Source organism: the organism of the source record quoted next, unplaced genomic scaffold (genome assembly GCF_019419815.1).
Source record: "Pyrus x bretschneideri cultivar Hongxiangsu unplaced genomic scaffold, Pyrus_bretschneideri_v1 Contig6, whole genome shotgun sequence".
NCBI classification, from domain to species: domain Eukaryota; kingdom Viridiplantae; phylum Streptophyta; class Magnoliopsida; order Rosales; family Rosaceae; genus Pyrus; species Pyrus x bretschneideri.
Window position 1 is genome coordinate 200,984 of NW_025999798.1, and position 248,030 is coordinate 449,013.

General features: G+C 37.6%; 35 protein-coding genes, 1 long non-coding RNA gene and 1 pseudogene across 53 annotated transcripts; 21 read left to right on the plus strand and 16 right to left on the minus strand.

Annotated features, from left to right (window-relative positions):
• Positions 1 to 2,267: 2,267 nt before the first annotated feature.
• On the minus strand, positions 2,268 to 4,681 carry LOC103947143 (ethylene-responsive transcription factor ERF118). Of its 4 annotated transcripts, XR_007253647.1 has the most exons (5): positions 4,524 to 4,681; positions 4,310 to 4,375; positions 3,940 to 4,186; positions 2,603 to 3,816; positions 2,268 to 2,559 (listed from the first exon to the last, which is right to left on the minus strand). XR_007253647.1 is itself a non-coding variant. In XM_048571915.1 (3 exons), exon 3 carries the CDS (start codon positions 3,627 to 3,629, stop codon positions 2,664 to 2,666), a length of 966 nt encoding a protein of 321 aa, XP_048427872.1. In that variant the 5' UTR covers positions 3,630 to 3,816; positions 3,940 to 4,375; positions 4,524 to 4,681; the 3' UTR covers positions 2,268 to 2,663. The 4 variants fall into 4 exon arrangements, 1 of the variants encoding a protein (XP_048427872.1); XR_007253648.1 differs by lacking the exon at positions 4,310 to 4,375 and having other exon boundaries at positions 4,524 to 4,676; XR_007253646.1 differs by lacking the exon at positions 4,524 to 4,681 and having other exon boundaries at positions 3,940 to 4,497.
• Positions 4,682 to 9,538: 4,857 nt separating this feature from the next.
• LOC103947147 (alpha-xylosidase 1) lies at positions 9,539 to 14,557 on the minus strand. Its single transcript, XM_009358002.3, has 3 exons — positions 14,286 to 14,557; positions 13,291 to 13,979; positions 9,539 to 11,680 (listed from the first exon to the last, which is right to left on the minus strand). The coding sequence occupies exons 1-3, from the start codon at positions 14,519 to 14,521 to the stop codon at positions 9,807 to 9,809; spliced, it is 2,799 nt and encodes a 932-aa protein (XP_009356277.1). The 5' UTR covers positions 14,522 to 14,557; the 3' UTR covers positions 9,539 to 9,806.
• Positions 14,558 to 29,412: 14,855 nt separating this feature from the next.
• Positions 29,413 to 29,739, plus strand: LOC125471342 (protein NIM1-INTERACTING 2-like). Its single transcript, XM_048571656.1, has one exon. It carries the CDS (start codon positions 29,413 to 29,415, stop codon positions 29,737 to 29,739), a length of 327 nt encoding a protein of 108 aa, XP_048427613.1.
• A 12,366-nt stretch (positions 29,740 to 42,105) lies between these two features.
• On the plus strand, positions 42,106 to 42,958 carry LOC103947148. The gene has a single exon (XM_009358003.3). It carries the CDS (start codon positions 42,190 to 42,192, stop codon positions 42,736 to 42,738), a length of 549 nt encoding a protein of 182 aa, XP_009356278.1. The 5' UTR covers positions 42,106 to 42,189; the 3' UTR covers positions 42,739 to 42,958.
• Positions 42,959 to 46,715: 3,757 nt separating this feature from the next.
• On the plus strand, positions 46,716 to 50,635 carry LOC103947149 (ubiquitin receptor RAD23d). Of its 2 annotated transcripts, none has more exons than XM_048572385.1 (12): positions 46,716 to 46,905; positions 47,289 to 47,450; positions 48,223 to 48,276; positions 48,466 to 48,545; positions 48,658 to 48,705; positions 48,875 to 49,055; positions 49,291 to 49,443; positions 49,518 to 49,586; positions 49,764 to 49,811; positions 49,882 to 49,991; positions 50,111 to 50,183; positions 50,333 to 50,635. In XM_048572385.1, the coding sequence occupies exons 1-12, from the start codon at positions 46,840 to 46,842 to the stop codon at positions 50,447 to 50,449; spliced, it is 1,161 nt and encodes a 386-aa protein (XP_048428342.1). In that variant the 5' UTR covers positions 46,716 to 46,839; the 3' UTR covers positions 50,450 to 50,635. The 2 variants fall into 2 exon arrangements, with proteins under 2 accessions (XP_048428342.1, XP_009356279.1); XM_009358004.3 differs by having other exon boundaries at positions 46,717 to 46,905; positions 48,878 to 49,055.
• A 230-nt stretch (positions 50,636 to 50,865) lies between these two features.
• Positions 50,866 to 54,443, plus strand: LOC103947150 (protein NRT1/ PTR FAMILY 3.1-like). The gene is made up of 4 exons (XM_009358006.3): positions 50,866 to 51,467; positions 51,755 to 51,972; positions 52,087 to 52,646; positions 53,522 to 54,443. Exons 1-4 carry the CDS (start codon positions 51,392 to 51,394, stop codon positions 54,441 to 54,443), a joined length of 1,776 nt encoding a protein of 591 aa, XP_009356281.1. The 5' UTR covers positions 50,866 to 51,391.
• A 16,957-nt stretch (positions 54,444 to 71,400) lies between these two features.
• On the plus strand, positions 71,401 to 75,293 carry LOC125471466 (protein NRT1/ PTR FAMILY 3.1-like). The gene is made up of 4 exons (XM_048571867.1): positions 71,401 to 71,533; positions 71,777 to 71,994; positions 72,763 to 73,322; positions 74,190 to 75,293. The coding sequence occupies exons 1-4, from the start codon at positions 71,458 to 71,460 to the stop codon at positions 75,073 to 75,075; spliced, it is 1,740 nt and encodes a 579-aa protein (XP_048427824.1). The 5' UTR covers positions 71,401 to 71,457; the 3' UTR covers positions 75,076 to 75,293.
• An 863-nt stretch (positions 75,294 to 76,156) lies between these two features.
• Positions 76,157 to 77,834, plus strand: LOC125471476 (ACD11 homolog protein-like). Of its 2 annotated transcripts, none has more exons than XM_048571901.1 (4): positions 76,157 to 76,574; positions 77,042 to 77,214; positions 77,305 to 77,450; positions 77,545 to 77,834. In XM_048571901.1, exons 1-4 carry the CDS (start codon positions 76,305 to 76,307, stop codon positions 77,622 to 77,624), a joined length of 669 nt encoding a protein of 222 aa, XP_048427858.1. In that variant the 5' UTR covers positions 76,157 to 76,304; the 3' UTR covers positions 77,625 to 77,834. The 2 variants fall into 2 exon arrangements, with proteins under 2 accessions (XP_048427858.1, XP_048427857.1); XM_048571900.1 differs by having other exon boundaries at positions 76,159 to 76,574; positions 77,540 to 77,834.
• LOC103947462 (dihydrolipoyllysine-residue acetyltransferase component 4 of pyruvate dehydrogenase complex, chloroplastic) lies at positions 77,802 to 80,817 on the minus strand. The gene is made up of 6 exons (XM_048571899.1): positions 79,726 to 80,817; positions 79,418 to 79,609; positions 79,081 to 79,168; positions 78,928 to 78,998; positions 78,734 to 78,817; positions 77,802 to 78,258 (listed from the first exon to the last, which is right to left on the minus strand). The coding sequence occupies exons 1-6, from the start codon at positions 80,605 to 80,607 to the stop codon at positions 78,154 to 78,156; spliced, it is 1,422 nt and encodes a 473-aa protein (XP_048427856.1). The 5' UTR covers positions 80,608 to 80,817; the 3' UTR covers positions 77,802 to 78,153.
• Positions 80,818 to 88,347: 7,530 nt separating this feature from the next.
• LOC125471343 lies at positions 88,348 to 92,438 on the plus strand. Its single transcript, XM_048571658.1, has 6 exons — positions 88,348 to 88,797; positions 90,107 to 90,192; positions 90,326 to 90,448; positions 90,592 to 91,431; positions 91,538 to 91,754; positions 91,894 to 92,438. The coding sequence occupies exons 1-6, from the start codon at positions 88,521 to 88,523 to the stop codon at positions 92,436 to 92,438; spliced, it is 2,088 nt and encodes a 695-aa protein (XP_048427615.1). The 5' UTR covers positions 88,348 to 88,520.
• A 1,526-nt stretch (positions 92,439 to 93,964) lies between these two features.
• Positions 93,965 to 95,553, plus strand: LOC125471574. The gene is made up of 3 exons (XM_048572149.1): positions 93,965 to 94,365; positions 94,467 to 94,548; positions 95,218 to 95,553. Exons 1-3 carry the CDS (start codon positions 94,294 to 94,296, stop codon positions 95,382 to 95,384), a joined length of 321 nt encoding a protein of 106 aa, XP_048428106.1. The 5' UTR covers positions 93,965 to 94,293; the 3' UTR covers positions 95,385 to 95,553.
• Positions 95,554 to 95,909: 356 nt separating this feature from the next.
• Positions 95,910 to 96,511, plus strand: LOC125471575. Its single transcript, XR_007253704.1, has 2 exons — positions 95,910 to 95,993; positions 96,137 to 96,511. It is a non-coding gene; the product is annotated as an uncharacterized LOC125471575 (long non-coding RNA).
• Positions 96,512 to 97,450: 939 nt separating this feature from the next.
• Positions 97,451 to 103,342, plus strand: LOC103947346 (serine/threonine-protein kinase prpf4B). Its single transcript, XM_048571829.1, is given in 15 exon segments — positions 97,451 to 97,940; positions 98,438 to 98,555; positions 98,634 to 99,615; positions 99,716 to 100,112; positions 100,294 to 100,356; positions 100,885 to 100,957; positions 101,324 to 101,480; positions 101,607 to 101,898; positions 101,973 to 102,087; positions 102,237 to 102,400; positions 102,545 to 102,619; positions 102,722 to 102,899; positions 103,041 to 103,060; positions 103,062 to 103,115; positions 103,117 to 103,342. Coding segments are annotated over 15 exon segments (3,189 nt in total). The 5' UTR covers positions 97,451 to 97,553; the 3' UTR covers positions 103,231 to 103,342.
• A 3,656-nt stretch (positions 103,343 to 106,998) lies between these two features.
• LOC103947383 (IST1 homolog) lies at positions 106,999 to 108,967 on the plus strand. Its single transcript, XM_048571827.1, has 5 exons — positions 106,999 to 107,232; positions 107,479 to 107,582; positions 107,694 to 107,865; positions 107,980 to 108,102; positions 108,225 to 108,967. The coding sequence occupies exons 1-5, from the start codon at positions 107,044 to 107,046 to the stop codon at positions 108,873 to 108,875; spliced, it is 1,239 nt and encodes a 412-aa protein (XP_048427784.1). The 5' UTR covers positions 106,999 to 107,043; the 3' UTR covers positions 108,876 to 108,967.
• Positions 108,968 to 109,037: 70 nt separating this feature from the next.
• Positions 109,038 to 110,723, minus strand: LOC103947390 (homologous-pairing protein 2 homolog). The gene is made up of 6 exons (XM_009358297.3): positions 110,582 to 110,723; positions 110,444 to 110,469; positions 109,842 to 110,109; positions 109,667 to 109,737; positions 109,373 to 109,561; positions 109,038 to 109,297 (listed from the first exon to the last, which is right to left on the minus strand). The coding sequence occupies exons 1-6, from the start codon at positions 110,607 to 110,609 to the stop codon at positions 109,205 to 109,207; spliced, it is 675 nt and encodes a 224-aa protein (XP_009356572.2). The 5' UTR covers positions 110,610 to 110,723; the 3' UTR covers positions 109,038 to 109,204.
• A 155-nt stretch (positions 110,724 to 110,878) lies between these two features.
• LOC103947399 lies at positions 110,879 to 112,704 on the plus strand. Its single transcript, XM_009358309.3, has 5 exons — positions 110,879 to 111,217; positions 111,335 to 111,428; positions 111,668 to 111,705; positions 111,819 to 111,954; positions 112,205 to 112,704. Exons 1-5 carry the CDS (start codon positions 110,879 to 110,881, stop codon positions 112,618 to 112,620), a joined length of 1,023 nt encoding a protein of 340 aa, XP_009356584.2. The 3' UTR covers positions 112,621 to 112,704.
• Positions 112,705 to 114,156: 1,452 nt separating this feature from the next.
• LOC103949334 (aluminum-activated malate transporter 4-like) lies at positions 114,157 to 116,452 on the plus strand. The gene is made up of 6 exons (XM_048572212.1): positions 114,157 to 114,532; positions 114,628 to 114,765; positions 114,848 to 115,117; positions 115,197 to 115,333; positions 115,518 to 115,664; positions 115,758 to 116,452. The coding sequence occupies exons 1-6, from the start codon at positions 114,229 to 114,231 to the stop codon at positions 116,325 to 116,327; spliced, it is 1,566 nt and encodes a 521-aa protein (XP_048428169.1). The 5' UTR covers positions 114,157 to 114,228; the 3' UTR covers positions 116,328 to 116,452.
• On the minus strand, positions 116,427 to 120,158 carry LOC103949324 (KRR1 small subunit processome component homolog). Its single transcript, XM_018647504.2, has 12 exons — positions 119,894 to 120,158; positions 119,380 to 119,456; positions 119,115 to 119,225; positions 118,673 to 118,741; positions 118,348 to 118,404; positions 118,177 to 118,215; positions 117,972 to 118,076; positions 117,771 to 117,853; positions 117,558 to 117,639; positions 116,984 to 117,127; positions 116,799 to 116,870; positions 116,427 to 116,686 (listed from the first exon to the last, which is right to left on the minus strand). The coding sequence occupies exons 1-12, from the start codon at positions 120,078 to 120,080 to the stop codon at positions 116,573 to 116,575; spliced, it is 1,140 nt and encodes a 379-aa protein (XP_018503020.2). The 5' UTR covers positions 120,081 to 120,158; the 3' UTR covers positions 116,427 to 116,572.
• A 2,867-nt stretch (positions 120,159 to 123,025) lies between these two features.
• On the plus strand, positions 123,026 to 126,391 carry LOC103947317 (aluminum-activated malate transporter 4). Of its 2 annotated transcripts, XM_048572293.1 has the most exons (7): positions 123,026 to 123,547; positions 123,647 to 123,784; positions 123,912 to 124,175; positions 124,269 to 124,405; positions 124,505 to 124,651; positions 125,219 to 125,890; positions 126,003 to 126,391. In XM_048572293.1, exons 1-6 carry the CDS (start codon positions 123,178 to 123,180, stop codon positions 125,867 to 125,869), a joined length of 1,707 nt encoding a protein of 568 aa, XP_048428250.1. In that variant the 5' UTR covers positions 123,026 to 123,177; the 3' UTR covers positions 125,870 to 125,890; positions 126,003 to 126,391. The 2 variants fall into 2 exon arrangements, with proteins under 2 accessions (XP_048428250.1, XP_048428249.1); XM_048572292.1 differs by having other exon boundaries at positions 125,219 to 126,391.
• An 819-nt stretch (positions 126,392 to 127,210) lies between these two features.
• Positions 127,211 to 132,510, plus strand: LOC103929173 (serine/threonine-protein phosphatase 2A 65 kDa regulatory subunit A beta isoform). Of its 2 annotated transcripts, none has more exons than XM_048572068.1 (13): positions 127,211 to 127,367; positions 127,790 to 128,206; positions 128,711 to 128,957; positions 129,073 to 129,185; positions 129,395 to 129,474; positions 129,604 to 129,745; positions 129,854 to 129,934; positions 130,526 to 130,630; positions 130,812 to 130,994; positions 131,181 to 131,273; positions 131,621 to 131,760; positions 131,860 to 131,926; positions 132,025 to 132,510. In XM_048572068.1, the coding sequence occupies exons 2-13, from the start codon at positions 127,814 to 127,816 to the stop codon at positions 132,142 to 132,144; spliced, it is 1,764 nt and encodes a 587-aa protein (XP_048428025.1). In that variant the 5' UTR covers positions 127,211 to 127,367; positions 127,790 to 127,813; the 3' UTR covers positions 132,145 to 132,510. The 2 variants fall into 2 exon arrangements, with proteins under 2 accessions (XP_048428025.1, XP_048428026.1); XM_048572069.1 differs by having other exon boundaries at positions 127,219 to 127,324.
• Positions 132,511 to 137,644: 5,134 nt separating this feature from the next.
• Positions 137,645 to 141,372, minus strand: LOC103929178 (transcription factor TGA2.3). Of its 2 annotated transcripts, none has more exons than XM_009338327.3 (10): positions 141,162 to 141,372; positions 140,867 to 140,970; positions 140,498 to 140,787; positions 139,980 to 140,045; positions 139,824 to 139,883; positions 139,169 to 139,246; positions 139,024 to 139,081; positions 138,535 to 138,806; positions 138,201 to 138,446; positions 137,645 to 138,127 (listed from the first exon to the last, which is right to left on the minus strand). In XM_009338327.3, exons 1-10 carry the CDS (start codon positions 141,224 to 141,226, stop codon positions 137,981 to 137,983), a joined length of 1,386 nt encoding a protein of 461 aa, XP_009336602.2. In that variant the 5' UTR covers positions 141,227 to 141,372; the 3' UTR covers positions 137,645 to 137,980. The 2 variants fall into 2 exon arrangements, with proteins under 2 accessions (XP_009336602.2, XP_009336601.2); XM_009338326.3 differs by having other exon boundaries at positions 139,980 to 140,060; positions 141,162 to 141,371.
• A 1,955-nt stretch (positions 141,373 to 143,327) lies between these two features.
• LOC103929177 (CTL-like protein DDB_G0274487) lies at positions 143,328 to 147,088 on the minus strand. 2 transcript variants are annotated; one of them, XM_009338325.3, is made up of 7 exons: positions 146,761 to 147,088; positions 145,978 to 146,438; positions 145,643 to 145,826; positions 145,304 to 145,528; positions 145,090 to 145,206; positions 144,371 to 144,604; positions 143,328 to 144,248 (listed from the first exon to the last, which is right to left on the minus strand). In XM_009338325.3, the coding sequence occupies exons 1-7, from the start codon at positions 146,812 to 146,814 to the stop codon at positions 144,033 to 144,035; spliced, it is 1,491 nt and encodes a 496-aa protein (XP_009336600.2). In that variant the 5' UTR covers positions 146,815 to 147,088; the 3' UTR covers positions 143,328 to 144,032. The 2 variants fall into 2 exon arrangements, with proteins under 2 accessions (XP_009336600.2, XP_048427580.1); XM_048571623.1 differs by lacking the exon at positions 145,090 to 145,206.
• A 3,024-nt stretch (positions 147,089 to 150,112) lies between these two features.
• On the minus strand, positions 150,113 to 152,030 carry LOC103929176 (protein ASPARTIC PROTEASE IN GUARD CELL 1). The gene has a single exon (XM_048572079.1). The coding sequence runs from the start codon at positions 151,786 to 151,788 to the stop codon at positions 150,322 to 150,324; it is 1,467 nt and encodes a 488-aa protein (XP_048428036.1). The 5' UTR covers positions 151,789 to 152,030; the 3' UTR covers positions 150,113 to 150,321.
• Positions 152,031 to 155,249: 3,219 nt separating this feature from the next.
• Positions 155,250 to 158,617, plus strand: LOC103929175 (GDT1-like protein 4). Of its 2 annotated transcripts, none has more exons than XM_048571877.1 (13): positions 155,250 to 155,542; positions 155,637 to 155,705; positions 156,153 to 156,212; positions 156,322 to 156,369; positions 156,583 to 156,671; positions 156,754 to 156,790; positions 156,867 to 156,911; positions 156,986 to 157,051; positions 157,133 to 157,177; positions 157,259 to 157,320; positions 157,474 to 157,546; positions 157,667 to 157,762; positions 158,337 to 158,617. In XM_048571877.1, exons 1-12 carry the CDS (start codon positions 155,525 to 155,527, stop codon positions 157,736 to 157,738), a joined length of 684 nt encoding a protein of 227 aa, XP_048427834.1. In that variant the 5' UTR covers positions 155,250 to 155,524; the 3' UTR covers positions 157,739 to 157,762; positions 158,337 to 158,617. The 2 variants fall into 2 exon arrangements, with proteins under 2 accessions (XP_048427834.1, XP_009336597.1); XM_009338322.2 differs by lacking the exon at positions 158,337 to 158,617 and adding an exon at positions 157,897 to 158,104 and having other exon boundaries at positions 155,252 to 155,542.
• On the minus strand, positions 158,503 to 160,978 carry LOC103929179 (ATP-dependent Clp protease adapter protein CLPS1, chloroplastic). Its single transcript, XM_009338328.3, has 3 exons — positions 160,749 to 160,978; positions 159,286 to 159,436; positions 158,503 to 159,006 (listed from the first exon to the last, which is right to left on the minus strand). The coding sequence occupies exons 1-3, from the start codon at positions 160,810 to 160,812 to the stop codon at positions 158,745 to 158,747; spliced, it is 477 nt and encodes a 158-aa protein (XP_009336603.1). The 5' UTR covers positions 160,813 to 160,978; the 3' UTR covers positions 158,503 to 158,744.
• Positions 160,979 to 162,176: 1,198 nt separating this feature from the next.
• LOC103929180 (lysine histidine transporter-like 6) lies at positions 162,177 to 165,406 on the minus strand. The gene is made up of 8 exons (XM_009338329.3): positions 165,265 to 165,406; positions 165,004 to 165,149; positions 164,500 to 164,883; positions 163,443 to 163,836; positions 163,011 to 163,116; positions 162,821 to 162,912; positions 162,650 to 162,718; positions 162,177 to 162,526 (listed from the first exon to the last, which is right to left on the minus strand). The coding sequence occupies exons 1-8, from the start codon at positions 165,286 to 165,288 to the stop codon at positions 162,428 to 162,430; spliced, it is 1,314 nt and encodes a 437-aa protein (XP_009336604.2). The 5' UTR covers positions 165,289 to 165,406; the 3' UTR covers positions 162,177 to 162,427.
• A 1,278-nt stretch (positions 165,407 to 166,684) lies between these two features.
• Positions 166,685 to 175,310, minus strand: LOC103929181 (mediator of RNA polymerase II transcription subunit 25). 6 transcript variants are annotated; one of them, XR_007253634.1, is made up of 18 exons: positions 175,103 to 175,310; positions 173,906 to 173,936; positions 173,522 to 173,585; positions 172,715 to 172,845; positions 172,403 to 172,612; positions 172,253 to 172,318; positions 171,679 to 171,889; positions 171,214 to 171,281; positions 170,571 to 171,080; positions 170,367 to 170,420; positions 169,687 to 169,715; positions 169,225 to 169,293; positions 169,044 to 169,128; positions 168,373 to 168,459; positions 167,482 to 167,990; positions 167,324 to 167,390; positions 167,041 to 167,171; positions 166,685 to 166,931 (listed from the first exon to the last, which is right to left on the minus strand). XR_007253634.1 is itself a non-coding variant. In XM_009338330.3 (15 exons), exons 1-15 carry the CDS (start codon positions 175,198 to 175,200, stop codon positions 167,646 to 167,648), a joined length of 2,058 nt encoding a protein of 685 aa, XP_009336605.2. In that variant the 5' UTR covers positions 175,201 to 175,310; the 3' UTR covers positions 167,223 to 167,645. The 6 variants fall into 6 exon arrangements, 4 of the variants coding, with proteins under 4 accessions (XP_009336605.2, XP_048427793.1, XP_048427795.1 ...); XR_007253635.1 differs by lacking the exon at positions 167,041 to 167,171; XM_009338330.3 differs by lacking the exons at positions 166,685 to 166,931; positions 167,041 to 167,171 and having other exon boundaries at positions 167,223 to 167,990.
• A 1,314-nt stretch (positions 175,311 to 176,624) lies between these two features.
• Positions 176,625 to 179,363, plus strand: LOC103929183 (programmed cell death 6-interacting protein). 2 transcript variants are annotated; one of them, XM_048571840.1, is made up of 7 exons: positions 176,625 to 176,927; positions 177,028 to 177,070; positions 177,223 to 177,390; positions 177,748 to 178,009; positions 178,133 to 178,299; positions 178,408 to 178,554; positions 178,649 to 179,363. In XM_048571840.1, the coding sequence occupies exons 3-7, from the start codon at positions 177,358 to 177,360 to the stop codon at positions 178,997 to 178,999; spliced, it is 960 nt and encodes a 319-aa protein (XP_048427797.1). In that variant the 5' UTR covers positions 176,625 to 176,927; positions 177,028 to 177,070; positions 177,223 to 177,357; the 3' UTR covers positions 179,000 to 179,363. The 2 variants fall into 2 exon arrangements, with proteins under 2 accessions (XP_048427797.1, XP_048427796.1); XM_048571839.1 differs by lacking the exon at positions 177,028 to 177,070 and having other exon boundaries at positions 176,627 to 176,927.
• Positions 179,364 to 179,900: 537 nt separating this feature from the next.
• On the plus strand, positions 179,901 to 182,155 carry LOC103929222 (annotated as a pseudogene).
• Positions 182,156 to 187,384: 5,229 nt separating this feature from the next.
• On the minus strand, positions 187,385 to 189,631 carry LOC103929184 (transcription factor HHO3). The gene is made up of 5 exons (XM_009338338.3): positions 189,228 to 189,631; positions 188,800 to 189,083; positions 188,386 to 188,671; positions 188,204 to 188,280; positions 187,385 to 188,008 (listed from the first exon to the last, which is right to left on the minus strand). The coding sequence occupies exons 1-5, from the start codon at positions 189,361 to 189,363 to the stop codon at positions 187,661 to 187,663; spliced, it is 1,131 nt and encodes a 376-aa protein (XP_009336613.1). The 5' UTR covers positions 189,364 to 189,631; the 3' UTR covers positions 187,385 to 187,660.
• A 7,268-nt stretch (positions 189,632 to 196,899) lies between these two features.
• Positions 196,900 to 198,678, plus strand: LOC103929186 (zinc finger protein WIP6). Its single transcript, XM_009338340.3, has 2 exons — positions 196,900 to 197,517; positions 197,955 to 198,678. Exons 1-2 carry the CDS (start codon positions 197,095 to 197,097, stop codon positions 198,411 to 198,413), a joined length of 882 nt encoding a protein of 293 aa, XP_009336615.1. The 5' UTR covers positions 196,900 to 197,094; the 3' UTR covers positions 198,414 to 198,678.
• A 2,524-nt stretch (positions 198,679 to 201,202) lies between these two features.
• On the minus strand, positions 201,203 to 202,787 carry LOC103929185 (allene oxide cyclase, chloroplastic). Its single transcript, XM_009338339.3, has 2 exons — positions 202,434 to 202,787; positions 201,203 to 202,003 (listed from the first exon to the last, which is right to left on the minus strand). The coding sequence occupies exons 1-2, from the start codon at positions 202,666 to 202,668 to the stop codon at positions 201,480 to 201,482; spliced, it is 759 nt and encodes a 252-aa protein (XP_009336614.1). The 5' UTR covers positions 202,669 to 202,787; the 3' UTR covers positions 201,203 to 201,479.
• A 1,203-nt stretch (positions 202,788 to 203,990) lies between these two features.
• LOC103929187 (methionine aminopeptidase 1B, chloroplastic) lies at positions 203,991 to 207,490 on the minus strand. Of its 2 annotated transcripts, XM_009338344.2 has the most exons (11): positions 207,258 to 207,490; positions 207,091 to 207,172; positions 206,629 to 206,869; positions 205,998 to 206,159; positions 205,869 to 205,910; positions 205,440 to 205,511; positions 205,181 to 205,260; positions 204,917 to 205,014; positions 204,782 to 204,829; positions 204,430 to 204,579; positions 203,991 to 204,342 (listed from the first exon to the last, which is right to left on the minus strand). In XM_009338344.2, the coding sequence occupies exons 1-10, from the start codon at positions 207,382 to 207,384 to the stop codon at positions 204,434 to 204,436; spliced, it is 1,098 nt and encodes a 365-aa protein (XP_009336619.2). In that variant the 5' UTR covers positions 207,385 to 207,490; the 3' UTR covers positions 203,991 to 204,342; positions 204,430 to 204,433. The 2 variants fall into 2 exon arrangements, with proteins under 2 accessions (XP_009336619.2, XP_009336618.2); XM_009338343.3 differs by having other exon boundaries at positions 203,991 to 204,579.
• Positions 207,491 to 212,764: 5,274 nt separating this feature from the next.
• Positions 212,765 to 214,464, minus strand: LOC103929223 (AP2/ERF and B3 domain-containing transcription factor RAV1-like). Its single transcript, XM_048572084.1, has one exon. It carries the CDS (start codon positions 214,344 to 214,346, stop codon positions 213,126 to 213,128), a length of 1,221 nt encoding a protein of 406 aa, XP_048428041.1. The 5' UTR covers positions 214,347 to 214,464; the 3' UTR covers positions 212,765 to 213,125.
• Positions 214,465 to 227,186: 12,722 nt separating this feature from the next.
• Positions 227,187 to 231,761, minus strand: LOC103929189 (receptor-like protein 4). Its single transcript, XM_009338345.3, has 9 exons — positions 231,610 to 231,761; positions 230,468 to 231,520; positions 230,247 to 230,397; positions 230,065 to 230,136; positions 229,906 to 229,974; positions 229,134 to 229,202; positions 228,488 to 228,565; positions 228,054 to 228,262; positions 227,187 to 227,728 (listed from the first exon to the last, which is right to left on the minus strand). The coding sequence occupies exons 1-9, from the start codon at positions 231,686 to 231,688 to the stop codon at positions 227,625 to 227,627; spliced, it is 1,884 nt and encodes a 627-aa protein (XP_009336620.2). The 5' UTR covers positions 231,689 to 231,761; the 3' UTR covers positions 227,187 to 227,624.
• Positions 231,762 to 238,247: 6,486 nt separating this feature from the next.
• Positions 238,248 to 239,897, plus strand: LOC103929190 (probable galacturonosyltransferase-like 3). The gene has a single exon (XM_009338346.3). The coding sequence runs from the start codon at positions 238,346 to 238,348 to the stop codon at positions 239,417 to 239,419; it is 1,074 nt and encodes a 357-aa protein (XP_009336621.1). The 5' UTR covers positions 238,248 to 238,345; the 3' UTR covers positions 239,420 to 239,897.
• A 1,865-nt stretch (positions 239,898 to 241,762) lies between these two features.
• LOC103929191 (serine/threonine-protein kinase STN7, chloroplastic) lies at positions 241,763 to 245,221 on the plus strand. Its single transcript, XM_009338347.2, has 10 exons — positions 241,763 to 242,306; positions 242,396 to 242,485; positions 242,617 to 242,739; positions 242,877 to 242,978; positions 243,143 to 243,311; positions 243,417 to 243,510; positions 243,886 to 243,979; positions 244,084 to 244,140; positions 244,222 to 244,635; positions 244,869 to 245,221. Exons 1-10 carry the CDS (start codon positions 241,860 to 241,862, stop codon positions 245,037 to 245,039), a joined length of 1,761 nt encoding a protein of 586 aa, XP_009336622.2. The 5' UTR covers positions 241,763 to 241,859; the 3' UTR covers positions 245,040 to 245,221.
• The last annotated feature ends 2,809 nt before the right edge of the window (positions 245,222 to 248,030 follow it).

Below are 248,030 nucleotides of genomic sequence, written 5' to 3' on the forward strand. Positions count from 1 at the left end.
CATTGGTTGAGGACAGCGACTGATTCCAGCGGCTTCTAGTGTGCCAATAATTGGCTATCTTCGGTTTAATCCCCTTCTTAAATCTAGCTTTTGATTAGTGTCCTTTCTTCTGTTTGGGGCGATGTTGGCGGCTGTTGCAGTGGCTGCTATTGTGCTAATGGAGATTAGGATTTTGCTATTGTCTTTTCTTACTTTGCCTACAGGCATGAGTGTATGTGGGCTTCCCGTTATGTATTGGGTTGTTGCTCTTCCTTTGTTGGGGCCTGTTTTTATTTTATGTCTTACTTTTCTTATGTAGGGTTTTATATTTTTATGTTTTGGTTAGATTTAGGCCTGTCTTGCACTGATTGTATTTTTTTTTTCATTAATGAAGCTTTATTTTCGACCAAAAAAGAGTGACTCATAACGCATTAGTTGTGGACAGTGACTCGATCCAAACATATAACTTTATGGCGGCTTCTAATGTGCCAATAATTGGCTCTCTCTCTCTCTCTCTTGATTTGTCAAATGTAAAGTCCACTTGTGTATGATTTTGACTTGTTTAATCCTCTTAAGTTTGGCAAAATTAACAACCGGAAAAGACAATTACAACATATAGAATTTGATCGACCCACTGATGACATAGACTACCAATAATACGTTTACTTGAAGTATAGTGATGACCATATGTGGTTGGAGATGAATTTTGGACTTCGTATTTTATGCGTTAGGATAGGGCAAGTACCAAATTCAATTCCAACGAATGTGAATCACACATGAGTGGACGGAGAGTGACTGAAATGTTTCTGTGATTCTTTCTGACCTTTAAAAGTAAGAACTATCATAACAAATACGTTAATTGATTCTTTTTAAAATATATATATATGTAATGAGATATATTTACTTGCCTAAAACAAGTCTTTAGTAAAAAAATCATCTCTTGACAAATATGTTTTTATGAGTCTTTTTTACCTCTAAAAATATAAATTGTCGAACAAATCCACTAATTGATTATTTCAAAAATATATATAAAGTTTTGACATATTTACTTACAAGTAACAGTAAAATATCATTCCTCTAATTGAAATAAGAGAGTTTTAACAAAAAGTCCGTAATACTGTTCACTTTAAAAGAAAAATCATATTTTTACACTAAAAAGTCAAACATGGTATTATTCATTTTATTATTTGTTTTGTCTTTATCGTTAAAACTTAAAATTTTCAAATTCTTTTCTTTAATTTTTCTTTAAATAATCAGTAGAAAAAGCAGTGGCACGTGATGTTAATGGATCTTCATTAGGACACGTGCTAAGTAAGCAGACGCATTGAAGCTGTGTCAGCAAACACCCATTGGTTTGGTAAATGAGGACCGAATGTGGCTGGGGAGAGCAATTGGAGTACAGCTAGCTCAAAGGGACCTGCAAGGATAGCCTGATCTTTTTACTGCCTCTGGTTCAAGATATGCTTTGTTTGGCAAAAGAAATCCAACCCAGGCCCACCACTTCTGCTACAACCTTCAGTACGTTTTTCACCCAGGATTATCTCCGGATTCTCACATAGGATCAATAGGATCCTCAAATCATGTATGTTCATTAGATATTATGCAGACAGTTTTCATCAAATATTATTTATATATAATTTAAAATAAAATAATTTTTAATTACACGATATACGATAAACGGATATAATTTGAATATCTCTAAAATCCGCACAAATAGAATCCTCATTCCGTTTTCACCACAACGAAGAAAAGAGACTCTCGTACCGCAGCCGTGACGTTTCGTTCCAATATATTACAGCTAATAATTGCCGAGAAAAATTGACATTGTAAAATTGTATCACTGATCCAAAACATAATGGTAACATTCCTTGATATGAAACGTTCCGATCAATTATCCCACTCAATGCTAACATTTCAAGATGGTGAAAACCAATCATCCAATGCCATTCCATTCGAAAAATTAAAACGCACATTGATAATGCGTGTTAGATTTGGAACACCGTCACCTTGGTCTGCATTAAAGGGAGGTAAAGTAGTACCTACGTAAAATAAGGGTCACCACCTACCTTGATATCAAATAACTTGTCATAACTACTGAAAAGACCTGAGAATAAAGAGAGGCACGGGCTTTGTGCTCCTTTAAAGTATTGCAATCCACTCATAAAGCTCCATGAACAACTCCAAGCAGAAACCATAAATGAGAATACAAATGAAACTTCACAAATCCACTAAGCATTTTAAATTCTTCGCGGAAATTAGGTAAAGTAATTAGACTAAATAAGGAGAGATTCGGTAAAGTAAAATTCATTGCAGAAACTTCATAGTAGATCACTACATCACGGAGATGACAGAGAGATGATAACGTTAAACCCTTCTGCGACAACAAATCAGATCGAGCGAACCCTTTGGACGGCTCTGATAGCACAAGAAAACCCAAGGACTCACACTTAACACTACAGCGCTTATGCCGCTAATCACCGTCTTAATCTCTCTTTAAACAAAGAAAGTAATTGAACTCACATAATTACCACTCTCACTCGAGAACTCCTATGTGTTACTTGAGAGTTCATGATATTACGCCTAATTGCTGCAAAACCATAAACAGAGATTTATGATATTACGCCTAATTGCTGCAAAACCATAAACAGAGATTTAACTTAAGATAACTTTCCTAGCTGCAAAATTTATTGGCATACTATGTTGAGGGGTTCATCCAACCAGTAAGCAATGTCATCCTTGCCAAGATCCTCAAAGTCACAGTCGGGTAGACTGCTCGGCTCATCGCTTTCGAACCCGGGAATCTGTATATCCTCAATGCTGCTGTAATTGTCGAAGAACTGCCCAAAATCCTCCAGGCAAAGCGAATCGAGCTCCGGTCCCAAGTTTAGCTCTTGATCAAAATGAAGAGGGTCCAATGTCTCATCAAGAAAACCCAAATCGGGTATTTGCAGCTCTTCAAGATTTGTCGACTCATCGGCAGTCTCCTTCTCCAAATCAGCACCATTCTGAATGTTATTGGAAGCAGATGTCTCCAAATCAAGCACACAAGAAGGAGACCTCTGAGAAACGACAGAGTCGGAATCCTCAGATGAAACAGGTTCGACGTTGTTGTAGGAATTCTTGTTGGAAACGACAGCTGAAGCTGAGGTAGCTGCTGCCAACATTTCTTCAAATTCGAGCCGCTTGGCCTCATAGGCCTTTGAGGCGTCCTCCGCGGTATTGAAAGTACCAAGCCAGAGACGAACCCCTTTGAAAGGATCACGAATCTCAGCAGCCCATTTCCCCCATTTGCGCTGCCTCACGCCTCTGTAAGGAGAAGAGGACTGCCGATGGGACTTGGCGAAAAGCGCCTTCTTGCTGGGTTTTGGGGTTCTGACTCCATTGCTGTCTTGACTCGAGCTCTCTGGCTCGGCGGTGCCTGGCTTCGGGTGCGCGGATGGGCAGAAAGTAACTTCACGAACGAAGCGTTTTGGGTTTTTGGCAAATCTTCTCTCTCTTCCTCCTTCGTCCTCGCTTGAAGATGAGTCATCAGTGGCGTCGGGATCGTAACAGATAATGCGAACTTTCCTCATAATCTTGGACTGGTGAGCAGGATTGGACTTTTTCATTCTGTCTCGCTGATTCAGCGACTGTTTCCGAGGCACAGCCATTTTCAAAAATTAGTTTCAGAAAATGGCTAAAATCTTCTAAACCCCTCAAAAATACCCAAAAAAAAAAAATTGAGATTTGATTTTGAGATGTGAGTGGTATCAAGTTAGATCCCCTCTCAGGAATAAGAAGAGGGAAGAAAATCGTTTTATATGAAAAGCCCCAAAATATTGCGATCCAGAACAAGTCCTGCAAATTACGAAACAAGAACTAGTAAGATTTTGAAAAATACAAAATAAAAAATCAACCCAGAAACGAAAAACCCACAAGGGTTTAACAAAGATTTAGAGAGATTATCCAAAACCCACATACCTTTTTGGTCTCAAACTCATCGAAACGGGTCGAATCACCGGGTTGAATCTCTGCCGGAAAAAGCAGAGAAGCATAAAGCAGACGGCAGGGCAAGCAGCAGTTAGAATCCAGAGCTTCGACGGAGCCCCAATCACCACCAAATCAAAGCTAGCCGACATAAAAACTCTCCACACAGCCTCCTTCACTCTCCTCCGTTCCTCAGAGAAAACCCGTATCCAAAACCCTCTGTAAAAATCTCTGTGAAATGCTGGAGAGAGAGCAAACGCAGAAAAGGCAGACTATAAGGAATAGAGTGATAGCAAGATATAGTCGCTGCAAAACCCCAAAAGCTTCAGACGCTTTGGTGGTCAAAAAAGTTAGAGAGGATTACGAATCTATGGCCACGATTTAACGAGACAGGGATCAGAGAGTGTGGTCAAATTGTTTTCATCGATTTCTACAGAAACATAAAAAATAAAATTAAAATTAAAACAAAAAAAATGACCTTCAATTAAAGATTTGACAACCCAAATCTCTATAAAATTAAATTATCGAAAAATCCCAGAAACAAAAATTAAATTAAATATTCAACAATTTGAAGATACCCTTGTGTTGCTTTCTCGCTCCTCAATATTCTATTCCTCCTCACGTCTCTCTGCCTGCCTTTCAGATTCAGTGTTGGCTTTTTCTCTATGCTTCTCTCTCACACTCTCGCCATGCTGCTTTTTCTCTCTGCGGTTAAAAAATTCATTTAAAAACAGAGATGGCGAGCGTGGGAAAATAAATTTATAATATGTCAAAGAAAAAAAAAACCAATTTTGGAAATTAATAAAGGACATGTATCCTCTCCAGACCCAGTGATCATAATCCACTAAATCACATCATTCGGATTATTAAAATTTAATTCAACGATTAAAATTGTTATAATTTTTAAAATGAATTACTATTTATAATCGTTAGATTAAATTTCAATAATCCGGATGATGTGATTTGATGAATTATGACCGATCCATATCCATTAATAAATACCATTTAATTAAAAAATGTTGTGGTTGAGGACCCATCACCATACATGATGCATGACCCTCCCATCCCAGGTTCATGCATATCACCCCCGAGTCCTCCGTCATACTCCCGCTCGCCAGCTGTGTTCCACACTGTACAATCGTACGGCTCTGGATGGCCTATCTGAGCGGGGTTAGGTGGGAGAGCCAGTCCACGCAGTGAATTGGCTCGGTTCTTGAGAGAATTTCCAGGCACGCGCTTCGCACGGAGCGTGGTGGACTGTGTGGGTTTATTTTAGGGGCAAACGCAGCGCCGCGAGTCGGCAAAAGCGTATTTCTTGTGTTGTAGAGCGGTTATTTAGGTAAGTTAGCCGTTTGGTATTTAGGTGCCAAAATAGGAATTAATATTTGTCATATGAAAAATATAAGGAACTATTTTAATGTTATAATCTTTATGAACTCTCTAATTTAAGGTATTAGTATGGAAATTATGTCAAATATAAGATGTCAGATAGTACACAAAAAGTTTGGATTCGATTGGAAGAAAATCTAGACCATGATAATTCTGAATTCACAAAAAAAGATTTGTTTGGACCCTTCCCTTGTGAATCAATATTCATATAGTAAGTTCTACAAATCCTTTTTATTAATTTTGGAGGCCAAATTTTTTTTATGAGTGAATCGATTTGACAAAAAATAAAAACAGGGTGCAGAGTACTTAATTAGAATTTTCGAGGTCAAATTTTAAGCTTATTTTTATCTTTCACACACTCTTGTTATTTTTTCATCCTCGATTTTTTTAAGTTCATCCGATCTCATTGTGGAAAATTAAGTTACCATGTAAGAAATAAAACTGGGTGCAGAGTACTTAGTTAGAATTTTAAAGGGTTTTAATGATTAATAAGGAAACTAACCTGTTATTAATTTGAAGTTAATTAGTTAACATATTTTCTTGGTCAAATAATTATCGGTCAACTAAGTTGTGATGACGGAGAAACTTATGCCCCAAGGAACACGCCAATTTAAACGTCCCATCCGTAAAAACTTAAAGCACAAATACTACCCCTCGTTTCTACAATCCATGGGTCCCAGCGAAGAGCGCACACACAGCACGTGACAATTTGGACGTCCATTTTCTGGAGGAGCAAAAGTTGATCCGACGGTCCGTAGCATGTCTGCTCAAGAAAAAAATGGCGCATGTACTATTTATGTCCCACTCTCCAAGCAACCATGGACTTTTGGCACTGGTAGGTGACAGTCTATTACACTAAACGCTCTATGACCAATACTCCACTTAAGCCTAGTTAACATACATGATTACGACTAATTTGATGTCTGATTAGCTCAAATAATTCACTTCCTCTATCACATTTAGCCAGATGCTTGGGTTTTAGTTATTTGTTTCATTTAAACAAAATTATGTGTGGTTAATAGGAAATAAATACGTTAATTAATATTTAAATAATACCTCAATTATCAACAATTATGTCATTTGTTATGAAAATGGTATAAAATTTAAGTAATGCTACATAAACTAAATTTGTTAACTAAATTACGTGTCAAGAAATAAGCATGTTAACTAACACTTCAGTAATAATCCAATCATTAACTTTCATGTTATTTAGTTTACAAAATTTAATCTTTTTAGCATTACTCTTAAAAATTTGATATCTCTAACAGTGCTCTGGTGAAAAAGAAAAAAAAACACAATGACATGTGAATAATGTGAGTACGTCTCATATCAAAACAATAACAAAACTTATTACACTAAATGTGATAAGATGTATAAATCATATAACGCTACTTTGTTTTAAATGCCATATCTTTCTGTAACTCCAAATATTTTATATCATTTCATAAAATATGTTTTCAAATCTTCTTAAATTTTCCTCTACCTGGCCTTTCTACCTCCTTGTCGCAATTTCTATGTCTCACATCAAAAAGTCTAAAATTTTGCGTGTCTTTAATAAATTTGAGTTAGTCTTCCGACTTAATGGAAGTCTCCCTAATTCTAAGTAATATTCACTGATTTAGATCTCATCCAGATCCAAATTATAAGAATTTTAAGTATTCTCACATCGTAATCATTTATCGTATATTATGTTATCAAAAATTATTTTAAATTTTATCATTCAAAATTAAATATAAATAATATCTAATAAAATTAACTGTACGATGCATAAAGAACACGATACAATGATTCCTGGAATTCCCAAAACCGAAAATGATCCTCATCCAATATTCACTATCAAAGGGGAAGTATCACGTAACGTGTATAAAGTGCAATGCATGGACATGATGGCATGGCATGTATGGTGATGTTCATCATGATGTAAATATCCATGGAAATGACTCATGCAAGTTGACCAAAAGTAGATGTCGGAGATGGCCAAGTGGGCTACGCAACTAGCAATGAGTGGACCGAAGTCCGGTTCGCCTCCATTTCCCGCCAAAGGTGCCCACAATGCCTCTTTTTCCCGCCAGAACACCCATTTTGCAGGTCTGCCCCGAACCAGATGCTGCCACGTGTACTGCGCGGAAACAAGTGTCTTCGCGCGCTTGGGTCGTCCCGCAACTTCCAGGAAAGCCCGCGCGTCGCCCACCTTTTCGTGTAGGTCCCTATTTGCAATATTTTGTTTTTGGCCTGAAATTTGGATAATTTGGTATGTTTCTTAAATAGACGTAAATACTTGTGCTATATATGTAAAATTATTTATTTCTAGGTTGCTGGTCACTATCTGGGGCTTTGGTTATTTGGGATTGAAAAGTACGCTCCACTCAGCTACTCTCCTGATAAGACAAATTAGAAATTGATACGTACCAGTAATGCTATTAACCAACTCATTTTTATTTTTAACACAAATTTTTAATTTTTTGGTAGTTAAATCGAATAAATTGAAAAAAATTAATAAGGATATGTGAATAGCATTATGCTATGTTTTTCTTTTTGTTTCTAGATAAGTGCATTGTTACAGCAACATCATTGCGCAACGTAACTAATTCACATGTTAACCTGCACGATAAATAAGGTTTTAAAAGTTGTTAGACGCTAGTTGAGCGGTGGATTGAGGCCTAGACGGAGCAGGCAGATTTAAATAAATTTATTATATATCGTATAAATAAGTGCCTATTTATACTTTCAAACAGACAAATTGTATTGGGATATATAAATTACAAAATAAAATGACATATAAATTAAAGTATCATAACATATTGAAAATATGGGAACAAGCATGTAATGAATGTTTATACAAATATTCAACAAGTCTATTTCAATTAATTGAACAAAAATAAAATTCAAAATCAAAGTTATCGATTTCTATCTAAATGAGACTTGCCACACAAATAGGTGTCTAGATAGACTAAACAGGTGTTTAGGCCGGCTAAACAGATGCTAGGCAGAAATTTTTAAAATTATGACGACAAACCTATCATATGAAAGTCTATATGTCTATCTTGTGTTTTAATTTTTTTTATTAGGTCAAGCGTCTTCAGCTCGGCTCGATGTACGTGTCGAACAATATTTTTTCATAAGTCATGGGCTTAAAATATATGCACATGCTATAAAGTAAGTAAATTTAACATTAAATTACACAACAAAAAACGCACATTTAAACGCGAATACGAATTTAGTACGAGGGGACAAGTTTAAATTTTGATGGGATGGAGACTTTGGAGTCGTTCGGAAGTAGATAAACTCTTAATAATTGCAACAGTGGACTTCGACTTGACTATCAATTTTTATTTTTATTTTTACTATTATATTAATAAATTAAAAGAAAATGATTTATACCAAACTTGACTTAGCAACCAAAATTAATGCCTACTCAAGTCTTCAAAATCTGTGGTGACATTTGATACTTGTTGGACGAACATCTTGATAAAATACTGGTAAGGTTGCAAAATCTAATTACTTTTAACTTTTTTTTTAAACTGATATCTTCTTTCGAAGAAGATAAGTTTTGCAGATATTAGCATAATCATGTTGCATAGAATTTTTTTACCATATTCTCCTTTGTGCACGTGATTTTAACACCTAACTTCTTTACCCGCAATTTAAATTAGTATAACACCATTGCTTGTGTAAGGAAAAGAAATGCACCTGAAAATTTTGGTTACAAGAAGCATATGCCATATGACGTCCCTGACTTTAGGCAGCAGGGTCTCTTTTTTTGGGGTGAATGGGCAGCAGGGTCTTTGATTCAGAGATTAAAGATAACTGATCATTTTGAATTGAATAGCAGACTAATTACCGCATATATGCCGACCTTCCATGGTTCAGATCTTTGAGAGAAACATGGTTGTTCAAGCCGTGACAATTTTTCGACATAACACGTAACATTTGGCGGAGTTTGCATGAATATAAAACTTGATGTGCGTAATTAAACACGATTAACACTCAACTGAGATTATAATGATCAATATACAAACCATTTTCATTTTTCAGACGAATAGTCCGTCAATGAACTCGTGAATTGGGATGAATGTGATACGGATGTATATAAATAAACCAGAACTCGACTCATTGCCACCCGATGCGAACATAACCAGAGCTTGGGATGGTAACCGGTCCAAAATCCCATGAAAGGATTGATGCAGTAAGGCAGCAACACAGATAAGAGAACAAGACTTAAAATTTTGCTTTATTTCGTACAAGCTTAAGCAACAATGGAAGAGCCTCTAAGCAAACAATAAACCTCACCATTTTTTGCTTTGTTTACGTGGAGAAGGATGAGGATATCCTTAACTCCTCTCCCCGCCATCAACAACCGTGATAATAACTCTAAAGACATCAACTATTTCCGCCCGAATGGCTGCAGAACAAGTAAATTAGAGGACCGAAACTAGCTAGCTCAAAATAAAGGGCACATATCGTCTAGCACGTCAAGCCTTGATCCCCATTTTCCAGGACATGGCAAAGTTCTTGCCAACAGGAAGGGACAGACCGTTAACCTCCACCATTACGCTCTTGGTCTGCTCTCCGTCTTCTATCTCATTGAGATATGCCTGTTCTGAAGCAATCAACTCTACGTTTGAAACGCTTGTCGCTTGCTTTCCATCAACCTCCAGAGAAGATGTTGCTCCGCTTCCATCCAGTCCTAACACACTCACCTTCCCAACAATCCAGCCTTTACTTAAAGCAAACTTACCCTCCTGAACTTCTGACCACACTTTCACATTTCCTTCGCTTACAGTTGCATAGAAATCAACATATGTGGAGTAACCGTTTCCAAGATTCATCTCGGGAAGCTCATCGTTGTCAAGGAACAGGTTCCCCTTGGCTGTTGCATTGCTTGCCCCAGCTGGGAACGCGACAACAAGGCTAAAAGGGGTTGTTCTTGCTGCTTTAGAGATCAGTCCACCCTGCTGCATTGGTAGAATGGTATTCTGATACAGATGCACATTAACAACATGCAAAGGCGCATCAAGTGTAACATACTTCCCCTTCGTTGAGCTAATGGCCTGCGTCATATCAAATAAACTGTACCAGGTTCCTGGGGGAAATAATGCTTTAACGTTTGATTTTCCCTGTTCAAGCACTGGTGAAATCATAACGCTGCTCCCCAACAAGAATTGAGTACTCAATCCATACGTTTCAGTGTATGTTGGGAATGAGAAGAAAAGTGGCCTGGCAATTGGGGCTCCGCTGATGTGTGCTTCGTAGCTTAATGTGTACAGATAAGGGAGGAGTTTATACCTCATACCTAGTGCATTTCGAGCAGACTCAGCTACAGACTCCCATTGATAAAGCTCTTGTCTCGGGGAATAGAAGTTCGCATGATCCCTTGAAAAGGGATAGAAAGCGCCTACTTCAATCCAACGGTTGCAAAGCTCTTCAGTAGGTGCTGGATAGAACCCGCATATGTCTGCACCAACCATCGGCACTCCAAATATTCCAAAATTGAGCACAGTAGTGATTGATATCTTCAAATCCTCCCAAGTCCCCTTGTTATCACCTGTCCAATGTGCAGCATACCTGCCTGAACCAACATATGTGGATCGGGTTAATATAAACGGTCTCTTGCCCTCAAGCCCTTGAAGAGCTTTGTGAGTTGCAATGGACTGGGAAAAGCCATAGAGACTGTGAGCATCGTACTCCAAAACACCATTGTAATGAGATGCACTAGTGGCTATGGTTTTGTATCCAATGGGGACCTGCAACCCTGAAGCGTTGATCTTGTAAGGTGGATCATCCCATCTCGTCTTTGTAATGTTTTTGCAATCCAAGCAACATACCCAGCCAGGTCCCGTACCCGTCGGACACTGCTTGTTTGGAATTTTGCACTTCCCAGAACAGAAATTTGAAGCTTCGTTCATGTCAATCCATAAGCCATCAACAGGGACAAGTTCATGAAAGCGGCGGATCTCATCACCCCACCATGAAACAGTTTTGGGGTTGAGGAAGTCGGGAAAGTTTACAGCCCCTGGCCAAACTTGGGCCAAGTAGGGTTCACCCTCATATTTAATGAAAACATCATTCGCTAAACCTCTTTGGTACACACCGTAACTGGTATTAACACCAATTCCAGGATCGATAATGACAATGTACTTCATGCCTATCTTATGTATTTTGTCTAGGAATGCCAAGAGCTTTGGACGAGGGTAGTTTTTGGGGTTGAGGGTGAAGTCTTTGTGTCCGTCCATGTGATCATCGTCATTCCAAATGACATCTAGCGGGATTTCAGCCTTTTTGTAGTTCGCAACAACGTCTTCAACTACTGATAAGTTGTGGTAGCCCCATCTGCATTGGTGGAATCCTGTAAAAGCATGATGACATACCGTTAGGAAAAATATTTCATCTGCTTTGGTGGAGTCCTAAATTAGAAACTTAATGAACACAACGTTGATATAAACCTTATAACGAGACATTAGCAACGTCTAGTGGATCAAGTTCCATTCACTTTAAAATTCTCTCGCTTACTTAAGTTGCACTTTTTTTTTTTGGTTCTATTTGTCATATTCAATCGATAACCGTTGATTTAGCTGCAGCACCCCAAATGCATCAATGCCAACTTACCATCACTCAATAAACATTTTTCCTTAAAACCGTAGAACTACATGAACGCCCAAAACAGTACCACATAGAAACAAGCATCCAACTCACAAGTGAGATCTGAGGCAAAGAAAGCATTACAAAAGGCACTGCTGCAATAGTATCAGTAACAATTGTTCTCCCACCAACCAGACAACAGCTAATGTACTAGTATCAGTAACTCAATAGTACAGTATCTCTTAAAACTTCAAATCGACCACAAGTAATGGTCCCCGAACGGAGGAACGATCCAAAAACTTCTAGAGTCTAAACCACACGTTAGGTCTGAGGCAATGTCAGGGAATGGCTTGTGAGCTAAAACAGGTAAAAGGCACCACAATTACAAACTCGCATTCCCCACGAAACGACAATAGCTATAATGTAAGACGGGAAACATTAACACGAGGCAGAATGCCTTACAACTAAACATGGTCTCACTCTCCTAAGACATGGCAGTGAGATATGCAGAAATACATCACAGATTGCAATATAGTTTGGAAACGGGAATTCAAACTCCACCTCACACAGAGGAGATAATATTTGTAAGGACACGACATTTTTCCAGGATTAAGCAACGATATCGCAATCTGTGATGTGGAAAAGTGCAAAGGCTTGGAAAAAATGGCAGAAAAAGCAGAAATCTTTGACTGGTTTAGTGAGATGAATCTTAGAGCCTCCAACTTTATGTAAAGATCATATCTTTAACGTGGAAAAATTGTTTCCGCGGCGAGAGTTGTGTAAGGAAAGAAATGCACAAAAAGATGAAAACAAAAGAGGGACCCGACCAACCCACCAACCAGCAATTTTCCCACATACTATAATAATGCTCAACTAGTCATAGTTTAGTTCCTTAAAAATCTAACTCATTCCTAATTGTTATATTGTTTACATTAGTATATTGGTCTCCCACAAGACACAACAAAGTTTGTGGAACAAACAACATCCACATTCCTTTTTCTTGGTTGAACTAACCAAACCATATTATATACTAAAACGACAATAAAAATCATTCACAAAATCAAAACAAAATAGAACAAAAACATTCACAAAAGATTTGGGATTTGGGACGCTAACAAAAACCTTTCTTTTCTAAACAAATACAGATCCGCTAATCTGGGTTGGGTAAGTTAGCTAAAGCGTCGTGCTATTAATATAGGATATCGCCAACTTCTTCGCGAAGATAATATCGTTCGATAAAAAGTAAAAATAAATGTAAATCGCTTATATAAAAACTAAAAAATATACACATCCAAAACTTTTAATCTAAAGCCAGAAGTAAGAATAACTGAGTACGTTGATGAGAAAGCAAAGCAGAGGGTAGAAAGTAGAACATACCAAGAGACCAGTAGGGCATCGGGGCAGGTCTGCCGATGAACGCCGTGTACTGGTCGACAACGCCCAACGGCGTCGGCCCGGCAAAGAAATAAAAGTCGAAAACACCCCCAATGACCTTGTAGGTAAGAGAAGTCCCTCTGTAAAACACATCCATGCCATTGCTGTTGAGCAGCAGAACAGAGTGTGCGTAAGCCTCGCTGCCCACATTCCGGAGATCCATGTAAACCGGGTGGGACCCGTACAAATCAGTGTTGAGATTGATCGCCGAAACGTCGGTGGTGAAGAGGGTGTATGGATCGTTCGGGTAGAGCTTGATCCCGTGCGGCTGAGAGTTCTCTCCGAGGCCGTACAGGGAGGCGTCCTTCGGCAGTCGGGTGGATATCTCCAGGTACTGGTCCTTAAACACCAGTTCGCCATATGGGTCTTTGGATTCGGAGCTTGAATTGAAGAGGACCTGCCCGTCGGACTTCCTCTTGACGGCGAACCCAAATGGGTCGGAGATGTAGCTGAGAATGAGCTCAGAGCCGGAGTACTCTGAGACTTCGATGGGGTTCTTCGTCTTCCCTGACGGCGTAATGGTTTGTTTCAGAGATGGCGGCTGCTCCCTGGGGAGGAGGTTGTAGGGAACCTCCCACCTCTGCTTCTGAGCGTCTGTTATGTGGACTCTCAACCGGTCCTGCGTCTCGTGCCTGTAAAAATCACAAATTTAATCAAATAGGTAAAGTAGGTGAGCTGCATTTAGGCCTCTGATTGAGACTGAAAGAAGCACTTTTTTTAAAAGCGCTTTTAACAAAATTGCTTCTTTTAGAAAGATTCAAGTTCTTTCTGGAACTGCAGTTAGAAAGTTCTTCTTCCTGCTCGGGAAAATGCTTCTTCAGATACTATAACAAACGTAGTAAAAATTATTTTTAATCGTCAGCAAGTGCTTTTAGTATTTACAGAAGCAATTTCAAGCATGACTTTAGAGTGTAATGTGTGTGATAGGGAACACGTACTTGACATAGAGCTGCAGGAGGGGGATATCAGGGCCGTAGGTTATAGACTTCTGTTTGAGCTGGAGGAGACCCAGAAGGCCGCCGTCAGGGGTTTCTTCGATGGAGATGAGACGGTAGCCTTTGCCCTTGATGGTGGGGTTAACGGTGTCAGCTGAGCTCACACCAGAGAAACAGAGGATTAACAGCACTAGAAGAAGAGAAGAGAGACATTGGGAGGAGGAGGAGGAGGAGGACATAGCTTCTTAATTACTCTCCTGCCACTGAAGGAGGAGTGAGAGAGTACCGAGTGACGAGTGAGAAACTGTTGGGACTCGTCGCGGTCTAATATAGAAAGGGGATGAAGACTCAACACTCGAGAGAAACAGAGCGAGAGAGAGAGAGTGATTGGATACAGGTAAGGTGGATGAAGATGAGACCATCTTCACCATGTGATTGATCATGGTGTGTGGTCCCTACTTCCTTGACCACCTTCAATCGTGCCGTTCGACTACTTCACTTGTTGTGGACCTGCATGAATCCTCCTATTATACGTCAATTAACAGTAGATGTTACGTTATTTTAAGTGACTTAAGTCCGTTCGTTAAGGTCTTTACAGATTCTTTTCGGATCTAAAAAAAAAAAAAAAAAAAAAAGGAAGTCCAAAGATCAAATGAGATGTACTGAGCAAAGAGACTTATTAGCGGTAGCAGCGGGCAGAACTCATCAGAATGTTATAACAAAAACAGGGCAATCATAATCGTTGGTGATGAAACAGGGTAGGGGAAGAGAGATGAGTATCTTAAAAGGGGTGCGGCGAAACTTAGGGGAAGCAAGTGACGGAGTCGAAACCGTGATTCGCGCTGTTTCCTTCAAGATCTTTTCTCCCACGTGTCCATCTGTGAACTTGTTCGTCCTCAGTCTCCTGATTAAGGGCTGGTTTGGTATTGCTGTGCTTTGAAAAAAAGCTGCTTCTGCTGTGCTGTGAGAAAAAGCAGCTGTGAAATAAAGCAGCAGAGTGTTTGGTAAACTTTTTTGTAAAAGTGCTTTTGAAAAAAAAAAAGCAGTATTAGAGTGTTTGGTAAACTTTTATGTAAAACAGATGTGAAAAAAAGCTGGTTTTTCAAAGCTAGGTTTTGCAGCTTCTTGTTTTTGGCTTTTTTTCATCCAAAACTGTGAAAAAAAGCTGAAGCTGAGTGTTTACCAAACACAAAAACAGCTCCCAGCTTTTTTTGATAGCAGCTTTTTTCAGAATCACCTCAGTACCAAACCAGGTCTAAATCCGTGGCTGGTAACTTATAAGTAGGGTTATCAAAATCTCGGCAATAATGCGTTTTATTTGTTCCAGGTAAACAATTTTAAAGAATTTATTAGTGGACTTTTACAGTAAATAGCAAAGTAAGAGGCAATAAAATTTGAGTTTCATGAAGTTAAAAGTGAAACTCGAGTTGAGCTCTCACAATGGGATTTTTTTTTTTTTTTTTTTTGGTATAACTAAGCTTTTAAGTCAACAAATTGTGGCTTGGTAGATAAATATGTTGTAGAATAATATAATAAAAAATAAAGTACAATTTCGTATAAACTCTCATTTATGTCATTATCTACCACATGGATTCAATAAAGATTTCCTTCTAATGGTGTTCTTGCAAGAAACCCCACGGACGGAAAAGTAAAACCAACCGATCATGTATAGCAATATTTGCTGTTCTTATGGAGTGTAGTAGTAATTATTGCCTCGAATATCTCGATTCGTAAATAGTGACTGCAATCTGCAAAATGATTTAATCGAAACAAGCAAATGTCCTTAAATATACGCTTACAAGTAAAAAAAATCCAGCTCCTTACTGCTTGCTTAAGAATTACATACCAGTAATACAAGTCGTGAGATTCAGAAAAAAAATATATATCTATAAATTAAGCAGAGAAACGTGACGGTGGTCCCTTGTGTAGAAATTGATTCATATATTTTCACACACACACACACACACATATGAATATGTACGTGCTGCGGATGCAGATGATCATGCGAAAACATGTAAGATTTTGTCTGATTTCATAAGAAAGCCCCGTGACAGTGTCACTGAAAAATAGAAATCTGGACGTGTTTCCGATTTCTCTCCCTCCACGAATATGCGCCACATAAAATGTTATCTTACTGACAAAACCAATTAATATTTTAATTATGTATGTATTTTGTTTTTTGACAGTATGCCTTTAAAGTGTGAGCCAAACTTACCAAAAGAAAACGAAAGGAAGCAGGTTTGAAACTTTGGATCACTTGCTGCAGGCTGCAGTTACTTGGAATCTTGCTTATGGGTACCACAGACATTGTTTCTACAGATCGAATAATGCCATGAGTTTAATTTGGTTTTATTATCGAATTAAGTCCTGTTTTGGAATGGAAAAACCCTAACAAGCTAGGGTTTTTGAAATGTTGAATGTTAGTTTGGCCGATATTCAAATTTCATAAGATCCCCAATGGCAGTAAACACTGACAACTGGGTTCGGGTGTCAAAAATGTAGTGTTGATAAATAAAATTAAAATTAAAATATATACTGGGATTAATTTTTATTTTGTAAGAAGAGAAGGATTTGATATGTGCAGATGCATGGTTAATTTGGTTATCTCAGTTAATCTCAGTATGCGAGCCAACTGCAAAGCACAAGGACAATTTGTCTAAACACTTTCCTTGGATGCTAAATCGTCTTATTAGAAATCAAGTAATAGTCAAAGTTATCCGGTAAACAAAACGATGAGAGAGAATTAAGAATATTTGGCAGCACGAATCAAGCTTAAAATTCAACAATTATTACTTATAAAATTATAAATCGTGGGGCATCGACGGTGGGCACGTGAAGACGAAAATCGTCTTTGAATTGTCCATGCATGCATATGCATGGCCCCTCGTACACTGAAGGAAGTACCTACATTATTTGTTTGTTTATACGACCAGCACATTTTTTTTTTAAATGATATTATCTTTATTTAAATTAAAGAGAGGGACTAAGTTTAGCCTCACAATATGTTAGCAATAATGTGGTTCAAATTCGTCTTTGACGAAAATCGAATCTAAAACCTTTCACTAACTAAGTGGCGACCAGCACACTTCTTACAATATTTGCTTTGTGTGTCACTGGCTATCCTTTTAACAATAGAAAATAATTTATATGGCAAGGGTTTATCATTACAGTGGCGTTCCGCATATGAGATATTAGGTAGTCACAACTCATTCGTCAATGCTAATACAACTTCTTGTGCCACTAAAGCACATTTAACAACAATTAACAAGTTCCCATCTAACTGCCAAATTAAAACACAATTTACAAAACACCAAATTACTGCAAGCCGTTAAACCATAAAAATCTCTGTTAACTATTGACGGAATGGCCAAGCACCAAAATTACCAAAATTTTTGTTGAACAAACCCCCCTTATGCACGCACTCGCAGCACTGCATGAGTAAACAAACTGAACTTCCGTTTTACCTAATGTTGTTAGTCATTTAAGCCATGACCAATCGAGAAGGCGAAGAGATCCGGTCCGGATCTCTTCCATCAAAGGCCCAGTATCAAATGATCCGGGCTGTTGAAATTTGATCGAACGGCTACAAACACGAAACCCCTCAAAATTTATAATAATTATAGCCGTTAAATTAAATTTCAATGACCTGGATTTCTTGATCCTGAGCATTTGATAGGAGATATCCGGACCGGATCTCTTCCCATTGAGAACGAGAACTGTTAAAATTGTCCAACAAAGAATTAAATCCGACCGTTGATTTCAACCCTTTATTTGATACCAAGAAAAATACCTTGCAAGGGTTTGTGGCGTGGGTGGCTAATTGGTGAATGGACCATATGTGTAGTCAAAAGACTCAAAACTTGGGGCCAATATATCTTTGGAAGATCCAGCCTGATGCAGATGGGCGTGGGCCTGAAAAATGTGGGGTATGTCTTTGTAATAAAAACTTGGGCCCAATGTATCTTTAGGAGATCCAGGCACAGTGATAATTTATGGACTTGTTTGAAAGTTTTTTTTAAATGATTGAAAATATTTTTACGTTTTGGAACTAATTTTTAGTAAAAATACAAGTAAATACTGAAAAAACAATTCAAATGCTTCCTATAAGAATCACAAGTTACTTCAGGTGTTTTCGGAACCCAAAAGAGTTTTTTTAAAAGTTCTTTAAGTCATATCAAAAGCATTTCCAAACGAGCCTTACATGTGCCTGTAAATGTTACGAAGCAACACATCTTAACGTCAAAAACAATCTTTTATCCCCGATTTTCCCCAAGATGCTTGATGCGGATGGACTCACAAAAAGGCACACTTTCATCCGCATGCACTTCGATTAATTGACTAATTGGTCCTCCAATTTGAACTCAATTGCACGTCAACAAGAGCAACGTACACTAATCACTACAATGGTCCCATACCTATATTACCATCAAAAACCTATACTTTCTATTAGGCCGGCCACGAAAGTGACCAAAAGTCATCCTCTCAAATAAAATACAGTAGAAAGGAAATTGTAACTCAAATTGCTAGAAGTATTTAGTTTTGCACTCGAGGTCCCAAACGTACATTACCATAAACAACTTACATATTTTTTAAAGGATTTGTAGCTCAAGTTGTTGAAATCATCTAGCCATGTATTCAATGACTCATAATTACATTACCACCAACATCATCCCCCGTTGGTCGGTAACGAAGACGACCAAATATATAGTCCTCTCATTCAAATATCAACAAAAAAAAACTTATAACTCAAGTTATTAAGAACAACTAACGACTCAAGGTCTCATGGGCTTGTAATGAAAGTTTCTTAACTGCATTTGTTTCAAGTCCAGTAAGTGTGAATAGCGGATTTTAGTCTTCTTGTAATCTTCATTGGGCTTTGTACAGTTGGACATCGTCTTACCTCACATCCTCCCGTTCGTTGACGTCACACTTCTCTCACAACCAAACTCCTCCAAAAAAATCCGGAGCAAGTGATACACATGGATAGGGTAACCATCAAATGGTGACTTAGTGGTTAGGATCAATTATAAGCATGTATTTCACATGTCTCATCACGGATTTGATTCATACCGTTGACGAATCATACGATAATAACAGAGAAGGCTAAAATACTTGCATGAGTTTTCCCAGCCCAAAACTAGATGGACTGCCCTTATTCGAATTATAAAAAAAAAAAAAAAAATTAAAAACACACACACACACTTGGTTAGAGTGTTTCCAGCGTGTCACCAATAACACCCAACATTTCTCCAGTTCATTCCTACCATACCAAACGGCGCATATATGCCTCGTCTTTTCTAATTTCTTAAGCAACCAGGTGACGGCAATGTTTAACGGAAAAGAAACGGAGGCAGAGAAGAGAAAGCAGCCGGACAGCGACGGCATCATCTCAGGGAGGCAAAGGCAAAAGAAGGCTCGGGATTATAAGGGAGACGTCACGGCCGTGAAGGAGGACGAGGTTGACGAGTTCTTTGCTATCCTCGGACGGATACGCCGGGTGGTCAGGCACTTCAAGAATGCTGATGGTGGCGGCAGCCTTAAAGTAGCGGGCGGAGGATCCCGATTGAGGGCAATGCTCGAGCGTGATGAAGAAGCAAACGGCGTTCAACTGGGGACCAACATGCAAGATTGTGGTGTGGAGGAGAATATGGGCTTGGATTTGAATGCAGATCTGGATCCGGAATGTGATCCAAGTTAGATGGGTAAATTGATGGGCTTTGTGCAAATGTGGATATATGATTAGGCAGTTTCTTGTGTTGTAGATTGCAATTTGCAAAACTTATGCTTAATTTGGTGCATGTGGTTCTCTACAAATATCAAATTCATTTGGAAATTATTTGACCCTCCTCTTTGTTTAAAAATCGGAATTTTGTGAGTACAACAACTTTAGATTTTGTTGGTTTAATGAACTATTTGTGTTGTGCTATTATTTCCTTTATCAAGGATCTTGAGTCTTTATATTCAGCTTTTGTGAATTTACGCATTTCATTAATCTCCACCAATATAATAATTCACCAATTTAGAACATGACAAATCATCTTTAATTAATTTTAATTTCTTTTAAGTCTTTCTTTTTATAAAAAGGAAATAAATTTCGAACGTCTGTTAACTCTCTTCGGCGTCCATCATGTGTCCTTGTTTATTTTCCCAATCACATATTTCCACTCTCTTGCATTAACAAAATGGGAAAAGAAAGAAAGGCACATTAATTGATGGACGGCAAAGAGAGTTAACAAACGTTAGAGGAAATTTTATTTTATTTTTATAAAATCTAAAACTTAATTGTATTTACAATTAAAATTAATTAACGGTGATATGTCATGTCATACATCGTTGGATTATTATAGTGTGGAGATTTAACGAAATGGATGAAGACTAAGGAAGATGTATTCTGTTGAGATTTTGAGAGATTGTGATTCTTGTATAACTGAAATTATTTAAAGGCGAAATGCGCAAAAGCTAATTGCGCTGAAAGTTGATTTAATCAAGTTCACCTTTATGTCTAAGTGCGTATGTACAACAATTGGTGTAAAAAAAAAAAAAAAGTTATATTAGAAAAACTGAAATAAAACTCAACAACTATAAATTTTATACAATAAACTTTCAGTAGTTCATTTGAAGGAACAAACTTCTCAAATTATTTGGTTGTCATGCTTTAATTAATTCATAATTACGAAATATTTAAATTCCTTTACATAAACATAACTAATCTTCAATAGTACCATAACAATATATCAATATCGTAAATCATTCACCCATTTTAAACTCATACAATAATATGTAATGTTCTGATCAACATGTAATCGAATTGAAACATCCAGACGGTAACATGTGAAATCTGGCCAGGCCGTGGCATGTTGGAAGGTTTGAGCTGGCAAAGTCCAAGCCGGTCCAACTCGCGGATGTACGTTTCAAAGTTCAAACGTTACTCCGATGACGCAACTCTCTCAAATGATACCCGCATCACTTAGCACCCAGCTCATTGGTTGGTTAATTAAAAAGAAAAACCAAAGCAAAAGACTCATCAAACGTCACAGAAATCAAGGTCTACCAATATAAACAGCAACAACATTAACTATACGCAACCTCGTCGCTCTAGATCTCGAGCTGTATTTTCGGCATCGCCGTCCACGACGTCGTATTGTCAGATTGTCAGGCAATGGATGCGGATAAGCGGAAGCGCGACGACGGAGGAGAATTAGAAGGGAAGAGAGCGAGAGGAGTCGAGGAAGATCCTAACAGAGGTCAGGAGACGGAAACGGAGGAGGAGGTGGAGGAGTTCTTTGCGATACTCAGGCGGATAAAGGTGGCAGCCAAGCACTTCGGCAAGACGGCGTCGATGGAATGGAGGCGCTCTTTCGAAGTTGACGATTTTGAGGAAGATAACGACTCTCTTATGATGAAAGACCAAAAACAGGAAGAGGAAAAAAGGAAGGCGGAGGCTGGGGCGGATACGGTTTTGGATCTCAACACACATCCCGTATGATCCAAACAAAGCTGAAACTAAATGATTCGTCTCTTATTTTAGATCTTGTTGTAATTTGTAATGTTTATTACAGCAACATTTTATATATCTAAAATCAAATAAATATTGGAAAATAACTTATATGGCAAGGGTTTATCATTACAGAGGCGTTCCGCATATGAGATATTAGGTAGTCACAACTCATTCGTCAATGCTAATACAACTTCTTGTGCCACTAAAGCACATTTAACAACAGTTAACAAGTTCCCATCTAGCTGCCAAATCAAAACACCAAATTACTGCAGGCCGTTAAACCATAAAATTCTCTGTTAACTATTGACGGAATGGCTAAACACCAAAATTACAAAAATCTTTGTTGAACAAACCCCGTTATGCACGCACTTGCAGCACTGCATGAGTAAAGAAACTGGACTTCCGTTTTACCTAATGTTGTTGGTCATTTAAGCTATGACCAATCGAGAACGGAAAGAGATCCGGTCCGGATCTCTCCCATCAAAAGCCCATGATCAAATGATCCAGACTGTTGAAATTTGATCTAACGGCTACAAACACGAAACCCCTCTAAAGTTATAATAATTATAGCTGTTAAATTAAATTTCAATAACCTGAAGCACTTGATCCTAAGCTTTTGATGGGAGATATCCGGATCTCTTCCCATAGAGGAGGAGAACTGTTAAAATTGTCCAACAAAGAATTAAATCCGACCGTTGATTTCAACCCTTTAGTAGATACCGAGAAAAGTACCTTGCAAGAGTTTGTGGCGTGGGTGGCTAATTGGTGAATGGACCATATGTGTAGCCGAAAGACTCAAAACTTGGGCCCAATATATCTTTGGAAGATCCAGCCTGATGCAGATGGGTGTGGGCCTGAAAAATATGGGGTATGTCTTTGCAATCAAAACTTGGGCCCAATGTATCTTTAGGAGGTCCAGGCACAATAATCATTTATGGACTTGTTTGAAAGTTTTTTTTTATTTTTTAAATAATTGAAAATATTATTACATTTTGAAACCAATTTTTAGTAAAAATACAAGTAAATTCTGAAAAAAAAAAAAAAAAAACCACTTCAAACGCTTCCTATAAGAATCACAAGTTACTTCAAGTACTTTCGAAACTCAAAACCCAAAAGAGTTTTTTTAAAAGTGCTTTAAGTCATATAAAAAACATTTCCAAACGAGCCTTACATGTGCCTGTAAATGTTACGAAATAACACATCTTAGCGTCAAAAACAATCTTTTATCCCCGATTTTTCCCAAGATGCTTGATGCGGATGGACTCAACAAAAGGCACTTTTTCATCCGCATGCACTTCGATTAATTGACTAATTGGTCCTCCAATTTGAACTCAATTGCACGTCAACAAGAGCTACGTACACTAATCGATCACTACAATGGTCCCATACCTATATTACCATCAACAACCTATACTTTCTACTAGGCCGGCCACGAAAGTGACCAAAAGTCATCCTCTCAAGTAAAATAACAGTAGAAAGGAAATTGTAACTCAAATTGCTAGAAATATTTAGTTTTGCACTCGAGGTCCCAAACGTACATTACATAAACAACTTACATATTTTTTAAGGGATTTGTAGTTCAAATTGTTGAAATCATCTAGCCATGTATTCAATGACTCATAATTACATTACCACCAACATCATCCCCCGTTGGCCGTTAACGAAGACGACCAAATATATAGTCCTCTCATTCAAATATCAACAAAAAAAAAAAACTTACAAATCAATTTATTAAAAACATTTGATGACTCAAGGTCTCATGGGCTTGTAATTAAAGTTTCTTAACTGCATTTGTTTCAAGTGAGTGTGGATAGTGGATTTTAGTCTTCTTGTAATCTTCACTGGGCTTTGTACAGTTGGACATCGTCTTACCTCACATCCTCCCATTTGTTGACGTCACACTCCTCTCACAACCAAACTCCTCCAAAAAATCCGGAGCAACTGATACACATGGATAGAGTAATCATCATGTGGTGACTTAGTGGTTAGGACCAATTATAAGCATGTATTTCAAATGGCTCATCCTGGATTTGATTCATGTTGTTGACGAATCACAAGATATTGATGGAAAATGTTGAAATATCTATGTGAGTCTTGTCGGCCAAAAACCAGATGAACTGCCCTTATTCGAATAATAAAAAATAAAAAAAAACACACTTGGATAGAGTGTTTCCAACGTGTCACCAATAACACCCAACATTTCTCCAGTTAATTCCTACCATGTACCATACCAAACGGCGCATATATGCCTCGTCTTTTCTAATTTCTTAAGCAACCAGGTGACGGCAATGTTTAACGGAAAAGAAACGAAGGCAGAGAAGAGAAAGCAGCCGGACAGCGACGGCATCATCTCAGGGAGGCAAAAGCAAAAGAAAGCTCGGGATGTTAAGGGAGACGTCACGGCCGTGAAGGAGGACGAGGTTGAGGAATTCTTTGCTATCCTCGGACGGATACGCCAGGTGGTCAGGCACTTCAAGAATGCTGATGGTGGCGGCAGCCTTAAAGTAGCGGACGGCATGCTCGAGCGTGATGAAGAAGCAAACGACGTTCAACTGGGGACCAACATGCAAGATTGTGGTATGGAGGATAATACGGGCTTGGATTTGAATGCAGATCCGGATCCGGAATGTGATCCAAGTTAGATGGGTAACTTGATGGGCTTGTGCAATTATCAAATTTATTTGGAAATTATTTGACCCTCCTCTTTGTTCAAAAATCGGAATTTTGTGTGTGCAACAATTTTAAATTTTGTCGGTTTAATGAACTATTTTTGTTGTGCTATTATTACATGGGTGGTGATATCTACACACCTATTTTTACCTCTCACACACTCTTATCAATTTCCGGCCATTGGATCGAATGAATTAAAAAAGATCAATGAACAAAAATTTAACAAGGGTATGTGAGAGGTAAAATGGGATATGTGAATAGCACTACCCTATTTCATTTATCAAGGATCTTGAGTCTACACATTCAACTTTTGTGAATTTACGCATTTTGCTAACTCCACCATCATAATAATTCAATGATTTAGAACATGACACATCATCTTTAATTAATTTTAATTACATTTAAGTCTTTCTTTTTATAAAAAGGAAATAAATTTTCTAACTAATTCTCTTTGGCGTCCATCATGTGTCCTCCTTTATTTTCTCAGTCACATATTTCCGCTCTCTTGCATTAAAAAAAAAAAAAAGAAAAAAAGAAAGAAGGGCGCGTTAATTGATGGGCGGCAAAGAGAGTTAACAAACGTTAGAGGAAATTTTCTTTTCTTTTTATAAAATCTAAAACTTAATTGTATTTATAACTAAAATTAATTAAAGGTGATATGTCATGTCATAAATCGTTGGATTGGTATAGTGTGGATGAAGACTAAGGAAGATGTATTATGTTGAGATTTTGAAAGACTGTGATTCGTGTATAACTGAAATTAATTAAAGGCGAAATACGCAAAAGCTAACTGCACTGAAAGTTGATTTAATCAAGTTCACCTTTATGCCTAAGTGTGTATGTACAACAATTGGTAAAAAAATACACACACACACGTATAGCAGAAAAACTGAAATAAAACTCAACAACTATAAATTTTATAAAATACGCTTTCAATAGTTCATTTGAAGGAACAAACTTCTCAAATTATTCAGTTTGCATACTTTAATTGATTCATAGTTACAAAATATTTAAGTTCCCTTACATAAACATAACTAATCTCAAATGATACTATAACAATATATCAATATCCTAAATCAATCACCCATTTTAAACTCATATAATATGTAATGTTTTGATAAAAAACAATAGAACATGTAATCGAATTGAAACATGGAGACATTAACATGTGAAATCTGGCTAGGCCGTGGCATGTTGGAAGCTTTGAGCTGGCAAAGTCCAAAGCGGTCCAACTCCCGGTTGCACGTTTCAAAGTTCAAACGTCACTCCGATGACGCAACTCTCTCAAATGATACCCGCATCACTTAGCACCCACCCCGTTGGTTACTTAATTAAAAAGAAAACCAAAGCAAAAGACTAATCAAACGTCACAGAAATCAAGGTCTACCAATATAAACAGCAACAACATTAACTATACGCAACCTCGTCGCTCTAGATCTCGAGCTGTATTTTCGGCATCGCCGTCCACGACGTCGTATTGTCAGATTGTCAGGCAATGGATGCGGATAAGCGGAAGCGCGACGACGGAGGAGAATTAGAAGGGAAGAGAGCGAGAGGAGTCGAGGAAGATCCTAACAGAGGTCAGGAGACGGAAACGGAGGAGGAGGTGGAGGAGTTCTTTGCGATACTCAGGCGGATAAAGGTGGCAGCCAAGCACTTCGGCAAGACGGCGTCGATGGAATGGAGGCGCTCTTTCGAAGTTGACGATTTTGAGGAAGATAACGACTCTCTTATGATGAAAGACCAAAAACAGGAAGAGGAAAAAAGGGAGGCGGAGGCTGGGGCGGATACGGGTTTGGATCTCAACACACATCCCGTATGATCCAAACAAAGCTGAAACTGAATGAATTGTCTCTCATATTAGATCTTGTTGTAATTTGCAATGTTTATTACAGCAACATTTTATATATCTAAAATCAAATAAATATTGGAACTAATAATACTTTGTTGTTGATGATATGTTCTTTGTATGGTGAGTTAGAGTTAATAAAGATTGATCTTTAAATCTGACGTGATAGGCATAGTATAAATGATCATATGTTTACGTTTTCATCTCGGTTTTGGTATTGTAAAAAGCTTGTAGCTCAATTGATTGAAAACATTATCAACATGACAAGAAGAGCTACGTACACTAATCGATCACTACGATGGTCCCATACCTATATTACCATCAACAACCTATACTTTCTACTAGGCCGGCCACGAAAGTGACCAAAAGTCATCCTCTCAAGTAAAATAACAGTAGAAAGGAAATTGTAACTCAAATTGCTAGAAGTATTTAGTTTTGCACTCGAGGTCCCAAACGTACATTACATAAACAACTTACATATTTTTTAAGGGATTTGTAGTTCAAGTTGTTGAAATCATCTAGCCATGTATTCAATGACTCATAATTACATTACCACCAACATCATCCCCCGTTGGCCGCTAACGAAGACGACCAAATATATAGTCCTCTCATTCAAATATCAACAAAAAAAAAAACTTACAAATCAATTTATTAAAAACATTTGATGACTCAAGGTCTCATGGGCTTGTAATTAAAGTTTCTTAACTGCATTTGTTTCAAGTGACTGTGGATAGTGGATTTTAGTCTTCTTGTAATCTTCACTGGGCTTTGTACAGTTGGACACCGTCTTACCTCATATCCTCCCATTCGTTGACGTCACACTCCTCTCACAACCAAACTCCCCCAAAAAAATCCGGAGCAACTGATACACATGGATAGAGTAATCATCATGTGGTGACTTAGTGGTTAGGACCAATTATAAGCATTTATTTCAAATGGCTTATCTTGGATTTGATTCATGTCGTTGACGAATCACAAGATATGGATGGAGAAGGTTGAAATATCTGTGTGAGTCTTCTCGGCAAAAAACCAGATGAACTGCCCTTATTCGAATAATAAAAAAAAAAAAAAAAAACACACTTGGATAGAGTGTTTCCAACGTGTCACCAATAACACCTAACATTTCTCCAGTTAATTCCTACCATGTACCGTACCAAACGGCGCATATATGCCTCGTCTTTTCTAATTTCTTAAGCAACCAGGTGACGGCAATGTTTAACGGAAAAGAAACGGAGGCAGAGAAGAGAAAGCAGCCGGACAGCGACGGCATCATCTCAGGGAGGCAAAAGCAAAAGAAAGCTCGGGATGTTAAGGGAGACGTCACGGCCGTGAAGGAGGACGAGGTTGAGGAATTCTTTGCTATCCTCGGACGGATACGCCAGGTGGTCAGGCACTTCAAGAATGCTGATGGTGGCGGCAGCCCTAAAGTAGCGGACGGAGGATCCCGATTGAGGGCAATGCTCGAGCGTGGTGAAGAAGCAAACGACGTTCAACTGGGGACCAACATGCAAGATTGTGGTATGGAGGAGAATACGGGCTTGGATTTGAATGCAGATCCGGATCCGGAATGTGATCCAAGTTAGATGTGTAACTTGATGGGCTTTGTGCAATTATCAAATTTATTTGGAAATTATTTGACCCTCCTCTTTGTTCAAAAATCGGAATTTTGTTTGTGCAACAATTTTAAATTTTGTCGGTTTAATGGACTATTTTTGTTGTGCTATTATTTCATGGGTGGTGATATCTACACACCTATTTTTATCTCTCACACACTTTTATCAATTTCCGGCCGTTGGATCGAATGAATTAAAAAAGATCAATGAACAAAAATTTAACAAGGGTATGTGAGAGGTAAAATGAAATATGTGAATAGCACTACCCTATTTCATTTATCAAGGATCTTGAGTCTACACATTCAACTTTTGTGAATTTACGCATTTTGCTAACTCCACCATCATAATAATTCAATGATTTAGAACATGACACATCATCTTTAATTAATTTTAATTACATTTAAGTCTTTCTTTTTATAAAAAGGAAATAAATTTTCCAACTAATTCTCTCTGGTGTCCATCATGTGTCCTCCTTTATTTTCTCAGTCACATATTTCCGCTCTCTTGCATTAAAAAAAAAAAGGAAAAGAAAGAAGGGCGCGTTAATTGATGGGCGGCAAAGAGAGTTAACAAACGTTAGAGGAAATTTTATTTTCTTTTTATAAAATCTAAAACTTAATTGTATTTATAACTAAAATTAATTAAAGGTGATATGTCATGTCATAAATCGTTGGATTGGTATAGTGTGGATGAAGACTAAGGAAGATGTATTATGTTGAGATTTTGAAAGACTGTGATTCGTGTATAACTGAAATTAATTAAAGGCGAAATACGCAAAAGCTAACTACACTGAAAGTTGATTTAATCAAGTTCACCTTTATGCCTAAGTGTGTATGTACAACAATTGGTAAAAAAAAAAAAATACACACACACACACGTATAGCAGAAAAACTGAAATAAAACTCAACAACTATAAATTTTATAAAATACGCTTTCAATAGTTCATTTGAAGGAACAAACTTCTCAAATTATTCGGTTTGCATACTTTAATTGATTCATAGTTACGAAATATTTAAGTTCCCTTACATAAACATAACTAATCTCAAATGATACTATAACAATATATCAATATCCTAAATCAATCACCCATTTTAAACTCATATAATATGTAATGTTTTGATAAAAAACAATAGAACATGTAATCGAATTGAAACATGGAGACATTAACATGTGAAATCTGGCTAGGCCGTGGCATGTTGGAAGCTTTGAGCTGGCAAAGTCCAAAGCGGTCCAACTCCCGGTTGCACGTTTCAAAGTTCAAACGTCACTCCGATGACGCAACTCTCTCAAATGATACCCGCATCACTTAGCACCCACCCCGTTGGTTACTTAATTAAAAAGAAAACCAAAGCAAAAGACTAATCAAACGTCACAGACATCAAGGTCTACCAATATAAACAGCAACAACAACATTAATTACACGCAACCTCGTCGCTCTAGATCTCGAGCTGTATTGTCGCCATCGCCGTCCACGGCGTCGTATTGTCAGATTATCAAGCAATGGATGCGGATAAGCGGAAGCGCGACGACGGAGGAGAATTAGAAGGGAAGAGAGCGAAAGGAGTCGAGGAAGATCGTAACAGAGGTCAGGAGACGGAAACGGAGGAGGAGGTGGAGGAGTTCTTTGCGATACTCAGGCGGATACAGGTGGCAGCCAAGCACTTCGGCAAGACGGCGTCGATGGAATGGAGGCGCTCTTTCGAAGTTGATGATTTTGAGGAAGATAACGACTCTCTTATGATGAAAGACCAAAAACAGGAAGAGGAAAAAAGGGAGGCGGAGGCTGGGGCGGATACGGGTTTGGATCTCAACACACATCCCGTATGATCCAAACAAAGCTGAAACTGAATGAATTGTCTCTCATATTAGATCTTGTTGTAATTTGCAATGTTTATTACAGCAACATTTTATATATCTAAAATCAAATAAATATTGGAACTAATAATACTTTGTTGTTGATGATATGTTCTTTGTATGGTGAGTTAGAGTTAATAAAGATTGACCTTTAAATCTGACGTGATAGGCATAGTATAAATGATCATATGTTTACGTTTTCATCTCGGTTTTGGTATTGTAAAAAGCTTGTAGCTCAATTGATTGAAAACATTATCAACATGACAAGTTGAAACTGCAAGCACAATTCCTTACTCGAAAGATTAGTGATATTGCACTCAAGATCTCGAGTTTAAATTTCACCTCCCGCATTACTTGTGTTGTATTAAAAGTCCTCAACTTAAATCTAAAGTTGAGTTAGCATGCGATCCAGAGATTCTTGTAACTTTATTACGCAATCAATGGAATAATTTTGTTTCATTTTCCAGTGGAATTTATGCAAAGAATGTTTTGACTGGTGAACTACTTGCAATTTAAATAAATAAATAAAACAAAAAACTAACCGTTATGACTATTAAATTAGGGTGCCTTTTGTTTCTATTTATATGTCGGATGGACTAACGCTTTCGTTTGGACAGATTTATTGGGATTTATACGAACCCAATAAATCTACCCGGCCCAACAAAAGAAAATCAATAGGAAAACAACTTTTTCAGCGTTCGATTTTATGGATGAAGATTGTTGATGCTCCATATGTTGTAGATACTTGAAGTCGATATTTAATTTGTGTATGAAAAAGATTTTGTGTGCCAAAAGCACTTTTACACATATCTTGTTGTGCTATATTTTAACACGTTTTTAGATTTAAAAAAATAGAATAAAATCACATTAAGATATCAACATTGTCAAACACCTTAAACCTAGAAAGCTGTCGATGCATTTCTAATACATTTTCATAAAGCAATGTAATGAAGAATAGTAAAGCAAAATAATGGCTCCATCACAATAAAAAATGTTCAGAAGCATATTGAAAATATACCTTTTAAAACAAACCGAAAAAACATGAGAGTGAAATACATTATTCAGTATATTAGTACAGTGGTGTTAGCATCCCATTTTTCAACGGTACCATGTTTATTTTTTCAAGTGGTTCTTTGCAGTTACGTTTGAATAATTGATAGACATGATAGAAAAGTGAGACGTAAGTGATCAAATTAATTAGAAATTTCTATGGAAGAACGTATCGTTATAATGTTGGTATTGGATATTGTAGTATTGTTTTGTCTTTAGATTGTGTTACTGTTGTGTATATAATTTAGGGGCGTGACAATTTTGTCTCTTAACATGACACATTTGTAGTTTGATTTTTGATTTGCTATTAGAACAAGTTTGATCCTTTATGATTTTAACTTGCTTTAGTTATTATTAGTTTGCGCCGCCTTAAACACATCGCACTGAAGCTGAGCAACGATTTAAGTCTAAACATTTAATTGTCAAGTTGACGTCCCAAAAATGTATGAACCATTGCCTAAAATATTGCCACTGAGCATAAACTCATATCTTGAACGCCTTGAACTTCATGAATGGCCGTAATGAACATCGGTCTCCTTCAACGTCTTACGAATTATCCAAAATACTCTAACAAAACCAGGGTTATTTTGAAATAAAACCAAAAATAAAACAACATAACAAAAAACAAACAGGATTGAAGATGGATTGGTGGCCTTTTTTTTTCATGGCATTTTTTAAACGACAATGTTTTCGGTTGGTTTCTCTTATACAAGAAAGAAAACTCTCGTAAATTTAGTTTTAATTAATACAATATAAATCGTGGTTCATAAAATAAACCTTTCCTGTGTTATGCATCCAATTAGAGTGATTTTCTGTCTTGTAAATTTGTAAGTGAATCGCATTTGCAAACAAGAAGACACAAATTGCGTGACCTAACAGCAGTTTATAAATAGAAATAATATTTATTTATTGTATGGGCTAAATATTAACCCAATAGGTATTTTCGTTTGTTTCGAATTGTGCCAGCTGGCCCGCAATGGGCACTACCATTAGTAGCCCATGGAAGGAGGTCCTTTAATATTTTCGAGAAATTTTCTTTTAATGTGTCGGGACAAGATCCAGCACACCAATGTAATAATACAATTAGTTGAAATTTAAAATAAAAAAATTAATCCATTATATTATAACACTTTATGTACTATGTACTGAATCGTGTTCTCGGGCTATAATAGTTTAGTCCAACACAAACAAACATTAATTTCCGAATACCGGCCGTATAAAATTAGAAGCCGGCTCACCAGTGGCATTGGCCGACTTCCTACTCACGTCTTCATTCAATCAAACACCAACCCGCATTGCAACACACCGCACACTGACCAAATCCTTTTACTCACTAAATTAGTAAATTAAAAACACTTCTAGATTCCTAAAAACGTTTTTGATAATATTAAGTAAAAAATTTTTAAAAAAAAGAAAAAAAAACTTCTAGATTTAAAAAAAACACTCTAAGCGATTTACTAATGTTCACTTACATTTTTATCAAAATTATCGATGTGCTTCTAATAAAAGTGTTGTTCTTCTAAGCAGAAGTTTGTTTTAGTAAGGTATTACTAAAGCGACCCTAAACTTTTCCCAGCGAACAAATACAATTAGGAATTACTTATATAATTAGACAAAATCTTCTTTGGACGCTACCACAAAAACAAGCTTTAACAATTAGATTGTCCATAAAATCTCCACATCTAACGTAAAAGTTGGGATCATGCATCCATTGTTTTCTCCGAGGTTTGGTTTGCTCTCTCAGACCTATAAGTCTTTTAAAATATTGATCCGTCCATTTGCCAGTTTGACATAGTTGCATAGTAGGTATGCCTTTTCTTCCAATTAAAAAGAAATTATAAAATATTATGAGTATGAAAATTACGATGTCATATGCGTTATAAACTCACGTGTAACGTTATAATATGAGTAGACGATAATTAAAATTATCATGTAATATTAGTAAACAAACATGTGTGATATACATGAATAACATGATATCACGTCGCAGTTCGACAATCACGTTGAATGAATTATTCATTGATGCACGTTCTATACAACACTAATGGAACAATATTTTAGATTATCGTAAAGCATCATGGACAAAATTAAACCTTGTATTTGATCTTGTCATGCCATGTAATGTAAGCCAACCATGCACCTACTTGAAGGACCACGACGACTCCTTCGATTGGAAATATTACCAAAAGCATATACTATATATCTAAGACACAGCTTTTCAATTAAACAACCAAATTAATATAACCTAAACAATATCCCTGTATTGAGGGTATAGCTGGCCAAACTCTAAAACCCTAAAACAAAAACTCCATTAGGAAGTAATCTAATTAATTAAGTACAGTTAGATTTGCGGATTTAGGTACCTAGCAAAGACTATGCTTTAAGCAGAACAGGTCTAAACTTTTCGTGTCCGTCCATCTGCATGTCGTGGGTGGGGACTTTATGCCCAAAGCATGTTTATCTTAGACGAGCTAAGTTCTCTCTTTGCTTTCCAGAGAGTGGTTTCTGTTTGCATTATATTGCTGATTAAATGGATTAGGCGATCTGCTTTTTTAGGTTTCCCATTTATTTTCTTAGTGAGAGGCTGAGAGCTTGATGCAGACATCAACCAGTATTTCTACCCGTGAATAGGTTGGGTTAGGGGTGGCGTGGGGGATGGTGGTGGGGGGAAGGACAGATATGGATGGGCCTTTCTTTTCCATTCAACCACTGGACCAAATAAATATAACTTAAAAGATTTACTACTAATTTTTATCCCTGAATTGAGCAATGAGAAGAAGAGCGAAGATTATTTTGAAAAAGCTGGGTTTGAATGGTTAATAATAAAATATTTGAAGTGTGTTAAAATAGAGAGTTTTGTTGGAAATGAGAAGTTAAACTGAGTAGCTAAAATAGTTTTTTGATACCCTTTACTCACGAGTTTAACAAAAAATGTAAAACTTCTCTTGGGTCACATCATAGAAATAACTTATAAAATGTCCTTGTTTTTCTTAACTAAGGACATACTTGTTGTGTGAAAAACCTAGTTTAGAATTATTTATATATCATCTAATAAAAGAAGCTCGAATTGCCAAGAGGAGAAGAAAGACAAAGTATTATGCGAATCATCATGGTACTAGCAGCGGGAAAAAAGTTGGTAACAAAAGTAGTTGTAACAAAATTTTGAGGTGTTGCCTTAGTGGACAGATAGAACCTGTTAAGTTAGGGATCTTATTGGATACGCTCTCAGGCAATTATTTTCTTCCAAGATTAGCAAGTAGGAAGATTAGATTAAGGGTTAATATGTAGTCTTTTTTTTTAACAATCGATATTATCTTCATTAGGGGGAGGGAGTGGGCTTAGCCTCACAATAGGCTAGCAACAATGTGGTTAAAATTCACATTTGGCGAGAATCAAACCTAAGACATTTTACTCACAGGTGAAGATAAATATCACTAGACCGTAATACTAAATGACTTAGTATGTACTTTTAAAAATGATTGAAAGAATTTTTAGAGACAATGTTTTTGAGTTCCAAAAACACTACAGGTGCTTTTCTAGGATTTACATGCATTTTTAAACAGAATTTGTCCTAAAAATATTTTCACTAAAAACGCTATAAACCATTTTAAAAACATTTCCGAACAACCTCTAAGTTTGTTGGCAAAAGAAAGGAAGAAAAATTTGGAAGATTAGAGGCAAGCAACCTAAAATATTAATATGGGAAATAAAGTAGGAAGTTAAGTAGGAATGTGTACCTTGCCGACTCCTAAAGAAGAAAAAAGGACATTATGTAGCTATGAATGGCTTTCAAGGAATTTTCGTGATTCATAAATTCTGTACAGTGGAAAAGATTATAGATGAAAGGTATGGGCCCACCACGTTACATTTTTGGGTCAGATGGGATTCCAAATTTCTTGAAAGCCAAGTAAATAGTCATTCAGAAATTGCGACCAACATACATGAGGATTGGTCAAGTCATAATCAAAAATTAAGAGGAGCGTGAGAAAGATAAAATGAGTACGTAGATAAAACCATACAAACCTAATACCATTATGCATGGTGGAAGAACAAGGAACTGGTAAAAGGTTGTTCCCCTAATAAACCTACAATAATACTGCACACATAAAATTAACACACTTAAACGACATGCGCTCTAATAAAGATTTTTCAATGCTACCATTATATGTGAATTTCATGTGTATTAAACAATTTGTTAACAAATGTGCCGATTTTATGTGTCTAAATAACCATCTACGATGAAAAGCTTATGTATACATACATATAATTCCGAAGTCTTCAAAGCTAGGTTTTGGAATAGCACGTGTTTAACGTGTTTCTTGATTTTTGGTAACAAATATATAACAAGACGTCTTGGTATGCTCCACGACATTATAACCTAATACGAAATGCATGTTCATAAGAAAAAACTCTAATGCATTATGTTCTATACATTTTTAGTAATTATTTTTCTTACTTTTTCATGCAATCCTAGTTTAATTAGTTTGACGTTTTTTATTTAAAATGATCTTTAAAATTGACATAACTTATAACTTTAATTCTCGAGATTTAAATCGATAGAAGTACTTCCTGAAATTGTATGTGGTCAATCATTTTGATCATTCTATGAGAAATCTCTGTTAAATTGAGGGTACTTTTTGTTAAACTAACTCCTTCCCTTGAATTGTAGTTTATTCAATTTAACAGAAATTTTTTACATAATAACCAAAATGATTTATAATGGATAACCTCAGGGACAAATTTTATCGATTTTAAATGTCAAAATCAAACTGAAGAGTTGTAATAATCTCAAAAATCATTTAGGCCAAGCCTTAGTTTTAATTAGATAGGGATAGAGAATGAAAACGGCCACTTGTATATGAATTTAAAATCCTTCCATTTGACGCTCGATGCTTGTTTTTAAGCAGCCGCTTGTTCTTTGTAAATATCTAGCAAAGTATACAGTTTTTAGAAACGACAGGCCAGCAAAGCAAGACTTGCGTGTTATATAATTTCGTATGGACAGCTTATTGATGTCGTTTGCGAAAGCAAAGTACTCTAATACACAATAGGTATCGAAAACACTATACATGCAATCTATTATTTCACGTGTCATAATAAAAATAGATGATAAGATCAATATTATAATTTAAGTCGAACAGTAATATCATATGAGTCTTCTAAAGACACGAAAAAATTACTCTCAACGCACACCGACTTCCTTTCATTTTCCGTTCTACTATTGCCTATTGGTCTACATTGACTTATTGTCATTTGCTGAATCTCTCAAGTTGTGGTGTTAATTTACTTTTAGTTTTATACAAATTAGTTGTTGCTTGTTGCGCAAGGCAAGGCATGTGACGATGCATCAAATTTTTTATCATGCATGACATGATTAGAGGATAGTAGATACCAAACAACACTAGACAGCAGCCTCCTCCCAATAAAACGAAGGGTAGGCGGGAGGCGATGTATTTTGATGATTAATCAAGTCTTTGTACGACGTTGATTATTTATAGTGTTGATATGCAATTCCAACAACCCAATTGAATATTTCTTTGAATTCGGATCCTCGTCAGATCCTCTTTATAAGAATTATGGAAATCCGTCAATCTTATTTGTTCATCGTATATTGTGCTGTCAAAAATTATTTTAAATATTTTTATATAAAATTAAATATAAACAGTACTTTACAAAAATTGATTGCACGATGTATAATGAATAATGAATGAACACGATTCACGAATCCCATGATCCTCGCAAAAAAATCCGAAGAAGATCATGTTGTTTCTTCAATTAATTGGACTTGTGCAAATAGAATTGCTGGAAACCCCGAAAGAATCAAACGAGAGAAAGGAGGAAAAGTAGGCTCTCCAATATTGCAAACCACGACTAAAATGGATGATAAGATTAATTAATTGTACTAATAAAATAATAATAATAACATGGATACAAGTGATTAGTGAGAGGGAGAGAGAGAGCCAGGGCTTAAGCTGGTACGTACGTACGTACTGTTGAGTTGTTGTTGTAGCATAAAACACAACGCTAACGCGGGAAAGAAGAAAAGAAAATGTAACAAACGTTTCCTTAGTAATTGGATCAATGTTGTCTTTTAACTCTCATTTTACTCTATGTATAACCAAAAAGACATGAAATAATTGAAAGTTTTACTACTTATTAAATACTGTATTATAAACTGCCTAATAAGATTTTTGTGTTCCTAAACTGCCAACAAGATCCTCTCCGGATCTTTTTGGTAAGGATCTGTAAATCGTGTTCGTTCGTCATACATCGTGCGATCAGTTTTTGTCATGTACAGTTTGTGTTTAATTTTAAATAAAAATATTTAAATGATTTCTTACAGCACGATGTACGATAAATATATATGATTCACGGGTTCCCAAAATTCTCACAAAGAATATCCGGTGAGAATCCGAACTCCCTAAACTAAACTCGCGCAAATATTTCTAATTATTTAAGTTGCAAATCCGTTCCTTAATAATTTTCTGTGCTGACTCATATCTTTTCGTTTTGAGCTGCTTAGTACTATGACCTATAAGTATTATTTTTCATTCATAAGTAAGTACTCTTAAATTTGGTTATCGTCAAAAGAAATGTATTAACTCATTATGAGGCTTACCCTCCTCTTTCGTCCTGGATAATATTGATTGATATAAAAAGAAAGGTGTGTTATCCACATCCCTCTATTTACTTCATACACAATGTTTTAATTTGCAACCGTTGCATCGATTAAATTAAAAAAAAATCAAAAAATAGATATTAATAATGAATGTGAGAAGTAAAATAGAATATGAATTCAAAAAAAATCTTCTTGTATTCATGGGCGTCATAATACTGTGCGCACTAGGATCTGATGAGTCCTCATCGGCACGATCGGCACACGCACCCAACTCCAAATTCGTCCTCGCGAAGCGTGAAAATCACGACATAAATAATGTAGTGTGGGGTCAGATTAGACCTCCTGCCCCTGCATCATGTGATTGCTCTTAAGACCCACCTACACGTGCGACCCCTCTGTGGCCGACGCATCACTCCCTTCTCGATTTCCCATCTTCTACAATTATTAAGAATATAAAAGCAAATAATAAAAATCTGGCGCCAAAAGCAAGTAAATAACAAAAATAATGGAAAGTGCGGTCACGTGGAAACGTGGAGGCAGGGGTCCCAATGCAAGTTGATTAGGATTTTCAGTGTGATCGGTATATGATAGGTTACTTTACATATTATTATATAAATGATAAAATATATGTATTAAAAAAATTAATAATTTAAAAAATAAAATTACCTATTATTTATATAAAAATACGTAATATACCATTCGTATTTGTACTACAATAAAAAATTTCTTCAAGTTGACAAACAAAACACGAGAAACAAAGATAAAATGTATTAATCGAGGAGCGGCTAAATAAACAGGCCTGGCCGCTGGTGTACGCACGTACGTTTACACTCGGACGTGTCACGCAACCAACTGCAGGCTGCTCGTACTATGTAATTTCAAAAATCTCTTAAATGAAAGCTGTCCTTCTTGTTCATTTTATTGGAAAATGATCCTTGTTAGATTTTTTTTTCTGGAATTTAAGAAATTCTGTGATTATAATCGTTCATTATATATTATATGATCAATTTTTGTTAGGAGGTAGATTGTTTGCCCTCCTGATTGGGTGACCTTCCTATCCCCTTCTATTTGTGCGCTCACGGTTAAGCCACGTCAACATTTTATATTCCTATTGCTTTTTGTCTTGTTATCTCTATAAAAAAATCAATATAAAATGTTGACGTGGCTTAACCATGACCGCACAAAATAGGAAGGGATGGGAAGGGCATCCAAACAGGAGGGCAGACAATATGCCTCCTTTTTGTTAAATACTATTTATATTTAATTTTAAATTTTAAACTCTAAATAAATTCGGTCAGTTTTCGTTAGGTACTATTTATATTTAATTTTAAATTTTAAATGATTTATAACCACATGATGCAAGATGAACGATCATGATCACGAAATTTTTTTTGCCATTTTATCGTGTATTAGAGTCAAATTATTTTACGTGTAAAGTTTATCGATTACAAACTCACAGACATTTACAGTATTCTGTTAATAGCGTGTTAAAAATAAATCGCCCATTAATGAAAAGAGAGATATTACATTGCTTATAAATAAGTAGAACTACTCTTTCCTCTTCCCCACTAACTTTACAATAAAATCTCAATTTTCTTCTAGTCTCTAAGGATGTCTTCGTCGACGTGGTTGTTTGATTCAAGAAATTTCTAAGACGCTCCAAGTTGAATTATGCTACCTTAATTAATTAATGAGTGGTGTTATTTGTTGACTAGTTTGTGGAGAAGATGTATTCTTATTTACATGGCAAGAAATTTACAGATATTGAAATATATTCTTATCCGAAATAATATTTTGTTCAATTATTTCGTCGGCATGATCCATGACTCCATTAGGCTCCTAATTAATTAGTGGATTCTCAAATCTTTTCGAACGCCTTAAGGTATTTTGACTTTATTGGTTTTTTTAGAGTAACACATAACTTATTCACATTCGGTGTCTATTATGAGTGGGCATATATGTTAGCCTTGTAATATAAGATACATTTTTTTTTTTAAATGAATGACAATTTTTTTTTTCTTTTCAAAATGATGGGTATGAGTATGAGATGTCTTTTTTTGAGAAATGAATCCTAATATATTGAAAGTTTGTAAAACTTGTTTTGCGTAGATAGTAATTATGCGTGGTTTTGGTGGCTGAATTAGACTTTTAAATGTTAAGCATTTGATTTGAATTAGTGATGTCTAAATCAAGAATTTTCTATCTGTTTATTATCAAAGCGTTGTTTAGACGACTCAAATGTTTAACATCTACTCATAAGCAAAACCTAATTTTAATGTTTATTTGAACCTTATAATTTTCTAGAATCACTAATATATCTATTTATACAAAGAGAGAAGGCAAAAGAATGAAGCTTTCTTAATACCCAAATAACCTTCTCCCATTAAAATCTAAAAAAAAACAAAAAAAGTTCGTTATTTTCAAAGTATATTTTAATAAAAAGATGAATTTTTAAAACGAGTAAAATTTAAAAAATTTTAAAAATTAAACAAAAAAAAAGTCAATTATCATACGCGTCGACGTGTTGCAAGAAGCTAATACATAGATAGCGTTCCTTGGCGTTTACTAGTCTGCTACTAGACCACGGCCCTTACGTTAATTCATTTGTTTTGGTGGCCGTCAACATCATCACTCACACAACAACCACCCAACAAAGCTCTTCCAGAAATTCCTAATCAATTATGAATTACCTACAACTTTCCCTCCCACACCAACAAAGCCCCTTTCCACAAAAGGTCAGTCTCATCTTATCCCACCCCCGGTGACCCAATCCAATCCCATCGATTCATTTCCATAACACCCAACCTACTTTTCCAAAAGCACCCTCGCACTTGCCCATAATTTCATTCTCATTCTCTCACCTATCGTCAAGCAATCGAAGGCAACTCCCATGACATCTTCACACTACTATTATAACGTTTTGTTTTTAAGGAAGATAATCATTTCCGGACATCTTTCACCTAATCATTCTTATTAAATAATTCAGATCTTTAAAATTTGATTTAACGGTTAAAGTTATTATAACTTTTAAAGTAGCCTTGTATTTTTAGTTATTGGATCAAATTTCAAATAACCAAATTATTTAATAAAGAAGATTAAGTGGAAGGATTATGGAGATGATCTTTTTTTTTAATAACATCAGGCAGTGCTTCTACACAACTAAAAGTAAAATAATATCACTATCAAATTATCAATAATATAAGGCTCCGTTTGAGCACTCAAAACATTTTCAATATAAAATTAACATTTTGAGATTTTTTTTTTCCTGGTTGACAATGGGGTAAAAGCTCGAAAGAAAAAGAAAGATGACGTAAATATTACAAGGCCACCTCAAATAAAATAATCATAAATTAACAATAAAAGCATGTGTGAAAAAGCCTATTATGCATAATATAATATTATAAGGGAAATATTTTGTATTGTCATATGAACTTGTACAACTTTTTCAAATTGTTATATCAACTTTAATTTTAAATAATTTGTCATATCAATTTTCCGAAATCATCAATTTATCATCTCGTCTTAACTCCGTTAGGTTTTCCATCCAAAATAAGTCGCACATGACTTGCGTTTAAGGTTATTTATATCATTTAAGATCTTTTTGCAAGTTATTTACTTTTCTTTAGTAAAATCCTTAAATTTTGTATTTGTGGATATTCATGCAGATCGTTGTGTTTGAGCAACATATATGCATCTACAACTCCATTTATGTCATCAAACCTCAACTCGTTTCTCATATTACATAGCCCCATATAAAATTTGATTTCATGACATGCTGAACTAAACACCCTATAATTGCTTTGATCGAATGCAACTTAATAGAAGAAAGTGAGATGTTAAAATGACAAAAATAATCCTAACACAAGTCATGTGCGAGGCACATAACTTATTTTGGATGAAAAACTTAACGGAGTTAGGGTAAGATAACAAATTGATGATTTCGGAAAGTTGGTATGATAAACTGAAAAATGGGTACAAAATCATAAGACATTTCGGAAAAATTTCGATATTATAATTAACATGGAACAATGCCATACTAAATTACCAATATACCCGAGTGGTAGAAATCGGAAGAGGATTCTCTCCGGAGCCACTTTGTGGGGATCCCAAGGATCACCACAACTTAGCCATTAGGATCCCCACATCTTAGTCATTCATCATACATCGTACGGTCAGTTTTTATCAAATACTATTTGTATTTAATTTTAAATAAAAAAATCAAATTATTTATAATTGTACAATACGCAATGAATGATTAAAACCTAAATATCGCAGCACTGGATCCGGATGGGATCCAATTTGCGTAAACATCATGCTAAACAATAAAACAACCACAGCAAAACCAATCAAACCACAAATTTCACCAAAAAAAAATCAATCAAACCACAGTCTTTCAGTCAGCTGAGTCGAGCCATGGAAAGTATGTTTGGTGGGACCCACAACTGACCGGACTCCAAACCGGAATTCAATCGAGTTAATAAAAAACAGATCCGGAAAAAAGGAACCAACAAAAAAAGACAAGCAAACAAATAAAAATGTGAAAAAAAGAGGCAAGGCGTCCGTGATGGCCTAAGTATTCGAACCCACGCGCTCCTGCGTCACATCACCACACACACTCTTCCTTTCTCTCTCTACTTTCTCTCTCTACATTGTCTCCCTATATAATCCTTCTCTCCTCCCCTTGCCACCACCACCGCATCCACACGCTTCATCTGAAAAACTCACTCTCTCTTGCAGTTGGTATTATTTCATACATGGAGGACCACACCCCAACAAGCAAGAAGCGGGTCCGAGACAATTCGGACGACTCGATTCACGACTCAGCCGAGGTGAAGCGACTCAGGGAAGACCTACTGGGTTTCCTTGACGACTCGGACGCCGATCCCACGACTCAGGACCTCGACTCGGTCATGAAAAGCTTCGAGGAAGAGATAGCGGCCGCAACCACTTCTTGCCGGTCGTCGCCGCGTCCGGCATCGGAGACTGAGCCGGCTCCGGTGCCGGTGGTTGACTTGACGTCGGAATCTGCCGAGTCCAATCCAAACCTTGGGTACCTTCTAGAAGCTTCGGACGACGAGCTGGGCCTGCCCCCGTCGGAGAACTTCAGCGAGGAGGCGGCGAAAGGCGGAGAGAGCGAGTTGGTCCGAGTTCCGTCCGACACGTCCGGAGCTGACGAGTTTTGGCAGTTCGACGATCCCCCTCCGAGTACGTTTGACGGATTGTTCGTAAACGACGATGTGTATTTTGACTCGGCTGATTACGGCGAGTTTTCGTGGCGTTTCGAAACACTGCCGGCGCAGTAGCGCTTAAAGAAACGGCGTCGGTTGGACGGAATATGATGCCGGACCGATCTGTAAATTTGTCCCTTTTTTCTAATTTTTTTGAAAAGGAATGGTGAAAAGAATATATGTAGGACCGTTACAGTAGGACTCTAGCCTGATATGGAAGGAAGATTGGAAAAGTAACAAAGAAATTCGTTGGCGCCAAAAGAAAAATAAAAATGGAAAATGAATGGTTCGCTTATTTAATGGGAACACAATATTTTATATTATTATATATTATTATTTTATTATTGTTATGAAAAAATAATATAAAATATTAGTATAATTTAACTGTGATCATATAAAATAAGAGAATACAGATGGATATTGAAAATGGAAGAGACAATCTTTGTCCTATATAATGATGGTCATTTTAATTTGAACCCCCTTTCGAGGGGATCTGTTCTTGGCATCTTACTCAAGCATTAAGCAAGATTGCTTTTTACACAACTAGCTTGGAGGACATGATTCTTGATTTTTTACAGTATAAATTTCCATCATCAAAGATGTTAAGGCCGTCGATAGAAGGAGGAGATTCGTGAGATCGGAATTCGAGAAGGATGGTAAGAGAGAACAAGTGTTTTGTGAAAGATTTAAAAAGCTAGTTATTGATCCTAAACGGTTAACATGTAAGATTTTTTTTTATTATTCCTAAAAAGTAATGTTAGGCAGATTAAAATTTTCAATTAAATTTGTAAATCATGTGAACCGTCTGCATGATAATTTATTTGGGATGCTATAATTGTTCACTTTGAACTGCTTAGTACTACAATTACACTCTATTTATTTCGTGAATAATGAATTCTAAACTTATAAAATAATAATATAAATCTCACTTTAAATAGATTTCAAGGATAAGAACTTGTTATATATTTAAGTCAATGCTACGGTTAAATTCTGTGTAATCTGTTGAGATGAAACGATGATTCAAATCAATACTACGAAGATATTTTTCCAAGGCGGGCATGTATTGAGGATTCAATGGGATGATGTAATACGATTCTCAATTTTTTTTTTTTTTGAATGATGTCATGAAAATTGTGTGAGGCATATTCGGAGTCGATTATTTTTCAAGAGTTAAGCATCAAAGAATAGAAAATCATTTAGTTATTCATTCAAACTGAAACAATCGACAATTTTGACAGCAATGAATATTTTTTATGTTGAGCTGTCCATTATTTGGTATATATGAGTGATTAAATAATCTTTGTTCCAAAAAAGACCGAATAATCTTAATTTACTTATACTTATGCACAGAAAATATTTACACCGTGTATTAAAAAAATGTATGATAATGATTGTGACATGTACTGTAAATTGTTTAATTTAAAGGAAAACTAATGAAAAATGTTTGAAAATTTTGAGATTTAATCACAATGACAAAAAAAAAATGTTGTAAGTGAATAGTACTAGGAGTGACTTTTTAGAGTAAAAATGTCATTTTCGTTAAAAATGAAATGTACTTGGAGTGTTTAGTTAAAAGTCTCTTAATTTAAATGGTGAAGGTTGTTGAAATGTTCCACATCGATTGTATCAATGAGAAAATAAGAGTTTAAATATCCTAACCCCACTCTAACTAACACCGATGCATTTTGTGATAAAACTCCACACCTGATGAATTGTGTATGTGGTAATTACCAAGTTAGGTACAATATCAGTGTTGTTGGAAGTGCGCATTTGGCTCGTCTCTTTGATAATTCTACATGGTATAAGAGACAGGGAGCGGACCCATATTGTACTGCCACGTGATGGGTGAGTTTCCTTGGCCCCCCGTGATGATGGTGGGTCCCTTGACCTCACTTGTAGGGTGACTGGGTGAGTCCCCTTACTCTATGTGGCTGTTGATGTGTGGATCTTCCACGTGTGACCCAAGTAAGGGGTTGAAATGTACCACATCGACCATATCAATGAGAAAATAAGAGTTTAAATTTTCTAACCCCACTCCAACTAGCACTGGGGCCTTTTGTGATAAAACTCCACACCTAACCGATTGTGCATGTGGTAATTACCAAGTTGGGGACAATATTGGTGTTGTTGGAAGTTGCCATTTGGCCCGTCTCTCTAATAATTCTACAAAGGTGTACTCAAGGGTAGGACCCAAGCATTTTTTATGTGTGAAAGAAACCTTGCATGAACTTCTAAGTAAGTTTGGCTACTTTCTTTATTAGTAATTGATTTATGGTAGAACTTCAACTTTTTTCAGTACCAATAACTTTCCAATACTAAATAGCAAAAATAAGTAATCTATTGAACAATAAAAATAAGATTTCGCTTAAAAAGTGGAAAACAAGTAGAAGGGGTGTATGCATTCCTTCAGATACCGTTTGGTAAGTGGGACGGGACGGAATAGAGTGAGACGAGATGTTCAGTCCGACGTTTGGTGCGCCTAAAACGGGTGGAACATACTGTTTTACGGGACAAGTTTTGGGTGATTTTTCATTCCGCCTCCCCCCTGGAACGACTTGTTCCACCTCTGTGGAACACAAATTTTTAACATTTTAAGACAAAAATACCCCTTGTCTTTTTCAATATTTACACCATCTAAATCATACAACAAACTCTAACTATCATCTTCTCTTCTCTGCCGCTGTGAACTTCTTCAGCTATGCATCTCCCCTTCGCAACCTTCCTCCTCGTCCTTTTCCGTGTAGCCTCTCTGTGAACTTTAGCTCTGCATCTCCGTTCCAGGTTCGATCTGATTGTGATTGTGTAGCCTCTCGGTCTCTTTTTCTTTGTATTTTGTAGTGCTTCGATCTGCCCAATATTGCATCTGCAACTGGAAATAAAAAAAAAAATTGCTTCGAGGAGGTCATTTAATTAATTTTGATATAAGTTTGAAGTGGCATTATTATTCTTTTATGATTTGCTTGTTTTGATTTCATTAACACCCAGTTCCTAATTCTGCTGAATTTCTTTATATTTTGTAGTGCTTCAATTTCTTTGTATTCTTTTATGATTTGCTTGTTTCGATTTCTTTGTATTTTGTAGTGCTTGTTTTGATTTCTTTGTATTTTGTAGTGCTTCGATCTGCCCAATACTGCATCTGCAACCAAAGATCCGCCTTTATTTATCTGCTTCCACACCCCCTATTGAGCTTGTTTTGATTTCTTTGTCTTTTCGTTCCGTTATCCGTCATGTGCACCAAACGTAGAACGGAACAACTCTTCCATTCTGTTTTGCGCATACCAAATATAACATGAAATCACTGTTGCGTCCCGTCCTGTCTCGTTCGGTTCTATCCGTCTAAGTACCAAACGGTACCTCAGCCTCCGCCACATCTGGGAAAATTCGTTGTATGCGACATTTTATCAATGCAGTTTAAACTCCTTGTATTTGGCCGTACATAACGATGACTGCACAACAATCACTGACATATAGGCAACACACTTCTTATTCCTCTCTCCTTGTTTTCTCTTAATATTTTCTTCATATTTTTCGATTTTATTAAATACTATAAGTAGCGATATCTGTAACGTTGCAATAAATAGAACTAATAATGGGAAAAAAAGTACACAGACGACTCAAAATAATACAATAGTGGACTTGTCATGAGGCCTTTTAAAACATGTGATTACCAAATTTGTTCAAAGGAGGAACGTGATTAAGGTACTAAAACATCAAATTAAGGTTGTTAAAACATTAAATGAGTTGACAAATCATTAAAATACCCTGCGAGGGCCCACACCGGCGGTGATATGATATGGGACGATCAAACGGTGATCTGAAGTTCCATTTGCAACAGCCTGATAAACACAATCAAACACAAAAATCTAGCTCGCCATTTTCACCTGTCACTCAAAACAGACAATGCGCCCTCTTTACTATTTCTAACTCTACGCGCCCATCTCAACCGCTCACGTGCAATCCAACGTATACTGAGCCGCACGCGTTTCACATTCTCCCTTCAGCGCGTTTGCATTAGCTCCGGGGGCCCCGGTATATAAACCAGAAATTTGGGAATTTTCTCCACTTTTTCCAGCTCCTGCTTCACTTTACTTGCGCATTCGGCTTCTTTCTCTGAAACCCTTTACAGATCACAGGCTCCGATACTGTAAGGACGGCGGCGATTCCGTCGAGAAGAAGATGAAGATCTTCGTCAAGACTCTCAAGGGCTCCCACTTCGACGTCGAAGTGAAGCCTGAGGACACGGTTAGCCTCGAACCTTCTCCTTCATTTTAGTTTTTCAATTTTAAAATTCGTGTTAATTTCTTAATTTGCATGAACTAATGCGCAATTGATCGTAATCGGAGTGCTTTCTAGGGTTTTTGTTACTAATATCCGTTTGTTTCCCTTATTAAATTAATCTTTCCTTTTTATGTTTCTTTAAATTTTGTTATCGTTATTTTTTGAAATTTCTGAATTCTGCGATATGGGAGACTTTGGGATAGCATTCAGCTTTCTAAATGTAGGAAATGTGGTTTAGTGGAGTTGTAAATTGTAATTTTACTTAGCTTCCTGCTACGCGGTAATCGCTGACGAGTGACGACTTGATCGAAGATACCATAATCGTGACTAACTGCTATTCTTTCTAGGTTGCTGATGTGAAGAAACATATAGAAGCTTCTAAGGGTTCAGATGTATACCCTGCTCCACAACAGATGCTAATTCATCAAGGAAAAGTGCTTAAAGATGACACAACACTGGACGAAAATAAAGTTGCGGAAAATAGCTTTGTTGTAATAATGTTGACTAAGGTAATATTTCATTTTCTATTCAGCAATTTAGAGTGCGGCGTGTCCTTCATATAAATATGGTCTTAAAATACCTTTTCGAATAAAAATTTCCTGAAACATGTAGGAAACATGTCGGTTTGCGACATGGTGTGTTATATATAACGTGTATTTTTGGATTGTGTCAAAACATAGTTTTAGCATCAGGAAATAGGGATCAAACCAAGCATATGGGTGTTAAAATAAGAATTCAAACCGGCCCTGTTGAGACCGTATTCTATTGAATTATTCAGTTAGTAGTGACAGTGAGCTCTGAAAGTAAAAATAAATGAAGCAGTGACAGAACTTATCCTTGTATTATAGCTGATGTCTTGGTAAAGAAGCATTCATGAAGAGGTATTGTGTTTTATGGCACTCAATAGTTTTGAAATTGCTGTTTTGAGATGATGTCGTATTCTTGTCTTGTGATTGCCCTGTTTCTTTCACGTATAATTTATGCGAAATCTAGTAATACTTTAGTGTAAATTTTGTTTACTTGAAGTTGATGATGTCATCGTGAATACCCTGGTTCTTTCACATCTGATTTATGCTAACTATTTGTCTGGTTGAAATTCCTTCTTCCACCAGCTCAGACCTTAAGGCTCTATAATGTTGCCCAATCTTATTTCTGTTGTCTGTTTAGAATCTGACTATAGCTTCCTACCAAAAAAAAAAAAAAAGGTTGAATGGTGACAAGTTGTTGTTATGCTCAACTCCTGTTTACTAGTTGTTGACTTTGTATACTTAAAAATGCCAGAGTACGAGCCCACCTGGTGAAGGTTCAGGTGCATCAACTGCGGCTACAACTAAGGTAAGAGTTTCATCCTCTTGTAATTGTTTTCATTGGTTTATACCTAAGACACGGTTAAACTTGGATGACTTGTTTTGATATTAAAAAGTTGAAACCCTCAAATTGATTTTCTATTGTAAATTTTATCTCCTTCGTGCTTTTCTTCAGGAGAAGATATTCTACCTAATGCTTGCTTTAAAATCTGTGCAGGCACCACAGCCAAGTGCACATACTGGTGCCCCAACTGCGACATTAACAGCAAGTCCGGCTCCAGCAGCAGCCTCAACACTGTGAGTCTGAGATCTTTCATGCCATTATTTTTAATGTGTGTAAGGTGTAGCAACAGCATGTTGTTCATCTTTATTTATACATGTTCTGTTTGTAATTATATTATTTTCTCAGGCCCGCATCTGTTGCCACGCCTGCTCCTGTTGCTTCGGCTACCACGGAGTGAGTATTATTATTCCTTCTGGTGATGCCTCCAGTTTGAAATTTGGGGCTTCTGGATTTCATATTCATCTGTTTAGTATTACCTCTGTTTGCTTCTCCCCCACCCCTTCCTCATTGGCTTTGCATATTTTTTTTTCTTGTCTAAAATAGTTCAGTGTAATTGTTGAAGCAGTTCACAAGCTGATTCTTACGGCCAAGCAGCATCTGATCTGGTAGCTGGAACTAACTTGGAGGGAACAATTCAGCAAATTCTAGATATGGGTGGAGGGACGTGGGACAGGGATACTGTTGTACGTGCTCTTCGTGCTGCATTCAACAACCCAGCAAGAGCTATTGACTATCTTTATTCCGTAAGTCAAGATATTTGTAAATTTGACAAATTTACAAGTTGATCTACCCTCTTTTAGTTACATACCTTCCAGATTATGTCCTAAGTTTTCAACAAGGGTAACAAGGTTGAGTAGCATTATTGAAAGAAAAAAAGTTGATAGGAGTAGTGATTTTCAGAACCAAAATCAGCAGTTATCCCTTCTCTTGAATTGTTGCTGTCTTTTCCTTTTGATGTCAATTTCGTATTTCTTGAAGGGTATCCCTGAACAACCTGAAGCTCCACCTGCAGTCCGTATTCCTGTCGGTGGGCAAGTCGCAAACCCTCCAGCACAACCTCCACAGTCAGCACAACCAGCATCCGCTCCTCCAAGCAGACCTAATGCCAATCCTTTAAACCTTTTTCCACAGGTGCTTATTATGCAAATCTTTAATAAATTATGGTAGGGAATTCTTTTTAGTAAACTTGAATTTTGTTGAAGCAGGAACTTCCGAATGTGGGTGTTGGTGCTGGTGCTGCAGGCAATCTTGATTTTCTACGTGACAACCAACAGGTCATTTCTATCTCCCTCTCTTCTTCCCTCTGCCAGTGCCTATATGTTTGCTTTTGTGTGTGTGTGTGTGCACATCGGTGTACATAGCCATGCTTGAACATTGTCGGTTTCCTATCTAAAAAAAATTATAAAAGAAAATTGTTCTTTTAACTTTCTATTTGGTGTTTTTTGTTTCAGTTCCAAGCCTTGCGATCTATGGTGCAGGCTAATCCGCAAATATTGCAGGTTCTTTCGCACCCAAATGTGATTTAATTAACATCTTCTTTTGGCACTCATTGTGTTATTCTTGTCACAGCCTATGCTTCAAGAGTTGGGGAAACAAAACCCTAATCTAGTGAGGCTAATCGGTGAGCATCAGGCTGACTTCCTTCGCCTGATTAATGAACCTGCTGAAGGTGGAGAAGGGTAAAGGAGCTTATTATCTTACCTTTGATTTAGTATTTTAGTCTTTAGAGGTGTCTTGTTGGTTACACATCTGTTAAACGTTTGTATGTTTATGGTGTGCACCGTTCGATTTGTTTCAGGAACGTACTGGGGGATGCAGCAGTGCCACAGGCAATAGCTATCAGTCCTGAGGAGCGTGAAGCTATAGAACGTGTAAGTTGTTCCTTTTTTTTTTTTTTGTTACTCTAATTAAAACACATGCAATGCATAGGAATGTAGTTATATAGTTATGTTAAATAACCAGTTTCCTTTGAGAACACAATTTTCCTTCTCATTGATGATTTATTTTTCCTCACCCCCAGCTTGAAGCAATGGGGTTCGCTCGAGCAATTGTATTGCAGGTGTTCTTTGCCTGCAACAAGAACGAAGAATTAACCGCCAACTACCTCTTAGACCACATGCATGAATTTGAGGACTAAAACCTATGGAAGATCACCGGTCGTCGAACCCGTCAGCTAAAAAATGAAAAAGATTATAAGAACCCCTCGTCTGGCCTTAGCTCCATTGCATTTTCTTTCTTCACATTAACCCTTCTTAGTTTGGAGTTTGGATTATGCGGATTATCTGTAGCGTACAAGAAATGGCAAGCTATAACTTTCTTCGCAGATCTACTCTCTTCCGAGTTTCTTGTTTCACAAGTATATTATGTTAACTATTTGTATATAAAATTATAAAGCTAAGCAAGGCAAGAATTTTTTTAGTAGGTTAGTCTGATCACGTGATTGGTTAGGCCTCTCACACAGAGTGGGATCCGTGCATTCTAGATTGTAGTTTTGTGTAAGAGTGGCTTGATCAGTCTCGTGGTTAGGCGTTCTTACTGAAGTTTATTTTACCGTTCCAATGTATTTCTTCACATGCTGTTGCGAAATATCTGATTAAAAATGGACGACGACATCACATCTATGAAATAACCGTCCCGAATTTAAACCCTTCTCCCATCCTCTCCTTTTCGTACAAGCCTTTCTAGAATTGTGAACGAGACAAGTTGGGAAAACTGTAAATTAGAATACACGTCGGTGTCCATCCATGCATGCATGCCTACCTTCTGTTGTCTTGGTTTCGGTAGTTGTCAAGACCTCTGCACTCCACCATTTTTTTGACCAAGTTTTATAGGCCACAATTTGCCTTCCCCGCCCAACAAAAACAAGAACAACCCAAAAATATATATAGTGATTACTAATAATATCATCAATATTACAGCACACATTTGTGGCCACACGTAAATGAAACAGTATGCGTAACTAAGCTAACAAGTTACACTGCTAGCTCGATCCTTTCCTTCATATCATATTGCCTATAAATAATGGAGCTTCGTTGGTCACTTATACTTAAAACAGTATACGAGAGACACCAAAAACAAGATGGGAGAGATGGAGGAGAAAGGCAGTCATGCTACGAGGAAAAAGGGAGGCTTGCTCACTATGCCCTTCATCTTTGGTAAGAGCTAATAAAATCTAGTGGTTTCAAATTTTTGAGGAAGACCCGAGGCTAGTCAAGTTAGTTAATTAGAGCAGTGTGCTTATCTTTCTGCACCCAAATTTGAAGTTTCTTTCCATAATTTTGAAGAAATTAGCATAAATTGTCCTATTATTGTCACTTCTTATATCTCTTTGTTTATTTAGTGTGTTTTTTTTTTTTTTTTTTTTTTGGGATTTAATTAATTATGATAGTAATCAGTGTATTGTTGTTGTGGCCTTTGTGTGTGTGTGTGTGTGTGTGTGTAGCTAATGAGTTTTGTGAGAAGTTGGCTGTGGTGGGAGTCGAAGCAAATATGATGACCTATTTGACAACGCAGCTTCATATGCCCTTGACAAAAGCAGCCAACACCCTCACCACCATTAGTGGCACTGCAAGCTTGACCCCCTTGCTTGGCGCCTTCGTTGCTGATGCTTATGTTGGCCGCTTCTGGACTATCACCATTGCCTCCATTATATATCAAATTGTATTTTTTTCTCTCTCTACTAATACATATTATGCCCACCCAATATCAATTTTATTTGTTAATTAATTAAATACTAATTCAGTTTTCTATTTGTACAATTAATCAATGAACCAGGGAATGATTGGCCTAACAGTATCAGCAGCACTTCCACAACTGAGACCTCCCCCATGCAACCACGATCGAGTGTGCGAAGAAGCCGATGGGGGGCAGCTAGCATTTATGTATGTCTCCCTCTTACTAGGTGCACTCGGGTCGGGCGGAATCCGACCCTGTGTCGTGTCATTCGGGGCGGAACAGTTCGACGAGAATGACGAAAAACAAACCACCAAGACGTGGAACTACTTCAACTGGTACTACTTTGTGATGGGGGCATCAGTACTAGTGGCTATCACTGTGCTTGTGTATATTCAAGACAACGTTGGATGGGGTTTGGGACTTGGAATTCCAGCTATAGCCATGTTTCTCTCAGTTATTGTGTTTGTGATCGGGTACCCGCTTTACCGGAACTTGGATCCTGCGGGGAGTCCGTTTACCAGGTTGATACAAGTGGCGGTGGCTGCCTACAAGAAGAGAAAGCTGCCTATGGTGTCTGATCCTAGAATGTTGTATCAGAATGATGAACTTGACGGTCCCATTTCTATGGGTGGAAAGCTTCTTCACACTAAGCATATGAAGTAACTCCCTCTCTCTCCCCCTCTCTCAAGTTGGATATTTATTGTGACTCTAAACGACTTGTTAAGTTGATTATTGTCAAAATGTGTGGTCCTAACTCACCATCTAACAACATGAATTTGATGATATTATATATATAAGAGTATAAGAGTACTTATAGTAAGCATCGCGTTTTACAGTAGAAAAATGAGATAGTCATCATAAGAACTATGTATTCACAATATATAACCTCTTATATATTTCATTGTTTCCTTTTTTTTTTGCTATATAGTATAAAGGTCTTATACGATAAATACATGGTTCTTACGAAAGCCCTTATCACATTTTCACTACAGTAAAGTAGGATTCCTGCTAAGGAAAGTCTCGATCATACACATATACTTAGAACATATAGTAAGTTTAGAAGATAAACATAATTACCCAATTGGTTAGCAGTGTTATAGGGCACAATTTTTAAAACCTACCCACTAGAAAGTAAAAAAGGTCAGCTCTCTCTCAAACCTGCTTTTTAACCGTGTTTTGACATGGAGATGACCAGTTGAGCTTCTAGTATCATCGTCAAGTTATCACGATTGTCGTTCGGTGGAAACATGTTGCAGATATTGACTATAGATCATTTGTCCATGCACTATTCATGTTTTGGTTGTAGGAACCACAGTCCCTTGATCCTTCATGGATGAGCAGCACCACATATATACTTGTGTTGCTATCGTTGCTAAGTAACAGAAATCTCACTTCCTCTACTCCATTATCAGAGTGTCAGAGTCATCCCGACCTCCCCAATCCACAGCAACCCAAACAAATATATAGAAAGGAGGAACATATAACCTAATCACCTTACCCTAAACCCTAACGTAATTACGTATGAATAATGCAGATTTCTTGACAAGGCAGCGATCACAATGGAGGAAGACAATCTCAAGGCACCAAACCTATGGAGGACCAGCACCGTTCATCGCGTCGAAGAACTGAAATGCGTGATCAGAATGGGACCTATATGGGGATCAGGAATACTCCTCATCACAGCCTATGCCCAACAAGGCACATTCTCACTCCAACAAGCCAAAACCATGGACAGGCACCTCACAAAGTCCTTTGAAATCCCTGCAGGCTCCATGTCAGTCTTCACCGTAGTCACTATGCTCGCCACAATCGCATTGTACGACCGCCTCTTCATTCCGGTGGCTAGAAAGTTCACCGGGCTAGACCGGGGAATAACATTCCTCCACAGAATGGGAATAGGGTTTGTCATTTCGGTATTTGCCACATTGGTCGCCGGGTTTGTCGAAATGAAGCGAAAAAAGGCGGCTTTTGCACACGGGTTGATCGATCATCCCCATGACATAATCCCCATTTCAGTGTTTTGGTTAGTTCCTCAGTATGCCCTTCATGGGATGGCTGAAGCATTCATGTCAATTGGGCAGCTCGAGTTTTTCTATGATCAGGCGCCGGAGAGCATGAGAAGCACAGCTGCCGCGCTGTTTTGGACCTCCACCTCGGCCGGGAACTATGCGAGCACTCTTTTGGTGTCACTGGTGCACAAGTTTAGTGCTGGTCCTAATGGATCGAACTGGCTGCCGGATAATAGTTTGAACAAAGGGAAGTTGGAGCACTTCTATTGGTTTATCACGTTATTACAAGTTGTTAATCTTATTTACTACATATTTTGTGCCAAATTGTATACGTTTAAGCCGATTCAGGTCGTAAAGAAAGAAGGTGCCGAGCATGGGGAAAAGTGGGCCTTGCTAATCAAGTCCGGCCCTGAGAACTTGGGGGCTCTACGCCAGCTTTCGAAATGAGGCTCTAGAGTTATTTGACCTTTTACACAATGATTGTATAAAAATTAATTTGTTAAATTCATGAAAAAAAATCTATTTCTACATCAAATATCATTAAAGATTAATACCAAAAGAAGAAAGTGTACAAACATTACTTAAATATTACATGTCTTGCCTTTTTAGATGCAAATGTACCAATTAAGTTTACATAATCTAATTTTTCAACCAATTTTTTTCAATTGATAAAATAGCTAACCCATTCAAAGGGTTTGGCCGTTTAGGGTTTGATGTCTGGCAGTTTGGGGAGTGCGACAAAAGAAGTGGACATCTTTGTTTTCCTAGTCAATAAGAACAGGTTTAAGTCACTTGACGTTTCACCTTTCACGTACAAAACAAGTTTGCTTTTTAATTCAGTTAATTATATAAACAATAAAATCTTACAAATATTGGGCTCAGCCGCTCAATCCAATTAGCTATTGTATTTAGACAAAAACTCAAAATCTATAAACTTCTTGTTTGAACAGATACAAGCTTTGTGATATTAATTTATATATATATATATATATATATATATATATATATATATTATAAAGGGTTTAGGATTCATACAGCACAATGACGTTTTAAAATTCATATAGTTAACCTAACTTAGTGAGACAAGACTTGATTGTTGTTATTAATATATAAAATATAGAAAAATTAGGCCCTCCAAACTGAGAGCCTTAGGCGGCCGCCTACTCCAACTACCCTCAAGGCCGACTCTGTTGCCAATAAGGCTTAATATAGTATCAGTTAATTAATTAATTTGTGCTGACAAGTGATCATTAATCATTGTTCATAACTTCATATAGCTAGTAACTAGCTGCTGGTGTTTTAGTGTATAAATGTGAAAAGAATATCTACTTTGGACTCAATAAAATCATAATTAAACATCCAATTTGTATGATCTTTATACTATGCATATTAAGATCTTGGAACAAATGAATTTGAACAGTGTGCTTCATACTCTTATCCGCTAAACCAAGCCCTCTAAATTTCACTGTTCACAAAATATCAACTATATAACACATGTACATGATATAACTGCCACACTCAAAAACATTATTATGATGAGGATATTTGTTGACCCTAAAAATTATAAAGCCTACGTGGCGCACAGGCCGAGTAACTAATAAGCTAACTACGTCATTCGATTGAATGCGGGGCGTGCCAACTTGTCGGCCGAGGAGTAAAATTTGTTAATATTGCGTTGAGCGCGTTGCTGACTTTTTTATTTTGTGACTGCAGCCAAGGAATGAACAAATCTCGGCCTTTGAATTCTCGAGCCTGAAGACGAGGCTACTAGTTCTACGAAGTTCACAAATCGTCGGCGCCGAATTCGATTATAGTGATTATATTCGTGATAGTATAAGCACGTCGAATCGACACCAGACTATACGGACACAAATATTCAAAGGTGATGTATGTCTTGATGGTGAATGTGGTTCGACCGTCATGCTGAACTCTGAAACTCACTCGTGAGTATCCAATCATAAAATCACTCGGTGTTCAATGTGCCGAATGTCGTAATTCGTAACACCTTACTTCGCCGAGAAGGCTAATAAAATGACCTCTGTCAATAAGGATTCAAAAACCCTTCTTGACCGAGACTTGGATAGGTAACCAGTCGACCTCGATGTAGTGTTGTTTATCCAAACTGAAGGTGCTCCTCGGTCGGCTGATTCTACGGCAACAGTGTTGTTTATCCAAACTAAAGGTGTTCACCGGTTGCCTTAACAGTGCTGTTTATCCAAACTGAAGATGTGTCAGCGGGAAAAAGAAAATAAAAAATCTCAAGATGTTTGAGAGGTTTTGCGCAGGGCAGATGTGTGTTGAATTGGAGGTCCTGAATTGTTGCATGATATCTTGTATTTATAGCACCAAATCCTTCTTGAGATCGAGTTAACGTCATATCTGGATTGGGACTTCTTGTTCCGTTCCAACTCTGCTTCAACCAACCCTACCCCCATTAGGACTTTGAACTCACCCCTTTTTGAGGCTTTATTCATTGTTGGTCGAGAATCCTAATTGCACTAAGACTTACTCGACCCCTTTGCTTATCTGAACTACTCCTTCTTGTGATAGGACTCGACCATTCTTGCTGAATGGCCCGGGATCACCAGATTGCCCATAGTATTTTTGAAACGGCTTTGGGCCGAGCATAAACCTATACTTGACTCAACAATATTCTTTTGGGCCCAAACAATATTATGGCCTAATGTCATCTTCTTTATATATTATAAAATGAGTGAATGTGAAATCACGTATATTATGTCAGTTGTATTAAAAAATATCAAATTTTGTTTACCACATGATAAGATAGTGTTTTATTAATTTAAATATGAGGCGAATTTAAACTTTACTTGTTATTAACAAATAAAGCAATGGCACATCATGCAGTGAACAAATTTACTGCATAAATTTGATTACTGTTGCATTGCTGATTTTTGTTTTCCTAGAGTTATTTATTTTACTGGTTTTTTTTAATTGAAATTTTACTGTATCTTCAATTAATTGTTTTTTGTCAATGTATCTTCAATTTACTTCGAACAACAAAAAACATAGGAAATAACATATGGGCAGGATTCACCAATTGGACAACCTTAACAAAAATGAATCAAATGTATAAAGTGTATTGCTGACTTTTTATTTAAGCAATACACTACGAGGAAAGTAGAGATCTTACAGAACTTGATGAATGTCCAATCGTTAATCTCTAGGGTTTGAAAGTGTTTCAGTTTTGTTCTATCTTCCTAGAAACGTGTGACGCTTTGTTGGAAACATTTCTACATTAGCGGCTGATGATTTGATTCCACTCTTTCAAATGATGTTAGGGACTCATGGTTTCTCTGGTTTTAAGTGTTGTCCAACCCGTCAGCTAAAAAAGGAGGAGATTATAAGAACCCCTCTGCTGGCCTCCTTTTATAGTTCTGTTACATTTTTTTTCTTCACATTTAACCCTTCTTAGTTTGGAGTCTGGAGTTTGGATTATGTGGATTATCTGTAGCGTACAAGAAATGGCAAGTTATAACTTTCCTCTCAGATCTACTCTCTCTTCCTTTCTTCTTTCTTCTTGATTTCTTACTTCATGAGTATAATATTAACTCCAAACTTACTAAGCAAGACAAGAAAAAATTTAGTAGGCTAGTCTGATCATGTGATTGATTAGGTCTCTCACAAAGAGTGGGATTTGTGTATTCTGGATTGTAATTTTGTGAGATCAAATGCTGTCCAAATTCCAAATACAAGAAAACCCATTGTAAGAGTGCCTTGACTAGTCACGTCGTAAGGCGTTCTGTTTTTTCTTTTTAACCGTACTTTTAATGTATTTATCCACGTGAAGATGCCGTTGTGAAATAGCCGATTAAAAATGGACCACGACCTCACATTTGAATTTCTGTTGAGGTCCGTCTTGGTCCAGATACAGTCACAATATAAATCAGGAAGACCACAAAAATTCTGTGGCACGTAAATTATGGATGCAGGACCAGAAATTTAGAGTCATGCATTGCTGCGTTGCAATTTCATAGTGGGAGCCCATGGTTTGGAATCTTATTTGCATGCAGTCGCCGTCGCAATATTTTCCAAATTAGCCATATATGAATACAAAGCCACGCAAAAAAAAAAAAAAATATATATATATATATATTAATAATCGACGGGAGAATGTGATGATCAGCAGTGCCTACATAGCCTTACCTTCACAAGAATTTACACTACCACAAAACGAAGAAAACAGAGGATAGAATTCACATACAAAGTGAGAGGAAAAAAAAAAAAAAAATTGAGTTTTATACTTTTGCAAGAGGTGCTCTAGAAATGTGATAAAACTTCGGTTAGCGTTTTGGGACCAACGTGGAATCAGCTAATTATGTTAAAATTTAGAAAGTCTTGCTCCTTCTTGTTATACTCCTAGTCGATGCTGCTTAGCACGCGAGTTAATTATATACACATATATAATCTTTCTAAGAGTTGCTTACTTTCGCCCTAACAAGATATTTTAGTTTACTCCTTTTTTGTCCTTCCATCTGTCAAAGGAATGAACCAAACACGGAAAAAGTGGAGAAATTTTTTATGTGTTTTTATGTAAGTGATGAAAAATTTTATTTTTAAAGTTATTAACTTTTTAACAAAGAAATTCCACCATTTGTATAAGGACATGTAGTGTATCACTTCGTGTGCCGGTCATACTGAAAAATCTTTCGAAAAAGTGAGGGGTTCGGTGTTTAGGGTTAGGTGCTACGTCGTTTGGTCTTCCTTTTTTATCTTTGGTTTGTCGTTTAGGGTTTAGGTGGTATGTCATTTGGTCTTCTTTTTATATCTTTGGTTTGTCGTTTAAGTTTGCAGCTGTATCGCATAGAATAGGAATAGGCGGTGTTCATTTGTATTTTGGCATGGATAATGCTAGAAAGAGAATCTATTTAAATTATAATTTGTAAATTAGATGATGTAAATATTGATGATTGGATAATAATTTAAATATTAATTAACGTGTTTATTTTTTATTAGTAACACATCATATGATTTACATATTTGGTCTCAAAAGTTAGTTTCGTCTGGAATCGAATCAATCTTGCATATTAGAAGTCGATATAAAGGTGAAAAATCCTGCAGAATGTTCAATGATGAGTCACTGTATATATTATATGCAAAATGCATGCCACCATAAATCACAAAGGCAAAAGTGCATAATTTTCATGTACATACTGGGTATGAATTATCATGAACGATGACAACTTTGTCAGGTAACTTGCATTATCATCGCACGTGGAAATAAGAAACGACATTTATAAAGACGTAACTCAACTTCGAATGAATCACAGTATACGTACATTGATCAGTGGTTTTTTGTGCATTAGATAATTTACCGTCTAATCTAAATTAGTCCAACATTTAGCATAACTATAAATATATATCTTTTTAAATATAGCAACTGGAAAGTGGCTGAAATGAAAGAAACCAGAAAATCTCTTCTAGAATGTCGTCCGTTGGTGGAAAATGAAGAGAATAGGAATGCGCTAATCTTCTTAATCATGCACACGCATGCATGCAGCACTGAGGACTGAGCACGACTTCCTTCCCGAATATGGATAGGTTTCAAAGTTTTGGCCATGGGGCCTACAGACAAACGTCGGAGGTCTTGATTCACTTGAGCACTTCAGAATTCTGATAGAATCATAGTACGCAATCTCTATCTTTCGGTGGATCGGTGATGAGAGTTCAACAACATATACCGTCCATAACAAACCTACCTCTTTTTGCTCAGTTTTCTTCCCTTTTCCATTTTCTTTTTGGTAAAATTATTTTTGAATACAAATAGACAAATATATTGTTCTAACCAACCAACCTAACGTACATATATATGCATACGCGTAACATTCACTTCTTTTGCAATCACAGAGGTTTACCATATCTAATCTAAGGACTGAAAAACATGCATGTTGTTATGAAACAGCATTTAAAGAATAGGGGTCCCCCTTGATAATTTCTGTCCGTTGATCTTCTTCAATTCATCTGATCTGACGGCCGAAAATTAAAAAGGTGTGCAATAAGCAAAATAGGATGTATGGATATTACACCCCTAAAGAATATTTTATCATATAAAATGTCATTCACATGTAAGCTAATTTAGAATTCATTGGGGTTCCATAGATGGATAAAATAATTTTTTTGTCATTAGTTTTTATTCTTTAAGAGACTTCATATGTTTTTGTAGATAGGAAGCAATTAAAACTATTACAAATATCATATACATGCCAGCAAACTTTATTCTGTCTTGTTCCCAAATTTTGTCGGCTGAAAATTATATCCACCTTTCAATCTATATGATATTATGATTGCATAATGCTATATACATTTAAAATATTGAAAGCGCTACTTACCACTCCGTGATTCCGAACGCGTCAATCACCCTGGCAATAAATGATAAGAACGAAAGAGATCATCTCCGAATCTTTTCTATCATTCACGAATTCAGTGATCAGCATTTTTGAAATTTGATTTAACGGTTAAAATTATTATAATTTTTAAAAAAGATCTCAGTTTTTAGCCGTTCAATCAAATTTTAAAAATCTAGATCACTTGATCCTTAGATTTTGGTGAAAGAGATCCGGAAATGATCTCTTTCCAAATGATACTTCACATCTTACAATTTATATCACCTAGTCTCTTAAATTAGCTCTTTAGGGAATCACGTTCAGTTAGGCATAACAATCACGGAACGATACAAAATGTCCTATTCTTGTAGACAAACACAAAGTCACAATTTCACATCAATGGAATTGAGGACCTAAAACAAACCACCACTCTAGCATGCCAATCATGCAGTCAAAAATGCGTGCACCAATTGGTCCCCCAAAGCCATCATTTTTATTTATTTTCTATCACATCGAAATCATCTTGGATTTAGTATTACAATCTTTTAATATTTCTCTTTACTTATAAGTAAGTTGTTTTGATTTGATTTTCATAATAATGACTTCTATATAATAAGTTATTATGACAAGTTCATTGTATGACTTAACTCAACTTTTTCCACTCTTCAAAGTAAAATACCATTGCATTGAAATGAAAAAATAAACATTGAAATCATCCTAACCCTAAAAACGAAAATCATCCTAAACCCAAAACTTCACGAATCCAACTAAGCAAAACTGGTGCGTCACCGAGTTGTATTAGTGCAAGGACCACATTGGTCCTTTCCACTTCCAGCACCCCTCCTAGCGCACGCCACTGATCTTTGAATCACAATCAAAATTCGACTCATTCAGAAAGAGTCACGGTGACGTTGATCTGAGTCCATTCATCGAACAGGCGGAATGGTATAGTAAGTTTGACACGTGGCGGTTGGGTAATGGGTGATTAACCACCCCCTTTGTTACTGACAAATACTGGAATATTAGATGAAGAGGTTTATCTACATATGATTTATCTTAAGATTATTGCAATTTGTAAATTATTTTAGCTGATATTTTATCTACACATGAATATTAGACACAAATATGGGTGATTTTTGGTCAGATCGGATAAGGAAATAAGCATTCCAATACTAATCTAAAAATGTTTCGAAGCCAAATAATAGTTCTAATTTCGAAATTTTGGATTAATTATCGGTAATTTTCAATCTCCTAATTTTGGACTGGATAGAGACATTCTAATTGCCATCCTAATCTTTTGAAAATTTTCAAAATCGAAAATATTTAGACTCGAAACGGAAAATTTTTTATTGACATTGAAATTTCCAATTCAATTTGCACCCTTAGACACATTATATTTCAACTGATTACCATCTCTTTATTTTCTCTTTCATGCTAGTACAGATCAACGGTTAAAAAATCACTCATCTGCAACTAGATTCTAGATGACTGAACTTAGTACATTCCTTCATAAATAAAATTCTATTGGTTGTAAATGTATGGTTTTGGTGAGTTTTTCAATTTTTAGTAATTCACCTATCGCCAGCATCATTCCTCACGTCAAGCACACTACGCCTTCACACGCCTTGTATAATTTGGATACGGTAATGCTTGCTTGGCTGCTAAATCGAATCTTCTCTACCGTGTAACATAACAGTCTGAATAATCGCCACTTATCAGCTGAACTTATTTGACTCAATATAAGTATTGAGTATAAGTATTTATATATGTGTGTGCGCGCGCGCGCGTGTGTGTATATATATATATGTATGTGTTGACTCTAAAAATTACAAAACCTACGTGGCGCGCAGACCGAGTAACTAATGAGCTAACTATGTCCTTCGGTTGAGTGCGGGGCGTGCCAACTCGTCGGCCGAGCTCGGCCGAAGAGTAAAATTTGATGTTGTCGCGTTGGGTGTGCTGTTGACTTCTGTATCTTGCGATTGCGACCGAGGAAGGAACGCTCTCGGCCTCTGGGTTCTATAGCCTGAAGACAAGGCTACTAATTCTACGGAGTTCACAAGTCGTCGGAACCTGATTCGGTCACTGTGATTATATTCGTAAGAGTATAAGCACGCCGAATCGAGACCAAACTATATGGGCACAGGTACTCGAATGTGATATATGTCTTGATGGTAAACGTAGTTCGGCCGTCGGAATGCCGAACCCTAAAGCTTACTTGCGAGTATCCAATCATAAAACCACTCGGCGTCCAATGCGCCGAGCAATGCAATTCGTAACACCCTACTATGCCGGAAAGGCTTAGTAAGATGACCTCTACCAACAAGGGCTCGAAAACCCTTCTCGGCCGAGACTTAGATAGATAATCGGTCGACCTCGACGCAGTGCTGTTTATCCAAACTGAAGGTGCTCCTCGGTCGGCTGATTCTGCGGCAGCAGTGCTGTTTATCCAAACTGAAGATGCTCGCCGGGTGCTTCCACAGTGCTGTTTATCCAAACTGAAGGTGTGTCGGCAGGGAAAAGAAAAGGAAAAAAATCTCAAGGTTTTGAGAGGTTTTGCGCAGGGCAATTGTATGCTGAGTTGAAGGTCATCGAGCGAAAAAGGTAATTCGGCGGTGTCGATATCTGTATAGGGATCGACTTCAAAACCAAGTACCCGAGCCTCCCGTATATGTTGGAACCTTGCTTTAATTGCTGGGTCGGAGGTTTTCTGAATGATTTGCTCGGCGTCAGGGCAAGTGAGAGCTAGGTCGAGGGCTTCCTAACACGCCTTGGGTAGTCTGTACAAGTCATTGGCGGAGTATTTCTTATGAAACTCTCGCATGTATTCGAGGGATTCACCGAGGAAAGGGAGATGTAAGTTGCGTCGTACTTTGATAAACGGTTCGCGCGGTGGCAACGGAGACAGTTTCCTTTCGGCCTCTTGTCTGAAGTGTTCTAGACGAGTGCTCGTTTCCCCAGGCCGGAGAAGGATTTTGATACGTTTCTCAGAATCCTCAATGGTGGTTTCAAACCCGCGGCTGCTACTTTTTTCCCTTCGGCTAACTCGGTCATGATAGTCGGGGTTGGTCGCTCACTTATGCTTTCCACAGCCTTCTTTGGTTGCCACTGATTGGCAGGGCTGGCTTGAGCTTCTCGTCGCCGAGCCATGCAATCTATCCGTTGACGACGACGTTTTTGGGATTTAGACAGCGCTGTATATAAGCCAGTCGGGGAATTGTAACTGTACCAGCGTTGATCCGATGTCCTGGGTGGTTTGAAAGTTTTGCGATCGGCTGATGAGCTGGAACCGTTGGTATTGCGCGAGTAATAATCCTCGTTATAGAAAGGTGCGTCAAAGTCAAGACGCCGCCTGACCGAGGCCTGGTCTTTCGGCCGTACTTGTGGGCCGAGTCGATTGAACACTTGGCGTCGCGGACCAAATTCCTTTGGTGATGTGGTAGGGGCCGTGGGTGGTGTTGAAGATGTCTTCTTCCCAGGTTCAACTGGTGTTTTACAATGGTCACATTAAACCTTTGATCCATGAGTTTCGTCGGAACTTGACCTCGTCATAGGCTCATCGGCTGGTGGGCCCGATTGTTCCGTGGGTGGTGCATTCGAAAATATATCAAGCTTTAGCCTTGTTCGACCATTCCGTTGACGGATATGCTGCACCTGGACATATTCGGCCTTCCCTTTGTTTTTTGGAAGATGAGCATCCACCATGCCAATTGTTGTTGACGGGAAGGGATTGACGTCGACCGCCATCTGCTTTTCTGGAAATTTCAACTTTCCTTTCTCGATCCAACTTTGGATTGTATCCCGGAATACGACACAATTATTGGTCGCATGCTTATTAGAGTTATGATACTTGCAGTATACCTTTCCCTTCAATTCATCGGCCTTAGGGATAATATGTCCTAGCCGAAGCTTGATGATCTTTGCTGCCAATAATTGATCGAAAATTGCATCGACCTTGGTGATGTCGAAAGTGTAGACTTTCGAAGACTTACTCATTTCCTCGGCGGCCGAATGGGCTTTGGTGTCTTTGCCATTTACTTGAGCCAGAGCCTTGCAGACATATGGTTTGTCTATTACTATCTCGGCCGCATCCACGCTAACAAACTGATGGTCCCCGCTTTCGGCCGAGGCATAGCTAACCGTGGGGTTCTTATACAACGTTCCCCGGGATGGTGACTTCGATATCTTTTCTTCTCGGAGCAGATAATCATACTGTTCGACGTGTTGAGCAAGTTCATACATATCGCGAACGTTTACCCCCAGGAACTTCTTTTTGTACTCCACGTCTAATCCGTTGAGAGCGATCCTGACGAATTCCACTTCGGGGAGTGGTACTCGGCACCAATTCCTGGCCGACTTAAACCTTGTTAAGTACTCCATTGGAGATTCGTCGGATGCTTGAGCCATCCTGGCCAAGGATGATACGGACATCTCCATCCCTGGCCGATAGAATTGTTCATGGAACTTTTCGACTAACTCTTCCCAACTCTGCACAGAATTGGGTGGAAGATTAATGTACCAGGCGAAAGCGGAGCCTGTCAACGAAAAATTAAACAAACGTAGTTTGTAGAAGTCGCTATTGACGTCTCCACATTGCGCTGTGAACCAAGCCACATGTTCTAATGAGGACAAAGACGATTCCCCGGCGAAGAGGCTAAAATCAGGGATCTTAAATCCCCGTGGGTATTCAAACCTTTCTACATAAGCCGGGTATGGATGAATGAATTTTGGAAACTTCGGCCCTTTCTTCAGGGCCGAATCAATCATTCTCTGGATTTCGGTCATGTTTACGGAAGCGGCTTCTTCTCCTTGGCTTGGTCCGTCGGATCTATTTCCTGGTCCTCTTCTTTCTAAGGTGACTGGTTGCGGCCGAGCAGACCCTCTCTCGGCTGGTATGGGCACATTCGTCGAGAGTTGCCGAGGTTGGCCGACCTGGCCATCTTCGAAGGCTTTACTAACCAATAGTTCAAGCATTCTGGTCTGTGTATCGTTGTTACTTCGTATTGCTTCTAGCAAATCATTCATCCTTTGACCAATCGACTGCTCGACCTGACGATACTGCTCATCAAGTCATCTCCGAAGAAACGACCTAGTTGGTGGATCAGAGCCTTCTCCACCATCGTCGTCGCAATCTTCCACTATCCCCTCCACAAACATACCTGTCGTTTGATTCGGGATCGCCGCGTTGTGAGGTTGCCCGCCGAGACAGATTTCGTTTTCTCGGTGTGTCACACTTGTAGCCTCGGGTGGCGCGGCAATGATCGGATTTTTTGCTGGGTGCAAATCCTGCCCAAGGCCTTGCACTGGTAAGTTAGCTGTTGACTTTCCCGTGGTTGTTTTCTTCTTGGTAGACCGTGTCTCAACGGTCATGAACTCCGAAGGTTTAGCACAAAGGTCCCACTGGGCGTGCCAAAATGTTAACCCTAAAAATTACAAAAGCCTGCGTGGGGCGCAGGCCGAGTAACTAATAAGCTAACTACGTCCTTCGGTTGAATGCGGGGCTTGCCAACTCGTCGGCCGAGCTCGGCCGAGGAGTAAAATTTGTTGATGTTGCGTAGAGCGCGTTGCTAACTTCTTTATCTTGCGACTGCGGCCGAGGAAGGAACAAATCTCGGCCTTTGGATTCTCGAGCCTGAAGACAAGGCTGCTAGTTCTACGAAGTTCAATATCAAATTCGGCTCTCAAGGTGCCGAATGTAGTAACCTGGTAACGCCTCACTTCGCCGAGAAGGCTAATGAGATGACCTCTGCCAATAAGGATTTGAAAATCCTTCTCGACCGAGACTTGGATAGATAACCAGTCGGCCTCGACGCAGTGCTGTTTATCCAAACTGAAGGTGCTTCGGGAACGGCTGATTCTACGGCAACAGTGCTGTTTATCCAAACTGAAGATGTGTCGGCAGAAAAAAGAAAATAAAAAAATCTCAAGATGTTTGAGAGGTTTTGCGCAGGGCAGTTGTGTGTTGAATTGGAGGTCCCCTGAATGGTGTTCGCAGCCTTGTATTTATAGAAGCAGATGTGTGGTGCGGCTTCACTTGTGTAGAATTTGATTTTAATTCAAACTCATCAGCTAGAGTCTAGGTCAAAGACTTCTCAAGGGAAGCAACAACCTATCTTTTAGATATCATCATTATCTCTTTACTTCATGCAAACAATTAGCATGCATTAGCCAATTTGATAAGCTTCACGGCACTGGAACCAAAGCATGCAGATAAGTAGCATGCAAGCCTATCCCTTAGGCATTCATTCCAATAGGTCTTGGCCATAAAAAAGGCACCTTAAAAAAAAATCCCTCAAATTCCAAAGGTGCAGGCCATTTTGGTGATCATGACTCGTGGGTCGTACCAAACATCTCAAACCCGTTTGAAATGTACTTCTGCTGGAAATATGATTTGCTTCTCCATTTATCTTTAAACGATCCGCTAGATATAGCCAATATTAGGCTTAGATAATCCAATATATATTAAAAGATAATATTATGATTAAAACCATAATATTATTTCTTAATAATAATTGAAAATTATCTCGACCACCTTATCATTCAACAGTCTAGAACTTTACTCATCTAACGGCCTTGATTGTATGGGCCGATAGCATAAATTTGGGTCCAAACAGTATGTATAACAACCACTAGTTGGTTAATAATGATGTTCAAGATATTGATGAGGATGGCAAGATTCTGCGGTGTAGTATAAGCCAACAGAGACAAGAAACTGACTTCTATGATTATTCTGCGGTCCATGTGAATAATGAATCGATTAAAGTTGAACTCGTCTTCGATTAAAGTTGAACTGATTTGAGCATATTTAAGTGTATAGTGTTACCGTCTACGTGTTTTGTCGAGAATATCTTTTGATTATAAAATAATTTTTGAGGGGAAGAAGAGGGCCGATAACTACTGAAGAAAATAATTAATTCAACAAATCATTAATTCTATGTGTTAAAAATGTGAACAACGCCAAGACCTGCAATAATTTATAATTAAATCTGATCAGATAAAATAAAAAAGATTCCATGTACTAGGGAGGCAGCCAAGAATATTACACATGCACATATATATAAATGTAAACGTGATGATTTTTATTTTATAATTTGTATTAAATATGTTACCATGCAAGTATAGTCTCCAAATGCAAATGATTGGGAAAAAGCATACAAAAAATAAATAAATATAAAACTTTAACAAGCCCAGGAGTCGAATCCGTTTTCTGAAAAACAGTCCACGGTGGTAGTAGTAAACCCCTTAATATTTATATATAAGAGATTCTTGCTTCTCTCAGTACCTTTTTGAAGCAATTTTCGTTCTTCATATTTTTGTATGTTAAATATCTTTTCCTCCTCACGGGTAAACAAATAAGAATAGAGGCATATTAGTGGTGGACTAGTATGATAGATAAAAAAACTCTCTTGTTAGTCTAATTGTGTTTCGAACCCAAACTCTTCTCTCCTTCCTCCTCCTTTAGTCTAACTTAGTGGCGAAGCTCATAAATTACGTGAGGAGGGATCTCACATAAATGTTAAATTAGAACTAAAATAAATAGATAGTATTTACAAGAGTGTATAATACATGCTTGGAGTTGTGAGCTAATTAAATTTTTTGAGGTGCTAAATGCTTTTTTTCCATGTTGAAATTAACCTTCCAATATCAATATCAAGTCAATATAGAGAGTTATCAATAAAAAATTAAGGAGGATTAAGAGAAACTAACCTTCCAATATCAAGTCAATAAAAAATGCATGCTAGGAAGACCATGTTTTTAGATCATATTTGGAAACCACATGATGTGGCAGTTGATGATTCGATTCCTTCGTTAATGATTTAAGGAAGTAGTCCATATCCGCTATATTATTGTAACGACCCAAAAATTCTTACTTGGAAGTTAAAATCTGATGATAGGCTAAAATAAATTCATGACCAATTTCCACGCTATTAACTATAATAATTTCTTTCCTTAAAAGAAATCTAGCACAATAATAATTTTGGAGTATTTTATGGCAGCATCTAACATCCTGGTTAGACTGTCTACATACCTTACAAAGGGATCAAGCCATTCGTAGTTCACATTACACTTCTAGAACAACATACTAAAATTTCATTATGATCCAACGGTCGGATCTCTGCCAATCATGAAATCAAGTGGCGGTCAACGTTTTATTTTACCAACTTGCAAATTCAATTCTGGAAGATCCGTACTTTTGATTCCAGATCAGTAAGTTCCTAAGGTCCTCAAATATTACGCATGATAAGGTCTCAAAGTTTGGTGATGATCTAATGGTCAGATCGTCTGTTCATATAATGACCTAGTAACGTATCGTGGTGTATTTAGGTTCAAACAATCAACCTACATCATCCGGATATAATAACTGAATTCAAGGCATCTAATTTAGCCTTAAAATAGCATCGACGACCCTCTGACCACGCGCTGCCGTGGGCGCCGGTTGGGGCCTCGAGTCACCGGAAAATTTCAACTATTTCTAAAAATTCTCAAAAATTATAGAAATGAAGATCTCGAGGTGTACAACAAGCTTTATACATGTGGCCAAGTCCAATTTGGCCGGGAAAAACGCCAATTTGCCTCGAAACCCCAGAACCCTAGAAATTTGGTGGCCTCAATCCACCATCTCCGGTGCTCCGCCGCCCTAATCAAGGCTTAGGATATTTTCATGGGTTCATGAGGAATCAACCCATGGTGGTAGCTTCAGAATCAGGCAGATTGCCGCCGTGGGTGTCTTCAAACTCGTTAGAGAAGACGACAAGTGTTCGTCGCTAAACCTCAATCACAGCAATCCAAATTGGGTGGGAATGGAAGTTGGGACGACGAGGAGTGGATTAGTAGTGGTGGAGTCACCCAAATCATAGGGAAAACGCCAGAATCGACGTCAAATGTTTGGTCATACGGGTTGAGGGTGACCCGGTTATTTCCCCCTCATTTCCTTGTCATTTCCTTGTTCTCTCCTTTCCCTCCTCCTTCTCTTTTCTAATTGGGCAGTGCCCGTTTCTCTTCCAGTCACTGCCATACACGTGGCACCTCACAATTTTTGGAGAAATCCAGATTATGGTCAAATGACCATTTCACCCCCTAACTTTGCTTGTTCATATCTCATTCGTTATAACTTCGTTTCACAAACTTACGCGTTCATGAGGTCGAGCTCTATCCAAATATGCCAAGAAATACGATAATATATAAGGTTAAAATACGTCTGCGTATAATTATGTTTCGTCAATGAGGGACATTTTTGTCATTTCACTTTCCGATAAAAATTTTCACTCAATCATATATTTTAAATATTTCTAGGGTATTACAATTATCATGTGGTCTCAAAAAATGGCTAAGTAGATGGTCTCTCTATCATCACCCAAGTCAATAGAAAATGAATTGGGAATTTGGAGAACAAAATATATGAAATGCAAAAATTTAGTAAAAAGTTAGAGAGAACAAAGAGATTTAAAAACCTTAATAGTGTTGTGGGTTGGGAATTTAGAGGATAAAATATATGAAATTTCAAGAATAGGGGGGGGAGATGAAAGCTCAAAGTGTATTATTCTTCTATTAGAAATGTAAAGAATATTTTTGATAAAACAAAATCAGACTTTAGGCTTTAATTTTAAGAGTTAATAATTTTTTAAGTGATAGGTCTTAAATTTGATTCTCGCCAAAAGCAAATTCAAACCACATTATTGTTAACTCATTGTGAGGTTAAGCCCTCTCCCTCCCCTTAGTGTAGATAATATTGTTTATTAAAAAAAAATGTTAAATTCAGTTTTAGGACGAGTGTTGTTGGGATTGAACGGGAAAACATACCTCTTATTTTAACTATTAATGAATACAATTTATAAGTTTTGTGTAAACTAAAAAAATATAACACTAAGTTCACCGGAAAAAAGCCAGTGTAATACTAAATTATTGGCTTAAATGTCATAATGATCAATGTGTTATAGCCATATGACCAATTTAGTCCCCGTGTTTTCGATTTGGCTAATTTAGTCCTCATATTTGTCCCTATTAGCCAATTAAGGACATTTCATTCAATCTATGTTAAAAAATTTATAAGAAAAATCATAAGAGATATAATTACCTTTTTTCTTTACAAATCTGAAAAATAACACATATAAGAGATCAAACTTTCAATTTGAAAAAGGATTAAGGTTGTGACATAGAAAAGAGAGGGGGTAACGTTATGAAGAAGGTCGGGGAGTTAGGAGGAGAATATTTTTTCTTTTAATTTTTTATTTTATTTCATATTTGAATATTTCAAATCAAATAAATAATTTTATAAATAAGTTTATAGTAGTTTATAATTTTTTTCACAAAAATTAGATGAAAATGTCTTTAACTGGCTAACCAAAATAAACACAAATACCAAATTAGCCAAATTGAAAACATATGCGCTAAAGTAATCCAATAACTAAAACACATGAATCATTCTAACATTTAAGCCTAAATTATTTAGAAAGGAATAAAGAGTAAGGGCGTGCCTAAGGCGTTCCTGCACCTCTGATCTAACTTAGCAATTATAGAAGTGGCGCTTTTAAACAATGCATAGCTATTTGATATATATATATATACACACACACACACATATATATATTAACAAACGATATATTTGTATTAAATGAATAAAGAAATAGGTTAAGCTTTATAATGAGTTTGTCATAATAATGTGGTTCAATTTTACTTTAATAAGAATCGAACTTAAAATTTTTTATTTACAAATGAAGAAAAATACTATTAAATCATAGTATTAAGTGATTCTTTTGTTTCAATGGATGAGACAAGTTGTGAAAACTGTAAATTAGAGTACTCGTCTGTCCATACATGCCTACCTTCTCTTGTCTTGGTTTCAGTAGTTATCGAAATCTCCGCACTCCATAATTTTTTGGCCAAGTTTTATAGGCCACAATTTGCCTACCCCACCTACACTCACAAAACAAAACAAAAAGAACCCCAAAAAAGTTAACAAGAACACAACTATGGTCACATGTAAATGAAACAGTAAGCTTAACTCAGCTGACAAGTTACTCTGCCAGATCTATCCTTTCCTTCATATCATTGCCTATAAATAATGGAGCTTCGCTGGCCACTTAGGCTTAAAGCGGTATAGGAGAGACACCAAAAACAAGATGGAACATATGGAGGAGAAAGGCAGCCATGCTGCAAGGAAAAAGGGAGGCTTGGTCACTATGCCCTTCATCTTTGGTAAGAGCTAATAAATCTAGTTGTTTCAAATTTTTGAGTCATGCTTGAACGTAGTCAAGCTAGTTAGAGCAATGTGCTCATATTTTTACACGCAAATTCGAATTTTCTTTCCATACTTTTGATGAAATTAGCATAGGTTATCCTGTCGTTGTTCAATTCTTATTACGTATCTCTTTATTTGTTTGTTTTTTTTGTTTTACGGATTTTAATTATCAATGTTGTTGGCTTCGTGTGTGTGTGTAGCTAATGAGATTTGTGAGAAGTTGGCTGTGGTGGGATTCGGTGCAAATATGATAAGCTACTTGACAACGCAGCTTCACATGCCCTTAACAAAAGCAGCCAACACCCTCACCAACGTTGCTGGCACTGCAAGCTTGACCCCCTTGCTTGGCGCCTTCATTGCTGATGCCTACGTTGGCCGCTTCTGGACTATCACTGTTGCTTCCGTTATATACCAGATTGTAATCTCTCTCTCTCTCTCTCTCTCTCTCTCTCTCTCTCTCTCTATAGTTTTCTATATATATATTATTAGCACGCATGATAAAGATTATGCGCTCGTAAATTTACAGCTCAATTGATTAAACACCTTAAGATTTGCAACTCATTGATCACTCGTGCACCCAAAGTTCTGTGGTTTGCCCACCCAATATCTATTGTATGAAAAAATATAAAGATTCTTATCAACTTCCTCATCACGAGATTAATAGTTATCGTCGAGCCATTTTTTATTAAAAACTTATTAATTAGGTAGAATTTCTAGTCATCCTTTCGTGATGGGTTTTCCAAAGAAAAAGAAAGAAATAGAATATGTCACAAGTGGACGTATTTAATTTAAAAGTATTAAAAGCATTGTCCAATATGATTGAGGTGAATTTTTCTAGGAGCTGGCTTCTCTGCCCTCTTATTTCTCATACACTTTTATCCTCTTTTATTTGTGTAATTACGGTTAAATCATGTCAATATTTTATATTACGGTTGTTTTTTGTCTTATTATTTTTATAAAAATCAATATAAAATGTTGACGTGGATTAACTGTGACCGTACAAAATAGGAAGGGATGAGAGTGTACGGAAAGTGGGAGGAGAGAGAAGCCAGCTCCATTTTTTTAGCTCTCTGTCACAATCAAGCTCTCAGAGTATTGATAAATTACATTGTTAATTTTATTTGTTTATTAATTAAATACTAATTCCAATTAACTTTTGTGTTTGTTCAATTAATCAATGAACCAGGGAATGATTTGCTTAACAGTATCAGCAGTACTTCCACAACTGAGACCTCCCCCATGCAACCACGGCCAAGTGTGCGAAGAAGCCGACGGGGGGCAGCTAGCAATTATGTATGTCTCCCTCTTACTAGGAGCACTCGGGTCGGGCGGAATCCGACCCTGCGTGGTGTCATTCGGGGCAGATCAGTTCGACGAGAACGACGAAAAACAAACCACCAAGACGTGGAACTACTTCAACTGGTACTATTTTGCAATGGGGGCATCAATACTAGTGGCTGTCACGGTGCTTGTGTATATTCAAGACAACATTGGATGGGGTTGGGGACTTGGAATTCCAACTATAGCCATGTTTCTCTCAGTTATTGCGTTTTTGATCGGGTACCCGCTTTACCGGCACTTGGATCCGGCGGGGAGTCCGTTTACCCGGTTGATACAAGTGGCGGTGGCTGCCTATAAGAAGAGAAAGCTGTCTATGGTGTCTGATCCTAGAATGTTGTATCAGAATGATGAACTCGACGGTCCTATTTCATTGGGTGGAAAGCTTCTTCACACTAAGCATATGAAGTATCTCTCTCTCTCTCTCTCTCTCTCTCTCTCTCTCTCTCTCTCTCCCCCCCTTTCTCTCTCCTCATGTTGCATGTGTTTTGTGGCTCTAAACCACTAATTAAGTTGATTTTTGTCAAAATGTTGGTCCTAATTCATCATTTAACAACATAAACTTAATAATATAATTATTATATACACATTACTATCGTAATCATATCACGTTTTGCAGTAAGAAAATAAGATAATGAGAATCTTATACGATAAAATACATGGTTTCTACGAAAATCCCTCATCCTATTTCCACTACAATAAAATAGGATTCCTGCTAAGAAAAATCTAGATTATACACATATACATATATATAGTAAGTCTAGAAGATGAACATAATTATCAGGGTTAATTAGGTGGAAACAGGTTGCAGGTAATAACTAGATCATTTTGTCCATGCACTGCTCATGTTTTGGACGTAGGGACCACAATCCCTTGACCTTTCATGGATGAGCCGCACCACATGCTTCTGTTTCTGTCATTGCTATGCAACAAAAATCTCACGTCATCTGCTCCACTAATTAGCAGGGACTCAGAGTCGTCCCCACCTCCACAGTCCATAGCAACCCAACAAATATATAGAAGGGAAGAACATGCGACCTAGTCACCTTTTGAATTTCCACAACGTGGCTGCACTTAGCTTCACATGTGTGCGAGTCTCAATCATTGGTTAACTGATACAGAGAGTTTAGGTTTGATAAAATTCATATCACGATAATTGGACGGTTGAGGTTTAATTAAATTGATTGTTTGTATGATATAAGCGTCTTATCTTGATAGACTGTTTAACAATTTAACAATTTAACAACGTTACATATATATGGTGAAATAATGCAGATTTCTTGACAAGGCAGCGATCGTAACGGAGCAGGACAATCTCAAGGCACCAAACCTATGGAGGATCAACACCGTTCATCGTGTCGAAGAACTGAAATCCATAATCAGAATGGGACCTATATGGGGATCAGGAATACTCCTCATCACAGCCTATGCCCAACAAAGCACATTCTCACTCAACCAAGCCAAAACCATGGACAGGCACCTCACAAAGTCCTTTGAAATCCCTGCAGGCTCCATGTCAGTCTTCACCATAGTAACCATGCTCACCACGATCGCCTTGTACGACCGCATCTTCATTAAGGTGGCTAGAAAGTTCACCGGGCTAGACCGGGGAATAACATTCCTCCACAGAATGGGAATAGGGTTTGTCATTTCGGTATTCGCCACATTGGTCGCCGGATTTGTCGAAGTGAAGCGAAAAAAGGCAGCTTTCGCACACGGGTTGGTCGATCATCCTCATGATATAATCCCCATTTCAGTGTTTTGGTTAGTTCCTCAGTATGCCCTTCATGGGATGGCTGAAGCATTCATGTCAATCGGGCACCTCGAGTTTTTCTATGATCAGGCACCGGAGAGCATGAGAAGCACTGCTGCCGCGCTGTTTTGGACCTCCATCTCAGCCGGAAACTACGTGAGCACTCTTTTGGTGTCACTGGTGCACAAGTATAGTGCTGGCCCTAATGGATCGAACTGGCTGCCAGACAATAATTTGAACAAAGGGAAGTTGGAGTACTTCTACTGGTTAATCACGTTACTACAAGTTGTTAATCTTATGTACTACTTATTTTGTGCCAAAATGTACACGTTTAAGCCGATTCAGATCGTAAAGAAAAAAGGTGCTGAGTCTGGAGAAAATCAAGTGGAGCTTGCCAATAAAGCTTAATTGGCTTAGTATCGGTTAATTAATTAAATTAGTCATTAGTCAGAGTTAATATAGCTAGTAAGAACTAGCTGCTGGTACATTAGAGTATAGAAATGAGAAGAATATCTACTTTGGATTAATAAATTCATATATGAAACATCCAGTTTGTACGATCTTTATATTAAGATCTTGGAAGCAGATGAATTTGAACAATGTGCTTCCTACTCTTCTCCACTAAACCAAGACCTCTTAATTTTTCTGTTCACAAAATATTGACTATATATAAAACATATGTACATGATGTAACAGTCGCACTGGAAAAAAAATTATTATATGAGGATATTATATGATCTATTATATATCATAAAATAGAAATGTGATAAAAGAATAATATTTTGTTTACCAAATAATAATACAGTATTTTATTGATTTAAATACGAGTCGACTTTAAACCGTAGGAAAGAACATTGGGCTGTATCTTCAATTAGTTCTTTTTGGTCAATGTATTTTATGTTCAATTTACTTCAAACAACACACAAAAAAAACATAGGATTCCTCCTCCACCCAAAAAAAAAAAAAAAAAAGGGAAATAACATATGGGCTGGATTCAACTTTAGTTGGACTTAACAGGGCCTTGAACCAAGCCCGTTTTAAAATTGGACCAGACTTCAAGATGTAAAACAAGCACCAAGGCCCAATGTAATCACCGTCTAGAAGGCAATAACAAAGACGAACAAGAGATTGACTTTGGCCTTGGACGTGCAAAAGTGTTTTTTTTTCACCTTTTTCTAATTAATATTTATGATTATTTACAAAAGCGGTTGTTTTTTACAGAAGATAATCATCTCCGAATTCATTTTGTGAGGATTTTAGAAATTTTTACATTCTAACCGTTCATCGTGGAACGTATGATGAGTTTTTGTTAGGTACTATTTATGTTTAATTTTAAATTAAATAATTAAATAATTTATAACCACACGATGCACGATAAATAACTAAGATGTAAAGATCTTGCAATCACACGGTTAGAATCCGGATGTGTTCCAAATCCGTTTTTTACCTTAAAGTATGGCAGGCCGCGTCCATAGCGAAGCTTCGAACGGTCAAACCCGACATCCTTACGTTCCTTCTCAAACACAAAATACTCAACCAAAAACAAAAGCAACAAAATCAAGATTGTTCAACAAAACACGGTTTTGGCTCGTTTTTAGTTTGATATTAGGGTGCGGGGAGGAGGTGTCTATTTGTGCATGATTTTAACGGCGAAGCACGGCGGCGGAACCAGAGCCATGGACGGTATCGCAATGGCGGAGTCGACCTCGACGCCTCCTCTAACGGAAATCGTTGAGGCCTTTGAGGAGTTGGGCAAGATCCTCCAATCCCATTCCCATAATTCCCAACAAAAACAACACCAAACGTTGCGTTTGGATACCTTTTCCCAGGCTTCCACCCTCGTCTCCATCCTCTTCAGTTGCCTTGGCCTCGCCTTCAAGTTCGCCGAGATGGAGTACGTCTCCAAGGTTTCCTTCTTCCTTCCCACCACAAACCCTGATTCTCATTTTCTTTAATTTTCTTGTATTTATTTGATTATTGCATCTTTTTATTTTTGGGGGGGATTTCGATTGTTCATTTTTTGTTAAATGTATGATTTGGTTTGTTGGTGAGATCTTCGTGAAATTAATCAACGTGACAATGTGACTTAACCTCGTTTGAAAATGTTTTTAAAATGACTAAAACTCTTTTGATGAAAATATTTCTAGAACCAATCATCAATAAAAATTCAAATGGATTCCAAAAGAATACTTTATCTAAATTTTACTATAAATGTTTTTAGTTGCACTTCCAAACGAGAGCGTTAACATACCTAAATATAGTGTGCCCCTAAAAGTATTGTCATATCTTGGAGATCTCACTGTGGTTGGTTGCAATCTCTTCAGTTAGCCTGCCTCTTCCTGCAGGATCTCACACTGTGCTCGCTTGCGTTCAGGTTAAAGATCTTGCGGAGGCGTCACGGACTTACGACACATTAGAAAGCCTAATAGCTTTTGATGTTGCTAATGGCACGGTGAAATCCCCCGGAAGCCATTCTCGTAATCTGCGCCGTGTCCGGCAGGGTCTCGACCTCATCAGAGCTCTATTCGAACAATTCTTGTCAACCGAGTATGTTCAAACATATGTTGTGCAAACTGCAGTTGTGCTTCATTCTGCAGATTTTCGGTTTTAGACATTCTTCCTTCTTTTGCCTTTCAGTGACTACTCTTTGAGGGAAGCAGCTTCAACAGCTTATGCCAAAGTTTGTGCGCCGTACCACAGTTGGGCAATCAGGACAGCGGTTGCTGCCGGAATGTATGCTCTTCCGTCGAGGGATCAACTGCTGGTGAATCTCGAAGAGACCCGTAAGTCTAAAAGCTTTTCTCCGTCCACAACCAATGATCTCCAGTTTTGCATGCTATTTATTTCTAAAATATAATCAATTTCATTTCAGATCAGTCAGCAGAGAAGAAGATGAAAAGGTACATCCAAGCGTCGCGTCCGGTGATCGAGTACATCGACAGGCTATACCTTTCTAAGAACATCACCTTGGACTGGTGACTTCAGTCTTCATCTATCTCAGTAGGTGTCTACGTTAACGTACAGTTCGTTACGATTACTTCTTTGCTAATACGGGTCTGTACATAAACGTTATTTAACTTGCTACAAGAGAACTATTTCAGAAGTTTATAACTGCTAGAGATGGTGAATATTAATTAGACTGCAATATCAGAAGTTTATAACTGCTAGAGATGGTGAATATTATTACACAGCGACGGGTTTTTACTTTCTACCCAAGCAATCCCTCACCGAGTTCTATCAAACTATTTAAAAGTTCCTATTTCCCTGTTTCAAAATTTTCTCAACAGTGACTGACGAAGCAATGCAAATTCTTAAAAGTTCAAAACAAAATGAAGTACAACACAAGCAGAAAATGCAAGAAATTACTGCAAGAGCGTGTTCCTTAGTTGGGCATCCCGTTCGATAGACACACCCTTCCTTTGTCACTGACGAAAAATAGAGGCTTAGGGTCAAAAACATCAATCCTTGGGAGTCCTGAAACACCGACTACAATGTGAGGCTCTCTGGGTTCTCAACAATCTTTGCAAATGTCTTGAGGAAGGCAGCCAAATCAGCACCATAAACAATCCGGTGATCAGCAGTTACATTCACCTGTAGAAAGAACCATATGCCAGCTCAATTCGGTTACCTTTTCTACAAATTTCAGCAGGTTCAGTGAAATTGTGTCAACTAACAGATTGATAGAGCACAAAAAAGAAAAATATACGGTGTTGAGGAACCTAGATGTTAAATCCAATCAATAATGTAACATATTGATGTTTCTGGAAATAGATCAACTACGAAGCAAGGGGTGTTCCCCTCCTTTCACAGAGAGGTTCATACATATAAGATTGTTTCCTTCCTCTTCCAACAAGATTAATTGACAGTTGCTTTCAGTAAAGCATGTGACATGACAATTTATACAAGTTTGATGTACTGGTGGAAGTATTCTTTTGAGTTGTGTATAAGTTCGTTTAACAGACTCATCCCTTGTATACGTGTGAAACTTAACTTATAACCTTGTAAAGTATGAGAAACAACTTTAACAAAATAGTATGCATTACGGAGAAAACACAAAGACACTCACCAGCATTTTACTTTTTACACTGAAGAATCCATCTGTATCAGCCACAACAGTTGGCTTTGAAGCTCCAACAGCCATGATAGCCCCCTGATTGTCAATTAAAACTTCAGCAAGCAGCTAAAAAAATCATAAAAAATAGAACAATCCTATCAATTCATGAAAACAAAAAATTCTCGTATTAGAGGGTCAAAACTCACCTGCCCTGGTGGAAGAATAGCATCAAACCTGTCCACTCCAAACATGCCCAAATTGGACAAGGTGAAAGTTCCTACAAAGAGTTCAATATAACTTAATGATTATAAAACGAAAGCAAATACGTAAGAACTGACAGAGAGTTTGTAAGTAAATACCTGTTGTGTACTCGTGGGGCTGAAGTTGCTTTGAACGGGCCTTCTCCACTAACTCTTTCCATTTCTGGGATAGCAAATACAAATCCAACTGCACAAACACATACAATTCAACCATCGATAATCAGAACACAAACTACAAAGAACAGAAGCACTAAATCTTGAAGACAAAGGTTCCGCTACTAATTGCATCAAGGCCTTTACATAAAACCCCACACCGACTAAACAAATGGTTAAGTTGCGGACAGTATTGGTGTTGATTAGTAATGGTTCATCAACCACCTTCGAAATCCTAACACTACAATACCAACTAATAATATATTATTCACAAGTAACACACCTTATCAGCATCCTGAAGAACAGGGGTTATAAGTCCTCCATTGATTGCCACAGCAACAGCAATGTTTATGCTGCTGTTATACGAAAAGCTCTTCCCATCTTTGCAGCTCGCATTCACAACCGGGTGCTGAGCAAGTGCCATAGCAGCTGCCTTGGCCAACAATGCAGTCATTGTCACACCCTTTGGTTTCACCTGTTGGACAATTTCAATGAATTCACCCCAAAATCCCAGAAATTCAAACACTAATCAAACCCAAATGACATTGCAAACCAACAATCCAATTAATCCAAACACTATCCACAATGTACCTTCTCATAAAGGGCGTCGATGGCGTCACTGTTAATCGGGTAGCCGACCCGGAAAGTCGGCACCGAGAGACTTTCGACCATGTTCTTCGAAACAGCAGCCTGCATCGTGGTAAATGGCACCACGGTTGAGCCGGGAAGCAGAGGCGGGGCTGCAGCAGAAGGCTTGGGTGGAGCAGCGGCCGCCGGAGTGGGCTCGGCAGCGACGGGTTTAGCAGGCTTGACAATTCCGGCGGCCGCCTCCACGTCAGCAGGCGTAATTCGGCCAAATGGGCCGGTGCCCACCACGGAGGCAATTTCGACCTTGTGCTGCTTGGCTAGCTTCTTAGCAAAAGGAGTGGCCACGCCCTTTTTGGCAGTGTAAGTAGGAGTAGCAGATGGAGCAGGCTGGGCAATTGCAGGGGCGGGAGTGGCGGTAGCAGGAGGAGGCGTGGGCGTAACAGCTGGGGATGAAGAAGACGAAGTGGATTTGGCTTTTTCCCTGGCCTCGGCGACTTCCTCTTCGGTCTCAGCGAGAAGCCCGATGGCGGCGCCGACGGGGGCGGTCTCGCCTTCCCCGACTACGATTGCGGCGAGAATCCCGTCGTAGAAGGTCTCTACGTCCATGTCGGCTTTGTCAGACTCGACGACAACGACGCTCTCGCCTTTGGAGAGGACGTCGCCCTCGGATTTGACCCAGGAGACGATCTTGCCCTCGGTCATAGTGGAGCTGAGAGCAGGCATGAAGATCTCCCTGATCTTGGATTGGACGGTGAGGGTGCGGCTGCGGGGATTGAAGCGGAATGCGGTGGAGGAGGAGGAGGGGGAGAGGCGCCATGGGAGGGCGGTGGAGATGGAGGAGGAGAAGGAAATGGTGGTCTTGGAGAGGAAAGGAGACGACGCCATTGGAATGGATTGGGAGAAAGGCGAGAGAGAGAGAGAGAGAGAGAGAGAATTTAATCGGGAGAGAAATGGAATGGGAAGGGAGCGGAGAGGAAGTTGATAGAAAAAGAGAGGGGCGGAGAAGACGAGGGGGAGAGTTGGTTGGAGGCTTTGAGCTACCCGCAGCAAACTGAGGAGCTTTAGATTGTTTTCATCGCCGTTCTTCTGGCACCTGGCCACTCCCACTCTTTCTTGTTACTTGTTTACGACTTTACTTGTATTTATATTTCATGAATTTCTTTTGGAAAATGGCTGAATTATCAATTTATATACTTTTCGGTCTTTAGTTGGTATGTGGTTAACTTTGATTCATATATCGTCTATGATTGATCGGTCTTTGCATTATTTGATTGATATGTAGTAACTATTTGATGTTTCAGGATTTGATGGATACATCGTCAATATTTAATCAGTATGTTATATATGATTGTTAGTATTTGCTTTTGATTTGTAAAATGATTGTTTCTATCAATATCCACACAAAAACTTCAGCTACATTATGTTCATATTTTGGAGAAGGGATAGGAGTTAAATCAGTAATGAACTATTACTAATAGATTTTATCATTTAGGTGAGTCAAATTTGATATCAAACACTAATAATTAAAGATGAATAACATTATACTATAGTGTTAGTAACATTGTTGACATATACATGTACAAACTTATTTCGACCATAAAAGAGTATGATTTGGTCCAAACTTCACTTCTTTTTGTGTATTAAACATATCAACATTATACCACTCTAGTATATGGGTGCTTAAACTCGAGTGCAAGTGAGAGAAAACACTCAAATCCAAGCAATACTTTTCTATTTAGTACAACTGTACATATTGGAGGTGCATTCAATGCTTTGGACCACCTTCCTTTTTTGTTTTTTTTTTTTCCTAAAATTTTAACAAAAAACTCCATATACTATTTATTTAACGAAAAATTACATTTTTACATTAAAAAATCAATTATGGTATTATTCACTTTACCCATTATTTTGTCTTTATCGTTAAAACTCAAAATTTTCTAGACTTTTTCATTAGTTTTCTTTTCTTTTCTTTTTTTGGTTGTTGACAACAGGGCATAAGCCTGAAGAAAAAAAATTATATAAAAATATTAGAAGCCACAAGATTTGACTTTATCTGCAATTATTAATCGAAAACTAAAAAAAAAAAAAAAAAAAAAAGGAGCTTACTCAAAAAAGAATGGATCGCCTATCTTTATTTTGCATTCCACGTTTTTATTGAGAATTTATGAAATGTGAAGAATACCAAGAGTTAACCTTTACAAATCTTCACTTCATCTTGCAAAAACCATTCGGATTTTGATTATGTGATCCAATCAACAACGTGTGTCAGGCCAAATATTAAATTTGATTCATGAACCAAGGATTGCTCGTTTTCAATAATTTTGGGCCGAAGGGAGGCAGGGATTGATGGGCACTTGATTTGAATACGGGTTTTATTTAACAAAGCCCACGATCTTGAGACTCGAAGCTTTGATACGATCTTGAGTCTCGCATTTTGTCGCTATTAAGATAGGATCATCAAACAAGATTTCAATATTTAAAATAATTAAAAATGAGAACGAAATGGAGGAATTGAAAATTGTATTTTAATTTTAACTTTTTGTTTTTAGTTTTCATTTGTTTGAAATTTAAAAGTAGCTACAAACAAATATTTCAATTTTTTGTTTTCAAATAATGAAAGATAAAAATAACTTAAAACGAAATAGTTATTAAACTCCTCCTACCCATATAATTAGTTGAATTAGTATTGAACCGTGACACAACACTTAATTTTCTGTTCTTTCATGCCATATTTTAAATTATATGTTAATTTGGAGATTACATGATATGCACTAATAGACAACCCTGTCCAAAATCATCATGACGTAAAGTTGGTTAACCCCATGACCGACCTATTAATAAACATTGATATAATTTTATTTTATAATCTAACTTTTATATGTGATTTCAGGTTGGTCTTAACATTTTAAAACGTTTCAAATTACTATTTAATGTAAGAAAATGAATACTCGTCAGGTAACCAGCTTTAAATGATGATGCCATTACCATTAATGGATAATGTCCTTAATTCAAGTTAGAATGTGGACAAATATGGAAGCTGATTTTACTAACACATTATTTTGAAGTTTTTGGATCCCTAAACAGACTTCTCTTAGTCAAGATAAACGCTAAATTTATCTAGCGTTCTAAAGTTCAAGAGTAGTAATGGTCCTTTAACTTAAACTGAATTGAAGCAATGGTTCCTCAACTAAAAATCCATTACCATTAGTCCCTCAACTCATAAAAACGTGCAGCTATGGTCCCTCAACTAAAAATCAATTACCATTGGTCCCTCAACTTTAACTCAATTGGAGTAATAGTCCTTAAATTTTAACCCCAATTGTATCAATGGTCCTTCCGACATAACTTATTTTGACAAAATTATAATGAAGTTGACGAAAGGAACGCTTTGATGAGTAGATGGACCCCAATTGTAGCAATGGTCATTCCAACATAACTCATTTTGACAAAATTAGGACGAAGTTGACGAAAATGACCATATCTACACCTTTTGATGAGTTTGAGGGACCAATGATAATGACTTTTTAGTTGAGGGACCATTGCTCTAATTTGATTAAAGTTGAGAGACCATTGCTACAATTTACTCAGAGCTCAATATACGAGGTGAAAATAAAACTCATTTCAATACTTATCCAAGTCATCACTTAATATTTGATCTAATAAATGTCTAATTTTCATGTTAAGTACGTATTACAAATATTTAAAAAAATTAGGATCAATTTAAGATGGTGTAGTTAGTGGTACTTAATCCAATAAAGTTTTTAATTGTTTTTATCAAAAAGAATAAAATACTCAATCATGCACTAATATAAATGAATAAATAAAATAAAATAAGAACCATGGCTGAGTAGTCGACATGTTTATGAATAGGCCCGGATCGTAGGGCAGGTTTAGGCCTGGTTTGGTACTGAGGTAATTATGGAAAAAGCTGGTATCAAAAAAAGCTATGAGCTATTTTTGTGTTTGGTAAACATTCAGTTTTAGTTTTTTTTCACAGCTTTGGGTGAAAAAAAACCAAAAATAAGAAGCTGCAAAACCCATATTTGAAAAACCGGCTTTTTCACATATGTTTTACATAAAAGTTTACCAAACACTATAATATTGTTTTTTTTTTCAAAACCACTTTTACAAAAAAGTTTACTAAACACTCTGCTGCTTTATTTCACAAATGTTTATTCTCATAGCACAGCAGAAGCAGTTTTTTTTCAAAGCACAACAATACTTTATAAAAAAATTAAATCAATTTTTTTTTAATTTAAAAAAAAATTCCAGATTTTGTATTAATTTGTTTTACATTTTTTATTAATTTTATACCATGACTGACATCAACCTTGCATCAGCGCCCTCAGGTGCTTAGGTAGTTGATTCGCTCATCCTTTCTCACGCGGGCCTTCCTCGAGCCCAATCGCCAGCATGGGCTGGAGCAAGGCAGGGAGGCAATTGGATTGAAATGGTCCCCAGTCCACCGGGCAATGGGCACATCTGGACTTGCTCTAAGAGCACTTCCAGTGTGGGAAGGCCGCCCCAGGAAATTGCCTATTAAATCCCCTATAATGAATAGTAACTGCCTTTAATGAACATAAATTATCTTTTGCATCTCCACCCTTAAATTGAATAGTCATGGTAATAGGCAATAAAATATTAGTATTTTTTATTTTATAAAATAAAAAAATTATTTGTAATTTCGGATAAGATTTTTAATCAATCTCGTTGCGCCACGTGTCATTAAATAAGAAACAACAACCTAAAGTATTTGAGAAAAAATAAAATTGTGGTGTAAGGTGGAATATAATGATAAGAAATTTATAGAGAAATTAAATCAATTTTAATTTTTAACTTTTTTTTAGATTTTTTATAAATTTTATAACGTGGCATCATCGCCTTAAGGCGCTCAGGCCGTTGATTCGGGCCTCCCTTGAGCCCAATTTCTCACATGAGCTGGAGCAAGGGAGGAAGGCAATTGGATTGAAATGGTCCCCGGTCCACCGGGCATTGGGCACTGCTGGACTTGCTCTAATAGCAGTTCCAGCATGTGAAACCTCTTCACAGGCAATAACTATGTTATCCACCTAATGAACAGTAACTACCCTTAATGAACAGTAATCACCTTTTGCATCTCCACCGTTACACTTCAATAGCCCTGGCAATAGGCAATAAAATATTAATATTTTTATTTATAAAATAATACAAAATAATTTTAATTGTAATTTCGGATAAGATTTTTAATCATTCTCGTTGCGCCATGTGTCATTATCCGAAAAATTATTAAATAATACAAAATAATTTTATTTGTAATTTCGGATAAGATTTTTAATTGTTCTCATTATGGCACTTGTCATAAAATCCAAAAAGACAATTATTGGTGATGGATTTTTGATAAGATTTTTAATTGTACTCGTTGCGCCACGTGTCATTATTCGAAAATACAATTATTGGTGATGAATTTCTGATAAGATTATTAACTAATCACGTCGCGCCACATCTTTAAGAAGCGACCAATTTGTACCTGCATCAGTAGTCATTTTGTTGAAAAAAATTGGATTGAAACTTTGAGAGAAAGATAGGAATGTGATTGAAAGTAGTTTATAAAATATGAAATTGTGGTATAAGGTAGATGGTAATGAGAATATATTTATAGAAAAGTAAAAACAATTTTTTTTAAAAAAAATTCAGATTTTTTACAATTTTTTAAAAATTTTTATTCAATTAATTAATCTCTGCCGTTTGATATAAAAAAAAATTGAATTCCAACACTTCAGATTGTGCCACATGTCATAACGGTAACTTTTCTTAATTTTAAAACTATTTTTTCTTTTATTTATTTATAAAGCAGATTAATATCAAATGTCGATCACAGATCGAACGGTTGATATTAAATCAGAATTTTTTTTATTATCGTTGTAAATCGGATGACCAATTTTAAAGAGTTGTTGAGATCGAACGGACCGTGGGAAGTCGCGTGGCTTCCCAACGGTAATTGAGGCAGACTGCACTGTGAACCCCTGTGGTCTGAAATCTGTCGGCTGACGCGCCCCCACGAGCAGGTGAGGCCCACGCTCCTGACAGAAAAAAAAAATTAAAAAATGGGGTTGACACCAGGCTGACGTTAGCCCTACGTCAAGTTCACCTTGGGCTCGCGGGCTGGCGATTCCTCACAGACCTGTTGCTTGGCCCTGCCCAGTCCTTCGGGCTCCCCACGCTGGAGGGCTTCAACCGGGCTATCATGCCCTGTTTGGTCCACTATCCCCCAAGCAATCCACAACGGTGGACTTGCTCTAAGAGAATTTCCACCAAGGGTGAGAAAGGCCAGCACCCAACAAAAAAACCAGCCCAGCACCTAGTGAAACCACTCGAACCTAGCATTTTGATCGGCACCCAGCCCAAAATTGACAAAGGCGTGAGCCGCCCCGTATGACACCATGTTGACGCTAGCGTGACGTAGTGGGCCTTTTTTTAATTTTTTTTTTCTTTTGCAATCTCCACATGCACCATCACCGCAATCTCCATCTCCATCACTCTTCGTCGCGCCTCCGACGCCTCCTGATCCCTGGAACCCCATCTGATACACCCGTACGCCTTCTTCATCTACACCCTATCTCAAATCCCTCATTCCTCTTCCCGATTTCCACTTCGCCAATCCTGGGGCTCCAGTTGTTCCGCGTAGAGATAGCTCTCTCTGATTCGAGGAACAAGAAGAAAGACCTGCTGGTCTTTCGATCCAAATGAAATCAGGTGCATAATCAGCTTCCTCATTTGAAGAAGAAAACATGGAGAAAAAAAGAGTGGGGAGAGAGATAGTTGGTCGGAGAAATAAGGGAAGAAAGGACTGGAGAAGGAATGGAAGCAGTGGGAAGGAAACAAAAATGCTAGACCTTTCGAGAGAAAGGAAGAAAAAAGAACAAATAAATTAAATGATAAAATATTAATTGATATGAATAAATTAATATAATATTAGATAGGCTGAATGTCAGCGGATTTTTAGAGGTGGAGATGCTTTGGCCTATTACTGTACAGTCAGTCTTTTACTGTTAACTTGAGTGGATAAATAAGCTGGGTGCTGTTGTAAAATCTTTAGGATGAAATTTGCTCTAAAGGCAAATTGTTCTTAATTTGGGGCTTATTTATGTGTATTCCCATATGTGCCCCGGAAGTTGGCGCCAACTCATGGCCCCATCAAACGAATCGTGAGATAGGAGAAGGTTTGCATCTGAACGAGGCAACGGCTCAGATTCACTCTTGCTTGAATTGAAAGTAAAATATCCCGCATCCTTGTCCCGCCCCCGGATGCAGACCAAATTTTTGAAGGCCGGCTTTGCCTTTTTATGGAGCCATTTCCGATGGCCCTACCTCACCCATTTGCTTTTCTTCTCGTCCCTATCCTAATTATTTTAATATTTGTTGATTTGTTGATATTATATTCTCTTTAATTTAAGGGGCCAAAATTTCAAAATTTAGCTTTGTATTTCTCGCTATTCATTTTACGTATCAAGTTAAAAAGTTTTTTTTTTCTCAAACGGTAGGATCAAGTAAAATCATCTAATATTAATTATGTGCTTTTTAGTGAATTTTAAAGTTAAACTAAATATGTTATAATCCCTGAGGTTAATAAGGCATACTTAGATAAAGATGTAAGAATTTATCGACCGAACCGCATTTCTTTTTATATGTTAGGAGTCCATTCGATGAGAAGGGGCTGGAGAAAGTTTGAACTCAATTCTTACAGTGATGAATATAAGTGCCTCAATCATGGGGAGTTATATATTTGTATATTGATAAGACCATTCACTATTTCTTAAAGTTCGATCTTTTTTTTTTATTACATGGAGACTCCTCTAAAAATCATTGGCACGCGCCTATATGGCTAATCAGAGGAGGCGCCCTAATCAATAATATGAGATGCTCTTGCATAACTTCTTGAAGTATTTTCTATAGAATCAGATCTTTTTTCCTAATTTTACTCAATGTGTGAGTAGCAAATGGCTTGTCACAAACAAACTGTTTTATTATAATTTGGTCGATCATGATTGTGTGGTTAAATAAGTAACATTATTGGCCGGAAAAGAATTCTTGTCGGATCTTTTTCCTGGGGATCCTACTGATTCTGCAATCGTGTTCGTTTATCGTATATCGTGAAATCATAAATTATTTAAAATTTAAAATTCAAATATAAATAATATTTAACAAAAACTGATTGCATAATATACGATAAACGAATACGATTGATGAATCTTTAGATCTTAGGAAAAGGATCCGGTAAGCCTTGGAAATAAAATGAACGTGACGATTTTCATCCCATCGACAGCTGGCAGCCAAACTGAGCGAGTCTTACACCACCGGTTCCGGGCGCAAACTCTCTCTCCCTTTCCTCAGCTTGCTCCTTGTCCTGTCAAATGTCCAATTCCAACATGTGATCGATCGATAACACAACAAAGGAATTTCTAGACTTCTCCAGGGGTATTTATGGAATTCCGAAACCTTAGATGTCCTCGCAGCTTCCTGCGACTTTCCTGCGTGTCACGTTCGTGGAAGAAATCTCAGCCGTCCATCTCAATCCGAAACCCCCAATCTCGAAACCCTAGCTCCCCCTTCCTCTCTTGAATAATAAATTCCACATTTGCTCTACAAATCCCTCTTCCATTCTCCTTTTAGAGAGAGAGAGAGAGAGAGAGAGAGAGAGCGCCTCTGGTTCGTGGGTTTCGAATTGGACATATAGCTCGTTTTCTTCGATCAGTGTTTTATATAGCTCATCCTCTGTCGGTTTCAATCAATTAGCGGTTTAATTGTCGAGCTTTGAGCGGATGGGGGGATTGGTGGCGGAGGCGGCAGCGGCGCCGATTTGCTTCATGAGATGGGACGAGGTGTTTGTGTCGAGCGACAAAGGGCGGAGGGAGGTCCATTACTATTTGAAACGCAGAGACGGCAGTTCAGATCTGGCGGTGGTAGGCAAAGAGAAGAGCTTGCGGCACATGTCCTATCATTATGCTTTCCGAATCCGGTCCTTGTTCTCCATGTCGTCGCTCGTTAAGCTTAAATCTCGCAGAGAGGTCATCGATTGGCTCGATTGCGTTGTTGCAGGTAAATTTCGTACCTTTCGTTCAGTTTCTCGATGAATTTTGATACGTCTCTCTTTCTTTTTTGTTCTTGTTTGTTTTCGGAGGTTTTGGGGTTTTCGGTTTTCCTTGTTGGGAAAATTGAAATCTTTTCCGTATTTGTCTTCAATTGATTCGTGTGTTTTTGTTGGGATTTGGGTGGTGTTGAAGAATTTTGTAGATCTGGTGGGTGGTTCTGGATGTTTTTGTTGGTGGGCACAGATTTTCTGGGTTTCCTTGTTGATTTAATCATGAAGTGGGGTTCTTTCCCAATTTATAAAACCGTTCTCTTGCGGGTTTTGTGTTTCCTCACCGGTTTTGCATCTGTTATCAAAGTTTGTTGGAAAACGCATTCTCTGGTTGATAGGGCGGATGTGTCAAGTTTCACCTACCGGCTAAATCCAGGCCCTTTCATTTTTGTTGTACTTTCACTCCTTAAGAGTCGTGGATTTTGGAATAATCTCGGGTTCACCGGGCAGGCAAAGTACAAAGCTTTTCCTTTTGATAACGTTTCAACCTTTGTTACGAAACAAAGGTTTTGCATTTGTCTTCAATGCGTTCCTTTCTCTCATAATTGCAAGAGCTCGTGTTCTTCAAGTTGGATTGTATTTCCCCTCGTCTCCTTCTTGTAGTTTTGTCTCGTCCTTTCCATGGAAATTCTTTTTTCCTTTTGGGATCCTCCTCTCCTCTCCGCTGTGTTTAAAATTGGACCACTATAGAAATTTGTCACCATTTTTGCAAGTTTATTGAGCCGCATAGGGATTTTTTTTAATTCACTAACGAAGGACCTTATAGCCTAGGTGGCCTGGCCTGTTTTATGGGTGTATTTTTGTTTTGAACAACGGTGTGTTACTCTGTTCTTTCAACCGTGACCGTGTTCTATTCTTCATGGTATTGTTGGTCTTATTGTTTTTATAAACTGACTGTGATTTGGGCTGCAGGATTTTTAATTAAATTGTAAAGAGCTGGTTGAGAGCATCGGATCCTTATGCCCTCAAAAACTCTAGGTCAAGACCCTTCATGGCCAAATCTACAATATTTTTTGTTCCCTAATGATCTTTGGTATATGTGATGGTTTATATCTTCAGATTTTCTGTCTCTATGTTTAATGCACTCATCTGCTATGGATACTTATCCATTTTATTTGCTTCTTTCAGTTTACACAATTATTTTGTTATTAGTCGTTTACTTTTTATTGTTTGGCCTTCCTGTCTGTCTCTGTTATCATATAATTATTACTGTAGTCCATGGTAAATGCCATGTGTGTTAATTTGTTTGTTTTGTAATTCTCTCAGATACGTCATTTCTCAAATCACCCGATTTGGGTGGGAGTGTGTCGGATGGTATAGATGCTTGCAAGTTGGGGATTGAAATCTTTAAGGTAATAATGATTATGTTGACTTATGACTATGATTATGTTGACTTATGACTCTATTTACTTCCCCTTCATGTTTTATGCTTCATACATTTTTCTTTTGGTCATTGCTTATATTCATTCTCTGTCTTTCTCTTAGGATACAGTATTGCGGAAGCTAGGCAACCATACCACTGAGTTTCTGTGGTTAGGCTCTCCTTGGACATGCAGAAAAAAACGGAGGCATTATCAATCATTTAGCCGGAACAGTGTTGTAGTTTCGGTAAGTTGTATTGGTTTTCTGTTCTTTTTTTTTTTCATATACTTTTTGTTTCTTGGACATCTTACCATCTGTAATGTTTTTTCTGTTAAAAAATGTTTACATTTGACTCATTGTTCTGTTCCCCTCTTTCCAAATACTTTCAGGTTCATGATTTTGTATTTGTTTTAGCCGAGGAGGATAAACGTCTTGTTGCATACTTGGAAGATATGTATGAGGATTCTAGGGGCAACAAGATGGTTGTGGTACGGTGGTTTCACAAAGTTGATGAGGTTGGTATTGTTTTGCCTCACAATTTTAATGATAGGGAGATTTTCTTTTCTCTTTGTCTTCAAGATCTCAGTATTGAATGCATAGATGGATTAGCTACCGTCCTCAGCCCCCATCATTTTGAGAAATTCAAGAGAGAGGCAACGCATACCCTTTTGGAACCCTTTGTATGCTGCAAGCAGTTTGAAAATGACGATGTCCAGCCCTTTGACATTACTCAAGTTAGAGGTTATTGGAAACAGGAGATACTTAGATACATGCACACACTTGCTTCTTCAAAGGTTCAAGGGAGTTCTCAACAGCCAGATGAAGGGTTGGAAGTGGAAGAAAATGATGGTGCCAATGATATCAGACCTAAAAAGAGGTATCATTCTTCAAGAAATGATGACATGCGCTTGCAATACTGTGACCGAAAGGAGTTTCCGGATGCTGTATATGGGAATGTGGTGAATCTAAGTAAAGATGGGACTGATTGCAGAAGTAAAAGTGAAGCCTTTTGCCTTGGAAGAAGAGGTTCTTCTGTTTTACCTCGTAAAGACGTGAAGAAAATTCCGCAGCACCATTTAGTGATTGGCTCCCAGGTTGAAGTCCTCTCACAAGACAGTGGCATTAGAGGGTGTTGGTTCAAAGCTTTGATTATCAAAACGTACAAAGATAAAGTGAAGGTGCAATATCAAGATATTCAGGATGCAGCTGATGAAGCTAAAAAACTGGAGGTATGTTTTGCTGCTATTTCCATCATGTTATTTTTGTTCAAAATTTTGGGTGCACACCTGTTCTTCACCTATAGCTTGCTTGAACTTTATGGTTTCCGTGCTGTAGGAATGGATTTTGGCCTCTAAGCTTGCAGCTTCTGATCAATTGGGTCTTTGGACTTGTGGTAGGCCAATTGTGCGGCCATCTCCACCGTCTAACAAAGGTAGAGTTTCATGGGCTGTTGATGTTGGGACTGTTGTGGATGTCTGGTGGCACGATGGATGGTGGGAAGGGATTGTAGTTCAGAAGGATTCTGATGGCAGACTGCATGTGTATTCCCCAGGTTTGTAAAGATTACCCCCCCTTTTTAAATCTAATAGTAATAACGAATGTGATGAGGATCTAATTGAATATATGTATTTTTCAAGTTTGTATTGCTGTTTATTTGCTTAAATATCTAGATTTACTTGCTCTATGTGCAGGAGAGAAGCAGGTGTTGATTGTTGGTCGTGGTGAATTAAGACATTCTCAAGAGTGGTTGGGTAAAGGATGGGCTCAAATTAATGACAGGCCGGAACTTGTGAGCTTAATCTCATGTAGTTTAGATACAAAGCAAGTTGTGGGAAAGTGTTCAGATGACGTGTCAGCACAATCTGCAGTCTGCGATAGCGAGCCGCTAGAGAAAGAAGAAACCAGATGGAATAATTCTGTTCCGCTTGCTGAAGATGATAAAGATGAAAGGGTTAAAGAACTGGGCAAGGTTCCAGATCTTTTGAAGGATGATCTACTTGCCCAGCTGAAGTGGAGGTCCTCAAGGAAGAGAAGACGTGGAAACGGAAACTCTGTCCAGAAGCTGCATTGCGTTGTTTTGGATGGTAAAAGCACCCGTGGCCTTGTGGGATCCGGTGCTTGTGAAAGTTTTATGATTTCATCGTCGCTGAAAGTTGACCATGAGAACTGCAAATATTTAGGGGATTCTCTTTTCAGTTCTTCAGTCGCGCCTCCGCTAACAAGTTTAGTGATGTAGGTTTGTTCTTTCTTCATCCACAAGTAAATATTTTGTTGCGGTGCGTCTTTTTGATGCCGCTGTTTTTTAGGCCCCTCTTAAGCTGTCAGCAGAATGTCATCTCTTGAGAAATGTGTCGTTTGAGAAGCCATGGCATCCATGTCCCTCTCGCCATGTACGTATTTAACTATCTGTTCTAGTGCAGCAAATTGCCTGAAGGGGCCTTATGCCCCTGCAAAAATGTCAGGCAGAAATTTTGGGTACAAGTAGAGACGTAGAACAACCATTTTCTTAGTATTTATTTAGAGATTTTTAGACTTCCTCCCCTTTTGTATATCGTATGTTGGTTTCATAAAATTTTAACCTGTCACCTTCCCTATATGGACTTCATCGTCGTCTTGCGAAAGATTAATGTAATGGAATTCGATGAAGTTAGAACGCATGACATAGTATGTTCAGGTATCTCAAATGTGGCTGAAGGACTGGTTTTGACGTGTCTGTATTTTATGACATGAGTATGACTAGTCGTGTGATGAGAAGGATAAAAACGATTTTTTTTTATACCAGCAGTATTTAAAAGGATGAATATATTTTCTTACTTTTTGTCATGACCGTTGGCCATTCGTCTTGGTCGCCTTTATTTGACTTGGTCGCCTTTAAACACAGCAGCTATATACAATTATACAATCAACTTTTTCTTCCACAAGTTTTGATTAGATATGGTTGTAGGGAAGGGAAGGGAAGTATCCTATGCAAAACAGTTGAAAACTTGGGAAGATGATACTTACTGGATTCTCTTTGTGGGGACTTCGGGGATCAAGCAATTAAAGTCGTTTATCGTATATTGTACGGTTAAAAATTATTTTAAATTTTAAATTTTAAATTGAATATAAATAGTATCTAACGAAAACTGACGACGATAAACGACTGTAATTGCTTGATCCCTTGGATTCCTACAAAGAGGATCTGGCAAGGATCCCTTTTCCGAAAACCTTGCAAGAACAGAGCTATATAACACTAGGTAAAGCCTACCAAAATGAGAATTTTTTTAATGTACCATGAACTCGGTCCTACACCAAACGTTATAATACACAAGTTGTTGAATTTTTTTTTTTAAAAAAAAAAAATTCAATTACAGACATTATGATACAGCATACTTAAAGCTCTTATCCACCAAAATTAAATACATAATTGGCTCTAAAATACAGCTGTATCGCGCTCAGTATTGTCCTACGACATCACTGTCATGTAGAAGTGTTGTCGCATCAAGTATGGAGAAGGAAAAATAGAGTTTTAATGAAAAAATTACGGTGCTTTTTACTTTAACGAAAAATCATATATTTACATTAAAATGTTAATCTTAGTATTATTTATTTTATCTTTTATTTTATTCTTATCATTAAAACTTAAAATTTTTAAGTGATTTTCATTATTTTTTTTAAGAAAAAACCAGTGCTGTAGTGGGGGAGAGAGAGGGAGGGAGGGAGAGAGAGAGAGAAGGGGGGGGGGGTGGGGGTTGGGCACGCGCAAATATAAAGCAAGGAAAAGACACTTCTATGCTGTTGCTGTTTTAACAAGTTTTTATTTCTTTGTTTCCTTCTCCTTCCACCAACCGGAACTGCAAGTCTAAAATTACTAATTTTACTGAATAACTCATTCCCTGAAAAAAGTAGTAAGGCTCTGTCAGTCGAGGGGGAGCCGCTGCTTGATCGTTTTCTACTTACACTCATGAGATTGAGATTTCAACTTTCCACCTTACTTTCTTCGTGATGACGACGATCTAATTGCTGTTGTGTTTAAGTAGTGGGATCGCGGCCTGCAGTGGTACTCATCATCACGGCTTAAGAAGAAGCTCCCTGCAGGATTCGGAATCAGCATGAAGTCTCGGAGCTTTTCGCTTTCTCCCGCAACCAGTCTTGCCTCTGCTGAATCCTTGTCCACGCCTCTGGTTTGTTCCCTCCCTCTCCCTCTCCCTCTCACTCTCTCAGGATTCCTTCTTTTACATTTAGGTCTTATCATTTCTTTAGTTTTTGTTGTTGCTGAAAACAGTTGCAGGAAGTTGTTCTCTCGGCTGATGTAAGTTGCAGTGATTGCCAGAAGAGACTTTCCGACATTATGTCAAAAATGGGTGGTAGGTTTCCTCTTCCTCTTCATTCAGATGATTTGGAATCTGCATTTGTATAATTTAGGGTTCATGTATCTTCATACAGTTTTCCCTGCACTGTTTAACGCAACATAATGTACGTCCTGCACGGAGAATATTTGTTGCATACACAGTATAACTCCGCATAACTTTACCAATCTTGGTAAGACCTCAAAAAATACGACTAGAGGTAAAATAGTATATACAAAGTTGCAGTGTTTATGCTACAGAAATATATGGACATACAATAACCCCTAATTGTGCATCCAACGTGTTAGTATGTTTTGTTGGCGGCGATAAATTAACTCATTATCGATGACGTATAAACAATCAGTTCTTTTACGGTGGTTGAGAGCCATGAACTTTAGCTGCAGTAGCGAGTTGGTAACTTCTTTAACTCAGAGTGACAAAATGTCCTTGGCCAGGAAAGAGTGAAAGACTATAAATAAGCTACATGTTCCATACCAGTTGTACACGATTGTCTGCTAGTCATGTTTTAGGGCATCTCGTTCACCAAAATGGACCACCTCTGCATGTGCTTTCACGGGCGCTTCAGATAATTTGATCTACTTTTGCAAGTTACAATTACATAGATCATAGCACTGTTTTGTTTTATTAGCACAGTAAACATGGAACATTGTTTGCATGCTTGAGCAGAGGTAGAATCGGTTGTGGTGAATGTGTCGGAGAAGAGGGTGACGCTCGTATGCAGATATCCCGGTGCAGCCACAGTTCCATCCACTCGGCTAGTCCCTGCAGTATACAAAAAACCTCTAAACAAATTTTCGTTGATTCGAAGGATGCTTCGTTCTTCCTCATGTTGATTGAATATTCCAAGCCGAATAAGTCCAACAGAAGCGTTCCTCATTCTTTGAATTCGACATGTATTTTTTGTTTTTTCTCGCGGATTGATATGTACATAAGTAAGTCCGTTGTTCGATTCCATGGTGTTTTGCGGACCGGATTTTCTATAACATAAACCTTTGAATTGAAGAAAAGTGATGCTTAACCTTGCCATAATGTCAGGAAACAGGCAAAGCTTTATGGTAAAGTTAAAGAAACTAAAAGCTTCTTTCTTAACTTGAACATAACCAGATTCCAAAAGTACAGAATATCAATTGGTTCACAATCTTCCACATTTTTCAAATATTCCACAAGCACTTTTTTCCATCGAGACTTTTCTCCCCCAAATAATCAAAACCAACAAAAATTCATCTCAGGTTCTGGCAATTCCAACTTCATGGCAGCAAAGGCAAGTTCTGTGTGTTTCTCAACAGTTTAAGTTTCAATTTACCGAAAAACCGGAGATTCTGACATGGCTGTACGTCTTTGTTTTGTGCATGAATTGCAGTATTGTTGCATGGTGATGAGGCTCAATGTTGATTGCAATGGATGCTGCAGAAAAATAAGAAGGATCCTTCTAAATATGAAAGGTAAGATATCTGTAGATATAGATATCCACGTCCTTAAATTAGAGTAGTTTAAACCATCGTCTTGTCAAAAGAGCAACATATACGTATACATATTCTAATATCTCCGAAAACTAATAATCCAATATCTTTGTTTTGTGCTGAAGAAATAGAGACACATTTGGTTGAGAAGCAGCAGCGCAGGGTGAGCGTGTGTGGGAGGTTTGTACCGGCAGATGTGGCGATAAAGATGAGGAAAAAGATGAACCGCAAGGTTGAAATTATGGAAATCCAAGAGTTTGATGGCAGCGCTGAACAAATGGAGCAAAAGGCTATGATTACTACTTGTAGACCACACCAAGTATATTGCTTCTAGTTATTTGTTAGCAATAATTATATATACATTACAATGCCATTGTTCTTGTTTCCCTAACCACCCTTCTTAATCCAATAAAAACCTCTTAATAGGTGATATAAAAAACTTATCTACTTCATGAAACAATATTCCTGCATAATAAGAGATCATTTGGGAATGCTTTTGACATGCAACCTCAGTAATAATAGGATTTTTTTTAAGCCCCAAAAACCTGGATGGTTGATTGGAATATCTAACAGCCTAGATTTTGCTACATTTGGTAGCCGTTCTTTTCAAATTCAAAATTTTTTAACCTTTGAAAATCCAATGGTCAGAGAAAGCCACGTAGCGCCCTTCCCTAATCTTAGCTGAGCACCTAGGCGCGGACCCCAACTGTGACATCTCACATCGTCTAGGGAAGTGATCTTTATATCTATATTCCTATCCTTACCTAGCACGAAGCCTTTTAGGAGTTCACTGGCTTCGGGTTCCATGAGAACTCTGAAGTTAAGCGAGTAGCGCGAGAGCAATCCCATGATGGGTGACCCATTGGGAAGTTGCTCGTGAGTTCCCAAAAACAAAACCGTGAGGAAATGGTAAGCCCAAAACGGACAATATCATACAACGGTGGTGGAGCGGACCCGGGAAGTGATCCGCCCGGGCAGGGATGTGACACCAACTCTATCTGTTTGTCAGCTCAATCGCCATATTTAGCGTGTGTAATGTACGCGCTTGGTGGAAAAAATTTGTTAACGTGGTTGACATCAGCTTAATGTTAGTTCATCCCAATCGATGGGTCTGACGATTTGGGGCTGAGTTCTCTGTCGAGCTCCCCTGGAGGCTGGAGCCCAATTAATTGGTGAGGCTGGAGTAATTTTGGGGAGGGAGGATTGGATTGCCCAATAGCCCAGGATGTATTCATGGGGTGGATGTACTCTAATATAGGCCCAATAAGCCGATCAACAGACAACATATAGAATGAATAAATGGATAAAAGAAAATAAAACATTAATAGAAGACCATCCAAACGCAGCGTTTGACGTTGCAGTTCCGATTCAATAAGGAAACCCATACGTCACGTTCCCAGTCTCAAATCTCAAAAGTATATATAATTTTCTTCAAAAAATCTCGTAAATTAAAACGAAATATCTCGCTGGCTCACGACTCTGTGACAAAACCCCAAAATCAGAAAAACGACAAAAAACCAGCCCCTAACCCTAGATTTTCCGATGGCCAGCGACGCCCAGGACTCCCATCGCAAGCACCGCCGGGCCTCTTCCGACGACGACGAGGCCGTCGAGAAGTCGTCTAAGCGCCACAAACTCCGCCACCACCGCCGTCACCACCGTCACCGTCACGGGAGCAAAAAGCGCGAAGAGGAGACCAAGGCCGTCGTCGACGATGTCGAAGCTCCTCCATCGCCTCCTGTTAAGTTATCTGATTCCGGTGTCAATGGTTCTATGCCGGTTGAAGACGTGGAGGAAGGCGAAATTCTCGACGAGGAGGGTGTCGGTGGTCGCGACGACGGCGTTTTGAAGACGACAGCGGGCTCTGATGCAGAGTCTGGTGAAATTGAGGCTCCTGGAGTTGGCGATCATTCCAATAAGCGGAATCTGGTGTGTTCTGATTTCGCCCCATTTTCTTCTGATTTTTCATTTGCCCGTTGCTTGCTTGTTTTCATGAAATTTATAATTAATTGGTTTTCAAATTTAAATGGGTTTTCATTTTCTTTTCACTTCTTTAAAATTTAATTAGTTGAAAATCTTGGAAATTTGGTAGTTTCAGTGGCCAAAAGAGTTTTACATTTCGTTCTTAACTGTATGATGAAATTTTGTTTGGTGAGAGCTTGTTCAAGTGGCTGAGTCAAAGCCATTGTTTCATACATATGTAAGAACCCGCTCTTGCATTAGCCGAACATGAATCAATTGCAAAAGAAGTTACCCTAGGCGTTTCAATCAATGAAGACTGATGCCTTACTGTTAATTTGTAAGAGTTGGTTACATTGCATATTATGTTTTTAACTAACTTTTTTTGTTTGTTGTCCTCGGATTGGTGTTAATTACTGCAATTTGTGCACTTACGTTTTTTTTTTTTTTCCTGGTGTTTTTGGCAGAGAGACACTGACATTGATAAAAATACAAAAACTGGGGGAGACCTCAGTGGTGATGATGATACCAGCGGTCATGTTGGTGGTAAGTCTTGGAATGAGGCTGGTTTGCCTAGAGATTCTAGTGTTGAGCCTCAAGATGAATTAGTTTCCAGTGGTAGTGTAAAGGATGATGCCCATGGAGATTTGGCTTTTCACAAAGAGAAGGGGCGACACAGGGAGTTTGGGTCCCCTTCTAGAGGAAGTGATAAGCGAAAGAATTACTATGATGATGAAAAAGAAGATAGAGGTAAATTAGCATATCGAAAAAAGGCATCATCTGGAAGTAGTGGGGACAAATACAATACCTTGGTGCGCTCACCATCTGGGGATAGGCGCGGTGATGAGCTGCACGGTAGGAGGAGATCAAGGTCGTACGATCCTGTGAGGGAGAGATCTCGCTCCCGTAGTGCAATAGAAGAAGAGTCTCTTTCAAAAAGGAGACGTTATCATGAACGGGACAGCTCAATATATGTTCAGAAAGGCAAGGCTGTGCGCGGCTCTGATGATGAAGGAATGGCTTGGGGTATTGACAGTGTTGATCTGATGAGGGATGATGAAAGGGAACACAATGTTAGGTATAGCAGATACTCTGGATTAGGCCGTAGTCGAGAAAGAGAGAGAAGTAGGGAGAGGGAGGCAGATCAGGAACAGAGAAGGGAGAAAGATCAAGAAAGAATCAGGGACAGGGAACGGAGAAGGGAGAAAGAAAGAGAAAGGAGTAGTGACAGGAAAAGAGGAATAGGACGAGACCATAGCAGGGAAAGAGTGGTTGATATGGAAAGGAGAAGGGAAGAGCGGCATAGGAGCAGGGACAGGAATAGGGATGATAATAATAGGAGCAGGGACAGGGTCAAGGATGATAGGGACAGAAATATGGAGAGGGGCCGTAATAGGGACAGAAATATAGACCGAAATTGGGAGCGGCGAGATGATAGAGACTGGGATAGGGGTCGAGATATGGAGAGGGAGAAATATGAAAATCATGAGGATAGCTATGGAAATCGAGATAGGCATAAACATTCTGCTCGATCAAGGCATGATGAAAAAGAATATGACCAGGACAGAAGAAGTAAAACTGATCCAGGAAAGGTACAGATTCCAAAGAATTATTCTGTTGAAGGTGATGAAGGCACGAAAGAAAGGTAGTTGCTTGTTTTAAACACACCACCCCCTCCCTTTCCTTTTTTTTTACCTTTTGATGCATATATTCCTTTTTTTTTTTTTTTTTTTTTTTTTCTGTAGAGATGAAGATGAAGAAGAAGGCATTCAAGTTGCTGGCCAGGAAGAGGATGATGTGGATAGAATAAAGGAAGAGTCTCGAAGAATAAAACAAGCCATCTTAGAAAAATATAAAAGTCAGCAGTCACAACAAACAAATGAGTTGGGTCTACAAGAACAAACTGAGTCACAGTTGCAGCAGCAATTTGAGCCTCAGCCTTTGGAACAATCCGCAGATAAAGGTCCTGCAGATCATCTGGAGCAATCAGCAGCTGCTGTCCAACCTGGTCTAGAAACTGATGATGGAAGGAGTGATGGAGATGTGTCTGTTGCTGCATTTTCCGTTTCACCTCAGCAGAATGGTGCTGATACTTCTAGAATGCCTTCTGGTGCCACAGGGCTTGGAGAGGGTACTCCAGAGGTCAGTCCACTGAAATTCATATTATCCAGATTTTTTTTATGAATATTTTTTTTATTATGAAAACATAGATTCATTTGTTGTGGAAACGCGAAGTTTTATATTCTTATATCCAAACTTGACTTGCTAGGTTTTGAATTTAACTGATTTATGTGATTTTTATTTTTATTTTCAACTTGTGCAGAGTGAAGGAGCTGTTGGCGTTGATGATATCTTTGGTGAGACCCCGGTTGGAGTACGAAAATTGGTGAGTCTCAGTGGTATGCATACGTTAGTTTCCTATGCAGTGCAACTTTGTGCTTGCAATTATGGCGTGGATTAGAAATTCATAGATAGTTAAGTAAATATGGGTCTAATCTTATATCCTGAATAACGTGCATTTGGTTGATCTGGTATTAGTTTGGTTTAATGTGCACATGTTTTTGTCTTGCATGGACAACAATGAGAAAGCTTTGGCCTTTGTTCACATTGCTTGTTACTCTGCACTTCAGTTCACATGTTTATCCATTTGTGATTGATTTTGTCATAGTTGTTGTGAATTTGCATTCACGACTGCAGTTTCTTTAATTTCATTCAACAGTTTCACACGGGCAATATCTGAAACGACGTTTTTCTCATTGTGTCTCATTTGGAAGATTATCTGGAGTGCTTTATGTTTTTTTGTATATTTCATACTTAATTCAATAAACGATTTAGTAAATTTGGTGTGTTAGAACTTTAGAATGACTATTACTCAACAGCTAGACTTAAATCTTTTGCACTATTTCGTGTGCAGGGAAAAGGAGATCATGTACGAATTGAAAGGAGTGGTCTTCATGATAACTGGGATGATGCAGAAGGGTACTACAGTAAGTACATGACCAGTTCTAATATGTCTTTCCTAATTATTGTTATTTCTTGCTAGGAATTTTCCCCACCTATGATAGGCTTTTAATGGTCTTTTTCAGTTAACAGTTGCATTGCCATGCCTCCCCCTTTTCTTCATGCAGTGCTCTAAAAAAATCTTGCATCTCCATATAGCCCATCCAATGTTCTCTCTTATTGGCTGAATTAGTTTCTGCCCTATTCTTCACTGTTTACTGTTCTCGGTTGCATTCGAATTTGTACAGAATATAATGCTGCGTTACTTGATTGCCTAGGTTGATATTTCATCCAAGACATTTTTTTCGTACTGTATTTTTACTTTTCTCATTTGTTATGATGTTCCTTTGCAGGTCACCGTTTCGGAGAATTACTTGATGCTCGGTATGAAATCACTGCTGCTCATGGGAAGGGTGTCTTTTCAACAGTAGTCCGTGCAAAGAACCTTACAGTTGGTAATGGTGAACCTGAAGAAGTGGCAATTAAGATTATACGGAGCAATGACACTATGTAAGTGATTATGATACCACTTGCGTTGCTATTAGCTTCCTCACAAAACCACCCCCCCCCCCCCCCTCAACCAAATGAATTGCAATTACTCTTTTACCTGTTTTCTGGCTGCTTTTATGTGAATAGGTTAAAGGCTGGTATGACTGAGTTGACCATATTGAAGAAATTAGCGGGTCATGATCCAGATAATAAGCGCCACTGTGTTCGTTTTCTGTCGAGTTTCAAGTATCGAAATCATCTTTGTTTAGTGTTTGAATCCCTTCATATGAATCTTCGCGAGGTCTTAAAGAAGTTTGGGCGCAATATTGGTCTTAAGCTAACTGGTGTCAGAGAATACGCTAAGCAACTTTTTATTGCACTGAAGCATTTAAAGAACTGTGGTGTCCTTCATTGTGATATAAAGCCAGATAACATGCTGGTAGGTGTTTGCTACTCTGTTGATTGGATTGTATCTCGAATCATTTATGTTTCTCATAGTAATTTATGTTTCAGGTAAATGAGTCAAAAAATGTGTTGAAGCTGTGTGATTTTGGTAATGCCATGTTCGCTGGAAAGAATGAAGTTACACCATACCTCGTCAGCCGCTTTTATCGTGCTCCTGAAATAAGTAATTTTTCTTTTCTTTGCTGTTGAGCTAATGTTAATTTTTTCAAGTCATGGGATATCGGGATGCATTATTCAGTTTTTAAAATATATCCTACATGACTAGTATGTCCACGTAAAATATTGATCTGGTATTTGATGTCTTGGTTGCAGTTCTTGGCTTGCCTTATGATCATCCACTGGATATCTGGTCAGTTGGTTGCTGTTTGTACGAACTTTATACAGGAAAAGTACTTTTTCCCGGTGCTACAAACAACGATATGCTACGTCTTCACATGGAACTGAAAGGCCCTTTCCCAAAGAAGATGCTTCGGAAGGCAAGTTTTGGGTTTGACATTCACCAACATGTTATGTTTATGTATAAATATGTTCTAATATCTCATTACTGTTTTGGCTGTTCTTTTATCTAGAAGGTATTCATTTTGCTAATATTTTTCATGTCTTGGTTTTTGTTCTTATAGGGAGCTTTTACACATCAACATTTTGATCAGGATCTGAACTTCCATGCTACAGAAGATGATCCTGTTACAAAGAAGGTATGCATCTGTTGTCTGGCTTGTTTCTATCTATTTCTTGTCAAGTATCAGAGTTTTATGGTTTCCTATCAAGTTTATGAGTTTTAAATTCTGCTTGTGCAGGCAATCAATCGGGTGATTTTTAATATAAGGCCAAAAGATATTGGATCACTTATTACGGGTTCTGGTGAGAATGCAAAGATGCTAGCTGATTTTAAAGATCTTTTAGATAAAATGTTTGTATTGGATCCAGACAAGAGGTTGACAGTATCACAAGCTTTGAACCATCCGTTCATCACTGGCAAGTGAACCCTGTTGCTGCTTTACTGACTCCAGAATTCCTGTTGAGCTAGATATTTGTACATTTGACCTAATTCATACAGTTTCTAATAATTGGGCATTATCTCTCTTCTCTGTGATGGCCTGAGAGCTTTTGGCACAGTTTTGGCATGGTTGAAGTCAAAAGGGGGTGATGTTTTGGTCAGGAGTACTCATTACTGGCGGGGGTTCTTTCAGTGGATTGTACTGTTTCTATCGTAAGACAACTAGCCAAAGGCGTCTTTTCCCCCTGTAATCATTCATGGTTGGCAAATATGAAAATTAATTACATCCATTTTAACTTACCATCATGATTATATGTGTATTCTGAACTTGGTTTCTGCAATTTAATCTGTGGAACAACAGGAGATATATTTATCTTCAACAGTTGTTTACAAAATATGCACTTGCATTTTTCTTTCTGTACTTTCCTCTCTTACTGCGTACCTATTTTTCTTGGTTGCTTGTATTGGAGTTCATTCTTCAGTAATTGTGGTCTTTAAAATTTAGTTTACAATTGGTAGGTTTGTTAAACATCCTTCACTTTCATGTCCTTTGTCAGTTGTACCTTTATAGCCACTGTTTCTTAATTATTTGGGTTCTGGAGATTCTAATTTGACTTTTCATTCAGGATATGTGATACTGCTATGAGGCAACCCTCCAGTGCTTAGATGCTTAAAGGGAACCCAGGAGAAGGTACCTTGGTTTTGCTTATTAGGAGAATATTGTGAGGGACGTAGAAATAAATGTCATTTATGCTGCATGCTTTGCCTTTCTGTTGTTCCTAGATAAAGCTACTGGGTCGCTTGGAAACCTATTTAAATTGAATCTTAGTGTCACTGCTCTGGATTAAGTTGGCTTTCTTTTTGGTGCGAGGATGGTTACTTTATTTACTTACTCGAGTATTAGTTATCTGATGTATATGTGCATGCATGTACATGCATTCTGAAATGTGCATTGGAACTTCTAAATCAGGGTTCAGTTGATGCGTTGTACCATGTCATGTTTGTTTTCTTTGACGTGTTGTATTCAGACATCTATGTTTTTCTTTCAGTCTTTGTCTGTGCTTGAGAGCGTTGTATGTTACTTTTTATTTGTTTGTTTTACCTTTTAAATACATGCATATCCTAATGAGATTGCATTGCATCTGATTCATGGTCATTCTGGAGGCACTTGCACAGGAGGCATGAGGCTGCTGCTGGGTCTATAACAAATTCAGAGTAAGTGAGCTTATGAATTTACTCCTTATGTGCAGCGTATTTCATTACGATCTATAGTATTAATTTTGTTGCTTATGTTTTTAGGGTATGGCCCCCATGCTCCTGCTCCTGCTCCTGCGCCATCTGTAAGTATATTTATGTCTAATTTGGTGTGCATTTTATGTGAAGTGAAATTTAAAGAAAACACAATTTAACTCCAATTGAAAAATTAAAACATAACTAGCATATTAAGTTTCCCTTGAAACTAATGTACTTATGGAGGTTGCTTAACCTTATTTGATTTCACGACATTGATCAGCACTTTTGAACACCTGGAAGGAATACAATGCCATGAAATCAAATAAGGTTAAGCCACATTGTTGGCCTGCACCTTCAGAGGTCGATTCTTGTTATTTGTTGGCTACTCAAAAATATTGCCTGTGCGGATGTGCTTTATTTGTTTTGGCTTCTCTGGTACGCCCGACTTTAGGTTTTTCTTAACACTTGAGATTTTTTGTTGTACTTTCATAGTATCATAGCTTTACCATGTGGAACTGTTACTGATATTTTTCTATAAGCCCAACTTCTCTGTGAGGTTATCATGGATTGAAGGATACCATTTGCTTATGTTTCTGTTGTCCATTTTGTTAAAACTGATCAATTTTTTTTTTTTTGTTGTTTTTCGTTATTGATGAGCGTGAAAGAACATGCTATCATTCATTTTACTCTGAATTTCAGAACATCCTATTTTTCTTGTCCACAGTTTTCAATTATTACCTTGCATCGTCGTTTAATGTACGTATGCCAGTTTTGGAATCGTTGATAAGCTCGATTGTTATCATAATTTGGTTTGTAACGTGTTTTTGGTGTAATTAGTTATGGTTTTACTCTGGTTTTTGTTTGATGTCACCGTCAACGAGTTGTGCTGATCTAATATGCTCTTAGTTGACCTAAGATGTTATGCTAGCTTCACGTTAAGCCGGGTTGATTTGTAATTGGAAATGAAAATTCCCAAGAGGGTCTTGATTTCTTCAATCCTCCGTTTTCTTGGTGTGGTGTTATTCTTTGTTTGTGGCTGCAATAGCCAAGATTTGATCTCTATCTCTGCTGTCTACAACGGAAGAAAGTCTTTTTCCAATTTTCCACCGAAGTTATATTCCAAATTAGACGATGCATATAGTAAATGAATAGAGACATAATTTTTGTAATACTTAATTTACCATATCGTACGGCAACTACTGTTGATATTATATATTTCAATCAATTCTCTCTTATGAAAATGGATTAGTTCTCGAACGTTTGATGCCGAAAGTTGTTTAATTTCACTGAATCTTTATATATACTCTTGTTAAATCAACTAGACGTGTTCCTTGTTTTAAGTTTTGTGTAGAGCTCGTTTGCAGCGGTGTCATCATCCAATTATTTAATACTGTAATAGTTGGATGATACCATGTTCCCAAAACTAGTTTTCAGGAGGTGCTAAATGTCAATTGCGTGGGTTAAGCGCTTTTGATAATTTTGGGGTCACTTTTGTAGACTGGATGGCGGGGTTGTGTTTTTTGTGGTCAAATAAAAAAGTGGAGGGGACCAGTTCTCGCACTATCTTCCAATTTTTGGACACAATCGCACGAGAGATCTCCGAGAAGCTTCATCCCCACACGCCATTATTTTCCAAATGCGCAACCGAGTCCACACTAAAAAGTGCTCGCTGCCACCCGACTCCTAAACGGGCAATTGGTTGGTTGGTGATATTGATTAGCCAAGTAAACGAAAAAGCAATGGAGAATGATTGTGGAAGTAATTCTCCTTTAAAAATTGTGGGTGGTTGCTTGACGTGCTCTTGTGCCTTAACTAGTAACTGAGGGGAGTGGATGGTTCGAAAAGAAAACTCAGCTTCGCCAAACCCTCGCATGTTGTTTAAAAAAACTCCGTACGGTGGCGAATACACTTTATTTCTGTTCACAAAAAACTTAAAACGATGACGAGTTTAGGGTTGAGTGATAAAATCTAGCCTTACACACAAGAGCAATTTACATGAAATTAAATCGGCATCGTAAATCATACATTGTCATGTGCAGAAAAACTTGCATGACAATGTATTATTACACAAGTTAAGCTCTGTATCTTCTTACACAGGAACATATAAAGTATGACTTGAAAGAATTCATGTTGGGCCTAATGTTTCAAGTGACACGTGTCTGAAGAGCCTAATATCAACTACATCCCTTCTTGCTCTTGATAAGAGACTTTTCAGTGGAATCGGCATACGGGATGGTACACCACGTGTCACTATATAAATGTTGGGATATGTGTGTTAACAAGTTAATAACTTAAAAAATAAAATTTCTCACCACTTACAAAAAAATACATGGTGTACCACTCGTGTTCTCATCACAATAAAAAATTTCTCGCTTTTGACAGATTTTTAGTGTGTTTGGAACACGGATACATATGTCATATGTCATTATATAAGAAGAGTGCCACTAAGGAAAAATAAATGCTCTCCACATATATAATGACATATGACGTACCATTCCATGTTGCAAATACATTAAAAAAATCTCTCCTCGCTCCTCTTCGTAGAAATTGTCCAACTAAAGACTAAATAATAAACCGCGTTTATTCAAAACCACGTCTCCACTCGGCCCGTCGTCTTCTAATTTCTATCTAGAAACTTAACCCCTAAGCCGAAAAAGTCACAGAAAACATGCACAAGTACAACAAAGAAAACTAAACAAAGCCCGCGTCAGCAACACCTCCTCTAAAGTCCGAACGACTCGTAAGAAGTCGTAGTCACCTAGTATTTCTCCATCGTCGTCAGCCTTAAAGCAGCAAACGATTCAGGACTCGTTTGTTGCCTTGCTCTTTGTACCACAGCACCTGGAATTATCGACCGAGAGAGAGAGGGAAGAAGAAGAAGGCGAAAAAATGGGAAGAAAGCTCGATGCTTTGCTTGGAAGGAGTCACAAGAACACCGCCAAGTTCAAACCCACTTTGAACCTCGCTCTCTCTCGCCTTGCCGTTCTTAAGAAACAGCGCCAGGCCAAGTGCTCTCAGGCTCGATCCGATGTCGTCCAGCTCCTCCAGCAGGGTCACCAAGATCGCGCTCTTCTGCGCGTAAGTTTCCTTGTAAAGTATTCAGTTTGCAGTGCAACGAGGGGGTGTTTCCTTTTGTTTGAGATTTTGTAAGGGCTAAAATGTTCTCAGACAATCAAAAGCACTTGACTATGATTGACAGAAAAACTTTAAAATGTTAGCACCTGAATTTTTAGATTAAAAGCGCTTAAATGGTATAATAAAAGCATTTCTAGCAAGATTTGAAATTTTGAGGCTGAAAGAGATTTGGTTTTATGTTGTTGGCAGGTGGAGCATGTGATCAAGGAGCAGAATATGTTGGATGTGTTTGTCATGATAGAGGGTTACTGCAACCTCGTGATCGAAAGGGTTCATCTCATTGAACAAGAAAGGTTTGGTTTTCTTAATCTAGTTGGTATTCCTTAAATCTAATTTGGTTGCTTTTTTTTTTTAATTGGTATTGGTCTAATGTAATTACTTTTGCGGTGTCTTTGTTCACATAGGGAATGCCCTGATGAACTGAGGGAGGCAACATCGAGTTTGCTTTATGCGGCTTCAAGATGCGGGGATTTTCCGGAGCTTCAAGAGATTCGTGCGGTTCTCACTGCTCGTTTTGGCAAGGAATTTGCTGCTCGTGCCATCGAAGTGCGCAACAATTGTGGAGTCAACCTCACGGTAATGATCTGGAACAGACTTAAGTTTTCTTATTAATTTCGATGCAAAGCTTACATGTTTGTCAAAACAGAAATTAGGCATGTTAATGATCTGTGTGTTTTTCGGTTTTTGAAGATGATGCAAAAACTGTCAACTAGGATGCCAGTTTTGGAGGTCAGAATGAAGGTGCTCAAAGAAATTGCTGCAGAGAATAACATTGTTCTGAAGCTGGAAGAAACGTCTTCTGTTTACACCGAGGTATGTAATTTGGAAGAATAACGGGAATTCAGAGAGGATTAGAACCGAGGTATCGTATTTGCTTTGAACTTCGAATATTATTCATGGTATCTGAGGTTTGCTGTGTGTGATCAACAATGCAGGATAAATCGGATGTGAACAAGGCCGGTTCAAGTGGCACGGGATCAGCAGATAATGTGCAGGCTTCTGCAGAAGAGGCGGGAAATGATGATAGGTTCTCTGGTTCGATTAAGCCAAGGAAATACAAGGATGTGGCTGATGCAGCTCAAGCAGCTTTCGAGTCTGCAGCTTACGCAGCAGATGCTGCTAGAGCAGCAGTGCAACTCTCTAGGTCTGAATCTCAAGATCCTGATGATCAAAATAGTCCCGGAAGTAAACGAGGAAAGTTATCTGACAGATATGAATCCTTTAAAAGTCTATCTGAATCGCAGCATGAGCAAAATCGAGGTGAATTAAAGAGGTCGACATCTTCTTCAAGTTTAGATTCAGATGGAGATGAGGTGATTCCGATGTCCTCGGATGCCGTATGGCAGGCCGATCTTTTAGGGAAGGATATAGTTTTTGATGAGAGTGAAAGCGACAACGAACCAAATACAACACCCTCGTCTCATAACCAAATTCCTTCGAGGTTTCGATCTGGCTTGAAGGCGGAGTCAAGGCTTGATTATCCTGCAGCACATGTCACTGGAGGATCTGGAAGGCAAAGCCCACCGCGATTAAACATAGAGAAGGGACCGTTCTCTCTGAGGACTAGACGGGTGCGTGGCTTCTGAGAAGAAGAATAGTCTTGTTTGTTATATTTCCTTATCAGTTTTGCTCGTTGTGCTAATAAATTCCGTTGCATATAAATTTGATTGTTTCTTTATCTCTTTCTTTGTTTTCGGGGAAATGTAAACTTAGTAGATACTATAAACTGTGCCGAAACGCCATGGAGCTATAGATAAATTGCTGCATGTATATAATATATAAAGGTTTCAGTATGTTAAATTGACGACTGATCGACTAATCAACGGATGCACAAGCCTAAGATAATCCTTTTGCTAGTAACACCAAGAAACTAATTTCCGAATATTTGTCTAATGCACGACATCACCTGAAAAACTCAGAAGAGTCTAGACCGCTTGTTACTGCGCAGGTCACTAAATGACTGCAAACTCACACCAACGTCTTCATCATATTCGATCCCGAGTTCCTCCTGCAATAGCACAACAGACGATTCACAACCAGACCATAGAAGCACATAAGACGGAACATCCAAATACAGGCATACCTTAAATTCCTTAACATCTTTCGGTGAGTTCTCAGTAATAGCATCCCACAGATCTTTGAACATCCTTCGACGCTTTCTCCACTGACTTATTTTCTCAGAGACCATTTGCTCAACCGCCTTGCGGTCTTCTGGCTTGACCAACGTAACTCCTCCGCGCAATTTTTCCAATCTATCCTCCATTTCAGCGACCTAATACAGAATCCAAAACACCAGACTTGATCCAAATTCCATACACTTTATTTCCAATCACATATTTTGACCTAATGATAGCACAAACGTATCCAATCAACTTACCTCCTTTCTCAGTTTCGCTTCTTTGTCCCGTATTTGCTCTAGAGTCAAATTTGCCTGCAAAGTTTTAATTTCTGCAACAAAAGTGCATCACCAAATTTCACGCTCAGTAAGGCAAAGTCGAAAACCAGTCAATTAGTGAAAACATGAAATGTAGTAAGGACTAGTAATCAGGTACCTCCCTCAACCTCGCTAATCGCTCTCTTTTGTTCACCCAGCTGTTCCTGCAGTTTCTCATTTTCTTGCTTCATCCGGGTAAGCTCCTCGCTGTTTGGAATATCGAACTGGTCCTGCCGAGCCAGGTAGACCTTCTGCTTACCGTACTCCTTGAACGAAATCTTCCCATTATCCGCAAGCGCATCCAGCGCCTTTTGTATGGCCGCCTTCTTGAGGTTAAACTTTTGCAACGAATCCGCCACATTTTGAGAATTCAGCGGCCTATTTTGCTGGACAAAGATATACAAATTCACATCAGCATTAGGACCTGCACATACTGCACATAGCAAAATTCTGTTTGTTTCCCCAGAAAATATCTACACAAAATTCTGGATTTATGTTTTGTTCCTTCAATTAATTGCTAATTGGAAAAAATACAGGGAATCAAACGGAGGAAAAAAAGAATAACAGCAGCTACTAAAAGGAGAAAATTAATCACAATTCGATTTTCCCACCTCCCAAACAGGCCAAAAATCGGAAGGGAAAAAAATCACATTTCGTCAATTTATTCGACTTTTATAGTAAAATTAGAATGTAAATCGGAGAAATGAAAGATAATTTTACCTCGTTCAAGTAGTTGAGGACGATTGCTGCAACGTTTTCAGAAAACCATAAGCAACAAAGAGGTTTAGCGATTCAGCAAAACGCAGATAGAAAATCAAATCGACTAAGTAAAGAATATCGTAGAGCTCCTCGGATTACCTTCGGGGTTTTCGGATTTCGGAGCCATTGATCGGAAACCCTACGGCTCCGGCAGAAAATCGGAAACTGTACGGAAAATGGCGGGAAGAAGAAGCTTCTCAGAGGCTCGCGAGCTTTTGGCTCTCGAGAACGAAAATAATGAGCTTCCTGCCAGAATACGACGCCGTCTCTCAAAATGGTCATATTTGAATGGACAAATGTACCCCTTGATCATACTCGAATTTACGTAAGCAAACAAAATCGTCAATTTGGCGCTGAGAGGAAGGACACGCAGTGCCGTTTCCTTTCTCAGAAACGATGGCTGTCGTCAGCGCCACATCTCCGTCTCTGCTCTGCTGCACCGACCGCCGCACCGTTTTTTCAGCTAGACCCGCACTAGGCTCTTGGCCCAAGACCCAATTTTGCACACCGAAGCCATTTTTGGCGGCACTGGACTCCCAAACGTGGCCTTCACAACCGCCCGCAACCTACAAAAGGGACTCCAAACTGACGCCTCTCGTGTGCCGCGCGGATCGCCGGAAGCCCACCACCTCCGTCCAGCAGGAGAACGATGGCTCCGAACGGCTGCTTCAGATTGCTCTGTGGCTTGCTGAGGGAGTCTACATTTTGTGGCTTTTTCTCCTTCCCTATGCTCCTGTGTGTAAATTAATGTACACTTTTAGATAATATGTATAATTATCTGCATGTGTGTATATATATATATGTATCATATAATCTTTTAGCTGCTAAAGATATTGCCTTGTTTGATTTCAGGGAGACCCGGTGTGGGCTATTAGTTCGGATACAGTGAACTCTCTTGTGGGGCTCTCTCTTAATTTCTTCTTCATCTTGCCTTTTCTCAACTCCGGTATGCTCGATCAATCTGTTTTTGATTTTCTGATTTCAATTTCCATGTTGCCCGGTGACGGTATCCCAAGTTAACAAGGGGACTAGAGTGCGGAAAAATAAACATGTGACATAAGTGCATTATTGACTTAAGATACCGACATAGCAAAACCTCATCTTAACTATGTAATATCTAGTAGCGGTTAATTTTAATTGATTTTGTTCTTGATGATTTCTGCGTTGAACTTCTTGGCAGAGTAGTTGGTGTTGGTTTGATTGATGCCCCAGTTCTTCACCCGGTATGAATTTGGCATATCAAGTGAATTTGGATTTTACTACCAAGTTGTACACTTTTGAGTATCTTTTTTGACATGGACATTGGACAATTTGTGTTCTTTTGTTCTTGGACTAGATGTCTGAGGGACTATTCAACTTTGTGATTGGGTGGACATTCATGTTTGCTCCTCTGCTGTTCACGGACCGAAAGAGGGACAGATACAAGTGGTCTCTCGACGCCTTATGGGGTTTTCAGATGTTTCTCACAAACAGTATGCTTTCTTCCAAACCTTGATGTTTTCAAACTGTGAACCTTGTTACCTTAATCAATGAATTTTGATCAACGGAAGGGGGGATTCAAACGCAAGATCTCCTCACGTGATTTAGAAAGAGATATCACTAGGCCAAGAGCTAATTGTTATCCGTCTTTGATTTTAAGTTTGCTTTGTAATGGGCATGGTTTTTAGAGACCAGTTACATTTTCCATCAATCTGACCAATTTTGTGTATGTGGTGTGAACAGCTTTTCTAATACCTTACATGGCTATTCGGCTGAATGAGGCTGAGTCCGACTCCACTCCAAGCACGCGCTCACAACTTGGATCAGTGATGACTAGTGGAGCTCCCATCGTTGGACTTGCTGGTGGAGCAATATGTCTAATATCTGCATTATGGGCTCTTTTTGGCCGGATGGACGGCGACTTTGGAAGCATTTCAGACCGATGGGAGTTCTTGATCGGTTACCTAGGATCGGAGAGGCTGGCTTATGCATTCATTTGGGACATCTGTCTTTACGCCGTCTTCCAGCCCTGGTTGATAGGTGACAATCTGCAAAATGTTGAGAGCAGCAAGATTGGTATCGTAAATTATCTTAGATTTGTACCAGTTGTTGGCTTAGTTGCTTACCTCGTTTGTCTGAATCTTGATGAGGAACTGTAGCATTACAGCAAGTAAATGTCTGATTTAAATGAGTGTAACAAAGACAACACAGTGTTGTACAACATGAGCATGAAGCTTCCTCTATTCTTCCCAGGAACAAAGACAAAATTTACAAACCCAAAGACAAGGGTATGAAGTTTCCCCTCATTGGGTAAAGCCACCGGACCAACAGTGTTTGTGTGGAGCTATCCACACCGCTTTTCAACTCTAACGCACCTTCTTTTAATATATATCATTTGATTCTCTTCGATTCATTCGATCTGATGTTTGAAAATTTAAAGGTACGTGGATAAGGTAGATATATATATATATATATATTTTTTTTTTTAAATTTATCAGAGGCTCATATCATATGTTAAAATGATCCAAATAAAATAAATTGATTAAAAAGAAAATGAAAATGGTAATACAATCAGCGCTACGACTTATCTTTATTTTACTCTAGCAAAAACAAGATTGGTACATCGTTTACTATAGCAAGATTGTGAGATGAGATAGGTATAGGATTGTCATAAGAAGAACCATGTATTCAATTTTTTAAATTATGAATACGAGGGTTCTATACAGTAAGTATTTGGTCCCTATAGGGCTTTATCATCCATTTTTACTGCAGTGAAACGAAATCCTTGCTAAAAAGAGTCTCGTGTATAACTAGAGTTATGTGAAGAGACTTATTAGCATCTAATAATGATACGATATCCCAAATCAATAACGCACCCACATGATTAACTTTTCAATGCCACCCCATGGCATCCCTCTCCCATCTGCATGAAAGTGACTAGGAGTGAGATTTAAGTACGGGTCTATTTTTAACCACAAATAGTGTTTGTGTGGTGCTATCCACACCGCTTTTCAACTCTAATGCACCTTCTTTTAATATATATCATTTGATTCTCTTCAATTCATTCGATCTGACGCCTGAAAATTTAGAGGTACGTGGGTAAGGTAGATAAATATGTGTGTGTGTGTGTGTGTATTTTTTTTTTTTAATTTATCGGAGGCTCATATCATAAAGTGACTCAAATAAAATAAATTGATTAAAAAGAAAATGAAAATGGTAATACAATTAGCGCTACGACTTATCTTTATTTTACTCTAGCAAAAACAAGATTGGTATTTCGTTTACTATAGCAAAATTGTGAGACGAGATAGGTATAGAATTGTCATAAGAATAACCATGTATTCAATTTTTTAATTATGAATACGAGGGTTCCATACAGTATGTATTTGGTCCCTATTGGGCTTTATCATCCCTTTTCACTACAGTGAAACGAAATCCTTTCTAAAAAGAGTCTCATGTATAACTAGAGTTATGCAAAGAGACTTATTAGCATCTAGTAATGATACATAGACGATATTCCAAATCAATAACGCGCCCACATGATTAACTTTTCGACGACACCCCATGGCTTCCCTCTCCCATGCGCATGAAGGTGACTAGGAGTGAGATTCAGTACGGGTCTATTTTTAACGACAAAGACGTGTTGCTAAGCAGAAAGACGTCGATTCGTCTTATAAATTTAGGCTGCTTCATTAATGAGAAGTGGCACAGCAGGTTAAAAGGAACAGAGACTCACTTGGGCTAATTTGCGTGCAAACACAAACAGCATGGAAAAGCCACTTTTGGGCAGCTTCAAAGAAGCCGAGTACCAAACAGCAGAAAGCAGGTGCATCTGTTTCAATTCCATGGGCAAAATGATGATGAATTCTTGGAAGGATTTACTAGATTTTGCAGTAAATGCATGGCAAATGGGCCGTTCTGATCCCAGGAAAGTCATCTTTGCAATAAAAATGGGACTGGCATTGTCCACGGTTTCCTTGCTAATATTTTGGAAAAAGTCGTATCGCGACGTTAGTCAGTACTCAATCTGGGCTATCCTCACTGTCATTGTGATGTTCGAATTCAGCATCGGTATGCATGTTTGATATCAGATGTAACGTAACAATTCAGGTCCGTTTGATAACCATTTTTTCGCTTTTAGTTTTCAGTTTTCCGTTTTCATGCAGGAGGGACTTTCATCAAAGGATTTAACCGCGGGCTGGGGACGTTGTTTGCTGGAATGCTTGCATTCTGCTTTGCTGAGTTATCTTTGCTGGCTGCAAAATTGGAGGAAGTTGTGATTGTCATAAGCATATTTATCGTTGGTTCGTATTAGTACTAATTGCAAATTAATATCAAAGTTAAATCCAACCTTTTCTAACTCTTCTTCTCTGTGACACCCTTTAGGATTTTTTGCATCTTACTTGAAGCTGTACCCAACAATGAAGCCCTACGAGTACGGCTTTCGGGTTTTCGTGTTGACATACTGCATCCTAATGGTTGCCGGGAACAGAACAAGGGAGTACAGTGAGGCAGTTGTGACTCGACTGGTTCTTATTGGAGTGGGAGCAGCTGTTTGTTTAGTTGTTAACATATGCATATATCCGATATGGTCGGGAGAGGATCTGCATAACTTGGTGGTGAAGAATTTCAGGGGAGTTGCTACTTCATTAGAAGGTACAATTACAATATGTGAATTTTTTTCAAGTTCTAATCAGCTCTCTGCTCTATTAATCTGCTCAAACTTATTGCTTAGGCTGCGTTAACGGGTACCTAAATTGTGTCGAATATGAGAGGATCCCATCACGAATTCTTACATACCAAGCCGCAGATGATCCACTGTACAAGGGCTATCGGTCCGTGGTAGAATCTACGAGCCAAGAAGAAACTCTGGTATGATTTACCCCAAGTTGGACAAGTGTTGGGGTTGATTTTAGGGCCCGTTTGTATCTTTTCATTAAGAAGTACTTCAGCTTATAAGCACTTCTGCTAGAGATGTTTCTCTAGAAAGCACTTCAACGACCTGTAAGTGCTTGGGAGTTCTGATTTCCATTTGACTTGTTTTTTATGAATGCAGTTGGGATTTGCAATCTGGGAACCACCTCATGGGCGTTACAGAATGTTCAATTATCCTTGGACAAATTTTGTGAAATTAAATGGTGCATTGAAGCATTGTGCTTTTATGGTCATGGCTCTACATGGATGCATTCTTTCCGAAATACAGGTAACTATCCGTGACGAGAAATAAAACTACATATAAATGGTACAGTTTCCTTCACACGCACACTGTTGGTTTGTAATTTTGTACCACATGTAGGCACCAGCAGAAAAGAGGCAGGTTTTTTGCGATGAGCTCCAGCGGGTTGGAGCTGAAGGTGCCAAAGTTTTGCGAGAACTCGCCAAGAAAGTGGAGAAGATGGAAAAATTAGGCTCCGGAGACATACTCAAAGACGTGCAACGGGCAGCAGAGGAATTGCAGAAGAAGATAGACCGGAGATCATATCTTCTGGTCAATTCGGAGAGTTGGGAAATTAGTGCACCACAAAATGCTTCATCAGAGGACATGCTTGGGGACCAAGCATCTCTGCTCTTGCCTCTCTCATTCAGTGGTGGTGATGGAGTGATGAAGGAATATAACCGTGGAACGTATGAAAGCGCAAGCGCCTTGTCCTTGGCCACGTTTGCTTCGCTGCTGATTGAGTTTGTTGCCCGGCTTCAAAATGTGGTTGACAAGTTCCAAGAGCTCGGTGAGAAAGCAGACTTTAAGGCGTTTGTGCCGGATACACCGCCTGCAGAGAAGAAATCTGGGACTTGGCCCTGGCAGTGGCGGATTTGGTGTTTCGGGTATAGAAGTGTTATGAATGAAACCAGGGATGGTCGGGTGTAGGTAAAGATATGCCGAAACTGCTATGCTAGAGTTTCTAACACCCACAACACCTTCAACCTCCTGGAAACCTTGTGGGAATTAGTGATGTTCGAACCACTCTAACGAAAGATTTGCTTGTTACGCTATTCATTCGCAGACAAAAAATGAGTCAATTACATTTCAAACCATCCAGAGTTTGATAAGATCATACATGTCCAACCTCATCTGTGAACCTATCTATCACAAATCACAACACAAAATTGTATCTAGGAATGCTTGCGCTTGGATTTCTTTTTCGATGGTCCTCCAGATTCCGCAAGATATGCTTCTGGATTTACATTCTCAGCCATTCTTTGTATTCCATACTCTTTTGCCTTTTTCTGAAAAACAACCAGCAGAAAGGAAGTAAGGGAAAACAAAACCGATAAGACAACCATGCTTCTAGATAAGATGTAAGCTTTTAGCAATCCTTATTTCTAAATTATAGTTTACCGTCAGAGACGTGGCTACGGAAGTCAGATCTTTGTTACCATCATCAGATTTGGTCTCCTGGACTGCAGGCTCCTGAATCAGAAAAAAGGAAAATTAACAACAGCTCGTTAACTCGTAAGAAGATATATAACTAAAATTATTGAAGCACGTAACACCAAACAAAACAGAGAACACCTATGTCCTACCTTAGGAGGAATGAAAGCAGCTTCTCTTTTTCGCTTATTTTCTGCAGTTTTTTCAGACTGTTTCTCCTGCTTCTCTTGCCACTTCTTTGCGGATTTCACTTTGTCGTTCAAAAAGTATTCTCCAGTTTCCAATTGTATGTCAATCTGAGCAAGCACAGAAAAATGAAAATTTTATGACAACTAAAATGCAAGTTGATATAAAAGAGAATTTGTTCATCCAAAATCAGTTTTACTGGGAAAAGGAAGAACATTGGGAACCAAAGGAGGGATTACACAGCTAGAATCAGACTACAATCAAGAAATAAAATGGTATTAAAAAAAAGTGGAGAAGAAGGCAAACGTGTTCCAGGGTAACATCTAAAAGTTAGGCCTCCACAATTAAGTACGACATAGACTGCTGACATTTTAATATGTTTAGGTAGAGAAGATACTCGATTTATATAGACATAACAGCTTCCAAAAGTAGCTAGTTTTGTTCTGCTCAATCAGGAGAATAGCAACCTTATTATGCCTCATTCACAAGGAACCCTTGCAGGAAGATAAACCATACAAGAGTCTGGTGGCAATTACTCACCTTGCTAGGTTGCTGAGGAGGCGGGAATGGTGTATATGGTCTCTTCTCTTTACTCTTGACCTTATTTTGATTAATATTTTTCCTGGGGAGAGAGAGAGAGAGAGAATAGTTCAAAACTGAAATAACAGCACCTAAGGCACCTCAAAAAAACGTAGGCAGACAATAACAGTTCTCAGCATGCAGAGTTAAAGAAAACTGAAGCAGAAGTCATACTTCTTGAACTTGGGGAGAAATCTATCCCAGTTCTCATGAGCCAGCGCCGGATCCTTTTCAAGTTCTTTCCTCACCATGAGAGTCTGCTTACCAGGCAGGAAGGGATAAAAAGTAAGCGAGATTCATTCACAGGCCTTCAGGTCTAACTTTGTAAAGTGAGAGAGCAATCTTGATGAAATCAAACAGTACAACTATAATCACCTTGATATGAAATATGGGATGCATTGCATTCGTCATGCAGTCTTCCACAATCCTCCTGACTTGCTTCAATGCTTTAAATGAACCCATTACCGAAACGGTGTTTCCCTATTCATTTACAAGAAAACTAAAATTCTTTTGCCACAGTTTCACGTCAAATATAAACGTACAATATAGCAATCAAAATCACAAGGAATAGCACACTTACTTGAACCAGAATATAACAGCCCGTAAGTATTTCAAGTGCCTGTGTCCAAAATTATATTATGAAAGATTAGAGAAACAGAACAAAGATATATCTAATGAAATGTGAAATCACATATAATTGCATGAAATACAATTGCATTATAGAACACGATATCTGGTTTACTCTGTGCACCTTCAAAGTGGATGAATTGGGGCCAATCAGTCGGTCCCGCCGTTTTACAAATCGTTCCTGCACTCAATAGAAAAAAATTGGAATGCTTAACCTAAAGCATCAAACAAATGCTCACATCATCTTAGTGCTAAAACTAAGTCGTGCACCAAAACTGTATATAAAGACTTTAGAGAAAATAAAATAAAATTTTATGGGAAGTTAACTGCATATTAGACTTCAGAAAAATAAAGTAAAATTTTATGGGAAGTTAATCGTTTGGATCTGTTCATAAGAAAACCGACATTCCACCACTGAAAGTAAAATGAAGAAGTATGAAACAACGCACCTTACTTCTCACAAAGCTGCTAATCTTGATAATGTCACATTGCATTTCATCGTTAAGTATTTTTATTGCCTGAACCAAAAAGTTGAGCACTTGAATTAGAACATTCACAAAAAAATGCACAACCCCAAACTGATTTCCATGAAATAGAAAATATATATATACAGGGGTTTGCAAGTAAAGAGAAATAGTATCATGTATTAGTGGTAGATAACATGGATCCTGAGCTCTTCACTAGGATTCGAATATCTGATGTAACACTAATAGCTTATCATTGCTGTTGATTCTGAAGTTCTGAACGAATACTATATCCTAAAAAAGAAAAAGGAATTACATCACAAGAACAAACAGAAGTACCTTAAAAACTACTTCAAACTAGTTGATTCTATAGAAAGCTGATTCAAAGATAAGAAGATAATAACAGTAAGGTACTTCACATTTGTACCTGAGGAGCAGGAACACTTCTTGACAAAAGTTTGATAAGATCCCTAGCTTTGACAATAATATAGGGGTCTTTAGTCTTCCTGGTTGTTGAGACTGTCATGGAACCCTCAACCTAACCACATTACAAACGCAACAGTTATTACGCACATAAAATCCTACAGAATTTGTCATAAGCCACCGATCGATCAAGAACAAAATTCATAAAGGTCAATAAACCAAATTAACAAATACAGGAGTTTGCACAAGTAAAGGTTATTGCTACATACCAGATTCAGTTCACACGTAATGCCATACTCTTTCAAAGCAGATTTCACCACTGGCCAGCATTCTTGCAAGTATTTTTCTGCACAACACAATGCAATGACTCATAACTGAAAGTATAATAGCATAGCGTACGTCCATATAATGCTCACTGGAAAACCAAAATCACGACGGTGCAAAAGCCATATTTCAAACTAGGTTTTATCCTCTTGACCACCTAAGTTCCCCAAATTCACTTTTCACAAGAATTTCAAATACATTTTCTTAGCAACCAAACAAAGTAACAAAATTTAGCATAAGAAAATACTAAACAGTACAAAATAGCTCTAATGGAATTAGGTCAACAAAACAGATACTAACCCAAAATTTTAAACTTCACCCAACATCCCAAACACTTATCTCGTCACTAAAACTTGAAAATACAAAACTTTGAAATTTTCTTTTCTTTTCCCACACTTTCTAGGCAGCCAAACAGATAAAAAGGGAGAGGAACAAGAAGAAGGAGAAGCGAGGAGGCACCTCTGTATTGAGGGAAAAGCGTAGAGAAGGAGGTGACTTCAAGCATGCCGCCTTCGTTCCAAGAAGGGTCGAACTTTTCAATGGTCCAGCGGTCAATGTTAGGATCGTCGTCCCAAGGCTTCGGCTTGCGGTGCTTGTCCTTGCGCCTCTGCGTCTGCTGAGCGCCGCCGTTTTCGCTGGTCTCCATCGTCGTTCTGCTGGTTTTCCTTCGGCGTTTGAAACCCTAGACGTTTAAGAGAGATCAGTGGTGTAAGATTAAAAAAACCCATGGGTCTGGGTTGGCCCGTTACTTTATCCGCCGATTCAAGTAGGAGGGAAAAAACGGCTGTTGTTATTTTGCCGGGACACCAAGACAAAAAATGCCGTATACTCATTGGGGGAATTTCAGTTTTTCTTTACGACAAGTCTAACTTCTACACTAGCAACGGATTTTGAATTTAAGATCATTAGTTTTTAATTTGAAAAAACCTCGCAATCCATCATTTACTTCAGGTTTCCACTATACGTTTTTCATATTTTACTACAAGCTATTCACATTTTAGATATTTCAATGGAGGGACGTTTTAAATATGAGACGTAATGGGTTAAATAAAAAGGAAATTTATTTATACCCATTTATCCTTTTTTTACACTCAATTTATATTTTTTATCTTGAAATTCCAAATATACCCAATAATTCTCTTTTACACCCAACAAAAACAAAAAGAAAATAATAATAATTTAGCAATAGGCAATTCCAGCCACTCTATCTCTTCAAACCTCCACCCAATTTTTAAACTCCCCAACTCCCCACCGCCACCTCCCTTACCACCCACAACAATTTGGAAATTAGAACATTATTCCCAACAACCCACGATTAAAAAACCCAAAAGAAACGTGTCAATATATTTTTTTTTTGGAAAAATTAATTGGTATTATTAACATACGGTCCAACACAATTAGGTTTGACACATCGACAATTTCAGCATAATTCGGACATGTTAGAAGGACTACATTGAAGAAAGAGCTATTGTGTGGTTGACAAAAGGTCAGGAAAAGGACATTGATGATTGAGATCTTTGGGGGTTTCATTGTGGGTGATAAAAAGATGGCGGTGGGGGGTTGGGAAGGGGTAGAAATTGGGGGTGGTTAGGGTTTTGGGGTGATGGCATGCCCCGGGTTTTCTAGTGTTGGAATTTTGTATTTTATTTGTTTGTTCTTCTTCATTATGAGTGTAGAAAAAAAATTGTTGGGCATATTAGAAATTTCAAGATTAAAAACTATAAATTCAGTGTAGAAATAGTATAAATGAGTCTAAATAAAACTTTCCTAAATAAAAATACCATAGTAGAGTATCTCAAATATTATAGATGCCTTTTAACTACTTAGAGCATTTCTGATCGAGATATCATATTCTAAATTAATGACTTATATGGCAACGTCAATTTTCTTTTTTTGTTCCAACCGATATGTTTTTATTATTATTGTGTTGATGATTTTGGGGCTTACCTTGTTAAATTAAATATTTATTTAATGACAATATGAAAACAAAGCATTTTGTGTATTTTAACATACCACATTTAATTTCGTATATCCCTTATATTTCTAATAAAAGTAAAGCTAGAGAAACCAACTATTTAGATCAAATTTTGTAAATTACATAACGTGGCTGTTGATGATTGGATCATTATTTAAGTATCGATTAACATATTTATTTCCTATTAGTGACACATCATATAATTTGTAATTTTGGTTTGAAAAGTTGGTTTATCTAACATTACTCTGCTAATAATTTAGTTGCTAATTATTAGACTTTACAACATATCGTGAGTAATGTGTTGGGTGTTGTTTCTTAAAATAAAAAAAGGTTTGTGTTGTGTCATCTTTGCGTTGTGCAAGATTATATTCTTTTCAAACAATATGTCAACTTATCGTGGACAAATATACATATAACGTGTCGTTATTGAGTCTCCCGAATGAACATTGATCCGACTAAGGATTTGATAAACGCTTGAGCCTAGAAACTAATTAGTATTATTTCCCTTTTTTTTTTTTTTTTTTTTTTTATTTATGATAGCTACAATCTAACTGCTAATCACGAAATATACAACTTTCTCCTTTATGTTTTGTTTATCAAATCAAACGCACGGGCAGAGACTCTCGCTCTTTCTATGTACAATCTTTTCAAAGATCCCATTGCCATGATCTGGTTAGATAAGAAAATGATAAAAATTTATTATTTTAAGAGTAAATTGTAGTAATAGTCCGTCAATTTTAATCAAATTAGAGCAATGGTCTCTCAACTAAAAATTTATTAGCTATGGTTATTTTCGTCAACTTCGTCAAACTTTTGTCAAAATGAGTTATGTTGGAATGACCATTGCTACAATTAGGATTCCTCAACTCATCAAAATGTGTAGCTATGATCTTTTTTGTCAACGTCGTCAGAATTTTGTCAAAATGAGTTACGTTGAAATGACCATTTCTACCATGAGTTAATGTTGAAGGACAATTTCTCCAATTGGATCAAGGTTGAGGGATCAATGATAATAGATTTTTATTTTAGGGACTATAGTGGCACGTTTTATTGAGTTGAGGGACCAATGGTAATGGATTTTTAGTTGAGAGACCATTGTTCTAATTGAGTTAGAGTTAAATGACTACTGCTATAATTTACTCTTATTTTAAAGAGAATAGAAAGTGTAAAACTATTATAATATAAGAAAGTGAAGGGTTTCGAACCCAAAATGTATAGATAAAAATCAACACCTTATCTACTAAGATATTAAACCATATGGTATAATAAAAAACAATGAAAACAAAGACCATAAATTTTTTATTCAGACAAACACTTAGTATCATAATCTAGTAACAATTCTCAATATTTATAGGTTAAAAATTTTAGATTCGACTTGAGTAAATTACAAGTTCGTAACCAAATTATTATGTCAGACTGCTTACCTCAAATGTTTTATCTTAAATACATGGTTTATTTTAAAAAAATTATTCAAAACAAACTAACAAAGTTGTCTCCTCCTAACCGAGTAACAGTCCCCAGTTTCATCCGTTTTCCGTGAAATTTCTCGTGTCTTCCATCCATTCAACTCAACCACCTTCCAAGCTCAAACTTATAAACTGTCCAAACCACCAAACGACATCGTACTCTTAAGATACATAGTGATCATTACGTTTACATCCCCCTTTCACGGTTTTGCGCTAATGTGCCTTGTGCGCTGTCCCGCTCGCCATTTCTTCTTCCTTCTCTGAAATTCTTAGCTTCGAATCTCTTTATTTTCCGACGACAAATGGCGGCCAGAATCGGGTCCTTCCACCACAGCTTCGCCGAGAGAAGCAAGGAACGGCTGCTTTCGCGAAAAGGGTACTCCGACTTCGGCTTCAACAGCTCCGAAGCTGGCGACGAACACGTCAAATGCGGCTGCTTCCGGAGATTCTCCGATGGGTTCAACAACTTCTGCAACAATTTCCAGGACACTTTCATCAAATTGTATCAAATGGGTCGTTCCGATCCTCGAAAAGCCATCTTTGCGACCAAGATGGGGATGTCGTTGGCGCTCGTGTCGCTGCTCATATTTTTCAAGGAGCCGCTCAAAAGTGCCAGCCAGTATTCCATCTGGGCAATCCTTACTGTCGTCGTCGTTTTTGAATTCAGCGTAGGTATTACTTCAAAGATTACCCCTTTTTTTTTGGCTTTTGCGTTTTGATCGAGATTTTGTTTGTTTGTGAGATTAATGTCCTTTTTTTTTTTGGCTAAAGGTGCAACCTTGAACAAGGGTTTTAATCGAGCTTTGGGGACGTTATCGGCCGGTGGGCTTGCTCTGGGGATTGCAGAGTTATCTGTATTGGCAGGAGATCTGCAGGAAGTTGTAATTGTAATCAGTGTGTTTATAGCAGGTAATCTTGTTTAAAACACTTGATAATTTGATCATTAATCTACATCAGTTGAGAAAGTTTGATACTTTGTTTATGAGAAAACCATTTTTTTTTCTGAATTTTGGCTGTTGGGTATTGTGGTAATTAGGATTTACTGCTAGTTATATCAAGCTTTATCCGACAATGAAGCCATACGAATACGGATTTCGGGTATTCTTGTTGACATATTGTATCGTCTTGGTGTCTGGGACTTCATTATTCCTTCAGACAGCATTCTATCGATTGCTGCTTATTGCAGTCGGTGCAGGCATTTGTTTGCTTGTAAATATATTCATATACCCCATCTGGTCAGGGGAAGATCTCCATAAGCTGGTGGTGAAAAATTTAAGGGGTGTGGCTTCTTCTTTGGAAGGTTGGTTCGTTTACGACATAATGTTGTGTGCATTTTAGTTCACACAGCATTGCAGGATTGGTTTTGATGGTTTCATCTTTTGTTCTGTTATAGGTATCGTTAATCAGTATCTGCAATGTGTTGAATACGAGAGAATTCCTTCAAAAATTCTCACCTACCAAGCTTCTGATGACCCGTTGTATAGTGGTTATAGATCAGCTGTGCAATCTTCAAGCCAAGAGGAAACTCTGGTATGCTGATATAAACAATTCTGCTTCTAGTCCTCTGATTTTGAACTAGAATTGCAGGAACTTTTAATTCAACCAAATCGAATTGAAATAATTTTGCAGTTAGGCTTTGCTGTATGGGAGCCACCGCATGGCCCTTATAAGTCATTCAGTTACCCCTGGGTAAACTATGTCAAAGTTGGTGGTTCACTGAGGCATTGTGCATTCATGGTCATGGCGATGCACGGATGCATACTTTCAGAAATCCAGGTAAATATATATTTTTCCTCCTTCCTGTGACTTTTCAGAATGTACATAGCAGAAGAGAGAGGAGCTGTTGGTAGCAGCATTAAATTCTGAATCTCCATTTATAGAGCCTAGGAGATGGATCTTGCAGTTCATGCTGTTCGTTTGAAGATAAAATGAGCTTATGAGTATTGTAACCTTAAATCTTGAAAACGTAGCCTGGTTTTACGTGAATTATATTTTGTTTAAGGCAATAGTTATGTGTACTATTAATTTAGGCTTATGTTCAATTTCCCAAGATATTGATCATCAGCAGCCTGCAGAAGTACTGATGAGAAATTTCTACTGTTCCCTGAAATTAACGTGGAAAAGGGATTTGAAAGTTTTTGTTTTGGCTTTGTATAGAAGAATTGCATGCCATTTACCTGTTTGCAAAGATCAGAAATTTTTCTGAACCATGCAACATGTCAAACCCTGTAGTTGATTAAGAACACAGATTTCTTCTTAATTCTGTGTTTTTAGTTTCCCAATTGATTTATTAGTTTCTTAATTTTCAGTTTCATCATCAGGTTTTTGTGACTGTTTCTGTAGGCACCACCCGAAAAGAGACAGGTTTTTGGCATGGAGCTCCAGAGAGTTGGTGTTGAAGGTGCTAAATTGTTACGTGAGCTAGGAAGCAAAGTAGAAAAGATGGAGAAATTAAGTCCCAATGACATACTTTTCGATGTGCATGAAGCCGCAGAAGAGTTGCAGATGAAAATAGACAAATACTCATACCTTCTTGTCAATTCAGAGAGCTGGGGACCTGAAGTACGTCCCAAGGAATATGAAGATCCTGTGCATTTTGTCGATAAAGACAATGAAAATAAGCAGGTGGTGATTGATTCTCTCAGTGAATATTGGGATCCTCAGAATCCAAGCACAGCTGCTGATCCTTCCATTCAACAATGGATATCTACAGAAAGTCTGTTAAAAAAACCAATATCATGGCCGCGCCTCTCATTCAACGCGCATGCTGTGCAAGAGGAACCTGAAGAATCAAAAGTTTACGAGAGCGCCAGCTCTTTATCTTTGGCAACATTTGCATCGCTTCTGATTGAGTTTGTGGCTCGGCTTCAAAATCTGGTGGAAGAATTTAAAGAGCTGAGTGAGAAGGCAAAGTTTAAGGATCCTGTTGAAGCCAAGGAGGAGGTTGTTGGGTTCTGGACCAGACTATTCAGGAGTTTGCGGTTGAAGAATTAAAGACTGGATTATTTTTTTCAGGTTGGTTGGTACCTAATTATAATTTTGATCCAAGGATTTGGAGGTAATCAGCGGTCACTAAAACAAGTTTGACAAATTGATTTCTTTGTTGGGTAACGAATTTCCTTTACAGATTGTATTAAAAACTGGTGTAGAAGGGCAGTGTGAGGTTCTCTGTTTTGAACTCTTCGATTTGATAACATTTTGACGCGAACCAAGCTGGGAAAATCCTCGTTCTGAGAAAAGTCCGGTTGATCACAGAAAATCTGATGAGACCAAATGATGGAGAAGAAAATAATTTGGAAGTCAAAACTCCAGTGAAGCATGAAACTGCGTATGCGTTAGCAAATCGCATCCTAACTGATGTATCAGTGTATCATTTGTTTAAATTTTGGCCAAGTTTGGATCTCATTTGTTATAACTTGATGTGTAATGTATGACTTGTACTACATAAGACGTGCCTAAAGGTTTTTTCTTGGGCGTCAAGTTTTGTTCAATAAGACAATGTGCTTGATTCTCTTAGTCTGTACCGTTACCAATGGATATTTTTGCTGTTGTATACGGCGCTTATATGTACCTCATCTATATGTATGGTGGTCCAAAATCTAACAACGAACGGGATGCATTTCCTAAACCACATCACTTCTTATCAACAACACGAAAATTATACAACGGTAAAAAACACTTTCTAGTAAATAAAAATAAAAACGCTTTCTACTACATTTAATAAAATAAAAATAAAGTTTTTATGCGCCGTGGTCTGTAGAAACTCTTTCTAAATATGTTCTCTAGGTGTCTTTTTAGAAGGAATTGGATCCGTTCCAGACCTTAGTGTTCGGAGCCTAGGAATCAATTCATCTGGGCTGCACCAATTCAATCCAATGGTCTCCATTAACTCATTTTTCCAGCCCACCACACAAAACCAATGGCTCTGATTTCCTTTACACACCAATCAGCGACCTAGATGATTTGATTCCTAGGCTTTGGACACTAAAGTCCGGAACGGATCCAATTCCTTTTTAGAAAACACTTGTTTTTTTAATCAATTTTTTCACATGCTCCTGACAGAAGCTCTTTTAGCAAAAGAACTTCCTATCGGTTTCAAACAAGCACAAAGAATGAGAGCTTTGCTCACATGCACCCTTTGTTTCACAGCTTGAAATTAAATCTCAACCGTCCACTCAAGAAAAAAAAATGTGCGGAAGAGAATTTCTAAAATGGATGATTGCGTCACGATTGGGCCAAGGCATGTGAAGCCCACTAAAGATGGGCCAGTTTACTTTCTTCTATACTTATGGCCCACTAATACTTTATGTAAAATGGGCCCAAGAAACAAAAAAGAACCATAATAACGATACTCTCGGGTCGTCTCGTATTCTCTCCCTCTCTCTCTCTTTTTCCGCTCTTAACGGATTGTCGAATCGGAGGCAGCCGGCGGGAAGGGCACTGAGATCGGTAAGGCCGTTGCCGCTTCTAAGTTTCATCGCTTTCCTCTGAGGTAATTCAAAAATTTATGAATTTTTTTTGCTCTAGCTTGATTTTTGGAATCTGTTTGATTGCTGAGAAAACTAAGTGAGAAAAATGAAATCAAATTCCAACTTCCAATTTTTTGTTTTCGTTTCCTGAAATTTTAGAGTAATTCAGCCGAACCAATGCGTCGCTGGTTTTTGAATCCAAGATTTCATCTTCATTCTCTTCATTTTCTCTTAATCATTTTCCTTATTTCCCCCTTTGATTTGAATTCTAGGGTTTGATTTAGATCTCACAGTGCTGATCTGACGCTCTACCTAATGTCGGTGTATTAATATCCTGTCAATCGTAGGAATCAAAGCAATAATCAAAACCGAATGAAAATATAGCGGTTTCTTTAGTTAATATTTCTGCATATTTACTTATGATAACTTGTTTCGGTGTTTGAAGGTTCTGGAAAAGGTTTGAATTACAATGTCTGTGGTTGATGAACCGCTATACCCAATAGCCGTTCTCATAGACGAGCTTAAAAATGACGATATCCAGCTGCGGTTGAACTCAATCCGCAGGCTATCTACAATTGCACGTGCCCTTGGGGAAGAGCGAACTCGTAAGGAATTAATCCCCTTTCTGAGCGAGAACAATGACGATGACGATGAGGTACTTCTTGCAATGGCGGAGGAGTTGGGGGTCTTCATTCCATATGTTGGGGGAGTCGAGCATGCGCATGTTTTGCTCCCGCCCCTGGAGACCCTTTGCACTGTTGAGGAAACCTGTGTGAGGGACAAGGCTGTGGAGTCGTTATGTAGGATTGGGTCTCAGATGAGGGAAGGTGATTTGGTCAACTGGTTTATTCCTCTTGTGAAGGTTAGATAACTCATTTTCTTCTGTGCTCAGAAGTTTATTACTTAATTTTGTTTTAGGATTGGATGGGACTGAATGACGACTTTATTCTCGTCCTAAGCATTATTTCCGATTGCCTCACGGCCGGGCTAGCATTTAAATTATTGCTGGGCAGTCCCTTGTGAATCTTTACATCTCTGCCATGCAGATACTTCTAATTAAATTGTCAGTCTTTCGCAATTATATGGATCTTTTACTTGATAGATATGCTATATATAATTCAAGGAGGACATATGAAATGTATTGAATAGATTTGGATCATTCGATTTTGCATGTTCGGTGGAGGAATTTTAGTATTTTACATAAGTAATCTTAAAAGTTTCAGCACTGGCATTTATATCACAACATCAGTTCATCACTGTCGTGCAGATGTTGCATTTTGTTACAACGTGCTTGAGTTTTGTATCCTTTCACCCTCAGCAAATTTTTCTTCCAAATACTTATTATATATATTTTTTTTCTTCCCAGAGGTTGGCAGCTGGTGAATGGTTTACAGCTCGAGTCTCTGCATGTGGGCTTTTTCATATTGCCTACCCTAGTGCACCAGATACATTGAAGACAGAACTGCGATCAATTTACAGTCAGTTGTGTCAAGATGACATGCCTATGGTTAGGAGGTCTGCTGCTACAAACCTAGGAAAATTTGCAGCAACTGTTGAACCTGCTCATCTGAAGGCTGATATCATGTCTATATTTGACGATCTTACTCAAGATGGTAACTGAATGCTGCCTTCCCATTCTCAATCTTTTAAAGTTAAAGCTGCCACATTTAGTTTCATATTAGATGAAGATTCTCCAAGTTATATTTCTTACAATTAGTTTCATTTTAGATCAAGATTCTGTTCGACTCTTGGCCGTTGAGGGCTGTGCTGCTCTTGGGAAGTTGCTGGAGCCCCAAGATTGTGTTGCACATATCCTCCCTGTTATTGTTAACTTCTCTCAGGTAAACCATGTATTTAGAATGTTGAATTCTACATTTGGTTATATTCATCCTATTTTTGCTTAAAGGCTGAATGGATAGTTACAATAATAAGGCATGCGTATGGAAGCTGTTGGGCATGACACTTTGGACTGTCACTAGTAGGTTTTTTGCATTCGAAGGAATATCATTGAATGTTTTGCATCTTAACAATTTTTCATTCCTTGGAATAGGATAAGTCTTGGCGTGTGCGTTACATGGTTGCAAATCAACTATATGAGCTTTGTGAAGCTGTAGGGCCTGAACCTACAAGGTATTTATTGTCATACCACAGCCATGTGCTAAAATGAAGATAGTAGGAATACGCTATTTTGATTTCTAAAGAAGGTTTTTTTTTTTTTTTTTTTTTGAAATATTGGATTTATTGTGGTTGTCTTTGAAGGACGGACCTGGTTCCGGCATATGTGCGATTGCTTCGAGATAATGAGGCTGAAGTACGCATAGCAGCTGCTGGCAAAGTTACCAAATTTTGCCGGATTTTAAGTCCAGAACTTGCAATTCAGCATATTCTTCCATGTGTCAAGGTGTGTTTGCTTTAATGCAAAGTTTTTCCTTTCTTAGTGTTGTTAATTGTTAACTTCAACTTATTCTTTTGTACTGGTAATTTCAATACTTTCCAATGACCTTTGCAGGAGCTGTCATCAGATTCTTCCCAACATGTCCGGTCTGCTTTGGCTTCAGTTATAATGGGAATGGCTCTTGTATTAGGAAAGGTGAGATTCGGTGTTATTTTTTTGTTCTAATTTATAAACAGTTTGACAAATAATGAACTGGAGCTGATATGAGGTGTATATGACTAACATTAAATGAATATTTTTGGTTGGATGGCTGTGGAGCTGAATATTTGTTGGAAAGTCCATACATCTGTGAAGAAGTTGGGAAAAAAATATGAATGAGATGTGTACAGGTCCATACTCCAAATTTGAATCCGGATGACGAAATGGTATAAGTCAATGAATCATAAATGACATTCCTTTCGCATAATTTTCTCACTTGAAACGTAAATGTTGTGTGCCTAGAAGGTTTTACGATTGCAATACAATTTCTACTAATTTACAGTGTTGTAAATTGACTTTTGTTGTGATAATAATTGAAAAGGAGCCTGCATGCCGGTATGAGCGGTTTGTGTTTGCATGTAAACTATTTGTCTTAGTTTTTTTATATTCCACACAGAATTGGCCTGCAAATTGCCTCTTAGTTGTTTTAGTCTCAATCCTACAATTGATGTTTTAATCTTATGATGTGCTCTCTATGATCTTTAAAGTACATTACTTGCATACATCTCATTCTTAGGGTTATTGCAGGATGCTACAATTGAGCAGCTCCTTCCCATTTTTCTTTCACTCCTGAAGGATGAATTTCCTGATGTGCGTCTTAATATCATTAGCAAGCTTGATCAAGTGAATCAGGTCAGTTTAAATTTGAGAAAGTAAATGCATTATATTTCCCCCCATTTATGCTTTCTTTGACTCTACGTGTTTTTAAACTCAATTTTTAGACCTCAGCATTTGGTATTTTTTGGTCTTTCCTTATCAAAATATCAAAGGTTAGACCTTTTCAAGTGAATGCTGAAGCGTGTCATTCTTGCAGGTTATTGGAATTGATTTGCTGTCTCAATCCTTGTTACCAGCCATAGTTGAGCTAGCGGAGGATAGACATTGGAGGGTTCGACTGGCAATAATAGAGTACATACCTTTATTGGCAAGTCAGCTGGGTGTAGGGTTCTTTGATGATAAGCTTGGTGCCCTTTGCATGCAGTGGTTACAAGACAAGGTTAGTGTATTCCTACATTTTGAGTACATCTCACTTCATGATAAGCCTAAAGGGAAGAAATGTTGTTCCTTGTTTCTCTTCCCTCTTCTCTGTCCGTCTCTCTATCCCTCTACCGCCCCCTCCCCACAAAGAAAGAAAGACGGGGTGCATACTCATTAGTGCTTTCTGCTTTGGAATCTATTGCAGGTCTACTCAATTCGTGATGCTGCTGCTAATAATTTAAAGCGTCTGGCAGAAGAGTTCGGTCCAGAATGGGCAATGCAACATATTGTTCCACAGGTTTTTTTGATGACCTTGATTAATTCAGTTGCCACAAGTTCTGCCATGGGAGATTTCAGAAATGTTGAAAATAATGTCATTGTTTTGTCCTGACTTTACGGCTTTTATCTGCCTGGAAATTAGAATTATAGGCTTAGAATGGTTTTATGTAGGAAGATTTGCCTGCAACCACTTTTCTCATCACATTATTATTGATTTCTTGTGGATGTTTGAATATACTATTTAAAATTCACCGAAATTGTGGACAAGACAGCTTATGGCTTTTAACTTTGGTCGCTTACCACATTTTCGACTTTGTAGCTTTCATCATTATTTTATTCTTTAAGGAATTTATGTCATTTGGGCAGGTCCTTCAGATGATAGACAATCCACACTATTTGTATCGAATGACAATTCTGCGTGCAATCTGTCTCCTTGCCCCGGTTATGGGTCCAGAAATCACATGTTCAAAACTGCTGCCAGTGCTCGTCAATGCAACAAAGGACAGGTATAAACACAATATGAATTGTGTGTACCAAATAGGAAAGATATGATGCCGGTGGAGTTATTCCATTCACTGGCCTAAATTCTTTGTTTTTGTCCTCAGAGTACCGAACATCAAATTCAATGTCGCAAAGGTGCTGCAGTCCCTTATCCCCATAGTTGATCAGTCTGTAAGTATCTATTCGAGTCCTTTGTAATTTGTTATTTCATGTATTCACTGTCTCTGTCTTCTTTCTTCCCGGGCTTAAATTTTCTTTGACGTTGACAGGTGGTGGAGAAAACAATTCGTCCCTCCTTGGTTGAGCTCAGCGAGGACCCAGATGTTGACGTCCGGTTTTTTGCTAACCAGGCACTTCAGGCAATTGATCATGTCATGATGTCAAGCTAGTAGCCAGGATAACTTTCAGTCTAGGGGGTTCTTTGCTCATGTTGAAGATGGAAGGCATCATTTCTGCGAACTCGGAGTACGTCGTTAACGTGTTCTTTCGTTGCCGGGAGCGTCTGAGAGTAAGTGTGTGCTAGTAATTTGTGCCTAACATGCCGGACCGTTTTCGGGTTCCCGCGATTTTACGTTATGCTGTCGTATATGGGTAAAATGTGTAATATTAGCATCGAGAATTTGTATTTGTTATTTTGTTATGATGGGTCTTCATCGGTAGGAAAGTATTGTCTTAGATTTGAAGAACCTTTTTATTTGTTGGTGAATATATCCTTATATTTTTTTTTTTGTTTAATATTTTGTTGGTTGCAAGAACGTTAGGGATCTCCTTCATTCATCACTTAATATTTAGCTTCTGATTGGTTAACAATTTAAACTCGTGAATTAAAATTAGAGAAATGCCAAGGAGATGGCTATGTGGGCTCTTTGCCATCTCACTCCTTAACGTTAATTTTTGTTCCACATGTTATAAAATATTGTGCTAAAATCAAGAGGTGGTAGAGTCACTAGATAGTCCAATTTTTTTGAATCTCCTTAGCATCTCTCTTAAAATTATACTAGCCAATGAGCACACACTCTCTGTGTGTGAACAATTTTATTTTGTTTTTTGTTTTTTTTTATTAAGGAGTGTGATTAGTTTTTAAAATTTTAAAAAGAATATGAAAAAATGATGATAAGACAATTTCTCTTAACAGGTGCATATTTTATCTTAATATTACAATTACTATTTTATCCTTCTTATGTAAATATTGTGTATCAAAAGTAGGAATATGATTGTCATTTTATCAAAAGATACGAAATTACTATTTTACCCTTCTTATGTAAGTATTGTGTATCAAAAGTGAGAGCAAAATAGGGAAAAAAGGGGCAAACGATACAAAATTACTATTTTTCCCTCCTTATGTAAGTATTGTGTATTAAAAGTGAGAGCAAAATTAGAAAAAAAAAAAGTGGCAAAAAGTTGACAATGAGAGTTCTCTTAATAATAGTATAGATTCGATTTGAGGTCCAATATACATACCAACTATTACGAGGCAAAATCTTGATTGAAATCAGGAAGAGACTCGTTTTGTCACTAATTCATCACTCAATAAGTTTTTATCGAATGAGTAATTCACTTTTAAATATGTGGCAAGCATCGATCGGTGTGTTACTCAATCTAAATTGATTGCAAAAGAGAATCTAATAGAATCTCTCATCTCCTTCAATAATCCAAACTAATTGGTTACATGATGAGAAAAAGTACGTGTCTAAGTTACACGGTAGAATCTCTCGCCTGTTTGATGCGTCTTCAAAGAGTAATGCAGCTGCCAACCCACGTGACAATGGAGTTTGGTGGGTAACTTCAGCAGAATGTGAGTGAATGGTATTCGACTACTCGAGAGGTCCAAACTGACGGTACGGTAGGCGGTGGACGGTGGAGTTGTGGCCTAAATTCGTATACTAAATGAGAGAATGAAAAGACCTACGACCTTGGGGGTTGAGGCACTGTAAACAGTAAACGTACGACCGATGGTTCGCACCTGGTGCCCCCTACCCCCCCCACCTACCAACCACCAAATAATAATTGAAATCTTGGTTTTGCTGCATTGCTATTAGTTTGGTTTGGTGCGATATGCATGCGACATGGCCTATAAATACAGCCATAGAACCACATGGATGTTAAATTCACCCAAACCTAGCATTATTCCATGGATCATCGTCACGACATAGAAGTGGCAGAAGAAGAAGGAGAACGTATGAGAAATATGCAGGTATTTCATAAATTACATATATATGGGACGAATCCGTGACACCATTGTTTTTTCCATAACTTTTGACACACGTTTTTGTGAAGCCCATTCCATAATGTATTTTAACGATCTGAGTATGCCATTTTTTAGGTCTTCCCTCAAAGATCATGTCTACCAAAAATCATCTAAATCTGAAATAGTAATCAAACAGGTCAACTTCGTAATATATTTCATGTCATGCACCTTTTTTTTCTTCATTTTTTAAAAAATTAAAAACTATAAATTGAAGTAGATATCAAATATACCCATAAATACGCATGATGAGTAAATTACCATTTCCAGTACTTCTTGGTGTGGGATAACACTCGCAACAGATGAAGTATTATAGTTTCGGTAACTTTCAAATTAAAGAATATATGATGATCGATCTAGCAATATCCAGTTAAATTTTATGCAGGTTGGAGGAGCTAGGGCGTGGGAACATCGAATTACACAGTGCAATATGATCTGCGTTGTTCCTTTTAAGTTCTACAATATTCAGCTCATTAACATTTGTTTTTGCAGCAAACGACTCGGCAGTAAATTCATCTGGAGCACTCATTTGAGCAAGAATACACAACTGATATTAATAGGCGAAGGTTCCCATCTGCAGCCCCGCGAAGAAACCTCAACCACGAAGTTTCACGAGGGGCAGCGGAGGCGTATTTTGGCCTTCGACTGTCAATATGCTAGCCGTGACTAAGAGGAGGATATATATGCATGAATTTGTTTTGATGGTCATCATAAACTCACGTTAACAAATGTTTGCTAAACTTGGCCACCGCCGCACCAACCCCCGCATCAACCACCACACCATAATCCCTACTCTCTTTTGTCCAACTCAGTGATAGCTAATCCCTCAACTAATGCAAAATACTAAGGATTTAAAAGAACATTTCATATCAAAAGATCAAGATAAAGTCCTATGATATTAATGTTGTGATGGAGGCCATTGTTGATCCTTGGCCATGCTTCATGCAAAGAAGAAACATATTTAATCATGAGTTATGGTGTTTGGATGTCCATTCCAATCTAATCAAAGCTTTTGCGACAAACAATTGAAACCATATGGTTGTGTGATTAATTTTTCGGCATTACCCTAAACCCATTTCCCATTGGGATCAAATTTGGTGTTGGAGAAATTTTTATGGATGCCTATAACTCACCTGTTATGATTTGAGTAGAATAGTAACGTCACGTGATTGTGTTCTAGATACACTAAAAAATTACTCATAAAATTAATATCCTGACATTACTCTTAAATAAATCTTACTTCATAGATTATATCTCTCCCACACACATAAATTTACCATCTTACCACCTCCTCTTTTCTTCGATGCTTCACTAAACTCCCAAGTTCCTATCTTTCAAACCAGGGCATGCCAAACACCCCTAAGAGTACTAGCACTACTACTCCTCCTACTCTTCATAGGGTTGCAAAATAGGTGGTGGCGATTAGCGCCGCATGGCAGCGCCAATCGCCAATGAGCATCGGAGGCTGCCAAGCTCAGCAGAGACCGAGGTTGCTTCACCATATAGTACTTCTCCGAACTGGTCCTCGTCTCCCTCCCAAATAAGGATTGTAGCAAAATTTTACCTTTAACAATCAAGGGCTCAATCGAATTTTACTGATTCAAGTGATAGTGATCCACAGAAAGTGATTCGAACACAAAACTTCGCGTGTACGGAGCGTCGGGAATTAATATTACAAAGTCTCGTGGCCGCATTATGGGCTATATTGGCAGCCGCACTATCACCCCACCATGAAGATTCTGGAAACGTCGCATTTCCTTGACCACCATGTATTATTAATTGTATCTTTTTTGTTTTTTTGGCAAGATCAAGCTTACCACTTTTTGTCCTTTTGTGCTTCTGTCCAATTTGTAGCAAAAATGTTGCTAAACTTGAACAAATATTTGACCATCCAAATATACGCACGTACCATAGCAAACCGATGCTCTTAATTGATTGATCTTTACCTTCGTTTACGATTAAAATTGTATGTATATCTTTTGATGCTCTTAATTGATCTTTACCTTCGTTTACGTTTAAAATTGCATGTATATCTTTTGATGGGCCAAATTCTATGGATAATTGATTTTATATTTCATGTAAAAGTGACTGTCTGCACTAAATTAATTTAAACTATGGAAAAAAAAAATTTAAAATAGAATAATTAATTAATTAAAGCCCCTAAATTTTCTAATTAAAGATAGTTAATCGTTATTAGTCATCCTAATTATCTATCATGAACAGTGCAAACGAATTCAATAAGCATAACGAATTGACATGTTCTTAACGTACGTGCATGACATATTCTTGAATTTGGATGCATTTGCAAACAGATAATATGCAAATCAGCATTTCTGCATCTATCTCCATTTTTGACCACAAACGAAGTATTTTGTATGCTTCGATCTCTCCCAAACTTTATATATAAATCCCGAACTCTTCCCTTCAACTACCCAACTCACCATTTCCGGATCAGAAATCCCAAAACGGAAAAAGCACTTTTGATTTCCGTACTCTTGATCAATAATTCAACATGGAAATGCTGACAAACGCTAATCATGCATTCGAGGATGAAAGTGCTTATGTCGACGACGATGATGTCTTTTTTGCCGAGATTAGAAGCCAGATTTTGGCCTTGACATCTGACGATGAGGATTTTCCGGACTCGAAAAGCGCAAAATATAACTCATTTAGTAGCAGTGTCACCAAACGTCCTGCAGGTCACACTATTTCATCATCACTTGGATATATAAGCTGGTTGGGAAATAAGAACGGTTGTAGTTATGCAGTACCAGCTTCCCTTGCAAAGTTGTGGGAAAACAGCAATATTACTGGGACTGGAGTTTTTATCCCACAAGCTGTAAAATCCAGAAGAGATTGCAGGCCAAGTAAATCACTCTAATCCTTTCTTAATTACGATTAATCTTTCCGCATAGAAGAAAAAGGATTTTATTCAATCTTAATTTACCAGTGACTAATTTTTGTCTGGTGTCCGGCAGGAAGGATGAACAACGACAGGAGAAGAACTTACAAGCGAGTGGAGAACATGAACAAGCAGCCATGAGCACAAGTTTGCCAACCTCAAATAATGTCACGCCCCAGAGTGTTTCAAAACAAAACAGATTGCCGACAGGCGAAAATTTTGCAGTATAGACACTGCAAGCATCATGTGCCATAAATGTTATTGGCACTCCAAAAATCTCATTCTACACTCCTCACAAGTATTTTTCTTTCATAATATAAAAAGTCTGGAGTGTAGAATAAGATTTTTGAAATGCTAATAACAATTCTCTAATTATATACCATTTTCAGGATGTATTAGTTACGATTACTCTAAAATACTAGAAATTGTAACCCAATTTATTTATTTAGTTGTATCAAATAACAAACCACAGAATATGCCATATTTGTTTTAGTTGTGTCGAGCTTGAAATTGACACAATGACTCCTAGATGCTCAAGAAACAACGCCGTTTTGATTAGGGTAGAGATTTTTTCTTCTCGTGCAGTCCTCTTTGTTTTTTAGCCTCCGAATTGAATAAATCAAAACAAAATCAAAAGGACCAAAAGAGTTCGAAAATCATTACCCTTTTGTAATATTAGGCGAGATTTTTGTAAAAGCCAAGGAATGGAACAACTAGTCCTACAATTCAGATTCCCCAAAAATGCTTCCAGTCCCCACAGACTATCTGATGCGATTAGTATAGAACATAATGCTAAAATGAGTATACATCCATCCATTTATGCCAAAGAGGACATATTCTTTTAACTTAATTACATGCTAGGGAATCACCAGTCGACCTTACCTAATTATCGACGTTTCGAAAAGCTTCATAAGGAAAAATAAGGAAAAAAAAGGGCGTCCGAAGAGTCCGAATCTGCATTTTTGATAGTTAACCATCTTCATGGTCTCGGCACTAGAGCTGGTTTACTAACAAGGGGGGAAATACCTAACTTTTTTTTGTAGGTCCTAAGGTGGGGCGGAGCTGATAGCGAACAACATTAGTCCCTAGGACGCGCTTGCCATAAAGAACTGAGTGCTCGGAGACGAGAGAAGTGCTCACTGATGACAAGAAGGGCGCGAGCTGCTTGGCGAGTGGTCAGAATCCGATGCAATTGTTGCAGAGTTTGCTGTCTCAAAAGGTCAGCCTAACAAGTAAAAAAGGTGTGCAAGTTAGTTTTTGCATATCAAATGTATTTGCATAAAAGCGCGCTTGGTTACCTGGTGAAGGAAATTCTCAAGTGTGGCCAGCTTTCCCATAGCAATTGCCATTTGGCCCATGTAGTCCGCGACATTATCAGAACCAGTGGGGCAATGACTCGGCGAGGAAAGTGTTTCCACAAGAGATTGTTGCAAAGCTTCCATCCCTTGCGACAAGGCATCTTCAGCCTGTTGGGAGGATTGCTGCAGATTGCATATTCCCATCAACTGCTGGTCTGTCAAAGGTTCGAGGTGGTTCCCAAGTATCTGAATATCCAATGACAAAAACCCGAATAAAGATAGGCCTACAGTGAAGTATATACAACTTAAAAAACAAAATCACATGGAAGATCACCTTGAGAAGTTCAGACGAGCGGAATCCACCCAACCACATAAAACACCTTTCAGCGGGCGTCTTCCACATGCCAGAGAGCATGTGAAACACATCAATCTTTGCAGCAATGCTCTTCAACCTGAATATCTCATCATAATGTGTCATTACGCTGTCAACTAGAATCCGCAATTCATTATCTCCCATATGGGAATTCACAGCTGATCGCATTTCATGTATTAGCCGCTGATGTTCTTCAAGCCAGCGTGCATACTCCAAGTTGAATGTTAAGGCCCCTGACAAGTACAATCAGTCATCAGAAACCAATGGATCAGGACATGCTTATCCAAATATCATATCATATATTCTCTACAAGTTACCCCGAACTGCAAACGATTGTTCATTGAATGCAGGACACAAGAAATTGCAAAACCTTTACAGCATTTTATGTTTCGTTTTCTTTAATTATCAAAACTAATTAAAATCTTCATGGATGCAACTGAAATAACTTACCATTTCCTGCCACTGAATGACCATGATCCCCTGGAAGTCCATCTGCAATATATATACCCTGCATTGAAACACCACCAGAAGAAATGAATAATTACATATATGTATACACACACATATTACCGATGAAAAATACAAAGTCGTTCACCTGCTGGCGGGCTCGCTGAAGCTCTTGCTCTAGCTGCGAAAGCCTAAGTCGACTATTTTCCAGCTGCTGGACATATGCCTATGTATCCAAAACGAAAACCTATAAATGATCCAAATATGTTCCATTCATTAACTTAAGACAATGTAACATTTTCATTCAACAGTTCAAGGTTGAAGAGGCTCAGTAAATTTGGGGGGAACATCAGTAAACTAGAAGGGCATCAAAAGTAAGAAAATTAGAGGAAGGGAGCAGAAAGTAAATGGTTAAAAGGGTAAATCCCACCAAAAGAGAAGTGAAAAAGGGGAGGGAGGCTAAAAAAATAAGCCTTTGCTATTAAAGAGAATGAGAAGGCTGAGAAGCATTTAAGGCAAACCAAATTTCTATTGACCTTGCAGTGAATTTTCAGGGTTGATACCAAGATTTTGTCTCAACATAGCTAAAAGATTTAGACGCTGGGTTACAGACCTACACCCTGGTATACCAGTGTGTCACGCCAAACGAATAACGCGATCCCATGTGTTTTAATGCTCTCACATGACGTTACATAATTAGTCTAAGATGTCACGGCCTAACAAAGTGTAGGGAAGCTTTCTCGTTGAAAATAAAAAGAAAAAAGACATTCAAATACGTGCTGATGGAAAGTAAAGATGTATACTTTCTTCCTTAGTCGACTCTTCTTTGCTGCTTCTCTGTTCTGGGCCAGCCTACGTAGTGTCTGTAGATAAGTTAGCTTAATGGGATTAGCATTTAAGATCGAAAATTACTTTCTAATTAATAAAATCACTTTTATCAATAATCCAAATATCCTAACCTTTTGGTCACCAGTAGTTCTTTCCTTTGCCTGCTCTGTGGAATCCACTACCATTAGTGCTCCATGCTGCACTCCATGAAGCTTAAAACAAAATCGTATCTCACATTAATCCACTGACACTAAAAAATTGGAAAGCTAAATAAAGTTTACAGTAAACTATGCAGATTTAAAGCAAATCAACTTAAGATATGGGCCAAGTTATTAAGGTACTAATTGAATTGAAAACATTCTGGAAACTATTTTTTTAACTGACAAAGCGATATTCTAAATTATTTATAATTTACGAGAGGAAGATTCGAACTATAATGCAAATGGGGCAAGCCGTAAGCACACTGCTCTAGCCAACTGACGGAACAAACGTCTTGAAGCTTGAAACATGGATGGTAATCCAAAATTCCAAATTTCAAAAGATTCTCAATTCCACCAGGCCTATAGAAAGATTCCCATGAAAAAGTATGGTAGCAGTCTAGCAGACACATATGCTCATGAAACAGAGACCAAGAGAGAGATGGTGATACATGGTTTTTGTCATCGGTGTCAACATCCGTCGAAGTGTCAGTCTGCTGGCTGTTGTCAGCCATGGCTGAATTATCACCCCAATTCTCAAAGTGTCCGTTTCCAGACGACGTCGTCCCTTTCTGCTGCTGGTACATGTATGGCTGCTGCTGTCCTGTGTCCACACACCCTCCTCCTCCTGTTCCGGTTATAGTTGATCCTATGTCTAAACACCCGCCAACGTTCAAGGTCCCGTACTGCAAGCTATCGGGTACACCGCCAACATTGTTTGCTTTTAAGCTGAACATGGAGCCTACACCAGATTAAAACCCATATATTAGAGAGAGAAAGAGACAAAAAGGAGGGGGGAGAGAGAGAGAGAGAGAGGATACTTGGGCTTAAAACAACAACATCATCGTGAGGGAAGACGGTAGCGGACTGTTCAAGCTCTCCAAGATCCGTAAAACGCGTTTGGTTCCGGTCACTGTCGTCTCCCCTGTTTTTTCACATCGCAGAAAAAACAGAGCAATTGGGTTTATCTTTTACCGCTAAAAATCCGTATACTCCCATAAATTTCAAGGCTTTATGGTTTTTACGCACAACCCATTTCTCATACGCCATTAAAACAAAACCCAGTAGAAGAAGAAACGTAAACATAAACAGTAAGAAGAGGGGAGAAAGAGAGACCTGAAATAGAAGGAAGAGTGGGAGTAGAATTCTGGGTTTGTTGACGCTGCTTTGAAGCTTTGCATTTTTTTTTTACTGATTGGGTGGTGATTTCTTCTGCCTGCATCACTTTAAAGCAAAGAAAAGGCAAAAAAAGACGATCTTCATACGACCTTTAACAGTTGGAGAGAGAGAGAGAGAGAGAGAGCAGGGTGAGTGAAGTGAAGAAAATCTTGATGTAGCTTTAAGAAGAGGATAGCGTATCAGGACATCCTGTTTAATAAATTTTAAAAGACCAGGCTTTTTATTATTGCTTTCTGACTTGGGATTTTAGCTTCCCAATACCCCAGAGCGAGAGAGAGAGAGAGAGAGAGAGAGAGAGAGGGCCTTACGTTTCCTCAGTCTCTCCCGTTAGAGCGTTTCGAACACTCTCTCCAATCTTGAAGAAATTTTTAATTTTAACGAAAACATAAATGATATATCATGTGTTTTAATAAGAATGATGAGAAATTTTATTTTTTATATTATTAATTTAACCACACAAATAAAAAATAATGGAAAAACCATCCAAACATAAGGGCAAATAATCTGCCTCCAAATTAAGGAGCGTGGGACAACTAGTCCACTTCGCCCAAGACAAAAATAAGACCCCTACTTTGTTTATTCTTTTAGCTCTAGGGTCTCTTCCTGTACTCAAGAGTATAGAGTAGTAGCGTTTAGTTCTTTCTATTTTCTTCTCTCGAGAAGAACTTTTACTAAATAGAAGTGGAATTCGTATTATTACGGAAGTATGTTAAAATTTATAATTATGTGTGATTAGTTTGAAATATTAATGTAGTGTCATCTTACTGTAAGAGAAAAACTTTGGTAAAACACTGAGATTTCATCAGTGTCCTAAACAAAAACTGCAAGCCAAACAAAGAAGTTAAAATAAGTGACATTGTGTCTAAAGTTTGAGTTGTCATGTTAGTACTTAAGGCGTAGGCAAGGCATTCTTCATTGTAGGTAAAAAGTAGAGAGGAGTATCGTTTAGATCTTTTTCAATTAAAACAGAGATCCCTACGACGCTACCTCGAGTTAATTACATATTATTATATGATAATGTTAAAACACATAACTGTGTGTGAGATAACGACACAGTTTCTTATCTTCTTTTTTGGTAAAAAAGTTTCTCTCCTCTTTTTCTCTCTCTCTCTCTCAGCTCAATCCATCTATCTCTATAGACTGTATACAATTATTATTTACTAGTAGGACTGCAAGTCCTGCAGCTGCAATATACGAATCATGGGGACGGGTGTCAGCGCGCGAAAAATGATGGATGCGAAAATCAGATTATTTTGCGGATGAGGCCAAAAATAGAATGAGCTCCTCTCCGGTTCTCTTCACGAGGTTCCTGGAAATTCTTCGTTTATATTTGTTCATCGTATATCAAGTGATCAAAAATTATTATAAATTTTTTTATTTAAAATTTAATATAAATAGTATTTGATAAAAAATTTCACAAAGAGGATCCTCATTCCTAAAAATAAAAATAGTTTAACATTAAAATAATTTAATCATTAAATTAAATCAAGAGGTGTGATATACACATAATACTTTTTACTTCTCACACACCCTTCTAATTTTCAACTGTCAGATCGGATGAATTAAAGAATATCAAAAAAACAAAAATTAATAAAAGGTGCGTGAAAAGTAAAAATGATACGTGGATAACACATCCCTAAATCACTTCCTAATTATTATTTTAATTATTAAGGGGTTGCTTGCTTGAAGGGAATGGCAAGACAGGCAGCAGATGTGGTTTTATAGCCGTAGAACTGTGTGGTAGACTCGGCAGGAACAACACAAGCCCCTCTTGTCCTGCATTTCTTGTTGTAAATATATTAGGGGTGTAAGTTCATTAACACATATTTGCGTTTTTGGATTTGCATTACATTTATAGTGCGTCCCAAAGCCGAAAAAGAATACGACGCATTTCATACGGCAATCGTACGCTTTGATGGCGTGTCCCTTTCACTCCTTCCTTCTGCTGCAGGTTTTTCGTCTTTTCTCTGTTTTTCTCTCTTGATGCTCCCGCTCTCTGCTCTCTGTGGTGTGTGCCCCTCACGTGACCTTGGGGATCTTCGGATGATACGGAAAACTGTTTCTCTAAGAATCACTTGTGATCATAAACATTTTTTTTTGAAATGATTTCTCGGAAAATATTTGGAAGGGCTATATTGAAAAGATACTAAACTTCTCAATAAATTCGCTAGAAGTAATCTTATATGTTCTAAATCAATCACACAATGCTCATGCGAGAAAGTTAATCTGCTCATACTAGAAGGGCCCACAAGGAAAAGAACCCTTTCCCACTCTAGCTTATATCCTGTAAGCAACTAGCAAGGATGCTTCCTGCAATTTCTGGACTTGTGTTTACAGCTTTTGTAATGTTGCATTGGATGACGAACACAAAGTCTCTTCTCCTGTGACTCCTTTTCCCTTGAGCCAAAAGAAGATAAATGTTGCTGCAAGCCCGCAACCGGTTCCCAACAAATAGACTTGGATGTTTTGATTAATTCACAAGTTACATATAATCGAGACATCGAAACAAAAAAGCCAAGTTATGAACAAAAACAAGTGATACCTCAAACGGGTACATCCGGTTAAACGGAAGTAACAAATCCATCATCAGAAGAACCTTTGAAAGCCTGAGAGCAAGGAACAACGGAGTTGCTTCCTCGGTCTCATTGTTCTCTCCTCAACTCTAAACCAACGCCGTGAAGGTATATGGTCTCATAGCTCTGCCTAACCAATTAACTTCAAACAAAATTCTCTACCTATCACATTTTCCCTCTTTTGTGAGTGACAAAGACCCTATAACAGTGTACATTTTTTCTCGCAGGTAACTTTTTAGGCAGGGAGTGTTTCTTGTGTGTGGTTATCAAAGTGGTGGTGGGTGAACACTTCCCTCGCTCGTGAGCTCCTATGTTGAAGACGCTGGTGTAGCATCTCCGACATCTGGTTGAAGAACTCAGCATCCCACCTGTGAATCAACAAGGGGTCTTCTGCATAACAAATATAAATAGATGTAACGGCACTTTCCACAACCGCCATCGCCAGCCCCACCTGAAAATACATGATCCATGCTAAGGTTTTCTACTCTCAAGAAAACAAGAACAAAATTACAAGACGATCAAAGGTCAAAATCCATCTCAACTTGAATAAAGATCCTGATTCAAGAAACTTACCAAGACCATTCCCATCAACATTGCAGTGGACCCCACCATAACTACTCTGTCCCTATACTTAATCCATGTCCAGATCCCGGCGGAAGTTCCAGTAATAAGCCCGCCCAAAACTGTTCCCATCAATAAAACAGCACCTGAACAATCGTAGGCAACAAGAGCCTCCACTCCAGTAGACTGAAATAACTCCCAGGCATCCCTCGCTGAATGATTGAAGCCTTTGCCAGAAACAGCTATCTGTAGGGAACGACGTCACTCACAAATAACTACTTCTCCACAACTTAAACAAAAAGCAAGAACTAAGTGATGCTCACTTAGGGTTGACATAGCACCACTGGAAAACGAGGATGATCAGTTTTAGGCAGATAATGTTGTGATTAGATACAAGGAGAGCAACACGTGAATGGAAAATCAAGTTGTTAACTTAAAATATAATCAGCCAACCTGCCTTGTACTAGAAGTCTCACATTTAAAATTATGACCCCTCTGTTTTTTACTAAAATAAATATTACCGTTGTTAATATATAGGGTAACAATTTTGGTGTTCCTTTTAACAAGATGCAAGGATTGCTATTTGTTCTTGAATTTTGCCAATTGCATACAAAGGTTGTGAGATTACTATGCAGCATTACTTGCAGTGCACCAGTTCTTTTTGGACAAAAATATGTTGCTTTAATCTCAATTGAAAATTAAAACGGCAGCGTTTGTTAACAGAAAACTACCTGCACATAGGCATACTTGTTAAAGAAACGGACAAGAGTCTCCACTAGATGGAAGAGAAAATCAACACAGCAAAGTAGGCACTCGTTGTTGCCTATCTTGGACCGGACTCCCCTGATCTGAAATATGTTTCAAAATTGTAAGAACTAAGATACTCACCCTTAAACTTAAACAGAAATATAAGGAAATCATCGTTGCAAACACATGTCTGTGTACCTTCCACCGCAGTGTCCGAATGAAAGCTGTGAAAAGTGAACCATAGCAGATACTGCCAAAAGAAGTTGTGACTGCATACCGAAGAGACTTCATCAGTGAGTTTGGAGGCATTGACGGTGCCTCCTTACCACCATGGATAAGAACAAGAAACACCATCCCAGACACTATAACATGCACAGTATTACAGAGTACTGCACCCGTCCAAAATAAGCTTATAGAGAGAACCTAAGGACATGTGCGATAGCATTATTAACGTCGTTAGCTGAGGCATTTTAATTGTTATACCGCATCCATATACCAACAACAAGAATGAAAGAAGAGCAAAACATGCCAGCTCACCACAAGAAGCCACCAGCGTCCACCATCTCCAATGCTTGAAGCTACAACACCAGCTGCCCCAAAGGACCATAATACCATCCATAAAAGCATAATAAGTATGAAAGCATATGCTACCCTCATAACTTCACGAAGACTCCATACCATCTTGACAGCTGCTTGCAGCACCAGCATGGTAAAGGGAAGTCTATTGATTAACAAAAAAGTCAGAAAGACTGCAAAGGGATCTGATCATTCCATTTCTAATTAGATATAAATTAAGACAATCCACAAGTGCAAAGAATTGTTCCTCTTGAAGCTCAATAATGGTCCAGAAAAACGAAATTTCGAAGTCATACCTGCCCACAATTGAAAGAACATACATGAACTGCAATACAGCACCAATCGCAAATGCAACACCCCAGAAAATTTGTTCCATCCAAAACAATAGAACACTAATCACAGCAAGATAAGTAGTCAAGATGTGAACCGAAACCTTCATCATGTGAGTCGCTTGAGAACGGAGGAAAAACAACCATGTCCAACCAAGAAGTGTCCCAACTCCCCCGGCAAGAGCATAAAGCAGCCAATAGTTCTCCGTCAACCCCCTTTGATTTTCCAAAAATCTCTGGGTGTACCTATCTATGTTTAGCCTATCTGTTTTCTTAAACCTATTGGTCCCCAGAACCGTAAGAGCACATCCCACCAAAATCAAATGAATCAGAAACACTCCCAACCAGAAAATGTCACGCCATCGTCGCGATGGCTCAGCAGCCAGGGCTTGACCACCATCCAGGCTCCTCCGACTCGAGACTAGATTCTATAATCAACAGAAACCAAACAACAGCAATTAAATTCAGAAGCCTTCGACATCAATTCGAGCTAAACCATCAAATTCAATTAAACCAATCAAAAAGTTAATAACTTTTCAAGCATAACATGGTCAATGGAACTGAATTTAACTTAATTAAGGTTTAAAACCTAAACAATTACAGTTTACACACGAAAATTGAACTGAAATTTCCAAGCACAGCGATAAAAAATTAAAAAAAAAAGAGCAAAAAGCTTTGTTCTTTGCAGGATTCAAAGTGGCTGGAAACTTCAAAACTAAATTTAAAAACTTCAGGCGAGTATGCAGTTACCGGATCAGCGGTGTCGATGGAGGAGGAGGAGGAGCTGTGAGAGATGCTGTTCATGCTGAGGGGGACAAAATGACGCGCATTGCCGGAAAGAACGAGAATTTGAGGGGTTTTCGTGCAGAGAGAGAAAGCGTGAGGAACAAGGCGAAGAAGGAGAGGGAGGTCAATGGAGGGGTTTAATAATTTTCAGGGTTTGGTAATCGATTAATTAAATTAAATAAGGAAATAATACTAAAGAAATGTAAAATTGGGGAAAACGAAGAGAAATGGAGGGGAAGAAACTGAAACTCAACGGCTATCAGTTAAAAAAAAGAGCTTTTCGGCTTTCGGCTTTCGGGTTAAGGTTTGAGGTTTGACCAAGAGAAGAAGCTTGTGTCCTGATTAGCAATATTGTGAAATGTGCGGGGTGTTTTTCGTAATATCGACGTCCCAATGTGAGTGACTATCTAGAAGCTTCCAGACGTGTTCGTTGGTGTGACAGTGGCAGACAATGAATTCGGCTTTTTCCTCTTTTGAGAATATTATCCACGACATGGAAGAAAATAGTGGGAATTGCAAGTTTTGTTCCTTTTGGTTGTACCACTATTAGTAGTCCAATGTACATGTGTAGAAGAAGTCATCAATTGAGCCCTGGAAGAGAAGTCGTAAATTGACACACACTAGTAATAGCAAAAGCAATATTCGGCCTAGCGAACGTCAAGTGATATAATGTTTCAACAAGACTCCCATATGATGTGGGATCGGGCAAGTGCTCTCCCTCAGTTGTGAGCGCTTGATTGTGTGGCTCACTAGATGTAGAACAAGGCTTGCAAGTATCCATACCTTCCTTATGTATGAGATCTTTACCATACTTAGCTTGATTAATAAAGATATCACATTTTTTTGTTAGGATTCAAATTTGATTGACAACTGCTACTTAGTACTACGGTCTAATGATATTCTTCTTCATTTATAAATAAGAGGTCTTAGGTTCGATTTTCGCCAAAGGCAAATTTTAACCACATTATTGCTAGCCCATTGTAAGGCTTAGCTTGCTCTCTCACCTCCTTAGTATAAATAATATCATTTATCCAAAAAGAAAAAATTTTGACTGACCACTAGTTTTATTTCAATCTAATCATTTACCAATGCATCAAATGTTAGAGTTTGGTAGAGTCGAGAAGTTATTTTAATTGAATATTGCATGACTTCTTAAATGTAAAGAATCATTTTTCTTTACTTGCAAATTATAATCTGACATGTTTACGGAAAGAACTCAATTAAATCACAAATACAAAAATTCATACACGTCTATGAAATTATGATTTGATTTTGTTTACGACAAGGAATGTATCATTACATGCAATGATACGAGTATTTTCCATTTCAATTTTTACGATATACGGAAAACAAAATGGACGGTTCGCTGGTTTCCTCTCCGGTATTTGATTTTGATTGGTGTATCATTTTCTCAAAAGCCGGCTCAATCCAAACTCAGTGGAAAAGGACCCGTAACCAGCAAATGATCAACATTTTTCAAATTTAAAATTAGTAAAAATATGACTATGGAAGGATACTTGGATTTCACGTTTCAAATTTTTTTTTATGTGCAATTCAAAACTTTGAACGCTTCAATTCAATGGCAACTACATTATGAGTTTATACTAAAATCCAAATAAAATCACTAGTCAATAAAAAAAACATTGACGGGCTTCATTGATTAGGCATTCTTTTGGGCCAAACTTGGACTTATACATGGCATGGCCCATAACCTTATGTCATCTTTAACCGACTCGGCCAAATGACCATAGGGTCAAAAATAGTTCGTTTTGACATAAAAACTATCTCCAATCGAGGGCTAGGCCAAAGGGCTTGTGGTCCCCACCCGATCAAAAATGGGAGAACTAGCCAAAGGGCTGGCCAAAAGCAGCCAGCCTTATAGCCCATCCTTCCAACGCCAGAATGTCAAGCTTGACATTTTGTCAGCCCTCTAACTCAGCCCATTTGAATGTCAAGGACTACCTGGCGTCAGCATGATGCCAGCTAGCAATGGCTAGCTGACGCATGTTGCCGTTAGGTTATCGTTGGAATATATATATATTTTTTTTTGACGAATTTAAAAAAAAATCTAATTTTTTTTCCTATAAATACCTAAGTCATTCCTACATCATTTCTCACATACTTTTCATCATTTCATACTATCTTACTTCATTTTATTTCAATTCTTCACATTCTATTCTCTTACCTCTTCCAATAATTTTTCCTTTAATTTTTTCAATAATTTTCAAATGGCCACACCTGCAATGAAAGGAAGGGCTTGGATCCGAAAAGAAGATTAAACTCTTTGCAGGGCATATGGATGGGTCTCAGAAGATAGTGTCAAGGGTAGTTATCAAACAAGTTAGGTGTTTGGAGGTGTGTGAATTCTACCCCAATATCCAGTCAATTTATTAACATTGGAACTGAAGATAATAAGCGCCGCGTAAATAGGAATCCTATCTAAATTTGCACAACCAACTATATCTCGACACGTGGCATTCAAAATCCTATCCGAAAAATTATTAAGATTACATAAGAATAATAAATCTGGAGAGTTACTCACTTTAAGGACATGTGTTACTTGAAATCCTATCTGAAAAATAATTGAGATTACATAAGGATAAGAAATCTAGAGTGTTACTCACATTAGCGACACATGTCACTCGAAATTTCATCCAAAAAATTATTGAGATTATATAAAGATAAGAAATTTGAACGCTTATTCATTTAGAGACAAGTGACATTCAAAATATGTCCGAAAACCTTATTTTAATATTGTAGTTTAATTTAAATAATCATATTAATTTAATTAAAATAATAAATTATGTTTAGCTTATGACTCTTTGGCCCCTCAGTTGGAGATGGTTTTTTGTCAAATGACTATATTTGGCCTATGACCATTTGACCCCCTCGGTTGGAAATGGTATAAAATTTAACATTGCACTGTTCATTAAAATATAATTTATTGCAGAACTATAAGACTAAAGAAAACCTTTTGACCCTCCTTTGGTTGGAATGACCTTAATTTCTTTTATGTCAAGGTCCAAGCCCAGCTGCCCAAACCATTTTCTGAGATATTTTTTTTATACATGAGTTGTTGAACATGAACTGTAAAGTTGGGTCACAACCTCAGATTCCAAGTGTTGTTTGCTGTCAACGACAAGTCTAGTGGGAAGGTAACCGTTATATCTGCAGCTTACCCTGATCACTGTATGTTAAGCTTCACAGTTTTTTTCAGTTGGCAACGGAGTGTAAGTCCGAAAAAAACGAAAATATACATGAGAACATCATTTTTGGTCACGAGAATTCAATTGTATTTGCAACTAGCAACTGATGATAAGAAAGAAAAACGTACTCAACTTAGATTGAACCTTTAACTGGATGATAAATCCAGACGAGTCAAATCATCATCAACAAAAATAAAATAAAAAGCACCTTGCGGATCCTAAATAAAAGTTAACTAAAAAAGAACATAAAAAGATATTATGCTGGTAACATGGACAGAAAACTGAACATGGTCAAAGCATAAAACCCATGATTTCCGTTCTAACATTGGTTGAGGGAGAACCCGACCACAGAATTCACTAGATCGAAACCGACACGTGTCCCTTGCTGTTGGACATTCCCAATGATTGACAGCGAAGAGGGCGTGGGCGCGAACGCAAAGCAAAACGTCCCGTCCGAGTCGACCGGTATAAGGAAATTTTTGGCCGGTAACGGTAACACTTTCCCATCGGCGAAGTGAAACGACACCGTCGGAACCTCCACGCTCTTCCTCGATGACAGGTCGTAACACGCGTCGAATAACGCTGGCCCTTTCGTAAACGGCAAGTCCTTAGTGCCTTTCATGAACGCGTCGCGAAGCACGTTGTATGTGTCCGTCTGCAGTCGAGTCACCGCCGTGCCGGAGTCGATGATGATTCCGCCGTTTCCGCTCCCGTCTATCTGGAAAGCGGACTCGGGAATCGGGAGCAATGAGCCACCGACGCTGAGTCCGGTCAGACCGAGATAGTAAAACGTGTCCAGCTGAGAGTTGCGGCGTAACGGAGCAGTAACGGCGTTGGGACGGAGCGGCGAGTTGAAATCGAGGGTCGATGCCGAGTCGGAGTCGCGGTCCACGAGGCAGTAGGAAAGTGACGTGGCATTGAGCTGGGATGGAAAAGAGAGTGAGCCGCCGCCGAGTCCGAGAAGCCCAGCCGCTCCGACGAACAAGCCCTCGTTGGTGTGGCCACAGCCGATGGCAATCTCCTTCGCCGAAGCCCCGCCTATGCTGATTGTCTCCGTCACAAAGTCGCCGACAGTGTACGAGCCGTCACCGTACGCCACCTCGTAGAGACACGTGCCGTTCCGACACTCAAACACATCGAGGGATTTGCATTGTTGGGATTCGCACGAGAGCGGCGAGAAGGAAGTCGAGGAAGCCGGCTCGAAGATAGGGTCGGCTTGCTGGTAGCAATCGGCGCAGGGTGCGCACTGCACCCAGCTGATGTCACTCCCGGTGTCGAGCACCACGTAGGCCTGACTCGGCGGTTTTCCGATCCCGACTCGGGAGAAGTACTCGCCGCTACCCTGACTCGTCCCGGAAATAATGGGGCCCTCAAAACCATCCGCATCGAGCTGTAACCCGCTGCCGGTTTCCACGGGTTTAAGGTCCGACGTGGCAACACCTCTAACAGCCAGATCCAACCGAGTGGTGAGAGATCTGACTCGGGCCGAGTCGCGCTCGAGTCGAGCCAAAGTGAGGGACTTGTAGTCGCTGTGAGAAGGCTTGTGAAGTGAAATTCGAGAGTGTAAAGGTACAGAAAGCGAGCTATGGTCTTGCTGGGACAATGCCTGTGCCGTTCTACTTAAATCCTCGGACGACAGAGCTCTTAGCGTCGTCCGAATCGAAGCGGCGACGTCGAGCACCGTCGTTTTGGAGGTCAACGGCGAGCTGCGGGAGTGGGCAACTTGGGAATGACAGTGAAAGAGGAAAGCAAAGAGAATGCAGGAGAGGAAACCCATTCCGGCCATTGAGGTGTGTTCTGGGGAGAGAGTGGGAATCCAATGCTGTTATATAAGAGGGAGAAAAGTGGGGATAAATTACTACGGGAATTCACGTAAAGGACATTGGAAGAAAACAAAGGCGGATTTGTGGGGTGGAGAGAGGAGGAGGAGGAGAGTTTGTGGATTGAATTTCAAATATCAGACTTTGTAACATTAATTGCAAGGAGTTTTTGTTTAGGGTTTCACTATCTTTGCATGTAAGCTATTAGAATTGTAGTATATGTATTGGCACGAATTGTATGTAAATTTGGCATTATTTATAATTTAACGTTTAGACCGATTTCATCACTCCATCATTAACGGTGCAGTTAGATTCGATTTAAGCTAAAATAAGTGAATAAATACAATATTATGTTAACGGGTTTTCATGTTAACATAAACGACATTTTATGTTACAGATAAAAAGTGATTTACGCATTCTCATTTTAACTTAATAATAGTAAACTTAAAAAAAATAGTTTCTTAAGGAGTTCGCTTTGGTTTGGGTTTCATTATCTTTGCATGTGTGTATTTTACTTTGGGATTTGTGATTTGCCAAAAAGATAGAGGGGAGCTTAAGGTTAAAAATCTTAATTAAATTGCACTCAAAAGATTGGGTGCTGTTTACATTGAGATTATGGGGATAAGCGTGATTGTGGTTATGTATAATGCTTTCTATATCTGACTACTCTTTTTTGACCAATTTAGAGACGAATGAGGATTATTTTCTGATTCTCTTTGTGAGGATCCTAATAATTTTTAAATTGTATATGTTTATCATGCAGTCATTTTTCATCAGATATACATATAATTAATTTTAAATAAAAATATTTAAAATAATTTATGATCGCACGATGTACCATAAATGAACATGATTTGAGGATCCATTGAGGATTCTCATTCTTTAGAGACTAAACTAATTGAGTAATGCTAGGGAGATTAAATTTTTTAAACTAAATGATATGGTTGTAGATTATTAATTAAGTGTCGGTTAATGTGCTTATCATTAAAGTAATTGAGTAATGCTAGGGAGATTAAATTTTTTAAAACTAAATGATGTGGTTGTAGATTATTAATTAAATATCGGTTAATATGCTTATTTTTTTATTAACAACACATGATTTAGTTTAAAAAAATTAATCTCTTTAGTATTACTCAAACTAATTTAAGGAGTGGTTTGTGAAGGGTTTGCTGCCCAAAAGCAAATTGAGTGGGACCTGCAGGGGGAATAGTAGTGGTCAAAATGCAAAAGTAAAAGCTTGAACTCATGTACTTGCCATGATTACCATTAATGATGCAGGACCCATAATCTAATTATGTAACAAACTAAGTATCATATTCTCATGCACCGCGTGACCGTAATTATCATTTGATGTGGCACTTATGGCCCTTGGTCAATGAAACTTTGGTGCAATGAGTATATGAGATGGATTTCTTTGTGTTTGTGTCACATATTGCGTGAGTTCATGACATATAAGTTAATAACTTATCGTATACAATTTATGGTGGGATGAGAAAATCGAATCTAATTTTCAAGTGTCAAAATAAGTACACTAGAAGTCCCATTGTTCTTTGTTATTTAATCGATGTTTCAGTTTTTTTAGCATCATGTATATTTTTATATGTCCGAGCCTAAATGGCGTAGAGAAGAACTTAATTGGCATGCATAACCATTTTCTCTTTCATTTTTGTCAATTAAGTTTTTATATAAGACACTAATTAGTTCAACCGATCTAGAGTTATAAAGGCACCCAACAACTTTTATTAGATAAAATCAAACACGGAGCATCGTTTCAACAATAGCTTCTCCCCTTTTGTGTAAGCTGTTTTAATATAAAATGAGGTGTGATAACAAACTAGGTTTTATTAGTGCTATAAAAAGTAGTTTAGGTGTCGCCTAGGCAGTAGTCAGACGGCGAGGAGGATTTGGAACAAGAAATGTTTGAGAAGTGAGTTAGAGGTTGGCAACAAGAAATATTTAATTTTTCAACCCTGTCTAAAGGTCCTTTCTCGTGGAAAGGGATCCTCTCTGGATCCCTTCCACCAAATTCACTCAATCACCTAATCCGGGCTCTTGAAATTTGATCCAACGGTTAAAGTTATTATAACTTTTAAAGGGTAACCGTTATATCAAATTTCAAGACCCCATATTGATTGATTGGGTGGAAGAAATCTGAAGATGATCCCTTTCTGAAGCATCTTTGTTTTAAAATATAAATTCTTACCAAATAATACTGAATGACCCTTCAATCTGGTTGTTTGGACATTAACTCAGCTAAGATTTTGGGCCGGCCCTTTGTTTTCATCCTTGTGGCCTTGTAATTAATTATTTTGAAATGACCACATTGACCTACGTGGTCCACAAGCCCATGAATTAATTAATGACGTATTTCATGAAGCATTATGACGTTTACAATGGTATTCTTTACAAATAATAGATTCTCAACTGATTAAAAAGGTGGCGGACGAAATAATAGACATTCTCGTCTTTTGATGCGTCATGGAATTATATTATTGCTATAAATTAAATCTTGTTTACCAATAAAGTCAAATAACAGGTAAATATATGGAAAAATTTAAAATAGGTCTAATTTTATAGATTATCTTTTATTAACATATGTAATGATAACATAAGCGTCAAACTTAAAATTGTTGATTAATCGCCATCTAATTGTACTTATCTTCATGGATTATTAAGTAATCCCCATCTAATTGACTAGATAGTTATAAAGATATGATTCCTTACGTTATTAGTAGGACTTTATCCTCTTTCAGTCTTTTTTTTTAAATATAAAAGAGTATAACGTTACTTTCTAGCAATTCTAATTTGTAGATCTGTGGATGATATTTTTTAGTAAAAAATCTTATTCATAGTGTTTAAATATTGATTTGGGTCTCATAAATGGAATATACCGGCATACAATGTTGATTCTGTATCAACTTGAATGGAGCACTGCTCAAGCAAATTTAGCTAAATTTAAGTCTGCAAACACTTAAACTACCGGGCCCAAACGTTGTGGACGAATTTCAAGTTCATTTTCTGCATTGCACGTCCAAAGTTCGATTCCTAGTATTGATAAATCACACGATAGTAGCCAAATGAGCCTGAATGAATCAAAATAGAAAGAAAAAGATGGAAAATGATCATCATCAGATCATTTTCCTAAGGATCATGCGATCGTGATCGTTCATCATACATTGTGCGGTTAATTTTTGTTACGTACTATTGATATTTAATTTTAAATTTTAAATTTTGAAATGATTTATAACTGCATAATGTACGATGAACGGTTACGATTGCGAGATTTCTAAAATCTGATCCTTTTCCCAAAAAGAGGACTCCCAAATTGAGATAGTGAATGCAATGTGCGGAAGTCAACGTTTGGACTGTTTATTAGAGCTGTTGGAGAATCCAATCCTCTCCCAACATACTTTTTTTTACCCTTTTTTGCCTACTTTTTGTTAGGCATCGGTTCTTTTGTTAGCAGCCTCCTTTAAACCGCACGTTCCATACATCCCCACCCACACGCTTTTGCTGCTGTTGTGCTGTTGTATCTCGGTTCTGAAACTCCAACGAACCAGCCGAGTCAGGCATAAATCGCCCCGCCAACCTCCCTCCCTCACTCACCGACGGCAGAGCGAGTCAGAGCGATTCCCAAACTCTGACTCAGTTCTCTGCGCCAGCAAAAGCATTCAATCCTTGTTCTACGCTACTCATCGAAAAATGAGTGCAGTCGTGCAGGTAAATCCATCTCCGTAATTCATCAAACCGCGTTCGTATTTGTTTTGATCTGGATTTGTTTTAGCTTGATTATGATGATGCTTTCGTTGATTAGGGTTTCACCAAGTCACTTGCCATGACTGTGCTCTCGGAGATCGGCGACAAGACCTTCTTCGCCGCCGCGGTTAGTATATACGATTGCAATTTTGTTTCTTTTTACCTTTTGGTTGTTTTTGAATTGTGGAAATTGGAATAACCCTCTAATTACACGCCATGAAGAAAATAGACGAATCGAAAAGAATTTCGGCATGTTAAACTTTATAAATTCAATACTATTAAGAACATCGAGTTTCTGCTGACTTTTTTAGTATATGTATAATTTTTCAGAGGACATATTAAAATTTAAATGTTTTCAGTAGCAACTTGTCGAGCATCATATAGTGTTTATGTATGTTTTTGTATATGCATACACACACACACACACACACACTTGTGCCCGAGTTCCCTTTGCAAAGTCCCTTGGGTACGAAGCGAAACCATAAGGGCCAGAACCACATCTGAAATCCATATTCTTGTATTTGTATACTATTTTTTGAGTAATAATCTAACGGTGCGATGTTTTTTCTTTAAGATCCTTGCGATGCGCCATCCTAGAAGACTTGTTTTGGCCGGTTGCCTAGGAGCTCTGATTGTAAGCATTTCCCTCCCACTTTCATATAGGTGGTGTACTCAGTTGTGTAGATCTTGGATGTTTCTTGTTTGAGGTCTCACATATATCTCAAATTTTTGTTGAGTTTTAGGTGATGACTATTCTTTCTGTTCTCGTCGGCTTGGCTGCTCCAAATCTGGTAAGCACTCTGAATCTGCCACCCTGAAATTGATTTTCGTGGGGTTTGTTTTAAGATCCAAGGGAATTTGCTTTCATGATGTAAGGGTTAATGGTTGTCCCACTTAGAGCGTCGCATAACGTTGGCCAGTTGACATACTTATTAAATGTTAGCTTAACTTGGTGATGTTTTTCTGTTCTGATACGAATACTGAATGCTGATCTTGGATTACAGCTCTCCCGGAAATGGTCCCATCACATAACAACAGTGTTGTTCTTTGGCTTTGGACTATGGTCCTTGTGGGACGCTTTTAAAGAAGATGGGTAATGGATATATATATATATTTTTGGAATTTATTTAACCTTTTTCTATTTGTTGGGGAATTTAATTCTGGTTACCCTACAGGGGTGACGATGAGCTTGCAGAAGTTGAAGCAGAATTGGTTTGTTTCTCAATTTTTATTCCTAGCTTGCATTCAATTCAAATCCTTTCTGACTTCACCCTTTTGGTACCATTAGGATGCTGATCTAAGGGCTAATGCAGGAGGTAGCAAACGTACTAAGGTGCTCCTCACACACACTCTTTCTACCATGTGCAATTTTGAGCTACGGGTTTATGAACGTTTATTAACTTTCAGGATGATGATGACAAGAAGCAGAGACGTTCATTTCTCTTGCAGTTCTTCTCACCGATCTTTTTGAAGGTTTTATCTTCTATGGATTATGAAATTCAAATTTTTGCATGGCTATAACTTAACCGCATCTATCATATGCTCATGCCGCAGGCCTTTTCCATTACATTTTTCGGTGAATGGGGCGACAAGAGCCAGGTGAGCATTTGGCCCATTGAATATATAATCTCATTCATTATTGCTTCAACACGATTTTGTTTTGACCTGCTGTTCTTTCAGCTAGCCACCATCGGTCTGGCGGCAGATGAGAACCCATTAGGCGTGGTTCTTGGTGGAATCTTGTAAGTTTCCATCCTTTATAACCTGAATGGCTTCTGGAATCTTGTAGTCACCGCGCATGCTCATTCTTCTAATTCACTTTTATCCTTTGTAGTTATTCCTTTTATTTTTATTTCTGCCCTATTTACTGATTGTGCTTCCTCTCTTTTTCTCAGAGGACAGGCATTATGCACGACTGCCGCTGTCCTTGGTGGAAAGAGCTTGGCATCTCAGATATCGGAGAAAATAGTAATATACGCCCTGCCTTCGTGCTTAACATAATATAGTTCTCGTTTTTATATATTGTGCCCGTTGGCTCTAGGCAAATATGCGGCATCAAAGTTATAAGTTATAATTGTTTTGTTTCAGGTTGGTTTATCGGGTGGAGTTCTTTTCATTGTTTTCGGAATCCAATCCTTCCTTTCGACAGTGGAGGCTTGATACCCATAGTTTGATTAATGATTGGTAAGTATGTTGACTACATTTCGCACCATATATTATAATTCATAGCAAATGCATGGAATCATCGTCAAAATTTCACAACGAGAAGAATACGATACCTGTTCTAGATTATGTTTTTGATGATGACTCTTCTTCAGGGACTGAAAGATGATTTGTTGACTGAAAAACATACATCTATTCACTGCAAGGAGTAATTTACAAGCATTGTAGCTTCATTGTTTTTACAAGTCTGTACCAATATTGCACTCTGGCATGTTTGGAATTAATTACCGATGAGAACACTTCTGCTATACTTTGTTGTTGCGTGCCATTCCAAATAAATCTATGTTTCCGTTGGTCTCGATATATTTATAAGGAAAACTAATGAAAATGACTTGAAAACTTTTGAGTTTTAACGATAAGAACAAAATAAAGAGTAAAGTGAATAGTACCAGGATTGACGTTTTAGTGTAAAAATATGATTTTTCGTTCAAATGAATGGTACTAGAAGCTTTTCATTAAAATTCCCTAATATTTATATTATCAATGGAAATAGACTCCTGGTTTTAACTCATTTCGATGAATTGTAATTGGACAGGAGTACTCAGGATGATGAAATTGATCAAAATTTCAGAAACAAGGACGTACGCAAAAGATTGTGTTGGAAACACTTGAAAGCGCCTTTTGTTGTCCGAAAGCGCTTTTGACCTTCCCATACGCAAATCCCAAACCAACCCTAAGTTGTTCAAATGTGAAGGAGCAAATTAGGAAAACACTATCCATATAGGTTAACACAGAGTTCAGCAGACCACTGTAACTCAGAAAGATAAACAATGCAATTGCAAAACACTAAAATTAATCCTCTTTTTTATTAAACTACCACCCTCTTGTCTTAATTTGACCACAGGATGACCGCGATTTCATATCAATCGGGGGATTGGGATTATGTACACCATCTAATGCTCGGGTATTCGTCACACCAATTGGATTCTCACCATGCACGTCGTTAGCATCCACCACCTGCAGGTTCAATTGAACTCAGAAGTCCATTGTGTCTCAGTTGCATGCAGTGTTCTTCAGCGTCGGCCTGAGCACATATGATCACTACCGACAAGCCATTGTGGTGTGCTTCTTGCATAATATTCACAGCATTGTCAAGGGTCATCCCCGGGATAACCTTCATCAGTACTTGCACAACATATTCCCGTTTGTTGAAGTTGTCGTTGTGCAGTATTACACGATACGGAGGAGCTGTCTTCCTTGATTTCCTGAACAATTTTGGGCAGTCTAACGTTAACTCTCATCTAATTTTATAAAGGAGAAGAGACACCATGAACTCAAAGGAAAACCGCAAGTACCAAATACAACCGGAACCAGGTGAATGTGAACGGATCATAAGTTTTAATAGTTTGTCGAAATGATCAAGTTTGATGCAACATGATACGCACAGGTACGGCATTGGATAGGAGTGGTGCAAACCCATTTCATGGCATTATGTTAAACAAAGCACTCGTATGGTGTAACGATATAACTTTGTGTTTCCATACCTCAAATCAAACTCAGAATCACGGGCAGGAGTTGCTTTCTCTCTAACTGGCCTTTCCAATAGTCCTCCCCCTTTACCAGGTACCGCTGTTGATACAGCCACCGGAATGCTAAGATTGGTGCATGCTCCTTTACAAAGAGGGTGTCTGTCTCCTGCTCAACACGTTTTATAATAAAAACTCACCAACTGGAATCACTCGGGCATATAATGTTAAAGAATAAATAATCACCATAGAAACACACTATTCATACTAACCAATTTTTTATTGAGACAACATTTAGCAACAGAAAGCGAAAATTCAGAGCATAGCATAATCTAGATTCTAGAACCACCACAACATCTATATGTCTACGAATCTACGGGTTCTGAAAACTCAAATCTTTAGAATTGGATCTCCGATTGCTCGGAAAGATGAAATACAGTGAAATTGTAGCAAAGGCACTCTTAGCCCTGGTATAGATACTAGAGATGCTGGATCTTTAGGACTGCACAACCAACATGTGGATTGCATTAGCATAAATGCATCCGGAGGAAGTGGCAAGTAATCCAGAAGTTGCTGCTCCCATTACTGTTGATCTCACATTAGCGAAAAAGGAAACTCCACCACTCCTAAAACAGAACGCATAGGAAACCCGCCCAAGTTTATACAGAACGCATAGGAAAGATGAAATACAGTGAAATTGTAGCAAAGGCGCTCTTAGCCCAGGTATAGATACTAGAGATGCTGGATCTTTAGGACTGCACAAAAATCCTTGTAACCCTCTTAAGGAAACCAACATGTGGATGGCATTAGCATAAATGCATCCGGAGGCACTGGCAAGTAATCCAGAAGTTGCCGCTCCCATTACTCGATCTTACATTAGTGAAAACGGAAACACCACCACTCCCAAAACAGAACACATAGGAAACCCGCCCAAGTAGTGCACAACGAACTAACTTGCATTGCACTCCCCAATCTGCCCTACCTACATCTTGCAAGATACTGGACAATTTGATATAAATTTTGTTCTAACTGAAAAAGCTTTCGATTTTCGAAAAACTTTCTTGTAACAAAACTTTCAATTCATCAAACAATATAAATGTACACTTACACATACAATTCAAGCAATTACATAATCCTTTGGCAGCATCAACAGAACTATTTGGGAACCACATATACAGCTATATAACAATATGGGGTTTTTCTTGGCACTTCATGTTCTGTGAAAGATGTAGAGCACTCTTCCATTTACACAGGAAAAAGAGACCCATCAGAGAGAATCAATTTTCGAGGCGTATTATACATTAAATTCCATAACTTCAATCAAAAAACAACAAAATCGCTAAAAATTTACAAGAACCAAGCTTTGAATTGAAAAATCCAATAAATCTACTCCTAATAGTACAGATGCTGAAGAAATCAAAGATTTTGACGGAAACCCAAAATCTGAAAAGAGGGAAAGAATTGAGAAAAATGGTGTAGACCTGGTTTGGGGTTGAAGACGTGGTTCGGGGAGAGAGGGATTCTCCCACAAATCGCAGTCTCCATTAATCTTTCTTTTGCGCTGTGCTGCTGCTGCTGCAATGCGTCGTGCGATTTTATTTATTTACTGGATTTTCTGGTTGTGTTTTTAACCGACACAACAAGAAAATCATCGACGAATTGGTGCAGTGCTGTGCTGTTTCTGGTGGGACTTTGCTGGTTTTCGCAATTCACTGAACGTCGTCTTCTAGACCCTACCAAGTACGAATTTTTTTATGAGTGATTAATTAATTATCTTAAATTTATATTCGTTTTGTCAAATTATAAATCCAATTTCTTCACCATATAAATAAATTTAATTTAAAATCAAAATTCTAAATGTAATGGGTGACCACAAGAAAAATCACAACTAGCTACTGATTTCGATGTGTCTATTTATTTAATTTGAGACATGACATATAAGTGTTTCCACTAACTAAGATGGACAATGCAATTACAATTTAATCATGCGGTGAGATATGCACAAATCTTATTTTATTTCTCACACATTTTTTTAATTTTCGGCCGTCGGATTAAATGAATTGAAGAATATCAACGGACAGAAATTATCAAGTGATGTGTGAGAAGTAAAATGAGATGTATAGATAGCACATCCCTTTAATCATCATTAGTGTGATTTGATTTGAAATTTTTGAGACTTAGAGGAATATCCAATCTGAATTGATTTTTTAAATAAACGACATTATCTAAGCCTCGTTAGAAATAATTTAGTTTGAATTTGTTTTTAGCGAGAATCGAATCTATAATCTAACGTAGTACACCTCAATGCACTTTTGATTTTGTTTTGTCAGAATACATTGTGATTCTTGACCATTAAATCCAACTTATAATTCATTATTCGTTGCATATATAAAGAAAAATACTAGAATTTCCGCAATTTGATACTAAATTGTTGCCAGCGTTTGTTCATTTTCTTCTATTTTGGAGTTGCTTTTGTGAAGAACTCCTTTTGAATTTCTCTAGAGGACACTGAATACTTCCTTTCCCAACATTTATGGATTATAAAAAAGAAAAACTAATGAAAAATGTTCAAAAATTTTGAGTTTTAATGATAAGGACAAAATAAAGGGTAAAATGAATAGTACCAAGATTGACTTTTTAGTGTAAAATGTGATTTTTCGTTAAAGTCAACAGTACTGAGAGCTTTTTATTAAAGCTCCCTTATAAAAAGGGAAGTGTTATTAGCACTCCAAAAATCTCATTATACACTTTTCACAAGTGTATTTTTTTTTCCTAATATAAAAAAATTGGAGTGTAGAATAAGATTTTTAGAGTGAGAATAAGTAATAACAATTCCCTGTAAAAAAGAGCACTGTTTTTCGTGGATATGAATCTTCATGACAATTTTTTAGAATAGCACTTACTAAAAGTTAATCCAAAAGAGTATTTTGACTTGATGAAATTGCTTATGGTAAAGCAAATGGACAGCCATTTCTAACATTACAAACCAGAAAACAAGGGAAAATGATGCACGGATTGCTTTGGTAGCTTGATTAATTCTTGGAGGAAGGAGGATAACAGAACATTAATTGATATTAGTCCTTACTAGTTAATCCGCAACTTGGATAATACATAATTTTCGTCCGATTAGTGGCGTAATAATCCGCTTATATATCGTTAATTACGTGTAAAACCGATATGTTGATGCATCAGCAATGATATTACGAAAACCACCAACTGTGGAAGCCAACATGATGAACACTCCAATGAATATGCAAGCCTGCACACACACATTCATCATAAGACATGGATATATTGCTAACTGGTTATGTACCGATGTCGACACTCAATCGTTTACCTATGCCATATCGGACAATAAGGAACATTAGATTCTTTGGCTTACCCAGTTGACGAGCCATTGGATGCTGAATCTCTTTGGTTTCTTAATTCTCAGCCACATTATACAAGGAAGCTGTGGAAAAATGCTCAATTAGTTAGTTAATTTCTTGCTGAGGATGTATTTTTGTAATTTCTGCAATAAGAAACTAAGAAAATAAAAGTGAGAAAGGCTTACAAAGTATGAAGTGGGGGCAAAACCAAATCCACCAAAGAAACCAAGAAGGTCTCCAAAGAAAGGGAAGGTGACTCCAATAAATAATGTAAATGCTGCAACATAGATATAGTAATTGAGGACTTAATTAATTAGGGTTTAATCAACCAGAAATGACAGAGAGAGAGAGACTTAAGGGAAATGGTAATCTCACCAACATAAACTGATCTCGTGATTAGTCTAAGTGCAATTCCAGGTGGGAAGTTTACTTTTTTCATCATCATCCTCTCAAGCATGTCAAAAACAGGCATAGCATAAACCTGCATTTTCAAGTCACATCCTTAATTAGTGTAGTTCTACTAAACCCTTAGTTATTAGAAATCACTTCAGCCCTTCTGAAAGTAGTGCCAAACAGACCAGCTAGAAGTTTTTATAGAGATTTATAAAAGTCATGCCAGAGAGATTCTCATGCAATTAATTAAGATTTAGTTTTACTGGTGCTATCGTCTACCAAATGTTTATCACGTGTTAAAAAATTACCCAATCCATTCAATAAACGATTGACATATGGAAAGTATTAGTGACATGAGAAAATGATGAGAATCTCTCGTGTTGTTGAATGCGAATGCTGACTCGGCAGTTATACCTGGTAGCTGCCAATGACATGGACGACAACCATTAGGTTAGCAGCAGCAATGAGCCATGCGGGTTTCTGAAGATCCATGAGCACGTTATCATCGACATCTTGACCAAAAGCCCAGTACCCGATCAGGGCCACCGGGAAATAGCAAATTGCGTTGATAAAGTAGGCTCCTAGGGCACCTTTCCACATGGGAATTCTCGACGGCTTCTCGGGAGTCGATGGTATTGTGGCCTGGATTTCAAGCGCCACTGCATGCCCGGCAAATGCAAAGGAGATTTGACCTAATGCATTGAAAACCCTAAACATGTAATCTGCAGGGCTTGTTTTCTTGTACGCATAGCTCACGTCTTCAATCCGACCTTTGCTTAAGCAACCTGCCCAGGCTATAGTTGAATAACTGCAAATTAACAACAAATTCAAGTTTTTTAGGTAATATTATTTTTTTTGAAATTAGCCCTGTAAAGTTCTCTTGTTAGGTTTAGGAGTAAGTCTTCGGTAGGACTGCCCTACTTTGGAGTTGGGTGAGATCAAATTAGAACGTTTTCATAATTTTGTGAGATGTGTCTTATGAATAACGTGGTCAGACATCTCTAATCAAGTTTTTCTAGAATTTTAGAAGGGAAATATGCACAGATATTTTAGGAAAAAAAAAAATTGTGTACGGTCACTTTATTATCTATTTCGTGACCCTCTACTTCTAATTTTGATTAAAAATTCGTAACCGATTCTATTTATACACATGTCTCATTTTGGGTTGATTGCTCTAATTGATGCTATCGAACAAAACTATACCCAAACTTGACTCCATTTTGTGTAGGGTATGTAAAAAGGAAATTGACTTGCTCACCCCTCCCTTTTTTTTTAACCGTTGGATTGATCAAACCAAAACAGAATTAAGGACCAAAATTAAAATCGTTTCTTATATATTATACAGTTTGCTATGTCACAAAGTTCCGTTGTATTTTGGCTTTTAACAGATTTTGTTTGCCTAAAGCAAGTTTAAATCAGATTTTTCTTCACATGGAAAGTGAAAAATTAGAGTGAAAATTTAAATTACTACCTTAGTGACATGATGGCTGCTGCTAGAGAAACACCGGCAACAGAGTTGAAATTGGGGAGCTGGGAAAGAAAGAAATGAAGGGAACCAAAGATGAGAATCCAGTACGATTGCTTGACTGGTGTGCAATTGGCACATGCCATCTCCACAAACTTCTTCAGACACTTTCCTCCGGTGACCATGTACACTATGTCACATCCAACCTGCACAATCAGTTGTTGCGGAAGCACAATCCACGGCCCGAGCTTTGGTCCAAAGGCATGCCGGCCGAGGTCTATATATCGGTCGAATCGAGTTCCAGGAACACATTCATGGAGCTGAATCATCTGCCACATTGTGTTCAAGGTCATGCACCACGATATTGCCAGCACCATTGTCCCTGGACCCCTGAGAGAAAAAAGTTGGTAAAAGAATAGGGTTTAATGTATAAGTATACAAAGCAGTGTATTTTCTTTTTGTCGAAACAAAGTAGTGTATTTGGTCTAGGTAAGTTGGGTTGTTCTGTACCATCCTAAGTATGCCATGGCATAAGGCAGGCTGAGTACACCGGCACCGATCATGGCGGTGACGGTGTGAAAGGTGGAGTACCACCATTTGGCTCGGCGGGCGTTGTCCACTGGCTCCTCCCTCCATTTGTTGTCCGCAACAACTTCCTGCCATAGTTTCAAGCATCGACATGAAAAAATTTAGAAAATATATCAGAGTGAAGATCGCAAAAATTGGAAGACCAGATAGCTTTGTGTGAGTAAAGAAAGTGGTGATGCACACCTTTGGAGGAGAAATTGTAACCATTTTGTTTTTCTCTTTCTGCAGTGAAGACAGAAACACTTTCAATGTGGGAGTTGAGTGATCGTCATCGTGTTGTGTGTATATAGTGGTTTGATGGCCCAAAATATGGAATGAGGATCCTCTCTGGATCCTCATTGTTTGGATTTCGAGAATCCTTCAATCATATTCGTTCATCGTATATCGTGCAGTCAGTTTTTCTCAGATACTATTTATATTTAATTTTAAATAAAAAGATTTATAATGATTTCTGACCACACGATATACAATGAACGAATGTGATTAAAAGATCTCTAAATCCTCACAAAGAAGATCCGGAGAGGATCCTCATTCCAAAATATGTGAAGAAATGTGGGATATGTACATTTGCGAGCCCCACTCGTGTAATTATCTTTTGCTTTTCCCGCTGAGACTTGTGCTTTTCCAAGAGTGCTTATCGGATGAGTTGAGCAAAGCATATCAAATAGGCAAAAGCAGTAAATATTTTAGGTTGAGTTAACAAACCGTCTTGTGTATACTTGGCAAAATATGTTAAACCCTCTACTTAAAATTATCTAGAGGGACGCTAGTTAATATTGCAAACAGGATTTTACGAGACCTCACATTTGTCATATTTTGTGAGTAGAAATATATCTCGATTGAACTCTTTTATTAGGTCAGTTTTTAAACAGGTGAGATCAAGGTAGTATTCGATGAAACCTAATGTAAGAAATTCTTTGTGAGATGACTCTAAGGATGATGTGATCGGTGTATTCCTACTCAAGTTTATCTCTATCATTTTATGCATGAATCTAAATATGAAAAATCAGTTTTTTAAAACGAATGTAAACAAATTTTACTCTGATTTTAGCTGAGATAATTAAAATTGTGATTGCATGCACCCCACCCAATTTGATGTTATATACAGAAGGAATCTAATTAAGAGGACCCCATGTTGACAAGCATCATTTCTTTATGCACCCTTGTCAAATTTTCTCTACAGAAAAAAGGCCCTTGTATGCAATTATTTATTTCTACTCCAAGTAGTGAACCAATGATTACTATCACTACACTTAATGCTAAATACATTCTTTTAGACAATTATTGATTTGGTGGGTGAATGTAGCCACCTCAAATTTCAATCACCACAGTCGATAGGCTTTTTAGTTAAGATAGTTATGTCATAACTCTATTCTTTAGTTCATAAAATTTAAAATCGATAAAACTGATCTTTGAGATTGTTCACTGTTAATCACTTTGGTCTTTATGTGACAAATCTCCTATAACTAAAGAAACCACTAGTTCAAAGGAGGAATTGATTTGACAAAAATACCCTCAATTTAATAAAAATTTCTAAAATGATTGATAGCGGATGCTCTCAGGAACTACTTCTATCGTTTTTAAATCTCAAAGACCAAAATGATGAATTTTGTCAATCTCTAAGACCTTTTTGATAAAAAACCCACTTAATACTTAAATACTTAAATAACATTTGCTTTACAAAGAGGGAATAGTAATGATTAAAGGCCAAGGGAAGGGAAGGAATGCTCTTCATCATTCATGTATGGGAGTTGTTGGCGTGGGAGTCGTCTTCTTTCTTGCTTTCGAGTGTCCCCAGTCACTTCGCAATTTGCATGCCCAAAAGCCAAAAGTGATCCGACTGCTAGGCACTGCTCACCACAAAATGAAAGGTTAACAAGTATCGTATCTTTTTTAATTGATCTTATGCTATATCAACGTTATCTTTATATAACAGAGAAATCGAGATACGATACTTACAGATTTTACGATGATTTTTGTAGAATTTTGTAAAACCGATTAAAATAATGCCTCCTAATAGAGCAAATGAACGAGGAGAGTTTATGACGGAAGTTGCAAAGACTCCTCTGCGCGTTGGTTAGGATCGTTTTCTGAGTAATAAGCGAAACAAAAAACTTAACGCTCGAGGGACACTCAAAGACTAGATGAAACTCCAGGCAGAATCCTCATCTGAGCACTTAATCATAAGCAAATTTAACAGTAGAACCTCCATCAGAAGAACCCAAATGCAGGTATCACTTACCAGGCATATTCCCTTCGAAATCAGCCGGGTTACTAATAATCCGACGTACAACATCGGCGTGAAGAACCTGCCCAAAGCATCACAAATTTCTATCCAACGAGTAAACAAAGCTAAGCCACGGTTTCATAAATTTCATTTAAAAAGATAGGCTTCCGAACCTGATTAACTAAAATTCCGATCGTTAGGGGATCACTGGTTGATAGTAAAAGTTATTTATATGCTAGTCCAGGAGTGTTTCTAACGAGTTGAGGCTCTCATTTAACCCATAAAACCCCCTCCAGGCATATTAGGACCTTGTGACGGAACTTTTGTCCCTGTGGAACTAATTGCGATCAGCCTTGAACATAAGTTCGGCCATCCCCATCCCAACCAACTGTTGTTGCTGGTGCTGTTGGTGCGATTGCTGAAGTTGCGTGAGTTGTTGTGATTGAAGTTGTGAGAGCTGCTGCTGTTGAATCTGAGGGTACTGCCGTTGAATCTGTGGATGTTGTTGTTGACTCTGAGGATGCTGTTGCTGCTGACTGGGTACTTGCATTTGTTGCTGTTGTTGCTGACTGGGTACTTGCATGTGGCGGTGTTGTTCACCGCCTACTTGAATTTGTTGCATTTGTTGCATTTGCTGCTGTTGTTCTTGACCGCCTACTTGTGGTTTAAACAATATCATATCCTGAACCGAAGGTAGACTTAGCTTTAACAAAAACCAGGTTGTAAGAAAGTTACCATGCCGATCCACAACCTCATTTGGAGTACCGCCACAGGCCTCCAGTTCAGAAAACAATTTAAACAGAAGTTGCAGGATATGCAGGGAACCTTCAGAATTAAAAGCACCTTGTACAGGCTAGAAAGCTCTTTACTCGACCCCGCAAAATCTTTGCAAAATAAAAGGTCCACTTTGCAGGTTTCTTTTAGTACTGAAGGTACCTCACATATTTGTTGTGGATTTACCAGCTAATAGTTGGCGGCCATAAATACTTAATATTGAAAAAAACTAATGATAAGAAATTACAATCTGCAGTAATAAGAAAGACCCAAGTAAACAACAAGCTCACCCCTGGAAACAGCATTCCATTCAATCTGTATGCTCTGTCTGAAACGGAGAGGAGTAATGTCTGAGAGGGCAATTGGATCACTGCACACTGAAAAAAGTGGGAAATCAGCTTTTTGAGAAGAAGAATAATAGCAGAATTTCATGCGTACATTCGAAGGAAATCTACTGCAGAAGGCCAAATAAAATAGAAAAACTAGCTTTCGATGCTGATGTCTCACAAGGATGATACTAGAATCAAGAATTACCCCACTTCAAGCCAAGAGAGCCAATTAAATGCATAAATTTAGTTTATCACAGCATTCAGAGGTTATTGAGTTTAAACAGATAATTAACTTAAGTTCATATGAGAATGTCACACAGAATCTGAGGAGGTGCTCTGCTAGATCAGAAGCGGCAATAAATTGAATAGCAAATTAGCAACGAGGGCAGTTTTTGAGTGTCGAGGGGAAAAGTGGTAAGTCCTTTTCAAACAGTATAGTTCATTTTATCATCCCTCATCCACATCCATAACAGAAGGCTTGAAAAAAAAAAAAAAAAAGTGCAGCATGATATGACAAATGTCAAAAAATTTGTGAAGAAAATTAAATTGGAAATGTTGGTTACGGTTACAGATAGAATTATCAGGGTGGGGCGGGGAGATGGAGATAGATAGAGATAAAGTAGACAGCTTACAAGTTTCATTTCTTGCAATTTCCCAAGAAACGCATGCTGATTCTTTGCCCGGAAAACTAAAAAGTCTGCCTTTCCAACATATTGCCTGAATGAAGTCAAGAAAACCGAGAAATATAAGATCAGGAGGAAAATATTACACAGAAAAATGGAGAAGGGAATGTTTTCACTGAATGGTAATTACTTGTTATGCATGTGGTCCTCAGATATGAGTCTCACTATTAGCATTGTTGGTGGCCAGTTTGCTGCAAGCCTGAGGAATGAAAAAATAAACAAGAAGTTAAGGTAAAAGATGCTTGAATATGCCAATGACACATTTTACCATAATCATGATATTAAGATTTTATTGTGCACTAAAGCACCAACCAAATAAGCCCAACTAAAGTGTTCCGATCAAAATACATTCAGCATCGTGCCAATAATCATACAGCATCTCAAGACATTAGGATTCTAAGAATGGAGGCAACTAAAATTTTATTTTAACCAAAGAAAAAGACGGCTGCTGTGATAAGGTAGAAATATTAAGTTATAGACACTTTTTTCAAAATAAAAGAATTAAAGTTAAAATAGAAACTTTAAACCATTGATTACATTCCATTAACATACTATTTGAAATAAAAGAAGATAAAGCACACTCCCGACTTACGTCCCAGAAGCTGAAGCACACCCGAAACCCTGATAAAGATAGAAAGCATTTGTGGAGTTAACAAATATTTGAGTAACTGCTAAAATAACAAGCTGACCAAAAGAAATATAAATAACCACGCAGTTAGGCCCTAAAACATGCCTCATCCTGTAGTTTAATTCAGGAAGCTTAGACCCTTATGGTTATCAAATTGTCTATTTAATAGATGTCACTGATGACACACTTAAAATAACTATCTATCCATGGTTCAGTGTTTTCTGCAATTTTTTTCTCCCTCCTCATCATACAAATATATTGAAACTCAAACCAATTGCATAATACTTTTGAATTCAAATCACACTGAAGCACAATCACAAGAAATCATAGAGAATTTGTCTCAGAAAAATTTAAGTATATAAAAAACTATGGTTATCCATGACAGAGACACTGGCTTTGATTCTGTGGAAATTTGGAGTTTTCCCTTCTCCTAGTTTAGCAGTGGAGTTTTGGGTGAAGAGTGGAGTTTGTGGAAATCAAAGAATTGGTGGTGAGATAGTTTCACAAACCAATTTATATGGAAACATACTGAAGATCCTCATGTGCCAGAGCCACATACATTCTTCACTTTTCTCTCAAAAATAAGAGTATCACAAAACAAACGACAGTTTCTATGTCATCCAACGGGGCAATTGAGAACGAACCTCCAATATAGTGATAAACGTAGGCTGCCCATATCTCAGTCCAGCTAAATTTCCCTGCATGTATGTTGATCATTCAAGTATGAGCAAATGTGGAAAACCATATTAAAACAGAGCCGACCATCTTTAAAATTTTCCTGACATTCTAGCTTAAAAAAGTCACCATCAGAAGTTTCCAGTCCAACCGTATCTTTTGAAAAGACCTACCTCCCAGACTTTCACATAGTTGGATTGTGCAGATGCAAGAGCACTTGTTGTCTGTTGTGAGAACGGCACAGATGCTGCTGAACTATTGTTTGCACCAAGTGACTGCATCCCAGACTGCACCTTGTGAGCCATTCCTAGAGTAGGAATCATTGTACCGGTTCCAGAAGAGGCACCAGATGAACCAAGGGCACTCATCATGTTTGATACATGCATTGCCATAGGATTTTGAACCATAGTTTGGAGTCCCATAAAAGTTCCTCCAGTTAAGGCTGCTGCGTTCATAAAGTGTGCTTGAGAGATGTTATTGAGGATGCAACCAACAGGACGCGAGGGATGTGTCATACTGCTCACTAAAGGTTTGAAATCTGGTATACTATCATTAATTGTGGTCATCCCTTGAGAAGCAGAAAATGGCGTAGAGGTCTGCAAGCTCGGGACTGCTTGGGAAGGAGGATGTACACATGGAATGTGTGCAAAACCAGGTCCCATGGAACTTAGGGTACTTGGCTCCTAAACAAGTCATAAGAGAACTCTATATGTATATACACTTTTTTTAATAAAAACAGCATAACAGAACAAAAAAGAACATCTCTTTCCTTTGCACAAAGCATAAAAGTTCAAATGAATGCATAACGAATCTTACAACTTTTACAGTAGCAGGAGGTACATTTCCAACCAATATTGGTTGCCGATTCATAACAGATCCATTCACTAATTTGAAAAAGGGGAAAGGAAAAGAAAGGGTAAGTCTGCAATCAAGCAGGATAAGCAAGAATTAACCATGAAAAATAGGAACAGCCTAGCAATAACAAGCTTAATTGAATAATTCAAACAAGATATAGCCTATTATACTAAGATTTGTAATACATTTAACCTTATAAGTTCATTTGAGTGGTAAGGTGAGCCAATTATTCTTATAAAAGATGTAAAAGGAATTGCAACTACACCTAATTGATACTGAAACATTCATAATTTCAACAACAACAAAAAAGCCAAATAGATGAGTCAAACCAAATCAATAAGTACTTTCATTAACAGAAAAAAATGAACCAAATATTTTGCACTAGAAAAAGACTAGAAGAGACAACATATTGACTGCAAAACCAACCAGAGGGCATAGAAGTTGGAGGCGGCACTGTAACTGAAGCGACAGGAGCTATTTCCATTTTTACAGGACTCTGATTTGAGGGCAAAGTTGTAATTCCCGGACGACTTAACGTAGCACAGGCCTCCATAAAATTCTCTGAGATTAAAACAAGAAAGTGGGGTTCTTTCGCATCACCAATTGGTGGATCTGCCGCTCCAGCGTTGCGCTTTCCCTGCATTGGCAAAGTGGTCACTGTCACGCCAACTTCTTCTAGTGATCTTAAGCCATAGGAAATAAAATATTGAGTCTGGCAATAATAATATCTCCTCCCTTTTGTGTTATCGAACATTCTTTGCAGTTTTATTAATATAAGTAGACAGTCGTTCCATGCATATGAATATGGTACCAGAGGAAACTATATTTTTCATTCATGATAGTCTAAGTGGTTGAGATTAGAATTCAACAACACAAAGTTTTAAAGCTCAACAGAGCACCAAAGAAATAGAGGAAGTTACATTATTGTTGATTTAGCCAGATATACAAATAGTCAAAAGCTATATATATATATATATAATGAATAAGAGATAGAACGTACCGCATTGTATATTGCTCTAAGCTTAGGTAGCTGTTTTGGACAAATGACTGACAGCGAAACTGAGCACTGGATGGAAACTAAGGGCTCATTACTGATGATTTTTGAGAATAGGAACAGCCACCATTAAACTAGGAATAAACAAAAAACTACCTGTGGAAATGATTTAGCAACAGCCTCAGCATCACAAAGATGATTTTCTGTTTGTGCATCAATATTTTCATTTTGCTCCAAATTTTGCATTTGTGGGCGATACACTGGTGTGGGCAGAGCGTGAGGGTTACTCGCAGCAATAAGAACACAATGCTTCTGGCAATCCACGTTTTGTTGATTTTGGCTTCCATTTTGAGCTGTACTGAACATCTGTATTTCACATCAGAAGAATAGTAAATGTTAAGTTTAAAATGTGACTCTAAGAAATGCATTTGAAACACAAAAGTACTGGGACGGTTTTGAACAGCATACCATTATAGCCTCCGAAAGCCCTTCTGCAATTGCAGCATCACCAAAACCACCCCCAGAAAAGGGTATAGCCGAAAGCCAATGCAAGAAGAGATCCACATCTCTTGTCCAGCCACTCCGTCCTACCAGGTAACCTTGACGAAAGGTTGTACAATTATTTTAAAATATTCATATATATATATATATATATATATATATATCTATATTGAGCAAATGCTAGTTACAGTAATGACATAGAATACCTGCAGATCATCTAGGTGAATTGAATTCATAAGAAACAAGGTATGGTACTAGTTAAGTGGTAATTTACCAGATAAAACTTCCATTTCCAGCATAAGTTGTCCTATTGAGGGGTGCTGGAAATGTATAAACTCATGCAAACAAGGGACTGAACTCTTTAAGTGTTTCAGACTTCCAGGCGGTATTGTGTACAAAGAGCCACTACATTACAACAGTCTGTTAATTTTAGACTTCAACTTAAAGCTACTGAAAATCCACCACTTCAAAGGGAATAATTCCATAAAGTTGTGAAAATCACCAAGCAATAATTTGCAAACTTTGAACAACATCCAGCTTAACTTTACAAGGAATTATTTCACTTAGTATAAGATTGAACCCTGTTTACAAAGAACTATTTGACTTAGTGCAAGATTGAATCCTGTCAGTAGGAGGATGGAGGACTAACAAGCATCTTACCCTATAAAAAGTAAAATTCCTAAGGTATATGATCAACCTCATGATGCAATAAGAAATTAACAACACAAGTCATACCTCGGAAAACTAGGAATAAGAAGAATGAAAACTACATACCACAATAAGATCCATGAGTTTTGAATGTGACCAGAGAGAGCTCAAAAGTAGAAGTACAGAGCTTCTGCATCTCAAAAGCCAAATTACGTAATAAGAAAAAAATTACCAAGCTAGAAGTCTTGCAGAGGGAACTAATAATGCTATCTGCCAGTGAAATGTAAGAATGGTTGCCTGTGGTTTGATAAATTGTTGATGTAGTGTACACAAACTATGTACTCAAATTATTAAATGCATGCTATTAACATCTAGTGAAAGAAGGCACAACCACCTACATGTAAACATGTTTAGATATGTAATGAACAATCAACAGTTCTGACAAATGACTTCTGATAAATAATGATAAACATAAAGAATAATCACAAAGTAATGGAAAAAGGTGCATACTTGGCCACTTGACTCCTTGCCACAGAAACTCCTGCAGGGAAAAGATAAATAAAAAAGTGGCATACAGATAGAGTAGTGCATAAAATCCCATGCAAGTTAATGAGCCACAAGTAATGAGAAAAAAATCAATGACAAACTTCATATTTGGTTCTAGGTATAGGAATATTTGGTCAAGATTGTTAATATTCCAAGTATGAACCTTCACTTGAGATATAGTAGCACAGAGTATGTCAATCCAATCAGCTGATGCACGATACTCTGCTTCAAGATACCCAAGGAGTTATACTCTCTCTCCACTGCTAGACCACCAGATGAAAACCAGTTTGCAAATACAACTATTTTTTATTTCGGATCTTCCAAATCATTACCGCAGGAGGTTCGGGCCCATTTTTTTTCTGATCCTTGGATAAAAAGATTCATTCTCTTCATAAAAAATAGGAGGTAGAACCAATAAAGATTTCCTTTTCAATTCATCCCTGGAGTTGAATACCTCATTCAAGAATCCAATGTCAAACCCAAAACGTAAAAATGAGAGGTTTAGCCTACAAGTACAGTATTTGTTCCTAAAGCAGAAAGTTCAGTAATAAAAAACACGGGATAATAACCCCTAGTTGACTCATTAAATCGCTTGTTAGTGTGCATAATTTGAAAGTAAGTTAATCATGATATGTGGAAAATATCTATTTGACCAAGTATAGGACTTATTTTGCATCACATGCCAACAAGAAACAATCCACTGCATGGAGCTCGTCACCGCGGCTAGGTTCCATCAAAATTGATGAGAACTAATTAATTATATATAAATCAATCAAAGTTCAGTTTCCATCAGGATTATATGAAATCAAACTTTGTACATTGTAGAATATGGCAAGGCTGCATATGGTTTCGCGGTTAAGGGTACAGAAATGGGAGATTTCTCCGTTTCACTATACTTGTTTTATCAGATTCTTTCGTAATGAGCAAAAGATTCAAAATTGAACCAAAACTGTATGGTTCCCAGTTAGCTTAACAACTACTCCACACAACCAATTTCAAAGTGAAAATTGAAATTGCAATTAAATTTCAATTCCGAGCCACCAAACGCAGCCGAAACAAGCAGGCACAGAAAATTCTCGTCCCATAACCCTAAAATCACTACGCAAAAAAGTTCAAAAAATAAATCAACCAAACAACAAATCAGCATAAGAAATTTCCTACCTGATGATCTTATCAAGGTAATCGGAGACGATGGTTGCCCAGTAGGGCCTCATGGCGGTAGTTCCTTCAACGGCCACGATCAGCTGCTTCTCCACCATCGTACTGCTCGAAAGGACCGCTGAGAAATTTCAACTGCTTTTGCGATAGGCTGTGGGACGGAAATGTGTGAGAAATTTCAACTGCTTCTCCAACATCGTATACCTATTACTATTTTTGTTTTATATTTATAAATTTATTGAATTAAAATTAAATATGATCAAATATGACAGTAAAAAAAAAATTTCTAACAGTCCAAAACTATGTGTTTGCTCATGTGTCTTGTATTTATACATCTTTATCATGTGTTTCATATTCTTCTATAATTTTCATGTGTTAGTTTAATGATTTTTCAATTTATCATAATTAAATATTTTTAGATTAAAATGTTCATAAAATTAATTTAGGATATGCTACATTTTTTTTAAGTTAGTTAAAAAAATAGCCTAAATTCATTATTTAATAATCTAGAGCTAAAATTTTAGGCCATAAGGGTTTGAGCAGAAAAGCTGTTTCGGGGTTAAAACCAAATTTTTATGGCCTATAAGTTTTAGGTTTTAGGTTTTAGGTCAAGGATTGGAGATAATCTTATGACAGTTGTATCATTCGTTGATTTCGTCTCTTTCTAAGAAAATATTTTTCTTCGTTTATTGAATTCACAAATCTAATTACGAATTTTTTTTTCTTGTTAAGAAAAATTCTACAAGTTAGGTCCATTGAACCACACTTATAGCAGTTGGTTATGTCATTCTTGCTTAATATTCCCTTTATTTCCTGCTATTTTGAATCAATATTAGTGGAAAAATTAAGCATTGTGTTCGGTTGAAGATCAATATTAGGAAAATCTCAAGAAAGACAAGGAAATTTTCTACTATTTTGAGGAAATCTCAAGGATATGAGGGAAGAACTCGCTTATTCACTCATTTTATATATCTTATATGATTACATTCAGCATCAAATATCTTCATTAAAATTGCACATTTCCTTCTAATTTCACATTTAGATTTTGATCTACCCAATGTGATATCCATTACACATCTTATAATGCTTTCTCAATAAAGCAGGTAAATCACAGTAAAATCTTTCTTTTCAGAAGCGAGTCGTAACCCTTGTGCAAAATAGATAGAACTATTTTTTCTTCACGGTCACAATAAGACAGTCTGTTAGTATACAACACTCGTTTATAAAAGACAAATAACTGACTTTATTGACGAGCGCGAGAACAATGCACTTCTAAGAGTTTTTTAAATCGGAATTCAAAGTTAGTGCGTTAAGCAAGCTCGTTTGTTGTAAGGCATTTCCCACCAATTAAAGAAAAATAAGAAACTTGTAAAAATGGCAATTTCTACTATACATTATACATTAAATTTGACAAAACTAAAATACATATCAAACATAAATGTCCGTGACCGGGTGTAGCCCGCGTCCGGTTCTGACGTCCTATAAATATATGAAAACTTAGCCGATAAGGAAACGAAACCGGGAGGCAGGTGATCTCGAAAACGACCCAACGAAGACGCGGCCCATTTGGTCTTTAATAGCCAGCAGGAAACCGCCACACTCCCAACCAATCGGAAGCTGATCGCTACTAGGAATCTTTAGACAATTTGCAGTTCCGTTGGATTGGGATTTTGGATTCGACGAATACGAGAATGCTTAGGATTTTCCGAAGAGCTGTCTAAGGTTTCAGCGCCTTGTCGTAGAACCCAGATACTGTCATCTGGGTTTTGTTGATTCGGCAAAGATGATGCTGCACTTTAATGACCCGGCAAAGTTGAAGACCAAGAAGGTAGCCTTTTTTTTTTTTTTTTTTTCTTTGAGAGTTTGTCTTGAGCTTCTTGTTTTTTTCTTATTGGGGTCGTTGAATTCTGAGCTTATTGCATACCCAGCTGCTCAAATTCTCCATCTTTGCGATTTTGTGCGTAAACCCAGGTGGGTTTTCTGAATTTTTTTGGGGTTAATTAAGAAAACTTTGGGGATTAATTCATATAAGTGCATGTTTCCAATAAATTATTCATCATTGTTAGTTGTTCTTTGTGTAGTTAATGATATTGATACTAATTTCCCAAGTTTTGTGCTGTCAGATCGTGTTCGAGGAGGTTTACGCTGCTCGTGATTCCGCGACACTTGAGCAACTGAAAGAATTGAGCTCTAAGCGCAGAATTCTTGAGGAGTCCATCAATGAGAGCAGCTCCATCAATGGCGCCATTGCAAGAGAAATGTCCGGAGGGCTAACTTCTCGTAATCAACAGGTAATTTTTTGGTATGACACTTGGTATTTCGAAGACGCCTTAGTTTTTACTTGCAGACTAATGCCACTTTATGAAAGTTTTGACATTGGCACTATACCCCCGTTTATAGGCAAATTCTGCCTGCATTCAGGTTCTTTAATTTCGGTATGGATGCATTTTTGTTGAATTTGTGCCACTGTTTTTAGTAATCTAATACTAGTTTAATTCCGTCCTTCAATCTGAATGTATTTCAGGTTGTGAGATAATATTATATGGAGAACTTTTCATGTTTTTAGTACAAATTAATTCCTTCTGTTTGCATCTAGTGAATTATGTAATCCAGTCTCTGATGGCATTTGCTGTCCTGCTATGTCTCAGGTTCTTCACAACCTTGAACTGTATCTTCCCTTGTTGGAAAATTTGATTTTGCACGTTGATCGGGTCAAGAGCCACCACCAGATAGTTCGATGGACTTCAGAACTTAAGATACAATGGACTAGTGCTCTTAGTTCATCTTTTTTCTTTAACTTGATAGGATCGAAATATTTTCAAATCAACAACTTGCGGTTTGAGTTGTGCATGACCCTTTTCCTTTATGGCGCAATCCTTAGGGAGAGGGCATTAGAAGTTCTTCCTGCAGGTAGGGATAGGGCACTAGTGCTCTTACCTTCATTTTTCACTTCTAAGATTTGTATTTTTTTTTTTTTTACTTTTAAGACCAAGGGTGTAAAATTAACTAACTGGTTTCTTCGCACTGTCATAGACCTAGTGCAATCTGCCACATTATTCCGAGAAGCTGCTGGTGTTTTTCATCACCTTGCTCATCAAGTTATTCCTTTTCTACAACACTCATTGATTGGGGAAAGGCCACCAGAAGTTGTCTCATCAGTGTCCGCTGTCATGAGCCTTATTTGTTTGGGCGATGCCCAGGTCAGCCTTCCTTTCCTCGCTAGTTTTCCTTGTTGAGGTTTCGTGACAGAATTGCGGATGTTTGCTTGTTCTTTGTGATAATTTATGTTCGTTATGAAAATGTAACAGGCCGTAACAATTAAAAGGGCCAAAGAGAAGGGTACTACTGTTGGTCTTTTGGCAAAGTTGCACCATGGTATTGTAGAATTGCTAGATGAAGCTGCAGGTGTTTTGCATACAGCAAGGGAATGCAAAGACACTTCTTTGGATGTTGCGGTATGTTTATATTTACAGTTTTATTCTACGATATATTCATCTCAATTTTTGGTGAACAATGCTTGAATGTGTTCACTCTTTCCGGTTTCTGCAGGACTTTATATCATCCTGCAAAATGCTACACGAGTTACAAGCCCAGAAATACTTTGCGGAAACCCTAAAGAGTTCCAACCAAATCGGGGTTGCTGTTGCAGTTCTTCGATTCACACTGACTAATGTGAAAAAGAACATGCCGGGCAAAGAATCGTGGAAGTCTGTTATCAAAGAGGAAATTGACAATTTTTCCGAATTGCTCAGAAAGCACGAACATGAAAACGAATTTGTTTGGCACGAGAAAGTCCCCTCGGAGGAAACGTTGTTGCCAAAACCCGAAGGTAACAAAATCGCAAACATAATCCCTTATCAACCGAAAACATGGGAAAGGCAGCTTACCTTCAAGATTTGAGTGTACAAAGAGAAGCCAGTTCTTGTAAAGTATGTCCTGTCTCAGGCAAAGCAACTCAAAATTAAGATTACTAGGTTAAGATTTGTGGCTTCCGCGTTCAATTTGTTGACACACAGGGGTGGTAGAAACGTTTTAAGTGTTGCTCCCTCGGTTACACAAAACATGTAACGTTTTTGAGATTTGATTAGAGGAAGGTTTTGCTGGTTTGTTGAGCTGCATGTTCTAATACTTTTTTGTGTAATTGGTGCCTATAGCCTATAGGGTTGCAACTTTTTAATGGATTTCTCCTACAAAATATCTGTAACTTGTGCATTACATAACGGTGTGATAGTCACACTAAATAATTACTCAAACTCACACTTCATTGCTTCTCCTTTTTGGCTTATTTTCATCATAATTGTGAAAGAAAAAAAAAGACTAATTCTAGTGTGTTTACCAAACACTAAAGAGACTCCAACTTTTTCTAATAACTGCTTTTTTTAGAAGCTGTACCAAATTGGCACTAAATACTTCAACTCATGCTTCACGAGAGCACTTCTTTAAGCATATTTTAATAAAAAAAATTAAAGAGAGGATTCAAATTCTATTTTAAACTAATTTAAATTACAATATAAAGATTTAAATTGAAAAATATGTTCGTTTCGGGCAATGCAAGTGCAACTAATTTGGTTTCATTCTTTGGTAATGCAATGACCCAAAATTAGAATAATAATACTAAAAACTTGCATTTACTTAGAAATTAGAAGGAAAAAAAAATTAGTAATTATTAATTAAATTTCATGTTGTTGTGGGTGAGCCCGTGGCAAGTGGCAGCTTAAAATCCAATTGAATTATTTTAAGGAATTTAATTTAAATTAATAATAAAGTAATCAACTTTGCAATTCGCGGGAAGAACATCGCCATGGCGGCCGCTGCTCAGTGCAGCTCTCTTCTCTACTCCTGCAGCAGACGACCATGCACAACCAGAACACCCTTATCCCTTTTCTCCCCCTCTCACTTTCTCTCTCCTTTCACCGCCACTCCCATCGCGCAAGCCCCAAACAATTGAAGCTTTCGACTTCCAGGTTCTCTCTCTCTCTCTCTCTCTCTCTCTCTCTCTCTCAGAGACCTGAATTGTCAATTTAAATACATATTTTCAGGACTGGTAGGGTTGTTTCCGCTGTGGTTTCTGCAGAAAACACAGTTCAATCGAGCTTCTCTGGCACTGATGGGTTCAAGCTCACTTATTTGGAGGTGGGTTTTCAATTTTCTTATCAGTACTTCCTAAATTTGATTAATTTTGGTGGGTAATTTGGATTTGGAATCCCCTGGCTTTATGATGCTGCCAAGAAGTTTTTGAAGAATTTCCAAGCACTCCCTTAATTCCAAATACAATTTTCTGAAGTGAATTGCCTTCAATTTTCCGTTTTAATTATGCAAATGTTGAGAATGTTGTGGAGTTGATAGGCCTGTTTTGATTGGGTTTGCAACTTTAGTGCAGCTAACTGACATTCCACAAGTTGATTGCTTGCTTATTACCCAAAGCCTTGATATCACTGCCATTTGAAGACGTTAAAGCCCCTCTTCGAGAAGTACCCGAATCTTAGAGTAATAGCTACGCCAAATGCTAAGCAGCCCTTGTTGGATCCCCTTTTCACCAATGTAAGTAGCTCGTTGAATTTTATTTTTATCTTTAATATATGCTCTTTGTTCACTTCACGTACTAACGTTCTTTATAGTCACTGACTCACCGTGAAAGAAATTAGTACGTACGAACATTCTTTAAATAATTGTACTGAAATTAAATTCAGAATCATGAATTAATGATGACCAATGCATTGTTTCTGAAGAACTAATGTAGTTTTTGCAATTCGGGTAGTTAGGCTGCAGTATTGGGTTTATTCTACATCTCTTACTCCTCAACTTTCGGTTATTTACATGTTCTGCTAAGATGGTGGACATGACTGTACAAAAATTTCATGCCAAAATCATACCTTTCTTAACAACTGAAGTTACCGAACCTTAATGTCATTTGGTTCAACTTGGCTCAGTTGTTTCTGAAACTTGCAATACTGGCATTCAAGATAACTTTAGTTCAGAATCATAAATTCGGTGTCCTATTCTATATTTTTATTTGAGATTTACTTAATTCTTTTAGGTAACATATTTAGAACCTGGTCATAGCTCTGTTATTGAGGCAAGAAATGGTTCTACAGTCAAAGTTCAGGCCACTGCAGGGCCAGTTCTAGGTTCTCCTTGGCAGCGCCCTGAAAATGGGTAAGGTTTTGCTTTTTGATCGCCATTGTGACAAAAGTGAATTCCATTTTTTTCTGTGTAATATGTTTTGTTGTCTATATAGTTAAGCTGATTTTAACTAGATGTTATCTTTTATTTAATATGTGACCAGATATCTTGTCATCACTCCGGAAGGAAAAGGTACACTTTACTATGAACCCCATTGTGTATACAACACAAGTTCACTGGAGAGCAAAAGGGTTGACATTGTTATCACACCGGTCATAAAGCAGCTTCTGCCTAAATTTACCTTGGTCCAAGGACAAGAAGTTGCAGTTTGAATTGCAAAGCTGCTGAATGCCAAGTTCAAATTCTATTTACCTTAATACCAACATGTTGATGTAGATAAAGATTGTTTTATTGGACTCGTATCAACGCCTTTGTTTTGCATTTTGTAGGGTCATTGTCCCGATGACAGATGGGACTTGGATGCCAAAGGGCTTCTTGCTAGTTTAGTTTCGGCTGAAGAAACAATCGAATCATTCAAGGTTGTTTTCTTCTTCTCATGGTATTTTTGCTGTGGTGAAGTATTAAGATTTTCCTGCAATATTATGACAATTGAAGTTGTGGTTATATTATGCAGGAACTTTTGTCCAAGGAATTACCAGACGCACAGGTACTGCGGCCAACTCCTGGTGTCCCGTTACAAATCCCGTTACATCCAAATCTTCCGTGATATGTTTTCTGCAGATATACAGACGCTGTAGCTCACTGAAAATATATACACATCTCATCAAATTCGTAATTTGCAAATGGCTTTATTTTACTGACACAAATCCATTGTTTCCCCTTTAATCTGTCTTCAAATGCAACTCCCAATGGGCTTGGCCTCTGAGTTACATAAAGTGAACAAAATTCCACTTGGAATAGTTATTCGGACAATTGGAGGCCCAATACTCTTGTTATAACTTTTGCTAGTAGTAGATTGATGGCACTTGATAAATGACATGCTTGCCAATTAGCATTTTTCAACAAACGATAAGATAATTTACATTAATCTATGGAGAGAAGAATTCGAGAATGGAACCTCGGGTGCAAAGGCAGGTGGTCCTAACCAACTAAGTTACAGTCACTTGCCCAATAGCTATTTCGTTTAGTAAAGTTTTTTCTTCAAATTTGAAAGGAGTACCAAACTGATACATGTTATACAATCCAAAATCTAGACGAATATAGGATCTTATATGCACGAATAATACATTTAATGTATTTTTGTTCATGTTTTGATAAATGATATGTCAATGATTATTTACATGTTTTATATCATTTTATGTGCCGATAAGTTTGTGGGTTGACAAGAACACAACCCAAACATAAAAATGGGTAAATGCGACCATATCCCCTTGCTATCCCTAAAAGAGTCCACAATTAAAAAAAGAATAATGGAAAATACTCATAGAATGGATCAAATATGATTGTAGTTTCCATGAAACAAATCAGTAATGAATTTGGACGAGTTGGCGTCCTTGATCAGGAGAGACTGAACCATTCCATGAAATTGCACCAAGCTATACATAAATGCATTTGGTCTTGTTTGTGTCCGCAAGGGGATGAACATCTCATCGCAGCAAGTATTGACTTGCTAAGTTAGATTCACGAGGCCTACAAGTTCATATATAATAACTGCATCATATAAATAATTCGAAAAACATTAACACGTTATAAGCATGTGACGGTGTGAGTGACTATCGACAATTGATGCATTATGAGTTCCACTCGCATTAACGACAGAGAATCAAGTCACTAAGTGTCGGCAAGGCCCCAAGCTCTTCTCAAAGAGCTTCGTGTAATGCATGGGATGGGGTGGCACCAACCAACCCTAGCGCTTTGTACGTCCTGATAATCCAAAGAGGTCTCTGATGTTGTTCCTTCATGGTGTTGCTGGCAACCACATCAGGAAGCTAGCCAGCACATCAATTTGGAAGTGTACCCCGATCAACAGCCACCTCACTTGTAATAGTCACTTCGATCGGAATATTATTTGGGTCAACTTCATGCTGTAATATTCAAACAAATAAAGGACAAATTAAGCTGTTAAAGATCTATATATGTAAACAAAAGACTATATGCGTATATATTTATTGGCAAGAGACACATCAAGCTGACAGTATATTCACGTCGTCGAAGTCTTTGACATTGAGAGGGTGGAAATTGGCCGGATAATAATGTAGTTTACCGGTGCCGATGTCAAATGGAAACTGCATGTATGCCATGTAATATTCATGCAATTATATCAAATTTTGGCACCTAGCTAGATACCGTATATCAAATATTTCTGTTTTCATTTGTAATGTGCGTGGAAGATGGAATTCACCAATCTATTCAAGCAGGAAAGTGTCGAAAGAAAAAAAAAAAAAATTCATTGATAGTGTGGGATTGATATTTAATCTCTCCATCATATTCACCGTTCAACTTAGAGAGAGAGAGAGAGAGAGAGAGAGAGAGAGAGAGAGAGAGAGAGAGAGAGAGAGAGAGAGAGAGAGAGTTCTGCATGATTCATGCAGGTAATAAAATATGAGCAATTCACCCAATTAACAATTATGCATGCCTTTGGTATGGGAATGGACAAAATTTGTAATCTTGGGCATATTTGATAAGGTAACTAGAATATGCTTGGGAATATATTTCTCGAGTCTCAAGTGATGGTGATCTCACCAGTCCAACTCTATTTATTATTGTTAGATAATTTTAAATTTCGAGATATATGTAATGAATAGACATAAATTTTAAAATTTAAATTCATTAATAAATAGGATCATAAGCACTACATCATTTGAGGATGGTAAGCAAAAATACCGCTGAATATATGCTCAATATCCTCTTACAAACCAGAAAACGACTTTAGCATTGATTGCTTAATTCTTACCATTCTAATTTAATAAACAGCAAGAGGCACTTGGCCTTGGATTCCCTGAAGGGACGCGCTCTCTCTCTCTCTCTCTCTCTCTCTCTTCTTTTCCTTTGACTTATCCTCCACAACTCACATTCCAATTCCAAGCATCCATACCATATTCCATGCCCATTTTCTAGAATACCTTTGAAGATGTTCCTAAACGGATCAATATTTCTTTTGCGTGCTTGAAAATACAAATAAATCTTGTACTTGGAAACATCTAAAATGTGGCTTTATGTCGGTCATGCTAAAAGACTTCTAGGGTTTTTGTTGTTCCTTTGAAAATTTTAATCACTCAAGAAAGATCAAGCGTTGCTTGAGTGAATTCGAGTGTGGTTATAATCTAACAAAAACTAGGGTTTTAGTTTTCCAAATCCCACAACACGAAACAGGTCAATGGACGATGACGTTTATTTGTGTCTTTTGGCTCTAAATACACAAATAATTTTGTCACTAAAGATCGAGTTGTTTATTTTCTTTATTTGCTGTGTTGTCATTGATTGTAAGGCACAAGTTTGCTTTTTGTGTCAATATGTTAAGGCATGCTAAGTTCATCTGCTCTGCAAAGACCCCTTTAAATCCTAAAATAATACACGACCTTGAGCAAAAAATAAAAAAAATAAAGAAGAACATGAAAGCTTCATCGACATCTGATCAGAAACCCGAGACTTTTAGACAGACGTGACCTTCGATATAAATTATTGTCCCACATCAAACCGCATATACGACTTCCCATCTGTGATCGAGCTGTGAATTATTTGTATGCCAGTTATGTTATGAAAAATATGAGGCCCCACATGAACCAATTAGCCTGTATTAATAAATCTGACCCAATTATCTAATCCGATCTAGTCTTTCTTAATTCATATGATGGAATCTTCGACAAGGCAAGATTCTTGAGGATCAGAATACCCTCCTGATTGGTACTTCTCCAGAAAGATAAGTTTAATTAAAAAGTGGAGAAGCAAATTTCATATTCTATAAATATATCAAAACTATTTAAATTAAAATTAATGTGCCTAAGTCACTTAGTCTTATGGTATAATGTATTCCTCTTCGTTTGTAAATGAAATGTCTTAAATCAAGTTCTCGTTAAATACGAATTTAAACCAAATTAACATGACTATCCTATTGTGAGACTCAATCTGCTCCACAATAGGTTTTGTCCATAATACAATGGAATATCCGAGTGTGAACCACCATAGTGGTGTGGTTCCGTATTTATTTTGTTTTCTTGTATACAAAACAATTGATTCGCAATGAAAGTAGCTCCAAGTACACCTTGTCTTCGGTGTTTTTTTGTATTGGCACACACAAAAAATGATAAACATTTTCGGGGGCCTAGCTAGTCGTACATGCATTCCTAAATCCGCCACGTTTTTATAAAGGAAGATAGCCACCGCCGGTGCTTATGTGCCATGCCATGCACGTATTTAATAATTGGAAATCTTGTTTTCGATCCGTTTATTCTCTCTTTGTTTATATACAGAAGATCTTAAAGGTGATGACGAGATTTAAGTCGATGTCTTATTGTGGATGTGAACATTGTGAGTAATTATGTTGTCATTAAGCTAATCTAAATGGGTGTTTAGAATTATCACGCCTTAATTTGTAGGAAAGGTTTTGGTGATCTGTACAAAGTATAGGTCAAATATTAAGGACAGGATCTAGAAATTAGAGATTTGCATTATCGTTCATCTTATTGAGTGACATATGCCCTAATGAAATTATTGACCCTTCATGATTTTCTGAAACTTATCCTTAACCATTGGAATTTGGAACAGTCAAATACATGTTACAATTTCTTGAAAGAGGATCCTCTTTGGATTCACTTTGTGAGGATCTTAGAGATTTCCACATCCTAATCATCTTATATATCGTACAGTTAATTTTTATCAGATACTGTTTATATTTAATTTTAAATAAAAAAAAGTCAAATGATTTTTAACCGCATGATACACGATGAATGACTAAGATATGGGATCCTCCAAATAGGATCCAATTCCCAAGTTCTTTTCAAATGATCAGCATAACTTGTATTCAAAGGATTTACATCTTTTAATAAAAGGTATACTGGTTGCGGAGCTTATTAAAATCGAACTTGAATGACCTCAATTTTTTTTTTTTTTTTTCACTGACAGAGCATTTTTGCAAAAAATCATTTAAATCCGAAACTATTTACTCATAGAATTGGAAAGATGAAATTTTAATGTTTCTTAAACATAATGTTCGTTAATTTATTTGAACTCAATTAGATCTCTCAAACATTTCCGATTTGGCTAATACTTGCAAGGATAATCCATAAAGTGCAACATGAAAGTAGATTGTTCAGATCATTGAAATTTGATATGAAATAAGTCATACAAACTAGTTCTTATCGAAACACGGGGTGGACCCTACGTGACTTGTTGATATGTCACCGTCTCCCTAATAATTTTTCCGTCCTGAAAAGTTATCCAGATCTAGCTTCCTAGAACCCAATCCATAACTCAAACTTGATATGTGGTGGATTTATTAGAAAACATTATACATATGTGAACACATGTGTTCCATGCACATCCACCAAACTATTAAGTTTCATCATTATTTTTGTTCCTTGGTGCGAAGGAACAAGCAACAATCGCATGAGGCCCAGTCTCCACGCAACCACATTTTCTATGATTAATTTGTGGGCAACAATGGCCGAACAGAAGAGATTTGAGTAGATCTGCAACATCTGTGATTTTCCTTACTTTCTTGGGTAGGAAGATTTCTCGTGGGTCAAGATTCCTGCATTGCCATTTTTATATTTTTTTGGTAGACTTTGACGCAAAGAAGAATACTATTCCACTTCCTCTTTTTCATTTTTCAATAAAGCTGTAACTCCCTCCCCAAGTCATATATACCTTTCACCAAACCTTAGCCAGTTGGACAAATTCAGATGTGGAAAATTAGCCACTAGTAAAAGTAACTCACAAATGAAGTAATTATCACGTAAACGACACGTTAAGTTCGCAAAATGCGTTATTATTACGTGATGAAACCTAACTCTGATATCAATTGTTAAAAATCAATAAATTGAATTTGCCTTTAACAACCGACTTTAAACATATGATGCGAAAGATTTTTAAATCATGTCAAGATAACTATTTTTACAATATATATTGTCCTCACATCTAGATAATTCGAACATAAAATCACCTCCAAACTCGTACATATTCATTACACTTTCGTATTCAACGTCAGCTGAAAAACATCTGTAGGATATAACAAACAATATTACATTAACATTATTTTTGGTCTTGCTTCCAAATTCTGTATATAACTTATTCAAATTCAAAACTTCTACTGTCACTGTCCCTCGTATCCAACACCTCTACATCTTCATACTTCGTAAACAACAGGAGGGAACAACAAAACAGGGTAAGAAACAAAGGTCAGAATGATGGGTGTGGTGGTAAATCAGAAACGACTTTCTACAATGCTGGTTACAAAAATTTTACACCATTCTCACAAATTTAAAACGCAGGGGATATATGGGTGTGAGTGGAGGATGACGTAGCGGTCGAATTGGAGTGACCGCGGCCTTCGCTGTGGCTGACCCTTTCGTCTGAATGAGAGGGTTCCGGTTGCTTTAGCCGCAGTCTTTGGACTGGTGGTGAGACCTGTGTGACAGCAGGAGTTGAAGCCACAGGTGCATATATTCCATTATTGGCTGCCTCCCCGGAAGCAGTGGTTGCTGCCACTGCTGCGTAGTCCTGGGGTGGCACCCAAATGCCTCCCACAACCACAAATTGCGGTGCGTGTGCGGCGTTGTTGTTGCTGCGCATTGTTGGAGTCGGCCTTCTAGTGTGCAAACGATATTTCTGCAAACAACGAAAGACGATCGAAATTATGCTCTGCAGAATCAGCTAAATGAAAATTCACAATTTATTGTTGATCGGACAAGACAATGCATGCTTCTTATGTGCCTATGTTTTAAAGGACATCGACTCTTGCTTGCACATAGAGAGGCACCTTTAGTGATGAATTAAAACAGATAGATAATCACATATACAAACCTGCAAATGGCTTTTGACTTCATCATTAGTAAGTCCATCAACCTTCATTAACTCTCTAATTTGTTTGGGTGTAGCAGCTGCAAGAAAAAACCACATCAAACACACATCCAATACAATCCAATCCAACATGCATCCAATCATATTAAATAACATATCCAATTAAATTAATCTCAATTCCATACCATGTGAACCACCAAGCTGTTGAAGAGCATTTAAGAACCGGCGGTGCAACTCCGGCGACCAGTTCCGCCTTTGTTTCCTCTGACCCTGTCCATCTTTCTCTTCTTTCTTGTTGTTCTCACCACTGCTTCCGCTCACGGTGTCCGTGGTGGAACTAGTCGCCGCAGCCGAGGAAGGTTGTTTAGCCACCGGTCCATTAGTCTTCCCAATGCTTTTCTCCTTTTGGAAAGGCTGAAAAGCACCCCCATTTCTATTTACCTCCATAACTAACGCCTTCCTAGGCAATTCCTGCAATGACCCAACACCCCAAAAATCATTACTTTCCTACTCTTTCACCTCAAATTTTCTCGGCAACCAAACAAAAGGGCAGTCACAAAATTCACCAAAGTTGATAAAGGTAAAAGTCTTTTTTGTACCTCCTTGAGTGGTGCATCTGGGGTTGTATTCCAAAGCTGTACAGATCTAAGCCAGTCTGATTTTTTCTTATCACCTCCTGCAATCTTATCATCCTTCTCATTGTCCTTAGCCTCCTGAGACTCGTGCACTTCATCGTCCTCACTATCAGAAGATGAAGTCCTTTTTAATGGAATAAATTCCTCAAAAACATGCCCCTCACTCGAAGTCTGCTGAGAACACTCAGATTGTCCATGCATATAATCTGCGGTTGTATCTGAAACCTGCTGCTTACACCTCTCAATAGCTGCAAAAATACCCAGAAAAACCCAAATCGGAAAATAAAAACCAGAACAAACCCACAAAAATTCAAGCAAAAGAAACGAACTTTCCGACCTAGAACACAAAAATTAAGCTAAAATTTGAAAAGGGTCTGTGTAGTCTGCAGTACCATGGGTGACAAGCTCGTAGCAGAGAGGGAGCTCTCTCTTAAAAACTTGAATCTTATGCATCTCCTCCTCCAAAGCCTTGACATACTCACGGAAACCTAACTTTGAAGAAGCCTGCATTTCCTCTGTGGACTCCATAGCTGAAAAGCTTTTGCTTTTGCTTTTATCTTTTGGGTTTCTGGGTTCTTCAGATCCTCTGTCTTTATCTGGTCCTTTCCGTGGACTCAGAAATGGGGGTTGAGAATGTAGGATGGGTGAGATTATAAGGGAGCAGGTGGGTGTGCGGTTGCGGGTGTCCAGAGCATAGATAGAAACGAACAAGGAGAATTGGGGCAAATGAGAGCTTCTTCTCAGAGACGCATATGGGATCTGAGCAGAATCAGAAAACGGAATAATCCACAAATTAGACTTAGAAACCCAAAAAAAGGAAAAAAAAGATTGAATTTTTAAGGGAATTTAGAGAGAGAGAGAGAGAGAGAGAGAGATGTCGAGGTCGTGCCGTCGCGTACAACGAATCTGTCGGAGGTTGAATATTCGGTGGTATTCGCATTTGATTCGATTTTCTATGCCTATCCTATGGGCTGGCGCTGATGTCACCGCCCTTGGCACCTAATTTTCTTTTTTTGGTGCCGAGAGCGTGCTTCACAGGCGTTCCCACGACGCGTGTGATTAGGCGTCAGTGGCTGTGGCCTTTCACGTCCTCTGAGGGCCAACTGCTTTCCGTCCCCATCCACACTGCCGTCTATTCACGCTAGGTTTCATCATTACTACATCCACGCTCTTCCGTCGGTCGCTGACCAATAAGATTCTGACACGCTCATATTCTCAGACGGATCGAGAATATGCATCCCGGGATTCTGGATGGGCGGCGATTCCATGGAGCTGTGCGTTCAGATTCTACGGACGGCTTGGTATTTGCTTGGGTTCGGAATAAAATGGATCCTCACAAATAGGCCCACTAAACTTCGTTGTGAAAATAATTGTACCGTGGTTCTCAAAAATCTATGACTTATGTTGCATTACTGGTTCATTTTGTTAAGTTCGTCAATTTTTCTATTAAAATAGTGGCAAATGTGAAATTTTGGTTAAAAATTCGCTTAAGCCCAATTGATATGGCTCTCTAGTCCCAACATTAACAGCTGAGTAAGTACTTTTTTGTTTTTGGCTAAACTTTGATTCTTAAATTGTTTCCAACTAATGATATCCTTACTTAAAACACAAGGGAATTCGAATTTAAAGAAGGGAAAGAAGTAATGGGAACGCAATATGAATTCTTAATTTTTCAGGCATTGGGTTACAAATTTTTCTGGAAAATTTCGTTTTCTAGTGAACACATGAGATATTAGGAACTCGAATACCCATTTTTTAGTGAACACATGAATTCAAGAATTAGAATAATTCAATACTCAATATATATATATATATATATATAAAAGTAAACATGCCATAAAATTATTAAATATTAAAATAATTACTCTAAAATATTCATTTTACACTTAATTAATAAATTGATTCTATTCAGTTTGGTAATAATGGAATGAGTCACATAAACACACAAGACTTTTTCTCTCTTAGTGGGCTTCAAAACCCAGATCTAGAAGAAACACTACCCCAGTTTCAAGTTTCAACCGCCACCCCTTGCTCTTGCTTGGGGTAAGCGGCAACTCGCTACTCCTCATTTTCCTCCTCATTCCTTCCTTTCTCCTTTGCCCTTGCCCTCTTTCCTTCCATCTCATCTCCTCCGCCCCCTTTCCCTCCCTGCATCTTACGTTCTCTTCCTTCCTCCTTTCCAATCTTCTTTCTTTTTTTTTCAAAATTCTTGGTTCTCCCCCGAGTTTTATCTTAGCTTTCTTTGAGCCGGGTCTCAACTATCCCATGAGCTTGTCTCAAATTTAGGCTTCATGCCCTTATCAAGCGTTTTTCGCCTGCTTTATTTCTTTATGTCTTTTAATTTTCCTTCATCACTCATCTTTAGCTGTGGTATTACATCCCCACCCCACAAGTGCTCGAATTGGTAAACTCTGATCAGAAATTGGATATTGAATCCACTTCCCTCCCTTACTTCCCCTCCCTCAACCTACATGTTAGATCCTCGTTGAGGCTAAGTGTTAGGTATTTTACATACCCCTTAGTCTCACTTTCTACCTATAAGATACTTTGTTTGTATATATTGTAGGGGTTTGTGAAGGAGACTTGGATCTGATGTCTACTTTCTCGATTCGGAGTTTGGCTTCCTCCAAAGATATGACGACAACATTGGTCTGGTTTATGCTGTTGGAGATTAGGTTTTTGTTGTTTGTTTTGTAGACTTCGGATCTAAGCTTGTGTGGGCCTCTCGTTGTATCTTAGGTTGCATCTCTTATTTTGTTTGAGCTTTTTAGTTTACCCGTTGCTGTTTACCTGGTTCTTTTCAATCCTTGTACTAGTTTTAAATGTAATGGAAATTTTCTTGCTTGAAAAAAAAAAAAGTTGTTTGGTTGTAGCCTCAAAAGTGCTTAAAGTTGCCAAGCCATGTGACCAACGTGAATGATTTTGATCCTGTGGGGCATTAAATCTGGAAAACTTTAACGAAAAGTTCATGGTACTATTCACTTTAACGAAAAACCACATTTTTACATTAAAAAGTCAATCCTGGCACTATTCATTTTACCATTTATTTTGTCTTTATAGTTAAAAACTCAAAGTTTTCAAGTTTTTTTAATTAGTTTTCATTTAAATCTAACCAAATCAGCAAGTACAAAAGTAACCAAACTTTTTCTTTCCGTCAGTGTTGATGTTGAAGAACAATGGGCTAAGCTTTTATTGTATGCCACAAGTTTATAAATGGAACCCCCAAAACGGGCCTGCCCAAATACAAAAGAATCTCATCAGCCCCAACATAACACTTGGTGTTGGGTGCTTTTATTAGAAATAAAACCCTATCCAGGGCCCATATACTAACACATCCATTTGTTGATGCTCCAGCGTTCATGAACCCTTTTGTTCAAATTCTCATATTTGAGATCCCAAAGTAGGAAAGATTTTTCAAATGTGTGGTACGCCATATATTATTATACAAGTTGAGAAAAATTTATTTTTAAGCGTCTCTCCATTTGTATAATGACATGGCGTATGATCCGTGTTCCAGACAAACTAAAAAATCTCTCCCAAAGTAGTGTGAGTTATGACCTATTATATTCTTTGCCCCAATGCACAAGAATTAATATTCAGACTTATATGTGAAATGTTATTAGGCCTTTTTTCTTTAAGAACACATAAGAGATTAATTATACTTTGATGATTGGATACGATTTTTTTTTTTTAAATAAAAGATATTATCTACACTAAGAGGAGAGGGTGGACTAAGCCTCACAATGGATTATCAATAATGTGGTTCAACCACTAGACCATAGTACTATGTGGCTGCATACGATTTTTTTTAGAATGTTAATAACAACTCCAAATTTATAAACATTGACTCAAATTTAAGTTTGAGATCAAGGTCACATTTGTCTTTTGATATAAATCCAGAATTTAGGTCTTAGCATTGGAAATGACCTTAGTAATGAAAATTTTATTATCAAGTTATAAACATTAAATTAAGTTTGGTATGAACTTACAAATGACTTGTAGCTCAATTCATTAAGTGCACTCATCATTATAGTGAGTTTTCATGTTCGATTCCTACCTCCTATATTGCTTGTATTAAAAACACACACACAAGGTTTCTTTTTATTTGTTTTCACTCTCCACAAAATAAGTTTTTACTGATCAGAAATTTCAAATTTAAACATAAACAGTAATTACACAGGCGGAAGCACATAGAGATCCCTGTGTGGGGTGGAGTCAAAAATCAAATCTTAACGTGTGAAAGGGTGAGCTGGGAATGGGACTGGGACTGGGACTTGAACAGTAGTTAATATTACAGGGAGGGAGAGAAAAGGGGGAGGGTGGGAGCTCATCGCTCAGCTGCGGACCGTGACAAATCAATGGGGGCGGCTATGAAGTCTGATGAGATGGGCACTGTTGGCTTTCCCCAGCTTCCTTTTTAGACAAGACGAAGGTTTTGGAAATTTTTACTTTGTCTTTCCTGCGTTCCTAGTCTCACATACACAAATTTTGCAATGCAGTGACATGCGTGACCAACAGCTTTGTCTTTTTAACTCCTTAATTAGCAGATGTCATTCAACAACAATCCTAGGGACTGCATCCACTATTATATATACATATGATAAGGAGTCTCTTTTAAAGTGAGACTCTCTATGAACTTCCTTAATACCTTATGTTAACATCAATTTTTGTGCCAATAATATAAAACATTGTGCCAAAAACATGAGGTGACCGAGAGTAAATAGAGAGTCCCACTTTTGAGAGTCTTGTTAGCATTCATTATATACATACACCCCATCCAATATATATACACAACATTTAATACTACACGAATTTTAATTATTCACTCTATGTTTTGATTAGTTGCACTATGCGTTAGGAGAGATTCTCTTATGTAATTAGTTTGCTGAGTGGCATTTTTTTATTGGATGGATTGTGCCAGCTTTTGATGGCAGTAATTATTGAATAATGATGCCACTAAAAATAAAACTTGTTTGCATGAGACAATCTCTCTCGATCTAGGATAGATCATTCATGACTGTTTGGAGACAAATGTTGTTTTGCCTTATGCTCTATTTCAACCATATATATAATTAATATAAGTATCTTTCTAAACTCACTGCTGCTAAGGTATTTAAGAAATTATAAGAGATATACAACTTAAGTGGTTAAGAGCGTAATTGTACCCATGAAGTAATGGGTTTAAAACTACAGTTCCTTCTGTATATAAAACGGGTATCTATAAGAGTGTATTTGCAATAGCATATTATAGACTTAATAGTTAGTCAAAATCCATTTTGTACTAATCTTGTTAAATCATAAGGCAAAACGGCAAAGATTAAAAGTGGTACAGCAACTGTCTGTAATTCGAATCGAACCCACATGCAGGCACTTGACCTTTGTCTCAGAGAAGTATCTGATGAGCCATCAATTAATCACTAAAACAAAGTTCATGTTCAAAAGCAGCACCATGCATATAATAATAGTGATCTTTATTTATAAAATTTATTTAGCTAGACTCCTACGCTTAGCAAACTACCATTCTCTCTCTATCAGCTGCTAGCCATGCATGCGTGCATGTTTTCGAGCACACTAGTTTTGTCAATTGATTAGTCATCTCATGATCATGGATCCACCGATCCAGTGCTAGTGGATTTCTTAAACCTGATAAGAAACTTAAAAGTGGATCTATTGGGAAACCTATACTGTTTTTACCAGTCCTTTTTTGGTAGTCCATTGCCGTGGGGTTATGTGAATGGGATTGATGGAGCGCTTCAGGAAGAAGCACGACAATGGACTCTGTCAACTTACAATTTAACGTTAATTATCATATCAACATTATAAAATATTATATTAAAAACATAAAGTAATTTTATAATAAAGATATTATGTCAAAAATATGAGTGCAGTATTGTAGTAGAGAGTCGTATATTTGAAAGTCTCTCCTAAGCATTTCTCTTGTTTTATCTTTTTCCTTTGTATCAATTTCTATCATGTCTGAAGATTGATGGGATGGTTTGAATTACAATCCATCTACATTTCCTGTTTTGGGCGGTATCCAGTCAAACTATGTCACTGCTGCTGCACCAATCGTTTAGGTTGGCCGTTCATTGTTCATCTAGAAAACAGATACATATGTGGTACAGCAACGTATAAGGTCAGCCCATAATTATTTTGTTTTTAATTTTTATTTTGCTCTACAAATAAAAGATAAGTAAATGTGAAATAGAGTAATGGGAAAGGATAACGGGAGAGATTGTGGGAAAGAAGAGGAAAAAATGTGGAAACTATATATGGAAAAAAAAAAAAAAAACGTTGGAAGTGAAAATTACATAAACTTGATTTTGGGTTTTTGATTTTTAATCTTCATATCATTTTATACACAGTTTTTTCCACCATCCATCCTCCATCCTTATTCCAATGTACACCATTTTATTCCTCATTCTTCCCACACTCTTTGTTTTCTTTTTTAAAAAAAATTACAATACAAAAATAAAACACTAAAAATTAAAAGCGAAATGTTTATCAAATTCACCTTAAATAATTTGTAGGAAAATTAATGGGGTGTTGTCAAAAGTGAACATAGCTTTTTAAAATTAGCTAGCTAGCATGCATGTTGGAATGAGAAACAAACTGTTGACACATTGAGTTTGGAGGTGCCAAGACAAAAGAATTGTCTCATATATCTTCACTTTCTGTTGAACATTGAGATTTTGCACATATATGTACCACGATGGCACTTGTGCATGGATTTTGTCTGAGATTCTAATTGAAAAACTATAGAACATAAGCAGTAGTATTAATAGTTGAATGAAATGTTACTTTTAAGCAGCTGGGTAGGGTGTAAAGTGAGCTCTCTTTACTTACAGTGCAGGTGGCTTGCCCTTATAGAAAAACAGTACCACCCATGCCAGTTCTTGTGCATTTCATTTTTTCAAATTTTATTTCATATATATACACTTCAAAAGCAAAAAGTAAAATTTGAAAATTAAAATGGCAATGTCCCTTTCCAGTTTCCACCAAAATTAATAATATTCGTATTATTTGGCACCATCACTGATTCACTATCACTATCACCATGTCTTTTAATAACAAAAATTGGGGAGATAAACTCACGCCTGCCAGTCTACAGTTCTCCATGGCCTCCACATACTGTATGCCAATATATGCGTGCATGTCCATAGATTCATCTTTTTAACTCTCTGTATCCCTCTCTACTTTTGGAAGAGATAAAGAGAGAGAGTATATAGGGGCAGAAGATGAATAAAATAACAGGTTACAAAGATTATATTTTGAAAATAAAAAAAATATGAAAGTTGATGTTTGGTTTATTACTTAAAGGTTGATAAAAATGTTTATTTTTATTGGTAACACATCATTTAGTTTCTAAATTTTATCTCCAAATTTAATCTTTTTTACACTATTCTAAAATAAATATATATATATATAGAGAGAGAGAGAGAGAGAGAGAGAGAGAGAGAGAGAGAGGGGCAGAAAATATTAGAGAGGGCTAAGCCAAGGACTCGGGAATCCAGCATTAATTAGGGTTTTGGAGAAAAGCGAGGAAGAAAAAGTAAGGAGTGGTGGTGTTTTTGTGTTGGTAATAATTTTAAGAACGCTATCCTCAATGCATTTTGAATTCTTTGCCACTGCCACTACTCTCCTCCGGTTTTTGTCTCCTCCATTCCCAAACACGCCAAAACCCAAACATCTCATCTCATATTGTTTGCTTCCTTCTCCTTTCCAATCCAATCCAGTCCACGTTCAACTTGCAGACCCCTCCCCTCTCACTCTCTCGATTTATTTTCCAGTATGCATGTACCATCTTTGCGTAGTGTTATAATTCAAATCAAATTGTAAAACGTTAAAAATAGACATCTCGACATGTTGACCACTTATACATAAAAAAATACATCACGTGACAAGTGTTTTAGATATACAGAAAATTTTATCCTCTTTCACTCCAACTTTACCTTCCAATGTCACTAACAACAGGCCGCTCACTGATAAATTTGAAATTGGTAAAGATCCTGCGCCTGAAATATAGTGAAATCCATGGATCCCACAACACAAAAGAACCAAGTACCCCCCAATATATAACATAATAAACATTCATTTCTTTATTTATTGCCTTTCTGCCTTTCTCTCTAGTCCCCACTTACCTTCTCCACCAACAGCCCAAAATCTCACTCCTCTCTCTCTCTCTCTCTCTCTCTCTCTCTCTCTCTCTCTCTCTCTCTCTCTCTCTCATATAAACAAATAAACCAAATCACCACCACCATGCAAACTCCCTTCACTAGTACTACTATAGATGAAGATTTTCAAGATGAGGGCTCCATTTTTCTCTCTCTTGGCCCTCCTGGACAGGATAATCATGTCCCCAAACAGTACCACCTCATCTACCACCACCAGTCTGCTTCCTCAACTCAGCCTGATCACCACCAAACTTTTTATCATGATTATCCAAACCCTAATCCTGATACTGAGGACGGCACTATCACTGTAGCTCTTAACATTGAGCCACCGACTAGTGGAGGCGGTAGGCCAAGCTCATCGTTCATCAGCAACCCTAACCACAGCCACATTGGCGGTCCTGTGGAAGGGCAGTACTGGATTCCCTCCCCTGCACAAATCCTCGTAGGCCCCACCCAGTTCTCTTGCCCTGTCTGCAGCAAAACATTCAACAGATACAACAACATGCAGGTAGTCCTCATCATCAGCATAATTATTAACACACAAATCAATACCACTACTATTAAGTAATTACTAATAATGGCTGTTATCTAATTTTAGCAATTGGTTTCTCTACAGAAAACATTCCTCATGATTTTTACCGTTCTAGGAACACAGTTTTACAAAACTTGCATTACAGTTTGTTTATTTCTCCTCTCTTTTTCAATTTTTTCCACTCCAAAATCACAAATTATAAGTGGAATCATAGTTATACTGCCCAATTACAGATTTTTAATTTTATGCAACACTTGTGTTACAATTTGTTTATTGCCGTTTATTTCTGCTCCCAAATTGTCATCTTGCATTCAAAATCACAAAAAAAGAGTGGAATCATCAATCGAACATCTTTTACCCTAATCTATGTATTTTGTTTAGTTTGTGTTTACCCTCTAATTATTTGTATGTAGATGCATATGTGGGGGCATGGATCACAGTACAGGAAGGGACCAGAATCCTTAAGAGGGACAAAGCCAGCATCCTCAGTGCTGAGACTTCCATGCTATTGCTGCGCAGAGGGGTGCAAGAACAACATAGAACACCCAAGGTCAAGGCCACTTAAGGACTTCCGGACACTGCAGACACATTACAAGAGAAAGCATGGGACGAAGCCGTTTGGGTGCCGCAAGTGTGGGAAGCCGTTTGCAGTGAGAGGCGATTGGAGGACTCACGAGAAGAACTGCGGGAAGCTCTGGTTTTGCATTTGTGGGTCGGATTTCAAGCACAAGAGATCGCTCAAAGACCACGTTCGTGGGTTTGGTGATGGACATGCACCTTATGCTGTGGAGCTGTGTACTGAGCCTGAGGAAGAAGATCACATGGATGACGAGGATGACGATAACAATGAAGATGATTTGGTTATTAATTAGTTAATACACAGTTACTTGAAGTTTAACTTTATGGATTAGCTAGCTAGCTAGGTATAATAAGTAATTAGGGTTTTGGTTAGTAGTGAGTGATGGGACTGTGACTGTCTCTTATGTTTCATTTATGTCTTTTTCTTGATTGTGAGAGAGTGCGGGAGTGAGAAGATGAAGACAACAAACAAGACAATGAAAAGCCAAGGTTGTATGCATTTAATGTTGGAAGTGGCAGTTCAATCCTTCAATTAAAGTACGTACCTTTTCTGATACATAATATATTTTTATCTTTTGTTAAATGAATACATGTTGAGAGAGAGAGAGAGAGAGAGAGAGAGAGAGAGAGAGAGAGAGAGAGAGGGAGGGAGGGAAAGTGGTCAAGTAAATTCAGTGACTACAGAACACAGAGAAGAGGGCAGATAAATGTGCAGTGGAGTCACAGATTGCACTGTTCATATCATTTACATTTGGAGAGATAGCTATTAGCTAGCGAAAACAAAATACTAAAAAAATATACTAACACTTGGATCGAACGACCAATGAGTCCGTCCATATATTTTATATTCTGAGTGAGGGGAAAGTTTCTGGGACCACTGAAAAATTACTGTATTTGGGGTTTCACTCAAGGGTTTTCCTTTTTCCTTTTCAGAACAACTACAAACAGGTACTACTAAACGTTTTCAGACTTCTGTGGCTGTGAGCTTTGCCCTTTAACCCTATCTATCAATTTTCTGCATGCATAAATGGGCCCTTTTACCTCCGTCTCCCAGTTATGTATTTATGACCCTTTTTTCCTTCGTCTTTTTCCCAGCTCATCCTTTCTTGGCTTTTTTTTCTTTCCTTTTTAGCTTTTATATGTCATATATGTGTGCAGCAGCTGCCATACAACTCCAAAGCACGCATGTGCATGACGAGATTGTTAATTTAGTCGGCTTCTAATCTGCTAATTAATTAATTTATGTCCGTGTGCAGCTTGTGTGAATGATAGCGCGTTGCTTTTAATATTGCTTGCATGCAATATTTAGTTCTTCTTAAACGTTTTTATGTCTGCAAACATCGACCTTGGAAAACGAGGCCTTCCATCAAATTCATAATACTGCCATTAGCTAAAAGACTCGAACGACTTGTACAGCAGTTTATGCAATTTTCTGGTGGTTATATATAGCTAGATTGTTATATTATATACATACACACATACGTATATAATTTAAAATAATCGTGTATATTTTCTGAAAGTTAAAAGTAAAATTGAAAGAGAAAAGAGAGGAAGCTTTCCCAGCTGGTTTCAGTTGTTTTATGCAATAAACAGCAGATTCTGGGTCAAAAAGATTTTCTGGGCAAGCAAAAAAAGACTGGTTTGGTTGACTACTTTGGAAAAAATAATGGGGACTCTCATATGGCCAAGTACAAAAAGTGATGGTTGATACATCATACATGTATATAACAGCCTGAGGACCTGAGGGCTTGCTAGCTTGTGATATATCAGATGTAATTAGATGCGCATGCAAACATAAATAAGAAGAGGCAGAGGATCGTCCGGATGCTGAGCAATAAGATCTAATTCAGGCTAATTTCATTGATTTTGTTAGTTGGATACTTGAATTACATGTCTGCCAAGTTCACTGGACATAAAACCCAAACGTACAAGATCCATGTGATTTGTACAGACACAGTGCAAGTCACTGGTCGAATTTACTCAAAAGACCAATAATTTACAAGATAAGATCGACGTGTAGATTCGATGCCCTAGTAACTAGACGTTGAGAATGAATCCCATATCGATGGGAGGATAGACCTTTGATGAGCTTAAGTAAGTTCGGTTATTTTCTATATTGTCAACTAGTTTTATAGTAGAACTCTAACTTTTTTCACTAGATGGTGTCCCCAAACCGTTTATTCCATCAAGCGAATGAACACTCAAAAGTGTGATTTCTTCTTGAATTGTAACGTTTAGTGAACTAAAAAGTTAAAAATGACACAACTGGAAACATAAGGACAACAGGAGAATTTGAAGTCAACTACAGAAACCAACAGTTAAATTAGCCTCCTTTTATAGTTGTTGACCGTTTAGATGGGTATAAAAGGCAAGAAGAAGCTGCAGGACCACTAGGGCAGCCCAATTGAATCAATGCAGTATTAGTTTTCCAATGGATGGACCGACCCATATGCATATGTCTGCAATTCTTGGGTCTAAGTGACATTGCCAATTAAACCCAACCCAGTATCCGGTCCTTAGCCTTACTTGGCCCACTTTCATAGAGCGGAAGGTCATAAGCGTTTATACCGCAAAATAGATTTTCAACGGAATGAAAAAGACATATATGGTAGAATCGTAACTATAGAATACGACCCTAATCAAAATGCATACATTTGTCTCATACATTATAGGGATGGTGAGAAAAGATATATTTTACACCATGTGGATGACCAATTTGTTCAACAAGCAGCCTCTTGGCTCCTCAATCCCTTCATGATTTTCAGTGGAACTGTTTTTAGAATAACTGAAAGCATTTCATGTAAAAATATTTTTGGAACCAATATTTAGTAAAAATGTAAGTGATCTTCAAACCCAAAAATATTTTCTCTAAAAACGTTTTTAGTTATTTTAAAAGTACTTTCAAATGAGCCATCGTTCTGTTACTTTTTTTGTGAATCTAGAAAAAAATGTAAAATATTCCGCTTGAATTGTAAATGAAAAATATTCTCACGAACACCGGCTTATTTTTTTTACAGTTGAGTTTAATAAATCAAAAGATAATTAAAGAACATAGATAAACATGTGCAATAGAAAAAAAAAGTGTCTGAAAGTTATTAGTTGAATACATACTCAGAAATGCTTTTCGTTAAAGTGTCTGAAAATTAAAGAACAGTACCGGGAACTTCTCTTAAACTAATATAGGATTACAAAACATAAACACTATCGATAGGGGAAAAAAGGTAAATAAAGAGTGAAAAAACAAGACAAGGTGAAAAACGAGGTTGGTAAGGACAACGTGAGATTGCAGCAGAAAGTCCACCGCCACTAACTGTCCTCTGCTTCCTTTTTGTGGCGAATTCCACAACCACCGTGGTTGATCAGTTGGTAAAGTTTTTGACGGTGGCACTGGGCTCAGTGGCCTTAGCGGCCGCAGACGGCTCGACACTGGGAGACGGAGCGACCGGCTTCCCGGTAAGCTCAACCGGCAAATCCTTAATGCCCTTCAAATAAAACGTGTAAAACAGCTTGATGGGAAACACAATCTGCTTCACCTTGACTTGTCCGTACACTCCCTCGAAGATCCCAGATCCACCGGTCACGGCCATGTACGTGTCCTCGTACGTCAGATAAGCTCCCTGAACTGAAATGTGGCCGTAGTCTCCGAAGTAGAAGCTGTAGATTGCCTCGTACCTGTCTCCTTTCTTCTCGGGAAAGTTTTGGATCAAAACGCACAGGCCTGCTGTGATTCCAAGACGTTTTTCCAGGTCGCCGGAGTAGATCTTGTTGCTGAAGGGGACAAGATCGCCGAGGGAGTTGACTTCTTTCTTGCTCAGTCTTAGGTATGCTGGGCTGCCTCTGTCCCTCTCGTTGATCTCGTACACATTCAGTTCTTGAACTTTTGCTGGAAAATTTCAAACGTAACCGATCAGTTGCTCACTTCTAAAATTAAGCTTTTCTACAACTCGTTCAAGAAGCACTTATGTTAATAATCACTTTTGCTGGAAGCGCTTTTATCATACAACGGCTGAATTTTTTTTTTTTGTCAAAAATCCAAGTACTAATTAGAAAAGAACTTGGAAATAGTTCTACAAGTCAAAAGCACTTTTGAGTTTTACTGCCAAATTAAGTCAAAAGCACAATTAGCACTTCCAAAATTCCAATCAAGCTAGTACACAACGTTTATGATTATTAGACAACGTTTTTAGCCGTTCGAGAAGCAGTCTCAGACGGTGACTAAGTTAAGAATTGATCGAAAGCAATTATACATAAAGACATCACAAATTAAATAAAAAAACCATGATCAGAAAATGGTAGCTGGAAAAGGTGCTTACTGGGTCGTGAAGAATCAGAGTCAGCTGGTTCCTTCTTCTTGCCGAAGAAAGCTGAGGTGGTGAAGTTTCTGGGGGTTGAGAGGGATTGCTTGGTTGATGCGGATTTAAGGGTTGGGAAGGAGCGAGAGAGATTGAAGCCCAACAGTCTTTGAGCTTGAGAAGATGAGGGAGGAGACCTGATCGAGTTGGAGAAATGGAGGGATGAGATCGCTTCAAGAGAGCCTGCAGACGCCATGGATGGCAGAGGAGATGCAGTCTCGGTCTCTGGAAGAGGAGCTGGATCGGAAAGTAAGTGGGAAAGTACTGGCAGTGACGAGGACAAATTAGAATATTGGTGAGGTGTTGGAAAATAAATAGTGAGATGGTGGGGGACTTTTATAGTATGATAGCTTTGTTTGAATAGTTCATCGATAGATGCTCTTCGGATTCTTTTTGGGAGTGATTTTGAAAATTCGTAAATTATGTCTTTTTATCATATATTATACAGTTAATTTTTATCAGATATTTTTTGTATTTAATTTTTAAATAAAAATATTTAAAATAATTTATGATCGTACGATGTACGATGAACGAATATGCTAGAATTCCGGATTCTAAGTTTATATAAGGTATTGAACACGTGGGCTTCTATTTTGTGTGACAAGTGGACGACGGTGCATGGTGTCGGCGGGTGCATTATTTGGTCGGAGAAACATATTTTGTGGCAATCCAACCAAGATTTTGTTTGCTCAAGCTTAAACCTATGACTTCTTTCTGGACGGAGTCCAAAACCCTAGTCTGTTTTTAACCTGAACACATTAACATATGCTCACAACTTGAAGAGAACTTTTGGTTAAAAACTTTCATGTCTTTTCCAAAAAAAAAAAAAATACTTTCATGTCATGTCACGGTTCTCACATGATACACACGAATGGGTACTTTTTTTTTATGTTAGTCTTCTTAAGGTAGATCTCTAACTTTTATTTGTTGCATTTGACAGAATCGAAGCCTTAACTTATCATATCATATGATCGTGACTTATTATCTCAGAGGCAGATTGTCTGCCCTCCTGATATGGTGCCCTCCCCATGTCCTTTTATTGTACGGTCACGGTTAAGCCACGTCAACATTTTATGTTCCTTTTGTTTTTTGTCTTATTATCTTTATAAAAAAAATCAATATAAAATATGGACGTGACTTAATTATGACCGCATAAAATAAGAGGACATCATATCAGAAGGGTAGACAATCTGTCTCCTATTATCCCACCTCCATTTTAAGCCACCGCAAAACCTAACTTTTAAGGCTGTACATTTGCTCACTGCCCTAAAATGGTGGTGGTCAACATTATCACTGCACTGCCCAATCCCCCAATCCCAATACGGAAGAAATCCATTTTATGATATATCTACACTACTATTAATTTACTCTCTTTTTACAAGAAATTATGATATTGCTAATGATCTAGATTCATATCAGGATCAGTAAGTATAAAGTAAGGTTTAAGGAAAAGAGTAAGTAAAAAACTATTTTGATCCAACGAGTAATTATCCAATTGGTTTGGCAATAACAAAAGAATTACTAGCAATACCAGTTGCTCTTACTAAAGTACATATACATAATATCAATATATTACACTTAAGGTTGATGATTTTAAATCAAGCATGGCATAATCAAATCTTCCTTATAAGTTTCAAAATTCAAACTTATCTAACAACAATTGACCAGGGTTTTTCTTGGTTAGGGAGAAACAATTATTTACAATTGAAAATTCTCAATGCTAAATAATTATTTACAGGCATTTTGAGGTTCCATAAGCAGTTGCATACTTTTGCACTTTCGCCTGGTCAAACATGAGACTCTCGAAGGTGACTGGCTGCCCGACCTCGGCTGGGGAAAATTCATTCGTCCTAAAAACACGTGCTGAAAGCTACACCGCCGTGGAGACTTGGACGGTAAGCGAATGCTTGTGCACGACAAACATGGTCGGTAATTTAGGGAAGAAAAGGAGTAGTACCAGGTCAACATGTTGTCAAAATTTCAGCACCGGTTCTCGTAATCAGAATGGTATGTTCAAACTGCGCAGCCGGGCTACCATCCGCGGTCAGCGTCGTCCAATTGTCCGGCCACGTTTTACACTCGATGCTTCCCATTGTAAGGATGGGTTCTGCACCAAAAGAGAAATAACATTTTGTGTGATAAGGATCATAGGTCAGAATTCTACTGTCGCATGCTCAAACTGTGGAACTTGAGTTTATGCCGCGTCGCTTGAGTAAAATTTATGCATGTTTTACCGTTAAATTTATAAACTTGAAGAAGATAAAGTTGCAGGTATATTGATTTCTGAGCATGGAAAGTAGTGCACTCACCAATGGTAAATGTTTGACCTTCAACCATTGAACCAGACTGGTCATTACCTGTCAAAAAATACATGACGACTATAAGCACTTCATGTCTCGGAGGTAAAGATAGTAACGAAGGTTTAATATCGAGTAGTGGCTTACGGTGATGTAGTATTAATGGTTCAGAATGAAATGCAGCCCCTACACCGTGCCCAACAAAGCGCTCTACTACGCCATAACCGTATTTTTCAGCATGTTCACTGAAAACGAACCAAATAAAAACTTAAGAACAAGAGAAGGAATTGTGCATTTTTGTTCAATGGTGTAAAATATGCAATTCTTTCCGGTCGAGGATTGACAATTAATCATTTAAAAGATGTCCAGAATAAGTTTTAATCCAATATATCACAAGGAGGCGAAGCAAACCTAATTCTCTTTCCAATTTTCTTGAAGCTAGCACCGTCCTTGCAAACTGCTATGCCTTTTTCCAAGCACTCTTCGGTTACCTGCCACCAAGATAGATTGGTAATGCATAAATTGGACGTCTGTAACAAAATCAAAGCTTAATACGGAATAGATATGTAGTATATTCCTAAACAGATAGGAAACTCGGATGGACGTGAATGATAAAACCATGCTTCTGAATAACGACAAGATGCAACACTATCAAGCAGAAAAAGTTTACCTTCACTAGTCGTTGGATTGATTCACTGACATCCCCACAAAGAAAGGTCTTTGATGTGTCTCCATGATATCCCTGTCAAAGGAGACAGCACGAAATATACTGAATCAGACCGGTCATTAGTGAATAATAGGAAATTGTACATGAACTCAATGAACGAAAATACCCCACTGTTTGCATCATACCATTCGTCATCGAATAAAGGAAATGAAGCTTCGATACCAACCATTTTAATGAATTCACACATTAAACTACAGATAGCTGGCAGATAACTAGTGTTTGTAAATGCAGAACTCGATAGATAAATAATCAGGAATCTACCTTAAAATCAAAATTAAGTGAATGACATAAAACATTTTCTGGGAGCCGATTTGATTAGAGAAAGGATACAAATGAGCTAAAATGATGAAAGTCATAAAATCAGGAGCGTACATTTAGGTAGACCGTCACATCTATGTTGATAATGTCTCCACTCTGCAAAAAAGATTACCATTAGTGAGATATGACATGAATACATTACATATGTATGCAAGGAGCAATGTGCAATGTAGTCTTTGAAACCTGTAACTGTCGAGAATCAGGAATTCCGTGGCACATGCACTCGTTAACAGATGTGCATACACTCTTCGGAAATCCTCCATAGCCAAGTGGTGAGGGATAGGCACCAGCATCAATAATCATCTGGTGCACTGCTATGTCAATTTCATTAGTTGTTACTGACGGCTGGAAGGATGTAAAAAGATGTTAACAGAAAATCAAAAAACCCCTATACATATAATTAAAACGCTAATGGCAACAAACATAACTTGTATCAAAGGAGTAAGATAAGACATTGAAGAATAAAAGTACATTTACTATTTTTTATAAGAAACAAAAAGCTGAGACTTCAAATATCCAAAAAAAAAAAAAAAATGAAACTGCAAACCTAAATTCAGATAGCGGAAAATTGGTACCTAATACGAGTAAAAACTGTGCTTAAACCCAAAATTTAAAACATAGACCTGCAAGGTTCTAGAATTTGACATCGAGTTGGACTCACTAACTTTGGAAGTCAATTGAACTGAAAATCTGTGGAAGTCTCAATCTCTCAAACATATTTTGCAAGTGAGAGTTTGGCACCACCGAACATACATGCACAAACCTTGTAGACAAACACAATTTGGCAGCAACTAGTAGAAGCTGAGAAGCTTACCCTAACCAACTTTCCTGCAGATTCTAAGACGCGAGCAGCAAGCTCGCACGCAGCTCGCATATCAGCAATGCCTTCAGAACCAGGAAATTGATGTTCACCGGCAATTTCTGGCAATGTAGATGAACCAACATAAGGAGGCCTTGGAATGTGATCAGGAACGGGAAGTTGTGGCGACACCCTTCCACGCCTCAATGGCGGCCTTCTTCCAATCTTTGGCGCAAGCTGCCGAGTCTCACGCTCTCTACACATTATCCAATTGTCATCTTAACGGAATAAACTGAATTGAATTTTCATTTATATATTCTTTTTCACCAAATACATGTCAAATGGTTGTCACATTTCTCATTAACTCAAATTATCAAAATTATCACTAATTGCAAGCTACAATATTCCAATTTGTTTGAAATCCGAGGTTTGAGGGAATTGTAAGACTTGGTTGGAACAAGCAGGAGCGGTGCGTACCTTTTAATTCTCATGGCCTCCTCCAACCCCGAAAGTCTCCGAGCAAACACAACGAGGTTCTTCCGACAAAACGATTCTTTTCCTGAACACATAGAACATATAAAACAACGTAGCTAAACCAAATGATTACGAGGAACATTCACAGAGGAAAACAAGAGAAACCAGACCAGAGGTGGAGAGGGAGAAGCTGACTGGGGACCCGACGAAGAGAGTTGACTTCATTGAACTTAGTAAGACTTGGCCTTGGCAGCCATGAGAAGGAGCTGAGAGTTGCAGACCTCCGGCGACTGCCATTTTCTCTCTCTGTAACTCTTGCTCTTGCTACTAGCACAGAGAGGAAGAGGGAAGTGGAGAGAGTGGATAACGCAACGGAATAAGGGGCGTTTTGGGTTGGTTTGAAAATTTGGAAGGAAAAGTTTCCGATAATGTTTATTTTAACGAAAAATTATATTTTTACATTAAAAAGTCAATTCTGATACTATTTACTTTATCATTTATTTTGTCATTATCGTTAGATCTCAAATTATTTCAAATCATTTTCATTTGAAAATTTTAATGAAAAAATGGGCTTTTTTGCAATATACTGGGCCTCGACCATTCGACGTCGTTGTGTTCGGCGTTGTTATGAAAAAAATGCTTGGACTTTGGGCTTTTTATTTTTTGCCAAGCCCCAAAACACTGCTTGTGGGCCTTCCACGAAATTGAAGTCCAACTAAAATTCGATGCTTAAATGTAACAACTACAATGGCATTTTCATTTACCTGTAACGAAAATTAGAATTATTTCGATTTTTAGAATTTTTACTTTTACCATACTATGATTATTGAGACATTACACACGAAATACAAAAGTGCACGATTCTGACTAAAAATCCATAACCTAGATACATGAAAATTAGAAATCATATTAATTGTATGGTTAGTTTATCTCATTCTTTATCCTTATTTTACTTTTCTTGGTTCATGATCTCTCTCATTCTAAGTAAATAAATATGCAGACAAACAATTCAATCCGAGCGGACTTTTATAAAAGAAAACAAAAAGAAAAAATCGAGTCAATATGTTTGGTTTTCAAAGTCAACTCAACATACATTTTTTTGTTATACCCAATTTCATTTTTTTTAGGCTTTTTAGCCAAAATGGTTCCTGAGATTTACATAAATCCTCACTTTGGTTATTGAGATTGGAAATCATTATAAGTGGTCCCTGTGTTTGTCCACCATCAATCATGTTGGTCATTCCGTGAAAATTTTTCTAAAATAAGAATCAAAATGACAAAAATACCCTCAATTTAATAAACAATGAGCCGAAATGATTTAACAAAAAATTGAAGGTATTTTTGTCATTTTATCTTTATTTAATAAAGATTTTTCAGAGAATGACTAAAATGATTGATAGTGGATAAATTCAGAAACCTACTAATTTCAAATCTTAAGAACCAAAGTGATGAGATTACGCAAATCTCAATGATCACTTTGGCTAAAAAGTTTTTTTTTTATTATTTGTCCAGTTCGATCTGGTTCACCAATTTATGTACTAGTATGCCCACCCACCCTAACCCTAATGGAATCTAAATTTGAAGAAAACGCGTTCATACGGAAGGATGGGCCAGGCAATGGCGAGTGGAATATTACGGTTGATTGACAGAAGGAGAAAGTTGAAAAAACAGAGTCAAAAACCGAGAACTTTACGATCGACTTGCCGGAAGAAAATTCTGGATTTTGGATTGTGGGTGCCACCGACGCCAAGTGCACGTAGTCAAACCCATGGATGGCCACAACGTTAATTATTTCCTACACAAAAATGATCTGAAAGTTGTTTAATATATCAATCATGGGATTGTATACAATGGCGGAGCCAAAATTTCTTATGAGGAGGGACCTCACACAAGTATAGATATAGAAGAAAACTAAATCAATAGTGATTGTAAACTAACTAATGCTAAACATCATAACATATATCCAAATAATTAAGTAGTCAAAATTAACATATGCATAGATAATTTTATCTATTTATAGTACTTATAATTATTCTCGACGAATTTCATATTTTGAAACCTTTGTATGATGTCATCTATACTACTTGAAGTATTATTAAACTCAATAGAGAAAATTGCTAAAAATTTTGCAAACCCTAAAACTCAAGGAAGAGGTAGGATAGAATAGAAACAAATATTTTATAGAGAATAATAGAGCGTCACAAACCTTATTGTTCTTTATTCAATACATTTGGGATTTGGAATGGCTAAATATGTGAAATTCAAGAAGAATAGGGGGAATAGCTCTGCCAGTGCATGAGTGAAAGACAATTTTTTTTAATTAAAAGTGAATAATGGGTTTTAATTTAATGTCATTGGTTTGTGATAATGACCATTCGAAATATTATACATAATTTTGGGATGAGATTTGGATGAAAAGATAGATAAATGATTGGATTTTTGTTTGAAGTGTTGAGAAGGTTTGCAAAGCAATAGATATAGGTATAATACTAATCTTGTTTTTTCAAGTTAGGATAGGCCTAGGACTACTCTAATCCTCATGCGCCTCCGCCAGTGCTTGTATATTCCTTCACATAAACCACATCTTCATGGAAATTACGACGAACCGCAGGACAGAACATGCAACTAAGCAAGATGGGAAGTAACGTTATTGCTTATAAATTAAGTACAATTAATCTTCACTACTCCCTCTTGTCACCATATAAAATACAAATGTTTTGCCATTTGAACTCGTCAAATATTAATTATAACAAGTTAATATAATCTTATGTGATTCTAAAGACCGATACGCATCATACTATAATAGCATTTAAAGTAGAGTAATGTTATTCATATCATGTTTTTATACCATATTTCTATACCACCTTAGGTGACATCTTATATGGACAGTCACATCATTTGAAAGATTTGCAAAACCCAAGAAAAGGAAGGAGAAAGACTTCTCGTATACCACAATCATTATTTAATTAACTAGTTTTTTTTAATTATTAGTTTATTAAGTAATGAACTAAATTTAAAAATCTGATTAATTCAAATGATGTTGTTGTCCACATCAAATGTCACCTAAGGTGATATGAAGATGTGGTACAAAAATATAATATAAATAGCATTACTCTATAAAGTATCATTTCTTGGATAATTTTTTTAATGTTTTTAAAATACGATTATGTGACATTATTATTATACTTAAATTATAATGCATAGACTTAAGTTATTTTATTAACACATCCTAAAACTGAGACATAATAAGTATAGTCCACTTCAATTATATAAAGTTCTCCCAATATTCATGAGTATGCATATATTGACCATTTATGTGGTAATATCAACTTTCAAAGTGTGCATGTGATATTTCTTTACGTTAAATATTTTCTTATTGCCGATGAGGGGATGGTCGATGGTGACGCCGTACGGTGTACCTGGTTAACGAGTTCAGATTATGGAGATGTCAACTAATCAGTATATATAACTGCAACAACTTATTCAGTGGTCACTTGCTCGACCAAAACAGTGAAACACATGTGGAACTGCCTACATGATTTGATTAAGAGATTTAACCTACCTCTTAATTAGCAGCGCAATGTTATGTGTGTATGATTTGTAAACGAAATTATTAAGATTGTGGTTCATTGTCAATATTCGGGTTTATCTTTCATGTTATTAATTTGCGTTTAATTAGTATCTCCACGTGCAGTGATGAATGATCGAGTAAAGTACCAGAAATAGAATTTATAATAGAAGAATACTTGGTTACTTAAATATGAATATGAACTTCTACTTAAAATTTCTTAAAATTGTTTGATGTCAATTTATAGAACTTCGTGTTTATAATAAGAACCGTTCATATTATAAATCATCCTATAAAGATCACATTTGCAAAAATTTAATTAAAATTAAAGTTGTTTAAGATCACATTTGCAAAAAATTAATTAAAATTAAAATCATTTAATTATCAAACTGTTTAAAAACAAATGAACGGTATTGGTAAAAACATTACGAACTGTCTATGTATTTGCTACAATAAATTGACTAAACAACCTTAGTTTTAATTTATTTTTTGCAAAGATGATCTTTACAATGTGATTCATAGTATAAACGGTTCTAATTATAAGCACAAAGCTATGTAATTAAAATACTGAGAGTTTTGAATAAAAGTTTCTACTTATTTTTTAGTAGCTAAGTATTGTTATTTATAATATGTCCAAACTATAAGAAGTAACCAAGAATTAAAATGGATAATTATTTCGAAGGGAAATATCTTTGAAACATCGACATATAATAGTTGTCAATATATGTTGGCATAAATTTTCGGCATATGTCAATAGAAATTAGCAAATACTTACTAGGTGCTCGACGAAATGGTCCAATAAAGTGTTTTTAGTCAATATCATGCCTCCATTAGTTGAAAATTCTGACTTCGTCATTGAGAAAAATAGTCTAATACACAAAATATCATAAGACAATTAGTTAAAAATTTCACACTTAATATACCGAACTATATTTTCGATGTATTAAAAAATCTCTACGTAAGAGAGTGAACTTGAAAGTAAGAAAGCAAAACATCTCCTTCATTACAGCTGGCAACCTATAAGCCATACTGGTGTAGCCAACGTGTTTCTATTACTACTTGCTTTCATGGTCCTTCGCGGATTTCTGTCATCCATTACACCGTTTTTAAACACATTTTTTTATCGAATAAAGTATATGTTTCTCAACCAATGTGACGTCTCAACTTTAAATCCATTGAATATAATCAATTTTTAACTAATTCTCATCCTCTCTGTGTTGCTAATTATCCCCATTTTATTTATTTCCACTTGTTCACTTTAAAAACCATCATTATTAGGTACATATACTACATGGTTTAAGAACGTTTTTACTGTATATGTCAAAACATAAATGTTAAACATTAATTGAATGATTGACAAGTCAATGTCAAATTTTCTCTTCTTATTCTGACTCATATTCTTGACCCGTTTTTAAAATGTAATCAATTAGAATAAATTTTCATGATTTATAATTGATGCATATGTCAAAATTAGTACGAAAAATATAAGAATTCTAAGATGCCAAAAAATTATAATAATTTTTGTTTGACTCATTTTTAAAATGAAATCAATTAGAATAAATTTTCATGATTTATAATTGGTGCATATATCAGAATTAGCACGAAAAATATAAGAATTCTAAGATGCCAAAAAAATTATAATAATATTTATTTGATTTGTTTTTAAAATGAAATAAATTAGAATAAATTTTCATGATTTATAATTGATGCATACGTCAAAATTAGTACGAAACATAGAAGAATTCTAAGATGCCAAAAAATTATAATAATTTTTGTTTGACTCATTTTTAAAATGAAATCAGTTAGAATAAATTTTCATGATTTATAATTGGTGCATGTATCAGAATTAGCATGAAAAATATAAGAATTCTAAAAGGCCAAAAAATTATAATAATATTTGTTTGATTCGTTTTTAAAATGAAATCAATTAGAATAAATTTTTATGATTTATAATTGGTGCATATGTCAAAATTAGCACGAAAAATATAAGAACTCTAAGTTGCCAAAAAATTGTAAGATTTTGATGACTTAGGATTTGACATTTTATTCGGAGATGCTCTGAGATGTCAAAAAAAGTGTAGTAAGAACTAAGAAGCAATGAATCAATGGTTGATTCTTATTGGCCAATTGAAGCCAAATAGTCCCTTTATTGCCTTTCTGAAGCAACAAAATGTTCCTTCCACTTCCATACCTAACCCTCCCTTAACAAATCGAACATTAGAGGGAGAGATTTTTTTGGAAAGCAGTCCACTTGGCTAGCTAGCAACAGAAATTAACAACAAAAATTGACTTATCCTTTGAAAATTCAACTTTTGAATTTTTCTTTTATCAAATTAATTTGTTGCACCTAATTTCAAAAGCTTTGCTTTCTTCAGCTCAGCCTTTTTTTTTTTGGGTCATCTAATTTACATATCACGTTTCTTGCAACTTCACAAAATGCTAGAGAAAAACAAATAAAAATTAGAAAATGCTACAAAGCTCCAATGATCCTTGGCTTCTTGCCAAACTCTAATTCCAGTAACTCCATCTCTCTCATTCTCTTCCCAATATTATTATTGCAACCTCCGCCGATAGCAGCAGCTGCAGCAGCATCCACTGACCCGGCCCCGCTGCTCCCAGGTATTTTGAAGATGTTGACCCCAAATAGCCGAACCATCGGAATCGGACCAACCTGAACCGGGCTTGACCCGTTATTGTTGTTATTATTCACACTCATCCTGGCCTTCCAATCAATGTACAGCTGCTTGTCCGGTCCGGTCGACCTCTGAAAGCTCACAATGTCCCCGGCCATCAGATTCTTCTCCTTCACGAACCGGCTCCACCCTTTGGTCAACACGTAGCTTTGACTGCTGTTCCAGTAAGAGTACCGAAACCTCCAAACTTTGCCCCCAACATCCTCAAAATTCAAAAGCACTCCTTTGCAAGCGGAAGAAGCGCTTACCGTTACGGTTGCAGCGCTTCCGCTTTGCAAAGGAAAGTGCTTTTCCGCGTGCTGTTTCGGGATAACGAGGCGGTTCAGTTTCCCGACATCGCTCGGGGTCACGGCTTTTTCGAAAAGCTGCTCACGCGCTTTCGGGACTCGACTGTTGTCCGTACCGAACAGGCCCAGTGGTCCATTGGTCCGGGACCGCTTCCCGTAAGCGCAGTTGTTGCGCTTGCTCTGTTCCAGCTCGTCATTGTAAGTGTGCTTTCGCAGCATGTCGACGATTTCGGACTTAGAGTGGGAGCTCAGAAACGCGGCCTCGACGTCGTCGTTTTCTTCGTCGGAGGAGGAAATGGGTTCGGCGGATGGGGGCTTAAAGTTGGTGACGGCGTCGCGGCCACGGAAGCGCTGTGCAGCAACGTCGTAGGCCCTGGCGGCCTCGTCCTCTTCGTTGAAGGTACCCAGCCAGACGCGCTGGTGCTTCTCGTAAATCTGGGCACCCCAGCGTCCGTTGGGCTGCGGGACCACGCCTTTGTACTTGGAGGAAGGGAGCTTCCGGGACTCGGCCTCGACGCCGCCAGTGCCGCCGCCGCTGCTGAGCTCGGGGTCGAGAATCACGCTGCTGGCACCGCTGCCGACGCGGCAGAGGCTGGCCACTTGGGGGGCTGACTTGGCAAGTGGGTCCACACGTGTAACAATATGATGGAGTGGGGAAATGGATATGGAGTCGCTGCTTGTGCTCTCTTCTGTGCTGCTTATTCCGTCCATTTTTCTTGTTTGTTGATTATGTATGTTGTATGTTCGAAGGAGGAGAGAGAGAGAGAGAGAGAGAGAGAGGTGAGGTAAGAAGGTGCTTTTGAGAGAGAGAAGGAGGGGGGATGAAATGGTATTGTTTGAAGGTTGGATATATATAGGAGAGGGGGGGTTTAATTTGGGATTTACTTGTTAGTATGTTGTATATGGTTTTAATATTATTATTTGTGTGGAAATATATGGAGATATCGCGATGTGGTTGTGGTGGGTCAACCCAAAGGATTGGGATGGTAAAGAGCTAGGAAGGTTCATTCTGTGTGAGCGAGAGATTGAGAAAAATATACAGAACGGGAAAAACTATTGGCAAATAGGGAATAACAAGGAGAAAAATATTGAAGAGTGCCAAACACTGGAAATTGATTTTCGGGTACTTAATTTTTTTTACATGCACACTTATGTTTATTTATGTCTAAAACGGTAATATAAAAATCCTATATAATCACGATAATAAAACGGCAAAATAAAATCAAAAGACGAATTTCATCAAACAAAACCTGTAAAAAACAAACCATGATTTCCAATGGGCATCAACAGCTTCTTCCATCAAACAAAACCATTAGAAGAGAATATGCCTAGATATTATTTGTATGCAATTGCTAAGTGTGACTTTATTTTCTTTAATATAATATATATCTTCCTCTTTCTTTCTAGAAATGGATCATCTCTTAATCATTTTCTTTTAATTCATCAAGTTCGAATATCCGGACCGTTAAAATTTGATCTAACGGCTACAAATAAGGGCTCACTTTAAAAGTTATAGTAACTTTAACCGTTTGATCAAATTTAAAATTTGATTCAACGGCTATAAACAGGGGCTCACTTTAAAAGTTATAGTAACTTTAACCGTTTGATCAAATTTAAACAATTCGAATCCCCAAAATTGATGAATTAGGATGAAGAGATCCGCATTCCTTTCCTTTCTCCCTATATGCAGTAGCTTGGGGATACAAGATAGCTAGTTACGGTGATAGTATGTGTGGGATGTGGGGTGTGTATGTGAGGTGGGTCCCAATGAAACAAGTTGGTGGGGTTCACATGAGTGTGGACCTTGTCTCGGTTTAAGTTCATCCCCCCTGAAAATCATTTCTCCTGCATGCTTCTCCCACCCCTCCAGCATGGCCTCTCCTCTATTACCATCACCTCAATTTATTATATAAATAAATGCAAAATTGTATCATTTCTTTTCAATCTATTATCCACAGAAAATGTCGATATGAGTTAAATTAATTGGTTAAGAGAGTGTGATTGTCGGTTACATTTGAGTAATTCAAATACTTATTAGTCGATGTGGTTGTATGTAATCAGTTGATCAAGACAATATGTTTTATAAATGAAAATGTGAATCTTATATGAATTGCAAATAATACTTATTAGTCGATGTGATTATATGTAATCAATTGATCAAAACAATATGTTTTATAAATGAAAATGCGAATCTTATCTAAATTGCGAATAATATGGGATGCTTGATCAAAACGTGCAAATAAATGTGAAGTCTATGATTTGGTTTTTGGTGTGTTGCTTTTATTGATCAAATTAGAATGCAGATAAACATTGAGAGAAGGCTTCCATTCCACTAGCAGTAGGAAGTAGGATGGGTTGTGGGGCTAAAGTTAAATCAATGAGAGAGAGAGAGAGAGAGAGAGAGAGAGAGAGATTAGAATTGGATAGGCATTGGAGGATTGAAGTCTCAAAACAATGGGGCAAAGGGCGAAGTGTCATCCAACAAGAAATTCCCATTTCTCTCTCTCTCTCTACAACCCCACCTAGCTCTTACCTGGCTTGATTTGATTCGTCCTTCCCCTACTTTGATGTTTTGTCTTATTGCCTAGGTTCAACCTTGGTATCTCGATCTCCAAAAATACAAAACAAAATTATAAATCAATTGTTTAAAATTGTACATTGTATGTATAAATGTATGCATCTCACATTATTTCCAACCAACATTGACATTTCTCCCTCCAAGTGGAGATCTACTCCAAGTGGCCACCTAGCCTTGTTTACCAGACCCACTCCCTCTACATTATTCTTTTCGTGTCACATTAACTTAATTAAAACCGAAAATATCATAAATCGGTGTGAGAACAAATCAAAGAAGTATGTGAAATCTAATTATCCGGTATATCGCGTTGAAGCATATTTTTCATTCTTTAATTACTAATAAACGCATAATACATTGACACGAAAAAGAATAATCGTCGCTCCCTTGGTATTTATTCTTCGTAATTAGCCATGCCCTCAGGATTTGGGTCTAATTTTCACCAATGCTAGACTAATACAATGGGTTAGGAGGTGATGTGATGTGAGGTGAGGATTTCATTTCAAGTGAATTGTGATATTATATAATGTATTTTAAGGGTTCAATGTACGGAGGATTCCACGGTCTTCTGGGGGTCCCGTGGACAACTTGCCAAAACCGGTGCGCTGAAGACGGTGGGTCGGCTTTTTTTGGACTGCGCCAATGTGGACTTGTGGTTTTCTGATTGTTAACATGCGGTCCTACTTGCTCCATATCTGCATCCACATTTTTAATTCGGATAAAAGGAGGATTTACCGTTTTCGTGTAATTAACCCTTTTTTTCTTTAAATCTATTTTCCGGTTGTTGTACTATGGATATCCTGTATTTCCGTTATGTTATTGCCACTCATTCCAAGTGGGAAACCAAGAGTACGAGCATCAATTTAGCTAAAATGGTTTATAAGATTAACATAACTTCTTGCTTGGTTATTAAGATTTGAAATCAGTAGAAGTGGTCGTAGAATTTGTTCACCGTCAATGATTTTGGTCATTCTGGAAAATATTTTTGTTAAAGAGGGACCAAAATAACCAAAATACCCTCAATTTAATAAACAATATGCCAAAACGATTTGCCTTTAAGGATATTTTTATCATTTTATCCTTATTTAATAGAGATTTTTCTAAAAGAACTAAGATGATTGATGGTGAACAAACTCAATGACTGGTTCTATTAATTTTTAATCTCAAAAACTAAATTGAGAAATCACGTCAATCTCGTGAACAATTTTGGCCAGAAACCCACAGTTATTTGATGTGTTTGAGGTGCATCCTCTCCAATAAACTTATTGAGTTCTGATTGTACAACTAATACATTTCTCTATACAACGTTATTTCTTTTCGTGTTTGATTCGTGTTGATTACAAAAAATGCTGAATCCAACTAATTATTAATGGTTAGCAGGTGACTAATTTGCTAAGCGATTAGGTCACCACTCATTAGATTGCCACATTAGTGTGTTTGTACGTCATTTCCTATCAAATCCAAACATTAAACATATGCAGCATATATATCCAAAGCCGACACAAAAAAAGTTAAAAGCGTGCGTCACATGTCTTCACTTTTCTGTGCCATTTTAGATCTTTCGGGGCCTCAGGCTAATTAGATCATTAAGGCCATAGATATTTATATTATCTTATCGGAATAATCACTTCCTTGCTCCCACCAAGCTCTCTGCTTACTCTACTTAATCTCTCTTATTATCTTTAATCATCATCACAAAGTATTCCCTAATTGGTTTTGAAGTTTCTAGCTCTCTCAATGATCCTTCCCTAATCACCATTTGCGTATAAAATTACATGGTTTATCTCTTAGACGGTAGCAGCCTTGATCACCATGCCTATCCTTTTCACATTTAGAACATTTAATTAATCCAATTAAGACATTATTCAGGTGCTTTACTTTTCTCACCTTTTTATTAATAAAGTAATTATAGCTGAGGTAAAGAATAAACACTTTTCCGTCGACCATGTGTCACACCCTTATCATACATTAGGCAGACTAATATTTGATTAATCCGAAGTAACAAATATATAGTGGAGGTAGTGACGAGGAACCTCAGTTCACATGTCATGATATCCCAATCTAGTTAGTGCTTAAGTGACATTGATATCAAAAGTTAAATGAAAGTATGTATTTATCTTTTTCTCGTATAATTATAAATTCAATAAGTATGAGTGATGTTTTGAGAAGTTCTTGTGTTGCATTCTTCTTTTTTTGCCAACAAGGATTTTCTCTAGACCAAAGTTAATGTTTGAGTCCAGCTGCTGATGACAATCTTTCTTGATTAGCGATCCATAAAAATCAACAAAGAAGCTAAAACTCTTTACGTAAGTCATAAAAAAAACTTGCAATATTTCATAACCTTGAGATGGGGGCCTGCTCTTTCCAAAACTTTTGGTAACCTAAATATAAAATGAAGAAAAGTTTTTGTGATATGTATAGTGATGTTTATATATTTGTCGGCAGTTTCTGAGCCATTAGGGCATTTTTCAGTTGGTTGTGGTGACTGAAGATCACTACGCCACCTCATACCCTGTCATCACATTTGCAACAAGTTCCACGTCCAATTAACTTTACAAAGATAGAAAGATCAATTTTACACGTTGCTGGTGACGAAAAAAATATATGGGAATCTTTGATATGGATGCTTGAAGATAAAAAGATTGAAGGGATATATATAAGTACAAATTAGTTGATTAAATGGCCAATAATTGGAAACCAACATACAATATGTGACAAAGATAAGCTTAATTATATATATATACACACACACACACACACGCACACAAGCTTGACTTTAATTTTAATTTTTATGAACTTTATGTTTTCAAGTTTCAAGTGTGAAGTCATATTGTGCGGCCCAAAAAATAGAAAAAGGAAAGAAAAAAGTCACCACGTCGAGGAATTTGGTGATGTTCGTTTTGATAGGTTGGGAGAGGATAAAAGGTTTTGTGTCATCAAGTTTTCTTTAGGCCATGGAAAAAGATTCATGTCATCCATTAGCTTAGTAGATAAATAGCACACTTGGGATAAAAAATATAGGACCTTCCCCAAGCGTCGCCTTATTAAATGACCACTTAGGGTTTTAGTGTACAAATGAAATTATTAATGAATCAGATTATATATTAAGTAACAAGACATGTTACAATAATTATGTAGATTAAGTCCGTAGAATGTTGGATCTCTAACTTCATCGGCCAAGTTCAACCGCCGATCGGCTCCAAAAACCTCGTGGCCGACGTTGTTCATCGCGAAGGCAAGCATATTTTGGATTTTCCGTACTTAACCCAAAAAATAAACATTAACGCTTGTTGATAAGAAGACAAGGGGCATCATGCACGTCGATGCTAATGAAAGCATTAGGGTTTAATGAAAGAATGGCATGGCATCCAATTCAAGCAACTCTTATCTTTAATTGTGATCATAATCCAAGACTCTCTGAAGATAATGCATAATTAATCAAGGTGAAAATTGAGATTAGGGTTTCAGGGTTGCTGACTGTGCACGTGATATAAGATACATTATTAAACACGCTTTGCCAGTTGGCACTTGCCACTTGCCACATACTAGGTGAAGGTGGGGACCACTGGTCCCAAAACACAGGTGTACAAAACCTCTTATTTTATTTTTGCAATCTGCACTAGTTGTGGGAAAAAAACAGTGTTATCATGAAAGTGAATATTTTCTCATGGACTGACTTCTCTGCCCTCCCAGTCTCATAGATTTTTATCTTGTTATATTTGTAAGGTCACAGTTAAATCACGTCAATATTTTATATTATTATTGTTTTTTATCTTATTATCTTTATAAAAAAATCAATATAAAATATTGACGTGACTGCACAAAATAAGAGAGGATGAGAATGTATAGGAACTGGGAGGGCAGAGAAGCCGGGTCCTTTTCTCAAAACAAAACACCAGAAATAATTTATGGGAACAACATGGGAAATTTGGTTTTATATATTATTTTTTGCCACGTCAACAACACGCATTATTTGGTTTGCCAATTGTTTGTTTCTTATCCTCCAACTTGTTCTCTACTCTCTGTTCCCACGTAATCAACACTCCACCAACAAATACAAGATATAATTTAAGGGAAAAATAAAATAAAAAACATGGACCAAAAAAACTTAAGTAACTGAGTGATATCATAAGATCCTTGACCGTTGCCTGATCTTTCACCGACGTCGACGTGGACAATGACCCACCTTTTAGGTTAAAACCAGGTGATGCTTATTATTGCTTAAACTGTTGAATTAAGTTGGGTAATTTAAGGGTAATGTTTCAGAAAATAACATGCGTGATAATTAATCAGCTGTAATTCTGTAAACCCTAGCATTTGCATGGAAAAGTTCAACATTCGAAGTGGATTTGAAAATTCAACTTCTCCGGTTGAGGGTTAATAAGAGAGATTTAATAGCATAACTATCTATATTGGTGATAAATTAAACAAAGCAAATGCCTGAAATCAATACATAAGTCCAACGTGATAAAAATTGAACAAGGTTAGTAACTCTTAGGGCTAGTTTGGGTAATTACTTTGTTTTTCTTTTTTAAATGATTCATGTTGTGCTGTGATAATAAATAGTTGTTTAAAAAAAAAACAAGTACCTATTTAGTAAACTATAGTGCTAAAAGTGCTTTTAGCAAAAAAAGATGGGGTGGGATTGTCAATACGAATGTTTTATTAACCTGCCTCCAATGAAAAGCTTTTTTTTAGAAACAAGTGTAAAACTACTTCTGCTTTATGATGTTTTAAACCCATGATTTTGAAAAGAAAAAAACAATTATTTTCACTTACCAAACACAATTAAGGCCCCAACTTTTTTAAGAAGCTGCTTTTAAATAAAATTTATGCAACTCCAAACCAGCCCTTGATATCATAACCAAAAGTATTCGAGCTACTCCTATCTTTTGTATAACCGCTCTTAATTACTTAAGCCATAAATTTTTTTAATCAATCTTCTGATAAATCTTTTTACATGTTCAAAATTTAACTTTTTAGGGGTTAAGTGCTAATTAACAAAACAACTAAGATCTTGAATCAAGGCTGAAGTACAGCGAAACTCTCGTGAGAAAAATTGAACTTGGTCAAAGAAAACTTTTGAATTATTTTAATGTTCAAGAGCGTGGAAGATTCTATATTACTATTCAAGTAAACTAAACCCCAACGACAAGTAGGCAGCAGCAACATTGTTTCCATTGAGCTTTGCTCAAGCCACTAGGCTCTAAAGTAGTAGTAGGGTCTGTGACTATAAGCTGCTTTTCTTGACCAAAACAAAAGCAATCCCGGTATTGGGTCATCGGGGCTGGTCCCACTCTGTCCTAGTCCCTGTGTGCCACATAACTCTTCCCATTGGTTGAGACTTTGATTCACACAAAGTCTTCCTTAATCTATACATAGTGGGTGAGAAGATAAAGAAACATCATTAGGGTTAGGGCTTCCCTCTCGTATGCATTCACATTTAACACTAGCTAACAACAAAAGAAAAGCTCAAGCTGCCCAAATTTTAGGATTTATAAAGATTCGCATGCCGGATCACACGGTTATGCAGTCATGCACATAGAAAGATGTTTTACTTATTAATGACCTTTTTAAAATCACACACAATATGATGAACATAAGTTTTTCTTCATTATATAAATGTAAACGTGTATGATTAATTTAGAATTTTACTAGCATAACATGCCTGGTGTACGAACGGAAGTTTCCCTCCCTAGCTACATTACAAGAATTACAAATGGGTCAGTCAGTAGTGTCTAAAACATTGTAGTAGGCTCATCTAATTCAGAATATTATGCCCTTCTAGATGGATCGTCGACCTGAAGTGTTTGACTCGCAAATTGCATCAATGGGGTCTTCTCTGATTGATCAACTGAGTTTGAACGATGTATAGGCTTTTAGATTTTTTTTCTCCACGCTGTACTGTCCACTCTCAAATTCTCAATCATTGTTTGTATTTTTCCTTTGAGATTCTCCTTTGAGTGGGAATAGTGTTACTTGTTTGTTTCATCCTATATGGTTTACTTTGACGTGATTGATTCATGTTCCACATCCAAGCCTAAAAAAGTGAAAATCACTATTAATTTGGGCGCAATCGTCATATATTTCGCTCATTACATTCACACACAATGAGCAAAACAAGATAAAGAGCTAGGATAAATCTCCGATTACATGTAAGAATCGTCTCATTTTGATGATCAAAACTCTTGCTCTGATTTTACTTATATCAAATTATGCTACGGTATATCGCATAATACACTATGTTTTTTTTTTTTTAAATTTAATAAAAATAATGAAACTTTGGTATTCTTACCGTTCTTAATCACCAACTAATTGCTTTTAAAAAATAGAGTTTTAACGAAAAGCCCACGGTACTGTTCATTTTAACGAAAAACCACATTTTTACACTAAAAAGTCAATCATGGTACTATTCACTTTACCATTTATTTTGTCCTTATCATTAAAACTCAAAATTTTCAAACCCTTTTAATTAGTTTTCTTTTTAAAAAAATCACCAACTAATTATACTATCACGTGCATGAACTCCTTAGATAATGCTAATGCTAATGCTATGCTTCAAACACCAAACCCTAGTGGGTCCATGAATATTGTATCTTATACACACACATAAATATATATATATATATATGCATATATAATACATGAGGTTGTTTATGTTGCCGACATGGCACGCATAAAATTTGAACGCCACATAGTCAAATTAGACTTTTCCTGTTGTGGGTGTCCACCATCACCAAAATAATACGACCTAATTAGCAACAAATTAATATCAGCAAATAGTTTAGCCTCAATCTTCAAATATTGAGATTGATTGCGACTGTGTTTTGTTTTCTAATGTTGCAGATAAGTATTTACCTTTCTCCCTCCATTCCACGTCATCCCCCATCCCACTACCTTCCAAGTTATTTATATTCACAATATTTTTCTTGTCTGATTAAATATTTTGTTTTATTAATTGTTTTTAACACACACTTGCCGGAATTATGTGGGTGAGATGACTGAGATCATGCAGTGATGAATTAATTAAGAAAAATAATTAGCTGAGGGCGTTGTGGGTGAGTTGGCAATACCACATGAGTACAATACACAACACGAGGTCAACCAGGTCAACAGGTTCTAAATTAGTTTGGATTAATCCGCACTTAGAGGAAGACTAATCACGGTTTGAATTAGAAGTTCAGCTATGTGCTGGTAATTGATAATTATATATACGAAAATATTCTTAATTTTTATGTAATTAGGAGAAGTCAACAAGTTTGATGGTTTTGATTAATCCGAAAACCAGAGAAAGGGAGGGTTATGGGTTGTCTCAAGGGTTGTTAACCAGTTGGGTGGTGACTGGTTTAGGTTTCAACTTTCATCATAAAGAGTGGTGACTGGTTTAGGTTTCAACTTTTTCATCATAAAGGCAAAATACCATACCTTATACACTCAAAAGTCAGTTTTATTTGGTCAATGTCTTTTTATACAATCTTAACGATTAAGAGCTTGTTTTAAACTGCTTTTAAAATGATTAAAAATGCTTTCAAATAAAACGTTTTTGGGTTCCGAGAACACTTAAAGTGTTTTTTCAAGATTCACATGTCATTTTATTAAGGATTGTCCAAAAACTTTTTCACCAAAAATGATTTCAGCTGTTTTAAAAATACTTCTAAACAAACCCTTAATTAGTATTAAAATCTAATTTCACCACGCAACTTAATTAGACTCCACGAAAACGATCTTTCAGGCGAGTGAGATATATATGCATCAAATTAAGGGTTCGCCATGATGAAAACATCAAAAGGTTAACATCCGTTACAACATGCCTAAGTGGTACTAGTTATACATGCATAGTTTCATAATTAAGGTTTTATTTTGATTTTTAAATCAACAAAGATTTAAAATCTAATTAGTTAATAATCCATATAGTCAGAAGTCCAATTTTTTTCCCAAGACTCTGTCTGATCAAGAGTAGCGGTTGGACGTGGAAATTTCACTCAAAAAATACGAAAAAAAGCACCTGCAAACAGAGATAATAAATATTTGTGAAGCCTTTAGTTTAATCTATACGTACCGAAGTCTTTGCACATTTGTTATTAAAAGAAATGTCAACTAGGGAAGAAGCGTTTTCTGAATGTGTCTGTTTGATGGTGTCTAAAGTCAAAATCTCCAAATGCTGCTCGAGCTGCTCGATCGTTGTTGGGACTTTGTAAACCATACATTTTGTTAGGTTAAATACTGCCACACTCTTTCAACCAAAGCTGGCCCAGTTGGAGCATTTGCAAAGTCCTCATCTTGACAAAGTCCAAAAGCTGCAACTTGCATGCAAAACGTTAATTAAGATATGTGAACTGCACAATACCCAGTTGCTTGGTAAAGAAATTAGGGTTTGTAGACCAAAAGAGATGAAGGCACTAGGGTTTTATATGTTTAATCCGTGTGCCTAACCGGAACCGGAAAAAAAAAAATTGGTTCTTTACATATAAAGAGTCTTTTTTTTTTTTTTTTTTCCCAAGGCATTCGGGTTTGTAGACCAAAAGAGATGAAGGCATTAGGGTTTTCCATGTTAATCCGTGTGCCTAACTGGAACAGGAAAAAAATATATTCGTTCTTTACATATAAAGAGTCTTTTTTTTTTTTTTAACAAATCACTGTTTAATTACATGTATGCCGCGGACAAGAACTTTTAAAATTAAGATTATAATGAGTAACATGTAAAGAGTCAAATAATGATTTTAGGAGTTAGCTGGTATCCATTTTGCTTAACCATCACAACAATCCATCTAGATTAACCCTAACTAAAGTCATTAAATCTAATATAGTATGTCTATAATTCCAATTAGAGATTTGGCAATTGCAACAATGCATTTGGATTTTATCCCTCTCATTAATTTTCCCCTCCTATTCTATTTGAACGCTCAAGATTAAATCACATCATCATCTTATTTTATTTTTTTTGTAAAGAAAGAAAATAAAAAGAAGAAGAAACCAAGAGAGGAGGAAAAAGGAAATGAAGGATAACGAACAAGAGAGGAGAGAGAATCCAACTTGTTTGAAGACGTACATGATAATGCATGATATTCTTTCTTTTTGAACAAGAGCAGAAGAAGACATAGTCCAAGAAACAAAGACCCACGACTCCAAGTCTCTGCTGAAAGAGATTACAAGTGGGCCGCATGCCCCTGACGTGGATGTCTGCCTAAACATAGTTAATTAACTGCATGCATTACGTTAAAACAATTGTTTAACACTTAATCACATCTCATTCAAACTTCTAAGTCACAAGGAGCTGATTAAATTAACTTTAATTATTTGACAATTTGTCACAATTCATGTTTGTGAAAGCATGAGAGATTCCTTTGCTCGAATGAGCTGTAGAGGTGAGGATCATCCGATCATGTGGTGTTTATAATATTAATACGGTCCTTGTTTCTGTGCGGCCGGGTTCAAAACTTGCTTATGATTTGCTTAATTTTGTGATTAATTTTGTACTAATTAATTATGACTTTGGCATAATTGTCAAAGTGGCAGCTAATGTTGCACTTTGGGAAGTGAACTCACGTTCAGAATTCCATTTACTATGCACATTGCTTTGCATGTAAATTTATTAGGAATGCCAACTTTTAAAATTAACTTTTGTAAATTATGCAGCTTGTTAATGATTTTATTACTTAAATGTTAATTAACATGTTTATTTTTTTGTTAGTGACACTAACACATTATATAGTTTATATATTTAGTATAAAAAGTTAATCTGCTTAACATTACTTAAAATATTTACGGTAACCTATGACTTTTTATATTATAAAATATTAACGATTACCCTTTATTATATACGGGTTGACATCTACCTGCCATGCATTTTGTTGGCTTGAATAGTTTTCTTTCTTTTTTTTCAATTTCTGGTTATTATTTTTTGATATTTTCCACCAAACAGAGGTGAAAATTCTATCACGTTAAGTAACAATTAATTATATGAACAAAGAAAAAGAGAATCATTTCTTTCTTTCCTTCTCCTAATAAATAAAGGAAAAAAGCTAATCTCGTTCATTTTTTGTTTGAAAAAGAGCTAAATGCCAATAGCCCAAACAATGGGATATCCCAGGTCGATACTTACGAACAAAATTAATTGAACAAGATTATCAAAGTAAAAATAACCTAAATCTAAATCCAAACTATATGCTGCCAAATTATCCGCTACAAAATTCTTCTCTCTGTAGACATACTGAAGTTCACATTGCCAAGATTTTGAAAGCAACTTTTGATAGGCCGAAACCAGGGACCCAAAGGATGATTATTGCTAGCAGCTTTGCAACAACCAATGAATTGTGAGTAGAGTCTAATTCCACCAATAATTTATCAATCCGTAACCTCTATGTCAATTGTAAGCCCAAATAAAATCCTCACAGCTCATTATTGAGAATCTTACTTACGCCCAAATTGGTGCAAAATCCAAAAATTTATTTACCATCAGAATCTCTTAAAACATCACCTGCTCCACTCCAATTGAATTATTAGTTCTCTTCTTGTAACCATATTACATCAAGCCTGAACCAATATGAAGGGGAGCTTTCCCAACGGAGCAGAATCAATTATATGCGGCTTATCAATCTTTAATTTTTGAATTGATGGAGCTCGAGACAAAATTCTTATTTAACCTGTCAAGTTGATCACGAATGATAACTAGTAATTTTGCTGTCGATCTAATCTCTTAATTTCTCATGATTAGACACATAAGACAACTTTTCCAGTCGTTGATTGGAACCACAGTTTAACAATAGTAGATAATTTTCTTTTGATTTATTCAATCCAAATATTAAAAAAAAAAAAACACAAGAGTACATTGCAAGAAAAAGAACATTGAACGCAGAAATCACACATCCTTGAGTAACGCAGATCCGCAAATTGTAGAAAATCGTACTCTTAAAAAAAGAAGAGCAAATAACTTTAGGGTTTCTCTCAATTTTGCTTCATAACGAACAAGCAACCCAGAAACTTAAATTAGCATATTATCTATCAAAATCCTCTACAGTAAAAGTACACATATCTGCAGGGAAACACTAATCTGACTAAAAATCAGTGATATATAATTTGGGGAAAGAATTGGAAGAGACCCCAGTTTCGACTATAAATATAAACACGTAAACTTCGGTATAATGGCTCCGGACTTGCGCGCTTCTTTCGACAATCAAAATTTCCGATAGGTTGTACTGCAGACCGGCTTCGGGAGGACCTCGTGCCTGAAAAAATTGTTCCAACATATGCAATAAACATGAGGCCAACTTGTGAAGCAGGGATGGGGCGCTGTCCAAATCAGAATTGAAAATTTTGTAATTTTGTACAAACAGAATCACGTTCCCCATCGTATATCTTCTTCGCGAGTGAAATGTTAACACTGCTACATTCCTATAGAGAACTCTGCGTCGCCGTTATTGGGGAGTAAATGGTGTTAATGCCTTGGCATGTTGGCTCTCCATCTCAAGAAGCATCAGGGACTTCTGTCTTTGATACCTGTTTCTCTTAGCAGAAAGTGCTTGAAGAAGGGGGAAAAGGTGAAAAAACCCGTCAGAAGAAACTGAAAAACTGAGTACATAATATGCTAGCAGATTAGACAAGACAACGATGCCTAGAAATGGAAGTGCGAAATATGTTCTGGCGCTATTGCCTATTGTGTCAGTTTTACGATTCATGTTTGTAGAAGATTGCAACAAACACAACACCAGTATGTAAATTGCAATTAAGTTGCTACTGTTGTGAAATAGAAACAAAGATGAACATGAAATATCAACACCAAAAAAGATATAATCAACAACAAAATATAAGATATATTGACAAATCTGAACTTGTTTCATACTTACACATTAAGTCTTGCGGTAGGCCAAAGTCGTAATCATTCCTACGCCTTCGGATGCAGAATATGTACAATGCCAACATGACCAGACAAAAAACAAGAACACAGGATACGGCTATCGCAATTTTACCCTTCTTAGATAAGCCTCCATTTTCCCAAAACAGAGGACAATCGGGCAAAGATGGTACACCGCACAAACCCTTGTTACCATAAAGACTGTCGAAGAAACATAGTTGCTCATTAGTTAAGTATACAACGAAAGGCTTTTATCACAACCAACAACAATAATGCTAATAGGTCGTTGAATACTGATGTTAACACCTAGACAATTGTTTTATCCTTACAAACAATCGTACAAGCATATATTAGAAATGTGCAGCTTCATCAAAATGTAAAATATAATTTAAAAAAGTGAGAATATCGAACTATAATGTGACATACTCAATTGCTCCACCATGCACACCAATAGAATAGAGCTCCTCTGGAACTTGGCCTTCCAATAAGTTATTGTTCAGTAACCTGATAACAGAGAATGCGCATTCAAAAGAAAGCAATAAACACATGGAAAGCATATTGGCAATCAAGACTAGAAGATGGAGACCTTTACAAGCTAGCATAATGTTTATATATGGTTGCCAGCTTTAGGTTAAATAGAACTTAAACAGTTTGCATTTTGGCAAGACTCCTAAGGAAAGATCGAGACCTTTACGAGCTAGTATAAAGTTTACTGAACAACATATGTTTAACAACTTAGTCTAAGTGTTGGTGACTTATCAGTAGAAGTTGTCTATTGATTACAACGACTAGAGAAAATTTGAAGCAGCAGTTTCCCAGACTTGAGGGATGTTGAAAAGTCTACCACACGTAAAATCTATCTTCAGTTTTTGGTACAATAACACATTTGCTTTTAAGCCCTTCCTACTTAAAAACCCGCAACTTTATTATTCCGTGATCACAGGAGAACATTTTCATAGTAAGGTTCCACACACAAAATGGAAACTCACATAATTGGAATTCGTAATTAAATTGTCCACAACAGAGTTCCATAACAAAATGATGTAAACAAATGTATAAGCAGAACACTTACACAAGCTGGAGATTTGAAGTCGCTAAACTCTGCGGTATAGGTCCAGTAAATTGATTGTTCGACAAATCCCTACAAATACAAATGTAATAACAATAAATAATCACACAGAATCAAGTAACAAACCGAAAAAGTAAAAAACAAAATATCAGACTCTGTCAACATATGAAATCAACAACCGTGCTATCACTTTGCATACTTAACTATAACTGGTCTCGATGGGCAACTTGGATAATTTTCCAGAAAAGAAATCAACAGGTGAGATCATAAGAAATAAAAAACACTGGAGCTGATATGACAACGAAAACGAACATCATAACTTTAACTGCTAAGTCTGTTAATTAGATAATGTCATTTAGATGAAGAGAAGGAAAAATGGCAAGAGAAAACTTCTCAAACTTCAGGGCAAGATTTCAAAGTCCAAACTATATGACAACCTAGTTTAACACATGAATTGTACAGTGAACAATTTTAGGTTGATTTGAAGTCAACTGCTGACATTAACAGTGAGATACACTTGTAGTTAACAAATATGAAATCGATTTAAAGAAAAATCATGCATACTAACAATGGGACAGTTCCGAGTCACACGAGCATTAAAAAATCAATTGAGATAAGATTATACTCAACAGAATCGAGATAGATGGTCAACCAAGTGATGTTCCCGTACAGAGCATTTTTCAGTTACACAAGAACATTAAAACAGAAACAATCAATCGCACAACAAAGATCAAAAGTATTCTACCGACATTGTAGGAAAATGAGTGGGACTTACAGCCTATGGAGAGTTTTTTGGCCCAGCCCAGATGGTAATACGCCCTCCAAAGAATTGGAGCTTAAGTTCCTGCAGTTTTTTTCGAATGAGAAAATAGTATAAACTTCTACTCTAAACAAGTTGAATCACCAAGAATTAGTCTTTGCAGGTGATACTTACAGGCTTAACAAGTTCGACAAGAGACTAATCTGGTCACTGATAAACCCTTTCAATCCTTGACTTCCAAGATCACTGAAATACACGATACCATTAATTGAATGGATAATGCAGGTAGATTTACAACTTCACACATCTATTTTAATCGACTTCAACACTTTTGATTAAGAAAATAAAACTCTTACATTCCAGATATGACGAGGGCAGTTCCATTCTTATTTTGCTGGCACGAAACTCCTTCCCAAGTAACCCAATTGGACGGAGCACATGGATCACCATTCCACCCCATCCTATCGGGAACTCGAAGCGATTCCTTCAACGCTTTCATAGCAACCACTACATCAATCACAATTCAACTATCATCATCCTCAATCAAACAACTAACTTAATTGTCATTAACTAATACCTTGTTCTGGAACAGTGGAAACATCAGCAGGAACCAGAGCGTAGTTTTCGAGCCCGCTGATCAACACCGCGCCGACGACATTCTGAAGCTTCACACTCAGAGCATTACTACTCAAGTTCTTCACTGTGTAATTCCATGAATATGCCGCGAAGCTCCCCACCTCCTTGAATATGTCAATTCGCTTCACATTCTTGCCATCGATGAGAATGTCGAACACTCTCTGCCCCGCCCTCGTCACGCTCGAATCGATCTCCGCGAAATGGAACCACAACAAGTAATCGAGCTTCGCGTCCACCTGCAATTCGTACTCCAGGGCTTTGCCGCCGACGACCGCCGCCGATTGGTACAATTTCATCGGAAAATAGTTAGGGCCCTGGTCGGTGTTGGCAATGGTGTTTCTGGTGGTGATGGATCGGACGGTGGATTCGTCGCTGGTGGATCGGAAATCCTTGTCGCTTTGCCATGAGCGGCCGAAGAGGTCGGTGTCGTTGCTGAAGCCTGGGCCAAACTGATCGGAGCCGCAGGTGAAACGGCCGTAGTTGACGAGAATGTAGTCTTTGCCGAGGGTAACGGCGTCGTAGGAATCCGGGTCAACCCGGATGAGCTGGAGCGATCCAATGACGGGAGGGTCGGTGGCAATGCTATAGAAGCAGACATCGGCGTCTGAGTCGGAGACGAAAGCGAAGAGATCCGAGTAGGCTCCGGTGCGGGCGAGGTCCTCGGGCCACGGGGAGCGCCAGGAAAAGACCACGGTGCCCTCGACGGAGACGTCGAAGGAGGGGGAGTGTGCCTTGCCGTCGTAGTTGTCGTAGACGGTGAAGGTGCGGATGTAGTAGCGGCCGGAGGGCAAATTGGGGATTATATAGCAGTTCTTTTTGCCGGAAGATAAAGGGAAGTAGCGGAGGGTCTGCTCCTGGGGGTGGTGGAATTGGAGGGGCTCGGAGACGATGGCGGATGCGCCGCCTGTGAAAAAGCGATCGGCGAGCCAGGTGGTGTTGAATGGGTCGGTTTGGTCGGTGGTGCTGCCGGAGTCTATGTGGTAGGCGACTCCATCTGCGACAGAAGAAAAAATAAGTAGTAGAGTCAGTGACAGTTAGAAAGTTAGTTAAAGCGGTTAATGTGTAGGGTGTGAAGATTATTACCGTAGGGATAAGGCGGTGGAGAAGCGGAGGAAGAGGAGGAGAAGAAGAGGGAGAGGAGCAGGAAGACGACGGCGGTCATGTTTTTGTTTTTGGAAGGAGCGGGGAAGGAGTGTTAGGGCACGATGCCGGATTGAGGGGATAAATTTGGAGGGTGAAAAAGAGAAAAGGCGGAGAATAAGGGCGGCGAGATTAGCGGGGAGGGAAAGTAAGGTGGTGGTCAGATTTGGACTTGAGGGGGTGGAGTTAGTAAGTCGAGTGAGGGAGTGGGTGGGTTGGTAAATAACGGAATTAATACAAAAATAATATAAAATTAGAATGATTAGGGGAGTTAAATCCGGAATATAGGAACACAGTCACGTAGAGAAGATGAAAATTTGACAAATTCATGCAAATTAAAAGTTACATTACATCCTGACGTCACGTATGAATGTGATTGATATTATAATTAACAAGATATGGATGTTTTGTTGAAACAGAATTCAAAATATTAGTTAGGGACATAGTGGGTGTCCATAAATTGGGAAGCAAGTTGGTCAATTTTAGTTATCTTCATTTCAATTTTAAAATGGGTCACCACATTTTCTCTCAACTTTGAGTTTCAATTAAATATGCATTTTATTAAGTCCATAGACTAATTAACTTCATAACTTGTTTGAAATTAAGACGAACTTTGGATGACAAAATGAAATAAAAAGGTCATTTATTGGATGTAAAAAATTTGCAAACGATTAATGTTGCACTTACTGTCTATTTAAATTTTTTAACTACTAAAAGATTCATTTATTTTCATTGCATCTACACTTGTATTTATTTGTAAAATTTGAAATGAATAAATAAACAATAAATTGAATAACATAAATAAACAAGAGTTTGAAGAATAAATATATGAAAAAAAAAAAAAGAGAGAAAGAGATGGGGTCCCAAACCAGAAACTGAATCTTGGCTTTGTTGCTTACGTCTGCATTGTCAATAGGAGACGGACATGGATCCTCTCCAGATCCAATTGTCTTAATTATAGGGATCTATTAATACAAACCGTTAAAATTTGATCTAACGGCTAAAGTCATTATAACTTTTAAAGTGGGTCTCTGTTTGTAGCTGTTGGATCAAATTTCAACAGCCCAGATTGATGGATCCCTAGGATCAAATTTCAACAGCCCGGATTGATGGATCCAATTTTAAAGTGGGTCTCTGTTGATATTTATAAAGTGATTCATAATATGAACGGTTCTGATCGTAAGCACAAAACTCTGTGATTTAAATATGAAACATTTGAGTATAATTTCCTACTTATCTTTGAGTAATCAAACATTGTTTAGCAACTAAGACCACGCTACGCAACAAGCCACCATCCCATTGCTAATAAATGAGTAAGGCCTTGTTTGGCTGATGGCAAAGTACTTCGTTCCTACACTTGACGAAATTAATTCATATGAAAACTGGGAAGGAATCATATGTAAAATTGTAAACCATAAGAACTGAGATACCATCACTCGTTGATGCATTGACAAATTTTCAAATTTTATTGATTCTGGTCAATCTCGTACTTTTAAAAACAACTTAAACACAGCACGAGTACATTATCACTACAGTGCCTCATGCTAACAGTGCTCGTAATATGAACGCAAAGTTCGAATGTTGAAATTAATTTTTTTCCAGTATAATTATTGATTTTAAAAGGCATGAATAAATTCGGATAATAAATGTGATACATATATTCAGCTACCTGAAGTAAAGGAATACATGCCATGCCATGACCCCATTGGCTGTATTATTAAGTATACTGGTCAGTTTAATTATTTCATTAATAAGGTAGCTGAAAAATCAAAATTGATTAAAATAAGGTAAACCTTGTTTGGTTCGGTTGTTGGATTTGTAGGCTTGTGTTCAATTCTGTGCACCCGTGACTTGCATACGCTTATCATTTGTTGTTTCATTTGTTTTAAACAAACACCTACTTCTTGTTACCAGATAATTCGTTTCTACACATATATAAAAATGTCATCCACTTGCTAATTTACTCTTTAGATTCTTTCATCACATTTGTCTTTTTATGCCGTGTTTAAAATATTGATATAAATGGAAATATCAGTTTTCTAAAAAATGCCCTAGGCGTCTTGGAATCGAGGAGATTTTGTGCAAAACGGCTGGAAAAATCGGGGTGGCTCTAGGCGGCACTAGGCGGTGCTAGGCGGCTGGGTGGTTTTTTTTTTTTTTTGGTGAAATTTGTTTAAAGTCTAAGTTCTAATTATACCTTAAAATTTTGTTAATTTTATAGAATAGATGTGTTGTGTATCAGCTTAAATTCCGGAATACTAAAGAAAAGTAGCTTACATTACTAAATTTCCTTATTTTCCTCCCATTTTCCATTTTATGCTGTTTTAAATTATGAACTTGTTGTACATGTGTCATCCTACAATACTCCTCACTATGGTTATATAGCATATATGCTTAATGTGTTTTTAAATTTTGGACTTGTTGGAGATTCTTTTTGCATTTTACTATTCTTTTATTATCTTATACATGGATTTCATACGCAAATAATTTTTTGTAAGTGTCAATATGCACTTATTTACAAGATATACAAGAAATTTACCTAAATCTGTCTAGGCGCTAGGCGCTAGCCTGTCGCCCGACTAGCGCCTAGCGTTTTTTAGAACTTTAAGAAATATCGATATGTAAATTTATGACATATTTACTAAATTGGATGAGAACTGAGAAAATGAAATTGGACCCATTTGAGTGATTTCGGTGTTTCTTAACGTGTTATTTTCATATAGAAATAGAGGTGAGGTCCACTCAGAGCAAGCACTCAAATTTCCAATTTTTCCAGAATCAACTACGTACAGAGAGAGGTAGTTTTAAAATCTTGAGAAAAATGCTCCAAGAGGAAGAAGATAGAGAAAAAAGGAGGAAAAAGACTCCGTCGCTGTTTTTCCGATCGTAGGTTTTAACCTTTTAGGTGGGAGTGTGAATTTTAATGGTAATAACTAATAACAAATCAATAAAATTATAAAAATGCTTTTTAGCCAAAATGGTTAATGAAATTGACATAACTTCTTATTTTTGTCTCTGAGATTTGAAATTGATAGGAGTGTCTCTAAGTTTGTCCACCATCAATCATTTTGGTAATTCTGTACAAAATTATGTTAAATATGCACCAAAGTGACAAAAATACCCTCAATTAAATAAAAAATGTGCCAAAATGATTTGACAAAAATTGAGTGTATTTTTACCATTTTATCATTATCTAATGAAGACTTTTTTTTACAAAATAACCAAAATGATTGATGATAGACAAATTTGAGGACCACTTTTATTGATTTCAAATTTCAAGGACTAATGTGAGATGTTACGTCAATCTCAATGACCATTTTGATTTAAAAACCTTATAGAAAAACTACTTTTACTACATTTTCCAAACTATAATTGTACCATCTCTCTCGTAGAGATGAAAAACAAGATCTGCACACTTGACGATTCCCTTTTTAACCACTCTGATTTGTTTCTTTCATATGATTATCCTTTGATTAAGTTTGTTCACTTGCTCAAATTTAATAATAACATAGAAGTTGAGGAGGTAGCAAAGCAAGAAAAGAGTGATATCTCATTGGACCTCTCTTTTTTCCAGTTTGAGATTAAGATGGCCTCAAAAAACTAAGGGAAGTCTAATTTAGACAATGGGTGGCTTGATTAAATCGTGAATGTTGGGTGTCAATATGTCAATTTGTTTGTTTGTTGTCATATTTATGTTAGTACTCGTGCACGAATGTGACAAGTTTATTCAAATAAGAATTTTGTGTTTTTGTTTTGGCCGTGGGTTCGTATGATTATTTTTGCTTTTGCAATTCGATTACTTTTTAAATTATTGGGGGTGATGGGTTTCATTGGTGTAATGCATTGCAACTGTTGGCATTAACATGTTAAATAACGTCGCCATTGACATTGATTTCTTAAAGTTGACATGCATGGTACTTTTATCATCTCACTTGTTCGAAAATTTTTAAAAATGTCATATGAGCATATACCTTTTGTTTTTTTAACGTACAATATTATCTATACAAAAAGGAGGGAGTGCGCTAAATTTCATAATGTGCTGACAATAATGTGGTTCAAATTTACCTTTGGTGAAAATCGAATCTAATACCTCTCACTCACAAATGAAGAGATATATTACTAGATTGTAATATTAAATGGCTCATGTAACAATAATTGTTATCTCTGTATATACTTCACATCGATTGAACTCATATGGACAATGGAAGCCTTGGATGGATGATGGATCACTCATGGATCTTAAAATGGGTAATTTGGCACATGTGTAATAATACAATTGAGTGGAAATTTAAAAAAATTTCAATCAATTGTATAACTACCTTGCCGTACCAAACTATGTCGCCGACACATTAAAAAATTTTCTTGCACTCATATCCAGTGGCGAAGCCACGTGAGAACAAAGAGTGGCGGTCACCACTCCCCTCGCCGGAAAACAAGTTTAGGAGCGATGGTTTTGCCCATTTGGTCCCATTGAAAGTGCCTATTGGTGCGGTGGTTCCGTCTGTGTTCATCTGGATCTGGGTTTGTTGCTGGTGCGCAGCTCCGCTACATTTGGTTTTATATTTTTTTCAAAAGCCAGGCCAAACGACACCCTTTAATCCTAGTTAAAATATTTCCTTTAATGCAACGACATCGTTTAGGTATAGAATTGAAAAATAAAATTAATCAGATGGCAACATAACAAATCCTATTGGCCCTTTCATTCCCCTGCTACCAAACATTATGGCTTCAACTTCAAGCTTTTAAGCCATCCAAGCCGCAAGCAGCCAGCCTCCAGCTGCCATTCTTGGCCCCCTTTCTCTTAGATGAAGTTTTTAATTTCCAAATTTATGTTAGCCTTAACCCTAATTGCTTATTTAATTTGAAATTTTGTTTATTTGACATAGAATCATACAGTAATTAATCAATATGGTTATTAATTATTGAATATGAATATGAAATCTTATAACTATTGATGAATAAACTTGTTATTTAAAGTAAAAATTGAATTCTTGATTATTCTCATTGATATTGATTAATTGAATTGAATTTTGTTTAATGAATAATTTACATGATATTGGTATTGATTAAGAATCGAAGACTTTTTTTTTTCTTTTAGCAATAGTATACAATTACATAATGAAATGATACTATAAGAAAAAATGTTTAAACTCTCCTCCAAATATTCCAAGTGGTCATCCTTCAAATATTTCAGGTAGTCATCTTTGACTATTCCGGGTAGTTCCCAACAAAGTGATAACACTGAGTTGGGTGAAATATTAGCTAATATTTTTTTAACCTTGCACTCTTTTAAGTTTGCCCGAACCCGCCACTTGGCCATATGGTCTAGTGATATTTCTCTTCACTTGTAAGTAAGAGGACTTAGGTTCGATTCTCACTAAAGTCAAATTTGAACCACATTATTGCTAGTCCATTGTTAGGCTTAGCCCATTTCCCTACCCTCTTAGTGTAGATAATATCGTTTGTTTGAAAAAACAAAAAATATTTGCCCTTCCTCCCGACAATTCATGATTTCGCCAATGCTCATATCTATCGATTGAGAAATTTTCAAGTGTGCCTAAAGCACGGCCATGTACACTAAGTACCATAATATAATGGGTTACAATTTTTTTTCAGGTACACAACCACTTATATTATGACACGTGGTATACCGAATCGTGTTTCCAACACGTTAAAAATCTCACCAATCGGTCCCCTTAATTAATGCATAGCTCGTTCGGATTCCAAAAGCATTTAAAAACATTTTACCTTCCCCACAAAAAATTAGGATGGGATCAATGCACATTCATTCATTCAATCTCTCCAAGTTTTATTAGTATATCTAAGGTTAAAACTCAAATGTGGTTTTAACAATAAAAACTGCTTTTGATTGTAATTGGAAAAAAAATAAAAAGTAAAAAGCTCTTGGGCTATAAAAACACTCTCAAAATACGCACATGTTATACATATTTTTTTTTATATATCAATATTTTTACATTTAGATTTTACATTTTCATCTGCTCATAGGATGTCGCCGGTTAAAGCACCACCACCACAACCACAAGATGGCCACACCCCATTATTCCTACACATTTTCAATAAACAGTTCATATCGTTAAAATTTAATATAGAATAAGTTCCAATACAAAACTCTATTTAAAAAAAAAAATTAGAGATCCGTTTCTCAAAGGCCCTGAGGTCGCGTCTAGTTCTCAAAAACGAAAGGTCGCATTCTTTCCAGCCTGGCGTTGCCTTCGGCCCTCCCTCGGTCCCTTCCCCTAGCTGCATATCTCACAATCCAAACAAGATCCTTTGATTCTTCAAGGGAAGGATCTTGAAAATTCGTGAATCATATTCGTTCATTGTATATATGCGGTTAGTTTTTATTAGATATTAGTTGTGTTAATTTTAAATAAAAATATTTAAAATTATTTCTAATCGTATAACGTATGATAAACGAATACGATTCATAAATCTCTGAAATCCTTGCAAAGAGGATTTGGCGAGGATACGGATTCCTCACAATCCATTCCGGGTCCCACAACACCAGCATGACATACCCAAATTACCCCCAACTCAAGATAACATTAACATCCCTTGTCCCTCCTCCAATCCCGAAAGGCAAAGCAGAGTCTACCCTTCCGATTTTGACTCTTTAATTCCGAAATTCCCACTCAAAACTCCCCGCACCAACGAGACCATGCCACCGGGCCATGGTCCTCTCCACCTTCTCCTCGCCGCCCTCTTCCTGGCTGCAGCCGTACAATTTCCGGCGAATTCCGCCTCCGTCGAGCTCCCCAAGTTCCGAGAAGCACCTGCATTCCGCAACGGACGAGGATGCCCCCGAACCGTATGGTCCTCGTTGGACCAGAACTCCCACTACGATCCCTCCATCATCCACATCGCCATGACATTGGACACCACCTACCTCCGCGGCTCCGTTGCCGGCGTCTTCTCCGTCCTCCGTCACGCTACCTGCCCCGAAAACATAGTCTTCCACTTCATCGCCGCCTCGCACCGCAGTCGCCGCTCCTCCGACCTCCACCACGTCATCACCTCCACTTTCCCTTACCTCACATTCCACCTCTACCAGTTCGACTCCAACCTCGTCCGGGGCAAGATCTCATACTCCGTCCGCCGCGCCCTTGATCAGCCCCTGAACTACGCGCGCATCTACCTCGCAGATCTCCTCCCATCGGGCGTCCGCCGCATCATCTACTTCGACTCCGACCTCATCGTCGTCGACGACGTGGCGAGGCTGTGGAGGATCGACCTCGGGCGGCGCGTGCTGGGGGCGCCGGAGTACTGCCACGCCAATTTCACCAACTATTTCACCCCGAAATTCTGGTCGAACGCGGGGTTCGCGGCGGAGTTCAAGGGGCGGAGCGCGTGCTACTTCAACACCGGGGTGATGGTGATCGATCTGTGGAAGTGGAGGGAGGGCAAGTACACGCAGAAGCTGGAGCACTGGATGCGGGTGCAGAAACGGTGTCGTATCTACGAGCTGGGTTCGCTGCCGCCGTTTCTGCTGGTGTTCGCGGGTGACGTGGAGGGGGTGGAGCACAGGTGGAACCAGCACGGCCTTGGCGGTGACAACGTGGAGGGGCTGTGTAGGGACCTCCATTCGGGCCCAGTCAGCCTGCTGCACTGGAGCGGGAAAGGGAAGCCGTGGCTGAGGCTGGACTCGAAGCAGCCGTGTCCGTTGGATAGCTTGTGGGCCCCGTATGATCTGTATCGTGACCATCGTCACTCGTCACTGTTCTCTGATATCTGAGGGTGCATCGCGATTCACGGAGGCGCCCTGTACTGGATACGTATCACTGCTGTCATCTGGTCGGGAAGGGATGGAGGATCAACTGCGAGAGTTTTCCTTTTGTCTGGGTCCGTTAAGGCATCATATTTTACGGCGGTTAAAACGGAGATTTACCCGAAATGGTGGTTCCAAGACACGTGGTGAAAGGCCAAGGAAAAAGGGAGTCTGTGCATGGTAAAATGTCAAATATCTGGAAGGTCTGTATTCGTACGTACGTAGCGCGTATATAGATCTCGTTTAAAAGTGATTTTTAACCATTTTGAATGTATCAGTTATTTAAAAGTATTTTCAGTAAGTGAAAATTAGGAAATTAAGGAATTGGATATTTTTTGGTTTGTAGTGAAAAGTGTAGTAAGATAGTGGAAGTGTATCAAATATGATTGCTACTCTTCACCTTTGGGACTAAAATCATTGAAAAGAAAAGTATCTTGCCATCCCACTATGTTTCTTTTCTGTAAATATGAAGCGTTGGTGGTTGATTTTTTAAGCATGCATCGACGTATAACATATTAAGATTCTTCGTCGGTTTCTGTTATATCTTTTGACCGCACATTCAGTCATTTCCTTATTTCAGTGCACACTACAGTTAGTAGATATTTTAAAGGTTTGTTGTTTATGAACGTGTTTTGTATTATTCGTTTTTTTTTTTTCAGAAAATTACAAATTGGTTTTCATTTTTTGATACCTTGTGAGACCAACTCTAATGGTGGACTAAAAATTAAATTACCCCCCAAACCCACTCCAACCCAAGGGGAAACTTTGAGCTAAATGCTAAACCAATGCCAAATTCCCTCCGAAATTTAGCCCAGAAATCGGGGTGGACTCTATCCAATATTTATCGGAATTTAAATTTTTTTAGATTAAAATATTCATAAAATTAATTTACGATAGTCTACATATTTATTTAAAAAAAAATTAATTTAACAATAAAAATAGCCTAAATTCATTTTTTAATAATTCCGGACTAAAATTTTAGGGTAGAACGATTGGAGTAGAAAAGCTGTTTTTGGGCTAAAAACTAAATTTTTCGGGCTAAAAAATTTGACTTTTAGCCGATGGTCTGAGAGTATCTTATAAAGTTGACCAAACAAGGATTGTGTAGGGAAGGCATATGTGCAAGAAATGTTTGGAGTTTCAATTCACGTGGGTTGTTAACTGTTGAGACATTCTTCGGTGCAATTGAATGAAATCATGAACCAAGATGGTTGCCATGTGAATATACTTGCATTTAATCATTGTCATGCGAGCAAATGTGAGCAGCGACCTAGTGGATGATAAATTCACTCCACCTCCAACACTATTTGGCTGAAAGTTTAGTAACCATTCCTATTCATACCCAATCACATTTAGACACGTGTTTTAATAATTAAAATTATAAATATAAATTGGATTCATCTCTAAATGTGATTGGATATTAGCATGAGCGGCTATTGAACTTTCAGCAGCTAAGTAGTGTTCACCTTCAAATATTGGTTTGTGGGAAGATATTATTGTGTGGACAAATTTGATCATGTGGTATCTCTGTGTTACAGTATAAGTGTATATTACTACAATGAATAACCACATTGAGGATATGTTTACTTACCAAGAATAATATGCAAGTTACGAGTATTATTCTCATTTTTTGACATGTCTATTTTAGCCTCTTACATGCTTTTGTATAGTTCTGGTCGTTGATTTCATTTTGATTTATCCAACCTGGTGATCATAACTAAAAAGGAGTATCTGTGACGATATAATGGGTGTGTGAAAATCACTTTTCTCCTGAGATATCTTGCAGTTACTAACCTACACGAGAAATGAAAGTAAGTCTCATGTTGAAATTGCATTTGGTCCAATATCCTAGTGGATAGGGTGTTAAGTTTTCACCCATGCGTCCTAAGTTTGAAACTCCCACTTCTCCTAAATTGTTGTAATAATTTTGAACCCTCACTCTACTCCTTAATAATAATAATTTTAATAATAAAAAACAAAGTCTCATGTTGAGATTAGGTATGCCACACCTAAGCATTCAGAAATGTGAAACATTTGTTAAAGAAAACTAAATTGGCCTTTTTAGTTGGCAATCATGGAATGTAGAGGCCCATTATCCAGCCCAACCAAATAGTTCCACTCTCCCATACCCACAAGCCCACTCCAACCCTGTGGTGCATGAGTTGACGTGTCAATCTCTCCTTTCTTCCTGAATTATAATCCATTAATCCCCTCGAGCCATTTCCCTCCACAAATATACCTGTAATAACCGTCACCAAAAAAATTAAAAAAATTAAAAAATAATAAAAAAAATCAGACTCTGCGAGTGGTGGTGTAAATTTGAAGGACTTGCTTGAAGAGAGCCAGTGACTGTCGCTACCTGGATTTTCCCTAACACAAATTCCCAAAGCCTCCTCACTTTCCGGCCATGGCGGCCACTGTCGGAGCCGGCGGAGTTAGCATGGGGACGGCCAAGCTCCGTCCTCACCAGTCAAAACCCACCTCCCCGTTTCTCGGCAAAAAACTCAAAATCAGACCTACCTTGGAATGCCAGCAACGCAGTTCGAGAATCACAATCTTAAACCCCAAAACGCTTCTGGTTTTCGCGTCTGGCGGCGGCGAGTTGATCCACGCCGTCAACGACCTGTTTCTGGGGGTGGGAGTGGGGCTGCCGTGCACGGTGATGGAGTGCGGCGACATCATATACAGAAGCACTCTTCCCAAATCCGATGGCTTGACGCTCACGGCCCCGGGTGCTGTTCTGGCTCTGGGCGCCCTGTCGTATCTCTGGGCCACCCCCGGCGTGGCTCCGGGGTTCTTTGACATGTTTGTGCTTGCTTTTATTGAGAGGCTCTTCAGACCCACTTACAAAAAGGTAAAAACTTTTAGTTTATTTCTGTTTAAATTTTGGATTTTGATTGGAAATCTGAAGTGTGTTTTGTGTTGATTTTTGTGGGTTTACAGGATGATTTTGTTTTGGGGAAAAAGTTGGGAGAAGGTGCTTTTGGAGTTGTTTACAAAGTTTCATTGGCTAACAAGAAGTCTTCTTCCAAGGTAATACAGTAATTATAATTTTGGTTGATTCGGAGATTAGAGAGAATGTCTTTGAGCCAGTTGTATCGGAGATTGTAAATCTTATGGGAATGAATGTGATGTACTAATGTGTTGCTTTTGGTTATCGCTAGAAAGAAGGCGACTTGGTGTTGAAAAAGGCTACTGAATACGGCGCGGTAGAGATTTGGATGAACGAGCGTGTGCGAAGGGCGTGTGCGAACAGCTGTGCTGATTTTTTGTACGGCTTTCTTGAGGTGTTGATCTATAATGCCTACTTGTACCATGTGATTTCGGGGTATCATTATATTGGAATTTTACTTTGATAGTTCATTCCATTGCACATTCTAGTTTCCGTCGTAGGAATTATTAATTGTGACGAGTCTGGTTGCAGAGTTCTTCTGCAAAGAAAGGACCTGAATATTGGCTTATATGGCGGTTTGAAGGGGAGGCCACTCTTTATGATTTGATGCAAAGTAAAGAGTTTCCGTACAATGTTGGTACTTTCTCCCATAAGCCTTTACATGTTCATAAACCGTTGTTCTCTGAAACTGTTTGATGATTTTGTAGTTTCAACTATAATATCCAAACATTGAACCGTCCATTGGCTTATCGAATTTCCAATAAATTCTTTCCTGAAACATGCCACACAAATGTCAGGTAGAAACAATGATTCTTGGAAAGGTTCAGGACTTGCCGAAGGGTTTGGAAAGGGAAAACAGAATCATACAAACGATAATGAGACAGCTCTTATTCGCACTGGATGGTCTTCATTCAACTGGGATTGTGCATAGAGACATAAAGCCACAGAATGTTATTTTCTCTGAAGGTACTAATACTTATCAGCATGCTGTACATAAATCGATAAAGAACCAGCAAATCTCAACTGTTCTCATATTTGAAGGTTTCCTATTCTCGTTTTAACAATGTGCAGGCTCTCGTATATTCAAGATCATTGATCTTGGAGCTGCAGCAGACTTGCGAGTCGGCATCAACTACATCCCAAAGGAGTTTCTTTTGGATCCAAGGTATCTTTCCAGCTAAGTAGTCTAAGTAGCGTACTTGCTAATTGCTACAAAAAGGCATGATGAACTCATGAATCTAAAGTCCTGCATCAGAGGAACAAAGCCTTAAAAAAAATATCAGCTTCACCAAGCTAATGTACGTTTACTTGACATCCAAGGGACTAAAATCTCAACAAAAACCCTGCACTTTGTGAAGTGAATAATACATGAGACGTAAGTACTGATCAAAATATGCGATATCTGATTTCGGAATAAATGTCTTTTAAAATAAATATTGGTAATTTGCATGTTTGATTAATAGCAAGGTTCACTTCTCATAGCATCTGACTCAATTTGTTGTAGGCATTCATGATGTCGTTTGGGTCTTTTCCTTTTCAGATATGCTGCACCAGAGCAATACATCATGAGCACACAAACGCCATCTGCACCTTCTGCTCCTGTGGCAACAGCACTTTCCCCAGTTCTCTGGCAGGTGAAAATATTAATTGTTATATCATCTCAAATTTTATTATTGCTAACTTACTTTCTCAGGTAGATAAATTGATTTAATGGTTTTAATTATATGGTCTTGAACAGATGAATTTACCGGATAGATTTGATATCTACAGTGCCGGTCTCATATTCCTACAAATGGTGAGTGCCATAACCTGCGGAATATAGCTATTGTTGGTATACTAAATGATCACTCAATACTCTTTCAACTTCTTCGTACAGGCCTTCCCATCATTACGCAGTGACAACAGCCTAATACAATTCAACCGTCAGCTAAAAAGGTGCGATTATGACTTGGTTGCATGGAGAAAAGCCGCCGAGCCCCGAGCTAGTGCTGATCTACGAAGAGGTTTTGAGTTGTTGGATTTGGATGGTGGCATTGGATGGGAGCTCCTGACGTCAATGGTTCGGTACAAAGCGAGACAAAGAATCAGTGCGAAGACAGCCTTAGCGTATCCCTACTTTGACAAGGAAGGACTGTTGGCTCTGTCCTTGATGCAGAACCTGAGGTTGCAAGTGTTTCGATATACACAACAAGATTATGGGGAGGCTGCCAAATGGATTATTAGGCTAATGGCACGATCAGGAACCACGCAGGATGGTGGCTTCACAGAAGCTGAGCTCCAGGACATTAAAGTTTGTACCTGAACTTAAATTTGGAAAAGGAAATGCTTTTCGCACACCCATTTTCTCCTCAGCACTCCTCCCTTTGTTCCTAGTTTTTTGAGTTGAACAAATCAAAGGAGAATCAATGGACATAAACAAGAGGAGTGCAGAATGAGAATGTAGGAGTGTGAAAAATCACCATCCATTCGGAAATCATTAAAGTTGTAATCTTTTCGGGAGTTACACTTTTATATAATGTGCAGGAATTGGATCCTACTAGTAAGAAGAAGGCAAGTGCACTGGGAAGGAATGCTTTGGCTTCAGCTCTTCGGCTGCAGAGGAAGATTGTGAAGACGTTGAACGAGAGCATGGATGAGATCAACAGCCGTCGGAAGAGTCTCTGGTGGAGCAGGTGGATCCCAAGAGGGGATTGATTCAAGTTTGTGAAAAAGAATATACCTTTTTTCCTTTTCTGTAAATTGTGTGTAGTAATCTGAATTGACCAACTTTGGTGATATAGAATTATGTTTAAACATGAAAGGATTAGCTGGAATCTAATACAAACATATCTGTACCTTGAACCAAACTGCATTACCAAATATTTATACTTTGAACAGTGGTTTCTGTTATTTAGGACTTTCACCGTGCAGTTGCAGAGTCCTCCATTAACTTCAACTGCAAGCAAGCATTCTGTCCTTCCGAAACACGGGAAAAACACATACGTGAGTTTATGCTAGCGACTAGAGTAGTGTGTTAATCTTCTTGCATTCGAGTTCAAATTTCACATTTCAAAAATAAAAAACATGCAAGGTCGTGAGCCTGTGATAATATTTTCTTTTGAAAATGTTTGAATTCGTAATGCAATGAGTTTAGCGAAAAAACTCGATAAACCTTCAGATCCTCCTCTTTGGACCCCATTTCGTCCAATGTTGATAAACTAAGAACGTAATTTTATCATGTATTTGTCATAAACCAGCACTGCTCATGATCATACCATGCTGCCATGCTGGGGCTACGCGGTCAACGATCATGCAAAGTGCGAGAACATAATCATTGATTAATTAGGAAAACCACGCGTAATTCAAGAACGTGGCTAATTATTCATTCAAATTACGAAAAGCTTCCTTCGAAGCAAAGCCTGCCAAAACCCAAAATCCGATATATGCATGTAAGAATACAACTGTAGTCTGTAGTTTGCCGCTCAATTCCGTACATTCCACCAAAAACACAGATGTTTGTCACATGCACGTTTGAACTCCATACATACAAGGCATAATGCAAATGCTGGCTAATTAGCTCCGTTAATATTTCCCCTTGAATTTGCAGGGAAATTGGTAAGGAAGCACATCAGAACTTGCATGCTGGAATTAAGGAATTCAAGTTGCTTATAATACAAGCATCAAGAACACACACACACACACACAGACCCTTTATGCAAAGAGATCCCATTTTTTGAAAAAAATGGGGATTAGGTGTGGGCCCCCTTCACATCGAACTTCAACGATCCGAACAATCTATTTTGTAAGTCTCATTTCATAGATCATCCTTACAAAAATTTAATTCAATCCGAAACCATTTGTCTATTTCATTATCAAGATAAAATTTCATCGTTTATTATATAACAAAGTATTCGTTAATTTCTTTAAACTTAATTAGATGTATTAAACATTTTCGATTTGGCTAATATTTTGCAAGAATAATCTATGAGGTGCAACTTAAAAAATAGATGGTTCGGATCGATTTGATGTGGTGTAGACTCCACAACTCATCTCCATTTTTATAAAAAAAAAAAAAAAAAAAAAAAAATTCATTTCCTTAAGGGTTTCCTATATATATATATATATTTGAGGCTACTTAGATCAGAGATAATATGAAATTAAAAATATATATGTGTTGAGTCAATTGCAGGCAATGGCATTGTAAATCACGAGAAGTTCACGTGCAACTCTGACCTTGACCTCGTTGTTTATTTGGAACAACAAACATAACATGAGAGACACAAGCTTCAAAACTATACATGGGACACTTTGGATATATCGCTCTCAGATTATATTAATTGAATTCAAATTAATTTAATCAGCACCATTTTCTAGCTCTATTCTGGGGCTATTATTTGAGTTCCCAAAGTTTTGTATATAATACTCTACGGTACCTAGTGACACACCCCGACCCAGAAAGTCCACTTGGACCCTGAATCGAGCTGTGCTGGCCGACACCTGGAAGGTGACGAAGCCATAAAATGTGATAGTGCATAAAAAGTGAATAAATTTGAATCTAAAAGTGTCTAAATACCAGAGTGCGCTACGAGTGGGAGCGAACCCATTTCACGCGCGATGTCAGAGCATAAGTAAGGTACAGTAATGTGAGTAAGAATCATACCCTCAAAATATCCATCAATACTAAGATTCGCCACAGATTTTTGTCGATACAAACTCAGCAGCTAAAACCTGGAGGGCACCAAAGAGAAGGTGTGAGTAAGCAATAAAACCAAGCTTCCCAAAGTTACTACCTCTCTAAAAGTAATGCCCCTAAATGTACAACCCGTATCGTTTTCCGTAAGACAGTACAACATATATACATATAACCAAACCATACTCGGAAATGACCAAAACCACGATTTGCCATCACATCCACCATACATTAATAAGTAGGCCAAATGAACTAAATCAATACAAAGTGATATATCAGTCATAGTCAGCTAAAATGACATGTACAACTTATCCGTATCTCATCAATCATGGCTAGCTTATAAGTCGGAGTCACCTATAGTGACCTGTACGACTTATCCATATCTCATCATATAAGTCGGAGTCACCTATAGTGACCTGTACGACTTATCCATATCTCATCAATTCTGGCTAGCATATAAGTCGGAGTCACCTATAGTGACCTGTACGACTTATCCATATCTCGTCAATCCTGGCTAGCACATAAGTCGGAGTCACGTATAGTGACCTGTACGACTTATCCATATCTCATCAATTCTGGCTAGCATATAAGTCGGAGTCACCTATAGTGACCTGTACGACTTATCCATATCTCATCAATTCTGGCTAGCATATAAGTCGGAGTCACCTATAGTGACCTGTACGACTTATCCATATCTCATCAATTCTGGCTAGCATATAAGTCGGAGTCACCTATAGTGACCTGTACGACTTATCCATATCTCATCAATTCTGGCTAGCATATAAGTCGGAGTCACCTATAGTGACCTGTACGACTTATCCATATCTCATCAATTCTGGCTAGCATATAAGTCGGAGTCACGCATAGTGACCTATACGACTTATCCATATCTCATCATAACATGTGCAACACATGGCAACCGGTACGACAGTATCGAAGTTGCCTAACTCATAACTGTAGTCATGCTATAACTCAATCGATTCAATTAACACCATAAACTCACCTGAACTTACCTG

Coding starts and splice junctions, on each gene's coding strand:
- LOC103929177 (XM_009338325.3), bottom strand. CDS start 146,814: ATGAACAGCATCTCTCACAGCTCCTCCTCCTCCTCCATCGACACCGCT. Junction 145,529..145,642: donor GACGCTGGTGGCTTCTTGTG/GTGAGCTGGCAT, acceptor ACATGTCCTTAG/GTTCTCTCTATAAGCTTATT. Junction 145,207..145,303: donor TTCGGACACTGCGGTGGAAG/GTACACAGACAT, acceptor AACATATTTCAG/ATCAGGGGAGTCCGGTCCAA.
- LOC103947390 (XM_009358297.3), bottom strand. CDS start 110,609: ATGGCTCCGAAATCCGAAAACCCCGAAG. Junction 109,738..109,841: donor GATTAGCGAGGTTGAGGGAG/GTACCTGATTAC, acceptor CTTTTGTTGCAG/AAATTAAAACTTTGCAGGCA. Junction 109,562..109,666: donor AAGCGAAACTGAGAAAGGAG/GTAAGTTGATTG, acceptor ATTCTGTATTAG/GTCGCTGAAATGGAGGATAG.
- LOC103929184 (XM_009338338.3), bottom strand. CDS start 189,363: ATGGAGTCCACAGAGGAAATGCAGGCTTCTTCAAAGTTAGGTTTCCGT. Junction 188,672..188,799: donor CAGATGCACCACTCAAGGAG/GTACAAAAAAGA, acceptor GGGTCATTGCAG/GAATTGCCTAGGAAGGCGTT. Junction 188,281..188,385: donor ACAGCTTGGTGGTTCACATG/GTATGGAATTGA, acceptor TTTTTCTTGCAG/CTGCTACACCCAAACAAATT.
- LOC125471343 (XM_048571658.1), top strand. CDS start 88,521: ATGGGGGGATTGGTGGCGGAGGCGGCAGCGGCGCCGATTTGCTTCATG. Junction 90,193..90,325: donor TGGGGATTGAAATCTTTAAG/GTAATAATGATT, acceptor TCTTTCTCTTAG/GATACAGTATTGCGGAAGCT. Junction 91,755..91,893: donor ACTGCATGTGTATTCCCCAG/GTTTGTAAAGAT, acceptor CTCTATGTGCAG/GAGAGAAGCAGGTGTTGATT.
- LOC103929190 (XM_009338346.3), top strand. CDS start 238,346: ATGCCACCGGGCCATGGTCCTCTCCACCTTCTCCTCGCCGCCCTCTTC.
- LOC103929176 (XM_048572079.1), bottom strand. CDS start 151,788: ATGGCCGGAATGGGTTTCCTCTCCTGCATTCTCTTTGCTTTCCTCTTT.
- LOC103929180 (XM_009338329.3), bottom strand. CDS start 165,288: ATGGTTACAATTTCTCCTCCAAAG. Junction 163,837..164,499: donor GCAGCCATCATGTCACTAAG/GTAGTAATTTAA, acceptor GTTAATTTGCAG/TTATTCAACTATAGCCTGGG. Junction 162,913..163,010: donor CACGAGATCAGTTTATGTTG/GTGAGATTACCA, acceptor TCTATGTTGCAG/CATTTACATTATTTATTGGA.
- LOC103947149 (XM_048572385.1), top strand. CDS start 46,840: ATGAAGATCTTCGTCAAGACTCTCAAGGGCTCCCACTTCGACGTCGAA. Junction 46,906..47,288: donor AAGTGAAGCCTGAGGACACG/GTTAGCCTCGAA, acceptor TATTCTTTCTAG/GTTGCTGATGTGAAGAAACA. Junction 48,706..48,874: donor GTTGCTTCGGCTACCACGGA/GTGAGTATTATT, acceptor TAATTGTTGAAG/CAGTTCACAAGCTGATTCTT.
- LOC103949334 (XM_048572212.1), top strand. CDS start 114,229: ATGGAAAAGCCACTTTTGGGCAGCTTCAAAGAAGCCGAGTACCAAACA. Junction 114,766..114,847: donor CATAAGCATATTTATCGTTG/GTTCGTATTAGT, acceptor GACACCCTTTAG/GATTTTTTGCATCTTACTTG. Junction 115,665..115,757: donor GCATTCTTTCCGAAATACAG/GTAACTATCCGT, acceptor TACCACATGTAG/GCACCAGCAGAAAAGAGGCA.
- LOC103949324 (XM_018647504.2), bottom strand. CDS start 120,080: ATGGAGACCAGCGAAAACGGCGGCGCTCAGCAGACGCAGAGGCGCAAG. Junction 119,457..119,893: donor GCTTTTCCCTCAATACAGAG/GTGCCTCCTCGC, acceptor TGTGTTGTGCAG/AAAAATACTTGCAAGAATGC. Junction 118,742..119,114: donor GAAGTGTTCCTGCTCCTCAG/GTACAAATGTGA, acceptor TTTTTGGTTCAG/GCAATAAAAATACTTAACGA.
- LOC125471574 (XM_048572149.1), top strand. CDS start 94,294: ATGAAGTCTCGGAGCTTTTCGCTTTCTCCCGCAACCAGTCTTGCCTCT. Junction 94,366..94,466: donor AATCCTTGTCCACGCCTCTG/GTTTGTTCCCTC, acceptor TGCTGAAAACAG/TTGCAGGAAGTTGTTCTCTC. Junction 94,549..95,217: donor CATTATGTCAAAAATGGGTG/GTAGGTTTCCTC, acceptor ATGCTTGAGCAG/AGGTAGAATCGGTTGTGGTG.
- LOC103947462 (XM_048571899.1), bottom strand. CDS start 80,607: ATGGCGTCGTCTCCTTTCCTCTCCAAGACCACCATTTCCTTCTCCTCC. Junction 78,999..79,080: donor GCCCCACGAGTACACAACAG/GTATTTACTTAC, acceptor AACTCTTTGTAG/GAACTTTCACCTTGTCCAAT. Junction 78,259..78,733: donor GTGTAAAAAGTAAAATGCTG/GTGAGTGTCTTT, acceptor TTCTTTCTACAG/GTGAATGTAACTGCTGATCA.
- LOC103947399 (XM_009358309.3), top strand. CDS start 110,879: ATGGCTGTCGTCAGCGCCACATCTCCGTCTCTGCTCTGCTGCACCGAC. Junction 111,706..111,818: donor ATGCCCCAGTTCTTCACCCG/GTATGAATTTGG, acceptor TTCTTGGACTAG/ATGTCTGAGGGACTATTCAA. Junction 111,955..112,204: donor TCAGATGTTTCTCACAAACA/GTATGCTTTCTT, acceptor TGGTGTGAACAG/CTTTTCTAATACCTTACATG.
- LOC103929183 (XM_048571839.1), top strand. CDS start 176,883: ATGATGCTGCACTTTAATGACCCGGCAAAGTTGAAGACCAAGAAG. Junction 176,928..177,222: donor CAAAGTTGAAGACCAAGAAG/GTAGCCTTTTTT, acceptor TTGTGCTGTCAG/ATCGTGTTCGAGGAGGTTTA. Junction 178,555..178,648: donor ACACTTCTTTGGATGTTGCG/GTATGTTTATAT, acceptor CGGTTTCTGCAG/GACTTTATATCATCCTGCAA.
- LOC103929181 (XM_009338330.3), bottom strand. CDS start 175,200: ATGGTGGAGAAGCAGCTGATCGTGGCCGTTGAAGGAACTACCGCCATG. Junction 173,937..175,102: donor TACCTTGATAAGATCATCAG/GTAGGAAATTTC, acceptor TTTTCCCTGCAG/GAGTTTCTGTGGCAAGGAGT. Junction 173,586..173,905: donor GCAAGGAGTCAAGTGGCCAA/GTATGCACCTTT, acceptor TTTGAGATGCAG/AAGCTCTGTACTTCTACTTT.
- LOC103947150 (XM_009358006.3), top strand. CDS start 51,392: ATGGGAGAGATGGAGGAGAAAGGCAGTCATGCTACGAGGAAAAAGGGA. Junction 51,973..52,086: donor CCTCCATTATATATCAAATT/GTATTTTTTTCT, acceptor TCAATGAACCAG/GGAATGATTGGCCTAACAGT. Junction 52,647..53,521: donor CTTCACACTAAGCATATGAA/GTAACTCCCTCT, acceptor TGAATAATGCAG/ATTTCTTGACAAGGCAGCGA.
- LOC103929179 (XM_009338328.3), bottom strand. CDS start 160,812: ATGGAGACTGCGATTTGTGGGAGAATCCCTCTCTCCCCGAACCACGTC. Junction 159,437..160,748: donor CGTCTTCAACCCCAAACCAG/GTCTACACCATT, acceptor CGTGTTGAGCAG/GAGACAGACACCCTCTTTGT. Junction 159,007..159,285: donor GATTCTGAGTTTGATTTGAG/GTATGGAAACAC, acceptor AAAATTGTTCAG/GAAATCAAGGAAGACAGCTC.
- LOC103929189 (XM_009338345.3), bottom strand. CDS start 231,688: ATGACCGCCGTCGTCTTCCTGCTCCTCTCCCTCTTCTTCTCCTCCTCT. Junction 231,521..231,609: donor TCCACCGCCTTATCCCTACG/GTAATAATCTTC, acceptor CTTCTGTCGCAG/ATGGAGTCGCCTACCACATA. Junction 228,263..228,487: donor GTGCATGGTGGAGCAATTGA/GTATGTCACATT, acceptor TTTCTTCGACAG/TCTTTATGGTAACAAGGGTT.
- LOC103947148 (XM_009358003.3), top strand. CDS start 42,190: ATGGAGGACCACACCCCAACAAGCAAGAAGCGGGTCCGAGACAATTCG.
- LOC103929175 (XM_048571877.1), top strand. Junction 156,213..156,321: donor GTTGCCTAGGAGCTCTGATT/GTAAGCATTTCC, acceptor GTTGAGTTTTAG/GTGATGACTATTCTTTCTGT. Junction 156,370..156,582: donor GCTTGGCTGCTCCAAATCTG/GTAAGCACTCTG, acceptor CTTGGATTACAG/CTCTCCCGGAAATGGTCCCA.
- LOC103947147 (XM_009358002.3), bottom strand. CDS start 14,521: ATGTCCTCCTCCTCCTCCTCCTCCCAATGTCTCTCTTCTCTTCTTCTA. Junction 13,980..14,285: donor CTCCTGCAGCTCTATGTCAA/GTACGTGTTCCC, acceptor TGATTTTTACAG/GCACGAGACGCAGGACCGGT. Junction 11,681..13,290: donor GATGCCCTACTGGTCTCTTG/GTATGTTCTACT, acceptor ATGCTTTTACAG/GATTCCACCAATGCAGATGG.
- LOC103947383 (XM_048571827.1), top strand. CDS start 107,044: ATGGGAAGAAAGCTCGATGCTTTGCTTGGAAGGAGTCACAAGAACACC. Junction 107,233..107,478: donor AAGATCGCGCTCTTCTGCGC/GTAAGTTTCCTT, acceptor TGTTGTTGGCAG/GTGGAGCATGTGATCAAGGA. Junction 107,866..107,979: donor ATTGTGGAGTCAACCTCACG/GTAATGATCTGG, acceptor CGGTTTTTGAAG/ATGATGCAAAAACTGTCAAC.
- LOC103929173 (XM_048572068.1), top strand. CDS start 127,814: ATGTCTGTGGTTGATGAACCGCTATACCCAATAGCCGTTCTCATAGAC. Junction 128,958..129,072: donor TGACGATCTTACTCAAGATG/GTAACTGAATGC, acceptor GTTTCATTTTAG/ATCAAGATTCTGTTCGACTC. Junction 129,935..130,525: donor TGGCTCTTGTATTAGGAAAG/GTGAGATTCGGT, acceptor GGGTTATTGCAG/GATGCTACAATTGAGCAGCT.
- LOC103929178 (XM_009338326.3), bottom strand. CDS start 141,226: ATGCAAAGCTTCAAAGCAGCGTCAACAAACCCAGAATTCTACTCCCAC. Junction 139,082..139,168: donor TTCAGCGAGCCCGCCAGCAG/GTGAACGACTTT, acceptor GTTTCAATGCAG/GGTATATATATTGCAGATGG. Junction 138,447..138,534: donor GCTCGTCTGAACTTCTCAAG/GTGATCTTCCAT, acceptor TTGGATATTCAG/ATACTTGGGAACCACCTCGA.
- LOC103929186 (XM_009338340.3), top strand. CDS start 197,095: ATGCAAACTCCCTTCACTAGTACTACTATAGATGAAGATTTTCAAGAT. Junction 197,518..197,954: donor ACAGATACAACAACATGCAG/GTAGTCCTCATC, acceptor ATTTGTATGTAG/ATGCATATGTGGGGGCATGG.
- LOC103947317 (XM_048572292.1), top strand. CDS start 123,178: ATGGCGGCCAGAATCGGGTCCTTCCACCACAGCTTCGCCGAGAGAAGC. Junction 123,548..123,646: donor CGTTTTTGAATTCAGCGTAG/GTATTACTTCAA, acceptor TTTTGGCTAAAG/GTGCAACCTTGAACAAGGGT. Junction 124,176..124,268: donor TGTGGCTTCTTCTTTGGAAG/GTTGGTTCGTTT, acceptor GTTCTGTTATAG/GTATCGTTAATCAGTATCTG.
- LOC103929185 (XM_009338339.3), bottom strand. CDS start 202,668: ATGGCGTCTGCAGGCTCTCTTGAAGCGATCTCATCCCTCCATTTCTCC. Junction 202,004..202,433: donor CTCTGATTCTTCACGACCCA/GTAAGCACCTTT, acceptor GAAATTTTCCAG/CAAAAGTTCAAGAACTGAAT.
- LOC125471342 (XM_048571656.1), top strand. CDS start 29,413: ATGGATGCGGATAAGCGGAAGCGCGACGACGGAGGAGAATTAGAAGGG.
- LOC125471476 (XM_048571900.1), top strand. CDS start 76,305: ATGATTTTAACGGCGAAGCACGGCGGCGGAACCAGAGCCATGGACGGT. Junction 76,575..77,041: donor AGATGGAGTACGTCTCCAAG/GTTTCCTTCTTC, acceptor GCTTGCGTTCAG/GTTAAAGATCTTGCGGAGGC. Junction 77,215..77,304: donor GAACAATTCTTGTCAACCGA/GTATGTTCAAAC, acceptor TTTGCCTTTCAG/TGACTACTCTTTGAGGGAAG.
- LOC103947143 (XM_048571915.1), bottom strand. CDS start 3,629: ATGGCTGTGCCTCGGAAACAGTCGCTGAATCAGCGAGACAGAATGAAA.
- LOC125471466 (XM_048571867.1), top strand. CDS start 71,458: ATGGAACATATGGAGGAGAAAGGCAGCCATGCTGCAAGGAAAAAGGGA. Junction 71,995..72,762: donor CTTCCGTTATATACCAGATT/GTAATCTCTCTC, acceptor TCAATGAACCAG/GGAATGATTTGCTTAACAGT. Junction 73,323..74,189: donor CTTCACACTAAGCATATGAA/GTATCTCTCTCT, acceptor GAAATAATGCAG/ATTTCTTGACAAGGCAGCGA.
- LOC103929191 (XM_009338347.2), top strand. CDS start 241,860: ATGGCGGCCACTGTCGGAGCCGGCGGAGTTAGCATGGGGACGGCCAAG. Junction 242,307..242,395: donor TCAGACCCACTTACAAAAAG/GTAAAAACTTTT, acceptor GTGGGTTTACAG/GATGATTTTGTTTTGGGGAA. Junction 242,486..242,616: donor ACAAGAAGTCTTCTTCCAAG/GTAATACAGTAA, acceptor GGTTATCGCTAG/AAAGAAGGCGACTTGGTGTT.
- LOC103929187 (XM_009338344.2), bottom strand. CDS start 207,384: ATGGCAGTCGCCGGAGGTCTGCAACTCTCAGCTCCTTCTCATGGCTGC. Junction 207,173..207,257: donor CTTCTCCCTCTCCACCTCTG/GTCTGGTTTCTC, acceptor CTATGTGTTCAG/GAAAAGAATCGTTTTGTCGG. Junction 206,870..207,090: donor GAGGCCATGAGAATTAAAAG/GTACGCACCGCT, acceptor GATAATGTGTAG/AGAGCGTGAGACTCGGCAGC.
- LOC103929223 (XM_048572084.1), bottom strand. CDS start 214,346: ATGGACGGAATAAGCAGCACAGAAGAGAGCACAAGCAGCGACTCCATA.